At 55.5% G+C, this 273,783-nt stretch overlaps 15 protein-coding genes across 29 annotated transcripts; 6 read left to right on the forward strand and 9 right to left on the reverse strand.

Annotated features, from left to right (window-relative positions):
* Positions 1-2,074: 2,074 nt before the first annotated feature.
* On the reverse strand, positions 2,075-22,615 carry SARS2 (seryl-tRNA synthetase 2, mitochondrial). 2 transcript variants are annotated; one of them, XM_039510578.1, is made up of 16 exons: positions 21,740-21,849; positions 21,206-21,301; positions 19,747-19,776; positions 18,159-18,299; positions 16,127-16,181; positions 15,108-15,171; positions 10,893-10,998; positions 10,094-10,141; positions 9,324-9,432; positions 7,516-7,561; positions 6,748-6,835; positions 5,915-6,027; positions 5,587-5,680; positions 5,013-5,105; positions 4,186-4,251; positions 2,075-3,146 (listed from the first exon to the last, which is right to left on the reverse strand). In XM_039510578.1, the coding sequence occupies exons 1-16, from the start codon at positions 21,770-21,772 to the stop codon at positions 3,030-3,032; spliced, it is 1,299 nt and encodes a 432-aa protein (XP_039366512.1). In that variant the 5' UTR covers positions 21,773-21,849; the 3' UTR covers positions 2,075-3,029. The 2 variants fall into 2 exon arrangements, with proteins under 2 accessions (XP_039366512.1, XP_039366513.1); XM_039510579.1 differs by lacking the exon at positions 21,740-21,849 and adding an exon at positions 22,447-22,615 and having other exon boundaries at positions 2,077-3,146.
* An 820-nt stretch (positions 22,616-23,435) lies between these two features.
* MRPS12 (mitochondrial ribosomal protein S12) lies at positions 23,436-26,872 on the reverse strand. 2 transcript variants are annotated; one of them, XM_039510588.1, is made up of 3 exons: positions 26,734-26,872; positions 25,409-25,508; positions 23,436-24,005 (listed from the first exon to the last, which is right to left on the reverse strand). In XM_039510588.1, the coding sequence occupies exons 2-3, from the start codon at positions 25,464-25,466 to the stop codon at positions 23,626-23,628; spliced, it is 438 nt and encodes a 145-aa protein (XP_039366522.1). In that variant the 5' UTR covers positions 25,467-25,508; positions 26,734-26,872; the 3' UTR covers positions 23,436-23,625. The 2 variants fall into 2 exon arrangements, with proteins under 2 accessions (XP_039366522.1, XP_039366521.1); XM_039510587.1 differs by having other exon boundaries at positions 23,436-24,038; positions 26,734-26,868.
* Positions 26,873-28,323: 1,451 nt separating this feature from the next.
* Positions 28,324-57,345, reverse strand: LOC120388631 (F-box only protein 17-like). Its single transcript, XM_039510584.1, has 7 exons — positions 56,917-57,345; positions 56,234-56,345; positions 54,299-54,394; positions 53,578-53,716; positions 51,403-51,572; positions 29,107-29,171; positions 28,324-28,398 (listed from the first exon to the last, which is right to left on the reverse strand). The coding sequence occupies exons 1-6, from the start codon at positions 57,218-57,220 to the stop codon at positions 29,153-29,155; spliced, it is 840 nt and encodes a 279-aa protein (XP_039366518.1). The 5' UTR covers positions 57,221-57,345; the 3' UTR covers positions 28,324-28,398; positions 29,107-29,152.
* On the reverse strand, positions 28,324-67,737 carry LOC120388630 (F-box only protein 17-like). 5 transcript variants are annotated; one of them, XR_005590621.1, is made up of 6 exons: positions 67,123-67,736; positions 66,435-66,546; positions 64,683-64,778; positions 63,950-64,088; positions 29,794-29,995; positions 28,324-29,171 (listed from the first exon to the last, which is right to left on the reverse strand). XR_005590621.1 is itself a non-coding variant. In XM_039510582.1 (6 exons), exons 1-5 carry the CDS (start codon positions 67,520-67,522, stop codon positions 29,858-29,860), a joined length of 885 nt encoding a protein of 294 aa, XP_039366516.1. In that variant the 5' UTR covers positions 67,523-67,737; the 3' UTR covers positions 28,324-29,171; positions 29,826-29,857. The 5 variants fall into 5 exon arrangements, 3 of the variants coding, with proteins under 3 accessions (XP_039366516.1, XP_039366517.1, XP_039366514.1); XR_005590620.1 differs by having other exon boundaries at positions 29,582-29,995; positions 67,123-67,734; XM_039510582.1 differs by having other exon boundaries at positions 29,826-29,995; positions 67,123-67,737.
* A 466-nt stretch (positions 67,738-68,203) lies between these two features.
* Positions 68,204-77,972, reverse strand: LOC120388632 (F-box only protein 17-like). Its single transcript, XM_039510585.1, has 5 exons — positions 77,408-77,972; positions 76,742-76,853; positions 74,800-74,895; positions 73,985-74,123; positions 68,204-70,314 (listed from the first exon to the last, which is right to left on the reverse strand). The coding sequence occupies exons 1-5, from the start codon at positions 77,745-77,747 to the stop codon at positions 70,177-70,179; spliced, it is 825 nt and encodes a 274-aa protein (XP_039366519.1). The 5' UTR covers positions 77,748-77,972; the 3' UTR covers positions 68,204-70,176.
* Positions 77,973-80,668: 2,696 nt separating this feature from the next.
* On the reverse strand, positions 80,669-88,474 carry LOC120388633 (F-box only protein 27-like). The gene is made up of 5 exons (XM_039510586.1): positions 88,050-88,474; positions 87,251-87,362; positions 85,525-85,620; positions 84,805-84,943; positions 80,669-82,440 (listed from the first exon to the last, which is right to left on the reverse strand). Exons 1-5 carry the CDS (start codon positions 88,351-88,353, stop codon positions 82,303-82,305), a joined length of 789 nt encoding a protein of 262 aa, XP_039366520.1. The 5' UTR covers positions 88,354-88,474; the 3' UTR covers positions 80,669-82,302.
* A 2,372-nt stretch (positions 88,475-90,846) lies between these two features.
* On the forward strand, positions 90,847-101,432 carry LOC120388628 (acid phosphatase type 7-like). The gene is made up of 13 exons (XM_039510577.1): positions 90,847-91,076; positions 91,703-91,903; positions 92,656-92,838; positions 93,692-93,717; positions 94,302-94,399; positions 94,635-94,697; positions 95,477-95,591; positions 95,686-95,799; positions 96,036-96,093; positions 96,999-97,066; positions 97,182-97,253; positions 97,946-98,083; positions 100,096-101,432. Exons 1-13 carry the CDS (start codon positions 90,971-90,973, stop codon positions 100,159-100,161), a joined length of 1,308 nt encoding a protein of 435 aa, XP_039366511.1. The 5' UTR covers positions 90,847-90,970; the 3' UTR covers positions 100,162-101,432.
* A 39-nt stretch (positions 101,433-101,471) lies between these two features.
* On the reverse strand, positions 101,472-102,975 carry LOC120388635 (F-box only protein 17-like). The gene is made up of 2 exons (XM_039510590.1): positions 102,413-102,975; positions 101,472-101,734 (listed from the first exon to the last, which is right to left on the reverse strand). Exons 1-2 carry the CDS (start codon positions 102,714-102,716, stop codon positions 101,619-101,621), a joined length of 420 nt encoding a protein of 139 aa, XP_039366524.1. The 5' UTR covers positions 102,717-102,975; the 3' UTR covers positions 101,472-101,618.
* Positions 102,976-103,216: 241 nt separating this feature from the next.
* Positions 103,217-115,056, forward strand: LOC120388627 (acid phosphatase type 7-like). 3 transcript variants are annotated; one of them, XM_039510574.1, is made up of 14 exons: positions 103,217-103,401; positions 105,037-105,302; positions 106,077-106,277; positions 107,027-107,209; positions 107,988-108,013; positions 108,597-108,694; positions 108,930-108,992; positions 109,409-109,523; positions 109,617-109,730; positions 109,970-110,027; positions 110,910-110,977; positions 111,093-111,164; positions 111,857-111,994; positions 114,013-115,056. In XM_039510574.1, exons 2-14 carry the CDS (start codon positions 105,197-105,199, stop codon positions 114,076-114,078), a joined length of 1,308 nt encoding a protein of 435 aa, XP_039366508.1. In that variant the 5' UTR covers positions 103,217-103,401; positions 105,037-105,196; the 3' UTR covers positions 114,079-115,056. The 3 variants fall into 3 exon arrangements, with proteins under 3 accessions (XP_039366508.1, XP_039366509.1, XP_039366510.1); XM_039510575.1 differs by lacking the exon at positions 103,217-103,401 and adding an exon at positions 104,098-104,249; XM_039510576.1 differs by lacking the exon at positions 103,217-103,401 and adding an exon at positions 104,568-104,610.
* Positions 115,057-115,355: 299 nt separating this feature from the next.
* On the reverse strand, positions 115,356-116,762 carry LOC120388764 (F-box only protein 17-like). The gene is made up of 2 exons (XM_039510835.1): positions 116,320-116,762; positions 115,356-115,640 (listed from the first exon to the last, which is right to left on the reverse strand). The coding sequence occupies exons 1-2, from the start codon at positions 116,621-116,623 to the stop codon at positions 115,594-115,596; spliced, it is 351 nt and encodes a 116-aa protein (XP_039366769.1). The 5' UTR covers positions 116,624-116,762; the 3' UTR covers positions 115,356-115,593.
* A 1,380-nt stretch (positions 116,763-118,142) lies between these two features.
* On the forward strand, positions 118,143-128,738 carry LOC120388656 (acid phosphatase type 7-like). Its single transcript, XM_039510635.1, has 14 exons — positions 118,143-118,195; positions 118,984-119,249; positions 119,802-120,002; positions 120,757-120,939; positions 121,714-121,739; positions 122,325-122,422; positions 122,667-122,729; positions 123,376-123,490; positions 123,575-123,688; positions 123,931-123,988; positions 124,892-124,959; positions 125,075-125,146; positions 125,847-125,984; positions 127,528-128,738. Exons 2-14 carry the CDS (start codon positions 119,144-119,146, stop codon positions 127,591-127,593), a joined length of 1,308 nt encoding a protein of 435 aa, XP_039366569.1. The 5' UTR covers positions 118,143-118,195; positions 118,984-119,143; the 3' UTR covers positions 127,594-128,738.
* A 5,161-nt stretch (positions 128,739-133,899) lies between these two features.
* Positions 133,900-233,892, forward strand: PAK4 (p21 (RAC1) activated kinase 4). 4 transcript variants are annotated; one of them, XM_039510719.1, is made up of 9 exons: positions 133,900-134,012; positions 204,846-205,069; positions 219,315-220,010; positions 221,137-221,613; positions 223,951-224,084; positions 226,396-226,522; positions 229,213-229,338; positions 231,486-231,620; positions 233,078-233,892. In XM_039510719.1, the coding sequence occupies exons 2-9, from the start codon at positions 204,866-204,868 to the stop codon at positions 233,231-233,233; spliced, it is 2,055 nt and encodes a 684-aa protein (XP_039366653.1). In that variant the 5' UTR covers positions 133,900-134,012; positions 204,846-204,865; the 3' UTR covers positions 233,234-233,892. The 4 variants fall into 4 exon arrangements, with proteins under 4 accessions (XP_039366653.1, XP_039366652.1, XP_039366650.1 ...); XM_039510718.1 differs by lacking the exon at positions 133,900-134,012 and adding an exon at positions 179,407-179,601; XM_039510716.1 differs by lacking the exon at positions 133,900-134,012 and adding an exon at positions 186,231-186,365.
* A 10,744-nt stretch (positions 233,893-244,636) lies between these two features.
* Positions 244,637-254,187, forward strand: LOC120388159 (sushi domain-containing protein 6-like). 3 transcript variants are annotated; one of them, XM_039509785.1, is made up of 5 exons: positions 244,637-244,677; positions 247,821-247,965; positions 249,353-249,565; positions 251,485-251,632; positions 252,368-254,187. In XM_039509785.1, exons 2-5 carry the CDS (start codon positions 247,857-247,859, stop codon positions 252,690-252,692), a joined length of 795 nt encoding a protein of 264 aa, XP_039365719.1. In that variant the 5' UTR covers positions 244,637-244,677; positions 247,821-247,856; the 3' UTR covers positions 252,693-254,187. The 3 variants fall into 3 exon arrangements, with proteins under 3 accessions (XP_039365719.1, XP_039365718.1, XP_039365717.1); XM_039509784.1 differs by lacking the exon at positions 244,637-244,677 and adding an exon at positions 244,744-244,832; XM_039509783.1 differs by lacking the exon at positions 244,637-244,677 and adding an exon at positions 245,754-246,014.
* A 142-nt stretch (positions 254,188-254,329) lies between these two features.
* On the forward strand, positions 254,330-261,682 carry NCCRP1 (NCCRP1, F-box associated domain containing). 2 transcript variants are annotated; one of them, XM_039509787.1, is made up of 7 exons: positions 254,330-255,280; positions 255,699-255,934; positions 258,087-258,155; positions 258,874-258,961; positions 259,952-260,047; positions 260,774-260,915; positions 261,286-261,682. In XM_039509787.1, the coding sequence occupies exons 2-7, from the start codon at positions 255,739-255,741 to the stop codon at positions 261,424-261,426; spliced, it is 732 nt and encodes a 243-aa protein (XP_039365721.1). In that variant the 5' UTR covers positions 254,330-255,280; positions 255,699-255,738; the 3' UTR covers positions 261,427-261,682. The 2 variants fall into 2 exon arrangements, with proteins under 2 accessions (XP_039365721.1, XP_039365720.1); XM_039509786.1 differs by lacking the exon at positions 254,330-255,280 and having other exon boundaries at positions 255,648-255,934.
* A 3,459-nt stretch (positions 261,683-265,141) lies between these two features.
* On the reverse strand, positions 265,142-265,540 carry SYCN (syncollin). Its single transcript, XM_039509918.1, has one exon. The coding sequence runs from the start codon at positions 265,538-265,540 to the stop codon at positions 265,142-265,144; it is 399 nt and encodes a 132-aa protein (XP_039365852.1).
* Between the last annotated feature and the right edge of the window lie 8,243 nt (positions 265,541-273,783).

Below are 273,783 nucleotides of genomic sequence, written 5' to 3' on the forward strand. Positions count from 1 at the left end.
GCCGCTGACCCCAGTGGGGCACTAGGGGGCGCTCTCGCCACGCAGTCGCCACTGACCCCAGTGGGGCAGTAGGGGGCGCTCTCCCCTTGCAGTCAGTACTGGCCCCAGTGCAGTGGGAGGTTCAGTATTGGGCGCTCTCCCCCTGCAATCAGTGCTGATTAGAGCTGAGCAAATGATTGGTCGGTTTGGGGCCTCTTCCCCCCCTCCAAAAAAAAAATCAGGAAAAAAAAAATCAAGTGGGTTCAAGCCAAAAATGAACTTTTTTTGGTTTCTCACCGAAATGAAAAAACTAAACTAAACATCACTGTTTGTGTGTTGGATCGAACGCTGCGTTCAAACCAAAAAACCCGATTTTTTTACTTGTTTTGTTTAGAAATTTCGCTAATTAGACTTTTTTTTTTTTTAAAGTCCAGTTTTTCAGCCAAAACTATTTGCCAAATTCAACCCAAATTTACTAATTGTTTTGGTGCCCTGAAAAATGCTCTTTTTTGGCGGGTAACGACTATTTGCAAAGAAAAAAAAAAAAAGACCCGGCTGTAGTGCTGACCTCAACCCTAGGGGACGCTGTGCGGTGGGGGTGCAGTAGGGGGCGCTCTCCCCTTGCAGCCAGGGCTGGCCCCGCTGCCGTTCTAGGGGGCGCTCTCCCCTCAGACTCAGCACTGAGCCGCGGACAGGAGTCAGGGGGATCGCGACCCATTTCCAGGCCCGGCTTTGGCAGCCGAGTTTGAGGAATTTAGCTCCCAGTCCGAGCTCCTTGCGATGGATCATAAATGTACACGGGGCCAGGGCCGTTCCCTCTCGCTATTGTTCAGCACAGCCGGGAACTGGCAATTGGCAGCTGTTCTAGGCTCACCTTCAGAGACACCGCTGGCCTCGCTGTGGCAGAGCCAGGCATAAAGGGTTGCAACCTGTTCCCCTCACAGCCGCCCCGGGGAGGACGCATCAAACCGGGCAGCAGGGCAAATTTCTAAGCAGCTGTTAGGAGGTTTTCACATGCACCTGGACTACTCGCCTCTCTCTGAAACTGGCCAGCAAGGGCAGAGGTGATGGACAAAACAGATTTGTCCTACCACGTCTCTGGGATCCCAGCGTGGCTACCGCCAATCCAGTCGCACCGGGGTCTGTTGTTCTTTGAGCAGTCGGCACTGCTCAGCCGCTGCGCTCCACACCAGAAGCAGCTGCATCTCAGCCCAGGGGGAGCGATCCCTGTATAAACAGCGGCCATCTTTCCACCCCACAGGTGGCAGCATTTCAGTGCTGGGGGAGGATCCCTGGATAAACAACGGTTGGCTGCCACTTTGGGGTTGGAAGGATTTCGCTGGTGGGGAGTGATCCCTGTATAAACAGCTGCCACCTTCCACCCCAGAGGAGGGAGCATCTCAGGGCTGGTTGAACTATCTGTCTATAAGCAGCTGTCACCCCACACACCACAGGTGGCTGCATCTCAGCGCCGGGGGAGCCATCCCTGTATAAACAGCTGCCACCTTTCCACACCAGAGGTGGCTGCATCTCAGTGCTGGGTAAACAGTCCATCCATAAGCAGCTGTCGCTCCCCACCCCACCCTCTCAGTGGCGGACAGCAGTACTGTACAATCACGAAGGGTCAGATCCTGCCCCGAAGGCAGGGAAACCACTGCCCAGGAGAGCTGTTCCAGTACCCTGCACCCCTCTAAGTGCCCTGTCCTGCAGAAGTCGCTCTCCACCGTGGAATAACAGCTGGAGTACAGAGGAGCAGGGGGTGCAGGAGCACTGGCCGGGCTGATCCAAAGCACACGGAGGTCAACGGAGATGCTGGGTCAGGTCTTTCCAGACCAACTATCCTCCCCCCTGCCTGGGGAAGGCTCGGCCGAGGATCCACAAAGCCAGGAGAGGAGGGGTGACCCCTGTTCCACACAGTGGGAAACAAAGTGATTTGTTCCAAGGTCATGAGTCAGTGGTGGAGCTGGGAGAGAACCCAGGAGTCCTGACTTCCAACCCCCCTTGCTGTAACCCACTGGACCCCCCTCCCTACCCAGTCTGTTTTTTACGCAGTGACCCCTTGAGAATAGAAAAACTTTTTTTCAGTTGCAGATTTAATGGGTGGCACAATCTCATTCCCTTGATTGGCGACTCTAGGCAGGCCATGCCCCACCCTGGCAGCTGCCCCACTCAGGTATCTCCCTGCCCCTCTGATCCCCTTGGCTGGGATCCTGCCCCACTGCAGTCAGTCCAGCGACCCATCAGGGACCCTGAATCCCCCTCTCCCTCCCCATAGCACAGGCAGCTGCAAGGGCGAACACGCTGCCCCCCTGCTTGGCTGCCACAGCCCCCGGGGGACCCTGGCTGCGGCCAAGGGGAAAGACCACTCTCCATGGCCCGTTCTGCCTGTCTGCTCAGGCAGCCGGCGCGAATCGGTGCCGATCCTGCTCTGTGCGACGCGGCTCCACCGGGGAGCTGGGCTGAGACCCGGCAAACTCGTTTCACGTCAGGGTCTCCGAAGGGCTGGCCGATGGGAGCACGCCGCAGCCAGCGCCGGCCCGAGTGGGATGAGAACCGGCGGCCCGCGGGGCGAAAGCTCTCGATCTCGTCAGCCACCAGCTCCACCGGCAGGGAGGTCGCAGAGCAGGACGTGGAGAGGGAATTGTTAAGGGGGGAATGAATCTAGCCATGGCCCCAGCATGCCCCCCAAAGGTCTGAAGGCCAGATCTCTCCTCCCCCTCGCCAGGCATTACTGATGGAAGAACCCAGGAGTCCTGGGGAGAAAACAGCCCCCTGCCTCTTGCCAGTGCAGGGGTCTGGCTCCAGGCAGCGCAATCCAGTGCCGGAAGGATCTTGAGGTTTCTGAAGCACCTCAGACCCCATCCACCTCGGCCCCATCCAGGTGCTGCAGACCAACTCGAGGGGGCAGGAGAAAGGACAGGTCACAAGCCAGGTGCGGCTCAGAGCCAGGAAAGGCCCCTCTGAACGCTGCCGGGGTGCGCGCGTCTCGTCTGCGTCCGGCTGGGATCCCCGACGGCTGGTCCCCGGTACGGCCGCTCCCGGTAGGCGGCTCAGCGGCGCTTGGGCTGGTTGGGCCCGATGTATTTCAAGGGGGCGTAGCTGGGTTTGACGATGGTTTCCACGCCCAGGAACGGCTGCAGGATCGCGGGGACTCGGACGCTGCCATCCTGGGGGGAGGAGCGGGGCAGGGGGCAGTTAAAACACAGCACACACACGCACATGGCTAAACAACAGCGGGGACTGAAGATATGACCCGCTAGCTCCCATCTGGAGCCCACCCCATCACCCCGGCTCCGGGCCTCCGTCTGCCTGGGCAGAGGGATGCTCCCTGTTCCCCAAAAAACCTTGGATCTCAGGGCGGGTGAGGGGGAGGGAAATCTACTCTGGAATGGGGCCCGCACTGCTGAGCCACCCCTGATTTTCTGGGTTGCTCCCCAGCTGACGGAGAGAAGGGGGCAGGGAGGAATTTTCCCCCGGCTTAGCTGGGACATGGGGATTTCCCCGCCACACCCCACTGTTCTCCATAGCGAGGGATCATCTGGGGAGATCTCCCCTCCTCGACTGCCTGCACGTGCAGGGGCACTGGGGGCCACTTGCTCTCGGGGACCACGGCTCTGGCTTGCCCCATGCTGCGAGCGCAGGCCAGCGATCTCCGGGCGCTGCTTAACGGCCCGTGCCATGCAGGAGGTCGGCCCCGTCCCGCCTGAAACGGGAACCGGGAAAGTGCCGGCTACACTCAGCCCCAGCCTGGCTCCGTTCCAGTGGGGGAACCTCCCCACTTCTCTACTCCAGGCTGGGGCAGAGAAACCGAGGCTGTGACAACGCTGCCTTCTCTCCCTGGGCCGTGGGGCCAGCCCCCTCCGCCCTGCTGCTCGTCAGTGGGGACCAGAGGTGAGAGTAAGCCGGTACGGTATGGCACGGCGTACCGGCAAGAGCCAGTACGCCGTGCCGGACTAGACCGGCTTCCGCAGCGGTGATTGAAAGGGCTCAGGACTCCAGCCGCTGCGGGGAGCCCTGGGCCCTTTAAAGCACCGCTGGAGCGCCGGCAGCTGGGCTCGGGCGGAGATTTAAAGGGCCTGGAGCTTCAGCCGCTACTTTCAGCCCCGGTGGGGACAGCTGCCCCCAGGGCCAGGAGGTGCCAAGCCCAGGGGCCGAACGCAGGGCACACAGGGTACGGACGTCCCCTCTGGCGGGACGGGAGCGCACCTGGAGCTGGTTGGACTCCAGCAGAGCGATCAGCACCCGTGGGATGGCGCAGGCCGTGCCGTTGACCTGAGGAGAACAGAGTGAATGACGGGGTGAGGGCGGGGTTAGTCCCACCCTCCCCACAGCCGCTCACCAGCCAGTGACCTGCCTCTGCCGGCCTCCTGAGCAGCCCCGGGACCTGTAGCCATAAGAATCAACCCCATTTGCTCGCCCCCAAGGCAGGCGGATTAACTAACATGCAACTCTCCCCCTGCACGATCCAACCTGACAAAGGGACCCCTCACCCGGTACTGAGATGCAGCCCCCTCTGGGGCAGGTCACAGGGGCCATTTATACAGGGACTCCTCACCTGGTGCTGAGATGCAGCCACCTCTGGGGTGGGGCATGGGGGCCGTTTATACAGGGACCCCCCACCCAGGGCTGAGATGCAGCCCCCTCTGGGCCGGGTGCTGTTTATACAAGGATCCACTGCCTGGCACTGAGATGCAGCTTCCTCTGGGGCGGGGTGCGGGGGCTGTTTCTTCAAGGACCCCTCGCCTGGTGCTGAGATGCAGCAACCTCTGGGGTGGGGGACGGGGGCCGTTTATACAGGGACCCCTCACCCAGGGCTGAGGTGCAGCTGCCTCTGGGGTGGGGCGTGGGAGCCGTTTATACAGTGACCCCTCACCCAGGGCTGAGATGCAGCACCAGGCTCTGTTAGGTCTCCCACTGCTAGATCTGACGCTCCCGTGAAATCGCCTGTAACGCCCCTCACTCCTCCTCCCCTACGGTTCTCCTTTGGGGTGCGCGCGCGTGTTCCCCATTTCCCTGCCGCCCCGGGCGCTCACCGTATGCGCGTAGCGGAGCTGCCCGGTCCGGTCGTAGTACATGATGTTCAGGCGCCGGCTCTGGTAGTCAGTGCAGTTGGAGGTGCTGGAGATCTGGGGAAGCGAAGAGGGGCCGTGTGGTGGGAAGTGGCTTGGGGGACGGCAGTCATGTGACACACAAAAGCAGTCACGTGACCTGCCAAAGGAGTTAGGGTGTCCCCTCATCCAGACCAATCCGCCTCCCACCCCCGCCTTTTCCCTGCCTCCCCAGGACAGACCAGTGGGCCTGGTGCCTCCACCCTACTCCCCCGAGTCATCACAAATGGACCCACCTTCCCAGTGCATTTGCATTAGGGGTGTAGGTGATTTGATATCTCCTTCCTGACCCCTCCCACGGCTATCCACCCCGCACCCTGAAGCATGAGGGTGGACAGCCGCTGCGGTTGGGATTCTAACCTAAGGGAGCCAAGGCACATGGGGCAGCAGGAGCTATCAGCCAGGGCTGCCCCCTTCACCCCAGATCCCCTGGACAAGCTGCTCGCTTGGCGCCTGGATTCCGCCCCCCACGCCCACCGCTCCAGCTGGCGGCTCTCACCTCACCATACTTGCCCCTGCCGGGCATCCAGGCTTCGATGTCGTATTTCCGGTAGGCGGGCAGCCCAAGCTCCTGGGTGGGCATATCCAGGACCCTGCCGCGGAGAGACCAATCAGGCAGGCGGTGGCGGGAGCTACGGACCAATCCCAGCACTCGGGGCACCTAGCCTGGAGCAGGGCTGGGGCTGCCGGTGCCGACTTCCCCAGACAAGCAGGGAAGCGGCCCTGAGCCGCCAAGGAGGCCAGAAGGGGAACCCTTGTGGGGGTGCCCCCCCACCCCACCCCATTGCTTCCCTTGCAGAACTCCCAGCCTCCCCTCTCCCGCTCACTGGTAGTGCAGGCCCAGCTCGGAGAAGATCTCCTTCTGCAGGGCGAGGAACTCCTCCAGCAGGGCGGCGCTCTCCTCCCCACTCTCCGCCGCCGTCACCCCGAACATCTCCACCTGGGGGGGAGGGAAACTGGAGCGTCAGGCGGGAGGAGCCGCTTCCACCCCGCCTGGTACCGGGTGCCGCTCCTCGCGCCGTCCCACGGGCCTTTTATTGGGGAGGGGTCCCAGGCCGTCCCCCCACCCACCCTCGACCTGCATCAACCCTGTCCCCTGGGGCTGGGATCTTGGAATGCCACCCTGCTGTAAATGTCCTGCCAGGCTGGTGGGGAGTGGTCGGGCCAGAGGGTGTCGGTTCTGATCCAGCCCTGGGGAGGAGGCGCTGGTGGTCCGTTCCCCCGTCGGGTCAGAGGCTAGGGCAGGACAGAGGGTCTCAGTCCAGGTGCCGACACAGATAAGCCCCCTCGGCCAGTAGCTGGAGCAGCCCAGAGCAGGATGCAGTATGGAAACTGAGCACCTCTCTGCTCACCTTCTCCCCCCAAATCAGCAAGGGGAACGTGGCCGTAGCTCTTGGAGAGGGGTCTAGTGGTTAGAGCAGGGGGGGCTGGGAGTCAGGACTCCTGGGTTCTATCCCAGCTCTGGGAGGGGAGTGGGGTCTAGTGGTGAGAGCAGGGGGCTGGGAGCCAGGACTCCTGGGTTCTATCCCAGCTCTGGGAGGAGAGTGGGGTCTAGTGGTTAGAGTGGGGGGCTGGGCACCAGGACTCCTGGGTTCCAATCTCCCATTCCCCCTGGCCCCCCAATTCCTGCTTTCCCCAAGGGAACGCACAGCACCCCTACCTTGGTGAACTGATGGACTCTGTACAAGCCCCAGGGCTCCTTGCCGGTGTCGGTCTCGGTTCTGTAGCAGGTGCTGGAACACACGGTTCTGGCAAAGGGGAAAAGGACAAGAGAGGCCATGAAATTAAACCCACTGCTCCAGTCCTCTCCGGGGGTGGGTGGGGGAAAGAAACCCCACAGCTGCCATGGGGGTGAGCATCATTAACCCCATTGGACAGAGTGGGGAAACTGAGGCACCGATGTTCAGACTTTGCCCTGTCTGACTCCGAGCCAGGAACAGAACCCCAGGACTCCGCGGGAGTGAGGTCTTGGGGCAGGCTGGGGAGTGAAGGAAGTTGTGAGTCTGGACTCCTGGATGCTATTTCGGGCTCTGGGATGGGAGTGGTGTCTAGTGGTTAGAGTGCGAGGGGGTGAGGGAGAGTAGGTGCTCTGGGAGTCGGGATTCCTGGGTTCTATTCCCCTCCAGCAAAATACAACAAGAATTTACAGAGTCCCCAAGCCCCTGGCAGGGAATAAACACCGGAGGGACAGAGAAACCAAGCACAGGCGCGCTTCCGGTTGAGCCAGAGAGCCGCCAGGGTGGGTGAAATACGGGGTGTGTGCCCGGGACGGCGAGCGCTGCGGGGGAGAAGGCTCTTGCGCTGAGCGCGGTGGGATTGCACGGAGGGGCCAGGCACAGGGCCGGGGCTGGGAGGGGAGCAGAGAGACAGATCAGGAAGGAAGAAGCCGATTGTGAAAAACAAAGTTGAGCAAGTGGAAGGTTATTACCTGACTGGCATGTCCTCCAAATTCACGGCATGATCCATGAAGTAGCCTGGAAAAGGGGGGAGGATTTCAGGGAGGGGCGCAGAACAGGGCGATGGGGTGGCCCCCTCCTTGTGCCAGGCACGCTAAGCCCTTCTCCTGGGTCCAGCAAAAACGAGAGCAAGGCCCCTGCGCTGCTGGACGGCTGGAGAAAGCAGGGACTAGACAGAGCCCCCTCTATCAGCGTTGGAGATTTCTTCCTGGGCTGGCTAGCGACTGTCCTGCTGGCTCAGTGGAGGAGATAAAACACATTCCCTGCAGGATCTAACGCCAACGGGGGAGTATTACTGTAACTTCCCCCTCCAATGAAACAATGAACGTCCCCCCCCCGTCCTCACCACCATGGGGACCAGCACAGGCTGCTCACCCCGGCTCAAAGGCCCTGGCACACGATGCACTCGGTACAGCACAAAGCGCCCGCCCTGGCCTAGGGCAGAGGGTCACTCATGCTCCAGCCCAGAGACAGGCCCGGCTGGGTGCCCGCAGATCTTTGAGACCTGCCAGCTGGAAGACGGGTGAGCATTGGCGGTTCCTGGTTTGGGATCCCCCCCCCGGATGTTCTCCCTGGAGCGCTTTTGTTCTGAATAAACAGGCCGCAACTAGCCACCGGGCCGAAGGAACAGACCGGCGGGGGCTGAGCTGCAGGCGGATCTGTGGCAGCCGGAGGGTTAAGGCTACGCCGGAGCTTGGGGCAGAGGTACCCAACTCCGTAATACCCAGGCCGTTTACCAACGTCTGGAGAAAACCCCCTGGGATTGGCGGAAGACACAAGCCTATGGCACGCTGGAGGAACCAGGCACAGAAACGGGACGGCGTTCGTCCGCCGGCCACTGCGTGACAGACCCGGCCTCAAAACGAACGAAGGCAGCATTGGCATGGCCGGGCGGACCTGCTATTCCCCCGGCTGCACCCGAGCGCTGAGGACCCGGCGGAGCTCGGAGACGCCTGGAAGGAAGCCACGCAGCGTGGGCACGGCCGCTCGGTGTCTAAGTGCTCTGTTGGGGGACATACCTGCCCTCGCTCCGGTCATGTGAGCGTGCGAAAAAGTGTGGCCGGAGCGGAGTCGGGGAAAGTCTGAGGACGTGCCTGGGGTCTCGGAGGGGAGGGGCCACACCGTTATTCTTAGCCTGCTAGCTCCGTCAGAGCTGGGAATGACAGCTCCCAGCTCAGGGCAGACGAACTCAAAGCCCCCCGCCAGGAGGAAGAGGACAGTGGGATCCTGCCCCGATGAAGGTGCCGGCTGGAGGCCTGAGATCTAAGCGGAGAGGCAGGTGCCGGTGGAGTTCCTAGCTCCCGGAGCGTTCGAGGAGCTCGGGAAAGAAGCTGCTTAATCCAGTTTCTAAGGGCCTGGCCCCAAAGACTCCAAACTTACAACTGAAAAATAGGTTTTCCCAGGCCTAGGTCTGGTCCCTTCTCTCTTTTGCTCAGCTTCCTTTCCCCGTTTACACACAGTCCCAGTCTGGAGCAGGGCGCGTCGTGATTGCACCCCGGCTGCCAGCTCCAGCTGGTCCCTTAAAGGGGTAATACGCCCCGACACTGGTGTGGGGTCGGAGGTGCAGCGAACGCAGGAACCATAAACGATCAGACATCAGCCCAGGGACCTGGCCCCCCTGGGGCTCAGGGATGAGACCGACCTCATCTCACATTGACCCAGGCCCTTCTGCCCCATCCCCACTAGCGCCGCTGAAATGCAGCCACCTCTGGGGCACAGCGCGTTTCAGTGTCACAGCTGGAAGCGGAGGAAGGACACAGCCCGCCGGTTCCTGCCTCACCTGCGATGCCGACCTCGGAGGTGCCAGCCAGGCACAGGTCCTCGAAGCGGGACGGGTCGATGTTGTACACCGGGGACGGGACAGCGTTGGGCTGCATGCCACAGCCTTCCTGGAGGGCAGCGGTTGCAGAGCCCTGGTTATTTCCGTGGTGTCCAGCTCTCCGGCAGAGCACCCCAGCCCCGCACCCCCAGTCCTGGGTGGCCACCCTGTCGGCTCATCCAGAACCACACCTGTCCTTCCTCCCTCCCTCCCGAACTCCAGGTTCCGAGAGGTGGATGGACACTCTGCACGGCCGATGGACCCACGGCCCTGGGAGAAAGGGAGAGCGAGACCGCCAGGGTCTGGAGCAGGGTGGGCAGACCCCCGGGGAGCACCAGTAACACGGGGAGGAGCAATGTACGACCCTGGGAATACAGGGCTTGGGGCAAGTCGGACCAGCTGCCACTCTCAATGTAGAGCTGGGGGATGGGGTGGGTGCCCGGGAGCTGGGAGCCGGCATCGCAGAGCGGGGGGCGGAATGGGCATTGCTGGGAATGCAGACAGGGGCCGGGAGCCAGCGGCACTGGGATCCCAGGGCTGGGGGCAGGCGGGATCAAGCTGTAACAGGAACACGGGGATGGAGGAGTCGGGGACCAGCGCTGGGAACACGGCGCCGAGCCAGCCGGCCTCTGGGAGACCCTACTGCCAAGGCCAGCAGAGAACGGGGGGAATCAGAGACGTCCATGTTCCTGGGCAGGGAGAGGCCGGGGCTCCGTCCCCAGAGCACTTACGAACACGGCTCCTCGCAGCAGGTCGGGAACGGCCATGGGAATGAAGCCCTAGGCGGGGAGAGAGAAAGGAGAAGATCCTACAGGCCAGCGCTCAGCAGCGGACCCAGGGCGACCTCCCCTTCTCCCAGCATGCCCTGCAGGGACCCCGGCGGGGGGTTGGGCTCTGTGACCCCATTCAGCCTCTGCAGAGGCTGCCGACCAGGGGGTTGAATTCTGGGGGCGGTTTGGCGTTGCCAACGGCAGGAGCTGGCCTGAGACTGACCAAACGCTGGACACAGGGTCTATCCGAGGGGGGGCACGGAGCAGCAACTCCGAGGTGAAAGCCTCAAAAACCTATTAATGAACCGAATCCTTGACACCCCCTCAAACATGGGCTAGTCAGTGGCACACTCTGGAACAGAACCTAGCAGTCTGGATGACGACTCCTTCCCCCCCCGCCCCACTACTCTAACCACTGGACAACACTCCCCTCCCAATAGAACCCAGCAGTCTTGGCTCCTGGCCCCACCCTCCCCTTCCACAGCTGGGAGCAGAACCCAGGAGTCCTGACTCTCTGCTCTAACCACCAGATTCCATTCCCACCCTCCCCAAGCCCAGAAATAGAGCCCAGGATCCCAACCTCCCTGCCCCACCCTGCTCTCCCCACCCCCCTTCCAGAGCTGGGAACAGAACCCCGGAGTCCTGACTCCAGGCCACCAGACCCCACTCTGCTCCCAAAGCTGGGGAGAGAGCCCAGACGCCTCGCACCCTGCTCCAACCACTAGATCGTGCTGCCCCCACGCCGCACGGCCGGAAGTACCTGTTTCACCAACTTGCTGACGGTGAACTGGACGAGGGCGTGCTGGAGCATGGCTCCAGCCCCTCGGAGATAATAGGAGCGGTGGCCTGAGATGTGAGAGAGGCGCCTGTATGGGGAGAGACAGGAAGAGAGACCATTTCAAGCCACTTCCAGTGAGCAACATGCTCCCGGAAGCATGGTGCAGCGCTAACCCGAGCCCAGCTCTGCCACTGACTCCCTGTGCGATCATGGCCAAGTCACTTAGTCTCTCCTGGCCTCAGTTTCCCCAGCTGTATAACAGCACCCCCCTACCTCACAGGGTGGGTCATGGGGAGCTTCAGATTGTCAGTCACCATTCCAGGACGTTGAGCAATCGGAGAAGGCTCAGAGAACGATCAAAGGCTCGGAAAACCTGCCGTATAGCGAGAGACTCAATCTACCCAGCTTAACAAAGAGACGTTTAAGGGGCAGCTTGGCCGCTGTCTACAAGAACCTCGGCGGGGAACAACTATTTAAGAACGGGCTCTTCAGTCCAGCAGACAGAGGCCTAACCTGATGTCATCGCTGGAAGCTGGACAAATTCAGATAGGAATAAGGCATACATTTTACAGGTGAGGGGAATCAGCCATTGGCGCGACTGACCCAGCGTCGTGGGGGATTCTCCATCACGGACAACGTTTAAATCAAGAGGGGCCGTTTTGCTAAAAGTTCTGCTTTGGGGCCGTTCTCTGGCCTGGGCTACACAGGGTCAGCCCGGACGATCACGGGGAATCTGTGCCGATCCGAGGATGGTGGGAGAAGGACTGGAGAGCTGTTGTCCCGTTTAATGGACAAAGGGGCCAGATTCGCCTCTGGAGTAATTCCACTCACTCCCGCCTTCCTGGAGCCAGGGGAGCCTTTCGAAGAGGGAGAGAAATTGACTCATGCAGCCAGGACACAGGCGCCAGCCCCGTGACGCCCGCGCGGACGCAGAGAGAGGAACCTTTTTCCATGACGGGCCAGCGCCCCGCCCGAGGGCAGTGGGGGAGGCAGGGGAGCCGCGCCTGATGTCGGAAAGTGCCCGAGGCCCACAGCCGAACAGCAGGGAGGAGAAAGGCAGCTCATGCAACATTTATGGCCCCTCCATTCTGCAGGGGGCCGGGGCGCCAGCAATCAGCTAATGGGCACAGAGAGCGACAGCTGATCGGCACCTCACGGCCCCTGAGGCGTCCGGAAACAGCAGGTGGCTGATCACTTTAGTGCCACCTGATGCCCTGGCTACAAGAACAACGCGCCTATTGGACGGTGCCCTGAGGACCAGGCAGGTCTCCTCTTTGATGTGGTAAGAGTGGGGGTGTGGGGGCGCATCAGGACTCTGGGTTCTATCCTCAGTCCAACCTCTGAATCCCCCAGACAGTTCAGTCAAGTCACTGCCTCACTCTGTGCCTCAGTTTCCCCCACCTGGGAAGTGGAGAGAATAGGACGTCCCAGCCTCTCAAGGGTGGGGTTTTTAGAAGGGCTGATTCAGGGTGGTGAAGCTTGAGATCTTTGCCATTTCACAGAGAGGAGGGAACTGAGAGAGGGAGAGGGGTGAAGGGTCTTGCCACCAACTCACACAGCAAGGCAGTGTCAAAGCCAGAAACAGAACCTGGGAATCCTGACTCCCATCCCTGCCAACTCTAACCACTAGACCCCACTCCCACCCCAGAGCTGGGAACAGAACCCAGGAATCCTGACCCCATCCCCCTGGTTCTAACCACTAGATCCCGCTCTCCTCCCAGAGCCAGGTACAGAACCCAGGAGTCCTGACTCAGGCCCCCTTTGCTCTAATCACTAGACCCCACTTCCTCTTTGTAATTCAGACCTAGGATCTTCCATGAATGTGTCCAATGGGACCGGTCTCCCCATGTCAGCTGATAGCTGTGTGCTCCAGCTTAGCCAGGGCAGATCACACTGTTAACCACCAAAAAGGCCAGAGGTAGGTTCCCAAGATTCAGTGTCTGACAGCTGCCATTTTGGGACACATCCCGGGGGGACCGAACCAGGCACCTGGAGAGCTGAAATCACAAGCTGCTACGGGCCAGGCCTCTCGATCTGGCTCTTAACAGACTCGCATCCCCTACGGACACGAGCCATGTAACACACATGGTCCAGCGCGTGGCACTTGCGCATTAAAGTGCCAGATCCGCAGCTGGTTTAAGCTGCCAGAGCTCCACCGAACTCCGTGGCGCTCCATCCCTTTGTAGCTGGCCGAGGACGTGGGTCGGTGACGATGGCTGTTTCTTTTCCTGCCTCCCCAGGTCTGCGGCGTTCTGCCTAGCCAGCAGGCAGTCGCTCCCCCAGCAACCATCTGCTGCCCTGCCAGAGAGAGCTTACGGCTCTCCCCGCACAGAGCGCAAAAGATGCGAGGCAGATTTGCCTGATGGCAGACGGGCGGGCGACATTTACGAGTGATCGGCGGCTTCTTGGGCTACCTTATCTCGGCTGTTTTAAAGAGACAAGCCCTTCGACTCAAACAAGCCCCAATCTGACATCCTGCCTGGACTAAGCTTCTGCTCTCTTCTCCCCCAGGGCTACCCAGGTAGACAGCAGCCCCCCAGGGCCTGATTTTCACAGGCGCTCAACACACACAATGCTGAGGTCATCCGCTCAGCGCCACTCGAAGGCAAGCCCCCGGCCAATCAATCCTCAGCTCCCTCCGATTAGATAGGAGCCCCACTGAAACCAGGGCCCTGCAGAGGCAGTCCCCGCCCCAAGGAGCTCACAGGCTGAGGTCAGGGTTGGGAGGGGGAAACTGAGGCACGGAGCGGGCACGTGACTTGCCCAAGGTTACTCAGCCTGTCAGTGGCAGAGACAGGAATGGAACCCAGGTGTCCGGATTCCCGTGCCTCAGTCCTTAGGTCACAACGTCTTCCTTGTTACTTCACCCCGCAGGAGACCTGAGCTTGTTCCTTGCCTGAGCTATCCAGAGCCTCTGGCCTCCATCACCCCGGTTTCAAAAACCCCCAAGGACACAAGACGTTTAAGAACCAAGCAAGTTACAGCCACGGCTGTGAAACTGACTTACTGGGCTGCTCGGGAACAGCTACCCCTCGCTCTCCCACCCCCTCATCCGGCCCCCTCCCTTCCATTCTGCTGCCTGCAACAGGCAGAAAATTTCAACCTCACAACCCTCTAGCCCACCCACCGCTCGGGAGAGCAGCCAGCCCCCTCCTCATCGCCCAGGGGTCCCCCGAGGGCAGGCGCAGGGGCTAGATGTGATAGCAAGATTCAGTCTCCCCAAACCTGACCCTCTGCCAGAGACAGGAGGGTACAAACACTGGAGAGGGGCCTAGCGCGTCACGGCCCTTTAGGCACCAAGGGTCTGACGCTCAGTTATATTCGGGACCCTCCGGCAGCGTAAGGGGATCGCACGGCGTGTGGAGATGGCCCTGAGAATCCACCCTGTGCAGCGGGTGGGGTGTAACTGGCAAAAGGCCCGTCCCACAGCATGGGTGGGCCAGGGACGTGGCCGGAGCGCACCGTGCTCTGGTTATTCACTGCCCTCCGTGGCCCATGGGGGTGGAGCATGGGCTAGAGCGGCCCTGAAGCTTTGCACCTTATTTCAGGCTATTTGTCCAGCTTCAACGTCCAACCAACGGATCCGGTCAGAGCTGCGTCTGCGAGACCGCAGAGCCCTCGCTTGTCACGCTTCTGCTCCCCACATCCGCACTCAGAGCCTGCGATCAGGTCTCTCCTTAACCTTCTCTGCGTTCCGCTAAAACGGCGACTGGGCTCTGAGCCTAAGGCAGGTTTTCTAACCCTTTCATCAGTCCCGCGGCTCCTCTCTGACCCCACTGACCAACATCCCTCTTGAATTGTGGACACGGGATTCCAGCCGCGGTCGCACTACCCAATCTAGCCATGATATTCAAGGCATGGAGTCCCCATGCAGCCTTTCAGCACACGGGACCAGCAGCGACGGTGGCTTTTGGGTGCGCACAGCAGGCTGAGAACCACAAACTTGGATCGCTTTGGGGGGAGGGGTTTAATTTGTCTCCAAACGTCCCTCATTTGTGTGTGTGGCGGGGAGATGCATCAAGATTACTTTTCTGGCTTTGCTCTGTGCTGAATTTAAGGGAACTCCGTGGCATTTAACGTGGAGGGCTCAGAGCCGGACGGCCTAAGCCTACGTATCAGGCAGGCCATGGTCTCGGATTTCAACCCAAAGTTCAGCGTAATGTAGCCTTAACAACAACCCCCCCTGCCCCATCTTACCTTTGTCTGACAATATCCAGGTCCTCCCCAATTTCCAGGTGCCCCTTCACTTTGAAATCAAAAGCTAAAATGAAGCGGAGGGGAAACAAAGGGTTAAAGTCACAGCGGGGTCCCAGGAGACACGTCACAGCTCTAGGGGACTCTTCCCCTCCCTGAACTCAACGGACGCAGTACTCGCCGGGTGCATCTGCTGCGCAGGATCCAGAGTGCAAAAAGCACTTTGCAGTCGGGCAAACCACCCGGGAGATTGGGCGAGCGTTAGCCCCTGTTACAGCGGGGGAAACTGAGGCACAGAGCAGGGACGTGACTTGCTCAAGGTTGCAAAGGCAGCCAGTGACAGAGCTGGGAAGACACGGTCACAGTTGTTTTGTTTCTCAACTGCAGGACAGGACCCGGGAGTCCTGACACTCAATTGTCCTCTGCTCTAACCCTTTAAATCCCACTCCCCTCCCACAGCTGGGGACAGAACCCAGGAGTCTGGTCTCCCAGCCCTGTTCTGCTCTAACCATTAGACCCCACTCTCCACCCAGAGCCTGGGATGGAACCCAGGAGTCCTGACACCCAGACGGCTAATGCATGAGTAACCACGCACTCCGACTATCGGCATTCTCCCCTCACAGGGATGATGCGTGACTGCTCCCATCCTACGTCTTAATATTTGGTGTCTCCCCCTCTTCCCAAAACACACACGCTGCTGCCAAAGACCCACAGAACCCCACTGAGCCAGCTACTAGGGCTCCGTTCCCAGGCTCTCTCTGCCTGTCAGCTGCTGCTCCCAGAGTTCCCTGGGGCTCACGGGGCCAAAGCTGGTCTTTCCCCTTCTCCCCAGCAGATGTTCCCATCTCCAAGGCAGATTTGGAGAAGGCAGGTCACAACCAAGGCTAGCCGGGGGCCAGATCCCCCCAGGTGGGGGAAGATGGGATCAGAAATGCCAGCTGTAGATGGGCTTTGCAGCCGGCCCGTGTGACCCTCCCCCATATACGGGGTCCGAAACCCCCCTCTGAGAATCTGCTTCCTACCTGGTTTCTCTCCCACGACCTCCACCACCCTCGCTTGGCTCTCGTCTCCGACGGGCTGGAGGAAGGAAAGGTCAAAGGTCGCATGGGACCACCACGAAGGTTCAAGAGAGGCGTGGGGAACGCACTCCGAACTCAAAGCGGACGAGCCCCACAATTCCCTGGATCTCTCTCTCTCTGACCCGGCCTCGGGACGCGGCACCACCTAGAGGCTAACTGAATTCCGGGGTGCGCGTTCGACCCAAAGTCCCACAATTCCAACGGCAGCGTGAGAAAAATCCTGCAATGCAGAGTGCGCAGCAGTGGAACACGGCATGCTGGGATGCTTACCCAGAATACAGGGGGCCTATTTACGATCTGCAGGAGAAGTAGCTCTAGCCGGTTTAACAAGGAAGTGTGGACACCCTCCTTTGGGTCAGTTATACCTGTATTATCAGAGCCAAGACACCCTTTCCGCAATAGGCAAGCCCTAGGTATGACTGGCTAGGTTCTCTAAGACCATAAGAACGGCCATACTGAGTCAGACCAAGGGTCCATCTAGCCCAGTATCTTGTCTCCAACAGCGGCCAGTATCAGAGCTTCAGGGGGAGCGTACAGAGCAGGGCAATTCTGGAGAGATCCACCCTGTCTTCCCCTCCCGGCTTCTGGCAGTAACCACACCCAGACTCCCTGCTCTGCGGAGGAGAGGCCATTGGATAAAGGTGGGGAGCCAGGCACAAATCAATGTAGCTAAGGGGAGGGGAGCAGGGTCTAGCGGTTAGAGCTGCAGATGCTCTGCACCGTTAGAAAAAAAAGTCAGGCCATGATATTGTAAGAACGGCCGTGTGCTATGCAAGGTGCAACACTCCCCTTAGTGGGTGTATGTAGGATGGATGGATAGAGAAGATAAATAAGATTTTAAAGGCCAGAACAAGGGACCATCTAGTTCAGGGGTGGCCAATCTGAGCCTGAGAAGGAGCCAGAATTTACCAATGTACGTTGCCAAAGAGCCGCAGTAATACGTCAGCAGCCCCCGCCCCGGCAGCTCCCCCCACCTCCTTGCGCCTCCCACCCACCGGCCACCCCGCCGATCAGCACCTCCCCCTCCCTCCCGATCAGCAGTTTCGTGGTGTGCAGCAGGCTCTGGGGGTGAGGAGCGAGGGGACGGCAGGCTCAGGGGAGGGGGCGGGAAGGGGTGGAGTGGGGGCAGGGCCTGTGGCAGAGCCAGGGGTTGAGCAGTGACCGCCCCCCGGCACACTGGAAAGTTGGCGCCTGTAGCTCCAGCCCCGGAGTCGGTGCCTGTACCAGGAGCCGCATGTTAACCTCTGAAGAGCCGCGTGTGGCTTCGGAGCCCTAGGTTGGCCACCCCTGCACTAGTCTGCCCTCCTGTAGAGCACAGGGTGGAGATTTCACCCAGCCACCCCTGTGCGGAGTCCAAGCCCTTGTGGCGGCTAATGCGTCTTCCTGAAAGGCATCCGGTCGGGATCTGAAGCCATCAGAGCTGGAGAACTGGTACCAACGGTTAACCACCCGCACTGTTTACCGGTGCCTTCTTTCTAACTGGGCTTGGTCCGGCTTTAACGTCCAGCCGTTGGTTCTAGTTCTGCCTTTCTCCGCTCAATTAAAGAATCTTCTCACACCTGGTCCTTTCTCCCCGGGAAGGTCCTGTATTTCTACACAGTGACCACGTCACCTCTCCAGCTTCTCTCTGGGACACCGACCAGATCGAGCTCCTTAAGTCTCTTCCTGTCAGGTGTTTCTTCCAGCCCTTGGATCCCTTTCGTGGCTCTTCTCTGCACCCTCCCTTGCACACAAGCAGCTGTTTAAGTCCAAGTTCAGGGACAGACTTGACTGAAATAAGGTGAAAGTTCCATAGAGACATCTAAAGCCCGGGTGCCTGAATCCACATCCATTACAGGCTCCTAGTTTTACCGAGATCTCTCCTGTACTCATAGAGTTTCCTACCAACTATAATGTTAAGCCTCCCAGTGTCTTGAGTGACTATTGTGCACCCGTACAGCAACCCTCTGTCCCATGACCCGGCAGCCCCGCTTACCACATCAGGGTGGGTCCAGTTCGGCAGTTTCAGAGCCTTCAGATAGTACTTTTCATCCAGCTCCAGCTCCTTCTGGTACAGGGAATTCAGCTGGTGACGTATTTCCCGCCCTCGGCTCCGTAGCACCTGGTAATCAGGAAGCTGTTTGGGGGAGCAGAGGAGCATATAGAGAGGAGGAATGAGTCTCAGACAGATCCAGGATTAAAAAGGAGCCTGATATGTATCCAATGGCTGAGTTTTATCGTGCTCTTTGTGGTTCATTGCCCATATGCCTCTGAGTATTACAGGATTTTCCCAACAGCTTGCACCCAGCACTGTATTATAGGGCTCATTTCCGCTGCCTCTTTCAACCATGAACCTCAAAGTAGCATCAGCCTCCACTGCAGGGTGGTAGCATCAGCCCCCTTTGGAAATTTAGAAACTGGGCACAGAAAGGCGACTCGCCCAGCATCACACAGCGGCAGACCTGGGGCCAGAACTCGGACATCAGGCCAGCCAGTCCTGTGTTCCAACAACTAATCCACGTGTCCCCTCCCAGAGCTGGGAACGGAACCATTCCACGGGACACCCATCACACGCTCTAACCGCCGGATAACCCCTCTCTTCTCTAAAGCCCTGAATATCGGTGATTTGAACTGCAGTAAAGCCTAGAGGTCACAATGAAGACCAGAGCCTCATTGCATTAGGACAGAAAAAAAGAGACAGTTCATGCACCAGAGGGCTTAAAATCTAAATAGAAAAGATGTATTATCTTCATTTTACAGCTGGAGAACTGAGGCTCAGGGTCACACAGGAAGGCCAGTGCCCTAACCCCCCTTCCCTGCCTTCCTCTCAAAGCCACCTGGCCACGCCTCATCCTGTTGCCCCAACCTCCATCCTTCCTCGTGAAGGAGGATTTCTAAGGAGCTCTCCATGTGCTCCTGCCAGGGCTTGTAAGGTACGAGGCCTTCTGCTAACAGCACATTCATGCTAAAAGCAGGGAGGGGCCAAACCCAGCGGCCACAGATCAAACAGGCCCTGCGGAGTCCTAAAAATGAAGCCTTCTAACACCAGTGATCACCTGCAGTTTTCTGTCGCACAGCTCCACTAATACATATCGATTCAGGTAGCTGGCAAGAAATCCAATGATCCGTGCATGCTTAATGTCATAGTTTAAAAACCCACGTCAGTTTCTGGACTATTAGGTGAGGCCTTTGGGCTTCTGAACAGATTATCAAAGCAGATTTGGGTTGCTACAGTCTGATCAATTTCAGATTTTCAGGGAATATTTTAGGCATCAAGAGGCAAAGTCCAATTGATTTGGGGGAGAATCGGAAAACGGGATTTCAGCGCTCTAAGTGAGAGCAAAGTCAGAGACCCAGTGTGGCCGTTTGCTGCAGCAGGTGGTGGGCATCTCTCTGGCGCCCCCTGCTGCTGCTTACCCATCACAGGCAACAGCTTAATATTCTGCTCTCCTTGGGTTTACAGCTCAGTCTACTTAAGGAATGAAGTGTGCGACCCTCTAGTGCCCATCTGCAGAGGTCAAGCATGCACTTAACGCTTCCTTCCACTTCCACAGATTGTTACATTAGCAAAATCTGGCTCTTACCGCCTGCAACGTGCTCTTGTCCTGGGTCTCCTGGGAGGGAAAAAAGAAAAACAGTAGGTAGTAAGAGTTATTTCCTTGCTGAAGGGTGTCTGGCCTAAAGAAAACAAAACCAGGGGTGCCTGGATTGTATGAAAGTGAGCACAGCTCCCCGGCATCTGCTCTCTTAAGGTTATTGAACAGAGCATTTGCAACGACAGAAAGTTACACCAGCTGTTAGAAGCCACAAGCAGTGGGGGTTTTAAACATGGAAATATTGTATTGCACACTGTGGCTGTTTGGAAACATACAGGAGAAGGGGGCTACCTGGGGCGTAGCAGAAAATCTTACCCCAGGGCCCAGAAGTAAATCTACACACTATGCTCCTGATTCTCTGCTAATTTATCTCAATTTTACATTAGTGTAACTCCACCCACTTCCCTGGGGTCATTCCAGTTTTGCGCCAGCGTGGGGGGCGAATCAAGCCCAAAGAGAGCTGGCTGCTGGATTTTTCAAAGACTCACAGTGTGAAATGGATCTAAAAGCAGCACAAACCCCACAGGGGCGGGGTTAGAGAGCAGCTGGGGGTGCGGGGCAGGGCAGGGTTTGTCAGTCGTGCTTGGCATGGGGCGAGGTCAAAGGAAAAAAAACCCAGACAAAACATGCACAAACAGCCCATAGAGTTAAGCAGAAAAACCCACAAGCAGCAAGTGGAATAAAAAGACCATGCTTAAAAATCATCGAAGTCCAAAGTCACATATTTTGAGCTCCCTTGGCGACCCAGGAGGTCATACAGCGAAAGACTGAAAGATGCACCCACTGAAGTCAATGGGAGTTTTGCCAACAGGAGTTGGGCCCAATTACAGTCCTTTGCTTTCTGGTAAAAGGCACTTGACAGACTCTCTAATGGATACAGTTCATCCAGCACTAAAATCAAGCCCTTGTCTCTAGAGCGATCGGGAGCTAGGATTGGTGATGGGAGGGGGAAGAAAATCTGACCCCCTATGCTTAAGAAACATGCCACATGGGGGTTTTAGTGTTCAGTTTCTAATGTTCTGGTCTCATCTGAACAATCCACATAACATAAACTATGGATAATTTGAATTAATGGGAAGGATAATGGTTTGTATCAACTGCTGGATCCAGGCTCTAGATCCAGAGAGTCCAGGGGTTTCAAACCTGATGTTTGGTTCACTATGTCATCCCCTCTGGCTACAGTAGAGGGGCCTGGACTAGATGACCTACGGAGGGCCCTTCCAGTTCTACATTTCTATGATTCTATACACACAGGCACCTTTTCAAAAGGGCCTGAAGTCATTCACAGATGAGGAGATGGCAGCTGAGGCACATGAAGCCAGGATACAGTGAATAAGGTGTCTGTGTAATTTCCAGGGATCTTGGCTAGGTTCTGGACCGTGACGTCTGTGTGATGGGGGGTATTTTTATTTTGGGGAATAGGACAGGTGCTGCTGTGTAGACTCACCACGAGGTATTTCACTTGAACGGCAACTTCCTCCTTCTCAGTTTCAAGTTTTCCAATCTCTTCCTGCACATTCACCAGTCTCTTCCACGTGGAGAGCTGGTGGGGATGGAAAACAGCAGCGTGAGTGCTTGTAGCTGGGGTTTCTCTAACAGTCACTCCCCAAAACACTACAAAGCAGCAGGCATTTTCCATTCTGCAGATCATTTTCCCTTCTCGCTGTCCCAAACCCTCTCTATCTTCCTTTCCCATATTCAAAGCATCACCTTCCCCCCGCACTGAATCCAACTCTTCAACTTAACCTCCTGACCTTACACCCTTCCCTCCCAAATCCACCTCCTCTTCCAGCTTCCCCTTGCCCTGACCTGTCTCCTTCACCACAAAGAAGCAGCTGCAGCATTGCTGCTTCTGCTCAGAACTTTATCCAAACAGCAGAAATAGCAGCAGGGAAATTTACAAGGCCCTAATCAGTTTCAAGGCTGCTGTTCAGAGTCCTGTGAGCAGCAGTGACAGAGACCAGAATCAGGTCAGGATCACCCTGTTGATTTTGCTTGGGGAATCTGGATCCATCTTCTCCCTATTAGCTGGCGGCTGATCTGAAAGACGGAGCCATCACACCCAGAAGGGGGCAGGGACGATGGCAGCACACAGGAAGGAAAACCAGTACCCTCCACTTCAACAGCTGCACCTCCCACCATTCTGTTACCCCTTCCCCAACGGCCCCTCCCCTGTTCTCTAAGCCCCACTTCATATCCCATAAACCCATCCACTGTAGACTCCCCTATCCCCATAGATCCCTCCCAATAGGCCCTGCCCACTCCTCTATAGTCCCCAGGACGTGTCCCTATAAGCCCCTCCTCTTCAGCCCATCCCATCCCCACAAACCTCACATTTCTCTATACCCCCACCCATCCTCCCCCATAAGGCCGTCCCCACAAGCCTCACTATAGGCCCTGCCCACGCTATAAACCCTTCTCATCAGCCCTATCCTATCCCCTCTCCACAAGGCCCTCCTCCCTCTAGCACCTGCCCCAACCACCCATAATCCCTTTGCCAAGCTGGTCATTTCCCCTGCCCCCTCCCCTGCCCTAAGCCCCACCCACTTACCGCTAAACCCCTCCCACATCCACACGTCCCACCCATTTCCCTGGGGCATTGCCCACAAGCCCCTCCCCTTTTCAACTAGGCCCCTCCCCTTCCCACAAGCCCCTCCCCTTTTCAGCTAGGCCCCTCCCCAGACTCACGATCTCGCGCAGGTCCCGGGGCCCCAGCGGCCCCTTGCGGGTCTCCAGCTCCCGCTCCGCCTGCTCGGGCCGGGCGCTCAGCGCTGCCATGTCCAGACGGGGCCGCGCGCTGTTCCCTTCCCGCACGTGCTCGTACAGCCGGCTCCGCCCCGCCGCCCCCTCGCTGCTCCGCCGCCTCCCGGCGCCGGGCAGCCCCGGCCCCGGCAGCGCCCGCCACGCGCGGACCCGCTGCAGCGCCCGCCCCAGCGCCATGGGCGCCGCCATGTCTGCCGGTCATGTGACACGCCCGCCCCGCCCCCCTCCTGCCTTTCCCGCGCGAGCCGGCCAATCGCAGCGCGCCCCCAAGACGAGGCGGAAGGGCCCATCTGCCCCTCGGCCGCGCCAGCTGGGTGCCATGGGGACGGGAGGAGGGGGTGCTAAAGGACCAGGAGTAGGAGCCATCCCAAGACCCCCCAAGAAAGACCCCCCCCCACAGCAGCCCTACATCCCCAGCAACCCCACCCCCCCTCCACCCAAGGACACTGCCACAGGGCAGGGGGAGACTCCCCCCCACAAAGCCCTCCTGTGTCCCACAGCCTGAGCAACACCCCCAGCCCTCCCCAGGCAGGGACAGCTCCTCCAGAGAGACCCCCACACCACTGTCCCAATCCATGACTCCCCCATGTGACCCATCCTCAGAGCCCTCCTGTGTCCCCCAGTCTGAGCAACACCCAGAGACCCCCCTCCAGCCAAGGTACCTCCTTCAGAAAGACCATCCAGAGTGCTCCAGGGCAGTCACTCTGGAGACCCCATGTACCCTGCAGAGTCCCCCTATGTACCACAGCCTGATCAACACTCCAGAGGCCCCTCTCCCAGGAGCAGAGGAAGAGATACCCCCCCACCCAAGTCTGAGCGACTCTTCCAAAGAGACCCCATAGCCAGAGACACCTCCTCATATGCCCCAGGAACTAAGACTACAACTCAGTGCCCTTGATCGGAACACAAATTCATCCTGTCTCTCAGAGACGAGTTAGAATTTAATGAGCATGGTCTGCATGTAAATACTTCACAACAGTACAGAGCAAGTAGTAACGTCTCTGGAGGATATCTGCCATGATACAAATGCAGACATGACTAAAACTCCTTTCCTGCTAAGCAGGGAACTTTACAATCCCACGACACCTCTCAGCACAGAGGCGCTTATTTCTTCTTCTGAACATGGGCGCAGTCATATTTCCCACGCACTATTTTGAGCTTCACCCCCGGCAAGTCCTGTGTCCTTCCACCTTCCACCAGCACAATACTGTGCTCCTGCAAGTTGTGACCTTCTCCGGGAATGAAGCAGACCACCTCCTTGCCGTTGCTGAGCCGCACCCGGGCGCACTTTCTGTTGGCAGAGTTGGGCTTCTTGGGCTTGCGAATCATGGTCTTGAGGACCACGCCCTTGAGCTGGGGGTTGCCAAAGGTGGGGCCAAGTTTGAGTGGGGGAAACTTTGGCTTGCCCTTACGGTGGATCTGGTTGAGGGTGGCCATGGTGCGGGTTTCCAGCTGGCCCAGAGCTTGGGTTAATGGCCATCTCCCTGGTACAAAGGCAAGAGGGAAAGGATTGATACCTATAAGGAAGAGAAGTTTCATTAATTACCACTTGGGAACAATCTGACTAATCCAAGCTGACATCCCTTTCTGTACCAATGGTCCATCTATTGCTGTAGGAGACCAGAACAATGGTCCATCTATAATAATGCCTAGCTCTTACCTAGCACTTTTCATCCGTAAATCTCAAGGCACTTTATAAAAGAGGTTATCATCCCCATTTTACAGATGGGAAAACGGAGGCACGTGGCAAGACAGTGACTTGCCCAAGATCACTCCGCAGGCCAGAGACAGAGCCAGGAATAGAACCCGGGTCTCCTGAGTTCTGCTCTAGTGCTCTTTCCACTAGGTATTATGTCTCAGGCTGTGCTGGGCTCAACTTAGTAGAGCATCAGACATCTTTCTAATCCATTATCCCACCTCTTACCATGCTAGATAGGACCATGGTACCCTGCCTCCAACCCGTGCTTCAGAGAAAGGCATGGACCCCTGCCCAATTATTCAAATTGTGCAACCCTGGGATTATTTCTTCCTGTCCCCCAGCTGGTTGTTCCTGAAGCAACAAAAACGGTAAGAGATTTAGAACAGAGTTTCTCAACAACCAGTCCGTGGAGTGGCGCTGGTCCCTGAGATCTCGCTCACACAGTTTAGGAGGCAGCAAGACCATCCCTGGTATCGAAAAAAGTTGAGAAATACTGATTTAGAAGACCTATGGGGAAAGGCTGAAAGAACTGGGCACGTTTAGTCTAGAGAAAAGAAGACTGAGGGAGAACAAATATGTACAAGGTGTGGGGGAGGGCCAGCTCAGTGGTTTGAGCATTAGCCGGCTAAACCCAGGGTTGTGAGTTCAGCCCTTGAGGGGGCCACTTAGGGATCTGAGGCAAAAATCAGTACTTGGTCCTGCTAGTGAAGGCAGGGGGCTGGACTCTCAATGACCTTTCAGGATCCCTTCCAGTTCTATGAGATATACCTATCTCCATATATTAAAGACGACTAATCAATTGTTCTCCATTTCCTCTGAGGGGAGGACACAAAGGAACCAGATTTGTTTCAAGGGAGATTTTGGTTGTATATTAAGAAACTTTCTAACTCCAAGCATGGTTAAGTACTGGAACAGGTTACCAAGGGAGGTTGTGGAAGCCCCGTCATAGTCTAACCTTGCTTAAAAACCATGAAGCACCTGCCAGGGATGGTCCATTGATAGTTATGCCTGCCGCCTGCCTCAGCACAGGGGAAAGGCTAGATGACATCTCCAGGTCCCCTCCAGTCCCATATTTCTATGAAGACTGGGAGCCAGTATAGTTGCTAAATGCACTTTTTGCATAGCAAAGCAATACAGAACAATGCTCCAGAATCAGACTCAATGCAATGAACAGAAACAGATACGTACTCCATCTCAAAGGTGATGCCAGCAACCTCAGGAAACCCCTGCACGACATTCTCCGCATTAAAAGCTCACTAAAGCCCCAGAGACCATGAATACAAGTCCCCTGGAAGAAAGGAAAACAGGAAGTTAATATTTCTGGAGGGCAGGAACGCCAGCTACCACATTGATAGGCAAGGTCTTAGTCAAGTGAGACAAGATGGTTTATGGGACTGGTAACTGACTACAGAGCTTATCACTTTAAAATCACTAGCCCAGAAGAAAAGCGGGTGAGAACTGTTACTATCTGACAAGGGTTTGTTGCTGTACGTGTCATGAGTCTGGCAAGTCTCTGCCCACTTCCTAGGCAAAATGACGCATCCAGGTTACAAAGCTCCTTTGCCAAACACTAAACCGTCACAGACCCACTTTCTTAGAGCAGATTCCTGCAGATTCAGATTGAATGGTCCAGTGGTGCATGTGTATGTAAGGCTTAGCCTGTTTTCTACCTGTGTAGGGACACACCTGGCCCACCAGGGCTGAGAATCTAACAATGGTTTTGAAAAAGGGGGCACAGTAATGGGGGCAAGGAAGGGGTGTGTGTGGGGATTTTTCAGCAGGACAAATCACCTGGTTTGGGGAGGGTACAAATCCCCTACATGCCCAAAGCCTTTGGGAGGGGAAGAGCGGGACAGGCATCAGATTGTGAAAAGGGGGGGGGGTCACCCACATCCATGGAGGAGCAGCTAGGAGGGGACCACAAATGGAGAGGAGAGGAAATGGGGTCCTCTCCCCAGCCCCGGAGTAGTAGTTGGGGGAAGGGAGGCGGCTGAAAGGCAGGGCACCAAGTGGGGAGGGGAACCCCACTCCCAATCACAGGGGAGCAGCGGGGGGGGGGAGGGGGAGAAGAGTGAAATAGGAAGGAACTAGGGACACCAGGTAAGGCGGATGGGACCACACAGCAGCTGGGAGAAGACTAGAGAGCGGTCTGGGCACCAGATGGGGGGTGGGGGGGGAGTATCCCCCAACCACAGAGGGGCAGCTGGGGGAGGGGGGAAGCTGGCAGAACGGGAGATGTGTCCCCCCCCCGGCCCACGCCCCGGAGAAGCAGCAGGGGGAGGGGGTCCCCCACAGCCCAGCAGTTATGGGGTCACCGGGACCCCGCCCGCCCGAGGAGCCGCTGGGGAGATGGAGGGGGCCGGGCACCAGGCAGGGCTGGAATGTTTGTGCCCCCCCGGGAACAAGTAGGGGGAGGGGCCAGGGCCCTAGATAGGGGAGGGGGCTGGGTCCCCCCATGCACCGGTGGGGGAGGGGCGGCGCAGCCCCTCGCTCTCCTTCCCCCCCACACTGACCTCACTCCGCAGCCGCCATCTTGCCGCCGCCCGCTCTCTGATTGGTTACGACCGCGCCGCCTCTTGGTTGGCCACACGGGAGCCCCGCCCCGCCTCTAGCGGCGGCGCCACCGTTCTTGATTGGTCGCGGCTGGACTCGCTAGGGCGGGTAGGCGGAGCGCTGCTGTCGCTCAGGGAGTCTTGCTCCATCTGATTGGCCGGGTAGTCTAGAGGCTGGATCATGGTGGGGTCCTACAGGAGCGCGCTGGGGTCATTCCGCGCACCAGTCACAGGCCTGACTGCAGCGCAGCCTGGTGATGGTGGGGTCTAATGGTTAAAGCACGGGAGCCAGGACTCCTGGGTTCTCTCCCCAGTTCTGCTGCTGAGCCCTTGTGTGAGCTTCAGGCCACGTCCTCTTCCCCTCTCCTGGCCAGAGCTTGTCCCACTGCAGAGCGGGAGGGAGGAGAGAGGCCGGGGCAGTGGGGCTGGGTCGCTCGCTGCCTGGGGAAGGCTTTGGGGAGCCTAGGGGCACCAGCCACACCCAGCGCACACACCCCATTACTGGCTGTCAGGGGCACCGTTACCCCAGCAGTGAGTGACACTGAGGCAGCTGCCCCCCAGCGATGGTTCGGCCTTTCGTTGCCCCGGCCAGCTTCCCTGGGAACAACATGTCCCTGCAGAGCTGTCTCAGGCTTCACACGCTGTTTCATGCACCCCAGTCCCACCTGCACAATCCTGAGCTTCGCCCCCACTCTGAGCATGCCGGGCAGCAGCTGGACCTCACTGAGTTGAGCAGCAGCATCTCCTTGGATGGCTTCTCAGCAGCTTGAAACCTGCTGCTCAGGGAACACTGGGGGCACAGCTGCCTGCCCCTCCTGGGCCAGGCCACCCAGTACAAAGTCGGGGAGAAGAGGGGGAGCTCTCCCTCTACAACCCCCACATGCATCATTTAATTACCACCACACCTCACTGCAAACTCCTGTCTGCTGCCTCCTGCTCTCTCTCAGCTGTGTCTGGTTCCCAATTTTCTTCCTCTCTTTGACAGGAGAAGAACTGGGCCATTCAGCTTGGGCCTGTCTCACCTTCAAGCCAGCTGAGCTGTGAAAGCACCCACACCACATGCTGTTCAGAAAAGCACTTTAATCTTCATTAACAAGCCACACAGCTGGTTGTATCATATTCAGCGACTCAATTTTGGGACAGAGCCCTGTGAAACTGACCAGCTAATACTGTCCCTGGCCCCTCTTTTCCAGTGAGGGACCAGCTCAAACCTTCCATGCCCTTTTATTAAAACAACTCAGGCCAACAGGAAACCCGTTAGCTCTCTCAGTAACTAATCTACCAGGAATTTCAGCCCAGGCCCATGGGATCATTTTAAATAACAGTCTGGCCCAAAGGGCCACTATCCATCCCGGCTCTCTGTGCACCAAGGGAACGGGTTGGGAGGTTGCTCAGCACTAGGACTGAATAGCTACCCTAGCTCCCTTCTCCTTCTCTCCGGTGTAAATCAGGCCTAAGTCCATTGGAGTCAGAAGGCCTCTTTCTTCACTCAACCATTTGAGCAGTAGGAGAATCAGAACCTCGGACTTCAATGGGGGCAGAATTTGGGGGTTTTTTTTGAGAGAGGTAACAGAGCACCAGATCCCCCAGCATCACGCCTCCAAGTCAACAGGACGATATCCCCTGCTGGTGTAAGCGAGCAAAGACATCAATAGCAGGAATTGGTTAATATCAGCGGAAGTTCTGGCCTGTCTGTAGTAGTAGGGCTGAGACCCATCCTGATGACTACACGCAGGACCAGCTGACGCACTGAAGGCCGTCGCTGGACCATGTGGCTCAAATTACTCCCCAGTCCCCTAAAAGGGTCTTCCCCATCAACCCCTGCTGGGAGTGGGTTCTCCGACTCCCACCTATAACCCCCTGCCCATGCCCCGTGATCATGCGTTAGTACAAGTGGGTGTAAGGCAAAGTCCACTCCTCGCCCCCCCCCCAAAATGGGGAGGGAACTGCACCAAAGCACTGCTAGACCCCCTTTCTGGTCTCATGTAGACCTGTGTGAAACTGGAGTCACTCCACTGGAGTCTTTCCAGATTTAGACACCCGTCAGTTACTTCAGAATCCGACCCTTGGTGTATGTCAGCAAAAGGTCTGAGTGGCTACTACGCCCAGCTTTGCTGGGATCCGAGTGCAGTGAGAACAGACCTGAAGATTATGTTTCCCATAAATTCCTGGACAATGAACAAGCAGCTGTTTATGTTTGTCTAGGGTCTGCCCTGTATGGTATTCTCGTGAGCACTGCACTACCCATAGCTTGCAGGAGCTGGGTTCTAATCCCCCTTCCCCAGAACCATGCAATCTAAGTAGCATGGGAGGTGGGAGGGGTATTTTGCTCACCTGCCTGTGAATTTGGATACACATCAGACAGGCAACACCACAGGCATCAGCTGGCAGAAAAAACTCTGAACACATAGAACACACAGTAAGATCCCAACCCCCTCTCTGCAGCTTCCTAACGGAAATGTGGCAGAGACGATCTGAAAATTCCTCATCATGGTGGTTAAAAAACCACCTCAAACAACTATTTTTTTAACCCCTACGTGGCTCTGATGACACAATCCCAAAGCCCCCCAGACAGAGGCACAAGCCCAATTGTTTCCATCTTTAATTGTTTCCCCCTCAAGAGGGGGAGGGATAGCTCAGTGGTTTGAGCATTGGCCTGCTAAACCCAGGGTTGTGAACTCAGTCCTTGAGGGGCTGCTTAGGGATCTGGGGCAAAAATTGGTCCTGCTAGTGAAGGCAGGGGGCTGGACTCGATGACTTTTCGAGGTCCCTTCCAGTTCTAGGAGATTGGTAATAATTGGAGATATACCAAAGACTTGTTGCTTCTGCTGTGCAGGGGCAGGTTCACACTGACTGAAGTCAGGTACTAGGAACCTAAAGATTCGCCACGGTGCTCTTTGGTCCTGCGCAGGACGAGCCTGGCCAGAAAGAACGGACTGGAAAAGCTCCTCAGGCAAAGGGGTGTATTATTTCAAGGAGATGCATCCCCCTGATTTGTTCTCAGACAGGAGAGGAGCTCGCGGAGGCAAATGGAGATCATCATTCCGGCTCACGTGAGAGATTCATGGGGACCCGCTCCTGGCTCTCAGCTGAGCTTCACCATGACAGTGGAGTTGGTGATCCGTGCGCCGTAGTTTCCTGCCCAGAAACGAGTGTCCTTCCCTTGGTGGAGGAAATGCACATACCGCACTCCGCGGCCGTACTGCCTGAACCGGTGGGACACCTGGGAGGGAAGGGAAAGGAACCCAAATTGACCTCTGGACCCTGTCACAAATCTGTGTGCTCCAGAGAGAGGAAGCAGGGGCTACACTGACTGGTGACGATATTCTTGCAGGGCAGGGGCTGGACAAAACGGAATAGCTGCTGTGCAGCGAGAGGGGGGTCGGAGAGCAGGCCTGCCCCACATTCCCCCCAAGTGGTGGCCTAAGTTCCCAGTAAGGTGTGCAGCTGCGCAGCAGCCTATTGAGTGCTGGGCAGGCGCTCAAGGAACCTGCCCGGCCGGGGCGCCTCTCCCCTAACTCAGGCCCGGACCTGCCACGGTCATGGGAGGGGTGGCCTGAACCAAGCCCCGTCTGGGACCTCCCTCAACCAGGGAGAGAGATACCCCAGCCCTGGCCTGGCCCTCCTGTGGCCGGGGGATGGGCGCCTATCCCGGGATGCCAGCCCCAGAGCTGCCGCGGCAGGGAGAGGCACCGCTCTCCCCAGCCCAAGGGCTGCTGCGGGGGGAGCCCTCACTCCCTGCCATAGCCATGGAGCACCCTCCTGCACCCCAAACCCCTCATCCTCAGCCCCACTGCAGAGCCTGCACCCTCAGCCAGCACCCTCACCCCCTGCACCCCAACCTTCTGCCCCAGCCCTGAGCCCCCTCCCACACCTCCCCTCCATATTGGTGCACATAACCAGGGTTGATAAAATTCAATGGTTTTTAAAAAAAAATTAGAAAAAAAACATTTTTGATAAGTTTCTTCCTCAAAAAGCATTTTATCTAAAGATAGTTTTAATTAAGATCTCTCTGGGCTATAATGTATCTCACCATGGAAGAGGGATTATAAATTCTAACTCTATGGTAGGAGACAATGTATTCATGTCATGTTGAAGAAAAGCTTTGTAAAGGAGTTCCAATAGTTCATGCATTAGCGACCCAAGTTTATGGGGTTTCAAGAGCTTCTGTATAGATTATTTAGGTCAGAGATGGGCAAACTACGGCCCGTGGGACTGTCCTGCCCAACCCTTGAGCTCCCGGCTGGGGAGGCTAGCCCCCAGCTCCTCCCCTGCTACCTCAGCTGGCCGTGCTGCCAGGTTGTTGGGGGCAGAATAGATCTGGACAAGGAGAAGTCTGGAGATAAATGTGAGAAGGGAGGCACAGGCAGTAGAAACAAAAGCAAAACTGTCTAAGCAGCATATTCCAGAAGTCTTGAGCTCTTTCTGAGTGTAGCCTTCACTGATTTGAGATCCACCGTACCATTCTCTCGCTAGAAGGGAAAACCTATATTGGCAGCAGGCTGTAAAAGAGACCCAGTCTAGGTCCCATCTATCTCTGAGTTCTGAAGAATGTGTATTAAGGTTATAACAACCAACAAGAATGCACTTGTATGTAGAAATCCATGATTAAAGAGCGTCTTCCTGACTAGTGATTAAATAATAACACAATTCACATAACTAAATTCATTCCGCACATGGGTGGGAAATATTAGAGGGAGCACTGGCAGTGACAGCCATCCCTGAGTCTGGGCCCGGCTCCAGCCGCTTGCAGAATTCGGAGGAGCCCTCTCGAGCGTCATGTAACACGAGTATCCGTGCACAAGTGGGGCCATTCCTGCCTCCTTCCTGGCCCTGGTGCAGCTGGATGCAGAGTTTTGCCTGCAGACTGGGGCGGGCAGGAACAGTATTTTTGTTTTTGTTGCACTGACTAGGCCTAGCCATCTGCCGCCTGTGGCGGGCTAGTGGATAGAGGACTGGATGTCAGGAGACCCATGTTCAATTCCTCTCTCTGCCACCGCCACCTGCGCCTCCAATAAAACATACATAATTTTACAAATTACACCCACTTCATCCCTACCACTTTTCAGTGGTAGATCTCAAAGTGCTTTACAATAGAGCTTGGTATTGTTATCCCCCTTTCACAGGGAAACTGAGGCACAGGGAGGGGAAGTGACTTGCCGACTTGCCAGTGGCTGAGTTGGTTCTAGAACCCTGGTGTCCTGACTCCCAGTCCCTAAATGTTCCTAGAGAGCTGGCAACGGGGCCGGCTCACCTGGTGATACTGCGAGTCACTCGACAGTGGTAAGCGATGGGGACCAGCCTGGAATTCAGCGATTACAGTACTTCTGTTAGCAGCCAGGAGCTTGACGCAGATGGAGTATTCACAGCCAGAGTCATGCCGGGCGCCCCACCTGTGGGACGGGAACAGACGTTGGGGAACTAGGAACCTCGGGGGGCAGCAAGAGGGAGACAGGACACAGCCCCCCGAATGTAGAATGTAACAGAAATCTTGGGAACACACACAGCTGAATCCAACTCATGCAGCACCACCGGCTTTTTGGTCCCCATCAATCAGGGGATTGCACCAGCATCTTAGCTCCAAGCACTGTAACATCCTCACCCGCTGGTCTTGTCTAGCCCAGCAACTTCGGGGAAGCCCGTCTACAATCCTAGCCAGCAAATCCAAGAACAGACATCACCTGTGACATGCATTTGACGCAAATCCCTGACCAAGAGTTGGGCTGGAGAAACTCACTGTTAATTAAAGCAGTGAGACGGGTTGGATTTTTGAGGACTAACAGGGCTCCCAACCCACATCTCTGGGTCCTCCGAGGGGACCTCCAGCAAAAAAACCAAATAAAATAAGGTTCAACAGGCTTGATATTTTTAAGGCTTAAAAAAAAAAAACCCAACAACCCCCAAACAAACCCAAACCCTTTGATTTTGAGGCACAGGTAGGGGCCCATTTTTTTTTCTTTAGGGAGAAGAGGGTGAAATTTACCAATCGGAGATGTAGATTTCCGGTTGGTAGGTATCCAGCAGTTCTTCCCACAACCCCTCCTCTAGAAGATCTACGAGCTGCGATTTGACGCACCAGCTACAGAGGGGAAAAGGAAACTCTAATGAGATATTTCCAGAACACCTAACTGAGATCACAGCCACGTCGTGCTGGGAGCTGCACAGACTCTGTGGCTGCTGGGGGCGGGGAAGGGTATTAGTGGACAGCTGTTGAAATCCTACTGTAGATAAGGCATCAGTGGTTTTAATGTGTTGGCAGGTCAAGATGAACTCTAGGAAGAGACGATCGCTGCTTGGGGCGGCGGAATTCCTAGAGCTGCCCCTGCCTCCCTGAGCGAAACAAACTCTCCCAGTAACAGTGCACCGTACTGTAAAACTGAACCCACGCTGCTGGCGGCTGCTGCTAGCACAACTCTCTTCCCAACGCCGGACGGACAGATCTGTGCCGGCAGAAATCTGTAGTGTAGCCCTGGCCTAAATCCAGAGCCACTCCGGATTTACTGGTGTGTACATATATTTGGGACATCACAGTACAGGCTGCAGGGCAGACTCAGGCCTGGCATCTCCGGGTCTCATTTATGCTGGGTCGATCCAAGTGACTCTGGATTCATAGGAGCACCCGCCAGACCAGCACCGATCTGGCCTTTGGAGAACAGGGAGCTTTCTGCCGCATGGGGAAGGTGGTGGGCAAACAGGAAGGCCCAGGGGACAGACTCACTCAAAGGATGAGACGAAGCAGGTCTGGGCCGGGGCGCCCTCCACCGGGCAGATGTTGTCTTCCACATTCCAGCCATTGCCCCCATGCTGCACCTGCCAGTGAGAGAACTGATCTGTGGGAAGAGGATGTGTCAGGGGGAGGACGGGGCGAGGTGCAGTGGGAGCTGGTTTGATGGGGCCAGGGACAACGCCCTGCTGGGCACCCATTCCCAGGGGAGGGGGAGGAGCGAGTTAATGTGGCTCTTGAAAACAAACAGGGAGAGAAATAAATATGGGGGGGGGTTACTGGGGAGGAGGGAGACTCCACCTCCTTTCCTGACACCCCTCCCAGACCCCCAAATACCTTTTGACCCCAGTGCCCCCGCCACCCCCTCCCCCACCAGTACTATTTCCTCCTCCCCCACTCTGGTGCTCCCTCTCCCTTGCCCCCCCCAACCCACACTGTCCCTGGTGCCCCTCCCCACATACACACTCCTCAGTGCTCCCCACTCACCTCCTGCTCTCCCACCTGCTCCCCCTCCCCCAGCACCTGGCACTGGCCACTGTGGGAAGACAGGACACTGGGACAGATGGAGCACGGGTCTGACCCACTGGGGCCGATCTTACGGTGACCCCCCCCGACTCTCCTCGCCTCCTCCCATGACCGGCTGCCCCCACCCATGTTCCCACCCGTCCCTACCCCCTTCCCTCGCCCCCGGGGCCGGCACCCACCCTGCCCGCAGGGGTTCCGGAGCAGGTTGCGCCCGAAGGGTTCCAGGAGGCAGATCCGGCTCCACTGCGGCGGGGGCAGAGGCGGGCGGCCGCCAGGGTGGCCCCCAAGCCCGGCCGCCTCTCGCCCTGCAGCCGCCAGACCGTGGGCCCGTCGATGAGGTCCCGCCAGCGGCGACACACCGGCCGGCAGCGGGTCACCAGGGCGCGGCCCGGGACCCAGCTCAGGATCCGCGCCAGCAGCTCGTCCGGGAGCTGGTCCAGGTCCAGCGGGGCCGGGGGAGACGGGCGCGCCCCGCTCGGCCCTTCCCCGAAAACAGCGAAATGCTGCAACAGCTGCAGCCGCCGCCGCCGCCGGTCAAGCCGCGCCCTGGGCAGGGCAGCCCGGCTCGCGCCCTGCCCCCTGTCCGGGGGGGGGCGGCTCTCCCCCTGGGTCGTGTCTGGGGGGGCCCGGCTCTCCCCCTGCCCCATGTCCGCGGGGCGGCCTGGCTCGCTCAGACCCAGCTACCGCTCCTCGCTGCATCCGCCCGTATGATCCCGACCCCGCCTTGGAGCCGCCCCGGCCTCGTTTACACGGCTGCAAAGCGAGCACCGGGTCCCGCCCCTGCAAGCCAGGGGGCGCCTGAAAGAGACTGCGGGAAACTCCCCCAGCCCCGGGTTCCCCGCTCAGCCCCGCTGCGGGATCTGGCACCGGCTCTGGTCGCCGGCTGGTGTAAATCGCCCCCCCCCCTCCTGCCCCCCTCCTTCACCTGGCACTGGCCACCTTTGGGAAAGCTCCCAGCCTCCCCTGCTCCCCTGGAGCGGGGCAGAGAACGCAGGAGTCCTGGCTCCCAGCCCCTCTGGCTCTAACCCAGGGGTGGCTAAACTGGGGCTCAGGAGCAACATGGATGCGGCTCCTTGTATGCAGTAGTTTCCCCTGGAATTGAAATTAGGGGGGTGTTTGAATTTACAGGGGGGGTGTTAGGGCCAAGGAGACATATGAAAGAGATATGAATAAATGTTTTGTTAGGATAATGCAAATTTAACATAAGGAGAATGCAAGTTACACCAAACCACATCACAGGTCTAGAGTTCTTACAAAATACAATTTAAAAAAAAGTATTTCATTTAAATCGACTTTTGAAAAGTAAGCCATCATGGGATAAGAGGGAAGTCCTGTCATAGATCTGTAACTGGTTAAAATATGGGAAACAAAGGGTAGGAATAAATGATCAGTTTTCAGAATGGAGAGAGATAAATAGCGGTATCCCAGAGGGGTCGGTACTGGGACCAGTGCTGTTCAACATACTCATAAATGATCTGGAAAAATGGGTAAACAGTGAGGTGGCAAAATTTTCAGATGATACAAAACTATTCAAGATAGTTAAGTCCCAGGCAGACTGTGAAGAGTTACAAAGGGATCTCACAAAACTGGGTAACTGGGCAACAAAATGGCAGATGAAATTCAATATTGATAAATGCAAAGTAACGCACATTGGAAAACAATCACAACTATACATATAAAATGAAGGAGTTTGAATTAGCTGTTAACACCAAAGAAACAGATCTTGGAGTCATTGTGGATAGTTCTCTGAAAACATCCACTCAATGTGCAGCGGCAGCCAAAAAAGCAAACAGAATGTTGGGAATCATTAAGAAAGGGATAGATAATAAGACAGAAAATATCATATTGCCTCTCTATAAATCCATGGTATGTGCACACCTTGCATAATGTGTGCAGATCTGGTCACCCCTTCCCAAAAGAGAGAGATTGGAAATGGAAAAGGTACAGAGATGGGCAACTGAAATGATGAGGGGTATGAAACAGGAGGAGAAATTAAACTGACTGGGAATTTTCAGCTTAGAAAAGAGATAACTAAGGGGGGATACGATAGAGGTCAATCAGCCCAGGCTAAGTACAGTTCTACAGACCTTTACTCGTACAATAAGAACAACATTTCATCCCCCCACATTCATAGAGTTGGAAGGGATCTTAGGAGATCATCTAGTCTAACTGCTGCTCAAAGCAGGACCCATCCCCACCCAAACCACCCCCTCAAGGATTGAGCTCACAATTCAGGGTTTAGCAGGCCAATGCTCAAACCACTGAGCTATCCCTCAAGTGATTTGTAACCCAACCCCAGCCAAAATCTATCACTTGGGCAACACAGCTCTGTTTGCTGGCTCCCTAGATAGATTAGGTGTGAATGTAAACACAATCTGGTCCTGAAGCCTTTCCCCCCAGCCCCCAGCTCATCATTCGCTGTCAGGGAGAGCTCATTTAGAGTCTGCTTACAAATCATCATTTGAAATTAGTAGGTTGGCCATCACTGAAATGAACACACTGACATTGTCATAAAAACCAGATGTATAAAGGAAGCTAGTCCATGTTCATACTTTTAAAATCTAGTACACTTTTTCAGATCTATGTATTTTATCATACACTATATATGCTTTTAAAGTGTGTTTCAATTTCAATTTCCAAACAGTCACTAAATTGGCATGTTTCAGAGTAGCAGCCGTGTTAGTCTGTATCCGCAAAAAGGACAGGCGTACTTGTGGTACCTTAGAGACTAACACATTTATTTGAGCATAAGCTTTTGTGGGCTACAGTCCACTTCATCAGACACATAGAATGGACCATATAGTCAGGATAGATATATACACACACACACACACACAACATGAAAAGGTGGGAGTTGCGCAACCAACTCTAAGATGCTAATTAATTAAGATGAGCTATTGTCAGCAGGAGAAAAAAAAAACTTTTGTAGTGATAATCAAGATGACCCACTTAAGATACCTTGACAAGAAGATGTGAGGATACTTAATGTGGGGAAATAGATTCAATGTGTGTAATGCCTCAGCCATTCCCAGTCTCTATTTAAGCCTAAATTGATTGTATCTAGTTTGCATATTAATTCACGTTCAGCTGTTTCTCGTTGGAGTTTGGTTTTGAAGCTTCTCTGTTGGAAAATTGCCACCTTTAAATCTGTTACTGAATGGCCAGAGAGGTTGAAGTGTTCTATTGGTGTTTGAATGTTATAATTCTTGACATCTGATTTGCATCCCATTTATTCTTTTGCATAGAGACTGTCCGGTTTGGCCAATGTACATGGCAGAGGGGCATTGCTGGCACATGATGGCATATATCACATTGGTAGATGTGTAAAAGCAGCAAAGAGTCCTGTGGCACCTGATAGACTAACAGACGTATTGGAGCATGAGCTTTCGTGGGTGAATACCCACTTTGTCGCATGCATGAAAGGAAGGGGGAGAGCTCTTCCCCTACAGCCCCCACATGCATCCTTTAATTACCACCCCACCCCACTGCAAATGCCTGTCCACTGCCTCCTGGTCTCTCTGAGCTCTGCCTGGTCCCCAAGTTTCTTCCTCTCACTGAAGGGAGAAGAACTGGGCCATTCAGCTTGGGCCTGTCTCACCTTCAAGGCAGCTGAGCTGTGAAAGCACCCACACCACACGCTGTTCAGAAAAGCACTTTAATCATCAGTAACAAGCCGCACAGCTGGTGGGATCATCTTCAGCGACTCCATTTGGGGACAGAGCCCTGTGAAACTGACCAGCTAATACTGTCCCTGGCCCCTCTTTTCCGTTGAGGGACCAGCTCAAACCTTCTATGCCCTTTTATTAATAAAAACAATTCAGGCCAACAGGAAACCCGTTAGCTCTCTCAGTAACTAACCTACCGGGGATTTCAGCCCAGGCCCGTGGGGTCATTTTAAACAATAACAGCCTGGCCCAAAGGGCCACCATCCATCCCGGCTCTCTGCGCACCAAGGGAACGGGCTGGGAGGTTGCTCAGCGCTAGGACTCAATAGCTACCCTAGCTCCCTTCTCCTTCTCTCCGGTGTAAACCAGGCCTAAGTAAATTGGAGTCAGCAGGCCTCATTCCTCGCTCACTCAGTTCTGGCCTGTCTGTACTAGTAGGGCTAAGACCCATCCTGATGACTGCACGCAGGACCAGCTGATGCACTGAGGGCTGTCACTGGCTCATGTGGCAGAAATCAGACCCCAGTCCTCTAGAAAGGTCTTGCCCATCAGCCTCCCATCAACCCCTGCTGGGAGTGGGCTCTGCGGCTCCGCCTGTAACCCCCTGCCCACCTGGGTGAATCTGGAGTCACTGCACTGGAGTCTTTCCAGATTTACACACCCGTCAGTTACTTCAGAAGCTGACGCTTGGTTTATGTCAGCAAAAGGCCTGAGCATCTACCCTGCCTGGCTTTGCTGCGATCGGAGTGCAGTGAGAACAGACCTGAAGGTTACGTTCCCCAGAAACTCCTGGACAATCAACAAGCGGCTATTTACCTTTGTCTAGGGGCTGCCCTGTATGGTATTCTCCTGAGCACTGCACTACCCATAGCTTGGAGGAGCTGGGTTCTAATCCCCCTTCCCCAGAACCTTGCAATCTAATTAGCACGGGGGACAGGAGGGTATATTTTGCTCACCTGTGAATCTGGATACACATCAGACAGGCATCAGCTGGCAGAAAACTCTTCCATTAACAGACCACGCAGCGAGCTCCCAACCCACCTCTCTGCAGCTTCCCAACAGAAACATGGCAGAGACGATCTGAAAATTCCTCATCCTGGTGGTTAAAAAAAACCCCACCCTAAACAACTATTTTTTTAACCCCTTCATGCTCTGATGACACAATCCCAAAGCCTCCCAAATAGAGGCACCAGCCCAATTGTTTCCATCTTTAAAGTCTTGTTGCTTCTGCAGTCCAGGGGCAGGTTCACACTGACCGAAGTCAGGCACTAAAGATTCACCACGGTGCTCTTTTATCCTGCGTGGGATGAGGCTGGCTAGAAAGAATGGACCGAAAAAGCTTCTCAGGCAAAGGGGCGTATCAATTTCAAGGAGACGCATCCCCCTGATTTGTTCTAGGACGGGAGAGGAGCTCGCAGGGGCAAATGCAGATCATCATTCCGGCTCACGTGAGAGATTCGCAGAGACCCGCTCCTGGCTCTCAGCTGAGCTTCACCATGACTGTGGAGTTGGTGATCCGTGCGCCGTAGTGTCCTGCCCAGAAATGAGTGTCCTTCCCTTGGTGGTGGAATTGCACATACCGCACTCCGCGGCCGTACTGCCTGAACCGGTGGGACACCTGGGAGGGAGGGAAAAGGAACCCAAATTGATCTCTGGACCCTGTCACAAATCCGTGTGCTCCAGAGAGAGGAAGCAGGGGCTATACAGATTGGTGAAGACATTCTTGTAGGGCAGGGGATGGGCGTCTAGCCTGCAGCCCCAGTGCCAGAGCTGCTGCCGCGGGGAGAGGAGCCTGTCTCCCCAGCCCAAGTGCTACTGCTGGCAGAGAGAGCTGTGGGGGGGCCTCTCTCCCTGCCATAGGACCAGAGCACCCTCCTGCACCCCAAGCCCCTCATCCCCAGCCACATCCCAGAGCTCACACCCCCAACCAGAGCCCTCACCCCCTGCACACCAAGCCCCTCATCCCCAGCCTCATCTCAGAGCCCACACCCCCAACCAGAGCTCTCACCCCCTGCACCCCAACCTTCTTTCCCAGCCCTGAACCCTCATCCCCAGCCCCACCCTAGAGTCCAAATCTTCAGCCAAAGCCCTCATACCCCTGCACCCAAATCCTCCATCTGCCCCATTCCTGAGCCCCCTCCCACACATCACCTCCAGAGGGGTGTACATAACCAGGGTGGATAAAAATAAATTATTAAAAAAAAAAATCAGATTTTTTTTATAAAATGCTTTTTGAGGGGAAAAACATCTAAAAATCATTTTAATTAAGACATTATAGCTCAAAGATCTCTCATCATGGAATAGGGATTATAAATTCTATCATGTGAGACAATATATTCATGTAATGTTGAAGAAAAGTTTTGTAAATGAGTTCCAACAGTTCATGGATTAGGGACCCAATCTTATGGGGTGCCAGGAGTTTCTGTACAGATTATTTAGGTTAATCTTTCTACCTACCCAATGGGACTCAGAGCTCAGTTTAGAAGATACCATCAGAGATGTTTAGTTTTGCAGTTCTCAAACTGTTGATTTGTGTCTACAGAAATAACATGCTTGTTAACAGCAAAAATGTTTTTAAGTAAATAACGTATAGAGGTGAAAAATAACAAACCTCAACCCTATTGTCCCTCTGCAAATTGGTGTACACACAGTCAGTCCCTTAACTCTCTCTAAAAGTGCAAAGTTTCAAAAAGTTCAGTGAATAGAACTGTTGGGGGCGGAATAGATCTGGACAAGAAGTCTGGAGATAAATGTCAGAAGGGAGGCACAGGCAGTAGAAACAAAAGTGAAACTGTCTGAGCAGCATATTCCAGAAGTCTTGAGGTCTTTCTGAGTGTAGCCTTCATTGATTTGAGATCTCCTGTACCATTCTCTCGTTAGAAAGGAAAACTTATAATGGCAGCAGGCCGTAAGAGAGACCCAGTCTGGGTCCCATCTATCTCTGAGTTGTGAGGAATATGCATTAAGGTTATAACAACCAACAAGAATGCACTTTTATGTAGAAATCCATGATCAAATCGAGTCTTCCTGACTAGTGATTTACATAACACAATTCACATAACAAAATTAATTCCGCACATGGGTGGTAAAAAGTAGAGGGAGCACTGGTGGTGACTCCCGTCCCCGAGTCTGGGCCCGGCTCCAGCCGCTTGCAGAATTCAGAGGAGCTCTCTAGAGCGTCACGTAACACGAGTGTCCGTGCACAGGTGGGGCCATTCCTGCCTCCTTCCTGGCCCTGGTGCAGCTGGATGCAGAGCTTTGCCTGCCGAGTGGGGCGGGCAGGAATAGTTTTTTTGTTTTTGTTGCACCGACTAGCCCTAGCCATCTGCCGCCTGTGGTGGGCTAGTGGATAGAGGACTGGATGTCAGGAACCCCGTGTTTTATACCTTTCTCTGCCAGCGCCACTCACGCCTCCTCTCCTCCGTGTTAAAACATACACAATTTACAAATTATGCCCACTTCATCCCTACCGCTTTTCAATGGTAGATCTCCAAGCGCTTTACCAAGCTCCACTGTATCAGGGTGACCAGACAGCGAGTATGAAAAACTGGGACAGGGGGTGGAGGGTAATAGGCGCCTATATTAGACAAAGGCCCAAACATCAGGTCACCCTACTTGGTCTTGTTATCTCCCTTTCACAGGGAAACTGAGGCACAGGGAGGGGAAGTGACTTACCTAAAGTCAACCCAGTGTCTGAGACGGTTCTAGAACCCAGGGGTCCTGACTCCCAGTCCCTTAATGTGCCCAGAGAGCTGGCAACGGAGCCGGCTCACCTGGTGATACTGCTGGTCGTTCCCACCCAACAGTGGATCGGGGTTGGCCTGGAATTCAGCGATTACAGTACTTCTGTTAGCAGCCAGGAGCTTGACACAGATGGAGTATTCACAGCCACAGTCAGACCGGGCGCCCCACCTGCAGGACGGGAACAGACGTTGGGGAACAAGGAACCTCAGGGGGCAGCAAGAGGGAGACAGGACACAGACCCCAAATGTAGAATGTAACAGGAATCCTGGGAACACACACAGCCGAATCCAACTCATGCAGCACCACCGGCTTTTTGGTCCCCATCAATCAGGGGATTGCACCAGCATCTTAGCTCCAAACATCCTCACCCACTGGTCTTGTCTAGCCCAGCAACTTCAGGGAAGCCCGTCTACAATCCTAGGCAGCAAATCCGAGAACAGACATCACCTGCGACATGCATTTGACGCAAGTCCCTGACCAAGAGTTGGGCGGGAGAAACTCTCTGTTAAAAATCCAACCCTTGTCACTGCTTTAATTAAGGGCTAAGAGGGCTCCCAACCCACATCTCTGGGTCCTCCAGGTTCAACAGGCTTGATATTGTTAAGGCTTAAAAAAACAACCACCCCTAAACAACCCCAAACCCGCAGAGGTCTTATTTTAATCATCAGAAATCAGCAGCAAAGACACAAATCCATTTCTTTTAGCAGGTCACAATTCAGGCCTCTAGGGAGAAGAGGGTGAAACTTACCAATCGGAGATGTAGATTTCCGGTTGGTAGGTATCCAGCAGTTCTTCCCACAACCCCTCCTCTAGAAGATCTACGATCTGCGATTTGATGCACCAGCTACAGAGGGGAAAAGGAAACCCTAATGAGATATTGCAAGAGCACCTAACTGAGATCAGGGCCACTTTTCCCCTCTGAGCAGCGCCCAGCACAACCGAGGCACAGACAGAGGAAGTAGTTTTTCCTCAAGGTCACACAGCAGAGCCAGGAACAGAGCTCAGGTGTTCACGCCTCCGGGCACTCCCCCAGTACAGCTCTCTGTGTAGACAGGCAAAGGTGCCATAAGGCATGACTTGAACTCATGGGGTCAGCTCCCCCAGTGCAAATAACGCCTGCTATAGGAGTTTGCTGGGGCAGCTACACCCGGGGCTGGAATCGGGGCAAATCAGAAGTGCAGAGAAGGCCTCGTAAATCTGGAGCGACACCGTTCCCAGTTCTCCCTGCCGACACTTGGGTAGAGTGTACGTGTTCATGTGTCATGATGACACAAGGGCAGCACTGAGTCAGAGCCTGCATCTGATCTTGGTTATATCGCTGCAATTCAGGAGCGACTACGCAGAAGTGACTCCAGATTTACTTAGGGCTTGTCTACACTTTCAAGTTTCTGCGCAGTGAAGCAGCTTTCTGCACTCAAACTGCAGACATGTCCACACTGCCAAGCCACTTTGTGCACAGAAACTCTGCAGGTGCAGCGCTGCAAAAAAACCCACCTCAACGAGAGTCGTAAGGCTGTTTGCGCACAGGCTCCAGCGCTCTATTGCCAGTGTACACACTTGATTGCTATTGTGCTGTAACTGGCTTCCGGAGCTGTCCCATAATCCCTCAAGGGACATCCCAGGGTTTCCCCCTTCCCCTGCTTCAGGCTGGTTGCTTCCTGCCACTGTCTGAGCTTACAAGACAGCCTGCTGGCCCCCTCTCTGTCTCCCCCAACACACTGCCTCTCTCCCTCCATACACACCCACCCAGCCCAGTTCAGCTGAAAAGCAGCTGGCAATACAGTAGGATGCCCTGGAACAATGGGATTGGGAAACCTGCATCATGTGACGTTGTGCCTGCCCATGAGGCATTGCAAACCCTTCCTGAAGTGCCCTGCGGCCAGTTGCACAGTGGGATAGCTCCCACAATGCACTGCTGTCTTTGCCCTTGCATGACCTGCTAGTGTGGATGTGCTCCAGCATCACAAGGAGCACAGTGTGGACACCCAACAGCAGTTTAATTCCAGCGCTTTAATAACTGTGGAATAACTTGTGGCGCAGAAACTTGCCAGTGTAGACACACCCTTAGACCATGTCCGCTGTAGGAGCCCTTTGCCGGTATAAGAATCCCAGGATACCCTGTTGGCAGATAAAACCACCCTCTGAGTAACAATGCACCGTACTGTAAAACTGAATTCACACTGGCTAGCACAGCTCTCTTCCCAATGCCTGACCGACAGATCTGCACTGGCAGAAATCTGTAGCATATCCCTGGCCTAAATCCAGAGCCACTCCGGATTTACTGGTGTGTACACATATTTGGGACATGACTGTACAGGCTGCAGGGCAGACTCAGGCCTGGCACCTCTGGATCTCATTTATGCTGGGTCGATCCAGAGTGACTCTGGATTCATAGGGGCACATGCCAGATGAGGACCCGTCTGGCCTTTGGAGAACAGGGAGCTTTCTGCCGCACGAGGAAGGTGGGGAGCAAACGGGAAGGCCCAGGGGACAGACTCACCGAAAGGATGAGACGAAGCAGGTCTGGGCCGGGGCGCCCTTGACCGGGCTGCGGTTCTCTTCCACCTGCCAGCCATGGCCCCCATGCTGCACCTGCCAGTGAGAGAACTGATCTGTGGGAAGAGAATGTGTCAGGGGGAGGACGGGGCCAGGTTCAGTGGGAGCTGGTCTGGTGGGGCCGGGGACGACGCCCTGCTGGGCACCCATTCCCAGGGGAGGGGGAGGGGTGAGTTAATGTGGCTCTTGAAAATAAACACGGAGAGAAATAAATATGGGGGGGGGTTACTGGGGAGGAGGGAGACTCCACCTCCTTTCCTGACACCCCTCCCAGACCCCCAAATACCTTTTTACCCCAGTGCCCCCGTCACCCCCTCCCCCACCATCGCTAATTTCCCCCTCTCCCGCACTCTGGTGCTCCCTCTCCCTTGCCCCCGCCAACCCACACTCTCCCTGGTGCCCCTCCCCAGACACACACTCCTCAGTGCTCCCCACTCACCTCCTGCTCTCCCACCTGCGCCCCCTCCCCGAGCACCTGGCTTTGGCCACTGTTGGTAGGCATGACACTGGTACAGTTGGAGCACGGATCTGTCCCACTGTGGCAGATCTTATGGTGACCCCGACTCTCCTCGCCTCCTCCCATAACCCCCCCCCCCCACGTTCCCACCCGTCCCTACCCCCCTTTCCTCGCCCCCGGGCCGGCCCCCACCCTGCCCGCAGGGGTTCCGGAGCAGGTTGCGCCCGAAGGGCTCCAGGAGGCAGATCCGGCTCCACCGCGGCTGGAGCGAGTAGCGAGCGGCCGCCAGGGTAGCCCCCAAGCCCGGCCGCCTCTCGCCCTGCAGCCGCCAGACCGTGGGCCCGTCGATGAGGTCCCGCCAGCGGCGACACACCGGCCGGCAGCGGGTCACCAGGGCGCGGCCCGGGACCCAGCTCAGGATCCGCGCCAGCAGCTCGTCCGGGACCCGGTTCAGGTCCAGCGGGGCCGGGGGAGACGGGCGCGCCCTCCTCCGCCCTTTCCCCGAAAACAGCGGGATCCTGCAGCCGCAGAAGTCGCCGCCGCTCAAACCGCCCCCTGTCCAGAGCAGCCCGGCTCCCGCCCTGCCCGGGGGGGGCCGGCTCTCCCCCTGCCCCGTGTCCTGACAGGCCCGGCTCTCCTCCTGGCCCATGTCCGCGAGGCGGTCTGGCTCGCTCAGGCCCAGCTGAATCTGCTCATGTGATCCCGACCCCACCTTGGAGCCGCCCCGGCCTCGTTTACACGGCTGCAAAGCGAGCACCGCATTCCACCCCATTTAAGGCTGCAAAGCGAGCACCGGATCCCGCCCCTGGAAGCCAGGGGGCGCCTGAAACAGGCTGCGGGCAACGCCCCCAGCTCCGGGTTCCCTGGTCAGCCCCGCTGCAGGGTCTGGCACCGGCTCTGGTCGCCGGCTGGTGTAAATCGCTTCACCCCCAAACCCGCTGTCTCTCGTGCCCCCCTCCCCCGCACAGTGCTCCCCCAACTCCTCCATCTGGCACTGGCCACTGTTGGGAAAACTCCCAGCCTCCCATGCTCTCCCAGAACTGGGAGAGAACCCAGGAGTCCTGATTCCCAGCCCCCTCCCTGCTCTAACCACTAGCCCCCACTCTCCTCCCAGAGCTGGGATAGAACCCAGGAGTCCTGGCTCCCAGCCCCGCTGCTGTAACCCAGGGCCGGTGTAACCACGAGCGGCAGGGGAGGCCGCGCTGCTGCTGCTGCTGTTTCCCGGCCCTGCCGCACGGCACAAAGGACAGAGGTAGACGGGAAACAGCAGCGCGGCCTCTCCTGCCCCATACTGGGCTACGCTCCCCGCCTGCCCCTGCTGCCGCCTTGGGCCAGGGCCGCCCAGAGGGGGGGGGGGGAAGAGGGGCAATTTGCCCCAGGCCCCGGGTCTCACAGGGGCCCCCATGAGTGTTTTTCGGGGCCCCTGGAGTGGGGTCCTTTACTCACTCCAGGGGGCCCGGAAAACTCTTCCTCTCCCGTCTTCGCCGGCGGAGGGGGGGGTCGTTCCGCTCCGGGTTGGAAGGACTCCCCACCAGTGAATTATCGCCGAAGTGGGACCCGCCGCTGGGTCTTCGGCGGTAATTCGGCGGCGGGGGGCCCTTCCATTCCGGGACCCGCCGCCAAAGTGCCCCGGAGACCCGCGGCGGGCCCGCTTCGGCGGTAATTCGGTGGCGGGGCCCCCCCGCTGCGGGTCTTTGGGGCACTTCGGCGGCGGGTCCCGGAATGGAAGGGCCCCCCGCCGCCGAATTACTGCTGAAGCGGGGGCCCCCCGCCGCCGAAGACCTCGGGCCCCCGGAATCCTCTGGGCGGCCCTGCCTTGGGCTCCAGCCGCCCAGCTCCCCCGGAGCAGTGCCCAGTTCCTGCTGCTCTGGGACGGCAGTTGCAGGGTCCCAGCCGAGCCCAGCCCCTTGCGTCTCCTCCGCGGCGGCGCCCCCACCCGCATCCTCCTGGGTGGCCACAGCGGCAGCGGTGGGGAGCCTGAGGGGAGGAGTAGCCTCCAGACACGCGGGGGAGACTCGGAGGTGAAGAGGCTGCTGGCAGGGCCTGAGCGCTGGAGCCTGACAGGTACCTGCCCCCCAGACCAGTGAGTGTTACCTGCCCCACCAGCCTCAGTGCGCTGTCAGCCACCCCAAGCTCACTGGGACACCAGCACCCCTTGGCAAAGGGCCCCCAGAGCTTCACAAACAGCTGTCACCGCAGGCCTGACAAACTCACTGCACCCCACACGCGTCTTACAGGGCACTTGCCCACCAAGAGGAATGTGGACGGGATCTACACAAGGCTGGTAACTTGTCAAGAGTGAGAATCTTTGTGAGATGTGGGCATGGGTAATCCTGAAGGAATCCTGTATTTACCTTCAAAGTCTGTTTTAGAAACTAGTCCCCAGGGGATAATGGCCCTTTGGGGCAAGGGGGATTTTCACACTGCCTAACCTGGCTGTGATGCAATGCAAGGCTCAGTTGTTTAGCTTTGCACAATAGTAAGACTTTGAATGGGACACCATCAGAGGCAATGGCAAACCATTGAAACGCCTTAAAGGTAAAAAAGAAACATCACAACAGCCGTTACCCATTCTGACAGGCTGTTTATAATGCTAAGTTTACTAGTTTTCGGAGGTTGTTGGGGCGAGGTGCACAAGGTGGACGTTTTGCCCAGGGCACAAAATATCCTTGCACCGGCCCTGCTCTAACCACTAGACACAACTCCCATTCCAGAGCTGGGGAGAGAACCCAGGAGTCCTGAGGGCCCCTCCTTTAATTTTCACCCCCTCTCCCTATCCCAGCATCTTTTCCCATGTGTGGCTTTTGCCGTCTGGCAGCCTGGGCACATGCCCTGTCCAGAGAGTACGGCTCTGCCCACCCCTGCCTCCCCTCCAGCCCCAGACCGGGCTGGCTGGCTGCCACCAGCTCGCCGCTCAGTGCTTCCTGCGGCCTGACGTCCTTCCGCCCCTGCCCTGCAGCACCGGCTGGTTGGGCTGCGGAGGGAGCCCAGTGCGTGCATCGAGCTGGCCGGGCTCAGCCCTGGGAGCGCAGCGGGGGAGCCCTGGCCTTGCGGGGGGCTGTGGAGCGAGGTAAACGCGAGTGCGGGGCTAGGGAGACCCCTGGCCGGGCAAGAGTGTGTGAGTGAGGGGTTAGAGCGGGGGGGGGGGGCTGGGAGCCAGGACTCCTGGGTTCTATCCCAGCTCTGGGAGCGGGGTCTATTGGTTAGAGTAGGTCAGTGTTATTGATCTCCGAGGGCTGGTTTCTATTCCCTGCTGTCTCACAGATTCCCCATGTGACTTTGGACAAGTCCCTTCCTACGTGCTGTGCCTCAGTTTCCCCACCTGCACAAACAGGGTCAATGACACTGAACCACCTCCCATGGGGGTGGGGGAAAGAGAGAGAGAGGGGCGGGGTGGGTGGCTGAGAGCAGCCAGGGAAGGACTGACCATGTTATCAGCACCAAAACTGGTGCCCAGCAAATTGCAGAGCACAGGCCTGGAGCTGGGCCCTGCCCCGAGGCATCTGCAGTCCAGCTGCTGCCCTGCGTGGGAATGCCACTGCGCCCTGACCTAAGAAGCACTAGATTTTCCTTCCCCATTTCATGACCTGCTCTAATGTTGTGACACCAGGCGCTGGATAACCCGCCTGCCTGCGCCCCGTCCCCTCCCGCGTGGAATCCCTGAGGTGGGTCCATCCCTCGGTGCTTCTCCAATAACTGATTTCTTGGGCCTCGCTAGGTTCTCCCATCACCCCATGGCTGAGGGAGCTGAGTCTTTAATAACCCCCCGTAACCAGGGAAAAAGCAAACGTAAATTAACCCCCATGTGCCTGTTTCCTTTTTACAGGTACAAGAACAAATCAAATCCCCTCTATGGCCTCCCGCTAATCCCATGTCATCTCGGGGCAGGGCAGAGGGTAGCGAGCGGTGGGTCCAGGACCTTCTACCCTCGGGCCGAACGCTGCCCTTTGGGGAGCAACGCTGGGTCTCAGGGGCAGGATGGCGAGAAGTGGCTGGGACCGAAGCTGCTGATGGACCAAAGGACCCTGGGTGGCAGGTAAGCTGTTGGGGTCACAGGATCCTTCCCAGCTCTGGATCCGGAGACCCGGGAAAAGCCGGACGGCACACGGCCGCCCCCTGGCCGGACAGCGCCGGCTGACGGGCACAGCTCCTTATAAAGGGCGAGTGGCGGGAAAGCGCTGAGGGGACGGCGGTTACAAGCCAGTTCCAACCGGTTCGAACCAGCTGTTCGTGCCACAGCTTTGGCGCCTTCTATTTTCCGCCTCTGGGGACAGAACTGGAGATTTGCTGCTGAGTCCCTGTGTGAGCTTCAGGCCACGTCCTCTGCCCGTCCTGGCCAGAGCTTGTCCCACTGCAGAGCGGGAGGGAGGGGAGAGGCCAGGGGGGCTGGGTCGCTCGCTGCCTGGGGAAGGCTTTGGGGAGCCTAGGGGCACTAGCCACACCCAGCGCACACACCCCGTTACTGGCTGAGGTGCCGTTACCCCAGTGAGCGACACCGAGGGAGGCAGCGGCTCCCCCGCGATGGTTCGGCCTTTCGTTGCCCCTGAGAGCTTCCTTGGGAGGAACAGGTCACTGCAGAGCTGTCTCAGGCTTCACACACAGTTTCATGCCCACCCCACCCTCAGCCCGATCCTGAGCTTCGCCCCCGGCTCTGAGCACGCCAGGCAGTAGCTGGACCTCTCTGCGTTGAGCAGCAGCTTCTCCTCAGCATCTTCTCGGCAGCTTACAACCTGCTGCTCAGGGAATGATGGGGGCAAAGCAGATCTTCCCCTACAACTCCCACACTGCATCCTTTAATTACCACCACACTCCACTGCAAACTCCTGTCTGCTGCCTCCTGCTCTCTCTCAGCTGTGCCTGGTCCCCAAGTTTCTTCCTCTCAGGGAAGGGAGAAGAACTGGGCCATTCAGCTTGGGCCTGTCTCACCTTCAAGCCAGCTGAGCTGTGAAAGCACCCACACCACACGCTGTTCAGAAAAGCGCTTTAATCATCAGTAACAAGCCGCACAGCTGGTGGGATCATCTTCAGCGACTCCATTTGGGGACAGAGCCCTGTGAAACTGACCAGCTAATACATTCCCTGGCCCCTCTTTTCTGGTGAGGGACCAGCTCAAACCTTCCATGCCCTTTTATTAATAAAACCAACTCAGGCCAACAGGAAACCCGTTAGCTCTCTCAGTAACTAACCTACCAGGGATTTCAGCCCAGGCCCGTGGGGTCATTTTAAACAATAACAGCCTGGCCCAAAGGGCCACCATCCATCCCAGCTCTCTGCACACCAAGGGAATGGGCTGGGAGGTTGCTCAGCGCTAGGACTGAATAGCTACCCTAGCTCCCTTCTCCTTCTCTCCGGTGTAAATCAGGCCTAAGTCCATTGGAGTTAGCAGGCCTCTTTCTTCACTCAACCATTTGAGCCGCAGGAGAATCAGAGCCTTGGATTTCAATGGGGGCAGAATTTGGGCTTTTTTGACACTGGTAACACAGAGCACCAGATCCCCCAGCATCACGCCTCCAATCACCGGAACGGTATCCCCTGCTGGTGTAAGAGAGCAAAGACACCAACGGCAGGACATTGGTTGATACCAGCGGATGTTCTGGCCTGTCTTTACTAGCAGGGCTAAGACCCATCCCAATGACTGCACACAGGACCAGCTGATACACTGAAGGCCGTCGCTGGGCCATGTGGCAGAAATTATGCTCCAGTCCCCTAGAAAGGTCTTGCCCATCAACCCCTGCTGGGAGTGGGCTCTGCGGCTCCACCTATAAACCCCTGCCCTTGCCCCGGGATCATGCCTTAGTACAAGAGTGAACTTTGCCTTACACCCACATCGGCCCCCAAAATGGGGAGGGAACTGCACCAAAGCACTGCTAGACCCCCGTTCTGGTCTCATGTAGACCTGTGTGAAACTGGAGTCACTCCACTGGAGTCTTTCCAGATTTAGACACCCGTCAGTTACTTCAGAATCCGACCCTTGGTGTATGTCAGCAAAAGGCCTGAGTGGCTACTACGCCCGGCTTTGCTGGGATCCGAGTGCAGTGAGAACAGACCTGAAGATTATGTTTCCCATAAATTCCCGGACAATCAACAAGCAGCTGTTTATGTTTGTCTAGGGTCTGCCCTGGATGGTATTCTCGTGAGCACTGCACTACCCCTAGCTTGCAGGAACTGGATTCTGATCCCCCTTCCCCAGAACCATGCACTCTAAGTAGCATGGAGGGTGGGAGGGGTATTTTGCTCACCTGCCTGTGAATCTGGATACACATCAGACAGGCAACACCACAGTCATCAGCTGGCAGAAAAAACTCTGAACACACAGAACACACAGAACGATCCCAACCCACCTCTTTGCAGCTTCCTAACGGAAATGTGGCAGAGACAATCTGAAAATTCCTCATCGTGGTGGTTAAAAAACCACCTCAAACAACTATTTTTTTTAACCCCTACGTGGCTCTGATGACACAATCCCAAAGCCCCCCAAACAGAGGCACAAGCCCAATTGTTTCCATCCTTAATTGTTTCCCCCTCAAGAAGGGGAGGGATAGTTCAGTGGTTTGAGCATTGGCCTGCTAAACCCAGGGTTGTGAGTTCAATCCTTGAGGGGGCCACTTAGGGATCTCGCAAAAATTGGTCCTGCTAGCGAAGGCAGGGGCTGGACTCGATGACCTTTCGAGGTCCCTTCCAGTTCTTGGGGAGTGGTATATCTCCAATTATTACCAAAGACTTGTTGCTTCTGCTGTGTAGGGGCAGGTTCACACTGACTGAAGTCAGGCACTAGGAACCTAAGGATTCGCCACGGTGCTCTTTGGTCCTGCGCAGGACGAGCCTGGCCAGAAAGAACGGACTGAAAAAAACTCTTCAGGCAAAGGGGCATATTATTTCAAGGAGACGCATCCCCCTAATTTGTTCTCAGAAAGGAGAGGAGCTCGCAGAGGCAAATGGAGATCATCATTCCGGCTCACGTGAGAGATTCATGGGGACCCGCTCCTGGCTCTCGGTTGAGCTTCACCATGACAGTGGAGTTGGTGATCCGTGTGCCGTAGTGTCCTGCCCAGAAAAGAATGTCCTTCCCTTTGTGGAGGAAATGCACATACCGCACTCCACGGCCGTACTGCCTGAACCGGTGGGACAACTGGGAGGGAAGGAAAAGGAACCCAAATTGACCTCTGGACCCTGTCACAAATCCGTGTGCTCCAGAGAGAGGAAGCAGGGGCTGCACAGACTGGTGAAGATATTCCTGCAGGGCAGGGGCTGGACAAAACGGAATAGCTGCTGTGCAGCGAGAGGGGGGTCGGAGAGCAGGCCTGCCCCACATTCCCCCCAAGTGGTGGCCTAAGTTCCCAGTAAGGTGCGCGGCTGCGTAGCAGCCTATTGAGTGCTGGGCAGGCGCTCAGGGAACCTGCCCGGCCGGGGCGCCTCTCCCCTAACTCAAGTGCGGACCTGCCATGGTCATGGGAGGGGCGGCCTGAACCAAGCCCCATCTGGGACCTGCCTCAGCCAGGGAGAGAGACACCCCAGCCCTGGCCTGGCCCTCCTGTGGCCGGGCGCGTATCCCTCAATCCCAGCCCAGCAGGGAGAGGCACCTCTCTCCCCAGCCCAAGGCCTGCTGCGGGGGAGGCCCTCACTCCCTGCCATAGCCATGGAGCACCCTCCTGCACTCCAAACCCCTCATCCTTAGCCAGAGCCCGCACCCTCAGCCTGCACCCCAACCTTCTGCCCCAGCCCTGAGCCCCCTCCCACACACACCTCCACTCTATATTGGTGCACATAACCAGGGTTGATAAAATTCACTGTTGTTTTTTTTAAATTAGAAAAAAACATTTTTGACAAAATGCTTTTTGAGGAAAAAACTTATCTAAAGATAGTTTTAATTAAGATCTCTTTGAGCTATAATGTATCTCCTCATGGAATAGGGATTATAAATTCTAATTCTATGGTATGAGACAATGTATTCATGTCATGTTGAAGAAAAGCTTTGTAAAGGAGTTCCAATAGTTCATGGATTAGGGACCCAAGTTTATGGGGTTTCAAGGGCTTCTGTATAGATTATTTAGGTCAGAGATGGGCAAACTATGGCCCGTGGGACTGTCCTGCACGACCCTTGAGCTCCCGGCTGGGGAGGCGAGCCCCCAGCTCCTCCCCTGCTACCTCAGCTGGCCGTGCTGCCAGGTTGTTGGGGGCGGAATAGATCTGGACAAGGAGAAGTCTGGAGATAAATGTGAGAAGAGAGGCACAGGCAGTAGAAACAAAAGTGAAACTGTCTGAGCAGCAAATCCCAGAAGTCTTGAGGTCTTTCTGAGTGTAGCCTTCATTGATTTGAGATCTCCCATAGCATTCTCTCGCTAAAAGGGAAAACCTATAATGGCAGCAGGCCGTAAAAGAGACCCAGTCTGGGTCCCATCTATCTCTGAGTTGTGAGGCATATGTATTAAGGTTATAACAACCAACAAGAATGCACTTTTATGTAGAAATCCATGATTAAAGAGAGTCTTCCTGACTAGTGATTTAAATAATAACACAATTCACATAAAATTCATTCCACACATGGGTGGGAAAAATTAGAGGGAGCACTGGCAGTGACTCCCATCCCACAGGTCTGGGCCTGGATCCAGCCGCTTGCAGAATTCGGAGGAGCCCACTAGAGCGTCACGTAACACAAGTGCCCATGCACAAGTGGGGCCATTCCTGCCTCCTTCCTGGCCCTGGTGCAGCTGGATGCAGAGTTTTGCCTGCCGAGTGGGGCAGGCAGGAATAGTTTTTTTGTTTTTGTTTTTGTTGCACCGACTAGCCCTAGCCATCTGCCGCCTGTGGTGGGCTAGTGCATAGAGGACTGGATGTCAGGAGACCCATCTTCAATTCCTCTCTCTGACACCGACATCTGCGCCTCCTCTCCTCTAATAAAACATACATCATTTTACAAATTACACCCACTTCATCCCTACCCCTTTTCAATGGTAGATCTCAAAGTGCTTTACAATAGAGCTTGGTATTGTTATCCCCCTTTCACAGGGAAACTGAGGCACAGGGAGGGGAAGTGACTTGCCGACTTGCCAGTGGCTGAGTTGGTTCTAAAACCCAGCTTTCCTGACTCCCAGTCCCTAAATGTTCCCAGAGAGCTGGCAACGGAGCCGGCTCACCTGGTGATACGGCGAGTCACTCGACGGTGGTAAGCGATGGGGACCAGCCTGGAATTCAGCGATTACAGTACTTCTGTTGGCAGCCAGGAGCTTGACACAGATGGAGTATTTACAGCCACAGTCATACCGGGCGCCCCACCTGCGGGACGGGAACAGACGTTGGGGAACTAGGAACCTCGGGGGCAGCAAGAGGGAGACAGGACACAGACCCCGAATGTAGAATGTAACAGGAATCTTGGGAACACACCCAGCCGAATCCAACTCATGCAGCACCACCGGCTTTTTGGTCCCCATCAATCAGGGGATTGCACCAGCATCTTAGCTCCAAGCACTGTAACATCCTCACCCGTTGGTCTTCTCCCAGCCAGCAACCGAAGAAGCCTATCCTACCTAGGCAGCAAAAAAACAGACAGATCAGACATCACCTGCGACATGCATCTGATGCAAGTCCCTGACCAAGAGTTGGGTGGGAGAAACTCACTGTTAATTAAAGTAGTGAGAAGGGTTGGATTTTTTGAGGGCTAACAGGGCTCCCAACCCACATCTCTGGGTCCTCTGAGGGGACCTCCAACAAAAAAAACAGATCAAACAAGGTTCAACAGGCTTGATATTTTTAAGGCTTAAAAAAACCAACAACCCCCAAACAAACCCAAACCCTTTGATTTTGAGGCACAGTAGAGGCCCATTTTTTTTCCTCTAGGGAGAAGAGGGTGAAACTTACCAGTCGGAGATGTAGATTTCCGGTTGGTAGGTATCCAGCAGTTCTTCCCACAACCCCTCCTCTAGAAGATCTACCAGCTGCGATTTGACGCACCAGCTACAGAGGGGAAAAGGAAACCCTAATGAGATATTTCCAGAGCACCTGAGATCACAGCCACGTTGTGCTTGGCCCTGCACAGACTCTGTGGATGCTGGGAGGTGGGGGGAAGGGTATTAGTGGACAGCTGTTGAAATCCTACTGTAGATAAGGCATCAGTGGTTTTAATGTGTTGGCAGGTCAAGATGAACTCTAGGAAGAGACAATCGCTGTCCCAGAGTATACACTGCAAACATGGTGGACAAAGGTTGGGAGGGGAAACCGAGGCACAGAGGAAGTAGTTTTTCCTCAAGGTCACACAGCAGAGCCAGGAACAGAGCTTAGGTTTTCAAGCTCCGGGCACTCCCCCAGTACAGTTCCCTGGTAGACAGGCAAAGCTGCCATAAGCCATGATTTGAACTCATGGGGTCAGCTCCCCCATTGCAAATAATGTCTGTTGTAGGAGTTTCCGGGGGCAGCTATGCCCGGGGCTGGAATTGGGGCAATTCAGAAGTGCAGAGAAGGCTTCGTAAATCTGGAGCGACACCGTTCCCAGTTCTCGCCTGCCAGACACCTTGGGCCGATACTGATACCTGGGTAGAGTGTGTGTGTCATGATGACACAAGGGCAGCACAGAGTCAGGGCCTGCATCTGATCTTGGTTATACTGCTGCTAATCCAGAGCAACTCCACATTTACTTAGTGCTTGTCTACACTGGCAAGTTTCTGCGCAGTGAAGCAGCTTTTTGTGCTCGAACTGCAGATGTGTAAACACTGCCAAGCCACTTTGTGCGCAGAAACTCCGCCGTTGCAGCGCTGCAAAAACCCACCTCGACGAGAGTCGTAAGGCTGTTTGCGCACAGGCTCCAGCGCTCTATTGCCAGTGTACACACTTGATTGCTATTGTGCTGTAATTGGCTTCCGGAGCTGTCCCATAATCCCTCAAGTGACATCCCAGGGTTTCCCCCTTTCCCTGCTTCAGGCTGGTTGCTTCCTGCCACTGTCTGAACTTACAAGACAGCCTGCTGGGCCCCTCTCTGTCTCCCCAAACACACTGCCTCTCTCCCCTCCATACCCACCCACCCAGGCCAGTTCAGTTGAAAAGCAGCTGGCAATGCAGTAGGATGCCCATGGAACAATGGGATTGGGAAACCTGCATCATCTGACATTGTGCCTGCCCATGAGGCATTGCAAACCCTTCCTGAAGCCCCTGCGGCCAGTTGCACAGTGGGATAGCTCCCACAATGCACTGCTGTCTTTGCCCTTGCACAACCTGTTAATGTGGATGTGCTCCAGCATCACAAGGAGCACAGTGTGGACACACAACAGTGGTTTAATTCCAGTGTTTTAATAAAAGTGGAATAACTTGTGGCACAGAAACTTACCAATGTGGACACACCCTTAGACCATGTCCCCAGTAGGAGCCCTTTGCGGGTATAAATCCCAGGATACCCTGTTTGCAGATAAAACCACCCTCCCTGAGCGAAACAAACTCTCCCAGTAACAGTGCACCGTACTGTAAAACTGAATCCACAGTGCAGGCTGCTGCTAGCACAACTCTCTTCCCAACGCCTGACTGACAGATTTGTGCTGGTAGAAATCTGAGGTGTAGCCCTAGCCTAAATCCAGAGCCACTCCGGATTTACTGGTGTGTACATATATTTGGGACATGACAGTACAGGCTGCAGGGCACTCAGGCCTGGCATTTCCGGGTCTCATTTATGCTGGGTTGATCTAAGTGACTCTGGATTCATAGGAGCACCCGCCAGACCAGCACCCGTCTGGCCTTTGGAGAACAGGGAGCTTTCTACTGCATGGGGAAGCTGGGGGGCAAACGGGAAGGCCCAGGGGACAGACTCACCGAAAGGATGAGACGAAGCAGGTCTGGGCCGGGGCGCCCTCGACCGGGCAGAGGTTCTCTTCCACCTGCCAGCCATCGCCCCCATGCTGCACCTGCCAGTGAGAGAACTGATCTGCGGGAAGAGGATGTGTCAGGGGGAGGACGGGGTGAGGTTCAGTGGGAGCTAGTTTGATGGGGCCGGGGACGACACCCTGCTGGGCACCCATTCCCAGGGGAGGGGGAGGGGTGAGTTAATGTGGCTCTTGAAAATAAACACGGAGAGAAATAAATATGGGGGGGGTTACTGGGGAGGAGGGAGACTCCACCTCCTTTCCTGACACCCCTCCCAGACCCCCAAATACCTTTTTACCCCAGTGTCCCCGTCACCCCCTCCCCCACCAGTGGTAATTCTCCCCTCCCACACTCTAGTGCTCCCTCTCCCTTGGCCCCCCACTCTCCCTGATGCCTCTCCCCACATACACACTCCTCAGTGCTCCCCACTCACCTCCTGCTCTCCCACCTGCTCCCCCTCCCCCAGCTCCTGGCATTGGCCACTGTGGGAAGACAGGACACTGGGACAGATGGAGCACGGGTCTGACCCACTGGGGCCGATCTTATGGTGACCCCCCCCGACTCTCCTCGCCTCCTCCCACGTTCCCACCCGTCCCTACCCCCCTTCCCTCGCCCCCGGGGCCGGCACCCACCCTGCCCGCAGGGGTTCCGGAGCAGGTTGCGCCCGAAAGGCTCCAGGAGGCAGATCCGGCTCCACTGCGGCGGGGGGCAGAGGCGGGTGGCCGCCAGGGTGGCCCCCAAGCCCGGCCGCCTCTCGCCCTGCAGCCGCCAGACCGTGGGCCCGTCGATGAGGTCCCGCCAGCGGCGACACACCGGCCGGCAGCGGGTCACCAGGGCGCGGCCCGGGACCCAGCTCAGGATCAGCGCCAGCAGCTCGTCTGGGAGCGGGTTCAGGTCCAGCGCGGCCGGGGGAGCCCGGCTCCCCCCCTGCCCCATGTCCGCGGGGCGGCCCGGCTCGCTCAGGCCCAGCTACCGCTCCTGGCCGCATCCGCCCATGTGATCCCGGCCCCGCCTTGGAGCCGCCCCGGCCTCGTTTACACGGCTGCAAAGCGAGCACCGGATCCCGCCCCTTGCAAGCCAGGGGTCACTTGAAAGAGGCTGCAGGAAACACCCCCAGCTCCGGGTTCCCCGCCCAGCCCCGCTGCAGAGACTGACACCGGCTCTGGTCGCCGGGTGGTGTAAATCGGTTCCCCCCTCCCCCACCTGGTTCCCCCTCCTTCACCTGGCACTGGCCACCTTTGGGAAAGCGCCAGGCCTCCCCTGGGGCTGGTCAGAGAACCCAGGAGTCCTGGCTCCCAGCCCCTCTGGCTCCAACCCAGGGGTGGCCAAACTGAGGCTTGTATGCAGTAGTTTCCCCAGGAATTGAAATTAGGGGGGTGTTTGAATTTACAGGGGAGGTGTCAGGGCCAATGAGACATATGAAAGAGATATGAATAAAGTAAATGTTTTGTTAGGATAATGCAAATTTAACATAAGGATAATGCAAGTTACACCAAACCACATCACAGGTCTAGAGTTCTTACAAAATACAATTAAAAAAAAAAGTATTTCATTTAAATTGACTTTTGAAAAGTAAGCCATCATGGGATAAGAGGGAAGTCCTGTCATAGATCTGTAACTGGTTAAAATATGGGAAACAAAGGGTAGGAATAAATGATCAGTTTTCAGAATGGAGAGAGATAAATAGCGGTATCCCAGAGGGGTCGGTACTGGGACCAGTGCTGTTCAACATACTCATAAATGATCTGGAAAAATGGGTAAACAGTGAGCTGACAAAATTTTCAGATGATACAAAACTATTCAAGATAGTTAAGTCCCAGGCAGACTGTGAAGAGTTACAAAGGGATCTCACATAACTGGGCAACAAAATGGCAGATGAAATTCAATATTGATAAATGCAAAGTAACGCACATTGGAAAACAATCGCACCTACACATATAAAATGAAGGAGTTTGAATTAGCTGTTAACACCCAAGAAACAGATCTTGGAGTCATTGTGGATCGTTCTCTGAAAACATCCACTCAATGTGCAGCGGCAGCCAAAAAAACAAACAGAATGTTGGGAATCATTAAGAAAGGGATAGATAATAAGACAGAAAATATCATATTGCCTCTCTATAAATCCATGGTATGTGCACACCTTGAATAATGTGTGCAGATCTGGTCACCCCGTCTCAAAAGAGAGATATTGGAAATGGAAAAGGTACAGAGATGGGCAACTGAAATGATTAGGGGTATGAAACAGGAGGAGAAATTAAAATGACTGGGAATTTTCAGCTTAGAAAAGAGATAACTAAGGGGGGATACAATAGAGGTCAATCAGCCCAGGCTAAGTACAGTTCTACAGACCTTTACTTGTACAATAAGAACATTTCATCCCCCCACATTCATAGAGTTGGAAGGGACCTTAGGAGATCATCTAGTCTAACTGCTGCTCAAAGCAGGACCAATCCCCACCCAAATCACCCCCCTCAAGGATTGAGCTCACAATTCAGGGTTTAGCAGGCCAATGCTCAAACCACTGAGCTATCCCTCAAGTGATTTGTAACCCAACCCCAGCCAAAATCTATCACTTGGGCAACACAGCTCTGTTTGCTGGCTCCCTAGATAGATTAGGTGTGAATGTAAATACAATCTGGTGCTGAAGCCTTTCCCCCCAGTCCCCAGCTCATCATTACCTGTCAGGGAGAGCTCATTTAGAGTCTGCTTACAAATCATCATTTGAAATTAGTAGGTTGGCCATCACTGAAATGAACACACTGACATTGTCATAAAAACCAGATGTATAAAGGAAGCTAGTCCATGTTCATACTTTTAAAATCTAGTACACTTTTTCAGATCTATGTATTTTATCATACACTATATATGCTTTTAAAGTGTGTTTCAATTTAAATTTAAATTTCCAAACAGTCACTAAATTGGCATGTTTCAGAGTAGCAGCCGTGTTAGTCTGTATCCGCAAAAAGAACAGGCGTACTTGTGGTACCTTAGAGACTAACATTTATTTGAGCATAAGCTTTCATGGGCTACAGTCCACTTCATCAGACACATAGAATGGACCATATAGTCAGGATAAATATACACACACACACACACACACACACACACACACACAGAGAACATGAAAAGGTGGGAGTTGCGCAACCAACTCTAAGATGCTAATTAATTAAGATGAGCTATTGTCAGCAGGAGAAAAAAAACGTTTGTAGTGATAATCAAGATGACCCACTTAAGATAGTTTGACAAGAAGGTGTGAGGATACTTAATGTGGGGAAATAGATTCAATGTGTGTAATGCCTCAGCCATTTCCAGTCTCTATTTAAGCCTAAATTGATTGTATCTAGTTTGCATATTAATTCACGTTCAGCTGTTTCTCGTTGGAGTTTGGTTTTGAAGCTTCTCTGTTGGAAAATTGCCACCTTTAAATCTGTTACTGAATGGCCAGAGAGGTTGAAGTGTTCTCCTATTGGTGTTTGAATGTTATAATTCTTGACATCTGATTTGCATCCCATTTATTCTTTTGCATAGAGACTGTCCGGTTTGGCCAATGTACATGGCAGAGGGGCATTGCTGGCACATGATGGCATATATCACATTGGTAGATGTGTAAAAGCAGCAAAGAGTCCTGTGGCACGTGATAGACTAACAGACGTTTTGCAGCATGAGCTTTTGTGGGTGAATATCCACTTCGTCGGATGCATGAAAAGGAAGGAGGAGAGCTCTTCCCCTACATGCATCATTTAATTACCACCACACCCACTGCAAATGCCTGTCCACTGCCTCCTGCTCTCTCTGAGCTGTGCCTGGTCCCCAAGTTTCTTCCTCTCAGGGAAGGGAGAAGAACTGGGACATTCAGCTTGGGCCTGTCTCACTTTCAAGCCAGCTGAGCTGTGAAAGCACCCACACCACACGCTGTTCAGAAAAGCATTGAATCTTCAGTAACAAGCCGCACAGCTGGTTGTATCATCTTCAGCGACTCCATTTGGGGACAGAGCCCTGTGAAAATGACCAGCTAATACATTCCCTGGCCCCTCTTTTCCGTTGAGGGACCAGCTCAAATTTTCCATGCCCTTTTATTAATAAAAACAATTCAGGCCAACAGGAAACCCGTTAGCTCTCTCAGTAACTAACCTACCGGGGATTTCAGCCCAGGCCCGTGGGGTCATTTTAAATGATAACAGCCTGGCCCAAAGGGCCACCATCCATCCCGGCTCTCTGCGCACCGAGGGAACGGGCTGGGAGGTTGCTCAGCGCTAGGACTCAATAGCTACCTTAGTTCCCTTCTCCTTCTCTCCGGTGTAAACTAGGCCTAAGTAAATTGGAGTCAGCAGGCCTCATTCCTCGCTCACTCAGTTCTGGCCTGTCTGTACCAGCAAGGCTAAGACCCATCCTGATGACTGCACGCAGGACCAGCTGATGCACTGAAGGCCGTCGCTGGCTCATGTGGCAGAAATCGGACCCCAGTCCTCTAGAAAGGTCTTGCCCATCTGCCTCCCATCAACCCCTGCTGGGAGTGGGCTCTGCGGCTCCGCCTATAACCCCCTGCCCACCTGGGTGAATCTGGAGTCACTGCACTGGAGTCTTTCCAGATTTACACACCCGTCAGTTACTTCAGAAGCTGACGCTTGGTTTATGTCAGCAAAAGGCCTGAGCATCTACCCTGCCTGGCTTTGCTGCGATCCGAGTGCAGTGAGAACAGACCTGAAGGTTACGTTCCCCAGAAACTCCTGGACAATCAACAAGCGGCTATTTACCTTTGTCTAGGGGCTGCCCTGTATGGTATTCTCCTGAGCACTGGACTACCCATAGCTTGGAGGAGCTGGGTTCTAATCCCCCTTCCCCAGAACCATGCAATCTAATTAGCACAGTGGACAGGAGGGTATATTTTGCTCACCTGTGAATCTGGATACACATCAGACAGGCATCACCACAGGCATCAGCTGGCAGAAAACTCTTCCATTAACAGACCACGCAGCGAGCTCCCAACCCACCTCTCTGCAGCTTCCCAACAGAAACATGGCAGAGACGATCTGAAAATTCCTCATCCTGGTGGTTAAAAAAACCCCCACCCTAAACAACTATTTTTTTAACCCCTTCATGCTCTGATGACACAATCCCAAAGCCTCCCAAAGTCTTGTTGCTTCTGCAGTCCAGGGGCAGGTTCACACTGACCGAAGTCAGGCACTAAAGATTCGCCACGGTGCTCTTTTATCCTGCGTGGGATGAGGCTGGCTAGAAAGAATGGACTGAAAAAGCTTCTCAGGCAAAGGGGCGTATTAATTTCAAGGAGACGCAGCCCCCTGATTTGTTCTAGGACGGGAGAGGAGCTCGCAGAGGCAAATGCAGATCATCATTCCGGCTCACGTGAGAGATTCGCAGAGACCCGCTCCTGGCTCTCAGCTGAGCTTCACCAGGACTGTGGAGTTGGTGATCCGTGCGCCGTAGTGTCCTGCCCAGAAATGAGTGTCCTTCCCTTTGTGGAGGAAATGCACATACCACACTCCGCGGCCGTACTGCCTGAACCGGTGGGACACCTGGGAGGGAAGGAAAAGGAACCCAAATTGATCTCTGGACCCTGTCACAAATCTGCGTGCTCCAGAGAGAGGAAGCAGGGGCTACACAGACTGGTGAAGACATTCTTGCAGGGCAGGGGCTGGGCATCTAGCCTGCAGCCCCAGTGCCAGAGCTGCTGCCGCGAGGAGAGGAGCCTGTCTCCCCAGCCCAAGTGCTGCTGCGGGCAGAGAGAGCTGTGGGGGGGCCTCACTCCCTGCCACAGGCCCAGAGCACCCTCCTGCACCCCAAGCCCCTCATCCCCAGCCTCATCCCAGAGCTCACATCCCCAACCAGAGCCCTCACCCCCTACACACCAAGCTCCTCATCCCCAGCCTCATCTCAGAGCCCACACCCCCAACCAGAGCTCTCACCCCCTGCACCCCAACCTTCTTTCCCAGCCCTGAACCCTTATCCCCAGCCCCACCCTAGAATCCAAATCTTCAGCCAAAGCCCTCATACCCCTGCACCCAAATCCTCCATCTGCCCCATTCCTGAGCCCCCTCCCACACATCACCTCCAGAGGGGTGTACATAACCAGGGTGGATAAAAATAAATTATTAAAAAAAAAATCAGATTTTTTTTATAAAATGCTTTTTGAGGGGAAAAACATCTAAAAATCATTTTAATTAAGACACATTATAGCTCAAAGATCTCTCATCATGGAATAGGGATTATAAATTCTATCGTATGAGACAATATATTCATGTAATGTTGAAGAAAAGTTTTGTAAATGAGTTCCAACAGTTCATGGATTAGGGACCCAATCTTATGGGGTTCCAGGAGTTTCTGTACAGATTATTTAGGTTAATCTTTCTACCTACCCAATGGGACTCAGAGCTCAGTCTACCAGATACCATCAGAGATGCTTAGTTTTGCAGTTCTCAAACTGTTGATTTGTGTCTACAGAAATAACATGCTTGTTAACAGCAAAAATGTTTTTAAATAAATAATGTATAGAGGTGAAAAATAACAAACCTCAACCCTATTGTCCCTCTGCAAATTTGTGTACACACAGTCAGTAGTTTCAAAAGTTCAGTGAATAGAACTGTTAATAGATCTGGACAAGAAGTCTGGAGATAAATGTCAGAAGGGAGGCACAGGCAGTAGAAACAAAAGTGAAACTGTCTGAGCAGCATATTCCAGAAGTCTTGAGGTCTTTCTGAGTGTAGCCTTCATTGATTTGAGATCTCCTGTACCATTCTCTCGTTAGAAAGGAAAACTTATAATGGCAGCAAGCCGTAAAAGAGACCCAGTCTGGGTCCCATCTATCTCTGAGTTGTGAGGAATATGTATTAAGGTTATAACAACCAACAAGAATGCACTTTTATGTAGAAATCCATGATAAAATCGAGTCTTCCTGACTAGTGATTAAATAATAACACAATTCATATAACCAAATTCATTCCGCACATGGGTGGGAAATATTAGAGGGAGCACTGGTGGTGACTCCCGTCCCTGAGTCTGGGCCCGGCTCCAGCCGCTTGCAGAATTCAGAGGAGCCCACTAGAGCGTCACGTAACACGAGTGTCTGTGCACAGGTGGGGCCATTCCTGCCTCCTTCCTGGCCCTGGTGCAGCTGGATGCAGAGCTTTGCCTGCTGAGTGGGGCGGGCAGGAATAGTGTTTTTGTTTTTGTTTTTGTTGCACCGACTAGGCCTAGCCATCTGCCGCCTGTGGTGGGCTAGCGGATAGAGGACTGGATGTCAGGAGACCCGTGTTCTATTCCTTTCTCTGCCAGCGCCACTCGCTCCTCCTCTCCTCCGTGTTGAAACATACATAATTTTACAAATTACGCCCACTTCATCCCTACCGCTTTTCAATGGTAGATCTCAAAGCACTTTACAGTGGAGCTTGGTATCAGGGTGACCAGACAGTGAGTATGAAAAATTGGGACAGGGGGTGGAGGGTAATAGGCACCTATATTAGACAAAGCCCCAAACATCAGGTCACCCTACTTGGTCTTGTTATCCCCCTTTCACAGGGAAACTGAGGCACAGGGCAGGGAAGTGACTTGCCCAAAGTCAACCCAGTGTCTGAGACGGTTCTAGAACCCAGGGGTCCTGACTCCCAGTCCCTTAATGTGCCCAGAGAGCTGGCAACGGAGCCGGCTCACCTGGTGATATTGCTGGTCATTCCATTGTTGTACGGGATCGGGGTTGGCCTGGAATTCAGCGATTACAGTACTTCTGTTAGCAGCCAGGAGCTTGACACAGATGGAGTATTCACAGCCACAGTCTTCTCGGGCGCCCCACCTGCAGGACGGGAACAGACGTTGGGGAACTTGGAACCTCGGGGGGGGCAGCAAGAGGGAGACAGGACACAGCCCCCCAAATGTAGAAAGTAACAGGAATCTTGGGAACACACCCAGCCGAATCCAACTCATGCAGCACCACCAGTTTTTTGGTCCCCATCAATCAGGGGATTGCACCAGCATCTTAGCTCCAAGCACTGTAACATCCTCACCCGCTGGTCTTGTCTAGCCCAGCAACTTCGGGGAAGCCCGTCTACAATCCTGGGCAGCAAATCCGAGAACAGACACGACCTGTGACATGCATTTGACGCAAGTCCCTGACCAAGAGTTGGGCGGGAGAAACTCTCTGTTCAAAATCCAACCCTTGTCACTGCTTTAATTAAGGGCTAAGAGGGCTCCCAACCCACATCTCTGGGTCCTCCAGGTTCAACAGGCTTGATATTGTTAAGGCTTAAAAAAAAAACAACCACCCCTAAACAACCCCAAACCCGCAGAGGTCTTATTTTAGTCATCAGAAATCAGCAGCAAAGACACAAATCCATTTCTTTCAGCAGGTCACAATTCAGGCCTCTAAGGAGAAGAGGGTGAAACTTACCAATCGGAGATGTAGATTTCCGGTTGGTAGGTATCCAGCAGTTCTTCCCACAACCCCTCCTCTAGAAGATCTACCAGCTGCGATTTGACGCACCAGCTACAGAGGGGAAAAGGAAACCCTAATGAGATATTGCAAGAGCACCTAACTGAGATCAGGGCCACTTTTCCCCTCTGAGCAGCGCCCAGCACAACCGAGGCATGGACAGAGGAAGTAGTTTTTGCTCAAGGTCACACAGCAGAGCCAAGAACAGAGCTCAGGTGTTCACGCCTCCGGGCACTCCCGCAGTACAGCTCTCTGTGTAGACAGGCAAAGCTGCCATAAGGCATGACTTGAACTCATGGGGTCAGCTCCCCCAGTGCAAGTAACGTCTGCTATAGGAGTTTGCTGGGGCAGCTACACCCGGGGCTGGAGTCGGGGCAAATCAGAAGTGCAGAGAAGGCCTCGTAAATCTGGAGTGACACCGTTCCCAGTTCTCCCTGCCGACACTTGGGTAGAGTGTACGTGTTCATGTGTCATCATGACACAAGGGCAGCACTGAGTCAGAGCCTGCATCTGATCTTGGTTATATCGCTGCAATTCAGGAGCGACTACGCAGAAGTGACTCCAGATTTACTTAGGGCTTGTCTACACTGTCAAGTTTCTGCGCAGTGAAGCAGCTTTCTGCACTCAAACTGCAGACGTGTCCACACTGCCAAGCCACTTTGTGCACAGAAACTCTGCAGTTGCAGCGCTGCAAAAAACCCACCTCAACAAGTTCTTAGGCTGTTTGCACAGAGGCTCCAGTGTTCTATTGCCAGTGTACACACTTGATTGCTATTGTGCTGTAATTGGCTTCCGGAGCTGTCCCATAATCCCTCAAGTGACATCCCAGGGTTTCCCCCTTCCCCTGCCTCAGGACTGGTTGTTTCCTGCCACTGTCTGAACTTACAAGACAGCCTGCTGGCCCCCTCTCTGGCCCTCTAAACACACAGTGCCTCTCTCCCCTCCATACACACCCACCCAGCCCAGTTCAGTTTAAAAGCTGCTGGCAATACAGTAGGATGCCCTGGAACAATGGGATTGGGAAACCTGCATCATGTGACGTTGTGCCTGCCCATGAGGCATTGCAAACCCTTCCCCAAGCGCCCTGCGGTCAGTTGCACCGTGGGATAGCTCCCACAATGCACTGCTGTCTTGCCCTTGCAAGACCTGCTAATGTGGATGTGCTCCAGCATCACAAGGAGCACAGTGTGGACACCCAACAGCAGTTTAATTCCAGCGCTTTAATAACTGTGGAATAACTTGTGGCGCAGAAACTTGCCAGTGTAGACACACCCTTAGACCATGTCCGCTGTAGGAGCCCTTTGCCGGTATAAGAATCCCAGGATACCCTGTTGGCAGATAAAACCACCCTCTGAGTAACAATGCACCGTACTGTATAATTGAATTCACACTGGCTAGCACAGCTCTCTTCCCAACGCCTGACCGACAGATCTGCCCTGGCAGAAATCTGTACCATATCCCTGGCCTAAATCCAGAGCCACTCCGGATTTACTGGTGTTTACATATATTTGGTATAATACTGTACAAGGTGCAGGGCAGACTCAGGCCTGGCACCTCTGGATCTCATTTATGCTGGGTCGATCCAGAGTGACTCTGGATTCATAGGGGCACATGCCAGATGAGGGCCCGTCTGGCCTTTGGAGAACAGGGAGCTTTCTACCGCACGAGGAAGGTGGGGGGCAAACGGGAAGGCCCAGGGGACAGACTCACCGAAAGGATGAGACGAAGCAGGTCTGGGCCGGGGCACCCTCGACCAGGCAGCGGTTCTCTTCCACCTGCCAGCCATGGCCCCCATGCTCCACCTGCCAGTGAGAGAACTGATCTGCGGGAAGAGAATGTGTCAGGGGCGAGGTGCAGTGGGAGCTGGTTTGATGGGGCGGGGGACGACACCCTGCTGGGCACCCATTCCCAGGGGAGGGGGAGGAGCGAGTTAATGTGGCTCTTGAAAATAAACAGGGAGAGAAATAAATATGGGGGGGGTTACTGGGGAGGAGGGAGACTCCACCTCCTTTCCTGACACCCCTCCCAGACCCCCAAATACCTTTTTATCCCAGTGCCCCCGTCACCCCCGCCCCCACCAGTGCTAATTCCCCCCTTCCCCTATGCTGGTGCTCCCTCTCCCTTGCCCCCCCCAACCCACACTCTCCCTGGTGCCCCTCCCCACATACACACTCCTCAGTGCTCCCCACTCACCTCCTGCTCTCCCACCTGGTCCCCCTCCCCCCGCACCTGGCAGTGGCCACTGTGGGAAGGCAGGCCACTGGGACCGATGGAGCACGGGTCTGACCCACTAGGGCCGATCGTCTGGTGACACCCCGACTCTCCTCGCCTCCTCCCATAACCCCCGGCTGCCCCCGCCCATGTTCCCACCTTTCCTCGCCCCCGGGCCGGCACCCACCCTGCCCGCAGGGGTTCCGGAGCAGGTTGCGCCCGAAAGGCTCCAGGAGGCAGATCCGGCTCCACCGCGGCGCGGGGCAGAGGCGGGCGGCCGCCAGGGTGGCCCCCAAGCCCGGCCGCCTCTCGCCCTGCAGCCGCCAGACCGTGGGCCCGTCGATGAGGTCCCGCCAGCGGCGACACACCGGCCGGCAGCGGGTCAGCAGGACGCGGCCCGGGACCCAGCTCAGGATCCGCGTCAGCAGCTCGTCCGGGAGCCGGTTCAGGGCCGGAGGAGACGGGCGCGTCCCCCCCGGCCTTTCCCCGAAAGCAGCGAGATGCTGCAGCCGCCGCGCCCTGTCCAGGGTTTCCCGAATGGGCCGCACCCTCTCCTCCGGGGGAGGCTGGCTCCCGCCCTGCCCCATGTCCGCGGGGCGGCCTGGCTCGCTCAGGCCCAGCTACCGCTCCTCACCGCATCAGCTCATGTGATCCCGGCCCCGCCTTGGACCCGTCCCGGCCTCGTTTACACGGCTGCAAAGCGAGCACCGGATCCCGCCCCTTGCAAGCCAGGGGGCGCCTGAAACAGGCTGCGGGAAACGGCCCCAGCTCCGGGTTCCCCGCCCAGCCCCGCTGCAGGGTCTGGCACCGGCAGAGAACCCAGGAGTCCTGGCTCCCAGCCCCTCTGGCTCTAACCCAGTGGTGGCTAAACTGCAGCTCAGGAGCAACATGTGGCTCCTTGTACAGGCACCGACTCCGGGGCTAGAGCTACAGGTGCCAACTTTCCAGTGTGCTGGGGGGGTGCTCACTGCTCAACCCCTGGCTCTGCCACCGGCCCTCCACCTCTTCTCACCTCCTCCCCTGAGCCCACCGTGTCCTCACTCCTCATCTAGTGGTAAGATTAGGTCAGTGTTATTGACCTCCCAGGGCTGGGTTCTATTCGCTGCTGTCTCAGACTCCCCATGTGACTTTGGGCAAGTCCCTTCCTACGTGCTGTGCCTCAGTTTACCCACCTGCACAAATAGGGTCAATGACGCTGAACCACCTCCCACGGCGGGTGGGGGGCTGAGTGCAGCCAGGGAAGGGCTGACCATGTCGTCAGCACGGAAACTGGTGCTCAGCAATTTGCAGAGCACAAGCCTGGAGCTGGGCCATGCCCCAAGGTGTCTGCAGTCCAGCTGCTGCCCTGCGTGGGAATGCCACAGGGGGGTAGAAAGCTCCCAAAGCTAGAGATGGAACCCAGGTGTTCCCTCCCACTAGACCCCACTCCCCTTCCAGAGCTGGGGAGAGAACCCAGGAGTCCTGCCTCATTTCCCCCCACGCTCTAACACAGCGCCCTGACCTTAGAAGCACTAGATGTTCCTTCCCCTTCCCTCCCTTCTCATGACCTGCTCTAATGTTGTGACACCAACCTCTGGATAACCGAGCCGGTCAGGTCAAGCCGACGTCTCCGCCTGCCTGCGCCCCATCCCCTCCTGCGTGGAATCCCTGAGGTGGGTCCATCCCTCGGTGCTTCTCCAATGACTGATTTCTTGGGCCTCGCTAGGTTCTCCCATCACCCCATGGCTAAGGAAGCTGGGGCTTTAATAATCCTCCCTCCCCCCATAACCAGGGAAAAAGCAAATCTAAATTAACTTGAATGTGCCTTCTCGTTCTCTCCGGTTTAAATCAGGCCCAAGTCCATTGGAGTCAGCAGGCCTCTTTCTTCACTCAACCATTTGAGCAGTAGGAGAATCAGAGCCTTGGACTTCAATGGGGGCAGAATTTGGGCTTTTTTTGACACAGATAACACAAAGCACCAGATCCCCCAGCATCACGCCTCCAATCACCGGGACGGTATCCCCTGCTGGTGTAAGAGAGCAAAGACACCAATGGCAGGACATTGGTTGATACCATCCGACTTCTGGCCTGTCTTTATGAGTAGGGCTAAGACCCATCCTGATGAGTGCACGCAGGACCAGCTGATGCACTGAAGGCTGTCGCTGAGCCACGTGTCAGAAATTAGACCCCAGTCCCCTAGAAAGGTCTTGCGAATCAACCCCTGCTGGGAGTGGGCTCTGCGGCTCCGCCTATAAACCCCTGCCCATGCCCCGGGATCATGCGTTAGTACAAGAGTGGACTTTGCCTTACGCCCACATCGCCCCCCCTGAAATGGGGAGGGAACTGCACCAAAGCACTGCTAGGCCCCGGTTCTGGTCTCATGTAGACCTGGGTGAATCTGGAGTCACTCCACTGGAGTCTTTCCAGATTTACACACTTCAGAATCCGACCCTTGGTTTATGTCAGCAAAAGGTCTGAGTGTCTACCAGGACCACTGGCTTTGTTGGGATCCAAGTGCAGTGAGAACAGACCTGAAGATTATGTTCCCCATAAACTCCTGGACAATCAACAAGTGGCTATTTATGTTTGTCTAAGGGCTGCCCGGTATGGTATTCTCCTGAGCACTGCACTACCCAAACCTTGCAGGAGCTGGGTTCTAATCCCCCTTCCCCAGAATATTGCAATCTAATTAGCACAGGGGAGGGGTGTATTTTGCTCACGTGCTTGTGAATCTGGATTCACATCAGACAGGCAGCACCACAGGCATCAGCTGGCAGAAAAAACTCTCCCGTTAACAGAACACGCAGTGAGCTCCCAATCCACCTCTCTGCAGCTTCCTAACGGAAACGTGGCAGAGACCATCTGAAAATTCCTCATCATGGTGGTAAAAAAATAGTAGTTTGGGTTTTGATTAAACCCCTTTACGCTCTGATGACACAATCCCAATGTCCCCAAATAGGGGAACAAGCCGAGTTGTTTCCATCTTTAAAGACTTGTTGCTTCTGCAATGCAGCGGCAGGTTCACACTGACCCAAGTCAGGCACTAGGAACCTAAAGATTCGCCACGGTGCTCTTTGGTCCTGCGTGGGATGAGCCTGGCCAGAAAGAACGGACTGAAAAAGCTCCTCAGGCAAAGGGGCATATTATTTCAAAGAGACGCATCCCCCTGATTTGTTCTAGGACAGGAGAGGAGCTCGCGGAGGCAAATGAAGATCATCATTCCGGCTCACATGAGAGATTCATGGAGACCCGCTCCTGGCTCTCAGCTGAGTTTCACCATGACAGTGGAGTTGGTGATCCGTGCGCCATAGTGTCCCGGCCTGAAATGAGTGTCCTTCCCTTTGTGGAGGAAATGCACATACCGCACTCCGCGGCCGTACTTCCTGAACCGGTAGGACACCTGGGAGGGAAGGAAAAGGAACCCAAATTGATCTCTGGACCCTGTCACAAATCCGTGTGCTCCAGAGAGAGGAAGCAGGGGCTACACAGACTGGTGAAGATATTCTTGCAGGGCAGGGGCTGGGCAAAACGGAATAGCTGCTGTGCAGCGAGAGGGGGGTCGGAGAGCAGGCCTGCCCCACATTCCCCCCAAGTGGTGGCCTAAGTTCCCTGTAAGGTGCGTGGCCGTGCAGCAGCCTATTTAGCGCTGTGCAGGGGCTCAGGGAACCCGTCCAGACGGGACCTGCTCCAAGCGGGACGTCCCTCCCCCAACTCAACCCCAGACCTGCCATGGTCGGGGGAAGGGCGGCCTGAACCCAGCCATGGCCCGTACCTGCCTCAGCCAGGGAGAGAGGCACCCCAGTACCAGCCCGGACCTCCCGTGGCTGGGGAATGGTGCCTATCCCATAGCCCCAGAGCTGCCGCGGCGGGGAGAGAGACCTGGGAGAAGCCCCCTCTCCCTGCCGTTGTCCCAGAGCACCCTCCTGCACCCTAAGCCCCTCTTCCACAGCCCCACCCCAGAGCCTGCACCCCCAGAGCCCTCACCCCCTGCACCTCAACCTTCTGTTCCAGCCCTGAGCCCCTCATCCCCAGCCACAACCCAGAGCCCTCACCCCCTGAACCCCAACCCTCTGCCCCAGCTCTGAGCCCTCTGCCACACATCACGTCCATACTGGTGCACATAACTAGGGTGGATAAAAATCAATGATTACAAAAAATAGGATTTTTTGATAGGTTTTTTCCTCACGAACCATTTTATCTAAAGATCGTTTTAATTAAGACACATTATAGCTCAAATATCTCATCATGGAACAGGGATTATAAATTCTAATTCTATCGTATGAGACAATATATTCATGTCATGTTGAAGAAAAGTTTTGTAAATGAGTTCCAATAGTTCATGGATTAGGGACCCAGTCTTATGGGGTTCCAGGGGCTTCTGTACAGATTATTTAGGTTAATCTTTCTACCTACCAATGGGACTCGGTGCTCAGTCTAGAAGATGCCCTCAGAGATGCTAAGTTTTGCTGTTCTCAAACTGTGGATTTGTGTCTCCAGAGATAACATGCTTGTTAACAGCAAAAATGTTTTTAAATAAATAAATATATAGAGGCGAGCAATAACAGACCCCAACCCTATTGTCCCGCTGCAAATTTGTGTACACAGTCAGTCCCTTACCTCTCTCTAAAAGTGCAAAGTTTCAAAAAGTTCAGTGAATAGAAGACTGTTGGGGGCAGAATAGATCGGGACAAGGAGAAATCTGGAGATAAATGTGAGAAGGGAGGCACAGGCAGTAGAAACAAAAGTGAAACTGTTTGAGCAGCATATTCCAGAAGTCTTGAGGTCTTTCCGAGTGTAGCCTTCATTGATTTGAGATCCACTGTACCATTCTCTCACTAGAAGGGAAAACCTATATTGGCAGCAGGCCGTAAAAGAGACCCAGTCTGGGTCCCATCGATCTCTGAGTTGTGAAGAATATGTATTGTTATAACAACCAACAATAATGCACTTTTATGAAGAAATCCATGATTAAAGAGAGTCTTCCTAACTAATGATTGCAGGGGGGGATAGCTCAGTGGTTTGAGCATTAGCCTGCTGCTAAACCCAGGGTTGTGAGTTCAATCCTTGAGGGGGCCACTTAGGGATCTGGGGCAAAAATCTGTCTGGGGATTGGTCCTGCTTTGAGCAGGAGGTTGGACTAGATACTTCCTGAGGCCCTTCTAATCCTGATATTCTATGAAATCATGATTTAAATCAAATCCACCCTGCACATAACAAAATTCATTCCACACATGGGTGGGAAAAATTAGAGGGAGCACTGGAGGTGTCTCCTGTCCCAGAGGTCTGGGCCCAGCTCCAGCCGCTCATAGAATTCAGAGGAGCCCTCTAGAGTGCACAGACACGTGACGCAGGTGAGGCCATTCCTGCCTCTTTCCTGACCCAGCTGGATGCAGAGCTTTTCCTGCCGAGTGGGGCAGGCAGCGATAGTTTTGGGGGGGGATGAGCACCCACTAGCCCTAGCCATCTGCCGCCTGTGGTGGGCTAGTGGATAGAGCACTGGATGTCAGGAGACCCATGTTCTATTCTTCTCTCTGCCACCGCCAGCTGCACCTCTGCAATAAATGAGCCTGTGTCCCTTTAGACTGCGCTGTGCCCACACCCGGCACAACAGGGCCCTGCCCGGCACAACGGGGCCCTGATCGCAGCTGCGGGCTCTAGGTGCGCCGGTAACACACCTCATAAAATCCAGAGCCGCGCAGTGACTCTACAGATACCTCCCAGCGTAAAGAGGCACCAGAAGGAGCCATCGGTCCTGCACGGATCCCATGATCTACGCTGCACAATCTTTGCCTGCCACCTGCGGGCACCTCAACTAGTCACACACGTTATAGCCATAAGAGCGACCTTAAAAGAACATTAAGGTGCAGGGTCGAGCCCTCCAGAGTTAGGAACAGCCCGAATTCAGGCTGCCCGTGCACGCTTTGTTCAGCCCCCTTGCGCGTCTGCATTAGAAACCGGTCGTTAATTACACTGTCCCCGCAGGACCCCAGCCCCATTCAGGGCAGGACGGCGCTCAGGGAGGGCACGTCGACGCTGTGCCAATACCACCCGCGGCAGAGCATCTCTGAGCGCGGCTTTACAGACTCGGGCTGGCCTTGCAAATACCCATGTCGACGGCTCTGAAACCCAGGGAGGGAGCTGGTGTCTGAGCCAGAGCGCCAGCCCGAGTGGTAATATCAATGCTGCTGGTTTTAGTGCTGTAGCCTGCGTCTGTAAACCCGGCCGCTGAGACTCTCTGCCCCCGCTTGTTGGGTTTTTTTGCAGTGCAGACGTACCCCGAATGGGGAGCTCCTCAGTATTTCTTTGTATCCTCGTCCTTCAGCCTGTGAACCGAATCAGACCCCCAGGCACAGTCCAGGGCCATGAAGGGGGACCCCAGTGGAACCCCAAGGGTACACACCACCACAGATCGAACTCCTGTATGGAAGAATTCTGCCATGGATCTAGCGACCCCTTTTTGGGGAGGTGGATTAACCGCAGTGACGGAAGAACCTCTCCAGCCAGCGTTGGCAGCTCCTACACTGAAGCACTCCAGCTGTGAACACTAGAGGGGTTTCACGTGGGCAAGACCCATGGGTGGAGTTTGTTTTGTGGGTGAGCTGGGAAGAGAACCACCCTCCCACGTCCAGCAAGTTTCCCCTTTCAAACTTGATTTCATCCCCCTTCTCGGTCTATGCGATAGATTCCGGGATGGTCACGCTGCAGCCTAGACTGGGTGATGAGTTGGCGTGAAGTGCTGATGACAGCTCCAAGACAGGGCAGGAGCTCTTTCGGTTTGGGAGTCACGATTTTTAACTCTTGGCGCTCTGGTTTTTTTGGTTGTTTTAAACATCCATAATTTTACAAATGACGCCCACTAGTGATTCATCCCTACCCCTTTTCAGTGGTAGATCTGAAAGCGCGTTACAGTAGAGCTTGGTCTCATTATCCCTTCACAGGGGGACTGAGGCGTGGGGAGGGGAAGTGACTTGCCCAAAGTCAACCCAGTGGCTGAGTCGGTTCTAGAACCCAGGTGTCCTGACTCCCAGTCCCTTAATGTGCCCAGAGAGCTGGCAACGGAGCCGGCTCACCTGGTGATACTGCGCGTCGTTCCACTGTTGTATGGCATCAGAGTTGGCCTGGAATTCAGCAATTACAGTTCTTCTGTTGGCAGCCAGGAGCTTGACACAGATGGAGTATTCACAGCCACCATTTCGCTGGGTGCCCCACCTGCAGGATGGGAACAGACGTTGGGGAACATGGAACCTCGTCGGGCAGCAAGAGGGAGACAGGACACAGCCCCCCCCGAATGTAGAACATAACAGGAATCCTGGGAACACACACAGCTGAATCCAACACAAGCAGCACCACCGGTTTTTTGGTCCCCATCTATCAGGGGATTTCACCAGCATCTTAGCTCCAAGCACTGTAACATCCTCACCCGCTGGTCTTGTCTAGCCCAGCAACTTCAGGGAAGCCCGTCTACAATCCTAGCCAGCAAATCCGAGAACAGACACGACCTGTGACATGCATTTGACGCAAGCCGCTGACCAACAGTTGGGCAGGAGAAACTCACTGTTAAAAATCCGACCCTTGTCACCGCTTTAATTAAGGGCTAACAGGGCTCCCAACCTACATCTCTGGGTCCTCCGAGGGGACCTCCAGCAAAAAAAAACAATAGATCAAACAAGGTTCAACAGGCTTGATATTTTTAAATGATTAAAAAAACAACCCCAAAACAAACCCAAACCCTTTGATTTTGAGGCACAGGTGGCCCCTATAACTAGAAATGAAGGAAACTGCAGGGGTCTTATTTTAGTCAGCAGAAATCAGCAGAAAAGACACAATCCCATTACTTTCAGCAGGTCACAATTCAGGCCTCTAGGGAGAAGGTGGTGAAATTTACCAATCGGAGATGTAGATTTCCGGTTGGTAGGTATCCAGCAGTTTTTCCCACAACCCCTCCTTTAGAAGATCTACGAGCTGCGATTTGATGCACCACCTACATAAGGGAAAAGGAAACCCTAATGTGATATTGGAATAGCACCTGAGATTAGGGCCACATTGTGCTGGGCGCTGCGCACTCTGTGGACACTAGGGGGGAAAAAAGGGTATTCGTGGACAGGTGTTGAAATCCTACTGTAGATAAGGCAGCTGTGGGTATAATGTGTTGGCAGGTCAATATGAACTCTAGGAAGAGACAATTGCTGTCCCACAGATATGGTGGGCAAAGGGTGGGAGGGGAAACCGAGGCACAGACAGAGGAAGTAGTTTTTACTCAAGGTCACACAGCAGAGCCAGGAACAGAGCTCAGGTGTTCAAGCCTCCGGGCACTCCCCCAGTACAGCTCCCTGTGTAGACAGGCAAAGCTGCCATAAGCCATGACTTGAACTCATGGGGTCAGCTCCCCCAGTGCAAGTAACGTCTGCTATAGGAGTTTGCTGGGGCAGCTACGCCCGGGGCTGGAATCGGGGCAAATCAGCAGTGCAGAGAAGGCCTCACAAACTTGGAGCGACACCGTTCCTAGTTCTCGCCTGCCAGACACCTTGGGTTGATACCGACACCTGGGTAGAGTGTGTCTGTTTGTGTGTGTCATGATGACACAAGGGCAGCACTGAGTCAGGGCCTGCATCTGATCTTGGTTATACCGCTGAAAATGCGGAGCCACTTCACTGAAGTGACTCCAGATTTACTTAGTGCCTGTCCACGGGCAAGTTTCTGCGCAGTGAAGCAGTTTTTTGTACTCAAACTACAGATGTGTAAACACTGCCAAGCCACTTTGTGCACAGAAACTCCTCAGTTGCAGCGCTGCAAAAAACCCACCTCAACGAGAGTCGTAAGGCTGTTTGCGCACAGGCTCCAGCGCTCTATTGCCAGTGTACACACTTGATTGCTATTGTGCTGTAATTGGCTTCCAGAGCTGTCCCATAATCCCTCAAGTGACATCCCAGGGTTTCCCCCTTTCCCTGCCTCAGGACTGGTTGCTTCCTGCACTGTCTGAACTTACAAGACAGCCTGCTGGCCCCCTCTCTGGCCCCCAGAACACACTGCCTCTCCCCCTCCATACCCACCCACCCAGTTCAGTTCAGTTGAAAAGCAGCTGGCAATGCAGTAGGATGCCCATGGAACAAAGGGATTGGGAAACCTGCATCATGCGACATTGTGCCTGCCCATGAGGCATTGCAAACCCTTCCTGAAGCCCCTGCGGCCAGTTGCACACTGGGATAGCTCCCACAATGCACTGCTGTCTTGCCCTTGCACAACCTGTTAATGTGGATGTGCTCCAGCGTCACAAGGAGCACAGTGTGGACACACAACAGTGGATTAATTCCAGTGTTTTAATAAAAGTGGAATAACTTGTGGCGCAGAAACTTACCAATGTAGACACACCCTTAGACCATGTCCACAGTCAGAGCACTTTGCCAGTATAAGAATCCCAGGATACCCTGTTGGCAGATAAAACCACCCTCCCTGAGCGAAACAAACTCCCCTAGTAACAGAGCACCGTACTGTATAATTGAATTCACACTGGCTAGCACAGCTCTCTTCTCAATGCCTGACCGACAGATCTGTGCCGGCAGAAATCTGTAGCGTAGCCCTGACCTAAATCCAGAGCCACTCCGGATTTACTGGTGTGTACACATATTTGGGACATGACGGTACAAGGTGCAGGGCAGACTCAGGCCTGGCACCTCTGGGTCTTATTTATGCTGGGTCAATCCAGAGTGACTCTGGATTCATAGTAGCACATGCCAGATCAGGACTGGTCTGGCCTTTGGAGAATTGGTAGCTCTCTGCCGCATGGGGAAGGTTGGGGGCAAACAGGAAGGCCCAGGGGACAGACTCACTCAAAGGATGTGGTGAAGCAGGTCTGGGCCGGGGCGCCCTCGACCGGGCATCCGTTCTCTTCCACCTGCCAGCCATGGCCCCCACGCTCCACCTGCCAGTGAGAGAACTGATCTGCGGGAAGAGAATGTGTCAGCGGGAGGACGGGGCGAGGTGCAGTGGGAGCTGGTTTGATGGGGCCGGGGACGACACCCTGCTGGGCACTCATTCCTGGTGGGGGGGAGTGGGTTAATGTGGCTCTCGAAAGTAAACAGGGAGAGAAATAAATATCGAGGGGGGTTGCTGGGGAGGAGGGAGACTCCCAACCCTTCCCTCACCCCTGCCAGACCCCCAGGTACCTTTTTGCCCCAGTGCCCTCTCATCACCCCCTCCTCCACTCTGGTGCTCCCTCTTCCTTGCCCCCCCACCCACACTCTCCCTGGTGCCCCTCCCCATATACAGACTCCTCAGCGCTCCCCATTCACCTCCTGCTCTCCCACCTGGTTCCCCCCCCTCCAAAGCCCTCCCCCCCCAGCACCTGGCACTGGCCGCTGTCGGAAGACAGGACACTGGCAGAGATGGACCATGGATCTGACCCACTGAGGCTGTTCTTATGGTGACCCCCTGGACTCCCACCGCCCCCCATAATCCCAGCATCCCTCTCCGACGCCCCCGGGGCCGGCACCCACCCTGCCCGCAGGGGTTCCGGAGCAGGTTGCGCCCGAAGGGCTCCAGGAGGCAGATCCGGCTCCACCGCGGCGGGGGGCAGAGGCGGGCGGCCGCCAGGGTGGCCCCCAAGCCCGGCCGCCTCTCGCCCTGCAGCCGCCAGACCGTGGGCCCGTCGATGAGGTCCCGCCAGCGGCGACACACCGGCCGGCAGCGGGTCAGCAGGGCGCGGCCCGGGACCCAGCTCAGGATCAGCGCCAGCAGCTCGTCCGGGAGCGGGTTCAGGTCCAGCGCGGCCGGGGCAGACGCGGGCGCCCACTGCACCAGCATGACCGGGGGGGCCCGGCTCTCCCCCTGCCCCATGGCCGGGGGGCGGCCGGGCTCGCTGAGGCCCCGCTACTTTCCTCGTCGCATCCGCTCATGTGATCCCGGCCCCGCCCTGGAGCCGCCCCGGCCTCGTTCACACGGCTGCAAAGCGAGCACCGGATCCCGCCCCTTGCAAGCCAGGGGGCGCCTGAAACAGGCTGCGGGAAACGCCCCCAGCTCCGGGTTCCCCGCCCAGCCCCGCTGCTGGGTCTGGCACTGGCTCTGGTCGCCGGCTGGTGTAAATCGGTCCCCCCCCTCCACCTCCTGCCCCCCTTCCCCACACAGCGCTCCCCCACCTGGTCCCCCCTCCACCACCTGGCACTGGCCACTGTCGGGAAAACTCCCGGCCTCCCCTGGAGCTGGGCAGAGAACCCAGGAGTCCTGGCTCCCAGCCCCTCTGGCTCTAACCCAGGGGTGGCCAAACTAGGGCTCAGGAGCAGCATGCAGCTCCTTGTACAGGCACCGACTCCGGGGCTAGAGCTACAGGTGCCAACTTTCCAGTGTGCTGGGGGGGGTGCTCACTGCTCAACCCCTGGCTCCGCCACCAGCCCTGCCCCCCCTCCACCCCTTCTCGCCCCCTCCCCTGAGCCCACCCTGCCCTCACTCCTCCTCCAGTGGTAAGATTCAGTGTTATTGGCCTCCCAGGGCTGGGTTCTATTCCCTGCTATCTCAGACTCCCCATGTGACTTTGGGCAAGTCCCTCCCTACGTGCTGTGCCTCAGTTTCCAAACCTGCACAAATAGGGTCAATGACACTGAACCACCTCCAACGGGGGGTGGGGGAAGAGGGGTGTGGTGGTGGCTGACAGCAGCCAGGGAAGGACTGACCACGTCGCCAGCACCGAAACTGGTGCTCAGCAAATTGCAGAGCACAGGCCTGGAGCTGGACCCTGCCCCAAGGTGTCTGCGGTCCAGCTGCTGCCCTGCGTGGGAATGCCACAGGGGGGTAGAAAGCTCCCAAAGCTAGAGATGGAACCCAGGAGTCCTGATTCCCAGCCCACTCTAACCACTAGATCCCACTCCCCTTCCAGAGCTGGGGAGAGAACCCAGGAGTCCTGCGTCAATACCCGCCCCCACGCTCTAACACAGCGCCCTAACCTAAGCAGCACTAAATTTTCCTTCCCCATTTCCCTCCCATCTTGTAACCTGCTCTAATGTTGTGACACCGGCCTCTGGATAACCCAGCCGGTCAGGTTAAGCTGACGTCTCCGCCTGCCTGCACCCAGCCTCCTCCCGCGTGGAATCCCTGACGTGGATCCATCCCTCGGTGCTTCTCCAATGACTGATTTAGAATCATAGAATCAGTGACTATCAGGGTTGGAAGGGACCTCAGGAGGTATCTAGCCCCCTGCTCAAAGCAGGACCAATCCCCAACTAAATCATCCCAGCCAGGGCTTTGTCAAGCTGGGCCTTAAAAACCTCTAAGGCTGGAGATTCCACCACCTCCCTAGGGAACCCATCCCAGTGCTTCACCACCCTCCTAGTGAAATAGTGTTTCCTAATATCCAACCTAGACCTCCCCCACTGCAACTTGAGACCATTGCTCCTTGTTCTGTCATCTGCCACCACTGAGAACAGCCGAGCTCCATCCTCTTTGGAACCCCCTTCAGGTAGTTGAAAGCAGCTATCAAATCCCCCCTCACTCTTCTCTTCTGCAGACTAAATAACCCCAGTTCCCTCAGCCTCTCCTCATAAGTCATGTGCTCCAGCCCCCTAAACATTTTTGTTGCTCTCCGTTGGACTCTTTCCAATTTTTCCACAATCTTCTTGTAGTGGGGGGCCCAAAACTGGACACACTACTCCAGATGAGGCCTCACCAATGCCGACTAGAGGGCCTTGCTAGGTTCTCCCATCACCCCATGGCTAAGGGAGCTGGGCCTTTAATAACACCCCCTGTAACCAGGGAAAAATCAAATCTCAGTGAACCACAATGTGCCTCTGTTTCCCTTTTACAGACACAAGAACAAAACAAATCAAATCCCCTCTATGGCCTCCCGCTAATCCCATGTCATCTCGGGGGAGGGCAGAGGGTGGCGATTGGTGGGTCCAGGACCTCCTACCCTCGGGCCGAACGCTGCCCTTTGGAGCTGGATCTCAGGGGCTGATGGGGACAAGCAGCTGGGACTGAAGCTGCTGATGGACCAAAGGACCCTGAGTGGCAGGTAAGTTGTTGGGGTCACAGGATCCTTCCCAGCTCTGGATCCGGAGACCCGGGAAAAGCCGGACCGCACACGGCCGCCCCCTGGCCGGACAGCGCCGGCCGACGGGCACAGCTCCTTATAAAGGGCGAGTGGCGGGAAAGCGCTGAGGGGACGGCGGTTACAAGCCAGTTCCAACCGGTTTGAACCAGCTGTTCGCACCACAGCTTTGGCACCTGCATTTTCCTGCCTGTCACCCAGCCGGCCCCCAGCGATGGTTGGGCCTTTCGTTGCCCCTGAGAGCTTCCTTGGGAGGAACAGGTCACTACAGAGCTGTCTCAGACTTCACACACTGTTTCATGCACCCCAGTCCCACCTGCACGATCCTGAGCTTCACCCCTTCTCTGAGCACGCCGGGCAGCAGCTGGACCTCACTGAGTTGAGCAGCAGCATCTCCTTGGATGGCTTCTCGGCAGCTTGCAACCTGCTGCTCAGGGAACACTGGGGGCACAGCTGCCTTCTGCTCCTGGGCCAGGCCCCCCAGTACAAACTCGGGGAGAAGGGAAAGGGGGAAGAGCTCTTCCCCTACAATCCCCACATGCATCCTTTAATTACCACCCCACCCCACTGCAAACTCCTGTCTGCTGCCTCCTGCTCTCTCTCAGCTGTGCCTGGTCCCCAAGTTTCTTCCTCTCACTGAAGGGAGAAGAACTGGGACATTCAGCTTGGGCCTGTCTCACCTTCAAGGCAGCTGAGCTGTGAAAGCACCCACACCACACGCTGTTCAGAAAAGCGCTTTAATCATCAGTAACAAGCCGCACAGCTGGTGGGATCATCTTCAGCGACTCCATTTGGGGACAGAGCCCTGTGAAACTGACCAGCTAATACATTCCCTGGCCCCTCTTTTCTGGTGAGGGACCAGCTCAAACCTTCCATGCCCTTTTATTAATAAAACCAACTCAGGCCAACAGGAAACCCGTTAGCTCTCTCAGTAACTAAGCTACCGGGGAGTTCAGCCCAGGCCCGTGGGATCATTTTAAACGATAACAGCCTGGCCCAAAGGGCCACCATCCATCCCGGCTCTCTGTGCACCGAGAGAACGGGTTGGGAGGTTGCTCAGCGCTAGGACTGAATAGCTACCCTAGCTCCCTTCTCCTTCTCTCCGGTGTAAATCAGGCCTAAGTCCATTGGAGTCAGCAGGCCTCATTCCTCGCTCACTCAGTTCTGGCCTGTCTGTACTAGCAAGGCTAAGACCCATCCCAATGACTGCACGCAGGACCAGCTGAGACACTGAGGGCCGTCGCTGGGCCATGTGGCAGAAATTACACCCCAGTCCCCTAGAAAGGTCTTTCCCATCAACCTCCCCATCAACCTCTGCTGGGAGTGGGCTCTGCGGCTCCACCTATAACCCCCTGCCCATGCCCCGTGATCATGCGTTAGTACAAGAGTGGACTTTGCCTTATGCCCACATCGCCCCCCAAAATGGGGAGGGAACTGCACCAAAGCACTGCTAGGCCCCGGTTCTGGTCTCACGTAGACCTGGGTGAATCTGGAGTCACTCCGCTGGAGTCTTTCCAGATTTACACACCGGTCAGTTACTTCAGAAGCTGACGCTTGGTTTATGTCAGCAAAAGGCCTGAGTGTCTACCAGGTCCAGCTTTGCTGCGATCCGAGTGCAGTGAGAACAGACCTGAATGTTACGTTCCCCATAAACTCGTGGACAATCAACAAGCGGCTATTTACGTTTGTCTAAGGGCTGCCCTGGATGGTATTCTCGTGAGCACTGCACTACCCGAACCGTGCAGGAGCTGGGTTCTAACCCCCTTCCCCAGAACCATGCAATCTAATTAGCACAGGGGACTGGAGGGTATATTTTGCTCACCTGTGAATCTGGATACACATCAGACAGGCAACACCACAGGCATCAGCTGGCAGAAAACTCTTCCATTAACAGAACACGCAGTGAGCTCCCAACCCACCTCTCTGCAGCTTCCTAACAGAAACGTGGCAGAGACGATCTGTCATGGTGCTTAAAAAAAAACACACCCTAAAACAACTACTTTTTTAACCCCTTCATGCTCTGATGACACAATCCCAAAGCCCACAAATAGGGGAACAAGACCAACTGTTTCCATCTTTAAAGTCTTGTTGCTTCTGTAATGCAGCGGCAGGTTCACACTGACCGAAGTCAGGCACTAGGAACCTAAAGATTCGCCACGGTGCTCTTTGGTCCTGCGTGGGATGAGGCTGGCTAGAAAGAATGGACCAAAAAAGCTTCTCAGGCAAAGGGGCGTATTAATTTCAAGGAGACGCAGCCCCCTGATTTGTTCTAGGACGGGAGAGGAGCTCGCAGAGGCAAATGGAGATCATCATTCCAGCTCGCATGAGAGATTCGCAGAGACCCGCTCCTGGCTCTCAGCTGAGCTTCACCATGACTGTGGAGTTGGTGATCCGTGCGCCGTAGTGTCCTGCCCAGAAATGAGTGTCCTTCCCTTGGTGGAGGAAATGCACATACCGCACTCCACGGCCGTACTGCCTGAACCGGTGGGACACCTGGGAGGGAAGGAAAAGGAACCCAAATTGACCTCTGGACCCTGTCACAAATCCGTGTGCTCCAGAGAGAGGAAGCAGGGGCTACACAGACTGGTGAAGGGGGCTGGGCAAAATGGAATACCTGCTGTGCAGCGAGAGGGGGGTCGGAGAGCAGGCCTGCCCCACATTCCCCCCAAGTGGTGGCCTAAGTTCCCTGTAAGGTGCCCGGCTGCGCTGCAGCCTATTTAGCACTGTGCAGGCGTCCAGGGAACCCACCTGGCTGGGACCTGCCTCAGCCAGGGAGAGAGGTGCCCCAGCCCCAGCCTGGACCTCCCGTGGCCGGGGGATGGGCGTCTAGCCTGCGGCCCCAGTGCCAGAGCTGCTGCCGCGGGGAGAGGAGCCTGTCTCCCCACAGCCCAAGTGCTGCTGCGGGCAGAGAGAGCTGTGGGGGGCCTCTCCCCCTGCCATAGGCCCAGAGCACCCTCCTGCACCCCAAACCCCTCATCCCCAGCCTCATCCCAGAGCCCACACCGCCAACCAGAGCTCTCATCCCCTGCACCCCAAACCCCTCATCCCCAGCCTCATCCCAGAGCCCACACCCCCAACCAGAGCCCTCACCCCTGCACCCCAACCTTCTTTCCCAGCCCCACCCCAGAGTCCAAATCCTCAGCCAAAGCCCTCATACCCCTGCACCCAAATCCTCTGCATCTGCCCCAGCCCTGAGCCCCCTCCCACACATCACCTCCAGAGGGGGGCACATAACCAGGGTGGATAAAAATCATTTAAAAAAAATTAAAAGTCAGATTTTTTTGATAAAATGCTTTTTGAGGGGAAAACACATATCTAAAAATCATTTTAATGAAGACACATTATAGCTCAAAGATCTCTCATCATGGAACAGGGATTATAAATTCTAATTCTATCGGATGAGACAATATATTTATGTCATGTTGAAGAAAAGTTTTGTAAATGAGTTCCAATAGTTCATGGATTAGGGAACCAGTCTGATGGGGTTCCAGGAGCTCCTGTATAGATTATTTAAATTAATCTTTCTACCTACCCAATGGGACTCAGAGCTCAGTCTAGAAGATACCATCAGAGATGCTTAGTTTTGCTGTTCTCAAACTGTTGATTTGTCTCTCCAGAGATAACATGCTTGTTAACAGCAAAAATGTTTTTAAATAAATAATGTATAGAGGTGAGAAATAACAAACCTCAACCCTATTGTCCCTCTGCAAATTGGTGTACACACAGTCAGTCCCTTAACTCTCTCTAAAAGTGCAAAGTTTCACAAAGTTCAGTGAATAGAAGACTGTTGGGGGCGGAATAGATCTGGACAAGGAGAAGTCTGGAGATAAATGTGAGAAGGGAGGCACAGGCAGTAGAAACAAAAGTAAAACTGTTTGAGCAGCATATTCCAGAAGTCTTGAGGTCTTTCTGAGTGTAGCCTTCATTGATTTGAGATCCACCGTACCATTCTCTCGCTAGAAGGGAAAACCTATAATGGCAGCAGGCCGTAAAAGAGACCCAGTCTGGGTCCCATCTATCTCTGAGTTGTGAGGAATATGTATTAAGGTTATAACAACCAACACGAATGCACTTTTATGTAGAAATCCATGATAAAATCAAGTCTTCCTGACTAGTGATTTAAATAATAACACAATTCATATAACAAAATTCATTCCGCAAATGGGTGGGAAAAAGTAGAGGGAGCACTGGTGGTGACTCCCATCCCTGAGTCTGGGCCCGGCTCCAGCCGCTTGCAGAATTCAGAGGAGCCCACTAGAGCGTCACGTAACATGAGTGTCCGTGCACAGGTGGGGCCATTCCTGCCTCCTTCCTGGCCCTGGTGCAGCTGGATGCAGAGCTTTGCCTGCCGAGTGGGGCGGGCAGGAATAGTGTTTTTGTTTTTGTTGCACCGACTAGGCCTAGCCATCTGCCGCCTGTGGTGGGCTAGTGGATAGAGGGCTGGATGTCAGGAGACCTGTGTTCTATTCCTTTCTCTGCCAGCGCCACTCGCTCCTCCTCTCCTCCGTGTTGAAACATACATAATTTTACAAATTACACCCACTTCATCCCTACCGCTTTTCAATGCTAGATCTCAAAGCACTTTACAGTGGAGCTTGGTATCAGGGTGACCAGACAGCGAGTATGAAAAATTGGGACAGAGGGTGGAGGGTAATAGGCGCCTATATTAGACAAAGCCCCAAACATCAGGTCACCCTACTTGGTCTTGTTATCCCCCTTTCACAGGGAAACTGAGGCACAGGGCGGGGAAGTGACTTGCCCAAAGTCAACCCAGTGTCTGAGACGGTTCTAGAACCCAGGGGTCCTGACTCCCAGTCCCTTAATGTGCCCAGAGAGCTGGCAACAGAGCCGGCTCACCTGGTGATATTGCTGGTCATTCCATTGTTGTATGGGATCGGGGTTGGCCTGGAATTCAGCGATTACAGTACTTCTGTTAGCAGTCAGGAGCTTGACACAGATGGAGTATTCACAGCCACAGTCTTCTCGGGCGCCCCACCTGCGGGACGGGAACAGACGTTGGGGAACTAGGAACCCCGGGGGGGCAGCAAGAAGGAGACAGGACACAGCCCCCCGAATGTAGAATGTAACAGAAATCTTGGGAACACACACAGCTGAAATCAACCACCGGCTTTTTGGTCCCCATCAATCAGGGGATTGCACCAGCATCTTAGCTCCAAGCACTGTAACATCCTCACCCGCTGGTCTTGTCTCGCCCAGCAACTTCGGGGAAGCCCGTCTACAATCCTAGCCAGCAAATCCGAGAACAGACATCACCTGCGACATGCATTTGATGCAAATCCCTGACCAAGAGTTGGGCTGGAGAAACTCTGTTAAAAATCCAACCCTTGTCACTGCTTTAATTAAGGGCTAAGAGGGCTCCCAGCCCACATCTCTGGGTCCTCCAGGTTCAACAGGCTTGATATTGTTAAGGCTTAAAAAAAAAACCAACCACCCCTAAACAACTCCAAACCCGCAGAGGTCTTATTTTAGTCATCAGAAATCAGCAGCAAAGACACAAATCCATTTCTTTCCGCAGGTCACAATTCAGGCCTCTAGGGAGAAGAGGGTGAAACTTACCAATCGGAGATGTAGATTTCCGGTTGGTAGGTATCCAGCAGTTCTTCCCACAACCCCTCCTCTAGAAGATCTACCAGCTGCGATTTGACGCACCAGCTACAGAGGGGAAAAGGAAACCCTAATGTGATATTGCAAGAGCACCTAACTGAGATCAGGGCCACTTTTCCCCTCTGAGCAGCGCCCAGCACAACCGAGGCATGGACAGAGGAAGTAGTTTTTGCTCAAGGTCACACAGCAGAGCCAGGAACAGAGCTCAGGTGTTCACGCCTCCGGGCACTCCCCCAGTACAGCTCTCTGTGTAGACAGGCAAAGCTGCCATAAGCCACGACTTGAACTCATGGGGTCAGCTCCCCCAGTGCAAGTAACGTCTGCTATAGGAGTTTGCTGGGGCAGCTACACCCAGGGCTGGAATCAGGGCAAATCAGAAGTGCAGAGAAGGCCTCGTAAATCTGGAGTGACACCGTTCCCAGTTCTCCCTGCCGACACTTGGGTAGAGTGTATGTGTTCATGTGTCATAATGACACAAGGGCAGCACAGAGTCAGGGCCTGCATATGATCTTGGTTATACCGCTACAAATCGGGAGCGACTCCACAGAAGTGACTCCAGATTTACTTAGGGCTTGTCTACACTGTCAAGTTTCTGCGAAGTGAAGCAGCTTTCTGCACTCGAACTGCAGACGTGTACACACTGCCAAGCCACTTTGTGCGCAGAAACTCCGCAGTTGCAGCGCTGCAAAAAACCTACCTCAATGAGTTCTTAGGCTGTTTGCACAGAGGCTCCAGCGCTCTATTGCCAGTGTACACACTTGATTGCTATTGTGCTGTAATTGGCTTCCGGAGCTGTCCCATAATCCCTCAAGTGACATCCCAGGGTTTCCCCCTTCCCCTGCCTCAGGCTGGTTGCTTCCTGCCACTGTCTGAACTTACAAGACAGCCTGCTGGCCCCCAACACACACTGCCTCTCCCCCTCCATACACACCCACCCAGCCCAGTTCAGTTGAAAAGCAGCTGGCAATGCAGTAGGATGCCCATGGAACAATGGGATTGGGAAACCTGCATCATGTGACATGGTGCCTGCCCATGAGGCATTGCAAACCCTTCCTGAAGCGCCCTGCGGCCAGTTGCACCGTGGGATAGCTCCCACAATGCGCTGCTGTCTTTGCCCTTGCACGACCTGCTAATGTGGATATGCTCCAGCATCACAAGGAGCACAGTGTGGACACCCAACAGCAGTTTAATTCCAGCGCTTTAATAACTGTGGAATAACTTGTGGCGCAGAAACTTGCCAGTGTAGACACACCCTTAGACCATGTCCGCTGTAGGAGCCCTTTGGCGGTATAAGAATCCCAGGATACCCTGTTGGCAGATAAAACCACCCTCTCCAAGTAACAATGCACTGTACTGTATAACTGAATCCACACTGCGGGCTGCTGCTAGCACAACTCTCTTCCCAATGCCTGACTGACAGATCTGTGCTGGCAGAAATCTGTAGTGTATCCCTGGCCTAAATCCAGAGCCACTCCAGATTTACTGGTGTTTACATATATTTGGTATAATACTGTACAAGGTGCAGGGCAGACTCAGGCCTGGCACCTCTGGATCTCATTTATGCTGGGTCAATCCAGAGTGACTCTGGATTCATAGGTCTGGCCTTTGGAGAACAGGGAGCTTTCTGCCACATGGGGAAGCTGGGAGGCAAACAGGAAGGCCCAGGGAACAGACTCACTCAAAGGATGAGACGAAGCAGGTCTGGGCCGGGGCGCCCTCGACCGGGCAGCGGTTCTCTTCCACCTTCCAGCCATCGCCCCCACGCTCCACCTGCCAGTGAGAGAACTGATCTGCGGGAAGAGAATGCATCAAGAAGGGGGATGAGGTGTGGTGGGAGCTGGTTTATGGGGTGTGGGACGCTGACCGGGTGAGCACCCATTCCCGGGGAGGGGGAGAAGTGGGTTAATAACTGGAGATATACCAATCTCCTAGAACTGGAAGGGACCTTGACAGGTCATTGAGTCCAGCCCCTGCCTTCACTAGATTTTGCCCCAGATCCCTAAGTGGCCCCCTCAAGGACTGAACTCACAACCCTGGGTTTAGCAGGCCAATGCTCAAACCACTGAGCTATCCCTCCCCCTCTTGAGGCGGGTTGCTGGGGAGGAGGGAGACTCCCCCCCCTTTCCTGACACCCCTGCCAGACCTCCTTTTGCCCCAGTGCCCTCTCATCACCCCTTCCCCACTCTGGTGCTCCCTCTTCCTTGCCCCCCCCACCCACACTCTCCCTGGTGGCCTCTCCATATACAGACTCCTCAGTGCTCCTGCTCTCCCACCTAGTCCCCCCCCCCCCATGCCCTCACCTCCCAGCACCTGGCACTGGCCGCTGTCGGAAGACAGGACACTGGCAGAGATGGACCATGGGTCTGACCCACTGCGGCCGATCATATGGTGACCCCCCCGCCCCGCCCTGGACTCCCACCGCCCCCCCCAGTCTCCCCATCCGTCTCCAACGCCCCCCCCCCGGGGCCGGCACCCACCCTGCCCGCAGGGGTTCCGGAGCAGGTTGCGCCCGAAAGGCTCCAGGAGGCAGATCCGGCTCCACTGCGGCGGGGGGCAGAGGCGGGCGGCCCCCAGGGTGGCCCCCAAGCCCGGCCGCCTCTCGCCCTGCAGCCGCCAGACCGTGGGCCCGTCGATGAGGTCCCGCCAGCGGCGACACACCGGCCGGCAGCGGGTCAGCAGGTCGCGGCCCGGGACCCAGCTCAGGATCAGCGCCAGCAGCTCGTCTGGGAGCGGGTTCAGGTCCAGCGGGGCCGGGGGAGCCCGGCTCCCCCCCTGGCCCATGTCCGCGGGGCGGCCCGGCTCGCTCAGGCCCAGCTACCGCTCCTGGCCGCATCCGCTCATGTGATCCCGGCCCCGCCTTGGAGCCGCCCCGGCCTCGTTTACACGGCTGCAAAGCGAGCACCGGATCCCACCCCTTGCAAGCCAGGGGGCGCCTGAAACAGGCTGCGGGAAACGCCCCCAGCTCCGGGTTCCCCGCCCAGCCCCGCTGCAGGGTCTGACACCGGCTCTGGTCGCCAGCTGGTGTAAATCGGCGTCGCCCCCCGTACACACTCCTCAGTGCCCCCCCCCGCCCCGCTCACTGTTCTTCCACCTGCTCTCCCCCCCGCCCCCACTCGGCACCGGGCTCTAACCTCTAGACCCCCCTGCTCTCCTGGAGATGGGGAGAGAACCCAGGAGTCCTGAGGTCCCCCCCCGCTTGTTTTTCACCCCCCTCCCTAGCCCAGTTTCCTTTCCGGTGTGGGGCCTTTGCCAGCTGGCAGCCTGGGCCCCCACCGCTCCGCCCCAGCCCCAGCCCCAGCCCCGGGCCGGGCTGGCCGGCTGCCCATCTCCCCGCCGCTCGGTGCTTCCTGCGGCCTGACGTCTTTCCACCCCGGCCCTGCAGCACCGGCTGGTTGGGCCGCGGAGCGAGCCCGGTGCGTGCATCGAGCTGGCCGGGCTCAGCCCTGGGAGCGCAGCGGGGCAGCCCTGGCCTTGGGGGGGGGGGCTGCGGAGCGAGGTAAACGCGAGTGCGGGGCTAGGGAGACCCCTGGCCGGGCAGGGGTGTGTGAGCGAGTGGTTAGAGCGGCGGGGGGGCTGGGAGTCTGGACTCCTGGGTTCTTTCCCTAGCTCTGGGAGGGGAGTGGGGTCTAGTGGTTAGAGCAGGGGAATAGGAGCCAGGACTCCTGGGTTCTATCCCAGCTCTGGGAGGGGAGTAGGGTCTAGTGGTAAGAGGGGGGTCTGGGAGCCAGGACTCCTGGGTTCTCTCCCCAGCTCGGGGAAGTGAGGGGAGGGGGATTCTAGTGATTAAAGTAGGTCAGTGTTATTGACCTCCCAGGGCTGGGTTCTATTTCCTGCTGTCTCACAGACTCCCCATGTGACTTTGGGCAAGTCCCTTCCTACGTGCTGTGCCTCAGTTTCCCCACCTGCACAAACGGGGTCAATAACACTGAACCACCTCCCTCGGGGCGGGGTGGGTGGCTGAGAGCAGCCAGGGAAGGACTGATCATGTCAGCACCAAAACTGGTGCCCAGCAAGTTGCAGAGCACAGGCCTGGAGCTGGGCCCTGCCCCAAGGCGTCTGCGGTCCAGCTGCTGCCCTGCGTGGGAATGCCACGGGGGGGTAGAAAGCTCCCAAAGCTAGAGATGGAACCCAGGAGTCCTGATTCCCAGCCCACGCCTCCCACTCTAACCACTAGATCCCGCTCCCCTTCCAGAGCTGGGGAGAGAACCCAGGAGTCCTGCCTCAATACCCCCCACACGCTCTAACACAGCGCCCTGACCTAAGAAGCACTAGATTTTCCTTCCCCATTTCCCCCCCATCTCGTGACCTGCTCTAATGTTGCAACACCGGCCTCTGGATAACCCAGCCGGTCAGCTCAAGCCGGCGTCTCCGCCTGCCTGCGCCCCGTCCCCTCCTGCGTGGAATCCCTGAGGTGGGTCCATCCCTCGGTGCCTCCAATGACTGATTTCTTGGGCCTCACTAGGTTCTCCCATCACCCCCTGGCTAAGGGAGCTGGGGCTTTAATGCCAGGGCAGTGGGCAGTATGGGTGGTATCTCCCTGGCACTACTCGCTCCGTGGTTGCACAGGTCGTCGGTTTGCAAGGTTGCCCATCTGGAACCGCCCGAGCCCCTAACTAATTGGGGTTCCGGGCAGAGTTGGGGGGCGGGGCGGCTGGCGTGGGTGGCGGCTTGGGTAACAGGGCGTGCCTGTTTTTCTGCCTCTGATCTCGGGTTCGCCCAGGAGCAGGACTCTGGGCTGCCCGTCCTGGTGGGTCAGTGTGGTGCGGAGGAGCACCTGCTTAGTCCTCTGGGGCAGAGCTAGGAGCAACTGGCAGGTAAGGGGCAGCCGGTGTTGGCCTGGGGCTTGAGGTGGGAGGGGGAATTTTGGTTGCTGTCCCATGGCCCTGGGCACAGGGACCCCCACCCCTCTCCAAGAGACTGTATCCCCTCAGACCCACTTTTATGAGGGCGCGGGGGCTGGTTTTCCAGGCATCCCTCGCCCGGTGCTGAGATGCAGCTGCCTCTGGGGTGGGGTGTGTTGGCTGTCTCTACAGGGATCCACCATAAGGGACGTTTGTTCCTCCTACACCCCATCACGGAGCCCCAGACCTGGCTCCCCTGGGACCTCCTCTTAGCCTCCCCACTAGGAGACCCCCAGACCAAGCTCCCCCTTACCCCTGTTCCCAGCCCTCCAGCCGGGCCCCCCACGATCCAGCCCCCCATCAGGGTCCCCCATAACTCTGGGAATTTGCCCCCCAGGAGCTGCCTGGCCTCACCGCTGACGTATCAGGCCGTGGAAATCAGAGCTGGGTGGTGCTGACTCAGGACCACGGGAGGATCTGACCCGCTCACAGGCCAGCGCCCCACGGCTTTCGTTTCCCCGTCCCTCTCCCGCACAGCCGGGAAGAGCAGGACGAGGATGGGGCCGCACGGCTGGCTCTGCCTGCTCTGCCTGGTGCTCCCCTGGCTGCTGTGCCAGGGCAAGAGCCGCACCCAGCCCGAGCAAGTGCATCTCTCCTACCCAGGTGAGCTGGTCGGGGCCCCGTCTCCTGGCTGGGGGACCTGGGGGTGGGGAGAGGCTGAGAGCCCAGGTCCACGGGGTTATTAATATTTATATCATTGGGTCTGGTGTCCCCCGCTTTGGGAGGGGCGTGGGGGTCTAGTGGTTAGAGCAGGGGGGCTGGAAGCCAGGACTCCTGGGTTCTATCCCAGCTCTGGGAGGGGAGTGGGATCTAGTGGTTAGAGCAGAGGGGCTGAGAGCCAGGACTCCTGGGTTCTATCCCAGCTCAGGGAGTGACCACTTTGTCTGGCTTCAAGTGAGTCCCTACCCCTCTCTGTGCCTCAGTTTCCCAGCCTCCTGCAAACACTTCCCTGCCTCAGTTCCAGGTTGGTGAGATGGGGGAAGGTTGCATCAGTTTCCCAGGCAGATCCAGCTCCTTGGAGACCATGGGTTGGTTCCAGGCCTGGCCATAGGCCCATGCGGCGGGTCGGAGGCAGAGGATGGTGCTGGGGCGGGGTAGGAGTGGATGGAACTGGCTCTGTGTGGAATTGGCGCTCGTAGCACCTAGACAGAGCTGGTGGGGGCAGCGGGCCGGTGTCCCAGGGAGAACTCGGGCTCTGAGCGCTCACTGGGCTGTTCTAACTCTGGCAGGCGACCCCACCGCCATGACCGTCACCTGGACGACCTTTGACCCGGCCGGCTCCATCGTGGAGTTCGGCCCGGAGCCGAGCAGGGTCTTCACCTCCTCCGCCCAGGGCCACGCCAGCCGGTTCGTGGACGGCGGGTGGTTGCGCCGCAGCATGTTCATCCACCGGGTCACCCTGCAGGGCCTGGCCCCTGGGCAGCACTATGGTGAGCGGGGCCCGACCGCGGCTCCTCTCCTGGCACTGGGCGGGGGGCCTGGCGCACTGCAGATGTTGTTGGTACCGAGCCACCAGACAGGGGGACAGGGCTAGCGAACGGGCCGCACATGGGAAGGGGAGACCTGGGGACACGCACTGATGGGGGTGGGGCGCCCAGACACCCTGCCACGCTTCCTGACGCCTTGTCACACTCACACAGGCCCCAACGCCCGGCCACGCACGGCCACGTGCACACGCACGGAGGAGTGGGGCACACACACACGCCCAGTGTCACCCAGCAATATCCACCAGCACCAGGTCCAAATCTGCGTTGGGCCCAAATACACCCCCACCCGAGCACCCAGCCATGCGCACTCCCCAATCTCTCTCTCTCTCACACCCACCCACACACACGCCCCTTCCAGCCTCCAGCCAGTCAGGTCCACGTGCACCCCGGTATGCTCACACAGCCCCTGGCCGTGCAAACTCAGCTCTCCGTGCAATCACGTGTGAACACACAGAGCAGGGCTCATCCCCTCCAGCAGGGGCGCGTGCATGTGCACACACACACACACACACACACACACACACACGGCAGGCGTCTATGGTGACCCGATGTCCCGATTTTATAGGGACAGTCCCGATTTTTGGGTCTTTTTCTTATATAGGCTCCTATTACGCCTCCCCCCCCGTCGTGGTTTTTGACACTTGCGGTCTGCTAACCCGCTGGTGTCTGAGTCTCTCCCTGCTTTTCCCCTGTAGCTTATCGCTGCGGAAGCCCGCGGGGCTGGAGCCGGCCCTACAGCTTCCGGGCTCTGCAGAATGGCACCAACTGGAGCCCGCGTCTTGCTGTCTTCGGCGACATGGGGAACGTCAACCCCCAGTCCCTGCCCAGGCTCCGGCGCGACACGCAGCAGCACATGTACGACGCGATCCTGCACGTAGGTCGGTGTCACGCCGCGCAACCCCCGGGTCCTGGGATCGGGGCTGGAGAAGGGACGGGCTCAGGGGGTGGGGAATGGGACACGGGGCCTTTCCCCTCTAGGGGGCGCTGGTGATCCGGCCCCAGGGCAGGGACTGGCTGGCTCCGGGGGGAATGGGACACGGGGCCTTTCCCCTCTAGGGGGCGCTGGTGATCCGGCCCCAGGGCAGGGACTGGCTGGCTCAGGGGGGAATGGGACACGGGGCCTTTTCCCTCTATGGGGCGCTGGTGATCCGGCCCCAGGGCAGGGACTGGCTGGTTCGAGGTGAGGAATGGGACACGGGGCCTTTCCCCTCTAGGGGGTGCTGGTGATCCGGCCCCAGGGCAGGGACTGGCTGGCTCAGGGGGGAATGGGACACAGGGCCTTTTCCCTCTATGGGGCGCTGGTGATCCAGCCCCAGGGCAGGGACTGGCTGGCTCGGGGGTGGGGGAATGGGACATGGGGCCTTTTCCCTCCAGGGGGCGCCAGCCCCCACCCCATCCATGTCAGGAATAATGGACAGTCATCCCCACCTCACGACCCCGTTGGTGCCCCCTGGAACGAATTCGCTGGGTCTGCGTCCAGCTCCTAGGATGCCTGGGGCTCTAACTGCCCCCTCGCTGGGGATCTCAGCCAAGGACTGGACTCAGCTCTCCGCCCTAGAGATCGCCCCTCTCCCCTCCAGAGATTAGGGCAGGATTCAGAGGGCATCAAGGCAGCACCGTGGGCTTAAAACTGGGGGGTAACCCCCAATCTGGGTAAAATCCCCCCCCCAGGCCGCCCCCTGCCCCCAGGGCAGAGCAGCCGATTCATTGTGATCCTCTTGTCTTTCCCAGGGGATTTTGCCTATGACATGGACGAGGTAAATTCTGTACCTACGCTGCCTCCTGCGCCTTCCCTTCTCCTCCGGCTGCGCCCATCCTGCTCCCCTCCATGTTCGGGGGGCTGGCCCCACTCGCTGGCGTCTCCGCGGTGGCAATCTAGGGCCGACGCCGGGAGGGATCCCCCGGGAGAAGGGGCCCAGGCGTGAACGTCCACCTGTGTGCGTCCCCACCCGGCCTGTGCGGGTATCTGTACCCTGCCGGCCTCGTGCACTCAGGGAGGTTCACAAACCGACTCCAGCCCTGGAGCTAACCCAGCTGGCAGAGGCTGGCACGCGGCGGGTGGGGGTTTGATTCCCGCACACGGAGGCCGGTATTATGAGCCCAGGCCCATGGGAGATTGGAGCTGCTTTGGGATGTGCCAGGAAGGTGTGTAGCCTGCAATGGGAATTGAAGCAACAGTGGCAGGCGGGTTGGCCTCCTGGCGCACGGATCTGCCCACCCACTTCCATGCACGTGGCCCGACAGCCCCCCGGGGTACGCACAGCCCCCAGGCGGGTAAATGTGCTCCGAGGGCGCAGCGTTCCCGGGCGCCTCGGCTGATGCGACTGTCTCTGGGGTGTAGTGTAACGCCATGGTTGGAGACGCCTTCATGCGCAAGATCGAGCCCGTCGCTGCGTCGGTGCCGTATATGACGTGCCCGGGGAACCACGAGGAGAAATAGTGAGTGGGGGGGGGGAAGGGCGGATCTCGCACGGGGCGCCTATGGGCGTGACAGCTGGAGCGGGGGAAGAGGTGGCGGAGCTGGAGGTGTCTCCATCTGCTCCCAGGGGAGAGACTAGGAGCGGCAGCCTAGAGGCCAGGGTGAGGGGTGCATTAGGGATGCTTGAGATGCCAGGTTGGGAATTGGGAGGGTTAAATCCCCCCCGCAGCCCCTAATTGTTCTTCCCTCCCCCAGCAACTTCTCCAACTACCGTGCCCGATTCAACATGCCTGGTGACACGCAGGGCCTGTGGTACAGGTGAGCACCCCGCCTCGCCCCCAGGGGGCAGCGTTCCAGCCCCAGGGGCCCAACCCTGGCAGAGGAGCAGGGGGATAAGACTCTCTGGGCCTGGCCATACTTGGTTAGAGGGGGCGGGGGGTGGTTGGAGGGCGCCTGGGTTCTATCCCAGCTCTGGGAGGGGAGTGGGGTCTAGTGCTTAGAGCTGGGAAGGGGGGGCTGGGAGCCAGGACGCCTGGGTTCTATCCCCAGCCCTGGGAGGGGAGTGAGGTCTAGTGGTTAGGGGGGGGGCTGGGAACCAGGACTCCTGAGTTCTTTCCCAGCTCTGGGAGGGGAGTGGGGTCTAGTGGTTAGGGGGGGGGCTGGCTGGGAGGGAGCCTGGGGGTCCTATCCCAGCTCTGGGAGAGAGGGGGGTCTGGTGGCTGGGGCTGGGGGCTGGGAGCCCAGACGCCTGGCCTGGGAGGAGTGGGGTCTAGTGGTTAGAGCAGGGAGGCTGGACTCCTGAGTTTTATCCTCAGGCCTGGGAGGACAGTGGATTCTAATGGTTAAAGTGTGCGTGTATGTGTGGGCGGGGGTGGGGGAGCCAGGACTCTTGGGTTCTATCCCCAGCCCTGAGATGGGAGCAGGGAGGATTGGGAGCCAGGCCTCCTGGGTTCTGTTGCTGCTATTGACTCACTGTATGTGTTGAGGGGCATGCTACGTCCCCCGCCGCGTGCCTCAGTTTCCCCCAGCATAGCACAGGGCTCGTCCTTTGCCCTCCCTCCCTTGTCACCGTACGATTCTGCTTCTCTGCCCCCCAGCTGGGACATCGGCCCTGCCCACATCATCTCCTTCTCCACCGAGGTGTATTTCTACCTGAACTATGGCCGCCACCTCGTCCGGGAGCAGTACCAATGGCTAGAGAGAGACCTACAGGTAGATACACCCCCCCACAACCCCTAGCCCGCCTGGCCGCCCACCCGCCCAGAGTGTCTCGCTCACAGACTCTCTCTCTCCTCCTTGGCGGCAGGAGGCCACGCGGCCGGATCGGCGCCGGCGGCACCCGTGGATCATCACCATGGGGCACCGGCCCATGTACTGCTCCAACATCGACCTCGACGACTGCACGGAGCACGAGAGCATCGTGAGTGTGTGTGTGTGTGCGGGGTGGGGGGCACTGCAGAGGAGAGAGGACGCTCTTGCACCCAGTGGGGAGGGGGAGGCATGCGGGGAGCCCAGTGGGGACCGGCAGACTGATCCAGGGAGGCCGCTCCATGTGGTGGGGGGGACACCTCGCTGGAGGGCCTTAGGCAGAGAGTGGGGGGCAACCCGCCAGGGCCCCTTCCAGCTGCTGATCCCCCCCCCCCTCTTTCCCCTCAGACTCGCCGAGGGCTCCCCCAACATCAGTACGGCCTGGAGGATCTGTTCTATAAATACGGTACCCGCTGCCCCTCTCTTCCATCCCTCCAGCCTCCTCTGGCGGCGCCCCCCAGTGGGGAACATGGGACGCTCCCCCCTGCAGGACGTGTGCTGGGGCTGTCAGCTGGAGCCCCGGGGTGACAGGAGGAAGGGGGGGTGGCACCGAGGTGCTTTGGGGGGGCTCACGCCAACCAGGACGGGCTTCTGTCCCCCCTGGGGTGCCTCTGTGTCAGGCAGCCCTGGCCCAGAGCCCTGCCCCCAGCAGCCGTGGGGATGAGCCAGCCTGGGTACTGATGCAGGGAGACCCCAATGGCCCCGAGTCTCCCCTGCTGGGCCCAGTCCCTCTCCCCGGATGTCAGCGACAGAGCCCACGGCCCAGGGACTTCGGCCCCCCGACACCTTTCTCAGCTCTGGCCCCGGGTGACGGACGCCCCAAAGGGCTTTTCTGCTTCGATCGCCCAGTGTCTCTGCTTCCAGCGCTGCGAAGGATTCCTGGGGGCGCAGGCTGCGTCCCCCGCCGGGCTGGTTACTTTCTCTAGGGCCGGCTGGGTTTAGGTACCAACTTGGGTAACTCCTTTTCGCGCCTGTTCCCGGCCCCCCTCGCTCATTGTTTCTGCGCTGCCCGTACGCACAGTACGGACACATATGAAGGCCCGGCGGGTCCCCGGTTGGTATATGATCCCTGCCACGTGTCCTTGTAGAGACACAGATCCTGATGGCAGCATGTTGGGGCAATGAGTGTTTCTTTGCCCGTCTCCTGCCCGGGCTCCCCCGCCATTCACTCGGGCCACACCCAATCTCTTAAAGGGCCGGCTCGCCCGGGGACAGGGCCCCAGGGCAGAGCGCGCCTCGGCCCCCAGTCCGGCCACGGGTCTAAGATCCAGTGGCCAGAGTCCTGAGCCGGTGCGGTCCTCTCTTCACCAGGTGTCGACCTAGAGCTGTGGGCCCACGAACACTCCTACGAGAGGCTGTGGCCTGTCTACAACTACAAGGTGACTCCGGAGCGGGAGGTTTGGGGGTCTCTCCGGGGTCGCTCTCCGGTCTGGTTGGGGGATTGAGTCTGAGATCTGAGTTTGAAACGACCCCGTCTGCCTCCCTCCACTGCAGGTCTACAACGGCAGCGCCGAATCGCCCTACACCAACCCCCGGGCGCCCGTCCATATCATCACCGGATCGGCTGTAAGTGACAGCTGGGGCCCGAGCCTGGCAGCACGCCCAGCACCACCCGCCCACGCCAGCCGCCAGGGGCCCGCCTCTGCTCGCCTTGCGAGTCAATGGTGACGCCTACCGGGCTGGGTGTCTCTGCCTGCGGTTTAAGGGCCTGATCCTGTTAAGCGCCAGACACCTCCTGAGTGGTGCTGAGTGCCCTCAGATCCCACTGAAACTCAGGGCGGGCGCTTCCAGGATTGGGGCTTAATTTAGAGGCCTGTTGGGGGCGTTTGTTTAAGGGCAAGAGTACGAGGAGCGGAGCTGGGCCTGATCCTGTCCTAGGACAGTCCTGCTGCGTGGGGGTGGGGCAGGATTGGGCCCCGGCTGCCCAGGGGATGGATGGAGGAGGTGGGAGGGGGGCGGTGAGTGTAAGAGGCTCCATGAGAAGATGGAGGGATTGGGGGAGGAGATGTGAAGCTGGGAGCAGGCTGAGAAGAGGGAAACTGAGGCATGGGTAAGGCAGCAATTCTCCCAATTCATCCAATGCTCTATCTGCTAGGCCACGCTGCCTTGAAAGGGGTATGGGGTGGAGGGATTGATACGCAGTGGAGGTGGGGCTGAGGCAGCGGGAGGAGGAGTTTAGCTGGGAAGGAAGCTAAGATGTAGCGCCCCCCTCCCCCCACATGGTCATGCAATGGGCTCTGCCCCCCTCCCCCCCACAGGGCTGTAGGGAGAGGCTGACCCCATTCGTCCTCAACCCTCGGGAGTGGAGCGCCGTGCGCATCGAGGACTACGGCTACACACGCCTGCAAATCCTCAACCGCAGCCACATCTGGCTGGAGCAAGTGTCCGATGACCAGGTATGGCACGGCTGGCGGATGGACCCCCCCAATGCCCACCCCGCCCTGCCTGGTCCGATCCCGGCCTGGACAGGCTCGGTGTGCGTTGGACTCTGCAGTGGACCCATTTCAGGGGTATCTGGGCACTGAACATTAACCACGAGACCCCACTCCCCTCCCAGAGCCCTGGACAGAACCCAGGCGTCCTGACTCCCAGCCCCCCCCGCTCTAACCACTAGACCCCACTCCTCTCCCAGAGTCCTGGAAAGACCCCAGGTGTCCTGACTCCCAGTCCACCCCCCACTACACACACACCCCCTCCCCTCCCCCCCCCTGATAGAACCCAGCTGTTCTGTCTCCCAGCCCTTCTTGCTCTAACCACCAGACCCCACTCCCTTTCCAGAGCCAGGGATAGAACCCAGGCATCCTGACTCCCAGCCCCCCCTGCTCTAACCACTGGAGCCCACTCCCCTTCCAGAGCCAGGCATCCTGACTCGTAGGCCCCCCCACTCTAACCACTAGACACCACTCCCCTTCCAGAACCAAGGGTAACCCAGCATCCCTCTGCTCTAACCATTAGACATCACTTCCCTCCCACAACTGGGGAGAGGACCCAGGAGTCCTGACTCCCAAGCCTCCCATCCGCCAGCTCTACCCACTGTCCCCCTGTGATGAAGTAGGGACTGTCGGAGATAGGTGAGAGGCAGGTATTCAGCTATAACATGAGCTAGGCAGGGGGGAGGGGAGCTGACACCCCTGCCCGGGAAGCTAGACAAAGGAAAGGAGTTGAGTGGGGAGGGTGGGGTCAGTTTTCGGTTTGGGAGCTGGGTGGGGGGTTTTGCAGGGGAACCTGTGCTGGAATCCAGACACCCTGAACCCCCAGAAAGGCCAGATTGAGGGGTCCTGGCTCTGAACACGAGCTCTGCTGTATCCTGTGCTCCTGTTGTCCAATAAACCTTCTGTTTTACTCACTGGCTGAGAGTCACTGTGAGTCCCAGGAAGAGGGGTGCAGGGCCAGACTCCCCCACACTCCGTGACACCCCCTCCACCCCGATTTCTCCCAGTTGCACCCAGCTGTCTGCATACACCCTTTCCAGCGTCACCACCTGGACAGCTCCTGCCATAGCAACCTCTCCCTGAATCTTAGCTGGCACCCATGGGGTGTCACCACGAGGCAGTAACAGAGAAGGGAAACCCTGGGGGTAAAGCAGCCCTGCACTCTCCTCCAGCCCAGGGTGGGAAAAGTCTGGAGCTGGGCGGCTCTGGAGAACAGCACGGGAAGCAATTGAGCTTGTCCAGCTCCAAGCGGATACAGGGGGAAAGCAGGGAGGGGAGTGGGGTGTAGTGAGTAGAGCGGGGATGGGAGCTGGGAGTAGGTGCCGGCACTGCCGAAGGCTGTTGGGAATCTGGCTTCTGTGTGGCGGGAAGCCGGGCAGATCCCTGCTGTTTTGGTCCTTCTCCTTCGGTGGGTTCACACTGGAAACGGGCCTGAGCCATGGAATCCGGATTGGAACCTCCCAGAGTTCTCCCCACCTCTCTCTAGAGCAGCCTCACCTTGAGTTCAGACCCTCAGGGTCTTGATTTCCAGCCTTCCCTGCTCTAATTGCTAGACCCCAATCCCCTCCCAGCATTAGGAGTAAATCCAAATCCAGGTAGCTGCGGTTTGCTAAATGTGGATGTTTCCTTCGTTAGAAACGTGATCATCGACTTCATTTGAATCCTTAATTGGTGCTTCAGATCAAGGTGGGGTGCGGGGGAAGGGTTTGGTGGAATCCAGAATGTGGGAGGGGAAACAGCTCTAGAGATCTGGGGGGATGAGGCACATCTTCATGCCCCTGGCGAGATACTGCAATCCCACCGCTGCCACCAGTGTGAACGTTGTCCCTTTGTGGTCCCAATCCATCCCTCCCGTCCCCATTCCCGACACGTTGCCATAGACCCGCCCTGGGTTCTGAGGCTCACCATGAAGCTCGTCTGGGTTCTGAGCAGTGGGGGAACGTCCCCTGAACCCGAGTCCTGGTTTTGTCTTTCAGGACGGGAAAGTCGTGGATGGGATCTGGCTCATCAAGGAGTTGCACGGCCCCAAAGCTTGGCATTAGCCTGGCAGCAGGCACCCAGCCCTGAGTTGAGCAGAGGGACTGCGTCCCCAGGACACCCTGAAATCCTCGTTATCTGGCTGGAGGCAGAGCTCCCTGCGGGGCTACAAATGAACCAATCAAATCCAAAGGCCATTCTTGCAGTCCCTGATGTATGGCACTGGAAGGACACGCCTGCCCCTGCAGCTGGGGAAAACCTGCTGCTGGGTCTTTATGATGGTGAAAAAGCGCTTTGCTGCAGCTGAGCGTATTAGGTCTCAGAGCACTTTATACGGGCGGGGTTGTGTCTGTGTATTCCCAGTTTTTGGCTGGGGAAACTGAGGCACAGAGAAAGGAAGAACTGTGACCAAAATCATAGATGTAGGGGTCTTGCTTTCCAGTCTTCCCTGCCCTAATCACTACACTGTCTACACTGTTAAGTTTCTGCGCAGTGAAGCAGCTTTCTGCACTCAAACTGCAGACGTGTCCACACTGCCAAGCCACTTTGTGCGCAGAAACTCTGCAGTTGCAGCTCTGCAAAAAACCCACCTCAACAAGAGTCGTAAAGCAGTTTGCGCACAGGCTCCAGCGCTCTATTGCCAGTGTACACACTTGATTGCTATTGTGCTGTAATTGGCTTCCGGAGCTGTCCCATAATCCCTCAAGTGACATCCCAGGGTTTCCCCCTTCCCCTGCCTCAGGACTGGTTGCTTCCTGCCACTGTCTGAACTTACAAGACAGCCTGCTGGACCCCTCTCTGGCCCCCAGAACACACTGCCTCTCCCCCTCCATACACACCCACCCAGCCCAGTTCAGCTGAAAAGCAGCTGGCAATGCAGTAGGATGCCCTGGAACAATGGGATTGGGAAACCTGCATCATGTGACATTGTGCCTGCCCATGAGGCATTGCAAACCCTTCCCAAGCACCCTGCGGCCAGTTGCACTGTGGGATAGCTCCCACAATGCACTGCTGTCTTTGCCCTTGCATGACCTGCTAATGTGGATGTGCTCCAGCATCACAAGGAACACAGTGTGAACACCCAACAGTGGTTTATTTCCAGCGCTTTAATAACTGTGGAATAACTTGTGGCGCAGAAACTTGCCAGTGTAGACACACCTTTAGACCATGTCCTCTGTAGGAGCCCTTTGGCGGTATAAGAATCCCAGGATACCCTGTTGGCAAATAAAACCACCCTCCTCGAGTAACAATGCACCGTACTGTATAACTGAATTCACACTGGCTAGCACAGCTCTCTTCCCAACGCCTGACCGACTGATCTGCCCTGGCAGAAATCTGTAGCGTATCCCTGGCCTAAGTCCAGAGCCACTCCAGCTTTACTGGTGTTTACATATATTTGGTATAATACGGTACAAGGTACAGGGCACATGCCAGACCAGGACCAGTCTGGCCTTTGGAGAACGGGTAGCTTTCTGCTGCATGGGGAAGGTGGTGGGCAAATGGGAAGGCCCAGGGGACAGACTCACGCAAAGGATGAGACGAAGCAGGTCTGGGCCGGGGCGCCCTCGACCAGGCAGCGGTTCTCTTCCACCTGCCAGCCATTGCCCCCAGGCTGCACCTGCCAGTGAGAGAACTGATCTGCGGGAAGAGGATGCATCAAGAAGGGGGATGAGGTGTGGTGGGAGCTGGTTTATGGGGTGTGGGACGCTGCCCGGGTGAGCACCCATTCCTGGAGAGGGGGAGAAGTGGGTTAATAACTGGAGATATACCAATCTCCTAGAACTGGAAGGGACCTTGACAGGTCATTGAGTCCAGCCCCTGCCTTCACTAGATTTTGCCCCAGATCCCTAAGTGGCCCCCTCAAGGACTGAACTCACAACCCTGGGTTTAGCAGGCCAGTGCTCAAACCACTGAGCTATCCCACCCCCTCTCGAGGGGGGTTGCTGGGGAGGAGGGAGACTCCCCCCTTTCCTGACACCCCTGCCAGACCTCCTTTTGCCCCAGTGCCCTCTCATCACCCCTTCCCCCACTCTGGTGCTCCCTCCTCCTTGGCCCCCCCAACCCACACTCTCCCTGGTGCCCCTCCCCACATACACACTCCTCAGCGCTCCCCATTCACCTCCTGCTCTCCCACCTCGTCCCCTCACCCCCCAGCACTAGCCGCTGTCGGAAGACAGGCCACTGGCAGAGATGGACCATGGGTCTGACCCACTGGGGCCGATCATATGGTGACCCCCCCGCCCTGGACTCCCACCGCCCCCTCCCCAGTCTCCCCATCCGTCTCCGACGCCCCTCGCCCCCGGGGCCGGCACCCACCCTGCCCGCAGGGGTTCCGGAGCAGGTTGCGCCCGAAGGGCTCCAGGAGGCAGATCCGGCTCCACCGCGGCGGGGGGCAGAGGCGGGCGGCCGCCAGGGTGGCCCCCAAGCCCGGCCGCCTCTCGCCCTGCAGCCGCCAGACCGTGGGCCCGTCGATGAGGTCCCGCCAGCGGCGACACACCGGCCGGCAGCGGGTCAGCAGGGCGCGGCCCGGGACCCAGCTCAGGATCAGCGCCAGCAGCTCGTCCGGGAGCGGGTTCAGGTCCAGCGGGGCCGGGGGAGCCCGGCTCCCCCCCTGCCCCATGTCCGCGGGGCGGCCCGGCTCGCTCAGGCCCAGCTACCGCTCCTCGCCGCATCCGCTCATGTGATCCCGGCCCCGCCTTGGACCCGCCCCGGCCTCGTTCACACGGGCGCAAAGCGAGCACCGGATTCCGCCCCTGCAAGCCAGGGGGCGCCTGAAACAGGCTGCGGGAGACGCCCCCAGCTCCGGGTTCCCCGCCCAGCCCCGCTGCAGGGTCTGACACCGGCTCTGGTCGCCGGCTGGTGTAAATCGGCGTCGCCCCCCGTACACACTCCTCAGTGCCCCCCCTGCCCCGCTCACTGTTCTTGCACCTGGTCTCCCCCCCGCCCCCACTCGGCACCTGGCTCTAACCACTAGACCCCCCCTGCTCTCCTGGAGATGGGGCGAGAACCCAGGAGTCTTGAGGTCCCCCCCCGCCTTGTTTTTCACCCCCCTCCCTAGCCCAGTTTCCTTTCCGGTGTGGGGCCTTTGCCAGCTGGCAGCCTGGGCCCCCACCGCTCCGCCCCAGCCCCAGCCCCGGCTGCCACCAGCCCGCCGCTCGGTGCTTCCTGCGGCCTGACGTCCTTCCGCCCCTGCCCCGCAGCACCGGCGGGTTGGGCCGCGGAGGGAGCCCGGTGCGTGCATCGAGCTGGCCGGGCTCAGCCCTGGGAGCGCAGCGGGGGAGCCCTGGCCGCGCGGGAGGCTGCGGGTAATCGCGAGTGCGGGGCTAGGGAGACCCCTGGCCGGGCAGGGGTGTGTGAGCGAGTGGTTGGGGGGGGGGAGTGGAACTGGGAGCCAGGACTCCTGAGTTCTTTCCCCAGCTCGGGGAGGGGAGTGGGGTCTAGTGGTTAGAGCAGGGGGGGTCTGGGAGCCAGGACTCCTGGGTTCTCTCCCCAGCTCGGGGAAGTGCGGGGAGGGGGATTCTAGTGATTAAAGTAGGTCAGTGTTATTGACCTCCCAGGGCTGGGTTCTATTTCCTGCTGTCTCACAGACTCCCCACGTGACTTTGGGCAAGTCCCTTCCTATGTGCTGTGCCTCAGTTTCCCCACCTGCACAAACGGGGTCAATAACACTGAACCACCTCCCTCGGGGCGGGGTGGGTGGCTGAGAGCAGCCAGGGAAGGATTGATCATGTCAGCACCGAAACTGGTGCCCAGCAAATTGCAGAGCACAGGCCTGGAGCTGGGCCCTGCCCCAAGGCATCTGCGGTCCAGCTGCTGCCCTGCGTGGGAATGCCACAGGGGGATAGAAAGCTCCCAAAGCTAGAGATGGAACCCAGGAGTCCTGATTCCCAGCCCACTCCTCCCACTCTAACCACTAGATCCCACTCCCCTTCCAGAGCTGGGGAGAGAACCCAGGAGTCCTGCCTCAATACCCCCCCATGCTCTAACACAGCGCCCTGACCTGAGAAGCACTAGATTTTCCTTCCCCATTTCCCCCCCATCTCGTGACCTGCTCTAATGTTGCAACACCGGCCTCTGGATAACCCAGCCGGTCAGGTCACGCCGGCGTCTCCGCCTGCCTGCGCCCCGTCCCCTCCTGCGTGGAATCCCTGAGGTGGGTCCATCCCTCGGTGCCTCCAATGACTGATTTCTTGGGCCTCGCTAGGTTCTCCCATCACCCCCTGGCTAAGGGAGCTGGGGCTTTAGTGCCAGGGCAGTGGGCAGTATGGGTGGTATCTCCCTGGCACTGCTCGCTCCGTGGTTGCACAGGTCGTCGGTTTGCAAGGTTGCCCATCTGGCACCGCCCGAGCCCCTAACTAACTGGGGTTCCGGGCAGAGTTGGGGGGCGGGGCGGCTGGCGTGGGTGGCAGCTTGGGTAACAGGGTGTGGCTGTTTTTCTGCCTCTGCTCTTGGGTTCGCCCAGGAGCAGGATTCTGGGCTGCCCGTCCCGGGGCAGAACTAGGAGCAACTGGCAGGTAAGGGGCAGCTGGTGTTGGCCTGGGGCTTGAGGTGGGAGGGGGAATTTTGGTTGCTGTCCCATGGCCCTGGGCACAGGGACCCCCACCCCTCTCCAAGAGACTGTATCCCCTCAGCCCGCCTTTTATGAGGGCGCGGGGGCTGTTTTTCCAGGCATCCCTCGCCCGGTGCTGAGATGCAGCTGCCTCTGGGTTGGGGTATGTTGGCTGTCTCTACAGGGATCCACCATAAGGGACGTGTTTGTTCCTCCTACACCCCATCATGGAGCCCCAGACCTGGCTCCCCTGGGACCTCCTCTTAGCCTCCCCACTAGGAGACCCCCAGACCAAGCTCCCCCTTACTCCTGTTCCCAGCCCTCCAGCCGGGCCCCCCACGATCCAGCCCCCCATCAGGGTCCCCCATAACTCTGGGAATTTGCCCCCCAGGAGCTGCCTGGCCTCACCGCTGACGTATCAGGCTGTGGAAATCAGAGCCGCGCGGTGCTGACTCAGGACCACGGGAGGATCTGACCCGCTCACAGGCCAGCGCCCCACGGCTTTCGTTTCCCCGTCCCTCTCCCGCACAGCCGGGAAGAGCAGGACGAGGATGGGGCCGCACGGCTGGCTCTGCCTGCTCTGCCTGGTGCTCCCCTGGCTGCTGTGCCAGGGCAAGAGCCGCACCCAGCCCGAGCAAGTGCATCTCTCCTACCCAGGTGAGCTGGTCGGGGCCCCGTCTCCTGGCTGGGGGACCTGGGGGTGGGGAGAGGCTGAGAGCCCAGCTCCACGGGGTTATTAATGTTTATATCATTGGGTCTGGTGTCCTCCGCTTTGGGAGGGGTGTGGGGGTCTAGTGGTTAGAGCAGGGGGGCTGGGAGCCAGGACTCCTGGGTTCTATCCCAGCTTTGGGAGGGGCGTGGGGGTCTAGTGGTTAGAGCAGAGGGGCTGGGAGCCAGGACTCCTGGATTTTATCCCAGCTCTGGGAGAGGACTGGGGGTCTAGTGGTTAGAGCAGGGGGGCTGGAAGCCAGGACTCCTGGGTTCTATCCCAGCTCTGGGAGGGGAGTGGGATCTAGTGGTTAGAGCAGAGGGGCTGAGAGCCAGGACTCCTGGGTTCTATCCCAGCTCAGGGAGTGACCACTTTGTCTGGCTTCAAGTGAGTCCCTACCCCTCTCTGTGCCTCAGTTTCCCAGCCCCCTGCAAACACTTCCCTGCCTCAGTTCCAGGTTGGTGAGATGGGGGAAGGTTGCATCAGTTTCCCAGGCAGATCCAGCTCCTTGGAGACCATGGGTTGGTTCCAGGCCTGGCCATAGGCCCATGCGGCGGGTCGGAGGCAGAGGATGGTGCTGGGGCGGGGTAGGAGTGGATGAAACTGGCTCTGTGTGGAATTGGCGCTCGTAGCACCTAGACAGAGCTGGTGGGGGCAGCGGGCCGGTGTCCCAGGGAGAACTCGGGCTCTGAGCGCTCACTGGGCTGTTCTAACTCTGGCAGGCGACCCCACCGCCATGACCGTCACCTGGACGACCTTTGACCCGGCCGGCTCCATCGTGGAGTTCGGCCCGGAGCCGAGCAAGGTCTTCACCTCCTCCGCCCAGGGCCACGCCAGCCGGTTCGTGGACGGCGGGTGGTTGCGCCGCAGCATGTTCATCCACCGGGTCACCCTGCAGGGCCTGGCCCCTGGGCAGCGCTATGGTGAGCGGGGGCCCGGCCCGGCACCTCTCCTGGCACTGGGCGGGGGGCCTGGCGCACTGCAGAGGTTGTTGGTACCGAGCCACCAGACAGGGGGGCAGGGCTAGCGAACGGGCCGCACATGGGAAGGGGAGACCTGGGGACACGCACTGATGGGGGTGGGGTGCCCAGACACCCTGCCACGCTCCCTGATGCCTTGTCACACTCACCCAGGCCCCAACGCACGGCCACGCACGGCCACGTGCACACGCACTGAGAGGTGGGGCACACACACGCGCCCAGTGTCACCCAGCAATATCCACCAGCACCAGGTCCAAATCTGCGTTGGGCCCAAATACACCCCCCACCCCGAGCACCCAGCCATGCGCACTCCCCAATCTCTCTCTCTCTCACACCCACACACACACACGCCCCTTCCAGCCTCCAGCCAGTCAGATCCATGTGCACCCCGGTATGCTCACACAGCCCCTGGCCGTGCAAACTCAGCTCTCCGTGCAATCACGTGTGAACACACAGAGCAGGGCTCATCCCCTCCAGCAGGGGCGCGTGCATGTGCACACACACACACACACACACACACACGGCAGGCGTCTATGGTGACCCGATGTCCCGATTTTATAGGGACAGTCCCGATTTTTGGGTCTTTTTCTTATATAGGCTCCTATTACGCCTCCCCCCCCGTCGTGATTTTTCACACTTGCTGTCTGCTCACCCCGCTGGCGTCTGAGTCTCTCCCTGCTTTTCCCCTGTAGCTTATCGCTGCGGGAGCCCGCGGGGCTGGAGCCGGCCCTACAGCTTCCGGGCTCTGCAGAATGGCACCAACTGGAGCCCGCGTCTCGCTGTCTTCGGCGACATGGGGAACGTCAACCCCCAGTCCCTGCCCAGGCTCCGGCGCGACATGCAGCAGCACATGTACGACGCGATCCTGCACGTAGGTCGGTGTCACACCGCGCAACCCCTGGGTCCTGGGATCGGGGCTGGAGAAGGGACGGGCTCAGGGGGTGGGGAATGGGACACGGGGCCTTTCCCCTCTAGGGGGCGCTGGTGATCTGGCCCCAGGGCAGGGACTGGCTGGCTCAGAGGGGAAATGGGACACGGGGCCTTTCCCCTCTAGGGGGCGCTGGTGATCCGGCCCCAGGGCAGGGACTGGCTGGCTCAGGGGGGAATGGGACATGGGGCCTTTCCCCTCTAGGGGGCGCTGGTGATCCGGCCCCAGGGCAGGTACTGGCTGGCTAAGGGGTTGGGGAATGGGACATGGGGCCTTTTCCCTCTAGGGGGCGCTGGTGATCCGGCCCCAGGGCAGGGACTGGCTGGCTCGGGGGTGGGGGAATGGGACATGGGGCCTTTTCCCTCTAGGGGGCGCCAGCTCCCACCCCGTCCATGTCAGGCATGACGGACAGTCATCCCCACCTCACGACCCCGTTGGTGCCCCCTGGAACGAACTCGCTGGGTCTGCGTCCAGCTCCTAGGATGCCTGGGGCTCTAACTGCCCCCTCGCTGGGGATCTCAGCCAAGGACTGGACTCAGCTCTCCGCCCTAGAGAGCGCCCCGCTCCCCTCCAGAGATTAGGGCAGGATTCAGAGGGCATCAAGGCAGCACCGTGGGCTTAAAACTGGGGGGTAACCCCCAATCTGGGTAAAATCCCCCCCCCAGGCCGCCCCCTGCCCCCAGGGCAGAGCAGCCGATTCATTGTGATCCTCTTGTCTTTCCCAGGGGATTTTGCCTATGACATGGACGAGGTAAATTCTGTATCTATGCTGCCTCCTGCCCCTTCCCTTCTCCTCCGGCTGCGCCCATCCTGCTCCCCTCCATGTTCGGGGGGCTGGCCCCACTCGCTGGCGTCTCCGCGGTGGCGATCTAGGGCTGACGCCGGGAGGGATCCCCCGGGAGAAGGGGCCCAGGCGTGAACGTCCACCTGTGTGCGTCCCCACCCGGCCTGTGCGGGTATCTGTACCCTGCCGGCCTCGTGCACTCAGGGAGGTTCACAAACCTGCTCCAGCCCTGGAGCTAACCCAGCTGGCAGAGGCTGGCACGCGGCGGGTGGGGGTTTGATTCCCGCACACGGAGGCTGGTATTATGAGCCCAGGCCCATGGGAGATTGGAGCTGCTTTGGGATGTGCCAGGAAGGTGTGTAGCCTGCAATGGGAATTGAAGCAACAGTGGCAGGCGGGTTGGCCCCTGTCCACCCCACCCCCAATCCGTGCCCTGGTGCACGGATCTGCCCACCCACTTCCATGCACGTGGCCCGACAGCCCTCCGGGGTACGCACAGCCCCCAGCGTTCCCGGGCGCCTTGGCTGATGCGACTGTCTCTGGGGTGTAGTGTAACGCCATGGTTGGAGACGCCTTCATGCGCAAGATCGAGCCCGTCGCTGCGTCGGTGCCGTATATGACGTGCCCGGGGAACCACGAGGAGAAATAGTGAGTGCGGGGGGGGAAGGGCGGATCTCGCACGGGGTGCCTATGGGCGTGACAGCTGGAGCGGGGGAAGAGGTGGCGGAGCTGGAGGTGTCTCCATCTGCTCCCAGGGGAGGGACTAGGAGCGGCAGCCTAGAGGCCAGGGTGAGGAGTGCATTAGGGATGCTTGAGATGCCGGGTTGGGAATTGGGAGGGTTAAATCCCCCCCGCAGCCCCTAATTGTTCTTCCCTCCCCCAGCAACTTCTCCAACTACCGTGCCCGATTCAGCATGCCTGGTGACACGCAGGGCCTGTGGTACAGGTGAGCACCCCGCCTCACCCCCAGGGGGCAGCGTTCCAGCCCCAGGGGCCCAACCCTGGCAGAGGAGCAGGGGGATAAGACTCTCTGGGCCTGGCCATACTTGGTTAGAGGGGGCGGGGGGTGGTTGGAGGGCACCTGGGCTCTATCCCAGCTCTGGGAGGGGAGTGGGGTCTAGTGGTTAGAGCAGGGGGGCTGGGAACCAGGACTCCTGGGTTCTATCCCCAGCCCTCAGACGGGAGCAGGGAGGATTGGGAGCCAGGCCTCCTGGGTTCTGTTGCTGCTATTGACTCACTGTATGTGTTGAGGGGCATGCTACGTCCCCCATCGCGTGCCTCAGTTTCCCCCAGCATAGCACAGGGCTCGTCCTTTGCCCTCCCTCCCTTGTCACCGTATGATTCTGCTTCTCTGCCCCCCAGCTGGGACATCGGCCCTGCCCACATCATCTCCTTCTCCACCGAGGTGTATTTCTACCTGAACTATGGCCGCCACCTCGTCCAGGAGCAGTACCGATGGCTAGAGAGAGACCTACAGGTAGATACACCCCCCCACACCCCTCGCCCGCCTGGCCGCCCACCCGCCCAGACTGTCTCGCTCACAGACTCTCTCTCTCCCCCTTGGCGGCAGGAGGCCACGCGGCCGGATCGGCGCCGGCGGCACCCGTGGATCATCACCATGGGGCACCGGCCCATGTACTGCTCCAACATCGACCTCGACGACTGCACGGAGCACGAGAGCATCGTGAGTGTGTGTGTGTGTGCGGGGGGAGCGCTGCAGAGGAGAGAGAGGAGGATGCTCTTGCACCCAGCGGGGAGGGGGAGGCATGCGGGGAGCCCAGTGGGGACCGGCAGACTGATCCAGGGAGGCCGCTCCACGTAGTGGGTGGGGGACCTCGCTGGAGGGCCTTAGGCAGAGAGTGGGGGAACCCGCCAGGGCCCCTTCCAGCTGCTGATCCCCCCCCCCGCTGTCTTTCCCCTCAGACTCGCCGAGGGCTCCCCCAACATCAGTACGGCCTGGAGGATCTGTTCTATAAATACGGTACCCGCTGCCCCTCCCTTCCATCCCTCCAGCCGGGAACATGGGACGCTCCCCCCCGCAGGACATGTGCTGGGGCTGTCAGCTGGAGCCCCGGGGTGACAGGAGGAAGGGGGGGTGGCACCGAGGTGCTTTGGGGGGGCTCACGCCAACCAGGACAGGCTTCTGTCCCCCCCGGGGTGCCTCTGTGTCAGGCAGCCCTGGCCCAGAGCCCTGCCCCCAGCAGCCGTGGGGATGAGCCAGCCTGGGGACTGATGCAGGGAGACCCCAACGGCCCCGAGTCTCCCCTGCTGGGCTCAGTCCCTCTCCCCGGACGTCAGCGACAGAGCCCACGGCCCAGGGACTTCGGCCCCCCGGCACCTTTCTCAGCTCTGGCCCCGGGTGACGGACGCCCCAAAGGGCTTTTCTGCTTCGATCTCCCCGTGTCTCCGCTTCCAGCGCCGCGAAGGATTCCTGGGGGCGCAGGCTGCGTCCCCCGCCGGGCTGGTTACTTTCTCTAGGGCCGGCTGGGTTTAGGTACCGACTTGGGAAACTCCTTTTCGCGCCTGTTCCCGGCCCCCCTCGCTCATTCTTTCTGCGCTGCCCGTACGCACAGTACGGACGCATATGAAGGCCCGGCGGGTCCCCGGTTGGTATATGATCCCTGCCACGTGTCCTTGTAGAGACACAGATCCTGATGGCAGCATGTTGGGGCAATGAGTGTTTCTTTGCCCGTCTCCTGCCCGGGCTCCCCCGCGATTCACTCGGGCCACACCCAATCTCTTAAAGGGCCGGCTCGCCCGGGGACAGGGCCCCAGGGCAGAGCGCGCCTCGGCCCCCAGTCCGGCCACAGGTCTAAGATCCAGTGGCCAGAGTCCTGAGCCGGTGCGGTCCTCTCTTCACCAGGTGTCGACCTAGAGCTGTGGGCCCACGAACACTCCTACGAGAGGCTGTGGCCTGTCTACAACTACAAGGTGACTCCGGAGCGGGAGGTTTGGGGGTCTCTCCGGGGTCGCTCTCCGGCCAGGCTGGGGGATTGAGTCTGAGATCTGAGTCTGAAACGACCCCGTCTGCCTCCCCCCGCTGCAGGTCTACAACGGCAGCGCCGAATCGCCCTACACCAACCCCCGGGCGCCCGTCCATATCATCACCGGATCGGCCGTAAGTGACAGCTGGGGCCCGAGCCTGGCAGCGCGCCCAGCGCCACCCGCCCATGCCAGCCGCCAGGGGCCCGCCTCCGCTCGCCTTGCGAGTCAATGGTGACGCCTACCGGGCCGGGTGTCTCTGCCTGCGGTTTAAGGGCCTGATCCTGTTAAGCGCCAGACACCTCCCGAGTGGTGCTGAGTGCCCTCAGATCCGACTGAAACTCAGGGCGGGCGCTTCCAGGATTGGGGCTTAATTTAGAGGCCTGTTGGGGGCGTTAGTTTAAGGGCAAGAGTACGAGGAGCGGAGCTGGGCCTGATCCTGTCCTAGGACAGTCCTGCTGCATGGGGGTGGGGCAGGATTGGGCCCCAGCTGCCCAGGGGATGGATGGAGGAGGTGGGAGGGGGGCGGTGAGTGTAAGAGGCTCCGTGAGAAGATGGAGGGATTGGGGGAGGAGATGTGAAGCTGGGAGCAGGCTGAGAAGAGGGAAACTGAGGCATGGGTAAGGCAGCAATTCTCCCAATTCATCCAGTGCTCTATCTGCTAGGCCGCGCTGCCATGAAAGGGGTATGGGGTGGAGGGATTGATACGCAGTGGAGGTGAGGCTGAGGCAGCGGGAGGAGGAGTTTAGCTGGGAAGGAAGCTAAGATGTAGCCCCCCCTCCCCTCCACATGGTCATGCAATGGGCTCTGCCCCCCTCCCCCCCACAGGGCTGTAGGGAGAGGCTGACCCCATTCGTCCTCAACCCTCGGGAGTGGAGCGCCGTGCGCATCGAGGACTACGGCTACACACGCCTGCAAATCCTCAACCGCAGCCACATCTGGCTGGAGCAAGTGTCCGATGACCAGGTATGGCACGGCTGGCGGATGGACCCCCCCAATGCCCACCCCGCCCTGCCTGGTCCGATCCCGGCCTGGGCAGGCTCGGTGTGCGTTGGACTCTGCAGTGGACCCATTTCAGGGGTATCTGGGCACTGAACATTAACCACGAGACCCCACTCCCCTCCCAGAGCCCTGGACAGAACCCAGGCGTCCTGACTCCCAGCCCCCCCGCTCTAACCACTAGACCCCACTCCTCTCCCAGAGTCCTGGATAGAACCCAGGTGTCCTGACTCCCAGTCCACCCCCCCACTCTAACCACTAGACCCCACTCCCCTCCCAGAGTCCCTGATAGAACCCAGGTGTTCTGACTCCCAGCCCTTCTTGCTCTAACCACCAGACCCCACTCCCTTTCCAGAGCCAGGGATAGAACCCAGGCATCCTGACTCCCAGCCCCCCCTGCTCTAACCACTGGAGCCCACTCCCCTTCCAGAGCCAGGCATCCTGACTCGTAGGTCCCCCCACTCTAACCACTAGACACCACTCCCCTTCCAGAACCAAGGGTAACCCAGCATCCCTCTGCTCTAACCATTAGACATCACTTCCCTCCCACAACTGGGGAGAGGACCCAGGAGTCCTGACTCCCAAGCCTCCCATCCGCCAGCTCTACCCACTGTCCCCCTGTGATGAAGTAGGGACTGTCGGAGATAGGTGAGAGGCAGGTATTCAGCTGTAACATGAGCTAGGCAGGGGGGAGGGGAGCTGACACCCCTGCCCGGGAAGCTAGACAAAGGAAAGGAGTTGAGTGGGGAGGGTGGGGTCAGTTTTCGGTTTGGGAGCTGGGTGGGGGGTTTTGCAGGGGAACCTGTGCTGGAATCCAGACACCCTGAACCCCCAGAAAGGCCAGATTGAGGGGTCCTGGCTCTGAACACGAGCTCTGCTGTATCCTGTGCTCCTGTTGTCCAATAAACCTTCTGTTTTACTCACTGGCTGAGAGTCACTGTGAGTCCCAGGAAGAGGGGTGCAGGGCCAGACTCCCCCACACTCCGTGACACCCCCTCCACCCCGATTTCTCCCAGTTGCACCCAGCTGTCTGCATACACCCTTTCCAGCGTCACCACCTGGACAGCTCCTGCCATAGCAACCTCTCCCTGAATCTTAGCTGGCACCCATGGGGTGTCACCACGAGGCAGTAACAGAGAAGGGAAACCCTGGGGGTAAAGCAGCCCTGCACTCTCCTCCAGCCCAGGGTGGGAAAAGTCTGGAGCTGGGCGGCTCTGGAGAAAAGCACGGGAAGCAATTGAGCTTGTCCAGCTCCAAGCGGATACAGGGGGAAATCAGGGAGGGGAGTGGGGTCTAGTGAGTAGAGCGGGGATGGGAGCTGGGAGTAGGTGCCGGCACTGCCGAAGGCTGTTGGGAATCTGGCTTCTGTGTGGCGGGAAGCTGGGCAGATCCCTGCTGTTTTGGTCCTTCTCCTTTCGTGGGTTCACACTGGAAACGGGCCTGAGCCATGGAATCCGGATTGGAACCTCCCAGAGTTCTCCCCACCTCTCTCTAGAGCAGCCTCACCTTGAGTTCAGACCCTCAGGGTCTTGATTTCCAGCCTTCCCTGCTCTAATTGCTAGACCCCACTCCCCTCCCAGCATTAGGAGTAAATCCAAATCCGGGTAGCTGCGGTTTGCTAAAAGTGGATGTTTCCTTCGTTAGAAACGTGATCATTGACTTCATTTGAATCCTTAATTGGTGCTTCAGAGCAAGAGGGGGTGCGGGGGAAGGGTTTGGTGGAATCCAGAATGTGGGAGGGGAAACAGCTCTAGAGATCTGGGGGGATGAGGCACATCTTCATGCCCCTGGCGAGATACTGCAATCCCACCGCTGCCACCAGTGTGAACGTTGCCCCTTTGTGGTCCCAATCCATCCCTCCCATCCCCATTCCCGACACGTTGCCATAGACCCGCCCTGGGTTCTGAGGCTCACCATGAAGCTCGTCTGAGTTCTGAGCAGTGGGGGAACGTCCCCTGAACCCGAGTCCTGGTTTTGTCTTTCAGGACGGGAAAGTCGTGGATGGGATCTGGCTCGTCAAGGAGTTGCATGGCCCCAAAGCTTGGCATTAGCCTGGCAGCAGGCACCCAGCCCTGAGTTGAGCAGAGGGACTGCGTCCCCAGGACATGCTGAAATCCTCGTTATCTGGCTGGAGGCAGAGCTCGCTGTGGGGCTACAAATGAACCGATCAAATCCAAAGGCCATTCTTGCAGTCCCTGATGTATGGCACTGGAAGGACACGCCTGCCCCTGCAGCTGGGGAAAACCTGCTGCTGGGTCTTTATGATGGTGAAAAAGCGCTTTGCTGCAGCTGAGCGTATTAGGTCTCAGAGCACTTTATACGGGCGGGGTTGTGTCTGTGTATTCCCAGTTTTTGGCTGGGGAAACTGAGGCACAGAGAAAGGAAGAACCGTGACCAAAATCATAGATGTAGGGGTCTTGCTTTCCAGTCTTCCCTGCCCTAATCACTACACTGTCAAGTTTCTGCGCAGTGAAGCAGCTTTCTGCACTCAAACTGCAGACGTGTCCACACTGCCAAGCCACTTTGTGCGCAGAAACTCCGCAGTTGCAGCTCTGCAAAAAACCCACCTCAACAAGAGTCGTAAAACAGTTTGCGCACAGGCTCCAGCGCTCTATTGCCAGTGTACACACCTGATTGCTATTGTGCTGTAATTGGCTTCCGGAGCTGTCCCATAATCCCTGAAGTGACATCCCAGGGTTTCCCCCTTCCCCTGCCTCAGGACTGGTTGCTTCCTGCCACTGTCTGAACTTACAAGACAGCCTGCCGGGCCCCTCTCTGGCCCCCAAAACACACTGCCTCTCCCCCTCCATACACACCCACCCAGCCCAGTTCAGCTGAAAAGCAGCCGGCAATGCAGTAGGATGCCCTGGAACAATGGGATTGGGAAACCTGCATCATGTGACATGGTGCCTGCCCATGAGGCATTGCAAACCCTTCCCAAGCACCCTGCGGCCAGTTGCACCGTGGGATAGCTCCCACAATGCACTGCTGTCTTTGCCCTTGCATGACCTGCTAATGTGGATGTGCTCCAGCATCACAAGGAGCACAGTGTGGACACACAACAGTGGTTTATTTCCAGCGCTTTAATAACTGTGGAATAACTTGTGGCGCAGAAACTTGCCAGTGTAGACACCTTTAGACCATGTCCTCTGTAGGAGCCCTTTGGTGGTATAAGAATCCCAGGATACCCTGTTGGCAAATAAAACCACCCTCCTCGAGTAACAATGCACCGTACTGTATAACTGAATTCACACTGGCTAGCACAGCTCTCTTCCCAACGCCTGACCGACTGATCTGCCCTGGCAGAAATCTGTAGCGTATCCCTGGCCTAAGTCCAGAGCCACTCCAGCTTTACTGGTGTTTACATATATTTGGTATAATACGGTACAAGGTGCAGGGCACATGCCAGACCAGGACCAGTCTGGCCTTTGGAGAACGGGTAGCTTTCTGCTGCATGGGGAAGGTGGTGGGCAAATGGGAAGGCCCAGGGGACAGACTCACGCAAAGGATGAGACGAAGCAGGTCTGGGCCAGGGCGCCCTCGACCAGGCAGCGGTTCTCTTCCACCTACCAGCCATTGCCCCCAGGCTGCACCTGCCAGTGAGAGAACTGATCTGTGGGAAGAGGATGCATCAAGAAGGGGGATGAGGTGTGGTGGGAGCTGGTTTATGGGGTGTGGGACGCTGCCCGGGTGAGCACCCATTCCCAGGGAGGGGGAGAAGTGGGTTAATAACTGGAGATATACCAATCTCCTAGAACTGGAAGGGACCTTGACAGGTCATTGAGTCCAGCCCCTGCCTTCACTAGATTTTGCCCCAGATCCCTAAGTGGCCCCCTCAAGGACTGAACTCACAACCCTGGGTTTAGCAGGCCAGTGCTCAAACCACTGAGCTATCTCACCCCCTCTCGAGGGGGGTTGCTGGGGAGGAGGGAGACTCCCCCCCTTTCCTGACACCCCTGCCAGACCTCCTTTTGCCCCAGTGCCCTCTCATCACCCCTTCCCCCACTCTGGTGCTCCCTCCTCCTTGGCCCCCCCAACCCACACTCTCCCTGGTGCCCCTCCCCACATACACACTCCTCAGCGCTCCCCATTCACCTCCTGCTCTCCCACCTCGTCCCCTCACGCCCCAGCACTAGCCGCTGTCGGAAGACAGGCCACTGGCAGAGATGGACCATGGGTCTGACCCACTGGGGCCGATCTTATGGTGACCCCCACCACCCCGCCCTGGACTCCCACCGCCCCCTCCCCAGTCTCCCCATCCGTCTCCGACGCCCCTCGCCCCCGGCACCCACCCTGCCCGCAGGGGTTCCGGAGCAGGTTGCGCCCGAAAGGCTCCAGGAGGCAGATCCGGCTCCACCGCGGCGGGGGGCAGAGGCGGGCGGCCCCCAGGGTGGCCCCCAAGCCCGGCCGCCTCTCGCCCTGCAGCCGCCAGACCGTGGGCCCGTCGATGAGGTCCCGCCAGCGGCGACACACCGGCCGGCAGCGGGTCAGCAGGTCGCGGCCCGGGACCCAGCTCAGGATCCGCGCCAGCAGCTCGTCCGGGAGCGGGTTCAGGTCCAGCGCGGCCGGGGGAGCCCGGCTCCCCCCCTGGCCCATGTCCGCGGGGCGGCCCGGCTCGCTCAGGCCCAGCTACCGCTGCTCGCCGCATCCGCTCATGTGATCCCGGCCCCGCCTTGGAGCCGCCCCGGCCTCGTTCACACGGGCGCAAAGCGAGCGCCGGATCCAGCCCCTTGCAAGCCAGGGGGCGCCTGAAACAGGCTGCGGGAAACGCCCCCAGCTCCGGGTTCTCCGCCCAGCCCCGCTGCAGGGTCTGACACCGGCTCTGGTCGCCCGCTGGTGTAAATCGGCCTCGCCCCCCGTACACACTCCTCAGTGCCCCCCCCGCCCCGCTCACTGTTCTTCCACCTGCTCTCCCCCCCGCCCCCCTCGGCACCTGGCTCTAACCACTAGACCCCCCTGCTCTCCCGGAGATGGGGCGAGAACCCAGGAGTCTTGAGGTCCCCCCCCGCCTTGTTTTTCACCCCCCTCCCTAGCCCAGTTTCCTTTCCGGTGTGGGGCCTTTGCCAGCTGGCAGCCTGGGCCCCCACCGCTCCGCCCCAGCCCCAGCCCCGGCTGCCACCAGCCCGCCGCTCGGTGCTTCCTGCGGCCTGACGTCCTTCCGCCCCTGCCCCGCAGCACCGGCGGGTTGGGCCGCGGAGCGAGCCCGGTGCGTGCATCGAGCTGGCCGGGCTCAGCCCTGGGAGCGCAGCGGGGGAGCCCTGCCCGCGCGGGAGGCTGCGGAGCGAGGTAATCGCGAGTGCGGGGCTAGGGAGACCCCTGGCCGGGCAGGGGTGTGTGAGCGAGTGGTTAGAGCGGGGGGGGGGGAACTGGGAGCCAGGACTCCTGAGTTCTTTCCCCAGCTCGGGGAGGGGAGTGGGGTCTAGTGGTTAGAGCAAAGGGGCTGGGAGACAGGACTCCTGGGTTCTCTCCCCAGCTCGGGGAAGTGCGGGGAGGGGGATTCTAGTGATTAAAGTAGGTCAGTGTTATTGACCTCCCAGGGCTGGGTTCTATTTCCTGCTGTCTCACAGACTCCCCACATGAATTTTGGCAAGTCCCTTCCTATGTGCTGTGCCTCAGTTTCCCCACCTGCACAAACGGGGTCAATAACACTGAACCACCTCCCACAGAGGGTGGGGTGGGGTGGGGTGGGGGTGGGAAGAGGGGTGTGGTGGTGGCTGAGAGCAGCCAGGGAAGGACTGATCATGTCAGCACCGAAACTGGTGCCCAGCAAATTGCAGAGCACAGGCCTGGAGCTGGGCCCAGCCCCAAGGCGTCTGCGGTCCAGCTGCTGCCCTGCGTGGGAATGCCACAGGGGGGTAGAAAGCTCCCAAAGCTAGAGATGGAACCCAGGAGTCCTGATTCCCAGCCCACGCCTCCCACTCTAACCACTAGATCCCACTCCCCTTCCAGAGCTGGGAAGAGAACCCAGGAGTCCTGCCTCATTTCCCCCCCCATGCTCTAACACAGCGCCCTGACCTGAGAAGCACTAGATTTTCCTTCCCCATTTCCCCCCCATCTCGTGACCTGCTCTAATGTTGCAACACCGGCCTCTGGATAACCCAGCTGGTCAGGTCACGCCGGCGTCTCCGCCTGCCTGCGCCCCGTCCCCTCCTGCGTGGAATCCCTGAGGTGGGTCCATCCCTCGGTGCCTCCAATGACTGATTTCTTGGGCCTCGCTAGGTTCTCCCATCACTCCCTGGCTAAGGGAGCTGGGGCTTTAGTGCCAGGGCAGTGGGCAGTATGGGTGGTATCTCCCTCGCACTACTCGCTCCGTGGTTGCACAGGTCGTCAGTTTGCAAGGTTGCCCATCTGGCACTGCCCGAGCCCCTAACTAACTGGGGTTCCGGGCAGAGTTGGGGGGCGGGGCGGCTGGCGTGGGTGGCAGCTTGGGTAACAGGGTGTGGCTGTTTTTCTGCCTCTGCTCTTGGGTTCGCCCAGGAGCAGGATTCTGGGCTGCCCGTCCCGGGGCAGAACTAGGAGCAACTGGCAGGTAAGGGGCAGCTGGTGTTGGCCTGGGGCTTGAGGTGGGAGGGGGAATTTTGGTTGCTGTCCCATGGCCCTGGGCACAGGGACCCCCACCCCTCTCCAAGAGACTGTATCCCCTCAGCCCCCCTTTTATGAGGGCGCGGGGGCTGTTTTTCCAGGCATCCCTCGCCCGGTGCTGAGATGCAGCTGCCTCTGGGGTGGGGTGTGTTGGCTGTCTCTACAGGGATCCACCATAAGGGACGTGTTTGTTCCTCCTACACCCCATCACGGAGCCCCAGACCTGGCTCCCCTGGGACCTCCTCTTAGCCTCCCCACTAGGAGACCCCCAGACCAAGCTCCCCCTTACCCCTGTTCCCAGCCCTCCATCCGGGCCCCCCCACAATCCAGCCCCCCATCAGGGTCCCCCATAACTCTGGGAATTTGCCCCCCAGGAGCTGCCTGGCCTCACCGCTGACGTATCAGGCTGTGGAAATCAGAGCCGCGCGGTGCTGACTCAGGACCACGGGAGGATCTGACCCGCTCACAGGCCAGCGCCCCACGGCTTTCGTTTCCCCGTCCCTCTCCCGCACAGCGGGGAAGAGCAGGACGAGGATGGGGCCGCACGGCTGGCTCTGCCTGCTCTGCCTGGTGCTCCCCTGGCTGCTGTGCCAGGGCAAGAGCCGCACCCAGCCCGAGCAAGTGCATCTCTCCTACCCAGGTGAGCTGGTCGGGGCCCCGTCTCCTGGCTGGGGGACCTGGGGGTGGGGAGAGGCTGAGAGCCCAGCTCCACGGGGTTATTAATGTTTATATCATTGGGTCTGGTGTCCTCCGCTTTGGGAGGGGCATGGGGGTCTAGTGGTTAGAGCAGAGGGGCTGGGAGCCAGGACTCCTGGGTTCTATCCCAGCTCAGGGAGTGACCACTTTGTCTGGCTTCAAGTGAGTCCCTACCCCTCTCTGTGCCTCAGTTTCCCAGCCCCCTGCAAACACTTCCCTGCCTCAGTTCCAGGTTGGTGAGATGGGGGAAGGTTGCATCAGTTTCCCAGGCAGATCCAGCTCCTTGGAGACCAAGGGTTGGTTCCAGGCCTGGCCATAGGCCCATGCGGCGGGTCAGAGGCAGAAGATGGTGCTGGGGCGGGTAGGAGTGGATGGAACTGGCTCTGTGTGGAATTGGTGCTCGTAGCACCTAGACAGAGCTGGTGGGGGCAGCGGGCTGGTGTCCCAGGGAGAACTCGGGCTCTGAGCGCTCACTGGGCTGTTCTAACCCTGGCAGGCGACCCCACCGCCATGACCGTCACCTGGACGACCTTTGACCCGGCCGGCTCCATCGTGGAGTTCGGCCCGGAGCCGAGCAGGGTCTTCACCTCCTCCGCCCAGGGCCACGCCAGCCGGTTCGTGGACGGCGGGTGGTTGCGCCGGAGCATGTTCATCCACCGGGTCACCCTGCAGGGCCTGGCCCCTGGGCAGCGCTATGGTGAGCGGGGGCCCGGCCCGGCACCTCTCCTGGCACTGGGCGGGGGGCCTGGCGCACTGCAGACGTTGTTAGTACCGAGCCACCAGACAGGGGGGCAGGGCTAGCGAACGGGCCGCACATGGGAAGGGGAGACCTGGGGACACGCACTGATGGGGGTGGGGTGCCCAGACACCCTGCCACGCTTCCTGACGCCTTGTCACACTCACACAGGCCCCAACGCCTGGCCACGCACGGCCATGTGCACACGCACTGAGGAGTGGGGCACACACACACGCCCAGTGTCACCCAGCAATATCCACCAGCACCAGGTCCAAATCTGCGTTGGGCCCAAATACACCCCCACCCCGAGCACCCAGCCATGCGCACTCCCCAATCTCTCTCTCACACCCACACCCACACCCACACACGCCCCTTCCAGCCTCCAGCCAGTCAGATCCACGTGCACCCCGGTATGCTCACACAGCCCCTGGCCGTGCAAACTCAGCTCTCCGTGCAATCATGTGTGAACACACAGAGCAGGGCTCATCCCCTCCAGCAGGGGCGCGTGCACGTGCGAGCAAGCACACACACACACACGCAGCAGGCGTCTATGGTGACCCGATGTCCCGATTTTATAGGGACAGTCCCAATTTTTGGGTCTTTTTCTTATATAGGCTCCTATTACGCCCCTCCCCCCCCCCCCGTCGTGATTTTTCACACTAGCTGTCTGCTCACCCCGCTGGCGTCTGAGTCTCTCCCTGCTTTTCCCCCGTAGCTTATCGCTGCGGGAGCTCGCGGGGCTGGAGCCGGCCCTACAGCTTCCGGGCTCTGCAGAATGGCACCGACTGGAGCCCGCGTCTCGCTGTCTTCGGCGACATGGGGAACGTCAACCCCCAGTCCCTGCCCAGGCTCCAGCGCGACACGCAGCAGCACATGTACGACGCGATCCTGCACGTAGGTCGGTGTCACGCCGCGCAACCCCCAGGTCCTGGATTCGGGGCTGGAGAAGGGACGGGCTCAGGGGGTGGGGAATGGGGCACGGGGCCTTTTCCCTCCAGGGGGCGCTGGTGATCCAGCCCCAGGGCAGGGACTGGCTGGCTCAGGGGGGAATGGGACACGGGGCCTTTTCCCTCCAGGGGGCGCTGGTGATCCGGCCCCAGGGCAGGGACTGGCTGGCTAAGGGGTTGGGGAATGGGACACGGGGCCTTTCCCCTCTAGGGGGCGCTGGTGATCCGGCCCCAGGGCAGGGACTGGCTGGCTCAGGGGGGAATGGGACATGGGGCCTTTCCCCTCTAGGGGCGCTGGTGATCCGGCCCCAGGGCAGGGACTGGCTGGCTCCGGGGGGAATTGGGACACGGGGCCTTTTCCCTCCAGGGGGCGCCAGCTCCCACCCCGTCCATGTCAGGAATAATGGACAGTCATCCCCACCTCACGACCCCGTTGGTGCCCCCTGGAACGAACTCGCTGGGTCTGCATCCAGCTCCTAGGATGCCAGGGGCTGTAACTGCCCCCTCGCTGGGGATCTCAGCCAAGGACTGGACTCAGCTCTCAACCCTAGAGAGTGCCCCTCTCCCCTGCAGAGATTAGGGCAGCATTCAGAGGGCATCAAGGCAGCACCGTGGGCTTAAAACTGGGGGGTAACCCCCAATCTGGGTAAAATCCCCCCTCCCAGGCCGCCCCATGCCCCCAGGGCAGAGCAGCCGATTCATTGTGATCCTCTTGTCTTTCCCAGGGGATTTTGCCTATGACATGGACGAGGTAAATTCTGTATCTACGCTGCCTCCTGCGCCTTCCCTTCTCCTCCGGCTGCGTCCCATCCTGCTCCCCTCCGTGTTCGGGGGGCTGGCCCCACTCGCTGGCGTCTCCGCGGTGGCGATCTAGGGCCGACGCCGGGAGGGATCCCCCGGGAGAAGGGGCCCAGGCGTGAACGTCCACCTGGGTGCGTCCCCACCCAGCCTGTGCGGGTATCTGTACCCTGCCGGCCTCATGCACTCAGGGAGGTTCACAAACCTGCTCCAGCCCTGGAGCTAACCCAGCTGGCAGAGGCTGGCACGCGGCGGGTGGGGGTTTGATTCCCGCGCATGGAGCCGGTATTATGAACCCAGGCCCATGGGAGATTGGAGCTGCTTTGGGATGTGCCAGGAAGGTGTGTAGCCTGCAATGGGAATTGAAGCAACAGTGGCAGGCGGGTTGGCCCCTGGCACACAGGGATCTGCCCACCCACTTCCATGCACGTGGCCTGACAGCCCCCCGGGGTACGCACAGCCCCCAGGCGGGTAAATGTGCTCCGAGGGCTCAGCGTTCCCAGGCGCCTCGGCTGATGCGACTGTCTCTGGGGTGTAGTGTAACGCCATGGTTGGAGACGCCTTCATGCGCAAGATCGAGCCCGTCGCTGCGTCAGTGCCGTATATGACGTGCCCGGGGAACCATGAGGAGAAATAGTGAGTGCAGGGGGGGAAGGGGCGGATCTCGCACGGGGTGCCTATGGGTGTGACAGCTGGAGCGGGGGAAGAGGTGGCGGAGCTGGAGGTGTCTCCATCTGCTCCCAGGGGAGGGACTAGGAGCGGCAGCCTAGAGGCCAGGGTGAGGGGTGCATTAGGGATGCTTGAGATGCCAGGTTGGGAATTGGGAGGGTTAAATCCCCCCTGCCCCCCTGCAGCCCCTAATTGTTCTTCCCTCCCCCAGCAACTTCTCCAACTACCGTGCCCGATTCAGCATGCCTGGTGACACGCAGGGCCTGTGGTACAGGTGAGCACCCCGCCTCACCCCCAGGGGGCAGCGTTCCAGCCCCAGGGACCCAACCCTGGCAGAGGAGCAGGGGGATAAGACTCTCTGGGCCTGGCCATACTTGGTTAGAGGGGGCGGGGGTGGTTGGAGGGCGCCTGGGTTCTATCCCAGCTCTGGGAGGGGAGTGGGGTCTAGTGGTTAGAGCTGGGGGGGGCTGGGAGCCAGGACGCCTGGGTTCTATCCCCAGCCCTGGGAGGGGAGTGAGGTCTAGTGGTTAGAGTGGGGGGGGCTGGGAGACAGGACTCCTGGGTTCTTTCCCAGCTCTGGGAGGGGAGTGGGGTCTAGTGGTTAGAGCAGGGAGGCTGGACTCCTGAGTTTTATCCTCAGCCCTGGGAGGACAGTGGAGTCTAATGGTTAAAGTGTGTGTGTGGGGGGGGGCGGGGGGGGGAACCAGGACTCCTGGGTTCTATCCCCAGCCCTGAGACGGGAGCAGGGAGGATTGGGAGCCAGGCCTCCTGGGTTCTGTTGCTGCTATTGACTCACTGTATGTGTTGAGGGGCATGCTACGTCCCCCGCCGCGTGCCTCAGTTTCCCCCAGCATAGCACAGGGCTCGTCCTTTGCCCTCCCTCCCTTGTCACCGTATGATTCTGCTTCTCTGCCCCCCAGCTGGGACATCGGCCCTGCCCACATCATCTCCTTCTCCACCGAGGTGTATTTCTACCTGAACTATGGCCGCCACCTCGTCCGGGAGCAGTACCAATGGCTAGAGAGAGACCTACAGGTAGATACACCCCCCCACAACCCCTTGCCCGCCTGGCTGCCCACCCGCCCGGACTGTCTCGCTCACAGACTCTCTCTGCGGCAGGAGGCCACGCGGCCGGATCGGCGCCGGCGGCACCCGTGGATCATCACCATGGGGCACCGGCCCATGTACTGCTCCAACAACGACCACGACGACTGCACGGAGCACGAGAGCATCGTGAGTGTGTGTGTGTGTGCGGGGGGGGGGCACTGCAGAGGAGAGAGGAGGATGCTCTTGCACCCAGTGGGGAGGGGGAGGCACGCGGGGAGCCCAGTGGGGACCAGCAGACTGATCCAGGGAGGCCGCTCCATGTGGTGGGGGGGACACCTCGGTGGAGGACCTTAGGCAGAGAGTGTGGGGCAACCCGCCAGGGCCCCTTCCAGCTGCTGATCCCCCCCCCCCGCTCTCTTTCCCCTCAGACTCGCCGAGGGCTCCCCCAACATCAGTACGGCCTGGAGGATCTGTTCTATAAATACGGTACCCGCTGCCCCTCCCTTCCATCCCTCCAGCCTCCTCCGGCGGCGCCCCCCCGTGGGGAACATGGGACGCTCCCCCCCGCAGGACGTGTGCTGGGGCTGTCAGCTGGAGCCCCGGGGTGACAGGAGGGGGGGGGTGGCACCGAGGTGCTTTGGGGGGGCTCACGCCAACCAGGACAGGCTTCTGTCCCCCCCGGGGTGCCTCTGTGTCAGGCAGCCCTGGCCCAGAGCCCTGCCCCCAGCAGCCGTGGGGATGAGCCAGCCTGGGTACTGATGCAGGGAGACCCCAATGGCCCCGAGTCTCCCCTGCTGGGCCCAGTCCCTCTCCCCGGACGTCAGCGACAGAGCCCACGGCCCAGGGACTTCGGCCCCCCGGCACCTTTCTCAGCTCTGGCCCCGGGTGACGGACGCCCCAAAGGGCTTTTCTGCTTCGATCGCCCAGTGTCTCTGCTTCCAGCGCTGCGAAGGATTCCTGGGGGCGCAGGCTGCGTCCCCCGCCGGGCTGGTTACTTTCTCTAGGGCCGGCTGGGTTTAGGTACCGGCTTGGGTAACTCCTTTTCGCGCCTGTCCCCGGCCCCCCTCGCTCATTCTTGCTGCGCTGCCCGTACGCACAGTACGGACGCATATGAAGGCCCGGCGGGTCCCCGGTTGGTATATGATCCCTGCCACGTGTCCTTGTAGAGACACAGATCCTGATGGCAGCATGTTGGGGCAATGAGTGTTTCTTTGCCCGTCTCCTGCCCGGGCTCCCCCGCGATTCACTCGGACCACACCCAATCTCTTAAAGGGCCGGCTCGCCCGGGGACAGGGCCCCAGGGCAGAGCACGCCTCGGCCCCCAGTCCGGCCACGGGTCTAAGATCCAGTGGCCAGAGTCCTGAGCCGGTGCGGTCCTCTCTTCACCAGGTGTCGACCTAGAGCTGTGGGCCCACGAACACTCCTACGAGAGGCTGTGGCCTGTCTACAACTACAAGGTGACTCCGGAGCGGGAGGTTTGGGGGTCTCTCCGGGGTCGCTCTCCGGTCTGGTTGGGGGATTGAGTCTGAGATCTGAGTCTGAAACGACCCCGTCTGCCTCCCTCCGCTGCAGGTCTACAACGGCAGCGCCGAATCGCCCTACACCAACCCCCGGGCGCCCGTCCATATCATCACCGGATCGGCCGTAAGTGACAGCTGGGGCCCGAGCCTGGCAGCACGCCCAGCACCACCCGCCCACGCCAGCCGCCAGGGGCCCGCCTCTGCTCGCCTTGCGAGTCAATGGTGACGCCTACCGGGCCGGGTGTCTCTGCCTGCGGTTTAAGGGCCTGATCCTGTTAAGCGCCAGACACCTCCCGAGTGGTGCTGAGTGCCCTCAGATCCGACTGAAACTCAGGGCGGGCGCTTCCAGGATTGGGGCTTAATTTAGAGGCCTGTTGGGGGCGTTTGTTTAAGAGTACGAGGAGCGGAGCTGGGCCTGATCCTGTCCTAGGACAGTCCTGCTGCGTGGGGGTGGGGCAGGATTGGGCCCCAGCTGCCCAGGGGATGGATGGAGGCGGTGGGAGGGGGGCGGTGATGAGTGTAAGAGGCTCCGTGAGAAGATGGAGGGATTGCGGGAGGAGATGTGAAGCTGGGTGCAGGCTGAGAAGAGGGAAACTGAGGCATGGGCAAGGCAGCAATTCTCCCAATTCATCCAATGCTCTATCTGCTAGGCCACGCTGCCTTGAAAGGGGTATGGGGTGGAGGGATTGCTACGCAGTGGAGGTGGGGCTGAGGCAGCGGGAGGAGGAGTTTAACTGGGAAGGAAGCTAAGATGTAGCCCCCCCTTCCCTCCCCTCCCCTCCCACATAGTCATGCAATGGGCTCTGCCCCCCTCCCCCCCACAGGGCTGTAGGGAGAGGCTGGACCCCTTCGTCCCCAACCCTCGGGAGTGGAGCGCCGTGCGCATCGAGGACTACGGCTACACGCGCCTGCAAATCCTCAACCGCAGCCACATCTGGCTGGAGCAAGTGTCCGATGACCAGGTATGGCACGGCCGGCGGATGGACCCCCCAATGCCCACCCCGCCCTGCCTGGTCCGATCCCGGCCTGGACAGGCTCAATGTGCGTTGGAATGTGCAGTGGACCCATTTCAGGGGTATCTGGGCACTGAACATTAACCACTAGACCCCACTCCCCTCCCAGAACCAAGGATAGAGCCCAGACGTCCTGACTCCTAGCCCCTCCTGCTCTAACCACCAGACCCCACTCCCCTTCCAGAGCCAGGGACAGAACCCAGGCATCCTGACTCCCAGCCCCCCCTGCTCTAACCACTGGAGCCCACTCCCCTTCCAGAGCCAGGCATCCTGACTCCCCGGCGCCCCCCCCCCCCGCTCTAACCACTAGACACCACTCCCCTTCCAGAACCAAGGATATAACCCAGCACCCCTCTGCTCTAACCATTAGACCCTACTTCCCTCCCAGAGTCCAGGATAGAACCCAGGCGTCCTGACTCCCAGCACCCCTCTGCTCTAACCATTAGGCATCACTCCCCTCCCACAACTGGGGAGAGGACCCAGGAGTCCTGACTCCCAGGCCTCCCATCTCCCGGCTCTACCCACTGTCGTCCTCCCCCCTGATTGCTCCCAGTTGTACCCATCTGTCCAGTGTCACTACCTGGACAGCTCCCGCCATAGCATCCTCTCCCTGAATTTTAGCTGGCACCCATGGGGTGTCACCACGAGGCAGTAGCAGAGAAGGGAAACCCTGGGGGTAAAGCAGCCCTGAACTCTCCTCCAGCCTAGGGTGGGAAAAGTCTGGAGCTGGGCGGCTCTGGAGAAAGGCACGGGAAGCTCCAAGCGGCTAGAGGGGGAAAGCAGGGAGGGGAGTGGGGTCTAGTGAGTAGAGCAGGGAGGGGGGCTGGGAGTAGGTGCTGAAGGCTGTTTGGAATCTGGCTTCTGTGTGGCGAGAGCTGGGTGGGAAGCCGAGCAGATCCCTGCTATTTTGGTCCTTCTTCTTCGTTGGGTTCACACTGGAAATGGGCCTGAGCCATGGAATCCGGATTGGAACCTCCCAGAGTTCTCCCCACCTCTCTCTAGAGCAGCCTCACCTTGAGTTCAGACCCTCAGGGTCTTGATTTCCAGCCTTCCCTGCTCTAATTGCTAGACCCCACTCCCCTCCCAGCATTAGGAGTAAATCCAAATCCGGGTAGCTGCGGTTTGCTAAACGTGGATGTTTCCTTCGTTAGAAACGTGATCATCGACTTCATTTGAATCCTTAATCGGTGCTTCAGATCAAGGTGGGGTGCGGGGGAAGGGTTTGGTGGAATCCAGAATGTGGGAGGGGAAACAGCTCTAGAGACCTGGGGGGATGAGGCACATCTTCATGCCCCTGGCGAGATACTGCAATCCCAGCGCTGCCACCAGTGTGAACGTTGCCCCTTTGTGGTCCCAATCCATCCCTCCCGTCCCCATTCCCGACACGTTGCCATAGACCCGCCCTGGGTTCTGAGGCTCACCATGAAGCTCGTCTGGGTTCTGAGCAGTGGGGGAACGTCCCCTGAACCCGAGTCCTGGTTTTGTCTTTCAGGACGGGAAAGTCGTGGATGGGATCTGGCTCATCAAGGAGTTGCACGGCCCCAAAGCTTGGCATTAGCCTGGCAGCAGGCACCCAGCCCTGAGTTGAGCAGAGGGACTGCGTCCCCAGGACATGCTGAAATCCTCGTTATCTGGCTGGAGGAAGAGCTCCCTGCGGGGCTACAAATGAACCAATCAAATCCAAAGGCCATTCTTGCAGTCCCTGATGTATGGCACTGGAAGGACACGCCTGCCCCTGCAGCTGGGGAAAACCTGCTGCTGGGTCTTTATGATGGTGAAAAAGTGCTTTGCTGCAACTGGGTGTATTAGGTCTCAGAGCACTTTATACGGGCGGGGTTGTGTCTGTGTATTCCCAGTTTTTGGCAGGGGAAACTGAGGCACAGAGAAAGGAAGAACCGTGACCAAAATCATATATGTAGGGGTCTTGCTTTCCAGTCTTCCCTGCCCTAATCACTAGACCCCATTCCCCTCTCAGAGTCAGGAATAGAACCCAGGAGTCTTAAGCCCAGCCCCCCCGCTCTAACCATTACACCCCACTCTCCGCCAAGAGGCGGGAACAGACACCAGGAATCCTGATTCCCAGCCCCCCGTTCTAACCACTAGATCCATGACCTCACTTCTATGATGTCAGGAATAGAACCCAGGAGTCCTGATGCCCAGCCCCCCTGCCGTAACCACTACACCCCACTCCCCTCCAATCCCAGGAATCCTGATTCCCAGCCCCCCCTGTTCTAACCACTAGATCCACCCCTCACCCCTATTGTGTCAGGAATAGAACCCAGGCATCCTGACTCCCAGTCCTTTGGTCAGTCCACTGGCCCATTCTGCCTCTTACAAAAAAACCCCCATAGAGTTAAAATGTTCTCCAGATTTTGCCTGAGGCATCTCGGCCTCTTGAATCTTTCTAGCCCTCAGACTGTGTGTGGGGGGAAGGGGTGCCGGGACCTGATGGTTTTCTTTTCTTATTTGTTCTTTCCTCCATGAGCTGACGCTGGGTACCAGGCCTTCTCCCCTACTGCTGGTTCCTGTAATGCAATAAGCCCACACGGAGCTGCAAGGGGCTAGATTTGCCTTTCGCCATCAAGCGTGGCCCATGGTACATCTCTGAGGTGCCTTCTGTGATCCTTAATGCTTCGAGCCACACGCTGGTTCTTTTGTACTGATGCTCTGGAAATTAACGCAACAAAATCAAGCTCAAAAGCTGCGCGATGCCCGTCTCCTTCAGACGCCACTTGATTTGCCTTTGCTGCCTTGACTGTTTTAGGGCCAGATGCTTCTCCGGTGTAAATCAGGAGGGGCCCCCTCCAAACCCTTGAGTCACAGAGAGGAGACTTCGGCTCTGTCACCGGCCCCTTTAAGGGGAGGCGGGCTCAGCCCCACCTGGGACTGATCAGCTGCTGAAGCTGGGGGGAGAGGTCAGGTGATGGCCTGAGGAGCACCTGGCCAGCAAGGGCTCAGTTGAGGGGACGGATGGCAGGCAGGCAGGCCGGTTTTATGGTGTCTCCCAGATAGGTGGCTGGCACAGGGAGAATTTCCGGGAGTCTCTGGCTGCGAGGGGTGTGTGTGTGGGGGGGTGTCTCTAGGAGCTATCGCCCAAGGGCAGAGGAACTACTTAACTTGGGTATTTTGCCTAAGTTTTCTGAGTACGGATACACAGTGCCCTGTGCCAAGAGCGTGACATAGACGCTGCTGCAGCAGCATTTCTCCTCCGTGGGCCGGTGAGAGAGCCTGCTGGCAACCAGGTTCCTCCTAGATCATTGCTCCAGTCGGAGGAGGGCCAATGCTAGGCCAGATTTCTGCTGCCCTTTGCGTAAAGCCCTGGGGAGAGTTCATTCTTTCCCCGCACTTACATTGGCGGCCGTGAGGTACTGCCCGTCTCGCTGACCGAGACTGTCTCCCTGCCTCCCACCTCTTCTCCTGTACGGGGCTTGTCAGCCGTTTTGGAGCAGGGACCGTCCTTTTGTTCTGTGTCGTACAGCGCCTAGCGCGCTGGGCTCTGTGACTGGGGCGCCTCCGTGCTCAGGCAGCTCAGAACCCGGAGGACGAAGGAGCTCAGTTTCCTGTCTGGCCGTTGATAACGGTGTAAATGTCACTAGCCTGCGTTCACTGTTTTAAGCTACCGGCTCCTATTAAGAGAGACTGAAAGAGTGGCACTTCTCACCTTGGAGATGAATAAGGGGGAACATGGTAAAAATGGGGAAAAAAAATAGTGGGTGCTGAGCCCCCACCAGTCACAGCTGTTTGGCGGTACCGCTGATTAGCTGGGAGAGGGGCTTGGGGGAGGGCAGAGAGCAGTAAGTGGGTGGGGGTCTCGGGGAGGGGGCGGAACGGGGGTGGGAAGAGGCGGGGTGAGGGCGGGGCTCGGGAGAGGGATGGAGTGGGGGCAGGACCCCTGGGGAAAAGAAAACCTCCGCGCGTATGCCTTTTTCACCCGTTAGCCGGTGGAACTCACTGTCACATGATCTCCTGGAGGCCAAGAGTTTAGCAGGATTCAAAGGGCGAGCGGGCATCTCGACTGAGAACCCAGCTCGCCAGCGTTAGCCTCGTTAATGCTGCACTTTAAAAAAGATCCCTAGGTAGGCTCTAGTCCAAACAGAAATGAATTCAGGGAAGTCCGATGGCCTGGGTTATGCAAGAGGTTAGCCTGGCCCCTTCTGGTTCATAATCTCTGAGTACGGAATGGCCCCAACATCAAATACATTAGATGGGAGGGTTGCATGGCTGTATATGTACCTGGGCAGAATACAAGCAAATTCATTACTGCAAGGTCTGCGGACCGCCAGGGCTTGGTTTGTCCGTCTCTGGCAGGGAGATGGGAAGAGGAGCGAACACTCTGCGTAGGCAGTACAAGAGAGGCGCCTTCCTAGTTAAGGCCCCTGAAACTCTTTAGGCTGCCGGTTTCCCCAGAGAGTTGAGTACAAGAGCTGGGCTTCAATTCTGCCTTTCCATGGGGTCCTTTGAGCTCGTTAGCACAGTTGTGTGTGGGGCCCGGATGAACAGGACGAATTAGGAAAGTATTCCTAGAGCTTTGGTTAGGTTTTGCCAGGGCTATAAACCCTCATGCTTCAGGGCGTGAGCTGACCTCTAACTATCGGGGTCAGGAGGGGACTTCCCCTGGCTGCAGGTGACTCCAGAATTGTCCACTGGGTGGGGAAAGGTCTCTTGCACCTTCCTCTGAAGCAGCTGGGAGGAGGCGGAAGCCTGGGCTAGGGGTGGATCCATGCTCCAAGCTAGCCTCTGTTCCCATTAGGGTAGGAGCTGCACAGAGCTGGTCGGGAGAAGCTGGTCCCTGCTGCTGGGAGCAGTGTCCAAGGCCTGGCGGTGCTGAAATGAGGCCCCTCCTGCCCCCCCCCCCAAGCTGGCAGGAAACTCCGGCATGGGGATGGGGAGCCTGTGCCACTGCCGCCGCCATCCCTGTGCCCTGCCTGCCCTGGGCTGCGGTGGCAACTCCTTCCTGGGGATTGGGGGAAGCAGGGCTCAATGTGGGACTGGGATGGGGGGTTCACGTTAACAGAGGTGAACCCAAAAGGGCATGAAAAAGTTTGGGGCCCACTGATCTAGGCTGGCCCCCTGCATAACACAGGCCTTTATGCAGTGACCCTGGTATAGACCCCAATGACATGTGCTGTTCCCATTCAGGCTGCGAGGCGGGCTCCATCACTAGCTAAGATGTGCTGGATGATGCTACCACTGTCTCCCGTCCTAACCCTAAACCCAGGACCTCCAGTCTCCAGGGCACTTTCACCAGCACTAACGCCGGCTGTCGCTAGCTCAGGGGTAGGCAACCTATGGCCCGGGTGCCGAAGGCGGCATGCGAGCTGATTTTCAGTGGCACTCACACTGCCCGAGTCCTGGCCACCGGTCCGGGGGGCACTGCATTTTAATTTAATTTTGAATGAAGATTCTTAAACATTTTAAAACCCTTATTTACTTTACATACAATGGTTTAGTTCTATATTATAGACTTATAGAAAGAAATCTTCTAAAAACGTTACAATGTATGACCGGCACGCGAAACCTTAAATTAGAGTGAATAAATGAAGACTCGGCACAGCACTTCTGAAAGGTTGCCAACCCCTGCGCTAGGTTCTCCACATGGGGGCGGAATTTCTCTGCTGCTGAGCCCAGGAAATTCATCTGCAAAAGCCCCAGGACTTTGAAATCTGGCTGCCAGCGAAGGCGCAAAGGTTGGCAGAGAGTTGGCAATGACCCACGCACACCTAGGAGAGAGGCGTGCCCCAGCCAGGGGGCTTTGGGGATTTTATTAATTAGTCATCTATTGCTGTAGGGTTTTCTTGCTAAAAACAGCTGTGCAATATGTCCAGTGAGGCATGTGGGTGGGGGAGAGGAGAGGGTGGATGATCCCCATAATAACTAGTATCAGGGGGTAGCCGTGTTAGTCGGTATCCACAAAAACAACAAGGAGTCCGGTGGCACCTTGAAGACTAACAGGTTTATTTGGGCATCAGCTTTCGTGGGTAAAAAGCCTCATTTCTTCAGCTGCATTGACTAGTGCATAACTAGTCAGTGTGTAATAATAATAATAATTATTAACTAGTTATTACCCAGCTCTTTTTATCCTGTGATCTCAAAGCACTTGCCAGTGGTGGGTCTAATTTATCACCCTCCCTCCCCCGCAAAAAACCCCACTCTGATTTTGCAGATGGGGAAATTGAGGCACAGACAGGGGCATTGATCTGCCACAAGTCAGCAGCGGAGATGGGTATGGAACCCAGGCATCCTGCCTTGCAACACCCCCTCTCCATTCTTTTAATCATCCTGTCTTGTAAGCCCCTTTCTAACCACCAGAGCCCACTCCCTCCTAGAGAGAACAGAACCCAGGAATTCGGATCCCCAGTCCCCCCTAATAGCTAGGCCCTACTCCTCTCCCAGAGCTGGGCATAGAACCCAGGAGTCCTGGCTCGCCCGCCCGCCCTAACCACTAGCCATTTTGCAGCTCATTTATTTATGGTATAAGGCACCTATATCATTTGATTATTTATTTGTATTATGGGACCCTCTCGGTGCCCCAGTTGTGACCCAGGACCACGTTGTGCTAGGTTGCCTGGATGCCCATACAGCCCCATCTTCTCTCTCTCTGCTAGACAGAGTCCCTCCAGGACCCAGGCCGCACAGTACCTGCTCTGTGATTAAGCAGGGGCTGTCGCTCGTCAGGGCTGCCAGGCTGGCACTGAATTAATTCCAGTGACAAGCAGATGACTATTATTAGCTGCCATATGGGTGGCTCATTCTTTGCCTTGCACTGTCAAAGTGCTTAATATAGCAAGTCGGTTAGGGCTGATTGCTGGCAGGAACTGCTGCTGGGAATGGCTGGGTTCTCAGGGGCAGTGCCGGCTGTGTTAGTCCTAAATACAGCCCAGGTGGCAATGCCCTTTGGATCGTGACTTTCCCTTCGCCCAATCAGCCTCATGACCCACCTGGGAAGTAGGTATTATCTCCACAGTTTACAGAAGGGGAAACTGAGGCACAGGCAGGTGAAATGACTTGACCAAGGCCACACATCCAGATTCCCAGTTCCCTCCTCTAACCTCTAGACTGCAGGACACCTGGGTTCTGTGTGTGCCGCTGGGAAGGAGTGTTGTCTATTGACTGGAGGAGGGTGGTGACTGGGATTCAGGACTCCTGGTCAAACACCATGATAACACCACAAGGGTTTGCAACCCCGGGGTCTCACATCTCAGCTCATGACGATGTATCATGGTGTCATGTGTCAGCCGGACCAAGTGACTTCAGGACCCCAGGTGATGCTGTCGTATCAAGCCACGAGGCCACGTTTCCAAGATGATGTTCTGGTGGGATCAAATGACCTCAGCAACAGCATCATCGCGCGCCGTGATGACAACCCCCTGTGGCTGGATGATGTCACGCCTTTTGGTGATGACCTCAAAGCACAACATACGACACCCTGTCTTGCTCTGAGGACATGATTAGGGTGCCATGGCAACATCACATGCTCAAAATGGTGGCACTGCTGTCACAAGATGACCCCTGCCCCCCCCCCCCCGTGGCAGTCTGGGAAAGGTCACTAGGAGCCACCCCCCACGCCTCCATGCCCATTCCCTCTTCCCGGGCTGAACCCACACTCCACAAAATGGGGCGACGTCCCCTTTAAGAGCAGGCACGCCCCCTTTTCCTCCTCCCATCAATCAGCCTCTGCTCCAGCCAATCAGAACGCACAACGCGGCGAGCTCTCGCTTCCCCCTCCCCCGAGTGGGCAGTGCCCGCAGAGCGGCATCGGTTCTGGCCAATCAGAGGTGGAGATTGGGAGGCAGGGGCGGGTTTTTCTCCTCTCCCACTCAGGAGGCGGTCCCTGTTGCCGGGGGAACGGGGCAGAGCTGAGGAAGGGGGGGGGTGTCCCCGGATGTTGGCTGGTTCCTAATATGGTGGCTGCGGCGGCGGAGTGACCAGGAGCTGGGGGGAGACAGCGCGCGAGCCCCCGCCCCCGCCCGAGAGCAGGTGTGTGTGGGGGGGAGGTGGGGGCGTGGGAAGGGGGTTGAGATGGGGGCACAGTTGGGGAGAGGGTATGTGGGGAGCTGGGGGTTGGGATGGGGGCTTGGGGGCTGGGAGGGGGATCAAAGTGGGGAGGGGTGAGAGGAGGAGCTGAGGAGTTACGGTAGGGGATCAAAGTGATGAGAGGGGAGCTGAGGGGAGTGTGGGGTTTGGGGGCTGGGGAGGGGTGAGAGAGGAGGAGCTGAGGAGTGTGGGGTTTGGGGGCCGGGGAGGGGATCAAGGTGGGGAAGGGGTAAGAGGGGAGCTGAGGAGTGTGGGGTTTGGGGGCTGGGAGGGGCTGAGAGGGGGAGCTGAGGGGAATGTGGGGTTTGGGGGCTGGGGAGGGGTGAGAGGAGGAGCTGAGGAGTGTGGGGTTTGGGGGCCGGGGAGGGGATCAAAGTGGGGAAGGGGTAAGAGGGGAGCTGAGGAGTTTGGGGCTGGGAAGGGGCTGAGAGGGGAGTGTGGGGTTTGGGGGCTGAGGAGGGGCTGAGAGAGGGGAGTGTGGGGTTTGGGGCTGAGGAGGGGCTGAGAGAGTGTGGGGTTTGGGGGCTGAGAGAGGGGAGCTGAGGGGAGTGTGGGGTTTGGGGCTGAGAGAGGGGAGCTGAGGGGAGTGTGGGGTTTGGGGGCTGGGGAGGGGTGAGAGGAGGAGCTGAGGAGTATGTGGGGCATTGGGGGCTGGGAGGGGATCAAAGTGGGGAAGGGGTAAGAGGGGAGCTGAGGGAGTTTGGGGCTGGGGAAGGGCTGAGAGGGGAGCTGAGGGGAGTGTGGGGTTTGGGGGCTGAGGAAGGGCTGAGAGGGGAGCTGAGGAGTATGTGGGGCATTGGGGGCTGGGGAGGGGTGAGAGAGGAGGGGCAGCTGAGGGGTTAGTGGCTTGAGGGGATATGAAGGCATGGGGTGGGGAGCTGTGTGTGCACGCAGAGCCCCACCAATCTGCGGATGTTTGTGGACCACGTTCGCGGATCGGCACCGGATACAATTTTTTGTGCTGGCGCAGGGCTGTGTGTGGGGCTGGGATGTGGGAGCGGAGCGGGGCTGGGGGAAGGGGGCGTGTGAGGGAAGTGGACATTTGAGAGGAAGGGAGAGTTGAGGGTGGGGGGTGTAGAGGGGAGCTGGGGGCATGTGTGGGGCGCATGTGACTGGAGGGGGCAGCTGGGGCACAGGGGACTTGAGGGAGGTGAGAAGAGGTACGTGGGGGGTTGTGAGGCCACTCAAGGGGTAAGTGAGGGGACTGAGGCATGTGAGGGTACTAGAAGGGGCTGCGTGTGTGTGTGGCTGGGCAGGGTGAGGGACTCGGGGGTTGTAGAGGGTGGAGATGAGGGTGTAGGTGAGTAGAGAAGAGGCCTCTGGATGCTCTGGCGGTGGGTGAGCTAGAAATGCTCATGGAGGATGGCTGGGGGGAGGAATGGCAGAAAAGTCGGGGCTCTGTTATATGTGACATGCAGCTGCGAGGGGTGGGCAGGACTGTTTCAAATGATGCATGACACCGTGTCAAAACCATATACCAAATATCTAGCATCTGTGGTCGCCACCACGTGTGTGGCAGGGGACCTCGGAGAAAATTCCTGTGCAGTGCCTCTCATGTGAGGATCTCAAAATGCTTAGCAGAGTTGGGTGAGAAACTGAGATGCAGAGAGACAGCAACTGGCCTGTGTCAAAAGGGTGCCAGAGCTTGGAGTACAGGAGTCCGAATTGCTGTTGCTGTGATCCCCAGATAACACGTAGCGAATACAGTACTTTAAAGTACCCTCTGCAGCTTTGCATATTCCACCATAGCTACGCTTCCGAATGCAGTCAAACCTCACTTAGTTGAACGAGAAGAGGGAGATGTGGAAATGAATACGTAGGGGATTTTACTGTTGAGGGGTGTTACTTTGTTTCGGGCAAATGGGAATTTTGGATAACCAAGGTCTCCGCAAAATGCGGCTTAGAGGGCAGACAGTGCTATTTATCCTGAAAGGTTATGCTGATAACTTTCTCTGGTGAGGAAAATCAAAGCAGGGGGAAATAGGGAAAATGGGACAGTTACTGCTACAGAAACACTCTATATAAAACTTTCCAAGCCCCCAGATGGCTTGTTGGAGTGTTCTTGCAGAAGTTGGCTCATTTCCTCTGTGTTTGGTAACTGTGCTGTGTATGAGAGTCGCTGGGAACAGCTGTCTCCGTTAGGAGATTCTAAGCTTCAATTAGCCTGAGTGGAGATGCCACTAATTGTTAGCAAGTGAAATGCAAGTGTAAATTAAACGTTAAGTGAGGCTCAGCCTGCAAACGCTGAAGGTATTTTATTTAGGAAATAAATATATAGACATCAGTACCCTAGAGTAACAAAGGGAGAGAGCTTAACCTTCCTATATAGGCACATTGATCGGCAGATGTGCTCTTGGATATTTTTGCCGTCACTGTTGCTTTTTATGACTGACATTTCAAAGTGGACAGTGTCCTGGTTCGTAACTCAATCCACGCTGATAATTAATGCATTCAATATCTCTGGCTGGCAGGAGCTGCCACATACGGCGGATGCATTGGGTTAGCAGTTACAGCCACTAGAAAGCGGGTCTGAGAATGAATCCAGCTCTGTACGCTAGCTCCACGTAGCTGTTGCAGTTGGAAGGAGCAGATCATAAGAACACTTTTGAAATGTTAATTGGTTGCTTTTCCAATAGCTTTCATTTTTTCTAAATATTAGGTCTGTAAATGAATCCTGGTTAACTCATGCGATTAACTCAAATTAATCGTGATTAATTGTCGTTTTAATCGCACTGTTAAACAATAGAATACCAATTGAAATGTATTAAATATTTTGAATGTTTTTCTACATTTTCATATACATTTTATAGTATTCTGCATTGTAATTGAAATGAAGGTGTATATTTTTTATTACAAATATTTGCACTGTAAAAATTATAAACAAAAGAAATGGTATTTTTCAGTTCACCTCATACAAGTACTGTAGTGCAATCTCTTTGCTGTGAAAGTGCAACTTACAAATGTAGCTTTATTTTTTTGTTACATAACTGCACTCAAAAACAAAACAATGTAAAACTGCAGAGCCCACAAGTCCACTCAGTCCTACTTCTTGGTCAGCCATTCCTAAGACAAACAAGTTTGTTTACATTTACAGGAGATAATGCTGCCCTCTTCTTATTTACATTGTCACCAGAAAGTGAGAACAGGCATTTGCATTGCACTTTTGTAGCTGGCATTGCAAGATATTTATGTGCCAGATATGCTAAACATCTATATGCTCCTTCATGCTTCGGTCACCATTCCAGAGGGCATGCTTCCATGCTGATGACGCTCATTTAAAAAAATAATGCATTAATTAAATTTGTGACTGAACTCCTTGGAGGACAATTGTATGTCCTCGGCTCTGTTTTTCCTGCATTCTGCCATATATTTCATGTTATAGCAGTCTCAGATGGTGACCCAGAACGTGTTCATTTTAAGAACGCTTTCACTGCAGATTTCACAAACGCAAAGAAAGTACCAATGCGAGATTTCTAAAGATAGCTACAGCACTCGACCCAAGGTTTAAGAATCTGAAGTGCTTTCCAAAATCTGAGAGGGGTGAGGTGTGGCGCATGCTTTCAGAAGTCTTAAAAGAGCAGCACTCCGATGCGGAAACTACAGAACCCGAACCACCAAAAAAGAAAATCAGTCTTCTGCTGGTGGCATCCGACTCAGATGATGAAAATGAAGATTCATCGGTCCACACTGCTTTGGATTGTTATCGAGCAGAGTTTGCCGTCAGCATGAACGCATGTCCCCTAGAATGGTGGTTGAAGCATGAAGGGACATGTGAATCTTTAGCGCATCTGGTACGTAAATATCTTGCGATTCCGGCTACAATAGTGCCATGAGAAGGCCTGTTCTCACTTTCATGTGACTTTTTAAGCAAGAAGTGGGCAGCATTATCTCCTGCAAATGTAAATAAATTTGTTTGAGCGATTGGCTGAACAAGAAGTAGGACTGAGTGGACTTGCAGGCTCTAAAATTTGACTGTTTTATTTTTTAATAGTTTTTTTTGGTGCATAATTCTACATTTATGCATATCATCACTTTCATGATAAAGAGATTGCACTACAGGACTTGTATGAGGTGAACTGAAAAATACTATTTTGTTTTTTTCATTGCAGATACTTGTAATCAAAAATATAAAGTGAGCACTGTACACTTTGTATTCTGTGTTGTAACTGAAATCAATATATTTGAAAATAAATGGTATTCTATTATTGTTTAACAGTGCGATTTAATTTTTTTAATCGCTTGACAGCCCTCCTAAATATTTATATTTTTAGTACTAATCCTGAGCACTTTCATTGCATTTCTCATGCTCAAAGAGCTCAGTAAACCCCTGGGGTGGGTAGGTATGTAGGTAAGATGATGGTTGAGTTGACTCATGGAGCCCTTGAGGCCACCATTTTCCAAAGTGACATTTGGTTTTTGAGTGCCCCAGGGGAGAGGCTTTGGGCTGGACTTTCAGAGGTGCTGAATTCAATGGGAGCTGTGACTACTCAGCGCCTCAAACTCAGGTCCAAAGTGTCTCAAAATTGAGCTTGTCACCAGCTTTGTACAGCAGAACACTAGAAAGCCTCATCTCCTGCCTCTGTCCTCTAACCACTATCTAATGTTACCTCTTAAATAAATCCAGTACCAGGGCAAGGTGCTGCATTGACAGCCATGGGTGCAGAACTGCCCCTCTTTATCCCTGGACAGCACAGGCAATAGCAGGGTAAGTCTTTTTTTTCTCTTCGGCTCACATGCTCTGACCTGATGGCTAGAGCCCTGCAAATCTGCGGATATCTGCTTTATATCTGCATCCGTGGCTGCAGACGCAGTTGTATTGCTGGCCATCTTTGTGGATCGGCTGCTGAGCCAGATTTTTGTATCTGCACAGGGCCCTTCTGATGGTCCTTCCACTAGGGATGGGAAATGCGCCCATGGGGCATCCTACCCTTGTAGGAGGGGGCAGCAGCCTCTGCTGAGATTGCCAGCAATGCAGATGGCCAGTGCCAACTATGGTGGCAGATCTTATGATGTGGGACCCATCCATTCATTTGAGTTTGTTTTCCGCAGGCCACCAGTCAGCCAGTGATGGCTGGGCTGGCGTTAAGCTGACGAATGGGATACAAAGAATCCTCTCTTCTCTAGGTCACCAGACTCTGAGGCCTAGAAAAAAGGTGACTTCCATTGGAAGTTAGGAACCTAAATACCTTTGAGGGTCTGGGACTCAGTTACTTTCCAGCCGAGAAGTGCCATACAAAACTTGAAAGACTTCAGGATACTTTTTACTTGCACTTAAAAATGGCTGAACTTGGCAAAAATCAGCTGGACGCTCTTCAGGGTTGCGAGTCGACACGGGCAGCATCTTTCACAATGGGCTGCTAAACAGGTGGACGTTGGTTTTTATTGGAAATAACCAGCTGTAAAGAGTGGCTAAAGGAGGATACAAAGGACCTTAGTAGCTTTGAAAAAGGCTTTTTATACAAAAGCCCTAAACACAGTCTGAGACGTCGCCAAGGAATTTAGTCATCTGCTGCCAGTAAAAACATGAACTAATCCTGGCACCCTTGTAAGGAAAGTGCTTTCCTTTCTGATAAAGGAATAAACCTGTTAGCTGACTATATTGATTGTCCTTCCCCCAACCAGATTTGCAAGATGCAAAGTTTTTTCTTGAAACCATGACTAAATTGAATGGATAAACAGAAACATTATGTGAAGCACCAAAAAAACCCACAACCCTGTAAGGTTTGGATTTGTTGATGGATGAATATGTGGCTGGGACAACATCATGTTACTTACAACGTGGCTTTATAATCTGACTCAAGCAGGGGGGGGGTTTACCCAGCCAGGTGCTTCCTTGCATTTGTCTGGTGTCTCTTCTCGAATGTTAGTTTCATGCTTGTTTTGACTTTGCTCTCGCACCTCCTCCCTGCCCTGAAAAGTAAAGCTGGTTTCAGTCATTGAAAGTAGGGTTTATAATGGGAACTGAAACTCAAATATATGATCATAAACCATTACTTGACCTCGCGCTGCTGCTCGGTTTCGTGTTTGGCATGAAACCAGCCACTGGAGGCAGATCGCAGGGAAGATACCAGTGTGATTATGATCAGTGTCCACTTGCATTACACTTCACTTCCACTGAGTGGAAATGTGGTCTCTGCTCTCCCCCCAAGCTCCCCTGTTTGTTCCCGCACCCAGATGTTTTCCAGATACAAAACTAACTGGGTATTTTATTTGCATGTGTTTGGATGACAGTTGTTTTTGCTAACACTTATCAGCGCCACCAGAAGGAAACTCTTAAAAAATAAATAAATACAAATCACTAGGCTTTCTTCTTGCTCCACTGGTGGCCTCGTTTCATGCCTTTACTGCTGCTTTGGGGAACTGCTGATTGTCGTGACTGGCTGCTCCCATGAATCTGCAGTTTTGTTTCTTTGCAGGTGTATCTCTAATGGCAAGATGGTGCAACTGACTTCTTTTAGGTTTGCTTGTCAAAGAGGGCTCTGGCTGACTTCTTGTTCATTAGCCACATGTCTTGTTGTGACTGTCTCTTCTCTCCGGCCCTATCCTGACATGTAAACTTAGTGTAGATTTTGAGGCCAGTTGTGATCTCCTGCATATCCCAGGCCAGAGAATGTCACTCGGTGATTCCTGTATCTAATACAACAACTTGTGGTTGAACTACAGTATATCGTGGGGTGTCTTTCTAAATCTTGATATGAAGACTCTTAAGTGATGGAGAATTTACCACATCCCTTGGTAATCTGTTTCAGTGGTTAGCCGCCACTGATGTTAATTTAAAAAAAAAAAACAAAAAAAAAAACCCAAGTTGAACTCTGCTGACTTAAGTTTCTAGCTGTTGGTTCTTCTTCTTTTGCCTTTATCTGCTGGATTAAAAAGCCCAGTATTGGATATCTTCTCTCCACGTAGGTACTTGTAGACGTGATCAAGTTGCCTCTTAACCGTCTCTCTCTGACTTTCCTGTCCCTTCCGATTGTTTTCAATGGTAATAAAGGCAGGCTCCTACCTGAGGGGAACTGCCATTTTCTCAGTTGGGAAGCATGAGGGAGAAGGAACCTTCCAACCACCCAACACTGTGATTATCACATTTATTTCTTTTTATTATTTTTAAATAGTAAAAAAGACTCTTAGTCACCCTGATGTTCCTTCACTATAATAATCAGACAGGAATGAGGCCAGCCAGCTCTCTGCAGAAAAGCTCTCTTCCATCTCTTTGTTGTTCCGGATATCACACCCTCAGCCTTCTCCAAAAGCCCTCTCTGGTTGAGTTCTGACCTAGGTTCATCTGCAGGCTGACAACGCTGAATAAAAACAATCACCCAGTAGCACCCACTCTAGATTCTGTTCCTACCCCCTTGGAGGGTTCGGGACCTGAACCGTGGACCTAGAAATGAAATCAGAAGCCCCACCCCACCTCAGTGCTGAAATCATACAGTGCTTTATGACCAGAGAGCCCTTGTACCTCAGCTGTTCGGGGCAGAGGACAAGACATGGGAGAGCAGGTGAGAGGAAGACTTAAAGGGGGAGAGGAGGCTCACGTAAGCTTCTGTGGTCGTCCAATTAGATGATCCCAATGGTCCCTTCTGCCCTTGGAACGTCTGAATCTTATGAAGGTTGCTTCCTTGGCAAACAGGAAGCCCGAGGGGGTACCAGGCTGGGGTGGGGAGAAGAGGATGAATAGTGATGTAAAGATCAGGGCATAGACTGGATCAGAGGCACAAGGTTCTTCTAGTCCAGTGTCATGTCTCTGATTATTGGCCAGCGCCAAATACTTTAAGAGGAAGGTGTAAGAACCTCCCCAGTAGAGCAGATGTGTGATAATCTAACCCCTACATTGGGTCTTGCTCTGGTCTCCTAATGAAAATTGATTTAAGCCCTGAAGCAAAAGGTTTAATATCCTTTCAGTTTGTTAGCATTAACTATGAGAACTCTGGCTATTTTTATCCTAAATGCCCATGTCTCTCTGAATCTTGGCAAGGTCCTGACCTCAGCGACTTCCTGTGGCAATGAGTTCCGCAGTCTAATGATTGGTTTTCAATTTGCCGCCTTTTACATTTTATTCAATGCCCCATGTTCACATGTTACGAGAGGGAGATCAGAAGCTCCTGATATGCCTTTTCTATACAAAGGGAGTCATAAAGGCACAAGATTCTGAATTCCTCTGAAGGTGAGGACATGGAGGGGAGAGGGAAGATCACCATGACCAGGTAGATTGGAGCAGAAAGGGAGAAAGAGACAGCAATTAAGATGTGTTTAGGATTACTAATAATGGAGCACTTTGAAGGACGAGTGGACTTCGGTGGTAGAGAAGCAAAGCAGCAGGACTTCATGAGAGACCAGTTAATGGGGGAGGTTGAGAGAGGAGTGGAATGATGGTTCATGCAAGGTTGAGTTTGGAAAGCCAGGCTGATGGTGGAAATGCCAGCATGGGTAGAGAAAGGAGGTGCAGGGGGGTGATCAGAAAGACTGAGGTAGAGAAGGTAGCGGGTGCAGAATACACTCATGTAACGTACTTCTAATACTCTTCGCTGTGAAATCAAAGGGAAGGGTTGATTCCTTGCTACTTGATTTTTTTTTTCTCTTCAGATTAATAATTTAGGAGTCGGTGGGTGGCAGCAGGGTGGGATGGGGGAGGAAGTTTATTTTTACATTGGAGTTGAGAGCTGTTTTCTGTAGAGCCTTCGGTTGCTAATTGAGCGCTCGAAGAACCATCTTTTTCTCCCCTCTTTGGACATCTTTGAGAGGAGAAGCTGTCAGTTCTCTGCACCATCTGGATTTGCGACTGGATCTGTCCTGTAGAGCAGTATTTCTCTGCATCGTACGATACTTACTGGGAATTTGGCAGCCTCAGTCCCCCTCCTTCAGGATTTAGATTTGGGGTTAGTTCCTCTGTTTCTTTTTTCAGCCAGATCGTTGCTCTGTTGACCAAGGCCAAAGCACTGACCTCACTCTGTTGTTTCATGCTCAGTCTTTGTCTTTCCTTTTCATTCGAAGCCATAATTCTTTGACTGCTTCGGAGTTGAGGAACTTCCTGACCATGCTGCATAGTTTTAAGGCGACTTCTTCTAGGTCGATTGTGTTGCGAATCTGTGGTCAGCCTGCCTAGAGAGGAAGGAGTTAAATTTCGATCCTTATTGAATCAAGACTCAGGACCCTCCTGGATCACGTCATATCCCAAACTTATCAAGGATGTTACCGCTGTGCGGCAGTTTTGTTTGTGCATGTCATCCAGGCACGTGAGTTTGGGCCTGATCTTGAAAGCAGCTGGGCACCTTTAACTTCCACTGAGGGCAGGGAGTGGCAGCTACTCCACACCCCTCCGAATCAGGCCTGGGACTTACTCTGAGCAGGGTTAGAGGGTAAAAATGGCAGAGCCCTGCCTGTACCTCCACTTTTATCACTGCTGTTACCGGTGATGATGCACTGGTGATGAATGAAGAGTTCTACATTTTCCTGCTTTAAATGAGGCCTTACTTCCATGCTCTGATTGTACAGCAAGATGAACAATAGGTTTCTGGGTATTGTTTCACTGCAGAGTTAGCGCGAGTCATCAGTACATGAGTTAACTTAGTGCAGGGATGGGCAATGTTTGGCACGCAGCACCCTGGCGGGCTGGGCCAGTTTGTTTACCTGCTGCATCCGCAGGTTCGGCCAATGGCGGCTCCCACTGGCTGCGGTTCGCCGCTCCAGGCCGATGGGGGCTGCGGGAAGCCATGGGCAGCACATCCCTCGTCCCGCGCCGCTTCCCGCAGCCTCGATTGGCTGGAGCAGCGAACCGCGGCCAGTGGGAGCCGCCATTGGCCGAACGCAGCAAGTAAACAGACTGGCCTGGCCTGGCCTGCCAAACGTTGCCGATCCCTGGCTTAGTGTGAGTGAGAGCAAACGCTTGTGCAGCGCAGGGTGATCCTGAGCAGCAGTGCCCCATCGGCATTACTAGCGCTTGTTTCGGCAGCACTGGCGCTTCGACCCGGGCCCCCTCATGGACCCTGGCTAGCTCGAGTTTAAAACAGGACCTAACTCGAGCCAGAGATTTCTGTGCCTGGATGAGAGTCAGGTTAGAGGCCACACTCGAGTCATGTTGGGCTAACGTTGCAGTGAAGACCAGTCCCGTGTGCCTATGAAAAGCTGAACGAGTGAGTGAGCTAGGACAGGACTGTGTGATTCTGATGCAAGCGGTATAATTAATGCTCGTTATGGGAGTCTTGCCAACCCTCACCCGATCCTGTCAAACCAGAGATACCTCTGCCCTCTGGGAAGTTGCGCTACTGAAATTGAATCTCCCAGGAACGGCTTCTCTTGTAACTGAAGTATTATTATTAGTTCTTTGCACCGTGGGTATAGTAGAAGTTTTGTCTCCACGGTGCCAGGCACCGTGTATTCAAAGCCCCTTTGCCTGTTGGGGGAGTGGTAGCTTATGATCAATTACTTCAGGGCTGGAAGTGGCAGGTCCCTTTTCTGAATGAGCCGCTTTTCAGAAGGCCTTTATGGCTCAGCAAAACAGAATATCAGGGTTGGAAGGGACCTCAGGAGGTATCTAGTCCAACCCCCTGCTCAAAGCAGGGCCAATCCCCAGACAGATTTTTACCCCAGTTCCCTAAGTGGCCCCCTCAAGGATTGAACTCACAACCCTGGGTTTAGCAGGCCAATGCTCAAACCACTGAGCGATCCCTCCCCTCCTCCCAAGGATGCCCTAGTGCTTCCATGAGGCCTAATTATGGCTGCATCGTTTGTTTTGTTTTTGTTTAATAAAAGCTGATTTCCCCTGCGCTTAGGAGAGAACTGGAGGGATAGTAGAAAAAAGTGTCCTGAATTGAGCTGCGGCAGCGTTTCAAAGACAGCTTTATACAGCACAGGTGCAGGCTGCATTGCAAACCAATTTTCTCAGCCAGCGCAATGTGTCTCAAGGGAGTTGCTTTTCCAAAGATTTAGGCAGTTGTTAAAATGGAAGCACCACTGTTCACTCCACACTCTATCCCCAGGCTTAATGGAAATCGTCCATTGAGAAGAGTCAGGTGCTTTTGGAAACCGAAATAGCGGGTGGTTGGCCCGAAGAATTCCAGATTGCTAATTTCGTATGTGGGCCTGGTGAGGCAGGATCATCTGTTAGTCCGGGTCAGAGTGCCACATCAATGCTTTATGGTTTGGGGATGATTCTTTGTCTTTTTGTGAATTTTTTGCGGGGGGGTCGGGGAAGAAGGGAAGTCTGTCTATTGTTGCTATTCAGCAGCTCCTGCATTCTTTCTGCAGCTTTGAACTGAATCCTTCAAAGCTCTCGCAAGACTAAATAATTCAGCGTTTGAGTGTGAGTTTCGAGTTCAGTTTACGGGCAATTCCGTTGCAGGTAGACAGAGGTTGTGTGTTGCCTTTCAAGCGTCTCCTGAACACGGTAGTGGGGATTTGACTCCGCGTCACGCTTCGGTGGCAGTGTCACCCTGTTTACTTGGCTGGTGCGGTTTGCTCGGTAGTAATTGGTGTTTTTAGGAATCCTTGGTCTCTCATGTAGCTTTCACGTGCTGGAATGTGCTTTCTGACATGTCACTTAATGGAAGAGGACAGGGAGAGAACCCATCACCGGACAGCGGCCGTATCAGGAGGGATGAGCTGGAGTGCCGATGAGATGTGCGGTCAGGAAAGTAACTGAAATACTTTCCTCATGTCCATTTAGAAAATAAATCCAACCTATCTAATTCTCAATTACTGACGGACAATCTCCACTCAACGATATATTTTGCTTTCCACAACCAAATCTCTGTACAACTTTTCACGAGTGATGTACCTGAGTATTCAGATGCTAATATCTAAACTATTGTTAAATCTATTCACCTCAGTTTGGGTTATTGTTGATTATGTACTCTATGTATCATATGACATTTAAAAACAAACTTTGTATTCGTGGCTAATCTAAGCACTATACCCAGATGCACAGACACTCCTTTTCTCAACCTATGTATTATAGAATTTTTTTAACATTAGCTTTAATAAAAATTTTAAATCTAATCCATCACACCACTCAAAGGATTATTTGGGGTCAGAGCGGCATAGGGAAAAAATGTGAAGTCTCCTTGCTAGAGCAGGAAATTGGGGAGAAGCGTGAGTCCACTCCGTCTCTTAGGCCTTGTCTTGCTCAGGGGTGTGAAAAAACACCCCGAGTGCTGCAAGTTTCAGTGCTGTAAAATGGCAGTGTAGACAGTGCACGGGTGCCGGGAGCCGCTCCCCTCGTGGGGGGTGGCTTGGTTTTTGTTTTGTTTTGCTCTCCCAGCGCTGCTGCCGTGACTACACAGCCATGTTAAAGACATACCCTTAGTCCTCCTCCTGCTCCCACCTCTGACCTTGATTTACTCTGCACGTCACTTCGCTTTTCTGTGCCCTAGTTTTCCCCCTTTGTAAAGGATGGGTCATTCCTGCCCCATGGGGGACTGTGAGGCATCTTTAATTATTGCTTGCAATGCACATAGTGAAAGTGCTGTGGAAGGGCAGTGTAGGAATTACAATCCGTTCAACTGCCAAAAAGCAAAACTACGGACTGTTATGCCAACAAAATCCAGTCCTACAGCTGCTGCTCTGCCCTGAACACATCCCGTTAAGGTCCTCCTCCGGGACTCCTCGGAAGAGTGAGCTAACTGCTATGTGGGCTGCAGTCAGTAGGAATGTTGCTGGGGGATTCAGGTCAGTGATCTTAAACTCTGAGTGTCCTGCCTCTTTATTTTGGCATAAGCCAGACTCGTGGATATTGCTGGTCTGTGTCCACTACCAACTCTTAGCGCTGGCCTAACACAAAACGCTGCATTGGTGCAGCGTAGAGTTACTGCCTCTCAGGGAGGTGGATTATCAGTGGGAGATGACATAGCCCTGTCTGTGTGTGGGGTGGTGTGTGGGGGGGTGAGGTTGGTATAACTCTGTTGCTCAGGGGTATGGATTTTTCACACTCGTGAGCAATGCAGTTATATGATACAGGTCTGTAGCGTAGACCAGACCTATGTTCGATCCCAGGTGTAATCCATCTTCCTCTTTTGTGTGTGCAAGCAAATGAAGCCAGGGCCCTGCCCCTGGCTTCTTACAATGTACCATCCTGCAAATGGGTGGTGTGCAGAGAAGCAGTGAAGTCAACAGGCTTGTTGAATGGAGTTGTCTCCCTGGATCAAGAACGCAGCAGGAGCAGCAAAGGATTGCGAGTAAGATGTCCGCGTATCCAAAGTGGGGCAGAGACTGCTTATCCTTAGGGCCCTACCAAATTCAGGCTGTGTAAAACTCGCCGTGGGCCGTGAAATCTGGTCTTGTATGTGGTTTTACCCTATACCGTACAGATTTCACAGTGTGGGGCAAGTGTTTCTTAAACTGGGGGTCCTGACCCAAAAGGGAGCTGTGTGTGTGGGGGGGGTGTCACGATATTGCCACCCTTACTTTTGTGCTGCCTTCAGAGCTGGCTCACCGGAGAGCGGCGGCTGCTAGCTGAGGGCCTAGCTCTGAAGGCAGCAGCACAGACGTAAGGGTGGCAATACTGTGACCCGCCCCCCCTACAATAACCTTGTGAGCCCCCCTCCCCACTCACAACTCCCTTTTGGGTCAGGACCCCTACAGTTACAACACTGTGAAATTTCAAATCTAAATATCTGAAATCATGAAATTTACAATTTTTAAAATCCTATGACCATGAAACTGACCAAAACAGACCATGGATTTGTTAGGGCCCTGCTTATCCTGCACAGAGGTCACTTTTTGCTAATTTGGCTTTGCCGGTTGGTCAGTCTATATTTTCTGCTTTTGGTAACTAATGTTAAGCGAGCGTTGTGGTGAGCAGATGTCACAGAAGATGTTTTTAAGGATGGATTTCAGTGCCGGTGAGGCTTGCGGGGGCAGGAGGGCGTTCCAAGCAGAAGAGGTGTCATGCAAGAAGCAAAGTTGGCTGGTAGAAGGACGCACATGGATTGACAAGGTGGGAAGGCTGGAGTGGAGCAAAGGGGGTGTCGAAGGCGGGCATTGAAATAGGCAGGCGGGGAGTTGGACAGGCTCTCGAAGGGGGGCATTGGGGGCTAACTGTGTGGACAGGCTTTGAATGGGGATGTTGCCTGCTGAGCGCTTTGATGGGTAAGTGGGTTAAGTATGGCCCCTGCTTTGCAGAAAGGAAAACCCACCCGCAGAAGGGCAGCATTTCTCCCACGGTCGCCCAGGGAGGTTACGTCCCATCTTTTCCTGTGCCCAGCCTGAGCTTTGCACAATGGGGTCCTGGGGTGCTACCGTAATACATCTAATAGCCAAGCAGACTAGATGATCATAATGGTCCCTTCTGACCTTAAAGTCTGAGAACCCAGGAGTCCAGTTCCTTGTCTGCAGGGCCATACAACCTTCCAAACACGTATAAGGAAGACGATTTGTACATACCAAAGTGCATATCTTTTTAATAAGAACGTGGAGTCAGAGATCAACTGACCTGGAGTGGACAAAGAAATGCTTAAATACTGCCTGTTTTCTAATGAAAATGAGCAGTGCTGTCATCAGCAACCTAGTGCTTTAGAATTGTATCCAACCTGCTCGCCCCCCTGCCTTCCCTGCACGCACAATTAGAGGGTGCGAATAAGCTATAATTTTAGTAAGTGATGTAAAGGGCTAATTAAAGGTTTTACTTGGCTAATCAGCTTGCAGTTTAATTAGCACCAAATGGTAATGACTTGCTGAAACATAAATTGACTTCTCGGCTGCTACCAGCTTGTTACATTATCGGTAATCGCCCGCTTTGGAGGCGTGTGGGCCGCATGAAGAGATGCGCCCCCCCCCGTGCGGGCATGCTGCTCCTTCAGGGCTCTGTCACATCATTGGGGCGGGGGGGCTCCCGTCACTCTGGAGAAACTGCCTCCGGTGAGTCAGCCTGTTTCTGTTCTAGGAGGATGGGTTTTAAATAGGTCTGGCTCCCCCTGACAAAGTGCCGTGTTCAGGGGGTGATGAAAGCTGCAGGGGTGTGGGTGTTTGTCTGTAGCCTGTTGGACTGTGGAGTTTGCAGGGTGTGCTGTTTGTGAACCCACCGCAGGGGAGCTGAATGTGTGGCTTTGTGAAATGGGTTTGGGTCTCCACCCTGTTCCTGCTGGATGGGCGTATGCATGTTGTATCAACAAGCATCGACACTAACGGCCTCGCTCTCAGCGGGGCCGGGGGGCCTAGAACCAAACGACTGACGGGAGACTGAATGCCCTTTTCACCCCCTGAACGGGTGAACAATGGGGGGTGAGGAACCTCCATTTTCTGTTCTACTCCCCTCCCCCAAATCCATTCAAAACACTGCTGCTAAGATTAGCTTCTGGCCTCCTCACTGTGACTGATCCTCTCCTAAGTCCATCTGTTGGCTCCTCCCTCCCACGACATCCAACACACACACACACACACCGTGTCTGTACTTCAGATCCCCCCGTGAACTAGAGCTCCCCACCTGTCCGACCTGTTATCCCATCACAAGGTCAACTCCTGCCTTTCCTCCGCCGGTGATTGCCAGTTTCGGTCACTTGATTCTTTGCTTCTCCAGCAAGCGCTAGTGTCCTCCTCCCCCCGTAGGTTGCCCCTTATGCAGGGGGAAAGCTCCTAATCAAATTCCATAAAGCTGCTATCTTGTCCCTCCTTAAAATTTGCCTCTGCTGAAATGTATACAGAGAAGTGCAGCCTCATAAAGGCAAGGCAGGTTGTGATTGTGTCTACTGATTGGTGCACATCCTATTTTAATCCTCTCCCCAGGGCAGCCCGCGGGTGGGGCTGGTCTGAGCTAGCGCTCCCAGCTGTGGATCTGCACGGGCGGGGAGCTGGAAGGAGCAAGAGGCAGTGTGGAGACACCCACAGGGGATTGCAAAGGGTGTTGCTGAGGGTTGAATTTAGAGATGAAGGCTAGTCCCGCGGTTAGGACTTGGAGGACCTGGCTTCAGTTCCCTGCTCTGCCACAGACTCCTCATGTGACCTTGGGCAAGTCACTTCACTTCTCTGTCTGTTCCCCCATCTGTACAGTGGGAACGCTCTCCTCCACCTCCCACTGAGGCAAGGAAGTGTTAAATACATTAAAGATTGTGAGGTTGATTGAATTGATGCCGCTGGATTTTACTCCTTTTTGGTTCAGTGCCCTGACTTGCTACTTAGCAATGTTGAAGCCTCATTGCTCCACCAGCATAATGGCTTGGGGAAAAGCTGAGTGCTAGTATATGTGCGTAATTAACGGGCTATTTAGGTGGCATAGCTGGAGATGCCTGTGTCAGATCTTCTTGCATTCTTTGCATGCCTGCCTTCCCCGCCCCTCTTCCTCCCCACAGTCCTGCCTCAGTAGAAACCTTGTGCAGCAGAAAGGAAAAGCCAGCCGTTTGGCCAAGTCCAGCCACCGCACTGCTAGACGTGTGCAGCTCGTTGGATCCCGGTGGAGTCACTGGGCTGTGTCTTTCTTTATGAAGTTGTTAGTCACTGCCTCTCCTGTGCTGAGGAGCCAAGCTAGTTCTCTGGCGTTAGCTTTGTTTGGTGAAGTTTGTACTCCTGGTTTCTAGGTGGCTGAATCTCCTCCTGAAGCCTGGTCTACACTAGCTAAAAACGTTTTTTATTTGTAAAACGATTTAACGCCACAACAACCCGCACACTAGGGGGAGGCATATCGATTTTAATGGCTCTTAAATCGTTTTCTTCTGTTCTGTACTCCGGAGAGAGGAGTAGGCGCTAATATTAATATCATACATATAGGGTTAGTGTGGTGTGGCGCACGGCATTGGCCTCGGGGAGCTATCCCATCCCACACTGCACCACTGACCGGACAGCATTCTCTCACTGGGATGCACTGGCCAGGTAGACAAAAGCCGCCCGAAATGAAATTTTCATTTCCCAGCGGAGCAGCGATCGTGGATCATCATCACGACACACGCCTCACAGCACATCACACAGCTCATCAATGCAGTTCGAAAAAAAGCCCCAGCCCCCAGCGAAAAGGAGAGAGAGGATGGATCTCTGATCTATGAGATGATTGATTCACAACAGAAACAACGCTCAAAAAAAAGAAAAAATGAAAAAGTAAAAGAAAAAAAAAGAATTTCTAAGGCTAAAAGGCCAGCAGCAGACTCAGGGCAGTGCAGCAGTCAGTGAAAGTTAGAGGAGCTCAGAAAGAAAAAGAAAAGCAAAAAAGGAAGGTCCAGGTCGAAGGTCGAAAAACATGCGGCTTCTATGCTGAGCTGCATGCATTTTAGGGGCTGTACCTGCACCACACCACCTGACTGTGTAGTGGGTGGGGTTGTAATTCTGCTGGTCTCGAGAGGTGGGGGAGACAGGGAAGATGAAGAGGAAGAAGAGAGAGAAGAAGAGAGAAGAGGGAGCAAGCAGAGGAGCCCCAGAGCCAGGAGCTTTTGCAGCAGCACCTGGCCCTGCTGCTTTTTATCACTGCGAACTATTGCAGAGAATGAAAGCCCCAAGGGAGCTCCCTCTGAGTGACTGAAGGGAGCTCTGGCCAGTGTTTTTTTTAAAATTGCAAATAGTTTTTTTGATTGATTGATTGAGCTGATTGATTGCATTGCTTTACTTAGTGAGTATAGTTACAAGTAAAAACATGTCCGAGGAAATCAGGAAGGACATCTGAATCCTCCAGGTCCTAGGGACATCTCGATGAAGCTCCTCTGGCCAAGGGGCACTTTGCAGGAGGCCTTGCATCCTTGTTCTGCCACCCATCTGCACACTGCACCATATGTGGGCAAGTAATCAGGTATCATTGCGTGGCAAGCAATCAATCATCGCGTAGCGGGGCGGCGTGCTGGCATTCAAGCATCCGGCTTGTTCTTTGTTTCTGTTCTCTCAGCAAGTTTGATCCTTCTTCAGGATAAGGATATTAAAATTAATAATTTAAGTAAGGGGTGGCCATTTAAGTAAACACTCGTATTTTCTACAGCTTTAAAAAATGCTTTCCTGCAAAACACTTCTGGGGAGGAGAAGGCTGAGGAGGGCGATGATTTTTTCTGTTTTTCTGTTTGGTCACCGGAAAGCCGGACAAGCAGTGGGTGGGGGAGGGGGGGGGGAGGGGGAGTTGGTGCTAGCAGGGGAGTAGCAGCTTATTGGGGAGCATAAGCTGGGGGTAGTAAACTGTTGAGTGGCCATATTATACAGGGCCACTGGCAAGCTGAATCCTGATGCCTGGATCTGTAACTGTGAGATCTGTAACCCCAGAGATTAAGATGAAAAATCGACCTTGAAAAAAAATCACATTTGAAATCAAATGTGCTATGTAAGGTGAATTGTGCTTTGTTTAACCAAATGAAAGTAATTTAACCATTGTATAATATTTATCTCCTGTAAATTTCTATCAATCAGCTGCAAATTTCCTCCTCAAGCCCCCTCCTCCCATCAGAAAGGCTAGACAAAGAAGAGCGAGGAAGAAGACGATATTAGAGATGAAGATTTTAAGGAAAGAGGCACAAGAACGAGCAATGAAGGAAAAATGGGATGAAAGGAGGGAGGCAAATTAAAGGAGCCAGGAGGAGTGAAGAGGGAGGACGTGGGAACAGGGAGGAAGAGAGGATAGGAGGAGGAGAGGCAGGAGAGGAGGACGCAGGAAGACGGGCAGGGCAGCGGAAGATCAGAGCAGGCGCAGCAGTGCAATCAGCGGGCTGCTGGGGCAAACTGCTGATCAAACTGCCATGGATCAAACTGACAGAGGCCTGGGTCTTGTGCAGGCGCACCCTGCACAGAGTGCCGCCCTCAACCTCCCACCACCCCCTCCTCACCCCTCCCCACCCAGGCCGTCCACCCGCCCTGGTCCCCCTCCGCCTCCCACCGCCACTCCACCCCAGGACAGCCCAATAACTCCAGACAGATTTAATGGAATTTTCCATTTTTTTGGCCTTCTCCATCCCCTCCTCTCTCTCCTCTCCTCCCTTTACTTCTTCAAAATAAATTAATGCTTAAAAAATAAAAAATTGATTTTTTTTAAATAAGCTGGACTTTGAAAAAAAAGGGAGTTGTACTCGAAGGGGGAGGAGGGTACTAGGGACAGGTCAATCACAACAAACACAGCAGTCACACTGTACCAGTGCACAGCAGTCACACACTGCCTTGAAAAGGACTTTCAATGCTTCTCAGACTTCTCTGATGCATCTCCCTTCTCCTGGGCGCTGTAATCTCTGCCCTCCCTGATTTCTGGGCGCTCCCCACCTCGCCAGGTGTCCCTCCTCACCCTCCCAGCCCGCCTCCCCAAGGTCTCCCCTCCAGATTGTCTCACAATTGTGGAGAAGCATTGGTTGAGCAGGGGACCTTGCGGGGGCAGCCATGTCTGCTGCACATCAGTAATTCATTCGTCATGAGCCTGCCCCATTTTGCAACCTCACTGAGCACTGTTCATAACTGTGTTGCTGCCTGTCCACAGCATGTGCTGAGCTTGGCTGGCCAGGCTGATAACGGCATATGATCATGGACCAGGCCAACTGTTGGGCTAGGTCCGACAGGCATTTCCCCATGCATTTTTTTTCCCCAGTGTAGTAACTCTGTGATGGGAAGTAAGTAATGAAGAGCAGTGCATCCACGGAATCGAGTCCAATGATACTGCCTCCTGGCCATCCACGTGTGAGTTGCAGACTCCCACCTTGTGAAACGGCACCATTGATTACTGCCCTTGCAGCACCCTAACCAACCTGGTGGTGCTGGTTTCCGTGCTCACCCACTGGTGCAGGGTGCCATTAGGGGCAGCACATCCATCCCCCAAATCACAGTTAGGCCAATCCCATTGCCTTAAATTGCATCCACTCGGTCCAGTGGCAACTGCTTCAGCCCTTACCGCCCCACTTTAGATCTGGCAACTGTGCCAGCTCCCGACTCTTGCATCACAGCAGCCCCAGCAATGGTTTCCCAACTCCAATTGACTATCGCCACTGGCTTGCTTGTCTGGTGTTGCAAGCTTTCATGGCCGGGCTGCCACTCGCTTCTCTAAGCCCAAAAGCGCTTTCATCAATGGCACGCAAAGTTCCATGAACAGAGTTCATGCCACGGCCCTGCGCATGAGCCATCCTCGTCCAGCACGGGAATCGCCACCACCCAGTCCAACAGTGCACCGTTCCTCAAAGTCACCAAAATCGGCCCACATATCAGGGCCCCGGGTGCGGCCAGTCATTGTCCCCCATCCCATCCGGCGCATCGCAGCGCCGGGGCCAGCCCGCCAAGATAATTCTCTGTCCACGCCCTCATCACTGTCATCGCCGCGCTTTCGTATCCGCCTCTTACCTCGAGGGGTTTGAGAGTCCTGGTTCAGCACATACGCGAAGAGGAGTGCGCGAGGTGCTGGAACATCGCACGTGCTACCTGCAGCTGAGGCGCTTGCTGTGCTATAACTGGAGCGTCTGCAGGCTGTCAAGGAGAGGAGGGTCAGGCTGAGGCTGTACCCTGGGAGGAAGGGGAAGGCCGGAGAGGCCCAAGAGGCCCCGGAAAATGATGATAGCCCATCAGGCACTGGGATCTCAACCCGATCTCAGCGCGGCGACTAGCCCAGGGGACACTCTGGATAAACCAGGGAAGCTCCCACAGGTGGGCGCTTTCCACCGATTTAATGTGTTTAGTACGGCCACTTTACGATTTAATGTTTAGTGTAAATACAAAATTCCTTTTTTGAATACTACACCCTGAGATGAAGTCATGAGCGCCTGGCCCCTAGGGAGAGGGCAACGTGCGTGCTCTGTTTTCCTAACCCGGCCTTTCGACAGGCTGCGCGACCGGGCTTTGAAACCCAGCTCCGTGTACGGATGCTGTTGTGTGCTCTGGCATCTGTGCAACAAATGTTGGGTGGGGTAAGAATAGCTCCACATCCTTCGTGTGCTGCTGTAAATAAGTCTCTTGCCGCCTGTTGTTGGCTGATTCCCTAATGTGCCATTAATAAGGAGTGTAGCCCTGGCTGAATACTTGGATTCTGGCAGAGGCTGCAGATCCGACTTGCCCTTGTGCTCAGTTCCTCTGCAAATGAGCCCCTCACCCAAATAGCATAATGGGGAAACCGCTCCGAGATGGATAAAACTTCTGTGATAAAAGGGGGAATACAAAGGGGCCAAATTACTCTGGTGCAAGCCGTGTGGAATTCCACCAAGGATGAATTTGGCCTTATAGACATGAGGCCTTGAGATTCCACCTGTCTTTAAGAAAGGGAATGCAGCTCGCTCTCGCGCTCTTTCTAGAGCTATAATTAAGCTGTGTATTTATACGGCGTTCCCTGTTGGGAGCGCCGTTATTCAGTAGAATCCATGTTGCGGGACAGTGGAATTTCCAAGGTTGGGCATTTAGGACAGCCGGGACAACGGGATGGTTCGTAGCTGGAAATATAATGTTGCATTGGGCCTGTGAGGCTTCCGTTCTCCGTTCATTCTGGCCAGGGCTGCGTATGGGTAACGGCTAGAGCAGGACGAGAGCAAATCGGGTGATCAGTTTGTCTTTGGCTGACGTGTGTCTTTGCAATGGCCCACTTGTAAGAGGGGTAGAGCTGGCTGGCGTGGTGTGTAACTGGTGTTGGTGAAAGGGATTCTGTCTCTACCATAATCAGCATCTATCTCTACCCAGTCCTGGCCTTCGAAAAATAATACTGTTCGGCAATCCCGTTCGGATGCTTTCCATCCCAGAAGGCTCTCAAAGCCCTAATGTTGGGAAGATTAAACCCTGTTTGCTAGTAGGGCAACTGAGGCACAGAGCAGGGATGTGACTGGCCCGGGTCACGCAGCAGAGCCAGACGTCCTGATTCCCAGCCCTGTGGCTCACCCTCCTTCCTCTTCAGACACTGCAGCAATCCCGAACTAATCCGTTGCAGCTTTTTGCTTTGGAAAAAAGTGTGTGATCGCACATGGAGAAATGACTTGCTTAGTGTGTGTGTGTGTGTGTGTGAGTGTGTGTGTGTGTGTCCCCACCTCCCTTTTTCCTTGTCTCAGTCACAGTGACAGTTGTGTGGGTGGTATCCGAAATAACCTCTTTGAACCTGCCTTTCTCTGGTTTCATGCCAAATGACGACTGGGACTCCCATCATTTTTTTTTTAATGAAGAATTTGGATCCTTTTGTATATGTGTCAACGGCTACGTAGCAGTACACGGGGGACTGCTTGAACAAGAAGATCTGTGAAAGTGGTGCCATCTTATGAATATCTAAGAAGTCCTGGTTTTTGTGTGTGGTTTGTGGGGGTTGTTTTTGTTTGTTTTGCTACAAATACTTCAGCTGATGATAAAAATGTTTGCTTGCCTTATAAAATCATTCAAAGATGATGCCTTTAAAAAGAGAGCTTCCAGCAAGAAAGCTATTTTTGCACAGATCTATCTCCTGTAACAGTCTCTCTTGTTGTGGATCATGGTGGTGGTCCTTATAAAACTCAGGAGGTGGTAATAATACGTAGCTCTGACATAATGCTTTTCATCCGAAGCCGAGATGTTAAAAAGGAACTGGTGAGATTGGCCCATCCAGCATGAGATGCCGTATGGGGGCACTCCTGGGTTCTGTTTCAAGTTCACCCAGTGGGCGGTGTCTACACCGGAGGTCGAGGTGTAATTCCCCACGTGGGTAGACGTACTCCTGATACAATAACTCCTCACTTACAGTCATCCCGGTTAACGTTGTTACGTTGCTGATCAGTTAGGGAACATGCTCGTTTGAAGTTGTGCAATGCTCCCTTCTAATGGTGTTTGGCAGCTGCCTGCTTTGCCCACTGCTTGCAGGGAGAGCGGCCCGTTGCAGCGAGCTGGTGGGGGCTTGGAACCAGGGTGGACCGGCAGCCCCCCAATCAGCTCCCCACTCCCCTACATTCCCTGTGCAGCAGCTGCCCAGCAGGCTGGCAATTGCAGCTGTCCTCCCCCACATGTGCTGCTCCTGCCCTCTGCCTTGGAGCTGCTCCCCGAGACTCCTGCTTGCTGGGGGGGGGGGGGGCTTAAAGTCGCTGTTTTCAGGAACATAACTACAAAGTTAAGTGAGGAGTTACTGTGTCTCTGAGCTAGCAGCAAAGAATCCTGAGGCGCCTTATAGACTAACAGACGTTTTGCAGCATGAGCTTTCGTGGGTGAATGCCCACTTCGTCGGATGTGTCTCTGAGCTAGTGTGCTAACAATAGAAACGTAGCCGTGGCGGGGCGAGAGGCCAGCTGCCCTGGATATGATTCCATCTGAGACCCCAGATGCTGGGAATGGACGACAGGGGATGGGAACACTTGATAATTGTCCTGTTCTCTTCATTTCCCCCTGAAGCATTTGGGGCAATGAACAGACAGGATGCTGGGCTCGATGGACCGTTGATCTGACCCAGTCTGGCCATTCTTATGTCTACACTGGTGCTGGAGAAACATGTGCATTGGGACCGTCCAGTTGCCGTGCCTCAGTTTCCGTGTTGTAAAAGAGCTTCCTATGTACTTGCTGCAGAATGGGTGGTGATGGGGTTTAGAACATACCTGCTAAGGTGCTTTGGAAAGGCCAAGTCGTGTTTTCAGGTGGGAGGTTATTTGTCTGTGTAGTTAGAATGTGTGCGACGTGGTTAACTGTCAGCATGGCTCTTTCCTTTGCCGTCCTTGACCTATGCTCCTGACGCTTCCCTGCCAAAAGCAAGGGCTCTCTGTGGACTTGACTGGGAGCTGATAGGTATAAATTCCAATGACCCGGCACGCTGAACATACTGCATGAAGCCTGCGCTTCCCTAGCGCAGTCCCTTGCACCAAAACCTCGTAGAGCTTTGACTCAAAAACGCTCCACGGGAGACCTTGAAAAATGCAGCATCTGACGGAATTGCTTTGAATGTGTTCCAGCTTATCTGCTCCTGCCGGGATGGCTCGCTAGCACATGGAAAAACAGCTGAGCGAGAGGTGGTGGTGGGGAATTGGTTTCATTTATTTTTTTTAAAGTTGGAGCAGTGGCTCTTCCTTTTCCATAGACAGTGATTGTGTTTGTTGCGTATCTCAAATCACTTCATTAACCATAACTTTCACTCTGTTAACTGTATTGTTTGTCATGGTTATTTGTTGAGTCCTGGTCTGCGTTAGGACACTAGGTTGGTATAATCACGTTGCTCAGGGGGGTGAGAAATCCACACCAGAACCGACGCAGTGAAACCAACCTAACCCCCGGTGTAGACACTGCTAGGTCGATGGCTAGAGCCCTACGCGGCTACCAAATTTATAGCGCGAATATAAAGCAGGTATCTGAGGCGCTGCAGGGCTCTACTGGGAATGACAGCGGCAAACGCAGCCGCACGTCGGGCTTCCACTCGCAGGAGCCAGCGCCCCACGCGGGCAGCGCCTCCGGCATGGCTGTACCACCCCCAGCCCTGCCCAGTGGGGGCACCAGGCTCCGAGGCAGCTGTCCCTGGTCACGCTACTCCGGGAGCATGCAAGCTGCTGGGGCTGGGGGTGGTACAGCCATGCCGGAGGGGGGCTGCAAGCAGGCTTCAGGGGATCTGCCAGGGCTGGGGTTAGACTCGCTGGGGCCCAGGACAGAAAACCAAAGCCTGAGCCGACTTAGCTTCTCAGGGCCCCCTGTGGCGTGGGGCCCTGGGCAATTGCCCTTCTTGCTACCCCCCATAACACCAGCCCTGGCTTGTAATCGACTAGATCTGCAGAAGAACAGTTGTTATGGGCCGTGGAACTTTTATCGGGGGGCCTCAAAGAAAAAGGTTGCGAACCACTGTCGTAGCCAACAGGAGCTGCCGAGTAGCAGGCTCTTGCGCCACCGGGGCGTGACTGTGTGGAGGGACAGAGAAGAGGTCCGTGCTGGGTGCATATGGAGAATGAGGCTGTGAGGGCTTTCGTCACAGAGAGCAGTTTTTGAACTTGATCCTGAGATAGTGGGGGGAGGGGGGGTGACGGAAGGGGAGGATTGACCTGGGGGTGTTGCGGGGGAGTTTTGCAGGTACTGGCTGCATGGGGATGGGATATCCGAGTGTGACTTCACTTCACTGGAGGGATGATACCTGAGCCCAGGAGGGGCATGGGGCCAGGTGACACCTTCTGCTCAGGAAACTGGACAAAGGCAGGAGGAGGCGGCTGGAGAGGGTGTCAGTTTGGAGCTGGCTGGGGAAGCGGAGGGAGACCCAGGGCCGGGGTCCAAGCTCCCTGCCCCCCAATATGGACCTGACTAGGGGGGGTCCTGTTGTCTGTACCAGCAAGGCCTGTTTTGGACTGTGTTCCTGTCGTCCAGATAAACCTTCTGCTTTACTGGCTGGCTGAGAGTCACGGCGAATTGCAGGAAGTGGGGGGCGCAGGGCCTTGTCTCCCCCCCACTTCCTGACAAGGGGATTGGTAGGGAGGGGTTTAAGGATAATGGCCTGTGGTGATCTGCTCATGCTTTTGGGATACGCGGGAGAAGGCCAGCAGCAGCCTTTGGTCAGGCTGGCATCTTGGGAGCTGACTTTGAAAGCCTGGGAGAAGGGAGCGAGTTAGATCTTTGGGACAATGTCTGTCATTTACCATATGTTTGTACAACACTTAGCGCAGTGGGACCCTGAGCCTGCTGGCGGCTCGGTGCCGACTTGTAAACGTTTAAAAGAACATGCCCGGTGGCAAGTCAAGAAGCGAGGCAGGCTCTGATGAGGACTTCAGCAGCGACGACTCAAGGCCCTGCTAGTTCTGCATGGGTGCCATGCGCCGATACCAATGCAGTGGGCAGCCTCAGCATTTCAAGAGGCGCCCCTGAACAGACGTGCAGCTGGGGCAGGAGGGAGGTTCTGTCTCGAATGGCATTTGAGGGAGTGATGGAACCAGTGGGCGGTTTGACTGGTGTGGCAGAAGATTCCAGCCATAGACATTCATGCTCACGCACAGCAGTAGCTTTTTTTGGGCGGGGGGGAGATTGTTGCCCAGCAGTTCATTACATCATCCTGGAGACCTTAAAATCCCCCCTGTCAAGCTCCAGTATATGCATGCAACATACTGAGCTGTCTGGAGGCTAGCAGGCTCCCTCCGTCTTACCTGGGAAGAGCCTAATTAAGGCCTTCGTTGTTAAGTCTGCCACCCTTTTGCAATGAGGAAATATCTCTCATCGGCGTAAGTTCATTGATTTCCATGGAGTTATTTGGATTGAGAGGCGAGTTGGCTCCATGATGGTATAGAAGGGGCAATAGGAGGAGGATACCACACGTCAGTAAAGAAGAAGGGTTGTTGGAAAAGCACTAGCATTTAGAAGTACAGTCTACTGACAGATTACATTAAAATCATCATTACAACATGTTTCGCCTTTGAGGCCGCTGGGAGTGTAGAATTGATTATGCATGAATGAAAGGGACTTTGACTTAATTTGTGATTTCCTCCCCCCCTTAATTTTTGTTGCCAGTGATCGTTTCCAGGCTGACGAGACCTCTCAGTGTAGTTCTGGGTGGATGTGCGTGCTGCATGTGGTTTGGGTTTTTTCGTTTTTTTCCCTTGTCAGTGTTGGTGTCTCTTTGAATGAAACTTGTGCTACTAAAAGGAAAAGGTTGGCTCTAGAGCCAATCAGCTACAATATATCCCTTCCTCCACAGCCGTCTAGATTCTAGAAGGAACGAGAAGCGTCGCCGTATTACACCGGGAAGACGTGGGTTTTCATTTGTGACGGCTTTCTCCTGGCTCAGATGATGGTAATGCCAGTTTAAATGTATCCATTGCTACAAACCACAGAGTGAAGCTACGCACCAGAATTCCTAAGACGGTCTCTACTCTGGAGACTTTACAGTTCACAGAATGATGGATTTTTAAGGCAGAGGGAGGGGACTGTTGGGATCATCTGATCTGACCTCCTGCACAGCACAAGCCATAGAACCTCACAGAACAATTCCTGCCTCAAGCTCCTGACTTCTGATGGGGCTAGAGTGCGTCTTCTAGAAAGACATCCAGCTTTGAGTTAGAGTCCAAGAGTTTAGGTTCTCCACCACATCCCTAGGCAAGTTGTTCCAATGGTTAATTACCCAGACTGTTAAACTGCTTGTTCTTTCTTTCTTTCTTTCTCTCTTTTTTTTAAAAGAACTGTTTATTTAGGGAGTTTTAACAAGTTTACAAATCCTTGCCATGTAAGTATCAGAAACAGAGCCCTTGTTACAGTTGGTCACTTTTGTTTTGGAGACATTCTACAGGAATATAGTCATCAGGCTTTTTTGTTTATCTGGGTGTTACTCATGCCATAAAATGGCATCCTTAGAACACCTGTCTCATTTCTAGTGATGTTTATTAAATTGAGTGAAATCGCAGTACACACATCTAACAGACCAGGCATGTCTATCCAATGTTAGTATTCAGTGAAGTTGGACAGAGGCACTGTTTTTTGGGGGTGTTTTTTGCAGTAGAATGTACTTTGTCTGAGTATTGAATTAACGGTAATCAAATATCAGCCCTCTGTCTCTGCACCTTATTTCTGACCTGAGTTATCCAGCTTCAGCTTCCAGCCGTTGGTTCTCATTCTGCCTTTTCCCGCTTGATTAAAAGAGCTGTCAGAGATCTCTTCCACGATAGGTACATCAAGTCCCTTCTTAGTCGTCTCCTGGCTAAACTAAATAGATTCAGCTTCTTGAGGTAACACATGGTTTTTCAGATATTGAATTATTCTCGTAGCTCTCTTCTGAACCCCTTCGTTTTTGTCTTTGTGTTGTCAAGCTGTAAGTGACTTGCCAGGAAGTTTATGGCAGAGCAGAGATTTGAACTCAGGTCACTTCAGTCATATTTGTTGAGGTTCAGCGCTTATGGAAATCAAACCACATACCCGAATGCACATTTAGGAACCTGACTTTAGGCACCCAAGTATGAAAACTTGGCCTCGTTATAAATACAGGTCAGTTTCCAAAAGTGCATAGTACCTTGAACCCGTCCATTTTTTGGGAGTCCAACTTGAAATGCTTTAAAGGGTCTGGATTTTCAGAAAACTTTCTGCTCCAACCCAGGCACCTTTCAGGGGTGTGAAGTTGAGCAGCCAGAACTTGAAGCCTCCTTAAACCACTAGTCCTTTTTGGAAAAATCTTGGCCAGTGTAATAATTCTCCTGTTTGATTAGGTGCAATGCAGCAAGAAACCTCTGAAGCTTCCCCAGACTTTGTGCTAGTCAAATTCTTTGACCAGAGTTTACAACAGCAAGGCTGTTTTTATTTGGGTTGCCTTCAGAATGCAGCTGTATATAAACAACCCAGTAATCCTCTAATTAAGCCTCTTTGAAATATTAAATAAACTCGTAAACTTCTTTTTAAAAACAAAATTGAATGCATGTGTCCTCTTAAGCACTGGAAGAGACTTGGAAATATGCAGCAGAGGCTACACTGAGTCTCTTTGGTTTCAGAGGCTTGTCTTAGCAGCCATGTGGAAGTTATTAAGGTAGCACACCACTCCACTGCAGCCTTCTAGGGGTTAAATACATCAGCTTCATTTAGGCATGTTGACTAGATCCGTGCTTAATGTTAGTGCATGAATTATTTTCTAGAGCCTTGAGGTGCAACCTGTCACCCTTCCCCCGCCCAGGTAGTTAGTCTGACACTACAATACTGGCTTCATGGTATTAGAAGGATTAGGAATTTTACATCACCAGCCAGTTGGGGGGTGCAGGGGGGGAGACATTGCTCAGGTATAATGGTGGGCGGGTCTGATGTTAAAAGGGGCAGAGATAGGCGTTATCAATTACGATATAGAGAGACTAGACTGTCTTTTTTTTTTTTTTATGCTGTCCAATAATGTGAAAGGGTCATGTGACTGGAAATAATGGCCAGAAAACGATGAATAAATATAAGGGGAAAATTCCTCTAGGCAGGGTGTAGTGAGCCTGTGGAATCCACTGCCAGAAGGAGGCAGTAATGCCCAGTGGAGAGAAGCACTGGAATGGGAGTCAGAAATCCCGGGTTCTGTTCCCAGCTGTGTCATTGACTTATGTTGTGACCTTGGGTGAGTCACCTGACCCTCCTGTGCCTCCAGTCTTTTATCGCTGTACAATGAGGGTAGCCATATTTATTTATTCATCTTCTTTTAAGTGGTTGACAATCTATGGTTTATAAAATGGTGCAAAAGCATTAATGCCTCATTCTCATATATGAAAACACGTTGGAATGCAAAACTTGACAGTGTTAATACTGATTGTGTCACTGTCGTACCATATTTCAGCCTTGCAAAATGATCATGAAAATTTACACTGCTGGCCCAAAAGCCAGTTGCCTGCTCTTACAACAACGATGAAGAAACCCCCCAATATTATGCGCTTCAGTGAAGCGAGGGAATGCGATTTTGCAAGGTTGCTTTGTGTGTGTATCTGTCAGGGGGGGCGGGGGGAAGCGAATACATTTTTAAAATATCCAGCTGCGGTATTTATATTTATCGCTGGGAGCCAAGATAAGGGTAATTGGAGCTCCTGCTTCAGGGTATATATTTGAGCGTCTCCAGGGTACCGAAGGAATCTCCCCACCTCTGGGCGGTATTGTCAAGTGGTATTTTAAGAAACAGGCTAAATATCGGGAAAGATTTCCTGGGAGATGAGAGATGGTCGGAGTAGTTTCCTTTGAGGAAGTAGCTGAAGTCCCAAGACTTAAGTCACTTAAAAGCCGTCTGGGTGAGCGTTGGAAAATGGAATGTAAGCCTGGCCCCCGTTTGACAACAGAAATTACCACACGACCCCGGGAGGGGGGGACCAAAGCCTAAACCTGCCTGAGCCCTACTGCCCTGGGCTGGGGGTGAGGGTGGAGGTGGGGGTAGGGGAGTCTGAGTCCCGCTGTGGTGGGTGGTGGGGGGGCCTGTAACCCGAGTCTCGCCACCCAGAGCTTTGAATTTGGCCCTGGGCAGTGGGGCTTCGGCTTCAGTCCCAGGCCCCAGCAAGTCTTAACACCAGCCCTGGTGACCCCGTTACAATGGGGTTGCGACCCCCGTTTAAACCCCCCTGGTTTAGATGTTACTCAATAACTTTTCTTTATCGCTAAAGCTTGTGAATTGGTCAGGTGTGTTACAGCTTTTATTTTATTTTGTACCGGGAGGTGTTGGCCAGCAGCCTGGGTTTGCTAGCCTAATTGCAAAGCTTGTATTCTTTGCAAACTTTAAAAAAAACAATCCCTCCCCCCCCACCCCCCCAGGCCTTGCACACATGAGCAAACACTGCGATGGGCTGGCTGTTTCTTAGGAAACGACTGATTCTTCTTTGAATAATGTCCCCATGGGTGCTCCACTTCAGGTCTGCATGCGCCTCTCAAGCTGTTGATCAGAGTTTTTTTCCATTAGCATCGGCCCATGCATGCACCCTCTGCAGCCTCTGTGTCAGACACTGAGGCCGAATACGGATGTGCGGGCGAACTGCTCTCAGTTCTTTCTCTACTGCCTCGACTTGAGACTGAGCTTTAACCTGCCAGCCGTGAGGATGCCTTGGCTATTTTGTGTTCTTCTTTACCTATAGCTGTTCGTTAGGATTAATTAGTAGTTGTTATAGTTTGTTTTCCTCCTCTTTCCCCTTGGGGAGCCTTGGCTTTCTGGCAGGAGATGCCTAGCTCGCCAGGTTTCAAATGCCGCCTCTCCTATGCCTGTGAGCGGGGTCCATTGCCTGGGGAAGTCCCACGTCTCTCAGAAGTGCAACTTCTGCCTGGCCCTCGAGTCTATGGCAAGGGAGAACAGGGAGATTAAGCTCAGCCTGTTAATGATGGAGCGCTCCCTTTGGTCAGCTGCTGAGTCAGGTCAGGAGATTCTACCACCACAGCCACCCACCTCCTTTTGGGACAGATCCAGCACCCCTTCCACCTTGGCACAGGCTTCCCTTAAGAAAAAGGAAGGTTGTTGGAGGCTTCAGAGAAGACTTCCAAAAAGAGGAGCACGGTCTCTCATTTCAGGGTGCCTGCTCTGAGAGAGCCCAGGGCTATTGCAAGATCTGTGGTCTCTGAAGCCTCAACCACTTGGCTCACTACTATTGAATTAAAGGTGCTGGTGGAGCTCGAAAGCCCTGAGCTCCAGAGAGAGAGACATGGCTCTGACAGGACTTTGGTGTTTAGGACAGCAAGTATGAGCACCCACTCTGGTACCGGATGGCTCAGTCCTGCCTTTGGCACCTACCCGCTCTGCCCTGAGCAAGCAATGGTGCCAGACTCTATCGGCACCTAAATCAGTAGGCCCGCCATCGATGGTACTGTCGGCTTCAGCTACTGTGTTCTCAGCTAACCCGTCGGTACCAATTTCCCTACTTGACACTGCAGGAGTTCAGATACACAAGGGCTGAGCCAGCATCCCTGCTCTTCATGGGTACTGAGCGTCTCTTGATACCGAGACTAGCGTATTATGGTGTCCTTCAAGGATAAGGTCTCTTCATATCCACACCCTAAATTCTTAACTAAGGTTCTTTCGGAGTTCTACCTTCACCAGTCCGTTCATCTACCAGTGTTTTCCTCCCAAAGCTGCTTAACTCTCTGCCCGAGACCTGTTCTCATACCCTGGATGGTAGAAAGGCACTGGCCTTCTACTTGGATAGGACCAAGCAATTTTGAAAGTCATCCAGGCTGTTCATCTCCTTTGTGGATAGATCCAAAGGTGTCCACAATCTCTGCTCAGACTACAGAGATGGAGATCAGGTGTACGGTCACTTCTTACAAGGCTGCAGCCATTCACCCCCATCCCTCCCCAGAAGGTAGCAGCACATTCTACTAGATCACCAGTGACACCCACAGCATTGCTTAAGGACATACCAGCGTTTGAGATGTAAGCCTGCTGCGCAGCCTTCGGTACGTACGCTGTTTGAAACACTGCAGCTTGATCCACGCTGTCAGATCTGATGCGGCACTTGGTACAGCAGTTCTGTCTTCAGGTCTGGACTCCATGCCGAAGCTCCCTCTGGGGAAATTGCTTGGAAATCACCTGAAGTGGGTTACCCATAGGGATGCTACTGACCTTGTGCAGTAACTGCAGTTCATTGAGTTGTGTCCTCCTATGCGAGCTCTACTACCTGCACTCCTCCTGCACCTGCTTTACATTGTTCTCTATGGGACGTTAGGGGGGGAGAAGGAGCTGAGGGCAGTTGGCCTGCACATCCCTATATATCCTTGATGTCCAGCATGAGGAGGCATAGGGCTCATGCACAGTCCAGTGGCCAAATCTCCAATCAAGGGCTCGAGAGGGGTGTGCACGCCCAAAGTGAAGTATCCATAAAGACGCACATCTCGGAGAACCATAGTTACTGCACAGAGTGAGTAACCTCTTCTTTTCGGGTTTGGTAGTCACTTCTCTGTGCAGGATATCTCTCGAGTTAATCCTGCTCCTAAAGTGCTGTAGGAAAGTTGCTTTCCTGATGCAGTAACCAGACACTAAGGTCTCAAATCCTTTTTCCCCCAAGTATCACACACTTTTGGATAGTTGATACGGACTGTTTCTAGCATGTTTATCTAAGGATCTCAAAGTTTATTACAAATAGTGGCCTTTTGAGTTAGAGCCGTATTCATCCTGTTTTATACAACAGGAAACAAAAGCCCAGAAGTCAGATGACCTGGCTGAGGTCACACAGTGAGTCAGTGGTAGAACCAGGAATTGGCCTTTGAAATCCTTTGACTCTACCAGCACTGTTTCAGTGTTGAGTGAGCCTCTGACAAACACAGCCAGAGTGTAGGCGTGTGGTTAGATGTAAATGAGGAAAGGTGAAGTCTAAGGCCAGGTCTACACTGCCACGTACTTTGGTATAACTTGCATCACTCAGGAGTGTGAATGAACCAGCCCCCTGAGCAACGTCTGCTCCTAAGGGTGTTCTGTGCCAAAAAATTCTGCACACAAGATTTGTCAATAAATAAATGCAGAGACTTCAGCATGGCAATAGGGAGCACAGACCACAAAGATGGGAGATCACCCTGCAGGCCCCCCCGATCCCCAAGACACGGACTCAGTGGTCAGGCTGCACCTGACCCTGATGTAACACAAGGCCTTCCCCAGAAATACCCTGGGGCCATGCCCCTCTGTGCCAGGTGTGGGGAAGGTAGGCTCCACCAGGCAGGATCTAAGTGTGGAGGGGCTCTGGGGGTGGGCTGAGAGGATCTCAGCTGGGGCTCTGGGTGCTGGGGGTGGGTGAAGCTAGTTGGCAGTCAGTGGCATGGGGTCTGGTTGTGGGGCTCAGGGTGGTGCAGCGGTGGGGCATCGGGGTGGGGGTTTGAGTGCAGGGAGCTCTGTGGGAGGTGGTCTTGGTGCAGGATGGTGGTGCAGGGGGGCTCCAGATGTAGGGATTGAGGTTCAGTGGGGTGGGGTTTGGGTATGGAGGGCTAGGAGGGGTCTGGATGTACTAGGTGAAGCTTGGCAGGGGATGTCTGGGTATGCGAAGTCCAGATGCACAGGGGTTGGGTGGATGAGGGAGCAGCTGCCCATACAGTGACCCGTCCCCCCCCACAGCTAAGTAGTGATGGGGGCAGGAAGCAGGGGAGGCGGTTGAGCTTTTTGCAGCTGGGGGAGGTTTCTGGGGGTGGATCTGACACAGCCCCAGCCACTCCTTGCAGGGGAAGAGGCGGTCCTGTCCTTTCCTGTCCCCAGCCCTGCAGTGATTACCTCTCCACCTGCTGCTCCGGGTGCCTGAAATGATGTACCTGCACTGCTAGGGAGGGGTGCATGACTTCTCCTGCAGCTTCCCTGTCAGAAAGTCATTTTTCTGTGGGGAAGCAAACGAATCTCCGGGGGACATGAATTCAGCGCACACACAGTGGTGCAAAATTTCCCCAAGAGTAAACGTAAGTTACACCAACCTAAGTGCCAGTGTGGACAGTTCTATGTCAGCTGGAGAGCTTCTCCCGCTGACACAGCTACCGCCTCTCGTGGAGGTGGATTTATCATGCAGATGGGCGAGCTCTCTTGTCAGCATAGAGCCTCTTCACCAGACATGCTAGAGCGGAGTGGCTGTACTGGTGCTAGTTTCTAGTGTAGACTAGCCCTAAATCAAAAAGGCTTTCGCTAGCCAAACGTGTACGCTTCAAAAGGCCCAGCTGATTTGGTTAGTCATTCTTCAGCCTTCATTGAGGGTGATGACTTAATGGCAGGTTTCTACTTCTGGGTTTCTCTGGTTTTGGGACCTCCCCCTTTATGTTGAGTGACTTGAAAAGAGGCAGGGCTAGCGAAAGAACAGGTTTCCCACACAGAAGCGATGTCCTTGATCTGCATGTGAGTCACTTGTGAAATCCTTTACTCCCCAGAGCTGTTTTCTAGAGGAGGGAGCAGCACACACTCCCTGGCTCCAGGAGCGTGAGAATCGGAGCTGTGCTGTGGAGCTGAGTGAGCTTTTATACCGGCTGTTCGCTGACAGTGTTTTACTGAAATGTGACTTTCTCATTCTCTGGAAGCCTATAGGTTCAGGAAGACCCAGCGGTTCCTGTCTGTGTACACAGTCCAGCAATTCAGACAGCCACAGCGGATTGCAGCAGAGCTGATCACTTGGGGGAACTCTTAACTGTATGTTAATGCAAAGCACTCCAGGAAGGGGCTTGTGTGTTTTCTGAGAGAGTCAGCAAGAAGCTTAGTTATTTAGCAGAGCAGGAGGCTGTGTAGATGATCTTTGCCCCCAGGGAAAACTAGCAGTCTAGAAAGCACCAGGATAGTGAAATCGGTGCACGTTGCCAGATGACCCCAAAACAAGTTCTCACTTAATAAGCCCTGGTGCTGTTACAATTCCACACAGTACAGCGTTGCTCTTTGCTGTCAGTTTGTGGTTGGTCCAAGCTAATGAGACTAACGAAGCTTTGCATTTTATGTAGGTCTTTAAAATATTTTCCCTTTCATCTGAGGATCTGAAGGTGCAGGCAAAGATCTATCCAGTCTTTCGCAATGTCCTTCTCAAGCCTCTTCTACACTAGGTATTCTTATACTGGCAAAATCCTCGAGTGTGGATGCAGTTATAGCCGTGTGAAAGTGCCTCTCCACAGCTTACATTGGTTCGGGGAACTGGCAGAAGCTGTACCGGTGTAAACACTTTGATGCTGATATAACTGGATCCACCCTAGGGCTTTTACCAGCATAGCTGTGTCAGTAAAATCCCCCCTCTCTGACAGAGCTATGCTGATGAAACTGGGTGGTATAGACCATGCTTCAGTATAACTAGGACTTGGAGTAGGTAAGGCAGCGCTACATTTTTTCAGAGGGGGAAACTGAGGCACAGAGGAGGTGTTGCAATGAGTCAGGAACAGAGCTGAGATAGGAACCTGGAAACTCCTGATGCCCTGCCCATTTGGCCATATGCCACATGATGTTCACTTCCTCCCCATGTCAAAGGAGGCCAAGTACTGAGCCTAAACTAATTTATTGTCCTGTTCGCTTGCTTATTTATTTTTTTAAAACCCCCATAAATCCTCCTGAAGTCATTTTCCCTTTAGATTTGTCTGTGGAGGGTTCGATTGCTGTTTCTGGCTGCTGATAAAGTAACTCTTCGTTCAAATACATCCCCAGTCAGCATGCGTCTTTGGAGAGGGTTAGAAGCATACTGGCTACAGGCTCCAGCTTGTCGAAATCAGCAGGCTCTTGTGCAGAAAAGTTCTGTGCAAGCATATTCCCCGCACGAGGGCATTAGTGTCTCCTCGTGCGATACTGATGACCTCTTCAGTTAGGGTCGTATCCTCATGTGGGATATCAAGGCTGTGTAGGGACCCATAGAACAACCTCAGCAGATTGCTCCCCAGCGGAGGTCGGGCATCTATGGGAGTTATATGGTGCGTGGCCTGTTGTGAACATAAGAACATAAGAAAGGCCGTACCGGGTCAGACCAAAGGTCCATCTAGCCCAGTATCTGTCTACCGACAGTGGCCAATGCCAGGTGCCCCTGAGGGAGTGAACCTAACAGGCAATGATCAAATGAGCTCGCACGGACAGATCTGAATGCCGCTGGCTCTGTGCCGGTCCCTACTGGCAAGCGCGGAATGGGGAGGCGAGATGGGTCAGTGACCGTGTGTGGCAGTGAGAGGGTTCAAATGACTCCTGAACACTGGGCTGTCATCGCCACTACTGGGGAACTTCTTGGGCTGGCAGACACACTCGCCCTCGTTGGCCACTTGATGTTAGAGCCCAACGTTTATGTCCGACTGGCCCTGCTTCAGTAGTGCCCTCGTGCCTGGGTAGCCTTTTCCATCAGAGGCGCTCAAAGCCCTTCACAACCGTGAAACCTCACTAGCCCCCTTAGAGATGGGGGGGGGGGGCGGGAAGGGAGTATTACCTTTATCCCAATTGCAGCCTTTGGTTGCTGCCCCAATCTAAGTATTTACCAAAAGCAATTTTACAGGGGGGGGAACTGGAGGCAAAGAGGTGAAGTGACTTGCCCGTGGCAGGACTGCCACAGTGTTGCGTAGATCTGCTTTGAACAGCAGGGTGGGAAAAACACTTGTGCCTACCTGTGCCCCCTTCTCTCACTTCCTGCTCGGGGATGTCGGGTTGTGAAATTATCTGGGAGGCTCACTTAAGCCAGGGGCGGCCAGCCTGAGCAGGGGAAGGAGCCAGAATTTACCAATGTACATTGCCAAAGAACCACAGTAACACGTCAGCAGCTCCCCCCACTCCAACCTGCAGCACCTCCTGCCCGCCGGCAGCCCCACCAGTAAGTGCCTCCCTCCCCACGCCTGTCGCGATCAGCTGCTCTGGTGGGGAGAGGGGAAGAGGGAGGGCATGGCAGGCTCGGGGGAAGGGGTGGAGTGGGGGCCGGGCCTGGGGCAGAGCAGGGGGTGGAGCACTCCCTGGCACGTTGGAAAGTTAGCATCTAGAGCTCCAGGCCTGCAGTCGGTGCCTATGGAGGGAGCTGCACATTAACCTATGAAGAGCCACAGGTCGGCCACCCCCGACTTAGAGGATAATCCTTTTGACATTAGGATGCATCATTTAGGTCTCCACTGGGCACCCTTTGGGACAATTGCAGCTAATTACTTTAGCCACGAGCCCACACTCATGGACACCTGGTATCTATGACATCTGAATGCCTCGCCCTCACAGAAGCTTCTGTGATGGTGGGTCTCCTTGGTGTATCTTGGCACAGCAGGAGTGCAGGCTCTTGAGTTCTTGGGGTTCCTAGCTCAGCTTCCATCTCTTTGTTCCCATGTTTATCTGTCCATGGCTCTGATTTTAGCCGGCGTGGGCGTGGGCAGTCCTGGGATGGGAGATACCCAAAGAAATACCAGGCTTCTACTGAATTGCCAGTGCTGCTTCCGGTATGCAGCTATTTCTCCGTGAGCAGTGAACCATTGTGATGCTAAGGGACACATTGCTGCTGGAAGTGTTCTCCATGGAGGTGTCCATGGCCCTCACCACTCGAATATTTGTTGATGGATGTAATTGAAGGCAAGGGTGGGAACAATGGGTTGGGGCTTTGACGCTAATGAGGGCATCCAGTGTTGGTTTAAATACCAGTTTTAAAAAACCAGCTAAAGTTAAGGCTAGAATTTTCCAGCCGATATGCAGACTGTCTGACTAAGAAGCAGACTAGTCAGTTATCAATCTCCGCGATTAAAAAGCTAACACATACCACTGGGTAAGAGAGACTTTAGCAAAGGATCATATCTAAAAAAATAAATAAATCTAGACTGCAGAGCTTTGTATGTGAGGAGCACAGAGTCGGAGATAACATGCCTTATTAGCAACCATAGGCTGAGGCCAAACGATATTTCGATTGTTAAATAAATTGTGGTCCCCAGACTAAGGCTGTGTCTACACTAGAGACCATACAGCGGCACAGTTGTACTGCTGCATCTGCACCATTGTAAGATCTCCTGTGTAGCCGCTCTGGCTGAGAATTCCTTCCCTGGCTACTCACCTGGTGGCGGTCCGGGTCTTCGGCGGCACTTCAGTGCTGCCGAAGACGCGGAGCGAGTGAAGGACCCGCTGCCGCCGCAGACTCAGAGCGCCGCCCGGTGAGTACAAGGGCCGCAGCGGGTGGCGTCTTTTTTTTATGTTCGCTTTGCCCCAGGCCCCCTGAATCCTCTGGGCGGCCCTGGGCGTGAGTTGCAGCTCCTGTAGACATATGGCGCTAGCTTCAATCTAGCTAGCTTGGGGTACCGGCAGCAACGGCGCCGTGACAGCATGGCCTCCAGCATGGGCTGGCCGCCTGAGTAATTACCCGGCGTTGTGGGCGGATTCGCACAGCCTGGCTGCCCCAGCTTCACTGCCCCGGTACTCGAGCTAACTAAATTAAAGTTAGCTCGGGTGTGTGTACAGAGCCGCAGTCACACCCTGGGATTGCAGCGGAGACTCAGCCTCGCTCTGTCTATGCAGCGTAGCGCAACGTGGCCCTGAGATCAGGGTACGTCTTGGTAGCCCTTCTCTCAAGTTAGCCTAGCTCCAGTAAAAGGAGCTGCACTCCGGAATCCCGACTGATGCCGCACTGACCTGTGCGTGGCACGAAGACGTCTGGGGACCCCGCCGATGGTTCTTTGCATTGCGGTTAGCAGAGACGCGCCGTTTCTTTCCCGTTGAACTTTGGGAGAACTGGTCTCTTTTCTGGGCACACAGGGGAATTGTGGGAAGGCATTGGGGGGTTAGCAGCATAGGTGCCAACTTCCCCTCTTTCCCGTGGGTGCTCAACCCCCCCCACCTTTGTCCCCGGCCCCGCCCCCACTCCACCCCTTCCATGAGGCCCCGGCCCTGCCCCCATTCCAACCCCTTCCCCAAAGTCTCTGCCCCCTCCCTGCCCTATTCTGACTCCTTTCCCAAATCTCCACCTCTTCCCCTGAGCGTGCTACGTTCCTGCTTTCCCCTCCCTCCCGGAGCGACCAAACAGCTGTTTGGTGGCGGTTGGGCGGAAAGCGCTGGGAGGTAGGCGGAGGAACGGGGATGCGGCATGCTCAGGTGAGGAGGGGGCAGGGGGAACTTGGCTGCCAGCGGGTGCAGAGCACCCACTAATTTTTCCCCGTGGGTGCTCCAGCCCTGAAGCACCCATGAAGTTAGCACCTATGGTTAGCAGCACTTGAGTGGAGCTAGCCCGCATCCACACTGCAGAGTGGTTGTAGTTTTAGCCTATGTCTCCTGAGGGGCCAGCCAACTGCGTTCGGCTAAAGGGCTGGTGTGTGTGGATGGTGTTGAGTTAAGGGCAACACTCGTTATAACCCAAGTTGTCTTCAGTTAAGCCCTCAGTTGGGGCCTCTGGGTGCTACCATGATACCTAATAATAAATAAATGGTAAGGGGCCATCTAACGAGGTGATGAAGAGGAGAAATATTGTGGACTGTCCCTGGGACTGTCTTCAGAACACTAGGATCACTGGCAAATCTAGGACTTTTTGCAATTTTTTTTTACTAAGTTCATCAATCTTTAAGATCTTTGGGATCTGAGTATTTCTCTTGATGTGCTTTTATCTTTCTGTGAATTAATTAGTGGGTTTTTACTAGACTTCACTATGGATGCTGGATGGGTTGTGGGTTTTTTTTTTTGCTATTGTCAACCAGAGAGAGCAGTTGCAGTGAATGTTTGTATTTATAGCAGCTTTTTGAAGCCTTGTCAGCTGGAGATTGTGAATTGTTGTACTGACATAATAGAGAAATAACTTTCCAGAAGGGCAAAGGAGTGATGTAGCTTGTACCTCACTAAACCCATCACAAGCTGAGATACATTGCAAGCTTGCTTTCTTGTCATCTTGTATTTGTTTTAGTGGTAGCTTCAGAGAGAGAGAGAGAGAGAGCGAGAGAGAAATGCATATAAAGATAAAAACCTGTTTTTTGGTAAGGGAAGAAAACAAATGGTATGATGTATTCTCAGACCCACCTGGTTCATGGGAACTTGGGTGCCTCTGGCCTGGAATGGTGCATTTCAATGAAAATCTAGTGTTCTGATGGATGTACTGGCAGGCTCTTAAAGTTAACAGCATGTTTAGCTGAAGGCAGTGGCTCTGAATAATTGCCTTGTAAAAAGTGGTCAGCTTTATCCACAGAGCAGTTCTACTGACACGCTCTCCCTCTGTCCTTTCTGTGCCTTTTGGGCTATTACTCAATATTGAAAACAAGAAATCCTATTCCGACTGTACAGCTCTGCCGCTTGTGTGCCTGTATTTTTGTCTGTAGTCTGAGACTGTTCACAAACACCTCAGAGGGTCGTGAAGAATGAATTTGACACTGTTCAGCGCTATATTTTAAATCGGCTTAGTGACAGCCCTGCAGATTGCAGTCCTCCGTTCCTAAACACAGCCGGTGGAGGTACAGCAGGGGCCGTGGTCATGCAAGTCTCCCTCCCGTTACACACACCAGCATAACACAGGTTGTCATCCTCCCTGTGCCTTTCAGCTTACGTCTTTCTCCTGAGGGCGCCAGCAGAAGGGTCGCTGGCTGTGGGCTAGCCGCCCAGGTATGTGCGTTGCATCTTGGAAGAGGTTGTACTTGGCTGGCTAACCTGTGCCGCTGTGGCCATCCTGTTACTTTTTAGTGCTTCTCTTGAGTAGCGTGTAGATCTACCTGAGCTGGGAATGACGGCTCCCAGCTGCAGCGTACGTACCCTAATGGACATGGACACCCGTCGCCTAAGAAATAGGCCCAAACCTGCCTGTTTCCTTGATGTCTGCCTATGAACAGCCATTAGATTGCAACAGCTTCCAGTCCCTGCTGATCCTTGCTGCATTTGATTTTGTAACATGGATATGAAAGGGATCTATGTCCCCTTGATTGCCTTCCCTTTCTAGGTCCCTGCATGTACAATGCCAGCCTCCTTCCCGAAATACTTGTTCTTGGAGTATTCAGAGAGTGCTAGAGCATAAGCACATCTGCCTTACACCTCATCCTGCCAGGAGATGCTATCGCAAAGATAACCTGGTCAAATGTCCCTGGTATTTAAGTCTCTCAGGCTCAACAAGTAGTGCCGGACTAGATTGGCTCCTAATGGGGGTTTCTCCTCCCCTCTTGAAGTGCGGGAGGTTTGGTTTTCATTTGAAAATGATTTTTCTTGGATCCTCCCTCATCTTTCCAATGTGATTCTGGGAATGCTTCCAAGTAACAGTTAAACAGTCCAAAGGTGGTGTGACTATGGAGGGATCAAAATATAGGAGGAGAGAAAATAAAGAAGAGGAAAATTAGCACAAATGGGAAGGGACCTGTCAACTTGCAAATCATGACGGATGATTAACGTGCCCAAATATGTGTTAAAAAACAAAAACAAAATGAACTTCTCATTTTTATAACAACAAAAGGGTCCTGGCCTTGTAAGCTACAAGTTTAGGAGGTTGTCCAGTATTCAAAATACGCTTTATTTTCAGTTTATCAAATGCAGTTGTCTGATTTTTAAGCTGCTTTAAAAATGTGGCATTTTTGTTGTTGAGATGGGACTGGAGCAACACTGAATAAGACTTTTTTTCACATTTGTACTGAAACAGTCCTGCTGTGTTTGCTGTTCAGGATTTCCTTAGAGTTTATTTTGTGCTGATAAGACCTCAATGCTGCCACTTTTCCCCCCTTCTGGACTTTCTAATGCATTTAAGGGAGGGTGTGGAATTGAAAGCTTAAACTCCTGCATGTTGCAGTGATTCTCTCATACGTGTTTCGCTACATGGATGGCTTGCACAGATGGACACAATGAATTTGCGGTGCTAAAGAATTGTCCGGGCTTTGTTTACAGGATACACCAGCTAATTGGGCCAATCCAGGAGCATTTCCTGTTGGCTCAAAAAAACCCAACAACCTGAATATGGACACAGACCTCATAACATTGAAACATTTTCACATTGGAAGCCTGGCATGCAGGCCTAGAGCCGGAGCTGGCAAGGACTCGAGCAGTTTCAGCCGCCCCTTCCCCCCCAAGTCAATGGAAACAGTCAATACTCACCACCTCATAGGATGTCCATTTAGGGCTTTGCTGCCCACCCATCCGGGTAGTGTAGACATCAATCCGGCGGGGGTCGATTTACCGCGTCTGGTATAGACACGATAAATCGACCGCAGAGCCCTCTCCCATCGACTCCGCCAGAACAAGGAGCGCAAGCGGAGTCGACGGGAGAGCGTCAGCTGTCGACTTACCGCAGCGTCTTCAGTGTGGTAAGTAGATCTAAGAACGTCGACTTTAGCTACGCTATTCATGTAGCTGAAGTTGCGTCTCTTAGATCGACCCCGCGCAGTAGTGTAGATAAGCCCTTAGATTGGCAGACAAAGCCATTCTTGGTTTACTTCCTGTGTGCCAAGGACAGATGGGCAGAAAGAAGCTTTAGACATCCATGAAATCTAAGGCCAAGTGTTAGGCAAGTTTATTAAATATGGGCTTTAAATTTCCTGGTTTTGGAGGCGGTTTAAATGACCTCGTTGGTCATCTGGCCCAGGTTTTATCATTTAAGCGTCTTAACCTTGGGTTCCATCTCTTTCGTATTTTCAGATCATAAGCTAAAATCTGGGTAGAGCTTCATTTAAGGCCTTGTTTACACCTAGCTATATCAGCAAACCCTCCTAGTGTAGATGCCGTTTATACTGGCAAGAGGACTTTTATGCCGGTATAACTGTGTCTACACTAAGGCAGTTGCCTATCAGCAAAGGATCGCACACCTAACCAACAGCTATGCCAGCAAAACTTGTAAGTGTAGACAGATCCAAAGGAGACTTTAACCCACTGAGGAAAGAAAGGAGTGTGCTCTCGTGCAGAGGTTTCCAAACCAAGCTCCATGGCGAAACTGGCTGGTTTTGGGGTCCTGGGGAGTAGTGTTGCCTACTGGATCGTGCATTGGACTGGGACCCAGGAGACATGGTTCTGTTCATGGCTGTGCCACTGGCCTGCTGGGTGACCTTGGGCAAGTCACTTCCCCTTTCTGTGCCTCAGTTTCCCCATCTGTAAAATGAAGATGATGGTACTTAACTCCCTTGTAAAGCACCCTGAGAGCTATGGATTCAAAGTGCTATAAAAAGAGCAAGGTGGCAATGGTTTCTTTTACAGTCGCTCCAGTTCAGAGAAACAAACCTAAAAATACAATAAACATCCTTCCATGGAAGCAAGTGCAGTCATCGCAACAGGGATAGTATCGCAGGGGGTCTGCTATCCTCGTACTAATGTGTGGCCGTCCAGGCTGCCGTAGCAGTACTGCCAATCCCCCATGCATTCAGATATCATGTGTCTGACTTAATTTATTTGGCTGGATTTTTTTTTTTTTGCTTTGTTTTCTGGTGTTGAGATCTCTAGGGGTCAGGTTTTTCAAGTTTTTTTCTCCTTAACCCTGAGGGTTGCTTGGTTGTTCTCTTCCTCCCCACCCCGGTGAAAGCTGTGATTCTTACACTCACTACTCCAGGAGCTGGGGCATTGAGGGGGAAAATGCATAAAATCGCGAGGGTTTGGAACACTGCTAGGTAGACAATTTGGGAACCCCTTGCTCTGATTCAAACGGGGGGCTTCTGGGTTCTGTTCCCAGACCATCCTCTGATTCCTTAGGGGAAGCGAATAAGGTGGTATCTATGACTACCTGGTATGGAAGGGACATACCACTTCACGGTTGTGCGGCTCAGTTTCCCGTGCTCTCAAATATCTACAATCCCTCTCTGTGGGTGTTCCGAGGTTTTCATGATTGATGCTGATAGTCTTTTGAGATCAGGTGAAATGTGCTAGAGGTGCCATAGTGAAAGTGTCAAGGACTGACCTGGGTTTTGCTGATTTTATTTTGGGGGCGAGATCCTTTAGAATGGCTGGGTTGTGTTTTTTTTTTTTTTTTTTTTGTAAACCAGTTGTTATGGGGGGTCCATTTACTGAGTAGGGAGATACCCCACCAGTGACAGCTGTTGGGCGAGCAGCTGCTTGTGGTGCTGGTGGGGGGAACTTGCCGGCTTTTCCTGGAGGGATTTTCCCCTTCAGTGTGTTCAAGCTGGCCCCACATTGGGTCGCCCTTATCCTCTCCCTCCCTCCTTCCTCCTCTTTTGATCCTGATCCACTGGCTAGAGCACTTGACTGGCTGCTTTGTTTCAAACGTTGCTGTTTCATTGGCTGCAGGCTCAAATCTGCTCCTGTTCCTGCTCCACTTCTTGCTGCCTTTGCTTTTTAACCCTTGCCCTTCCAAATCCAGCGGACCGGGTGATGTGGGAACCCAGCTGACTTTCCCAATTTCTATCAGATCTGGCTGTGCTTTCAGCCCCAGATAAGTGTTTAAAAAAAAAATCCTATTAAATTGCTACCTGTCAGGTTATTGCATAGTCAAATGACTGCAGTTCATGCCTGGAACCATGTAGGCAGGTTTTCAAGGCCTGAGATAAAATGTGACTTGTTTTGTTTTCTGTTAAGCTGAAGGGAGAGTTTCCAGTTCTGAGAGGTGGCTGGCGACGTGGCGCCCAGTTAAGCGGGTTGCTGTTGGTATTGGAAGCCGTTCTGCCTTTCCACTCTGGTTCCTTGTGCTAAGGAGTTAATGCTATTCTCGTTCTCTGAATTTTTTTTTTTTTTGCCTTAGGTTCAGTTTCTGTTGCTGGCAGCCTAGTGAAGTGTAACTGCAAGATGATGAAGGGAAGGAAAGTCCGGTTTCATTGTGTCGATTGCAGGGAACAGACTCCCTGGGCTGCGAAATGGGCACTCTTATTTGTGTTGCTATGGGGAGCTGCCCATTTCTCTCATCTGATAAGAGGGGGTGGGACCGCAGAATAAGAGTGGAAAGTGAGAACGCGTGGGGGGGGGGTAGGGAACTGGAGGAAATACCCTGTTAAAACCCCATTCCACACTCTCTGTGTGTGCACAGATCATATCATGTAACTGTGTGACTGGACGAAGGGGTGAATTGGGTTAAACAATAAACAATTGTGGCTTGTTTTTAATAAAATCTTGTTAGGTAGGAAAACTAGAGGTAACTTGGGAGATCCGTCTACTATTAGAGGGATTTGGGGTGGGGGTGGGGTGGAGGATCAGGTCACATCTAAGTCTTCCCACTGTTTGTGGTTCTCAACCTGTGGTCGCAGACCTTGGGGCGGTCCGTGGACTCTGTCAAAGGGGTCTGCGAAAGGCTTAGACTAGAAACTGACTGAACAGAATTCAACGCTATATACAGACAATAGCTTTCCAAAGGGGTCCGCACCTGCCTTTGCAATTTTTTGTAGGGGGTTGCAAATGAAAACAGGCTGGGCACCACTGGCCTACAGGCTTTGTCCAGCACTTCCTCTGGAGGGAAATCTGAATGTTGCTGCTCTGTTAGCAGCAGGCAGGGCTGCCACTTGGGGTGGGTGTCTTTTGGGTTGAAAAGGTGGCTTGAGGGGCTGGTCTTGGCTGACTTGTTACACCAGCTACTGTGGCGATGGGTGCGCTATTAAATCCCGAAAGTTGGTCTAATAAAAGATATTACCTCATCCACCTCCTCGCTCATAAATCGGAACACACACCACCCCTGAGGGCTAGCAGAGAAACACAATCCCAGCTGCTCCTTCCCTGTCCTCTACTCCCAATGCAGCAGCTCCCTTGCCAAGAAGTGGGCGGTGCTGTTCCCCCCCCCCACTCCCTTATCCCCAGTGCAGACCAATTGCCATGGATGTGGAGGGAGGTGCCTCACAGCAACCTCAGAAATCTGGGTCTTGCTGAAACTGACTGCATGCATGCAAGCTGGGGTCAGGAGCAGCTGAGTTAGCGACCAAGCCACCAAGGAACAGAGCGAAGGAGGAAATCTAATCTCTTCTGGAGGGGGAGGAGGAATTGTTTGTGTTTATCAACCTTTTTTTCCCCCGGCATTACTTTTTGCTGTGTTCTGAGTTAAGGCTCTTCCTGCCTGCCCGGCTCGTTAGCAGAAGCATGGTGAAGGTGAGTGGTTTGCTGCCTGGTTGCTTTATGCTCAGTTCAACACAGGGCGTTTTTTTCATAAGGGAGAGTTGACTCTGGACTGTCTCCTGACTGGAGCTGGGGGCGGCCGTGTTTCAGAAGAACAAGGAAAGTCTCCCCAGCTTGAAGACGGGGAGAAATGGACACCTGTTAGCAAGCTGGCTTTTGGGAGGTGTGTGTGTGGGGGGTGGGGGATGACTTGTATCTACCCCTTTTTTCTGGAGAATATATTTCCTGTCTGCGATGTGGGTGGGGGTTCCACTTTCTTCCACGCTAAAGTAAAAAAAAAAATTAAAAAACCACCTCCGCCTTACTTTTGAGTCAATCTAAGCTGCCCAGGCGTGCGTGTGTGTGGTTTTTTGTTGTTTTGTTTTTGTATTTTATCCCTGATCAAATTGGGGATGGGGAAAGTTTTCCCTTTCCGTGTCCCCTCCTTAACAGCAATGGTAAAAACAAGAACTGCCCGCCTGATACAGGGCAAGGGTTTGAACTTTCAAAATGAACCCTCTAGTACTCACACTACTTTCAGTGTCAGCTGCAACCTGCTTTTAGGTTGATTGTATAGGAAGGCTTGTTAGTGTGTCTGAGTCAATGATGGGAAGAATTTAGTGACTGCTCTTGGGATCAGCTTTTTTTTTTCATTATTTCCTTATAATAACTATCCGTACACCTTTTGTCAACTGTCTGTAATTGACCATCTTGATTATCACTACAGAAGTTTCTTTTTTCCTGCTGATAACAGGTTATCTTAATTAATTAGCCTCTTAGAGCTGGTATGGCATCTTCTCTGTATGTGTCTATATACTCTTCTTATCTGTTCCATTCTATGCATCCAATGAAGTGGGCTGTAGCCCATGAAAGCTTATGCTCAAATGAATTTGTTAGTCTCTATGGTGCCACAAGTACTCTTGTTCTTTTTGTGGATGTCACAAAACATGAGCCTATGGAATCTAGTTGACAGCGATCATTGGGATCAACAGAGGAGAGCAGATTCGGGAGCGATATGTTTTGGGAGCATTGGGTGACATTTGTGAAAATGGGGCTTTGAGATCCTTGGATGAAAGACTGCAGATGACCAAAGTGAGACCCTTAATTTTTGTCATTGCTCTCCAGAAAAATTAAAACTTCCATATTTTTGCCTGCAGCATAATAGAGTTTGAATGCCATTGAACTTAAGTAGACTGATATTTGGAGTGAAAATTTCCACGAGCAAACTCAAGACAACTGGGTAGATCTTTTTGGTGCCAAACTCCTTTTGTGATTATTAAATACACCTCTACCCCGATATACCGCTGTCCTTGGGAGCCAAAAAATCTTACCGCGTTATAGGTGAAACTGCGTTATATCGAACTTGCTTTGATCCACCGGAGTGAGCAGCCCCGCCCCCCCAGAGCACTGCTTTACCGCGTTCTATCCAAATTCGTGTTATATCGGGTCGCGTTATGTCAGGGTAGAGGTGTATATGAAGAGGCTGCAGAAGAATAAGGTTGAAATGTTGTGGTTTGCCCTGAATTACCTCGCTGTTCTGTGAAGAAATAACTTTCCCTTCTGAACGCTGTTCTAAACTGAAATTTTCCTGACCCTGAGATCAGGGAAAGGGGGGTGGCCTGTTTGAATTGTCATCCTTTGAATTGTCTGCGGTTTACAGAAGGCCATGTCTCAGAACTGATTAGCTGCTTGAGGGCTGTAGAATGGATGCTGAATCTTCAAAGTAACCCTCAATGTAGTGACTTGGTGCCAGGGCTTTTGAACAGCTGCACTGACGGGTGTTTAAGGTCTAGTTAAATTTTTGATAACTCAGCTCTTCTCATCAGCAGATTTCAAAATGCTTTGCAGAGGAGGTCGGTATCATTATCCCAATCTTACCAATGGGGAACTGAGGCACTGAGGGGTGAAGTGACTTGCCTAACATCACCCAGCAGGCCAGTGGAAGTACTGGGAACAGAACTCAAGTCCCCAGAGTGACAGTCAAATGCTGTAGCCGCTGGGGCACACTAACAAGGCAGTTTTCCTCTTCAGCTTGTGGTAGAAGGGGTGTGTGTGGTGGGGTGTGGGGAGGTTGTATGTGCCTCTGATATAACATAACTTTTTATTTTGACATGATTTCAGTGAACCCTCTTTGCTATTCTGTCCTATCACTGCAAATGTAACGTGCATGTTGACTTTGTGTACGCTAGACCAGAGAAACTTACAAAGGGTTTCCTACCGGTTTAGCTGAGCTGGTGGAGAGCCATAGTGTGGACAGGGTTCTGGGGGTCAGACCTGGGTTTTTTGGTGTGTGGTGGAGGTTTTTTGTTTTGAATAACATTTAATTAGACAGGTTTCAGAGTAGCAGCCGTGTTAGTGTGTATCCGCAAAAAGAACAGGAGTCCTTGTGGCACCTTAGAGACTAACGTTTATTTGAGCATAAGCTTTCGTGGGCTACAGCTCACTTCATCCACATTTTATTTAATTAGACAGACTTCTCCGCAGGTTCAGCTAAAACTGGCTCCGGCCGCTAGAGCTTTGTCCTCTCTGAGGCACCGTCTGTCTATACTGGTTCTGCTGACCTGATGTTATGTCTGGTTGGATTTCTTGGTAAGCTCAATGGGGCAGAGATTGTCGGTCTTTTTGTTCTGTGTTTGTATGGTGCCTACCGCAGTGGGGCTCTGGTCCATGATTATCTCCTAGATGTTACTACAATACAAATAACAAACTTCCACAGCCACGAGAAGCAGCAGTAGTCAGGGTAAACTGAGATTACCTACTTCTCATATGGGGCACATGAGGTTTAGTTTAGGTTCGCTTACCCACTCTTTTTGGACGACTACACCGTTGAGCGCTGCTGATCTTTTCAGACAACAGAACGTGTTTAAAAACCCAAGGCAAATGTTGCAAATTGCATAAAGGTTTTTTTTGTTTGTTTTTTTTAGGGGTCGGGGGAAGAGAGAACTTACTCCGACCAGTGTGCCTAAATCAGGATAATGCGGATCTATTTTTGGGGTTGTTTTTTGAGCTTCATGGGGATCTGTTTATGATTTGTCCATACTTATAGCAGAAAACTTACCTACCAATGTATAAGCCCCCAGAGCAGCCTGTTTCCAGGTTAGATCTGATCCTGGAGAACCAAGTTTTTTGTCAGCCCACTGTTTTTCTTGCAATCAAACTCTCTCCCTCTTGATTTTATTATTTTCTAGGTGAAGGTGGTGGTGAACTCTTAGCCAGGGGCAAAACTCTTAACTCTTGGGTGTATGCTGGCAGGAAGGAGTGCGCTGGCTGGTGATATTTATCCAGGGCTGCTAAAAGTGTTGGTTAATGGCTGACTAATTAAACAAGGCAGAGAGATAAAGGGAATGTGACCTGGGTTAGGAGAGCAGGCCAGGAATGTAGCTCTCACTGGAGCACAATGGGAAAGCGGCTTCTTGGCAGGGTAGGGGAAGGTTTTGAGCAGTTGGGCAAAAATGGTCATGACAATTCAGCAGCTGAGGTACAAAATCTACTTACTGAACTTGACGATGGAGAAGCTAACCTTTCCCTGGCCTCGTCCAAAAACCAATTCCCCCTGGATTCATAGCCACAACGGGCCCTTCTGGCCTTGGAATCTAGGAATTATTTGGGGCAAATTCGATAAACCATAACCTTTTCGAAAAGCCGTGAGGTAGCAGTTTGCAAGGTTAGCTTATATTGCAAGGTTGAATAATTGGGCGGCAGTATCTTATCTTACGGCTCTTAAGAGAGATGCTGATGAAAAGCCCTGTGTTGTTAATATACTGTGTGTGTGTGTGTGTGTGTGTGTGTGTGTGTGTGTGTGTGTGTGTGTGTGTGTGTGTGTGTAAAAATACATCTCTGGTAACCTCCCATTTACTTCATTGGAAGCAGGCCTAAGGAGCGTTTTTGAAAATGCTACCCCAAAAGGATAGTGAACTGTGCCATTTGTCTAGGAGGGTTTTTGCTTATAGTGAACTGTGCCATTTGTCTAGGAGGTTTCTGCTTGTAAAAAGAAACTTGACCAAAGATAATAGCAAGAAGCTCTCTTGGGGAAGTGAAAGGAGGGTGTGAGGTGATCACGCTTCATTCAGTGCCTAGTTAGCATCTGAAACTTGTGATGCTGAGTCATTTTAGTGGAAGTGGTGTGAAACTGTTAATGCCCTGCAAAGGGAAGGCAGTTTTCCTGGGTGTTACAAAAGCTGGCCACATAAAACCAGTGTGACTAATAGGGAGGCATAGTTGTGGGTATTGACGCTTTTACTAGTCATTAGCACAGGTGACTCTAGTCAGCAGCCCTGCCGTTAGCCCAGGTTTCGCGGAGCCAGTATCTATTGGGTTCCTGGGAAATGGGGCAGGCGCAAGCCCGCCCCATACTAACGGATCCCCCCCCCAGCCTAAGGGGAGGATCCACAGGGCCACGGAAACCCACTAAGTGCGGGGGACAACTAATAAAAGAACAGGGACAGGAGTGTGGTCAAAGGGTCATAAGAAGGGAGCCTGATGGGGACACCGAGCAGAGAACCCCGGACAGCGCCCACTGCTCCTCAAAGGCGTCAAGGGAGCCAGCGGACGCTGCCCAGAGGAACTCCGCCCGGAGACGTGAGCGGACGAGGGACCGGAAACAAGCCCCACAGTCGCAGGAGTCTCCGTCGGCCAACCTCCTCTCCCTGGTCGCGTGGATGGCCTTTTTAGCCAGGGCGAGGAGGAGGTTGACCAGGAGGTCCCGCGACTTTGTGGGGCCACGGATAGGGAGTGCATGGATAAGGAGGTGAGGGGAAAAGTGCAGCCAGAAACGTAACGGAATATTGGTGAGGAGCCGGTATAGGGGCTGCAACCTGGCGCACTCTAGGTAAACATGCGCCAGGGTCTCCCTCACGCCGCAGAAGGGGCAGGTGTCTGGGACGGGTAAACCGCGCCAAGTACACGCCCGTGCTCACGGCCCCGTGAAGGAGCCGCCAGCTGATATCCCCGGCGGGCCTCGGGACCAGGGTACCAGGTAGGTGACAGTAGTAGGTGGCTAGTGTCTGTGGATGCCGGGTCTCTAAAGAGAATGACTTGAGCGTGAGGGCTGGGCGCTCGGTTAAATTTGGGGCTCTTTAATAGGACAAAAGGACATGGTGAAAATCAAGGACTGGATACACAGAGGTTGTCTCCTGCTGCTGCTTTTATTAATCCTTATGTCTATTATGGTAGAGCCTAAGGGCGAGCCAAGATTGGGGCCTTCTAGTGCTTGGTGCTGTACAAACGCAGAGTAATAGATGGTCCCTGCCCCAATGAAGGGGCAGTCTATGCTACTCCCTGTGAAGAAACTGGATGGAGGTAGAGGCGTCCGTGTGGGGAAGGATGTTCCCGGGACTCCACAAATACCATCCCGGCTTGCCCTGTGCTCCATGAATACCAGATGGCTTTGAGATTCATTAAAGGATGTGGTGGGTGGGAAGGGAAATCTCCAAGGTTATGGATGTTCTTGCAGGCTAGGAAGGAGGGTCTGTCCAGGTGCCTGAAATACACAAGCAGCTACTGATGCCTTCCCGCTTCAAGGGAGGAGTCAGGTGAGGGACTGCGACATGTTGGGATGAATAAAAGTCTGGGAAGTGGGGACAGGGCAGCCGATAGTGGGAGCAAGTTACAGTAACGGAGGCCAATGAAAGTGTTCACGTTGGGCCAGCTGGCAGCAAGCTAGATCCTCCAGTCACGTTTGGGATGAGACACTGGCTATAATCTAGAGAGCACGTTCTGCCCTTTCCTCCCGTATTCTTGGCCCTGCACTTGCAATCTAATTTCAGTCACACCCTGTGAGGCCAGAACTCTGTCCCAAAGGATCAGTTTGATAGCTTGTCCTTGCGCTGGATGGGAACAAGAGGCCTTTCTCCTTTTGTGGTCACTAAAGGTCCGATGGCATTTTCGGGAAGAGCAGGGAACACTCTTGATAGTTTAGGAGATCTGTGTATTGTTCTTGGCTCTGCCCCTGATTCCCTGTATGACCCGGGCAAGTCACTTAATGGCTCTGTTCCTCAGTTTCCCTAGATGCAAAGGTGGGGGTAGTACTCATCTCAGCAGCCCCTGGGATGGCATTAATGCATTAAGTATATAAAGCTCTTTGAGATCCTCTGACAAGGGTGTTATAAAAGTGCAGAGTATCATTTAACTCCTGTGTGAATTCAAATGTATGTAATTCCACTTACTGAAAATCCCCTGCAGTTTGATTAAGCTACAGGCTTATTCGCCTCCTCTTCTAAACTATTGTGTAAGCTGCTGCGTGCTGTTCAGCAGCTGCCACGTTCCACCCAAGAGATGGCTGCATTTCAGTGATGAGGGGGAAATGGCTTGTATCCGTATGGGGTTTATAGAGCTGAGACACAATAGAATGTCTCTGCTTTTGTATGGTGGGTTTTTTTTGTCTTGGTGCCTGACCTCTTTGTGGTGGGATTGGAAAAGTTTCCAGTGAAACTAGGAGAAGCAGATCCCAGTGGGAACGCGGGAAAGTTAAGTGCTGGAATTCAAGAATAGTGTGGGTGGGATCTCTGACTCCTGGCCTGGGTGGAGCAAGTGGGGCAGGCCAGCTGGTTGATGCTGGAATGCGATTCAGTCTTGGAAGGGGGGAGGAAGCTTCAAACCAACCAACTGGCTTCAGTGGAAGGAGGGGCAATGAGACACCGAGGAGGAGGGGCCTAAAAGTAATAAATAAAGAACATCCCTGTTTGAAGTTGCTCCCTGTGGCTGCCGCAGAGCCTCCTGCAATACACCCCTGGAGATGAAGTCCGAGGAAGAATGGGCTTGTAAGTTTCTTTTGAATGCATCTTTGCTTTTCCCTGGGTAACTGAGTCTTGTGCCAGCAATACCCAAAGCTTTTAGCTAGATTTCAAGGATGGGATTTTCTGTGTAATCTCCTTTCACCTGCATGTTCCTTCTAATGTAGCTTGGGGCCTTGTAAGTTGCACAGGTAAAGGCTCTGTGAGCCTTTCTGGCTTGCTCTGAGTACACCTCTCTAAGGCCTGGTGTCCTAGTGGTTGTATCTATGATGGCCAGACGAATTCTGATTTTGTTAGTGGAGGTAAATAGGGCCTGAGATGTGGGGAACTCCAAACAAGTGACACAGAGACAAAGTACAGCCAGGCATACTGCATGTTTGCAATGTGATAAATTGAAGTCTGTTTAAATGTTTCAGCCTGAGTTAGCGGAACGAGAGCCGATCGGACATGGGTGAAGTCAGTGGAGGGGTATCTGTGGCACACACTTTGTTGGTAGGTGCTGTAATACAAAGAGGTTTTTTGGGAGGTGCTCTGTCAGCCTCCAGAGACTGATCAGGCTCTGTCCACCTCCCGGGCTTTGTGCAGAGCTCTCCATTCTGTGGAAATTGTGGCTCTGATGTGCCTTTCCAGACCAGCCAACAGCTGGATGGGGGAAGGAGAATGTGGCTGTTGCATGAGGGCATCCGTCTGCATTTGACCTCTCATGTAGCACTTTGAGAAACAAATCATTTAAAAAAAACAAACAAACAAAAATCCCCCAGACAAACAGGTAGTGGCCTGAAACACCAGGCTTCCTTTTGTTTGTTTTTAATCATCTGCTTCCATGTTCTTGATCTGTGTGTTAGCTGCTTGTGTCCGCTGAGTTGGCTGCTTTTATCAACAAACTGGCTTTTTTCCCTGCAGTCGAGCTCCAGCTGCTGCATCAGGGTTGGAACCCACTTTGGTGCTGCAGAGGGGGAGAAATCTGGCCATCAAACCGCTGCTGGTGTGATGGTCTGTCAGGATTATCTCAATTAGCTGCCCCACTAACGTAAAACTAGTCCTCATGCAACCAGGGTAAACTGAAGGATTATTATAGGATATGAAGTGTTCTGCAAAGGTACAGAGAGAAAAGGGTGGAGGACACTTTTTTTGATGTTAAAAACCTTGAATGGCTTTAAAAATTAAGTATCAGAGGGGGAGCCGTGTTAGTCTGTATCTACAAAAACAACAAGGAGTCCGGTGGCATCTTAAAGACTAACCGATTTATTTGGATGGAAGCTTCCACTTCTTAATAACCCACTTCTTAAGATGCATCTGAAGAAGTGGGTTTTTTTACCCATGAAAGCTTACGTCCAAATAAATTTGTTAGTCTCTAAGGTGCCACAAGGACTCCTCGTTGTTTTTTTTTTTTTAAATTAAATCTTCTTTTGCTTTCAGATTTTGCCATTTTGTTTTCGGGCGAGTTAGGCACACGTATATTAATTTGCAGATTTCCAATGCTGTCACCTGGTCAGGGTGCTGGGAATTTTACCCAGCGATATGCATCAGTCCAGTGTATCAGCTCGGATCCAGCTGAGAAGCCTCCACTAATCCGATTAATACATAGAATTGTTGGGATCAACAAGCAGCGTAAGGATTGCTGCTATTTCTGGCTTGATGAGGGGTCTGGCTAGCTGGGGGGACAGGTAATGGGTAAAGAACTTTTTGATTTGGTGACCTACAAATCCAGAACAGGTCGCTAGTGACCCAAACAACCTGATTGCTCAATGGTTTATGGGAGCTGGCAGCACTCAGTGTAGTTCCTCGTGGACAGGTGCCAACATCATTCTTGGCAGGGTCATGGGGATGGAAATACTCGGTCACCATTTGTCCTTCCAGGTCATGGGTGAGGCTCTTGGCCAGAGGGGAGGTTTGCTGTGCTGCTGCCTGGCTTATACCTGTTGTGTGGATTAGAAGGACTTTCTGTGCCGTCTAGTGCACCGAGTTCCCAATCCATGCCTGGGTGCCTAGGTGCTACATTAACACAAATAATACACAATAATATTAGACTAGACTGGGATTTGTCAACTGCAGATTCAGCTGCCTAACCCCCTACGGGCTTTTGAAAATTCCATCCTTAGGCCTGGTCTGTGCTTAAAATTTAGATCCACCTAGCGACCTATAATAACAACAGTGAGAGATTCACCCTCCTGAACGCCGTAGTTAAGATGACCTAACCCCCCAGTGTACATACAGCTGGGTCAATGGAAGAATTCTTAGGTCAACCCAGCTACTGCCGCTCAGAGAGCTGGATTAACTGTTGCAACTGAAAAAAAAACCTTTCTATCCCTGTAGGAAGAGTCTACCTTAGAGTCCCCATAGCGTAGATGTGGCCTCAGTTTCCAGAAGTCTCTATCTCGCCTCTTTTTCACCACCACTAAATTCAGTCTAAAAGCTTTAAGGACCTGATCCGGTCCCGGGCCTGGCTGGTATTTGGATGGAAAACCACCTGGGGATCCCATTTTTCTCCTTGTCTTGTCCATCCCCCTGCTCCTTCCCACCCCCCAATATTCCCTCTGGAGTTAGTGGCATTACCTGCAGGAGTAAAGTTTGCATGCTAGAGGCCTAAACTGTCCGTCAGGTCAGAAGGAGGAGAAGCTTGAGTCCTTATGCAGTTCTGCTGCTTGACCAGAAAGTTTAACCATGTTTCTGTGTGTTGCAGATGCAGATCCGTACATACTCCTGGTGCCTCATGATTGCGAATCTGCTTTATGTTCACTGTTAACCCCCCTGACCTCTGTCAGCTAACTAAGACCACTCTGCCCACCCACTGCTGCTTTGAGGAAGCCAGGATATTTGCAGATGTTTTTCTTTGTCAGGTTAATGCATTCAGCTGATAATTCACCAGTGTCAAGAGTTACACCAGGGATGAATGTGGCTCTGGATTTTTCCTAAGAAGGTGTAGATTTCCTCTTGCTTTCCCCCTCCCCCCCATTACAAACTTTGACCCACATCTGTTTTTTGAGTTAGCTTTTTGTTCAAAAGTGGAAATTCTTACTAGCCTGTTTGTTCATGCTGCGGACTTAACTTGCCTCTTAGAAATGTGCGCAATTGAATCTGAGGATTTTTTGATTGAAATAGATTGCTTTGACAAGCACCTACATCTCGGTGTCTCTGAGAGACTTGGTAAAGGGGTTGCTGCATACACTCGCCTACACCAGAGGAGCCAGCCAGATGACTGCACCAACCAGTTGCATTTAATAACTTTTGTATTATGGAATTGGCTAGGATGAGCCAGCTGATGGGTTGTCACCTGTTCTGTAGTTTATTAACTTCCCTCCGTTCCTCTCAAGGTGACCAGATGTCCTGATTTTTCAGGGACAATCCTGATTTTTGGGTCTTTTTCTTATATAGGCTCCTATTACCTTCCCCCCTCCCCGTCCCAATTTTTCACATTTGCTGTCTGGTCACCCTAGTTCCTCTTCTGACCCGGGGGTGGGGTGGGGTGTTTGTTTGGTTAGTGTCCTTACTATGCATTCACTGGATGGTCCATATTGGCTTGAAGATGAGCAAGTGACTACAAGGCCACCAGCGCTGCCTATAAGACTAAGCTTGATAAGTTTATGGAGGGGATGGTATGATGGGATAGCCTAATTTTGGCAATTAATTTGGCAACTGATCTTTGATTGTCAGCAGGTAAGTATGCCCAGTGGTCTGTGATGGGATGTTAGATGGGGTGGGATCTGAGTTACTACAGAGAATTCTTTCCTGGCTGCTGGCTGGTGAGTCTTGTCCACATGCTCAGGGTTTAGCTGATCGCCATATTTGGGGTCGGGATGGAATTTTCCTCCAGGGCAGATTGGCAGAGGCCCTGGAGGTTTTTCGCCTTCCTCTGCAACATGGGGCACGGGTCACTCGCTGGAGGATTCTCTGCAGCTTGAGGTCTTCAAACCACAATTTGAGGACTTCAATAACTCAGACATAGGTTAGGGGTTTGTTATAGAAGTGGATGGGTGAGATTGTGTGGCCTGCATTGTGCAGGAGGTCAGACTAGATGATCATAATGGTCCCTTCTGACCTTAAAGTCGATGAGTCTATAATTGTGAGCAGAGGGAGTAGCTAGGAGTTGAAGCTCAGGTTTGTGTCGATGACCAGATATTTTCTTGTCTGACCAAGGTAGCTGCTGTAGGGAACATTGGATTACAAGGGCTGCGCATTTACCAGCTGCTAGAAGAGTCGCCTTTCAGACAGAGAAACATATTGTTATACCGAGGGTTTATTTGTCCATTTGTTGGATTAACTCCTCTAGGCATGCATGGATCATGATTTTTATCTTGTGTAGGGTTGGGGCCACAGTTGATACTTTTAACAAATGAGAGTTTGGAAAACAGAGTTGAAATTCATCCCCTCAGTCACATTATCAATGGCCAAGAAGATCTCTCTCGTGTGCTCACTTTCGTCTTTGCTCCAGAGTGTACTATAGCTCATCGGGTTGGATTTCCGTTCCTCCAGATATAACTTGTCTGGTCCAAAGGAAGGAAGAGGATGGTGCTTGTCAGAATCATCTTGGATGGACAAACCCTTCATCTTCTCTGTGCCAGTTTCTGGAAGATTTTTGTTTCAGCCGCGATTTGCCAGCACTTTGAACTGCAACCGGGCAGGACCAAAGCTGTATCTTTGATTTTTAGAGGACACAGATGCTTAATGATGTAAACAGACTTTCATTGTTGCCTGGCTTTGTTTATACCAAAAAAAAACAACCAAAAACCATTTGCGTCCACGCCATGGCCAGATTTCCTGTGTAATGCCAATCCAGAGCACAGCTCTAAGCTCGCCGTAAAACCCTCTTGAGTCTGCTTTGAACTTTGCATAGTGGAGTTACTGAAATGGTAACAACAGACCCTCCAGTGTCAGATTCCTGATCTGAATCTGTATTTTAAAACCCCAACCCAGAACACTGATCTGGAAACCTGACGCTCTGTTTTAAAAACGGTGCCTCCCCCCCACGTAAAGGGGAATTAACAAAACTACACCCAAGTACAAGTGCTTTGTACTTCACTCAGAAGGAAGGGGATCAGGCTGTACGGCTCACAGCTGGAACCCCTGGGCTCCCTGGCACCGCGGTTCTGACCCAGCTCAGCCCCTTTCTTCTTTCGGAGGCAGATAAACTGAGGCCCAGGAAGGGAGTAAAGGGACATAGGGCTGGAAGGGGACCGCCTGCGTCCTCAAGTCCAGTCCCTGCTATCACAGGCAACTCTGTGAGATCATCCCATTCGTAAACATACCAAGCGCCAGCTTAGAACAAGTTTGGTGGTTTGCCTCCACTGCAACTGTTGCAAGGTTATTCCAGAACCTCCCTCCTCTGATGGCTACAAACCACCTTCTCCAGCCTCCACTGATCCCTGAATAGTTTATCCCCGTTTCTTCTTGTGCCAACGTCGTCCTGTAGCTTCAATAGCTCTTCTCTCTCCCTGGTGTTTACCTCCCCCACACCCCCAGTGTATTCGTAGAGAGCCATCTGATCCACTCCCAGCCTTCATTTTGCTAGGGGATCCAGCCTAGCTCTTTTAGGCTGTTCATTCCCCATATCATCCTAGTCGTCAGTCTCCGCACCTGTTCCCGTTTGGATTAATCTTTCGCGCCGGAGGGGTGGGAGGAGTTGTCTCTTGAACAAATCACGCCCAAGCATCGGGAGTGAACATGAAAGATCCCATGGCGGCAGCACCCCTCGTGCGAGCAGAAGTTTTCCCTTCTACTTGTGGCATAAACCTTCCCTCCGTGCATGCGGTGTGTCATGTGCCTTCCTTGCTCAATGGCAGGCGCCTTGCAGTGTGCGTATAGCTTGCAAAGCCACTTCGGCATCCTTTCCGATGAAAGGCCCGTTGCGTTACTTCAGGTCAGTGAGACTCAGACTTCAGTGGTCCAGGAGCCAAGAAAGAGTCACCGTAGTGTGAACTGATAGTAAATGAAACAATCTATATACATACATACTGCGCATGTGTGTATAATAACCTCACAGCAAAATGACTGACCAACTATTCCATAATTGGTTAAGAACATAGTAAAGGCATCCGGATTGGCCAGTAACTTGGATTGGTTGGTTGTTAATTGAATCTCAGTGTTTTAATACATGCTGCAAAGAGTCATTTGCGGCTCCCGAGCCTCAGGCTGAGTATCGCAGTTTTTGGGTGCAGTATGTGTGCCCGAAGCGTCAAAGGCCTGTAACTGTCCAACATTAAACCGTTCTAAACAAGGTTCAGGGTGTGCTAGACAGAGACCCCTGCCTGTTGAGTACCATGGTGCAAATGCCATTAGAAATCCGTTTGAACCTTGAAAAACAGATACAGCATTTGAAATGTAAAGTACTAAATAAGGCTTTTATTTTAACAACGTCATGTCCCTTTCTGTCTACCCAGAGAGAATTTTTTTTTTTAGAAAGACCCCTCCACCCCCCATTTTACTGTCTCTTAGATGGTTTTACACATGGTAATAACTGTCTTTGTGGGGAAAGGGAAGACATTTCGTTGAGATGGGCTGGAGCTGTGGCTGTTCATCTCTTCCTGTTTCCTAGAAGGCAAAACAAGACCATCACCCACCAGGGGAAAGAAAAGAACAGCAAAGATCGAAAATGCAGCTTCTGTCTCTGGTTCTGACTCTCACTTGCAACCTCGCTGCTGGAGGAGGAATAGGCCCAGCATATGGTCTGATCAGCCATTCTGAGACCTGGCAAGCTGCTGCCATCGTCGGACTGGGGAACAGCTGTTTTTGCAGAATCTATAGTCTTGGCCGGCTAAGCCACATACTAGACAGAAGGCAAAAGGATAGGGATAGGGTAGAGAAGAAATACAGCAAAGAAGGAAAAGAAACGCACCAGGGAAGGGGGTGTGGGGAGATGTGCCAGTCTTACATCCCAGGTGATGGTCAGGATTTAGCCCAGAGGCAGCACTGACATCTGGCTCCCTCTCTCTGGCCCAGTCTAGTCAGGGCATCTCTCAGGATCAGGATGAAGAAGGTCCATGGTCCTAGGAGGTGGGTGGGAGGGTGATGGTGAAGCTCTCTTCTTCCTCTTCTCTTTTCTTTCCGTCAGCCAGCATCCTGGTAGCGTCTCTGCCCATCCATCTCTGTTAACTTCCCCCAAAGTCTGTTCCCTTTCAGAACCCAAAAGGGAACGATGGGTGGACTAGCCCTTCCCCTCATTATTTCGCTCACCCACTAGGCTGAGTTTCTGACACATCGATTTTCATTCATTGACTTCTGGTCTCACCCCCTCTTATTTGACAGGCACAACTTTAACAGAGTCCTTGATTTATATCTGTAGGCCTTTTTGTTTCGACTAACCTAGCTTCCCCCTCCCCCCCTCTTTTTTGTAGATTTTTCTCATCAACACGTATTGTTAGAGGTCAGTGTGACACTTCATAAACTTTCTCACCGTTGAGCTCACAATTTAAGATAAATTTGTACGCCTGATTCTCACCACAGGCACCATATAAATATCATAGCCCCCTTTGGGAGGAATCTCGTTTTGTGGTGCGGTTTGGGTCATTACCACGTGGGCTTTCCCTTTTTTAGCAGCATCTCCGTGATCCCACAGCATGCGAAGACGTGTACATCAGTCAGATCCATCACTGATTCAGTCCGCTAGTGGTGGAGCAGCATATACGTGACTGAAACAGATACTTATTCTTATCAGTTGACTGGGATTTGGAAAACTTTGAGAGCTAATCCTACAAACATGCGAGCCTGGAAGCCATTGGGACCATTTTGTCTAACGACTGCTCATAGGAGGATTGGGTTCTTGGTTGCTTTAGTTGTCCCCATGTGGAGGAGCGCCCCATAAACATCTGCAAAGCTACCCCCATGTCCTCCTTTGCCGTCATGCCTACGAACAGCTTGGCAGGAGAGGAACCTGGTGTGCTGTGACCGATACCGTCTCATAGTTTCCTTGTGCGCCTCTGTTTGTCTACCACCTGTTATCTCTTGTCTTATCGGTAGATTGACTCTCCCAGCCCTATAAAGATTACATTTTGGTCTCTCTGTACGTTACCTAGCACAGTCAGATCCTGGGCCATGATCGGGATTCCTAGGGCACTACCACAGTAGAAGTAAGTTCTACCGCTGAAGCCTTTCTTACCTACTGTCCATATCTGTGTAGTATGAGTGTCCCTCAGAAGTTGTGTCCCTTGCTGGTCCTCCCCTGCCAGCAAAGGTAGACATGGACGATCAAAGGAATGTTTGCACGGGTTCGTGAGTAGCATGTAAGTTTGTAGAACTTTGGGGGGGAAGGCAACCCAAAGAGGGGATGATTTCTGCATTGAGTTCTGAGTACTGCGAAGCCAGTGGTCTCCTCTCCTCAAGGGGTGAGTTCCATAAGCCAGACTCTGTGAAGCTTCTGTCTGCTGCCTGTAGCAGCCGTCCTCCACTAGTCAAGACAGTAGAACCTCAGAATTACGAACACCTCAGGAATGGAGGTTGTTCTTAACTCTGAACAAAACGTTACGGTTCTTTCTAAAGTTTGCAACTAACATTGACTTAATGCAGCTTTGAAATTTTACTGTGCAGAAGAAAAATGCTGTTTCCCCTTTATTTTTTAATAGTTAATCTTTAACACAGAAGTGTACTGGATTTGCTGCTTTTGGGGGTGTGTGTGTGTGTGTGTTTGTCTCCGCTGCTGTCTGTGTACTTCCAGTTCCAAATGAGGTGTGTGGTTGACTAGTCAGTTTGTAACTCTGAGGTTCTACTGTGGTTTCACTGCGGGAGAGGAATGGACCTGCCACCGGAGGCTGTAGTCATAGAGGATCCTTCAGTAACTAGGGCTAGGGTTGTAAGTAACGTTTAAACTATTAAAATTGTACTGGTTAAATGTTTGGCTCCGCTGCCATCCTTCATGCCCAGGATCTCCTTCCTCTTAGTTAATCGTAATTTTTCACTTACCGGCACCCCCCATTCCCCCCACATGCCTCATAAAAAAGCTTTTACTGTCCTTTTATTTAGACACCTAAATATTTATTTATTTAGGCACCTAAACTTATTTTTATTTAAGGAGCAGAAGTTTGAAAACGTGGGCTGTAATTTTTTTCGCTGACAGTTTCTTGTCAAGTTTGCAAGCAGGTGACACATACAGGACACGAAGTATGTAATATCTTAAAGCATCTCTACTCTGGGAGATCCCAGGTGGTGGATACCCCTGTTTTTGTAGGGAAAGTTTAATTTGCTCAGTGGCGGTGAGGTACAGGGACGTTTTGCTGTTCTAGACATTGTGGTATATTTATGACCGATCTAGTTTTAAATCTGTTTGGCCTTTTTCTCATCAACTATCGACTCCAGAGAGCCACGAACACAGTTCGGCTGGATGCTGCTCCCTGTGCCAGTTTGAGCGTTAAAGAGGACAGGTGTCGAAATGTCACCAGATCTTGGCACGCTTGGACCCGGGCTGTGAAAACATTAGGCAATGCTGCCTGAAGTTGTTCCTGTCACAAAGGAGCAATGCCATGCTCTGGTTTTAATCCAGAAGTCTATCTCCTTTCTTTATACGGCATTGCTCCTCCAGTGCCTGTAGCTACTGCAGAGTCCACTCATCTTCTCCGCTCTCCCCAGGGTCCCAGGTGGAGTGGCCCCACCACCCAAGCTCAGCACGAGGAGCACTGAGCAAATGGTCTAGTGATGTGGAAACAGCCGCAGCCACAGGAGGGAATAGCTTGTTGTAGGGAACCCCTGTACGTGTCAGTAGCCATTTGGGGGGGTCGGTATTGGTTGGGACTGAGTTGCAGTGCCTCAGAGCCGTCGCAGGGTGGCTGTTTCCTGTGGCAGTCGTGTTACTTGGCATATGTTGCAATGTGGGGTCCTGGTCTGTCATTTATTCCTGGTGGCTCTCCATGACTCCCAGTTGATTTAAGAGGTTTCTTGAGGGTCAAGTCTTGGTGTGTTTTAGTGGGTAGTTCTAGAGAGTGGGGAGAAGGCAGCTGGGGCTCTGGTGGATTCTCTTTTAGAAGCATTAAAATACACAGACTATGCTGAAGGAGCAACATGCAGCATATCCTTTTGGGAAAGTTCCTCAGTGTCTAATCCTTCTCTTGCTCTTCTGCCAGGGCTGGAAGGTCGAACAGGACAGGGCAGAGGAGATTCCGTATGCTCCATCTGGGCTCAGGAGGCTGTTGCTTTCTGACCACGTTAGTGTCACGGTCTGATGGTTCACGCATACTGCAGACCATCTGCCTGGTACAGCCTGGAGGGAGAAGTGGGTTGTGTTTGCCAAAGATTAGATGGGGCGGATGCACTCTGAGTATCCAGTGCTGAAGACCCTTTTCTGCTTTTTCAATCTGGGACACGTTTTCTCGTGACATTGGGAGACTCCTCTCCTAAAACTCACAATTACGTTCTCCTCCCCGTCCCTTTAATGAGAAGCGAGTGTCCTGAACACCAGCGTTCCCAGACTTCACCTTGGTCTTGGGTGAACTCCCATGACTAGTAACGGAGGGATTCCTGCTCCTGTCTATGTGTGGCCGAGATCTTCTCTGTTCTCTAAGCAGCCGGGATGAGAGCTGTGGGAAGAAGGCTTTTAAACGTAATGCTTTTGTGAACGCTTGTACCGAGCACCTTATTGACCCTGCCCCTCTAGGAGCCAGGTTGTAACAGAACGTGCTGCCAGCATCCTTCCGCATTCAGAGCATGTGCCTTTGCAGCGGATATCCAGCTCAATTTCCCAGTTGTGCTACGGTGCAGCTGAAACCTGGGCTCAGACTCAGGTTTGAGCCCCACCCCCATATTGTCCACACACACACATCCGTCTGCCTTGGGTCAGCGAGCACTCGGGTCCCAGGCCCCATCCAGGGAGGATGGGGTCTAAGCACAAGTCCTGCTGAGACTCTGGGTCAAACCCTATCGTTTTGCAGTGTGGACGCGGCTCAAGCCGCAGAAGGACTGTGTGGTTCAGTAGCGACACGTTAGCCCTGTTGTAAGACCTGGCTCCAGCAATTATAAACCCAGGTTTACAACGCAGTGTGGATGCTTGAGAACGGGCTTAAAAATACCAAGTCCCCGTGCCTTGGTCCCACAGATGTGGGTCCATAATGCAGTGTAGACATACCCATAGAGCCTTTCATCTCTAGGCCACTGGTTCCAATCCAGATCAGGACTGAAACAGTGGGGAGCTCTCTGGTGGTGGCCTATGTGAAATGAGCTGCTGAGGCTCGGACCAGTTCCCATCAGACAGGTATCCGTATCATGAACAATGCCCACGGTTGACGCTAACGATGTCCCATTGTCAGCCCTCGTTAGAGCTGAGGATTGAGTAGGCCATGGAGACGATTCCCCACCCCCGACCTGTAGAATTGGTCCCTTATGCTCCTAGCTGATATCCTATGGCAGGGGTGGCCGGCTCCGGAGCCATATCCTTGTACAGGCGCCGACTCTGGGGCTGGAGCTACAGGTGCCAACTTTACAGTGTGCCAGGGGGTGCTCAACCCCTGGCTCTGCCACAAGCCCTGCCCCCACTGCACCCCTTCCAGCCCCCTCCCCTGAGCCTGCCTTGCCCTCGCTCCTCACCCCTTCCCCCCAGAGCCTGGCGGACCTCCCGCAGGCAAGTCGCCGAAGGCTGCCTGACTGCCGCCCTCACAGTGACCGGCAGGCAGCCCCCCACAGCTTGCCACCCCGGGCACGCGCTTGCTGCGCTGGTGCCTGAAGCTGCCCCTGCAGGTGGGTGGGAGGCACTGGGGGCGGGATGGGGCAGCTGATGTCTTACTGTGGCTCTTTGGCAATGTACATTGGTAAATTCTGGCTCCTTCTCAGGCTCAGGTTGGCCGCCCCTGCCCTATGGGCTGGGTTTGCAGGACTTCCCAGAGGGGGGTGGGTTTTAGGCTTCTGGAATGTCGGATTGTGACTGACGTCAGTCTGACTGACCGGAAACTGACATACTGCCTTCGGGGGCGAAAATCCAGCCTCATCGTTCTACATCACTGGGTGCTGGGCAATAGCCTGGAGTGCCAAGGAAGTAATTTCCAGGAGCTGCTGTTAATGGCTTCAATATTAACTTATTGTACAGCGCCTAAGTGCCCAGGGAAAGCCCAGTTCTCTTTCCGCTCAAGTGGGGGCTAACTTGGCCAGGTTTCAGTTGGAGCAGGAGCTGGCTCAGCGCTTACAGAAATCAGGGACACGTAGGACTGGAAGGGACCTCAGTAGGTCGTCTAGCGCAGTCCCCTGCACCGAGGCAGCACGTGCGTCTTGCGAGGTAGATGGGATTAGAAACTGCTGCCGGTGAGCAGCTCTGTCCTCAGCCTGCGGTCTGCACATGGGAGGTGTGGCGCTGCTGCTGCCTTGCACCGGGTTCTGGCCCTGCGTCTAATCCTAGTTCCTTCTAGTCCTTTTTACTTAGCTGCTTGGAAGCCAGAAAAGGGGCAAGCAGGAAAGAGCCAGTTTTCTAAAGTTGGTTCCTCTTGGAAAATGCTTAAAGCCGTAAAGGGATTATTCTTGAATTGCTTGATTAGCTTCTAAACATTGGCACTTTAAAATGTTTGAGATATTAAGTTCTCACTCGAAATACAAGGTGCCTCGTGGCCCAAGTCCCAGGAATCCTTTTGCCTTTCTCGCTAGCACCTTTCATCCACGTGCTTTGCGACTGCCTCATTGTTGTGAGTTGGGCTAATTACAAGTAGGGAAACTGAGGCTGAACGGGGCAGTGGCTGACCTGAAGCCACATAGCGGCAGAGCAAGAAATAGAACCCACAATTGCTGACTCCAGTCTCTTGTTCCAACCACTAGAAAATTGTGCATCTGGGCTCCTGGGCTCTCTTCCCAGCTCTCCGTCCTCAGCAAGCGGACGGCTGGACTCTCTCCCACAGGCAGGAGAGCTCATGCTCTCTGCTCTCTACTCTAAGCAGTGCCAGAGAGGAGGACAGCTCTGCGACGTTACAAGCAAGAGATTGCCTGTTCGGCCACTGCCAGATTTAAATTCACGTTCCATAGCGGCTTGCCTGTGTGCTCTTCTCCTTGCATCTTAATTGGTAGAACTTCATTTTAATGGTTTTATTTTCTTCCTAGTTTAAGTTTAAATATTAATCCAACATCAGGGACGACTGGCAAGCAAGTGAGGCAAAATGCCTCGAGGTCGGGGATCCAGCCCCGGCTATTCTGTTGGAAGAATAACAACCCAAGTACAAGCTATTTTAATACTGGAAGCGGAGAGTAAATGAAGGAAGAAAACACAGGATCACTTTGACTGGGAATATATTTATCCTGTGCCTTTGAGATCTCAGGGCTCTAGAATAAGACTGGTCTTCTCTGTGCAGATCCAGAGCTGGCAGCCTTGGGATTCTGCTTCCCTGTGAAAACGGGGAAGTGACTGGCCCAAGATAGTGCGGTGGGTTGGTGGTATAATTGCAAATGGAACCCAGTAACAAGCCCGATATAGATATCGATATTGATCTATAGCTATATTCCCCTTGCAGGTTACTTTTAAGCTATCTGTAGCCTTAAGAAATGAAAATGAAAACGAACATAACGGGCTTCTAAGGGTCTCTCTTCACTGCAGAGTCGGCTTGAGTTAGCTTAGCTGCAGTGAGAGCAGCGACACTCTGAAATAACACCCGAGTTGCTGTGTACACACGGGTACTGCACGCGTTTATATGTGGCACTAGGATTTCTGAGGGCGCATCCATCCCTTGATTCTTAGCGCTGCAGAAAGCTGAGCCGAACCACGCATTCGCCCGCTGTGTGTGTGTGTGTGTGTTCTGGGCACGTGGTGGAGATAGTGGGAAGGCACTGGAGGACCAGCAGCATCAAGTGGCACTCGCAGAGTGGCTGTGTTAGCTGGCAGGCTGTGCCCACTCGAGCTCTAGCCTATACACCTTCTCGGGCCAGCCAACCCAAGTTAACAGCACTACCATGGGTGAGTGAAGGGCTACCTGCATGGGGACGGAAACTGAGTTAAGGTCAACGCTCCCTGCAAACAAGCCCTAGTCGGCAATCGCACGTGTGTTCATTGCACAGACTTGGCAATGGAGCTGAGCCCTGAGTTGGATGGGTGACACTGAACTCCCCGGTCACCCCTGGCGGAGGGCCCTTCAGGTCAGGGTTGGGTGGAGGAAGCTTGCGGTGTCTTTTGCTGTGTACCTGCTCTCTAGATAAAGGCCTTCGCTCTCGGGGGCTGTCAATCCAGCACCATTCACTGGAGCTAGCTTAATTAGGTAAAAATAAATGATTTTTTTTTCCTTTGGAAGATTAATTAGTTTTACATTAGACACTGGAGCTGCATATGGTGGCTGGTTCCCATTAATTAAAAATGCTTATTTTTAAGCAGAAAATGATGAGGTGAGACAGGCCAGATTTTGAATCCTGCCGTATCAGCGCTGACTTGAGTTTTCTGGGTGCTCAGATTACATCGAGTGTGTGTGTGTGCGTGTGCGCATGCGAGCTCTCTGGGATTGCCCTGGCTGTTTTCTCCTACCGTTGGGTTCGGTTCTATTTCCCAGTTGATTCAGGGCTGCGTGAGTCGTGCAGTCTCAAGGCAAATAGCATCTAGTACTGGCGACAGATCTAATGAGAACGGTCTTGGTGTAATTGCTGGTCCAGTGACCATACATCAGAATCCTCTGACGGCAGCACGTCTCCCATCTCTAGCACTTTCCATCTGGGGGGTCTCAAAGTTCCTTACAAACAGGACAAACTTTGGCCTCCTAAGATGTCCAGCCTAGAGGAGAATTATCCCTGTTCTGCAGACGGCTAAGCAAAGAAGTGAGAGGCGAAGTGACTTCTTTAAAGCTGGCCTGCGAAGGGGTTGAAATTTTGGGTAGCCGGGACCTGGATTTCTAATGTGTTGGGGAGGCTGTTAGCTTGGAAGACCTGCTCTCATTCCAAGGCGGGTAGATAGAAGCACATTACCAAACTCCTAGTGCCCGGCAGCAGGGTTTGCGCGAACACTTAATGTGCGGCAGGCCAGCACGGGGCAGATTTACATGGCAGCTTGCTGCGAGCTGACAAATCTCTCCGCCTCAGTTACCCATCTGATGATAGCACTGTCCGACCTCACAAGGGAGGCGTTATGAGGATAAATGGGGAAGATTGTGGGCCGGTCAGGCACTACCATCATAGATATTATGGATGGGGATATAAAAAGAAGCCATCAGTCTGCCTTTGTACCTCATATAGCAGCATGAAAAGGGCACACTCCCTTTATTTAGATCAGTGGTTCTCAACCGGGGGTACACGTACCCCCGAGGGTGGGCAGAGGTCTTCTGGGGGTACATCAACTCCTAGATATTTGCCTGGCTTTACTACAGGCTACATAAAAAGCACTAGTGAAGTCAGTGCACGCTAAAATTTCATAGACAATGACTTGTTTATTCTGCTCTATAGGCTAGACACTGAAACGTCAGTACAATATTTATATTCCAATCTGTTCTAGTGACGCGGTTAAAAATGAGCGAGTCGGCTATTTGTCAGTAACAGTGGGACTGCGACACTTTTTTGTGTTCCGACGTCTGATTTTGTAAGCAAGTCGTTTTTAAGGGAGGTGAAAGTTGGGGTACGCGAGCCGAACCCGACTCCTGAAGGGCTCCAGTCTGGAAAGGTTGCGAACCACTGATTTAGACCACCTGGAAGATGCCATGGTAAGCAGCAGGAGTAGAGCGTAGACCTAGGAGATGCTGGGTTTTTTTGTCGCAATAGCACCTAGAGGCTCAACAGTGCTGGACATTGTGGACATGTGAATCGCAAATGTGCTGTCCCAGCCCTGTAGTAACCCAGCCAGCCAGCCGTCCTCTCCTGGGTTAGGTGACGTCTCTCTCCCCAACGGCTGGCCGGGGAGAATGATCGCTGCCCGGGCACTTGCGTGCTGTGTGTGTTCGGTGTACCAGACAAAACAAGTTATCGGTTCCTCCCTTGTCCTATATGGTGCCTGTGCTCATTTGCCTCCCAGAAACTTCCTACTTGTTTAGAACCACTCCTGAACCCAAACTGGTTTGGTGTGGTCTCTTGGGGCAGCGTGGAGGAAACAGGAAGAGCAATTGTCTTGAGCTGTGCTGAGCCTTAAGTGGAGAACTGGTTAAACAAACCAGCCAACCCAGGAGGAAGGAATGAGCTGTGACATGTCAGCAAAGCAGAACAATTGAGGTGGAGGTTCAGTGTGTCGCTGTGCAACGAGGTGACCTTTAAATGTCTGCACAGCTGTTCTTATTGGTGCCAGAAGTGTGTGTGTGTGTGGGGGGGGGTACTTAACAGAAATAGATATGCCCCTCTCCTGAGAGAGGGAGCCTGTAAAAACCACACATGAGAGGGGGTTTCCAGGATCTGCCTCCAAATTAGGCTGACATAGGAAGGAAGTGAGAGACTTTGAGGGGAAACTAACGAAGACGACGTGAAACATGCTTGGCGTAAAGCTTCGGAAAATCAGATTTTTAAGCTGGCACCCAGGACAAGAAAGAGAAGCAGGTGGCTGTAGAGGTGAGGCCATCGGAAAGTGAGAGGGTTTGAAGGTGGAAGGACACACGGGCGGGAATATTGTTCTGACCAGGAATGGCATATGAGAGATCCCAAAGGTGGAAGTGGTAGCAGGGACAGGATCAAGGTGAGAGATTTCACACTGTTCCTTCAGTATCAGCTGGTACAGGGGTACAAGTGAGCGGCCAGGAGCCCTGAAAAGCCCCATGTTGCTTTGGACATGTAGCAGTTGTCATGTGGCTGCATCCTCTTGACTGTGGGATCAGGCAAATGGAGAGACCTGAAATGCGACTGTCTCTGGTGAGGATTGGCTTCGTGGCATCCTGCCTTTGGCAAACAACGCTGCCTTATCTGCCTGCGTGGGGATCGGAAACGTGTGCTGCTCTGTCTCGTAAATCTCTCTCTTTCTGAGCTTTGGCAGGACAGAAGGGTTGGATTTCTCCTGGGCATTTCCCATTCATCATCATCATCATCTGTCTCGTGCACGCAGCAGGCATCTCCGTCAAAGCAGAACCCTTCAGGCTGCTGAGATGTCTCGTTCATGAAGCAGGAGCATGCTTGGGCTCTGCTGCTCCCATCTGCCATGGCACACACGCCATCTGCACAGCATGGCTGTGCTGGCTCAGTGGGTGGGGCTCGTCTCCATTTCTTCTAGCTGGCTGACCAGGTGCTGTGGAGATGAAGTCCTGGCTGTTTGTTTCCTGTCTCCATGTGAGACATTGACCTTTTTGGGTAAGGGTGTGGAGGGGGGGCGTGTATAGGGACGGGAGATGAGACTGTCTCTAAGGCCATGAGCCACGTGGGAGAATTTTAGCTGGCTTGTCCCAGATATTCTGACTTATTAGGCGGAGTGGAGCCCAGTTAGATATTTCCTCCAAGCCTTGGAAGGAGCATGAGGACCAATCCCATAAGTGTCTCAGACACTTGTGCAAACCAGGTGTATAGCTCTGCCTAGCAGGGGGAACTCTGTGCAAGGAAACTTACTCCTCTCCCATGTCAATGGTGGTTTTGTTTGCTCCCTTGTGCTCGGACAAGCACAACACAGCCACTGCTTGCCCCAAAGAGCTCACAATCTAAGGAAACTTGTGTGCCTTACGCTTTCCAAAGTGACTGATTTTTGGGTGCCCAAGTCAGGGGACGCCTTTAAAGGAACCTGATTTTTGTCAGCAGCGCTTAGCTCCTGCCCCCTCAAATTCGGGCAGTATCTCAAGGTGGACACCCAAAAGAGCTAAATAATTTCTGGAAATGTGCCTATGGATCCGTTCTGGGAGATGTGGCGGTGGGGTAGTTCGGCAGCTAGATTGTTGCAAACACAGCAGCAGAATTGGAGACTGAGTAAAAATCCACCACTCACTCTTTTTAAACGAATGCGTGACTAGCTCCAGGCATTGGGAACGAGTGAGAGCCTTTTGCGTCTGAGTTACCAGTTCAAATCCAGGCCAGGACTGTAGTGACTAAAAGTTGTTTGCTCTCTGCGGACACTTGGACCTGTGTGAAGTGAGTTGGTGAGTCTCCATCCGGTTCGTAGTGGACATGCATCCCCATCTCAAACCTCCCCTATAGCTGGTGCAAACTGGCCACCCCTGGTTGGCCATCTCAGCAGAGGCTAAGAATTGAATGGGCCTTCACCACTGAGCTCACAAGTTACCCCATCCCAGAATATGGTGGGGCAATGACCTAAATCCATTCTCTACCTGATTGGTGGCCAAGTTATAACAACTTAGTGCTTAGGACTGTCCATCAAACTCCTTTCCAATCACTAAAAATCAGTTTAGGCTATATATAAAAACCCAAGCAAACTCCCTCCTCCTCCGTCTAGTCTGTCCATACATAACTGGGGCAGTGGGAGTCAGGAGATCTGGGTTGTTGTCCCAGGTCTGCCACTGACCTCTGTGTAAACTTGGGCGTGTCCGTTCAGGTCTCTGGGTGTCTCAGTTTGCTGCTCTGGGGATAGTATTTAATAGCCTCTTGAGGCTTAATACTCAAATGCTTTGTGATGTTCTGACGGAGGATGTGAAAGAGGTGGAAATGACCATCCCCTCCCGTGATTCTCAGGCCGTTCCATGATGGTACATGCTCCCCTTCCTCCTTGACGTTTATTTTTCATTCCCCTCTCAGGTCTTTTAGCCAACGTCACCATGTTCAGCAAGAAGAAGAAACGCGTTGAGATCTCTGCTCCCTCAAACTTCGAGCACCGGGTCCACACTGGGTATGACCAACAAGAGCAGAAGTTCACCGGGCTGCCGAGGCAATGGCAGGGCATCATCGAGGAGTCGGCAAAGAGACCCAAGCCACTGGTGGATCCTGTGTACATCACGGCTATTCAGCACGGCTCGCAGAAGGTAGGTGGCCTGGTGAACCTTCACGTGGGGTCTGGTGTCTGCAAGAGCGAGGGGAGTTCTGGTGAATGAGGTCAGGTCGAGAAACACTATAGTCCCTCCTTTCCCTAACAGATCATTGGGGTCTGTCTAGGGGTTCATACTTGTAACACAGGAATAACACCCCTACAGGACCCAGGCACCTGCCCTCATAGCTTCAGGAAGTGCCATGTTGACAGCCCTGAAGGAGAAGGGCTTCTTACTAGGAACAGGACAGACCCCCACCAAATCGCCTCTTGCTAGTCACCGAGGGCCATCAGTGGTTCCCAACGTGGGTGGATTTAAGCTGTTAGGGCCAAAGGCTCTGTATTCCCTTCCCTGAGCCACTGGTCCTCCTGGTTCAATGGCGAGTTTAAAGATGTGTGAAGGGAAACACAAGTATTAAACGGCACTTCCCCCCTCCTGCATCTCACTCATTTCCCCTTTCCCAGTGCTCGTCTCGTCCGTCAATCCTGTCCTTTAAACTTGGACTGTGGCCTGTCCGTTTGCTTCAGTCAAGAAGACCCAGCATCTGGAGATCGCTGCTGCTTCCACGCTAACCCTAATTAATTCTTTCTAAACCTATCCAGGTGAACATGTCTAAATGAAGCATTAGTCCTTAGCGGGGAGAGCTTCCCTGCTGTGGCAGTGGCACGAAGGCGCTAGTCTTCTGCTGCACGTTTTCATGCACTTCTCCTCCAGGCATATGATTGCTCATAAAACAGGAAAACCATTGAACTGGGTAAGGCACGGGAGGCAAGCAATTTAAAGGCCCGCTTGAGAACCAGAAATAGCGACATCTCCGACTCAGAGGTGTGTGGGGGAGGGATGGAGAAAGCTTTGTAATCTTGAATCCCTCGATTTCCAGGAGTATACGGAAGTCTCGCATCTCAAACCTGTGCATGGGGAATTAGAAGTTCCCAAAGGTACACTGGAGAAGACTGATTGAGAGCCTGAAATGTCACGGAAGAGAATTTCCTATGGCGTATGGAACTGGATGTGCTACCAATTCAGTCCCTAATGATGGGATGGGTAGTTGGGGGCGAGTGGGAATGCCGGCGGATAGGGGCCATTGTTGGCTAGTGGGTGCAGAGACGGACTGGGAGTCGGGGAGAGAAGTCGAGTCCCAGCTCTGCTACTGACTTGCTGCGTGACCCTGTACTAGTCACTTAACACTCTGTGCCTCAATTACAGGGAGGAGGCCTTAAAAAAAACAAAACGGGGGAGGTGGATCGACTCACCTATTTAAAGCACTTTAGATACGCAGGTTAAGAAGTGCCGAGTTCCAGCAATGAGGGAGGTTGCTGGTAAAGACAAGCCTGTCATTTAATGCTTTTCTTGGCTTTGTTTAAACAGCCCTCTGCATATAATCGTTACAGACGGCCAGACTGGTTTTTATGCTCTGTATGCGCCTTCCCTTCAGCAGCAAATTGCAGGGAGTGTGATGGCCGAGTCGAAGCAAGGACTAGGGAGCTCAACAGATGCCAACGTCCCGCCTCAAAGGAAGCCAGCTCCAGCGTGGAGGACAGAGTGTCTGAGAGGAGCAGCTGCTGGCTGAGAGAGAGAGTTCATCCCCTGCCCCGCCCCCCCCGCCGTGTGTGTGTGTCCTTTGCCTCACACCTGTAAAAGGGGGGGGGGGCAGATTCCTTCCTAGCATGAATGTTAGAGACTGAGACTTTGATATGACATGGTAGCTCCAAGTCCAGTGCCACTCAGGGACCCAGCGCTCAGTTATTCTCCAGCAGAGGCGATTTCTGGGATGGGAACAGTCGATGGGAACAGACAATGCTCAGCACCTTGCAGATTAGGCCCAGATGAATGAAGAGATAGGTTTATAGTGACCACACGTAAAAGTTTATTTAAGAAAGTCTAGAGATTCAAATGATTCTGCATTTTTAATTTAATTTTTAAATGAAGCTTCTTAAACATTTTAAAAACCTTATTTACTTTACATACAACAATAGTTTAGTTCTATATTATAGACTTAGAGACCTTCTAAAAAGGTTAAAATGTATTACTGGCACCATGCGAAATCTTCAGTCAGAGTGAATCAGAGTAAATGAAGACTCGGCACAGCACTTCTGAAAGGTTGCCGACCCCTGGCCTGGATGTACTTAGCAAGATACTCTCCTGTCTAATGAAGTATTGATCCCGAGTGTTTTCCAGCCAGGCAGGCTGTGATCCCTTTTCCACAACACAAGCGATGCTCAGCTTGACTCTTTGGGGAAGGATTCAGTTGGGTCTCTTTGCAACCGCCAATATATCAGACCAGTCCTTTGATCTTCCTTCATAAACCAGGGACCGTCCTGCTGCGTTCCTTTCTCTAGATTCTGCTGTCTCTTGTGGATTTAGCAGTTTAGATTAGCTGGTGGCTTAATATGAAAATAGACTTGCATTGTGAGAGAGACAATGACTAGCCAGAGAGAGAAGCGTCTACTATCCCCTGCCTGAACAGAACCTGAGGCATTTCACTACCTGGTGACCAGCCTTTAACATCAAGGCTCTAAGAACGTAACTTTTAGAATATTTGTGTACACACTTTGCAATGGCTATGACAACCGGTGGGCTAACGGCTCTTGGTAGAGAGCTCGCGTGCCACCCTGGAGTGAATTGCTGTCCATATACTTGACCCAGGGGATGCCTGTCCAGAGGGGGACCGGTGTTTGCCCTGCATGAGTTACTGTGGCAACAGGGGAAGAAAAAACAGGGATTATGAGACACAAACAGGTTGAGCTGAGCTAGTTTTGTGGCGGAAGCGAAGATCTCACTATAAACCTATCCAAGTGCTGTGAGCTCTCACGCTCAGGGCAGGCGGTAGCAAGGTGTCTCCCAATGCTGGGTACCCGATGGATCACTTGATGATGATTCCCTGTTCTGTTCATTCCCTCTGGGGCACCTGGCGTTGGCCACCGTCGGCAGACAGGATACTGGGCTAGGTGGACCTTTGGTCTGACCCAGTCTGGCCGTTCTTGCATTCCTGCAGGGCTGGCCAGCCTCGTTCCCTCGGCTCGTCCAGTGAATAATGCTGTGGTGGAGCTGCTCCAAACGCTCTGCGAGTCTTCTGCTCGAGCGGCTTTTCCAACAGCTCTCAGCCTCCCAGCGCTGGCTCCACCCTAAGGGCTGAAAACGGGAGCTTGTTCTAGCCTGGCTCGTAGGTTTCTGTGTCTGCGTGAGGTCGAGTAGCAATGAACCTTCTTCCATCCGCTCAATCCTCCAAGCGCTTCGAGTGAGCCACAGACGCTGCGCAGGAATTGCACTGCCTGCGTTCAGCACCCGAGCGGAGTCCTGCTGCTGCTTTCTGTGTTACTGTGACACCTAGGAGACCTCCTCGGCGCTGTGCAAACAGAGCCAAAAGACAGTGCCTGCCCCAAGGAGCTTGCAATCTAAGGCAAGAGACAGACTGGGGAGCATGAGGAAACAATGAGACAGTCTTGGTCAGGATGACTGGCTATGGGCTCAGTGCTGGGACTGCTGGCTTGATGGATTTGCATCACCGTCGCTGCTTTCCAATAGCTTTCAGGGCCCGCCTCTCCCGCTGCCCTCCCCGCGAGTGCAGGTTGCTCAGCACATGGCAGGGTCAGGCCCGTGGAGACGGACTGTGAAGCGAGCTCTGGTATAATCCCTCGCCCGGGTGTCACGGGCTGAGACCTAAGGTAGGGCGGGCGCCTCTCCCTGCTGGGGAGGATCCGTACGGAATCTGTGCCGGCAAACCAGAACCCGAAGGGCAAGCGGGATCTCTTTCCACACATAGGTGCCGACTCCATGGGTGCTCCGGGGCTGGAGCACCCACGGGGAAAAATTGGTGGGTGCTCTGCACCCACTGGCAGCTCGTCTGCCCCAACTCGCCTCCGCCTCCTCCCCTGAGTGTGCTGTCGGGTCCTGCTTCTCCCCGCTCCCTCCCAGCGCTTGTGCCGCGAAACAGCTGTTTCACGCGGCAAGCCTAGGAAGCGGGGGGAGAAGGGAGAACGCGTTGTGCTTGCGGGAGGAGGCGGGGCTGGGGCGGGGATTTGGGGACAGGTCCAATAGGGGCAGGGGGGTGGAGTTAGGGCAGGGACTTTGGGGAAGGGGTGGAGTCGGGGCAGGCATGGGAGCACCCACCAGCGCAGAAGAAAGTTGGTGCCTGTGTTTTCACACACGCTCAGCTGGACGCTTGCAGCACTGGCTGAGCCAGCACTGGGAACTGCGGAGCCAGGGCTGTGACCGAGGGGAGGGAGGGGATTCACCTGTTGAGGAAACAGTCTCCCTAGGGGAATCAATTGCAGAGACGGGTAGAGGGAGAATTGGTTGGACTGGGGAATTACTTGATCCCCTTCCACACCACACACACACCGGTACTAATATGCGCCAGAGCCTTCTACCTGCTCTGATCTGCTGAGCTCAGCAGCATGGGAATCCGGTGTTTGCCCTGCATGAGTTACTGTGGCAACAGGGGAAGAAAAAGCCGGGATTATGAGACACAAACAGGTTGAGCTGAGCTAGTTTTGTGCCGGAAGCGAAGATCTTTCCCTCCTCCCCTTCATTTAATGGGACTGGGTGGAAAATGGGAGTTGCAGGAGCCTGCCTTTCACTGAAATCCCTTCTCGGCTTTACAGGGGGGCCCCTCCTCCCTGGGGTTAGCAGTGATCCCACCTCCTCAATAGCATTGGAACATGATCTCTTTGTCCCCGGTTCAGCAGCCCCGACCTGGAGGGTCGTCTGTGATTCCTGCCCTGCTAACCTGCTGCTTAAATCAAGGAAAGTGGCCCGCGGTCTCCTAAAAAGGTAGCCGGTGGCTACCCCTTCTCTGTAACTGCGTGGACAGCGGTGCTCAGTGGGAGCTTGTTACGCAGCCCCAGCCAACGAGTAACGCAGGTCGGGCTAGCGCCAAGTACCAGCCGCTCTGGGTGCGAGCGTTTCATTAGGGCTACGCCGCAGGCCTGTATACGTGCCAGCGGGGTGCTCCTGACGAGTTCTGAATAGGGCCCTCAACCAGCACTGAAGCTGGTGCCACTCGGCACAGGGATTCGAAAGGGGAAAGCAACAGGCGACCCATGGACCTGTGTGTCACCGAGCTCCGTTCCCACAAGCCCGCGGGAGCGCTGAGGGGGGAGGGTGGGCAGTGGCTGTGCGGTGTTGGGCTCCACCAGCCAAGCCCGTCTCCTCCTCCTGCCTCTCTCAGCAGCAGACCCCGCAGGGTGGGAGGAGAGGAATAGATCTATTGCAGAGCACCTCGCTACGGGGGTGTGGCACAGGGGAGGGAGCTGTGGGACTCTTTCTGTCCGCAGGAGCATTGTCTTTCCGCTCCAGGCGCCTTTGGAAATCCAGTTAAAACCTCACCCCCTGTGGAGCCCAGGTTTGCAAAAACATGCCCGGGTCAGTGGGGGGCTAATGGTTTTTGTGGGTGCCCAACCAGAAGTTTAGTTTACACTTAAAACATATATTGGCCTAGCAACACCAGGCAGGTGCTCAACACTGCTGGAAAATGAGGGCCCTTTCACAGAGGCCCCAAATCCCTATTTACTTTAAAATTGTCTCTTGACAAGGGTCTCAGCAAAACCCTTGGATCAGTCCGATGTTTCTCTTACATCGTTGGGTCCTCTCCACCCCGTCCCCTTTCTCCTGCACCAGGCTGTGGGTGGCTTTCGTTTGTGGGCTGCAGGCATGAAAGCTCTGCCCTCCTTCATCTGCTGCCGACCGAGCTAAAAATAAAGCCCCGTCCCAGACAGAAGAGGAAATAGCCTTGTTCTTTTTGGGTTGCAGAGGCTGCTCCATCTTGTAATTTTTGCAAAGAAAATTGCCAGTTACCATGCAGGAAGAGCGTTTTTCGTGGCACCCTGGGCTTCTTTCCAAGGCAACGGAGAGCCGCATGGAAAGCGGTGGGCATGGCTGCCATATCTTGGTGGCTCTGTGGACTTGGGGAGCACTGTGAATCTGCCCCCGCTGAGATCTCTGCAGCCTCCTGGTCTGCTACGGCAGACCAGGGAAGCCCACCATAGATCACTGCTTTTCCCCAGTTTGACTGTGTCAGGCTCTGATCGCACGTGCTAAGCGAAGGCCTGCTGGGCCCGCAGCACGGGGACGGGAGACCTCCAAGGAAGCTGACCCTAGGGATTGCAGGAAGTAGCATCAGTGCTTAAGGGAGCGACCTGTGGGAGTGTAATAGTAGCTGGGGCTCCCCCCTCTGGCTTGGTGCTGACCCCAGTGGCTCGGAAGAGTCTTAGAGTTTTTTTAATGTATTATTTATATTGTCACAGAGCTCCGGCATGGGCCAGGCACGAAATGGCTCTTAGACCGAACATTTGGGCGGTGTTATGCAGTTCTCCCACCCCAGGGTGGCTGCATTTCAGTGGTGGGTGAGGCACAAAGGATTGGGGACCAAAAGAGGATTGGGCCAAAAGAAATCTGATGAGGTTCAACAAGGACAAGTGCAGAGTCCTGCACTTACGAAGGAAGAATCCCCTGCACTACTACAGACTAGGGACCGAACGGCTAGGCAGCAGTTCTGCAGAAAAGGACCTGGGGGTTACAGTGGATGAGAAGCTGGATATGAGTCAGCAGTGTGCCCTTGTTGCCAAGTAATGGGCCAGTGACTTGACCAAGGCCGAGCAGTGGGTCAGTGGCAGAGCTAGCACTAGAATTCAGCTCTCCTGTTTCTGTTCCTGCAGTCTGATCCCTAGATATGCTGCTGCCATATTCCCTTATAGGGCTGGGATTTGCAACTTTCTTAAGTCTGTGACCAACAAATTAGCCAGAAACTTCTCCTGTGAGACCCACCATGTCCCACAATCCCTTGTACCCACAACGCTTTGTGGGATTTGGGTCACAGTATGACTTTTGGGTGTGGTGGAAGGGCAAGGTGGGGACTTTGTGTTTTTTTTCTCTTGCTGTAGCCCAGTATAACACGGTGAGATGGCCTGTTTTAGGACCCTGCCTTGGAATGCCAGGGTTCTTCTGCCAAGTTACCTTAATGTCAGGTGCTAAACACTTCGTGAAGATGCCGGGGGTCTTGTTAGCTCCGGCCTAGGATATCAGTGGGTTGGTGAGTCCCTCTCTGAGACAGAGGGAACTAAGGGCAGGAACGTGGGAGTCTGGCAGGGAAAACCCTTGGAACAGCAGACCTTTAGGGAGGTTGCCTTTGTTAAAGATCAAGGCAAACTCCCTATAGGGGCTGAGTTTGGAGCAGGGTGTCTGTGCACGCTCAGCTCGGAGCAGCGTGGGAACTCCGCCTGCTCACACTTCGCTACAAATTCCCTTTTTCTGCCTCCTTTCTAGTTCTCGCCCTGCGCCCTGCTGTATTCCTGCTTTGGGTCACACATGTCTGCCAGAGCTGTATTCCTGTGCTGACAGTCCAGGCCGCAGACCTAACCATGCACTTGTCTATCATGCCACTTTCAGCAGCTTTGTCAGCAGCTGTACGAAAGGCTGCCCTTCAGCTGGGATGGGGCGTCCAGAAACCCAATACCAGCCAGCAGAAGCCCAAATTCTATTCCCGAGCCCACTAAGCCAGTCTGGTTGGAGCATCGATTTCCTCTGCCTCACCCCTGCTTTCCAGTGGTGCACATTTTCCATGTGCACCAGCAGAAAGCTCTGGTGCTGGTATTATGCGCGTACCCCTCCTCTGCTGGCTTAGAGGAGTGTGCATCCTCTTAACGAGGTGTGTGTGGGGGGGCAGTGACGTGCCCAAGGTTACGCCATTTTCAGCTTGGAAACTCGCGAGTCAGTGGCAGAAGGGGGTTAGGTCTTGGGAGTCCAGATTCCCAGTACTTTCTGCGTAACCTCTGGGTCTTCCACCCACAGTGTTGCTGGTTTATATTCTCACGGAGCCACATGAAAACTGGCTGCATTGTATGTACAGGGTCACACGGCGTCTCGGTTTGGCTCTCATTCAACTAGGCCTCTGGGTTTCCTCTGAACTTCTGGATTAGGTGTGAAGGGGCTTGGAATGCATTTGGTGATTTGCATTGAGCCGTCTCCCCCAAGAGGAATCATAGAATATCAGGGTTGGAAGGGACCTCAGGAGGTATCTAGTCCAACCCCCTGCTCAAAGCAGGGCCAATCCCCAGACAGATTTTTGCCCCAGATCCCTAAGTGGCCCCCTCAAGGATTGAACTCACAACCCTGGGTTTAGCAGGCCAATGCTCAAACCACTGAGCTATGCCTCCCCCCAAACGGAGGGAGAGCCTGCCCACATGAGGAAGCTGGGTGGATTTGTAGGCGCTGAAGAGTTGGATTCGGGGTAGCTTATGGGCTTGTTGATAAATACACTTGGGTATTGTTTGCTGGCAGAGTTCAACCTGCTCCGTTCCCGCGTGGGATGTGGTGAGGCTGGCTCTGATGTAGTGGCCGATTGCTGACTATCTGTGGCCTCTGTTGCCTGCCTTCATGTACGAAGCAACCGCCTCACTCCCATCCTCAAAGAGCTCCCCACCCCGCAACTCCCCTTTGGCGTCGGATCCGGTGGGAAATTGCCATCCTTGGGTGTTCATAAAGTCCACCATGGACCTGCTCCAGTGCATCGTCGCTCATAGCCTCCCCTCTCTGCCCCTCCGTGCAGTCTCCCTGCTGGGGTACGGGAGAGCCTTCTCTGCAGCATCTGTGGATCGGCTTCCCTGGACTCATCCTCTGCCTCACTTACTCCATCCTGTTTGAAATCTGTTGGAAGCCTGTTAGCTCTGATTCCCCTCTGGCTTAAACTGGTGTTAATTGATAGTAACGCCTTGATTTCATTAGAGGTGCACTGGCTGCTTACTCCTGTGAGTGGAGAGTTAGGGGAGTCCTGCTGATGTTTGCAGTTCAGTGATAGCCCCCCTCTGGCCTTATAGTCTGAGATCAACTTGGCTGACCTCCCAAGCCAGAGACCTGCCCCAAATAATTCATGTTTGAACTGGAGCAGATCTCTTAGAAAAACAGCCATGATGGAGAGTCCACCACAAGCCTTGGTAAACTGTTCCAGTGGTTAACTACCCTCTCTGTTAAAAAATGTGCATCTCATTTCTGAGCTGAATTTCTCGCTTCAACTCCGAGCCACTGGATCTTATTTAGACCTTTGTCTGCAAGACTGAAGACCCCATTATCCATTTTTTGTCTCCCATATGTAGGTACGTGTAGCTTGTGATCATGTCATTCCTTATCCTTTGTTAAGCTAACGAGATTGAGAGCCGGGAGTCTCACTACAAGGCCGGTTTTCCAGTCCTTGAAATCATTCTTGTGGCTTTTTGGCCCTCTTCAGTCTATTAATGTCCTTCTTGAATTGTGGATGCCTGAACACACACTCCAGCAGCAGTCACACCAGGCCCACATACAGAGCTCCTGTAACTTCCCTGCTCCGGCTTGAGATTCCTCTTTCTACATCCCTTTTGGCCACGTTATCACCCTAGGAGCTCATGTGCAGCCAGTTATCCGCCGTGTCCTCCAAGTCTAGTCCGCTGATGCTAGTGGGATTCATCATCATGGCATGTCCCAGAGGGCCAGAGTCGTCTCATTGCAAATCAGGCACCCCCCTGGTTCGATCTCCAAGTAGGACCGTAAGGCGGCCTGACTGTCAGTTTGTCCATCGTTGGCAGTCTTATCTGAAGCGTTTGGTGCCCGTGTAACCGCTGGCCTCGTGGTGGCATTCCTCTGTAAACCAGCTCTGGAATGCCTCGGCTTCCATCCTGATCTGTCCGAACCAAGAGCGCCGGTGAAACTGAACCAGTGTTGCTGGAAGTTGCGGGGTTTGGCTGTGGGTATCCTCGTTGCTAATCTTGTCCTGGCACTTACCGTGGAGCGACAACGTCAATCCGGCGTTCCTCGGCTTTCCTCAGTGCCCACGGTTCACTGCCGTGCGATAGGGTTGGCATAACTGTGTGCGGTTCTGTAGGTCTGTGGCTTTGCAGCTCGGTATCAGTGTCCCCACAGAGGCTGCTGACGGGCATGAAACATGACAGCAGCTGCTGCTCCTACATGAGCCTTCTCCACCAGTGCCATCGGGTATTGATGCTGTCGGAGGCTTGCTGGTAATCGTTAATATACAACACCATAAATGTCTGGCCTGCTGGGCCAGACGGATAATGGGTCTCTTCCCCGCAGGGCCTTTGAGCAGAAGGCATTGGTGCAGGCAGAGTAGAATGTAGCTATTGAGAACCTGTTCAGCCGTTTGAGGTTGGCCAGGGAAGGCCTACTTGAGACGGGGCAAAGGGCCAGGCGTTTGGTCAGACTCGACTCTGTTCTTCATCGCCAGGGACCTCCTCTGAACCTTTCACCTCTGTTCCCCCAGCTGCCCACCAGACTGGGATCCGTCTGTTCACAGCGCAGCCCACAGCCCTTGGTCAAATCTCCTTGCTGTAGTGAAAGAGTCTTCCTAGGCCCGCGGAAACTTGAGGGGCAGGTTCTTCTTGCATCTGCATCCAAAGCCGCTTTCCCTGGCAGTGTGGGACTCGAGCTTCTGCAGACTGGGTTGCTTGGATGAGATTCAGCTGCTCTGGCCAGATTCTTTCCTGTCGGCCACTAGGCAACCGTGCGCTCTGCGTGAAGGACGCTACACGGTATAAATCTGTGGGCTGTGCAAGCAGAGGCTTGGCGCAAACTCCTGCGTATTGATCTGGCTGGGGAGCAGCTTTGAGGATGGCCTGCAGTACTCTGGGGGTGCTGGCGACCGCGGGGCGGGGGACGGGAGGCGGATTGCCGCATTGCACTGCCATAGGGGCTTAAAAATAAACCCCGTTGTCATTCCGTGTGTGACGCCGCCCCCATAAATTACCCAGTGCTGTCAATCACCCTCCCCCGTCCCCACCCCAGTCGCTGAAAGCAGGGCTGGGGGAGGAGAGGGCAGCCGGGAGCTGCCTGGGAGGGCCGTGGAGAGGACTGCAGCAGTGTGCAGTGAAGGCAGGAGCAGAAGGAGGGAGCAGGCACCTTTGCAGGACATGACTCCACCACGCTGATCCGTTCCTTAAGTGCCTTTTGGATTCCGAGGCTATATAACCACTTGACTGGGGTCCTGGGGATATGATCTATGTTACTAGAACTTAGAACCTCTCCCGTAACTTTGCTGCCTGTTCCCCACCATAGCAGAGGCAGGTACGGCCAGGAGACTTGCAAGAAAAGACCGGACAATCTACAAATAGTCTCAATTTCTTTTGTGCCTCCTGCTTTGAGGTGGCACCTTCTTACGTTTCTGGAGACCAGCGGATCATCGCGGCCTGGGTCCGCCACTGGGTGTGGGACACTGATCTTCCAGATATCTAGATTCACAAGGGAAGAAAGTCCTAGGTGACTGGATAGAGCAGGGTCTGCGGTTGGACTCTCAAATATTCCTGGATTGAGGAGGAAGTGGTTAAAAGTCAGGACACCTGCGTTCTATTCCCTGGGTGCCCTTGGGCAAGTCTCATAATCTCGCTGTGCCTCACTTCCTAATCTAGAAAAAGGAGCGTCTGGCCTCAAAGCCTGTCCTGTTTGAAAGGCTTTCCCGGGAGTTATCAGCACCAAGTGGGCTCGCACGTATGTTACAAGTGCAACAGTCACTGCATGAATTTCCAGTGATCCCAGAGGCCCTGGCACGGGCAGGTTTCTAGAGGACATGGGCCTCGAAGCATTAAACGGCCTAAATATATTCCACCCCTCCTCTGACCTCTCTTAAATGGAGTTCGAGGCTTCCAACCAGTACCGGGGAGAAGGCAGAGTCCTGTGGAGAGCCTGCTGCAGCTGGATGTCGGCCAGCCTTCCCCTGGGAGAGAGAGCTGCTGCTGCCTCTGCACATTTTGTTAATAGGCATGTTTGTGGCTAAACAAACGCCTCTCCCCGCCAAGGCCATCAAATAAAATCCCCAGAGTCTGCTGGGGCTCCAGCCCTGAGGCGGAGCGGCCCTCGGATCTTCCCTGATGAGTTGGGGGTTTCTCTGGCGAGACTTATTCTGGCAGAAGGCCCGTTGGCCTCGCTGGGGAGTCTTGCCCCGCAGACTCAGGCCTTGTGTTGGGCAGCGTGTCTTCCTGTGTGCATGCAGGGTTTCGTGCGGTACACAGATGGGGTGGGGGGCAGGGGCGTAGGCCAGGAGGAAGGGAGTTGTGTCCTTAGCTGAGACTTCAAATGGGAAGGCGAGGCGGAGAGATACAGGAAGGCCGCTCCTGGTAGCGGCTGCTGCAAGGAAGACGACTCTTGTGGCGAGGGGTTGGACCGCCTGGGGCTGGTGAAGCCGCTGCCTGTAGGAAGCAGAGTTGGAGACGGGCAGAGAGAAGGCTGAGCTGGAGCTTTGCAGAGGCGGGAGAGCAGCTTGGCACAGGGCAGCCCAGGGAGTTGGCTGCGGAGGCGTTTTGTGCTCCCTGGGACACAGGAGAGTGAAGAAGTGTAAACAAGCCACGGGAGGGAGGGGCGAGGCTCCCTGCAGAGCAGCTGAAAACCCAATTGCTGGGAGGCTTTTATAATCCGTGATCCCAGGAATTTCTGGCCATGGGGCGGCTGGTGACTACAGTGCAAAGTGACTCTGCTTCTGGCTTGTAGAAGCCATTCTTCACATTCCTCTTCCCTCGGAGGGTCATCCAGGGCTTGACAAATAGCTTCTCAGCACCCCTCTTTAACGAGCGGAGAGTGTCCCCATCCTGTAACCCAGCTCTCACACGGGGCTAGGGTGACAGTCCCGATTTTTGGGTCTTTCCTATATAAGCTCCTATTATTCCCCCCCCCCCCCCAAGTCTCCCCCATCCCCCGTCCCGATTTTTCACACTTGCTGTCTGGTCACTGTACACGGGCCACGCCGAGGCTCTGACTCCAGTCCCCTGCTCTAGCCACTAGCAGAGCCGACATCTCAGCACGCCAGGCTGAGGCACAGTTGACAAGCAGGGATGCAAGTGCTCTGCTCCAGCTTCTGCATGACGCTTCAGCTCCTCTCCCGCATAGGAGCGGCTGCTGATTGCAAGCCCTCGAAGCTGGCGGTGTGGTTCGGGCACCAGATGAGCCGTTGTGGAGACGGTTCTGACCTGAGCTCGAACGCGGCTGGCGGTTGCATTAACGCTGTCTCCATTACAGACCCTGCTCGCCTCTTTGGCCCCGTGGATGGCGTTTCTCTCCCCTCTCCCTCTCCCTTTCCCTAACTAGCTTCCTGGCGGGGGTCCTAGTGTTGCCAGGACGGGTCCCTCTGCTGCAGCCACTAGCAGGATGGCTTTGTTTGGGATGACCTCGTGCCTGCACTGCTGTGTTGTTTCTGTTTCCCTATCACCTGCAGCCCTGTTGTGCTAGACACCTCACGCAGAAGTATCTGCAGCCCCTGCCACACATTGCGTACGGACCCAGTGATCTTTTCTCCTTTCTGCTGTAAAAGGTCGGGGCTCTGTCCTGCTTCCTCCCACAAGCCTGCTATCACATTACCCCTCTGCTGCTGCACCGCGATCCAGCCCCGCAGCACAGCTCTGCCACGCCCTAGAGCGGGGCAACCAAATGGCCCTTGGTCTGAGTTACATGGTGCCTGTGGGTTGTTTTGGTGACGTTTTCGATGGGCACCGTCCCAGTTCGTTTTGTCAGCAACCTACAAACACGCTCCGGTCGGGCCGAGGCGCAGGCTGCGGTTTTGTAATTGCTGCGTGTCCCTGCGTGATCAGACAGGCGAGCGAGCCCTTCCGTTTCGTAACTGCACAAAGCCGCAGCCCATGCAAAGCGTCTGCCTCTCCTGGCTGGAGTCGGTAAGACAGGGCAGCCAGGTGAGAAGGGGAGGACGGTGCCATCATCAGACTCAGCTGGAGGTGGGGAAAAGTCACGTCCTGCATAAAGGGACAGAGATGACGCCGTTTAGATAAAACACGTTCCCATAGGAGGTGGGGTTGGGAGTGTTAAACTCCTCAGGCTTTTCTAACCTGCAGAGAAAAGACATCAAGGAAAGATGTAAAATCCCCCAGCCTAGTGACTGACTGGCTTGGAGGCCGGCTCTGATCTGTCCCAGGTTAGCAGCGAGCTCTGCGGTGACTCCTGCCTGAGATGAGCTGGTGGGGGATCTCCTCTCAGTCCGTAGCAGGCACCATACCCATTAGCAGCGCCTCTGCTGGCAGAGAGGCCAGGTGGATAGGACTGGAGACTGTGTGCAGGCTGGGAGGGTGTGGAGGCCTGTGCTTGCACTGGTAGGTGTTAAGAACCTGCCTCTTGGTTGTCCCTGTGGGTGTCGCTCCCAGTTGAGATGTGTGGCTGCCGCCAGGCGTGTCATGTTCACCACCAGATGTTTCATTTTCCTTTTTTTTTCTTTTCTGTGTGTCTGTTTTTTTTTCTTCCCCCCCATCCCATGTCCTGCGCGAAGACCATCGTGCGGGGAAACAAAACCGCTAAGGACGGCTCCCTGACCTGGCTGCTGGATGAGTTTGAGAACATGTCGGTGTCCCGCTCCAACTCGCTGCGCCGGGACAGCCCCCCCCTCCAGCCCCGCCGCGACCAGCTCTTCCACCAGAACGGCCTCAACGAGGGGCCGGCCAAAGCCCAGCCCGTCGAGGACAGGAATAAGGACCACAGAGAGAGGACTCGCCATGAGGCCAGGAACGAGCTGGATCGGGACAGGGAGAGGAACCGGGACAGGGAGGAGAACCGGGCCCACCCACAGCAGCCCCGAGGGCAGGAGCCCGGCAGCAAATCCACCAAGCACCCTGGCGGCAGGCCGCCCCCTCCTGAGTACCACAAGCCCTCTAAGGAGGGCAGGCCCAGAGCCCATGACCGGGATGGCAGGCGGGACTGCCCGGCGGAGAGGGACTACAGCCAGCCGGCCGACCGCGTGGTCAGGAGGGATCGCAACGACGCCTCCGACAAGAGACCCAAGTCCACGTACACCGGGGAGAAAAGCCCGCAGTCCCCGCGGGACAAACGCCCGCTCTCCGGGCCCAATATCCGGACTCCAAACATCCCCGTCTCCGAAGGGGTGATGAAGACAGCTCAGCAGACCGGCCGGCCTTTTAATACGTACCCACGAGCTGAGACTGACCCTGTCAGGGGCACAGGTTCTCAGGTAAAAGTTCCCGCACCCCTCGGGCCGTGATCCTGACTATCCGGCAGCTAAGGCTGAGCCGTGTTCACGCTCGGTTCACTCCCAACCTGCCAGCAGTGCCCCCAAAGCAGATGCACCCCCCCTCCTTTGCTTCAGGAGTTAATCCTCCGCTAAGGGGCTTCTTCCATAAGGCATGTCCGCTCTTGATGGATTTAAGGCGTATCGAACCAGGTGTTTCTGGCAGGCTGCTGGCGTGGGTGGCGGGATGGTTTGGTGGCCACCTTCCTGCTTGTCTGGGCGCTTCTGTGCATTGTCTAGCGTGCAGCGAAGATGGTTCGTTCCTCTCGAACAGCTGCATGCCCTGCGGCCGATGCTGCCTCCTGCAGGAGCCGGTTCCCTGGACCACTGCCTCTGAGCCCTATAGCAAGCTGATGCCACCGCTACACTGTTCTCCTTCAGCGGCTGCATGCTCTGCATCACCACTGCCTTGGCTCTCTGTCCTCCTCTAGCAAGCCTGGCACTGCCGCACCGCGCTGTCATCCGGACGCAGCTTTGCTCCCTGCACTGTCTCCTGGAACAGCACCTGTCTCCTCTACACGTGCTGCGTTCTCGGTAGCTCTCCCGCACTGCGCTCCTGCACCTTTCCTGCGGCCGCCGCGCTCCCCGTAGCAATCCTGCACCACCGCTGCTCTGTCCTCCCGGCTGCAGCGCCGCGCTGTGCGTTAGGAATGCTGACAGATGCTTGAGGCCTCTCTCGCAAGGCCATGTCCAGTAGAACCACCTGTAGATGCTGTCTGGATGTCTGGTTCTCTTTTTCCTTTCCTCGTACCTATTTCCTCTCCCCACAGCCATCCCAGTGCAGTTCTCTCGCTCTGTCTCTCTCGTGCAGCAATAGGTAAACTCTCCTCTCTAATCACTGCTGTCTCTCTTCAGACCCTGTCTCAGCAGCGCTTCTCTGGGAACCCCCTGGGAGGATGCCACACTGACCTCCTTTTCCTCTTCCTCCCTGTACCCTGTTGGCAGGGAAGATTTCAGAGCGGGAACGAAGGCAGTCGGCGGGCGGAGAGCCTGGGTGCGTCTCCCGGCCCCTCTGTTCTAGGTTCAGCTGCTGATGGGCTGTTTCTTTTTCCTCTCTCTCTCCTTCCAGGCAGAGCCCAGGTCTGCGAGGCCCCAGGAAATGACGTCCAACGGGCCAGTAAGCGGGAGCAGTAGCTCCTCCAGGGTCCACCAGCCAGGCCAGCCGAGGTCCAAAAACCCAGAGCCGCCCCACCCGGGAATCTCCCCACACGCATCAGAGCCCCACTTAACTCGCATCCCCCAGCCAACTCCCCAGCCATCTTATTCTCAGCAGCAGCCGCCGCCGCCGCCTCCCCCCACGGCCTCCCAGCAGCCCCGCTCCCCGCAGCGCGAGCCCCAGCGGGTCTCCCACGAACAGTTCCGAGCCGCCCTGCAGATGGTGGTCGACCCGGGCGACCCCCGGACCTACCTGGACAACTTCATTAAAATCGGCGAAGGCTCCACGGGCATCGTCTGCATCGCCACGGTCAAGAGCACGGGGAAGCTGGTGGCCGTGAAGAAGATGGACCTGCGGAAGCAGCAAAGACGCGAGCTGCTGTTCAATGAGGTAAGTGGCATATGTAACCCACGGGAGCTTCTCCACACCTAGGTGGGAGCCCCACTGCTTCAGAGCCCAGCCTTCCGGACAGGCGGCGGCGGGGACCGCAGTCCCCTTCGGTGGGTCGCAGGCTTGGAATCCTAAAGGAGAGCAGGCCGTTGGGCCAGGCTTTGAGGCAGCGCTGACGCCAGGTGAGCTCTGTGTTCACCTGGAGGCCAGGAGCGCACCAGGCACTTGACAGCACAGCTGGAAAAAGGCGGGGGGAGGGGGGGGATTTTCAAAAGCGCTTGCGTGCCAAATTGAGAAGCGGCGTGGGATCAGCTTGGCAGTTCTGTTCTAGGGAGGGTCTCGTCCGGCGCTCATCTCCGTAGAGTCTGAGCGCCTTCCAGACCTGCCTTAAGCAAAGTGACTGACATCTGTATGTTGGTTCTGTCATGCTGCCCCCTGGGTGGAAAGTCTGGATTGGGCGGGGGACGTTTTGGAACGTCCCGTACACACGTGCGCTGCTATTTGTTGGAGAAGGAATTCACCCTTCGTTCCTGAGGGAGTTCGTTCCGCAGTCTCAGGGCAGCCCCTGAAACGGCCTCGTCCCCCGGGCAGATGAGCTTTACCCTTATTGCAGAAACTTGTTCATGGTGCCAGAGGGGTGTCGCCGATGACCGCGATCTTCATCGCAGAGTTTTAGTCCGTCGTTTAGATACCCTGGGCCCAGGACATTGCGTGCCTTGAAGATAAAGGCAGAAAGGTCTTTGGCCAACTCAAGATGCAGACGGGCGTTCAGCAGGGTTTTCCGAAGCGCCTGAGCGAGTTAGGTGCCTGACCTGCTCAGATGATTTTGAAAAATCTCACTAGGCGCCCGTCTGCATCTTCAGGTGCATAAATTCCTTTACAGAGCCGGCCGATTCCCCCTGAAAGGTGACGAGACGAGACTCAGAAGTCAGTTCTGAAAATCGATGTAGGCTCCCCAGTTACAGAGGGTCCCTGCCCCGTTCTCCCCATGAGCTTCCAGTCTGACATTGGCTGTGATGCAAGGAGTTGGTGTGCCAGGCCTTAGCAAAGGTTACGGCCGTAAAGTCACCCAGTGGCAGGTTACGGGTACAGGCACTTCTTGTCCGTTCAGGATAACAGGCTGGCTTATGGCAGCAGTGGGGAGAAGACAAGGGCTCAGATAAACCTCCAGGCACTGGGAGGGCGAATTTAAAGGAGCAGGGAGCATCGTTTAGGATGATCCCAAGGGGATTAATTAGGAGGAATGGGATGCGGTTAAGCCATGGACTATTTAGGCTGAATCTCAGGAGATGCTTCCTAGCCTTGGACTCTGTTACCGCAGCTTCTCTTGCACTGTGGTTCCCACGGTACAGCCTGGTCCCGTGGCGATTGGCTCCTCTTTATTTCCAGCTGCGAAACCATACGGAGCTAAAAATGCATCAGGCGCAGCTAATATCACTTCTCTGCGTGAGCAACTGCAGCAGGTGCCATTGGGAAACAGGGTGGCCTTGACTGGAGGGGGGGTGAGGGACAGGGAATGGGAGGGGGCAGGAAGCCAGGAGGCCATGCTGTGAGGCGCTTTGGGAGCCCTGCTGTATGGAGCTGCAGAAATCGCCTCCCCTTGGGCAGCCCCATTGCCTGAATCTCTGTAATGTGGGCTGGAGAAAGCACCGCACAGTGCACCTCAGGGGACTGGAGCTGATCAGACAGGCCTGGTAATGCGGAGCTGTTAAGGGCCCTTGTTAACCCTGGGCCGTCTGTCTGACCCCGAGCTCCCCAAGTGCAGCCACCCGCTGCTTGAAGGTGCCGCGCGACGTTTCAGTTCGCTGCCTGGCAGAGCCCGTGCGCTCAGCACCAGCCCAAGCTAGCGTAGCGCGGGGGGAGGCAGGATCGATGCTGGCTGCTCGCTGGGCCCTCTCTGCCCTACCCCGGCTCAGCTGATGGGTTTGGATAGACGCTCCCCATGCGTGCCTAGCATGGGCTCGTTAGGGCAGGACCCCGTTAGCCTCGTTCCTCCCCAGTCGCCGAACCAGCAACGCCCAATCCTCCCCCAGTAGCACCTACTGTTACCTCTCCCTCTGGGACTTCCGGTGCCCACATGGCAAATGCCACAGGGATACAGTCTCCTTGTAGCGCGAGTGCCGCCCGAGCCGATCTCTAGCTAGGCCCTAGGGTGGCATTTCTGGTGGGGTGACCCCTGCCTTTTAGGGAACCACATTCAAGTCAGGTTTCTTTCCCCCTCCGTTCTGAAAAGGTTTTTCCTCTGCGCGTCGCGGAGCTGCGTCCTCGTTTGCACTGCCAGCCCCGTTCCTGCGCCGGCGCCGGCCGTAACGCCCCGCTCTGCACCCTGCTTTTCAGGTGGTGATTATGAGGGACTACCCGCACGAGAACGTGGTGGAGATGCACAACAGCTACCTGGTGGGGGACGAGCTGTGGGTGGTGATGGAGTTCCTGGAGGGCGGAGCGCTGACGGATATCGTAACGCACACCAGGTACGGCGGGGGTGGGAAATCCTGCCCTGGGGCCTCGCGCCGGGGCCAGCTGGCCCCCTCTGAAGCCAGGGCGGCAGCGGCGTGGAAGTCGTAGCTAGAAGAGGAGCACTAGGAATGCCATGGGGTGAGCGTGTGTGTCAGGCTCCAGGCCTGTGCCCGGCAGTGCCGACGCCAGGGAAGCCAGGCCGGATGGGTCTCAGTAGCTCCAGCTGAGGAGTGTGAAAAGCCGGAGGGCAGGAGAGGGGAGCCCTGGGAACAGGCAGCTCAGAAGGGAGATGGAGGTTAGGTTCTATTTGCGGGTGTCTCTCCACCGCAGGGTTAACTCGGGTGCTGCCCCAATTCTCACCCGAGTTCAGCGGTGCTGGAAACCCAGGCTAGCTGGCCCCTGCGGATCCGAGCGAGGCTTTCGTGCAGGCTGGTAACCTGCCCACCTTGCAGTGAGGCCGCAGGCTAAATCCCCGAGCACGGACAATCCTCCAGTGCCTACCCACAATCCTCTCTGTGCGCCCAGGACAGACACGTTCACTGGGAGAGAGGCCTAGAGCGACTCAGCTTCCTGCAGCATGAAGACCCATGGGATGTGCCCCCCGAAGCCCTAGCGACGCCCCTGGGGGGGAGCGCAGCACCTGAGACCTGAGTGTGGCTGCTTAGACCCGGGTGAAGCTAGCACGGGGACTGTATCGCTCTGCAGGGATGAGCCACCCAAAGAGACTAGCGGCAACCCCAGACAGGCTACATCTGCACTGCCCAGTCAGCCCGGATGGCTGGCCTGGCCCCCCTGGGCTGGCCCGGCCCGCGTGCGAGCAACCGCTCTGCAGGGCCCTACCCGAGTTACTGTCTGAGGACCCAGCCCATGGGTCTCTGGGAAATACTCCTGGTGTCTCAGCACAGTCCATGGTGGGAGAACTTGTCTGCCCTTCGGGGGAATTGTGGGACAGGCATTGGAGGGTTATCAGGGCTCCCGTGGTTTAGCCGTTGTCCTCACTTTAGAACAAGAACAAATGGGTATAAACTGGACACTAGGAAGTTTAGACTTGAAATTAGACAAAGGTTTCTAACCATCAGAGGAGTGAAGTTCTGGAACAGCCTTCCAAGGGGAGCAGTGGGGGCAAAAGACATATCTGGCTTTAAGACTAAGCTTGATAAGTTTATGGAGGGGATGGTATGATGGGATAGCCTAATTTTGGCAATTAATTTGGCAACTGATCTTTGATTGTCAGCAGGTAAGTATGCCCAGTGGTCTGTGATGGGATGTTAGATGGGGTGGGATCTGAGTTACTACAGAGAATTCTTTCCTGGGTGCTGGCTGGTGAGTCTTGCCCACATGCTCAGGGTTTAACTGATCGCCATATTTGGGGTCGGGAAGGAATTTTCCTCCAGGGCAGATTGACAGAGGCCCTGGAGGTTTTTCGCCTTCCTCTGCAGCATGGGGCATGGGTCACTTGCTGGAGGATTCTCTGCAGCTTGAGGTCTTCAAACCACAATTTGAGGACTTCAGTAACTCAGACATAGGTTAGGGGGTTGTTATAGAAGTGGGTGGATGAGATTGTGTGGCCTGCATTGTGCAGAAGGTCAGACTAGATGATCATAATGGTCCCTTCTGACCTTAAAGTCTATGAGTCTAGAGTGCATGGTTCCAGCCCAAGTTAAAGCACAGCCTAAAATCTAGGGACAGAACCCAGGAGTCCTGACTCCCCAACCCCCACTCGAGCTGGAGACAGAACCCAGCAGAGCTGACTCCCAGCCACGCTGCTGGGTCAGCTAGCTGGGCTTAAAACCCCTCCAAACCCAGGCCAGAGGTCTTCCTGTGCAGATGGTGGGCTAGAGCCCAGGTTCCGGATGTAGCATAGCTGGACCCCACAGGCGAGTCTGAGGGTGCAGGCACATCCTGTCCTAGAGCGGGGTGGGGACCCACCCACCGTGGGGCTGCAGAGTCGCTCTCTGAGTTGCTTTTCTGCCTGGCACCCCCTCCCCATTGTGCGTGGGTCTCCCTTGCTGGTCCGCAGTTCTCCGCGAGCCCATTGGGTTCAGGTAGTGATCATAGCTGGGAGTAGCTGCTAAAGGCAGGCTGGGACTTTCCGCCCCAGCTCTGCCAGACTCGCTGTGTGGCCGTGAACAAGTCCTTCCTCGGTTTCCCCAGTTACAAAGTGGTGATAATGCTTCCCCCACCTAGAGTGGGTCTGAGGTGAAACGAGAGCTGGCAAAGCACTTCCCGCCGGTCTGACGCCGGGTGCTACGCCAGGGCAGTTCCCTCTGTTACTGCAAAGCACCGGGAGGCTTGTCAGTGCTCTGAACCTTTCCCTGCTTCCAGGATGAACGAAGAGCAGATCGCCGCTGTCTGCCTGGCTGTCCTGAAAGCACTTTCTGTCCTCCACGCCCAGGGGGTCATCCACCGAGACATCAAGAGTGACTCCATCCTGCTCACCCACGATGGCAAGGTGAGAGAGAGAGAGAAACACACCCACACCCACACCCACACCCTCTACCTTCCTTAGCTGTTTTGGGGAGTCATTTTTGCACCACGTGGAGCTGGGTGAATCGGCCGTGCCCTCTCCTGTGGGGACAGCGACACCTAGGGGCGCATTTTGGTATCTCTGCAACCGATAAATTGCTGCGTAAAGATAACAAGGAGTCCGGTGGCACCTTAAAGACTAAAAGATTTATTTGGGCATAAGCTTTTGTGGGGAAAAAACCCACTTCTTCAGATGCATGGAGTGAAAATTACAGATGCAGGCATTATATACTGGCACGTGAAGAGAAGGGAGTTAGTTACCTTTCCAAGTGGAGAACCAGTGTTGACAAGGCCAATTCAGTCAGGGTGGATGTGATCCACTCCCAATAATTGATGAGGCGGTGTCAATACCGAGAGAGGGCAAATTGCTTTTGTAGTGAGCCAGCCCCTGTTCCTGCCCAAATTGATGGTGTTAAATTTGCACATGAATTGTAGCTCTGCAGTTACTCTTTGAAGTCTGTTTTTGAAGTTTTGGTTGTTCAAGGATGGCTACTTTTAAATCTGTTACTGAGTGTCCAGGGAGATTGAAGTGTTCTCCTACTGTCTGTTCCATTCCTGATGTCTGATTTGTGTCCATTTATTCTTTTGCGTAGAGACTGTCCGGTTTGGCCAATGTACATGGCAGAGGGGCATTGCTGGCACGTGATGGCATAGATCACATTAGTAGATGTGCAGGTGAATGAGCCCCTGATGGTCTGGTTCGTGTGGTTGGGTCCTCTGGTGGTGTCGCTAGAGTAGATATGGGGACAGAGTAGGCAGTGGGGTTTGTTACAGGAATGGGTTCCTGGGTTGGTGTTTCTGTGGTGTGGTGTGTAGTTGCTGGTGAGTATTTGCTTCAGATTGGGAGGCTGTCTGTAAGTGAGGACTGGCCTGTCTTCCAAGGTCTGTGAGTTATGGATCATTTTCCGGGATAGGTTGTAGATCGTTGATGTGCTGGAGAGGTTTTAGCTGGGGGCTGTATGTGATGGCCAGCGGTGTTCTGTTGTTTTCCTTGTTGGGCCTGTCCTGTAGTAGGTGACTTCTGGGTATTCTTCTGGCTCTGTCAGTCTGTTTCCTCACTTCACCAGGTGGGTATTATAGTTGTAAGAACGCTTGAGAGAGATCTTGTAGGTGTTTGCCTCTGTCTGAGGAATTGGAGCAAATGCGGTGGTATCTTAGGGCTTGGCTGTAGACAATGGATTGTGTGATGTGTCCCGTCATCACAGCACTGCCTACACTGGGGGTTAGGCTGGTATAATTGTGTCGCTCAGGGGTGTGGATTTCTCCAAATTCTCCTACTTTTTTTACAACCTCCTTTCCTATTGATGTAGAATATGCTTTTCCCAGTGTATGGGGAAGACGAGGGGAGCGGGCTGTGCAGGGGAAACCGTGAAATTGACTGGGCCCTGCGAACAAATGTGGGGAAAGAAGCGGCGTTTTCTCTAATCTGGTTCAATTACCATCCGTTTACACACGGTTGTAAAAAGTAGGTTAAAAAAACCCTTCAGATAGTGTAAGCTGATTGTGTCCCCTTTAAAGCAGAACAAAAAAAGCTTTTTTTCACATCTACATCTTCAGAGCGTTGCAGAAATGAGCTAAATCTCAGACTGGTAATGGAATATCCATGTTTTCTCTTTAAATAACCCTTCCTTTTTAAAATCAAGTTGTTTGTCTTTTTAATTTCCTACCAGGGCCCAAGTAATTGGCTCTTTTTCCCTTTGTGGCTCATGGCGAGGCTCTGTTCTAGGTCTTAACAGCATGGTTACAAGTCTCTAGTTCACCTTCTTTCAGAACCGAACCCAGCCCACGAGAGTTAGAAACGACTGTGCAATGAAACAAACCAGCCTCTGTTTCCATATGGCACGAGTCTTGGCCCGTCCATGCCTTTCTGGGCAGTCCATTCGATTCCCCAGGCTCCCCTTTGGATGCAAATCTGACTTCCTCACGAGCGAATCGTACGGAAGCGGCTTCAGTCCCTCATGCAGATTTGCATTTGGCGTGCTTTAAATAAAAAAAAAAGCCCGATTGATCTTTCCTTTGGCTCCATTTTCCATCTGACTATGCAAATCCGCCTCATTTCTCAGGGCGTTTGCCATCAGATGCCGTTCAATAGCAGGTTTTGAAATCTCAGTAACTCCCTGTGTCTCTTTTCCCCCCACCCTTCATCCAGAAGGCCCAAACCTATTATACCCTGGCTATTATGGATTCATTGCCTGCCAAGCTTGCTTTTGAATCCGAGCCATTTTGGAGTTATACCGATGTGAAAAGGGTGTTTTGTTTACACTGATAAACTCCTGTGAGGCTCTTACACTTCTGACTATGGGGATTGTAAATCTTGTACTTGGGAGATTCTGATCACAGCGGGTGGAGGCTGGGGCGGAATTATGTACTTAAAAACTAAACAACTTTGCCAACCAGAGTTGATCACTGAAATGCTGAGCAGCTTAGGCTGTTTTTAGAATTAAACTTTCTACTCCTCTATGTTGCTGCTTCACGGTTCTCAGTCAGTTGCATTTTTGGTGCCTCTTTCTCGGTGGGGTCAGGGATTGCTCTCCGTGCTGTTGCAGGCCGGTCTTGCAGCTGCCAGCCGTTGTCCCTGTGCTAACCCTCAACCCTCTTGCTTTCCTCTCTCCCCAGGTGAAGCTCTCTGATTTTGGGTTTTGCGCGCAAGTGAACAAAGAGGTCCCGCGGCGGAAGTCGCTGGTGGGAACCCCCTACTGGATGGCGCCAGAGCTCATCTCCCGACTACCTTACGGCCCAGAGGTAAGGCCAGAGGGGCAGGGCCCTAGGGTCCACGGGGGAAGTTCATCCTGGCCCCTTCCTGAGAAGGCTCATCAAAGGGAAGCCACTGCTAGAGAAGGGAGATGGGAGGGTAGCAATCCGGGGCGGCTCCAGGTACCGGGGCGGCAAGCCGTGGGGGGCGGCCTGCCAGTCGCCGTGAGGGCAGCCGTCAGGCTGCCTTCGGCGGCTTGCCTGCGGGAGGTCTGCTGGTCCCGTGGCTTTGGCTGCAGTTTGGTGGCAGGTACGCCAAGGGCACGGGACCAGCGGACCTCCCGCAGGCCATGCCGCCGAATCCACGTTCCCAGCAGATCTCCTGCAGATGTGCTGCCGAAAGCCGCCTACCCGCCGTGCTTGGGACGGCAAAATACATAGAGCCACCCCTGGTAGCAATGGAAAATGGAAATGACGGCATGTCAGGGAAACGAACAACCAGGGCCTTGGGCGATCCCTAGTTTAGTGCCTGGGTAATAAACTGGCACCTCATGCTTCCCCCCCCCCCTAAAATCGGGGATACAAACGGGGGCCTCGGCACAGCCAAGGGCGCTCTGATCCAGCTGTCGACCCTGCAGAGCGATGCATAGATGGTAAAACCCCAGCAATGCTAAACCCTAGAGGCTGCGGGATGGAAAGGCGGATGCAGGCTTTAGCTTCCCAGGCCGCAGAGCGGGGGAGCGAGTTCCCAGCAGCTCGTGTGGAATGAGCTGGCAGGAGTCAGTCCACATCCCACTGACGCTAACTGGTCCTTGGATCGGCAGCCCCGTGAGGACGCTGGTGGGTCACTGGGTCGCCCGTGGGGCAGAATTCGGTTTGTCTTGTTCTGTGATTTTGATGATGATTGTGGTTTGTGTGCATTTTTTCTAATTTTTGTAGACCAAAAGGTTCACAGTTGTGGGAGAGGTTCAGGAAAGCGGGGGAGGGGGGCAGTTAATTTTTTAACTACTGTAGAGGTTGAGATTCAAAAAGTTAAAGCTTTATAGCTATTAACCTGCAAACTGCCAGCATCACATGTCAAAAGCGACAGAGTAAATAACCTTCAACCAGACTCTCTCATACGTTCTCAAGCAGCATTTTCCTGACTTTGCCTGCCTGTAAATTTCAGTGATCATCTGTGGAAATGTTTTCCCTTGGTTTGTGCGTGTGCAGTGAAATTGACGGTTACACCCTAAAGGATGGGTGTGTTTTTTCTCTCCCTGTTCCCAAACCCTGGGGGCTTGTCTTGACTAGGAAAAGCTGATCCTGTAAGGCAGAGTTAAGTCAGGTGTGCTGACTAAGCCTGCTTGCAAGTCTATCACTTTTCCTAGGCAGGACAAACCCTGCAGAGGCTTCTTGTCTGGTGGCCAATTATTCCTGTAGCCGTGAAATCCGTCGTCTGCTCCTGGCACGTGTGTAGCGACAAAGGCCACTAGGTGGCGCTGTGTATAACTGCAAACTAGCAGGAAGTGCGTTTGGGTCCTAAAAAGGAAAGTGCTTATGCCGACAGGTGCGGACGCGGATCGTGGTCCCTGTCTTTGGAAGACTCACCCGCTTGCTTTCAATTCGTGGCATTCGTTCCTGTGCATCTTAGACGCGTCTGTGTAGTAATAAAGCACTAGACACGCTTACGTCCCTGCTAATCAAGGGGCAGACTGTGTGGGAGGATTCCTGCGGTGACAGATTTAGAAACACACCAGTCATCTGGTGTAGCAGGCGAGGCTCTGGGTTTCGATACCAGATGACTGGTTTTTCTAACATGCAGCTGCCGTCTCTGTCGGATCCAGACTCCAGGCTGCCTTGCCTGGGGGAGTGTGGCCTAATCGCTCTTTCAGTGAGGCCCTGTGGCGCTTTTCACCTCTGGCGAGGGTACCGGTCTTTCTGATTTAAATAGGACGCCGATGTGCTGCCCAGGGAGCATTGTCTAGCGACTTGAGCAGCATATTGGGCTGGGAGCGATTCCTGGACCGGGCACTTCCCCTCCGTGCTTCAGTTTCCCCTCCCTTTTGTCTGTTCAGGCCGTAAGCTCTGGGGGCAGCGACTGTCTGTCACTCTGCGTCTTGCAGTGCCCGGCGCAATGGGGCAGGTTCCCACCCATCATTCCATCGCCAGTCGCTGGCCCTTGGTGTCCCTTTCACCCATCTCTCCTCTCTTTGCAGGTGGATATCTGGTCCCTCGGCGTGATGGTGATCGAAATGGTGGATGGAGAGCCCCCTTATTTCAATGAGCCCCCCTTAAAGGCAATGAAGATGATCCGGGATAACCTGCCCCCCAAACTTAAAAATGTGCACAAGGTAATGAACGTGCTGGTCATCTCCTCCCCTCCCGAGTTAAGCAGGGTCAGGAACCTGGATGGGAGACCCACAGGTGTGGTCAGCTTCTGCAGCGCGAGGGGCTGGGTCTCCCTCAGATGGGCTTCCATGGGGGGCTGGGTATCCGCGCCAAGTGCTTTAGCAAGCTGGCCTGGTGAACTGGGTTCCTTTGTATTTGGGAGGAGGGGGACACACAGACACAGCCCCTGAGGACGTTGATGTTTCACGGCGACTCTCTCACATCCGGGGATGAGATGGTTGCAGATCCAGTCCCGTGTGCGAATGTGCCCCTGGTGGGAGTGGCAAGAACCTGAGGGAGGCCGATTCCCGGCTCTGCCACTGCGCTGCCGAATGACCCTGGGCAAGTCCCTTCCTTCCCTGTTAGATTTCATGAAGCTGTCGGTACAGGGTGGGTGTGGAACAAGATAATGGCAGGACCTGTGGATGTGTAGCAAACCCTCTGTCTGCATTGTGAGAGAATATGCAACTATGACGTTGTGAGGTCGCCATACACATCATGTACGGGATAGACGTGTGTGCTCGCACGCCTGCCGTTGGCTCTCCAAGTTAGAGCCTAGGTGAACCATTGCCGTGGCGTGACTCGGTTTCCCCTCCCACCTATTGTCCATTCTGAGCGCTTCGAGGCAGGGACTCCCTGTACGCACACAAGGGAGCATGATCTACCGAAGGGCTTCCCTTGGTCGTGGCCACAGCCGGGGGCTGAGCTCCACGGTTTTTGGCATGCTGAACCACGGAGGCTCCGCTTTCTCACGGTGATTGTGCTGCTTTTGCAGCGAGCGAGGCGTTAAGAGCAACCACCCGTTTTACAGACTCGCTTCCGGCCGGGGCGGGGAGAGCACCGTGCCCAGGAGAGCCGAGGCAGAGAGCTTTCTGCGTTGTTCTCCACCAGGGAACCCTGCCTCCATGTGCTCCGGCCCCTCTGAAGTGTGTGTGTGTGGGGGGGGGGCGCACGGATGCTATAAAACCCGAAGAGAGGAGTCACTTGTTAGCATGGGTCTCTGGTTGCGTGGGGGGACGGGGGGTGTCTTGTGTGCACTCGGGTTTGCTGTCTGGGGCTGGATTGCTCTGTGGGTAGAGAGGTGTCTTCCAGGATCTGTACCATGTCTGTGACTCATTGCCATGTGACTTCAGAGGCCAGATGACTTGGCACTTAAGGCCTGGGGTGAAATAGGGTGAGCTCAAGAGACCTGTGCCCGGGGGATGGAGGTTGTGCCAGTCCATAGCTCCACCCCCCCCTTCCCTTCCCCACCTCCAGCCCGTCCACTTCCTGCCTGCTGCAGGGTCCGGGTGGGTGGCCGACCCAGGGGAGCCTAGGGCTGATGTCATGCTCCTCCGGCAGTGGCTTCTCTAGCTCCCAGTGGCACTCGCTCTTCTCAGCCCCTGACTCATGGCTGCTCTTTCCTCCTCCTCCTCTGCAGGTTTCTCCTTCCCTCAAAGGATTCCTGGACCGCTTGCTGGTGAGAGACCCGGTCCAGCGAGCCTCCGCCACCGAACTCTTGAAACACCCCTTCCTGGCGAAGGCCGGGCCTCCTTCCAGCATCGTGCCGCTCATGCGGCAGAACCGGATGAGATGAGAGTGCCGGCTGCACCCGAGAGAGAGAGAGACGCGTACGCCGTCTGACCGCTCCCTACGCGGCCGCCCTGCCTCGGCCCCTGGCCCTCCGTTCTCCAGGGCGCTGCTGCCGTTCTCTTCGGCCGCCGCGGCAGGGACGGCGGCTCCCGACAGCCAGAGCAGCAGCAGGAGCGTCCGGCTCTCTCGGTCCCTCCGGGTTTCCGGCGACGGCCCGTTCCCGGCGGGGCCAGCGCTTCCGCTAACTGGATTTACAACTGTGCCACTACTGTCATGTCTGTGGCAGGAGCTCTCCTGCCCGTCGCACCATACTGCTGAGTGGAGGGGGGTGGGGGGCCCAGCTGGGGGTGGGGGGGGTAGGTTTTTTTAATGACTTTACAATTTCTGATCAAAACGGTAGTTTTTACACACACACAAAGCCGAGGCGGGGCCGGGAGCGACAGACACTAAGCAACTCAACACTGGAACGTCCAGCCACGGCTAGAAGCGGCTTTGCCTGGTCCTCTGGCTGCAGGCTCAATCTTCCCCAGGCCGGGCCAGGAGCGGTCGGGGTAGGTAGGAGCGGTTTTGTGTAGCTCCGTAGCACTTGGGTTTCTTCAGTAGGGTGGGCACCAGCGGCAGGGCCTCCTTCCCGGCGGGAGGGAGGATGCCTCTAGATGCAGCCGGGAAAGCAAACGGCTCCTGGTGCTGGGTTGTTGACAGCCCCAATGTCCCCCTGCCGTCTCCACCCCTGGTGCGTAACTGCTGAGATCAGCCCTGGTTGTGCTAGGTGCGGGGGCTCCACCACACTGTCCCTCGCAGGAGACTAGAGGCGGTTTCTGCAGGGTCTCCATGCTGCCCCCCCCCCCCCATGGCAGGCTCTTCCATGCTCGTTCTGCATTGAGGTCCAGACATGTGCTGCTGCTCGGTCCCTGGGATGGGGGGAGCAGTGACCCGGCCCCTGGCCTCTTTGCTTCACAGATTCTTTTCCATCCAAGTAGCCCAAAGTGCATGGCTCACCCGTCCCCCGGGGGCTCTAAAACGCAATCCACTCTGGCCCCCGCCGCTAGAACGCAGGAGCCTGGTGGGGAGAGACTCTGGTATCCCAGCATGCAATACCCCTCCTTGATCTGTGCAGCCTTGCATGCTGGGATACCTGGAGTCTCTGCAGTGTCGGGGAGGGAGGTTGCCCTCAGTTTTGGGCAGCCTGTGGGGTCAGAAACGAAGGCCCCAGCAGCCTATGGGGACCAGAGCGTGTTGTAGCTCTCTGGTGTCGTCTGGCCTTTGGGGCTTGTTGGCTCAGCTGGGAGAGATCCTGCCCAAGGGGGCTCCCCGTCCCTGGCAGGATCTTCCCCCTCGGCGCGGCCCCTGCGTCCAGCTCAGGCTAGGGAGGAGGTGACCGGGTCTGGTCATTGGGGTGGGAAGGGAGCTCAGCATCGGTCGGGGGGTGGGGGGTGGCCTCCTCTGGGAGCCCGGGGGCTGGACTGAGCTGTGATCTCTGACACCAGCCAGGAAAGAAGGGCGGCTTCCCGACCCCTTAGAGAGACTCTTCCATGCGAGGCTGGCGGGCGGAGCGCTGGGGCTGGCGGGCAGAGCGCTGGGGCCAGGACACGGCTCCAAAGGAAGAATCGCCCCGAAGGTGGGCCAGCATTTTGTTGCTTCTACTTTGCATTCTGCCAGGGGGGCCACGGGGGGGCTGCTCGGGAGGGTCCTGCGTGTGGAAACTGAGCCATTTTGAGGAGGATATCCCCCCGCACGCCATGCAATGAACATGCTGCACCGCACCGACTCCTCTGCGTGCTTTCTGGGGAGTGGGAGGGGCTTTCTTTACCTGCTTTTAGATACTTCAGTTACAGCAAGTGGATCGCTGCCTGTTTTCTCCTCTCCAGGAGCCCCCCCAGTGCAGCAGGAGTGGGTTGGTTACAGGCCCAAGGGGCGTGTGTGTTCGCAGTTTTTATCTGGTTTTCCTGGCCACTGGATTCTCCTCTCAGAACTGCACAGCAGTCGTGCTGCTCGCTGCAAGAGGGAACTGCAGGGCAACCCGCCTCTAGAGACCGACAGGCGGAACGTGGTTCCCATCAGCTATTTTTATTTGCTGGGCCTGACTCTGCCACGGGTGGAAATTGGCTCCCGTGAGCTCACTGGGTCCGCTTGGGAGCCAGCCCCGGCAGTGGTGAAAGTTGGCTAATGTGGGAGATCTTCCAGCGCGCTCCGTGCCGGCCTAACGCTGCTCTTACTGAGCCGGTGTCTCGCCGGGGTTTCAGGGAGAGCAGGATTGAGCCAGGCTGCGGGCTCGGCCGGCCGGATGCGTGACCCATTCTGGCTGCGTAGGGCGACTCAGGAGCTCTGTTTCCTGCGCTTTTCCCATTAGGCTTTAGCCTCACTGTTTTAAAACCTATAACCTAGTTCAGTAAAACACGCTTGCAGGGCCCGGCAGCGTGCCCAGGACGTGTGTATTCACACCCACCCGCCCACGACTGACCGTGAGGCAAAGCTCTCTGCCCCCAAAGCCAGAGCTCCACGCAGACAGGTTGTAGGGGTGGGTCTCGTTCGATACGCCCCTCAGGCACCACGCTGCCCCTAGGCTCTCCCCTCTCAGCCCGGGCCCTTCGCCCAACTCCTGCCTGGGGTCTTGGGGTTGTTCTCAGCTCTGACCCGTTGACATTTAAACTCCTGCCGTTTCTCAGGCTGCTTAAATTCTAGCGAAGCCCGGGGGTGAGAGACAGTCCCCCGCTGTGCAGGCCCCCCGGCCTTGCCACTTCTCACGCCCCTGGTCTGCTCTGACATAAACCACAGCTGCCGGCTCTGACTTCCTTCCTCCCCCTCGTAACCCACCCCCCTGATCTCCCCACACGGGAAAGTTTCATCAACGTTTATCTTCACTGGGGTTTTCAGAGCAAGTACACAGACCTTTGCCTGTCTCTCTTGCCTCACCCGGTCACGGTGTGTTACCGGGGACCCTCGCAGCCCCGTCCTCTGCTGCTCAGCCCCCTATCCTCTCCCTGAGCTTCCCGGGGAGCGCGTGAGCTGGCGGGGGGGACACTTCAGGGCTCATGGAGCCAGAAGGGCTTTGTGGCTCACATGACAATGGCGGCTGAGCCCTCAGCCTGCCACTCAGTGGCCCTCAGTGCTGGCTCAGGAGCCTGGGTCTCCTTTGAGCAATGGGACCTGGGGGTGTAGTCGAGCGTCCGCAGGGGGCACAAGGACTGGGGGAGGGGTTGTCCTTCCACTGGCACCAGTGTCAGTCCCAGTTTATGCCACTGTAACATGCTGGGGCCCCATTGCCCCCCGAGGCTCCGCTCTGCTCGCTCGCTACTTCTCCGGGTGACCCCTGCCCCCGGCCGAAGAGCTGCTGCCGCTTTTCTGAATCAGTCCCTCGGGCGGGGTTTGTTCACTGAACCACCGGGCAGGCCTGCTTCCCCGCGCTACGGCAGCGCACGCCAGCCGTGGACTTGTGACAATCGGCACCGGCTGTTACGCAGCCATGTAAGACACTAGCTCCCTCCCCGGCCCACGTCTTCCGCAGCAACCTTCCCCGTGCACCAATCCCCTGAGAAAGCGGGCTAGAGATGCTGGGGGAGGGATCCTGGCAAAGCACTCAAAGGCGAAGCGAAGAACTGGTGAACTCTGTCTAGAAACAACTACTGATTTGTTTTCTTGTTACTATTTTTTTTAAAGAAGCTATTTATAATGTCCTTTTGTAACACTACAGTATTCCTGATGGGGGGGGGTTGGACAGATTTGCTGTGGCACTAAATGCTCCTGGCACTGACTCAGCCATGGACTGACTTGTATAAAAACGGAATTGGATCTTGTGCTGGGAGTTTGGGGTTGGGGGGAATTTTTTGTTTCTGGCGGGCCTCGGCCCGGCAAAACTTTTCAAAGAGTTTTGAGGTTCGTGTAACAATTACAGGCTTTCTTTTTTTGGAGGAAAACGAAACACTGGCCTGGTGTGGTTTCTTTGGGGGGGGGGGGGCGGCGTATGTGCAGTTTCACGTGCTGCGGGGGCTGGAGCAGTGGGCGGGGCGGGGGGGGGAATGGTGCCCGTTGCTTGCTCTCGATATGTTACATACCTTCCTGGGGAGAAAACGTCAGCTACTCCAAGGCATTTTTAAGCTGGTGCAGCAAGACAGAGCCCTGGCCTGGAGGTTGAGGCCAGCGGCTGATTAGAAAGAAGGCAGCGATTTTTAACCGGGCCGCGTGGTTAACCCTGGGGACGTGCTGCATTCTCCGTCTCTTGACACCTTCAAAGCCAGGCTGGGGCCCAGAGCGCCAAGCCTCTGAGCTGTCACTGATTTCAGTGGAAGCCGGGAGCTGGGCAGGGCTGGCTTTCGGGGGTGAGAGGCTTGGGCTCGCCCCGCAGGGGACAAGGGTGGAAGCCTTCAGCCTCTGATCTCCAGGTGATCCAACCCGGCTTCCCCTCGCCTGGATGGGGTCGGTAACTGCCCTGTGAACATGCAGCGGGATCCCACTGGGCCGCACGCTGAGTGCCAGGCCTGCCCTAGTCAGCGCTGCAGAGAGAGAAAATGGGGAGAAAGGATCAGGAACCCCCCCCTTAAGGGGGTAGAGCTCCCGCTCAGCATCCCAGGCTCCTTTCAAACAATACAAGTGTGTGTGGGGGGAATCACCCCCCCCCATGACCTTTTAAAGGCATCATCAATCCCTCAGTGCCCCCAGGGTGCCCTTTTAGAACAGAAAGTAACAGTCATCTTCAGAAATACCCTCCGGCTGCCTGTTCCCCCACATGGCTGGGAGGAAGGAAGCTGCAGATTTCCTAACCGGCCTGGGGGGGGGGTGTGTCTGCTAGAGGTCCCACCGCACCCAAAAGCGCACGGTGGGAGGGTGTAAATGTCTCCTGCCCGGGGAGCCAAGCCTGCCGCTGCCGGGCTCCAACTACGATCTGGCTCTCGCCCGCGCCCGCGGGGCTGCCCTGCTCAGGCTGGGTCTGGAGCCCACAGGGAGCTTAGGGGCTGGGCAGGCCCATCGCAAAGGGCGCAGGCGCCCGTCCAGCCGTCCCGGTTCAGGCTTGTTTCGGCTGGATGCCGCCTAAGCCCAAATAGCAGCCGGTCCGTGCAGCCTGGAAACTGCTAACCCGCCTCCTAGCGAATCCGCTGCTCTGTCCTAGCTGCGCCGCCCGCTCTGGTGAGTGCAGGGCAACCAGCCACGGGTGGAGTCACCCGCCGTTTCACCGGGACCGTGTCTAGGCACCGAGCTCCCAGCACCTGCCGATCGCCCGAACCTGAAGTGCAAGGGGGCCGCTGGACAACGGAGCCCACAGCGTCTGCCCCACACCTGGCTCAGAGAGGCTGCCCCAGTGGAGGGCAGGGGCTGGCAGTGGCTACAGCAGCCTCCCCCCCACCACGCCTGGCCCCCCGTGTTACCATAACTCAGACGTGTGGGGCACGGGCCCAGGGTGAGATCTATTGACAGCCACCCCTGGAGTTCAAGCCACGCGGCTCTGTCCCTAGCCACAGGCCCCGTCTGCGCTGCAAAGGGCTGGCTTAGCTCCGGCGGCCGGGGCTGCGAGCGCTGAGCGGGGCTGGCAAAACCCCCAGCACCGCCGCAGTTATCCCAGCTACCCTGGGCTTTTCCGGCGACAGCTCGTCTCGCTGGGCAGGACGCTAGAATAAGGCACCAGCCAGTGCTGGTGTCCCTGGGAGCTTTTCGCTGGCCTCATAGCCTGGTGCTGGCTCTGCGGGCAAAACACTCCTGGTGGAGACGGAGCAGGTCAAATTCAGTCACTGGGTCAGCGACCCCAGGGGTGGAGCCCTGGGCTGAAGGGGAGCGCGTTTGTGTGTAGACAAGGCCTCAGTTCTGCAACTTCTCCGTCTCGACCTGCACGTTTCACAACGGCAGCGCAGGTCGCCGCAGCCTCCCGTTCTAGACAGGAACTGAATTCTTGCGGGGAGAAAATCTGTCTCATGAGCGCTGCCCAGCCCCGGCACAATCGGGGGGGCCCTGATCTCTGTCGGGGTTTGTACAGTACCTGGCTCCATGGAGGTCCTGAACTCCGCTGGGGCCAGGAGGTGCTGCCAGGATAGAACCATCGTCATCCGAAAGGGGAGAGGCCCTTCCCTGACCAGCGTTAACCACCGGCTTTCAAAGGGAGCCAGATACCACCATGATGGGCCCTGGCTATTGACCTTGTTTGACTAGAATAGACGTAAATTAACGTTTGTAATAACCTACCGGGTCCTCACAGGGTGATTTTTAGCAGTAGGGTTATGGGGGAGCGGGGAGCCAGGGTCTGCTGGGTTCTGTCCCCAGGGCTGGGACGGGTGTGGGGTGTATTGGGTTAGAGAGGGGAGCTAGAAGCCGGGACTCCTGGGTTCTGTCCCCAGGGCTGGGTGGGGCGTGGGGGTCTATTTGCTTAGAGCAGGGGAGCTGGAAGCCAGGACTCCTGGGTTCTGTCCCCAGGGCTGGGTGGGGTCTGGGGGTGTATTTGCTTAGAGCAGGGGAGCTGGAAACCAGGACTCCTGGCTTCTATTCCCAGCTCTGTCAGACTGTGTAACTTGGAGGCCTGGAGAGGGGAAAACGACTTACCCAGTTTCCCCATCATTGGGGTAATAATACTCCAGCTTGGGGACCCTGTGAGGATAAAGTCGTGCCTGGCTGGAGAACTCTGGCTTTGGCTGTAGCTCAGAGCTCCACAGGAACCTGCGTGTTCTGGGTGGCAGCCGGAGGTACCCTAACATCCTGTGCGGGCCGGGCCGGGCCTCGCACTCACCTCCTGCCCTGAAGCGAGCCCGAGCGAGGGGATTCCCTGCTGCGCTGCTGGGGGATTCACAGCAGGCAGGGTCCAGTAGCCCCTGACACACAGCGGGAGCCTTGAAAGCCCGGGGAATTTCTGACCACCTGAGGCTTCCCACATGCTAAGAAAAGCCCCTTTCTTTCCCCAGCAGCACCAGTAGCGCTGAGATCTCTCCCAGCCCCTCACTCGCTTTAACAGGCTGGGTGCTGGCCGACCTGCAGGGCCGCGGGGCGATCACGATCCAAACCCACCTCCTGCCTCAGCGAGGCCTTAGCTTGAAATCCCATTCTCCCCACTCGGGGGGGTTCTGTAGTCCCCATAACCCCCTCCCCCTGTACCCATGTCCCCCATTTCCCCTCCCACTAGTAGTAGTGATCTTGGCTGGTTGAGGTCTGGGCAGCGCCTGGCACAATGAGGGCCCTGATCTCGGTTGGGGTCCGGGCTGCAGCCGGCACAACGGGGCCCCAATCTCGGGGACTTCAGGTACCACCGTAATGCATGTGCTCCCCAATATTTTCATCGCCTCAGGGAGCGTTGGGATCCTCCCCACGTTCCGGTCCTGGCTGTAACAATCTGGGTTCAGGGTGGGAAAGGGGCCCCGTGTCCCAGTTCCTCCTGGGGAAGGCGCTGCTGCATGGGACGTCCCGGCTCTGCCCCCCTGATGCCTCCCAGGCCGTGGAACTGCTGGGGCCCAGCTGGATTCAAGGCAGCAGGTTTCGGCTCCTTAGACTCGTGCCAGTGGAGTGGCCGATCATGGGGCGTGGAGCCCGGCCCCGGCATCGGCCCCTCGGGAAATCGGCACCGGGCTAAAGAATTCCAATTTCTTTTCCATGTGAAATTTTGAAAAATTTGGGGGGTTCCCCCTTAAATTTCCCATGGAAAATTTTGGTGCTTTTTCAATCGCCTTCATTTTCAGTTTCCCCTAAATGTTGTCGGTAACCGCAGCCCTTTGAAACAAAAGCCCAAGGATTTCACCGGGAAATCGCCCCTATTCAATGACATTAAACCACCAGAAAATCGTCAGCTGGGATGAACAATGGTTACCTACATCAAAAAGCCATTTTAAAAAAAAAATCCTCCGATGAACCAAACCTCCTGGGGCTCTAAGCAGGACTCATTGGCCGTGCCCAGGCTAGACAGCTGGACTGCTTTAATCATCCTGGGGAACTTGGGGGTCTGTGCCCCACGTGTGGAGGTGTAAAGCACTCACACCTTGTTAGCATGAATTATATTACTGTTGTGCCAGGCGCTGTACGTTTGTATTGCTATGGGGTGTATTATGATAGCACTTAGGAGCCAGTCATGGACCGGACCCCATCATGCCATGCGCTGTATATTATTATCACTATTTATTATATGTATTACGGTAGCACCTAGGAGTCACGGACATGGACCCCATTGTGCTAGGCAGGAGATACATTTTTACGGCTATTAGGTGAATTACAGTAGCAGCAGGGTGTCCCACTCATGGTCCAGGACCTCATAGGGCTAGGTGCTCCCGTAATACTCCTAATAGCAATACAAATGTACAGCGCCTGGCGCCTTAGGGTGCCTAGGTGCTATCGTAATAGACCTAAGAGCAATATCCCACCGCTGACACCCCGGACCCTGCCCACCCAGTGGCAAGATGTAAACCCAGGTCAGTTCACACCCAGCGAGCTTTCCTAGAGCGGCCTGGCGGATCAGCCCCCCCTCGGGGCACTTCCCCATTGCCGCCCCATTCTTCGCTCACCAGAGCGATTCCTGAAGGTGACGAGGCAGCTCAAAATCCACCCTCCCCACCGCATCTCTGAGTCCTAGCCCAGATCTAAAAATAGCCAGGCAGATGGCGAGATCGGCTGTGACTGATAAAGGAGGAAACCACTGTCCTAGAGCTTGTGGAAAAAAGGCTGTGAATCAGACGGCTGAGCTACCCCTCCCCATAACATCCTGTTTCACCATAGTTAGAGTCCGAGCCTCTACCACATCCCTGCTCCGCAGCTTGGCCCAGGCACGTCACATTCCCACTCTCCATATGGGGAAACTGAGGCACACCACTGTCTAAAAACTCAAAAAATAGAACCAAACAAAACCAGAGCGTCCAGAAAATTAGAACGTCCCCCTGAGCTCTTTCCTCATCCCTCACCTTGCTTGAGATGTGACTCAACAATTCTCCTTGTTCTCGCGCAATGCATCAATTCTCTTCTTTTTAGGCCTTCTCTCAGTGGGGGACCTTGACTGACATCGGCTATTCCGGAATAACCTGACACCGTTTTGTAAAGAAGAAAACAATAGACCAGTGCTTCCCTGGTAGGAGATCACCCCGTTATTCCTCTCCCGGTTAAAACACGATTGTGGTTGGTTCAGAATTGCAGGAAATTCTCCGGTAGCATATTCACAGCCCATGCCACCAATAAGCCCAGCTGCAAGGCAGAAGTTCTCCCTACCGGATCCCTTGTCTAGGGATAAGAACGTAAGAACGGCCAGGTCCATCTAGCCCAGTATCCTGTCTGCCGACAGTGGCCAGTGCCAGGTGCCACGGAGGGAATGAACAGAAGGAGGAATCATCAAGTGATCCATCCTGTCGCCCATTCCCAGCTTCTGGCAAACGGAGGCTGGGGACACCATCCCTGCCCATCCTGACTAATAGCCATTAATGGATCTATCCTCCATGAATTTATCTAGTTCTTTTTTGAACCCTGTTATGGTCTTGGCTTTCACAACATCCTGTGGCAAGGAGTTCCACGGGTTGACTGTGCATTGGGTGAAGAAATACTGCCTTTGATAGCATCAAAATGGGTCTGTTTATAGATGATTAGCAAGCGCTCAAAGAATGATCTGAGCTATACTTGGAAGTTGGCCTCCTAGAGCGATGTCTGTCAGGGGGATGATAGGTTTGACCAATCTAACTCTACTGGTACAGCCTGCTAGTCTGTGGATGCAGTTATACCAGGATATAGGTGCCTCCCGCCTGGAGAGCTTATTCCCCATCCCATATAGGAATAGTGCTAACTTGGTGGAGTTGCTTTAACTAGGCCAGAATAGTTCAAACGGTACAACTTTAAAGCGCAGTGAGGCATTTTGAGAACAGAGCTCTGTTATTAATAGCCCGAAACCCAGGTGGCACAGTTAGAAACAACTTACTAACCCACGAGGTCGAATTGATTGAAAAAGAAAACAATTTTTTTGTATTGCACTTTTGATAGCACTAAGAAAAATTTGGGAGGAAATGAAAAATGTTCGGTTTCCATCAAAAAACTTCCCTAGACTTTTGTTGTGGTTTTGCCATTTTTTTTTCCTTTCAGTTTTTGGCCACCGAAAACTGAGGAGAGGGGGCAGTTGGAAGCCAAAGAAGTGTTAGTTTTTTTGCCAGTGAAAACCCCCAATTTTGTATTTTATTTATTTATTTTGGGGTTTGGCTGATCGAAAAGTGACCTTTTTAAAGGGCTGGAAGCCAAAAGCGTCTTAGGTTTTTCTTCCAAAACCAAAACGCCCAAAAGATTTTGACGGAAAAAGGACAATTTCAGGAAAACAAAAGTTTCTTCCCCCCCAAAAACTTGTATGGGTGGAAAAAAAAATGTGGGAAAGAAGGAACTAGCATGAAGGTTCATAGACCCACTGTGATCACCTGGTCTGACCTGGATAACCCGGGTCCTAGGACTTCTCTGAATGAATCCCTGTTCGAACTAGGCGGCTCTTTTACGACAACAGGCCACGTGGTGGGTTTTCTTTTGCCGAAGTGGGTCCCACCCCAGCCCTGGTTGCACCTGGAGGTGTCCCGGCCAGCACTGTCACCAACCCCAAACCTGGATGGGTTATAACTTGCCCCAGGAGTTATAGGGGGCCTTTCCTGGCCTGTTGTCTCCATGGGAAGAGCTGAGCAGGGAGGGAGCCTTTCGCGGCGCTGTAGGTCGGGGCAGCTGGCACCTCCTGGACGAGTGCTCTGCCCAGGAAGTGGGTGAGGTGCAGACGGGCCCCAAGGGGTGGTGGGGGGAGCCAGGACATGGCTCTCCGGTGTCTTGCCACAGGGCCAGCTAGCCATCTGTCCTAGGCACCTCGCCATTGGCTCTGAATGCCTCCCGTCCCAGGCTTCCAGGGCTGCAGGGGACTCCGGGAACAGGACACCGGGGACAGGCAGGTGGGTAACAAGGAATGGGGCACTGGGGCTGGGCAGGGTTCCCAAGGGATGCTGGGGCCCCGGAGGATTCAGGGTAACAGAGAATGGGGTATTGGGGATAGGCAAGGGCCCTGGGGGATTCCGGGTAACAGAGAATGGTCTGGTCTGGGTGGGTGGGGGCCATGGGGGATTCTGGGTAATGCAGGTGTTAGGGCCCTGGAGATTCTGGGTAACAGAGGCTGGGTGGGGTGGGCAGGGGCCGTGCGGAATTCTGGGTAACGTAGGTGCCTGGGCCCTGGGGGATTCTGGGTACAGAATTGGGTGCTGGGGCTGGGCTGGGCAGGAGCCCTGGGGGATTCTGGGTAATGGAGCTGTTAGGGCCCTGGGGGATTCTGGGTAAGAGAGGCTGGTCTGGTCTGGGTGGGCAGAGGCCCCAGGGGATTCTGGGTAATGCAGGTATTAGGGCCCTGGAGGATTCTGGGTACAGAATGGGGTGCTGAGGCTGGGATGGGCAGGGGCCCTCTGGGATTGTGGGTAACAGATGTTAGGGCCCTGGGGATTCTGGGTAACAGAGACTGGGGCTGGGTAGGGTGCACAGAGGACCCAGGGAACTCTGGGTAATGTAAGTGCTAGGGCCCTGGGGGATTCTGGGTACAGAATGGGGTGCTGGGAGCTCATTATGCCAAAGCAAAACTCTTCAGGGCTGGATGGGCAGAGTGATGCTGGGAAGTGGGTGAATGGGGAACAAAGGGAGAAGTGGGAGCCTGCTTGGAGCAGGTGAGGATTAGGCTGGGGTGATGGGAGAGGGTGTGTGTGAGGGTGGGGGGCTGACTCAGGCTGGGGTGCAGTGACCGGGTTGGGGGCAGTAGGGGCTGGCTCAGGCTGGGAGTTCAGGGGGTGCAGTGACCGGGCTGGGGGCAGTAGGGGCTTGCTCAGGCCGGGGGTGCAGTGACCGGTTGGGGGGGCAGTAGGGGCTGGCTCAGGCTGGGGGTGCAGTGACCGGGTTGGGGGCAGTAGGGGCTGGCTCAGGCTGGGGGTGCAGTGACCGGGCTGGGGGCAGTAGGGGCTGGCTCAGGCCGGGGGTGCAGTGACTGGGGGGCAGTAGGGGCTGGCTCAGGCTGGGGTGCAGTGACCGGGCTGGGGGCAGTAGGGGCTGGCTCAGGCTGGGGGTGCAGTGACCGGGCTGGGGGCAGTAGGGGCTGGCTCAGGCCGGGGGTGCAGTGACCGGCTGGGGCAGTAGGGGCTGGCTCAGGCCGGGGGTGCAGTGACCGGGCTGGGGGCAGTAGGGGCTGGCTCAGGCCGGGGTGCAGTGACCGGCTGGGGGCAGTAGGGGGCTGGCTCAGGCCGGGGGGTGCAGTGACCGGGCTGGGGGGGCAGTAGGGGGCTGGCTCAGGCCGGGGGTGCAGTGACCGGGCTGGGGGCAGTAGGGGCTGGCTCAGGCCGGGGCTCAGGCCGGGGGTGCAGTGACCGGGTTGGGGGCAGTAGGGGCTGGCTCAGGCCGGGGTGCAGTGACCGGGTTGGGGGCAGTAGGGGCTGGCTCAGGCCGGGGTGCAGTGACCGGGTTGGGGGCAGTAGGGGGCTGGCTCAGGCCGGGGGGGGTGCAGTGACCGGGCTGGGGGGGCAGTAGGGGGCTGGCTCAGGCCGGGGGGCTGTAGGGGGGGTGCAGTGACCGGGCTGGGGGGCCGTAGGGGGGGAGAGGAAATTGACTCGCGCTGGGAATTACCCCCCGCCCGCTGCTACTCGGATTTTCCAGCCGGCCTCTAGGGCGGAGCCGGCAGCTTTAAAACCCGCCCCCGGGCCGGCTCCGGCTCCGCTTTGCAAGTTGCTCCTGCTGCCTTCTGGGCCCTGGAGCCGGAGCCGCCGGGGGGACTCGCCCAGCGCCCTGCGGGGTGACCCCGGCTCCGGAGCGCCCCGGCTGGGGGGAGACGGGGCTGCCGTGATCCGGAGCGCCAGGACCCGGTGAGGGGGGGGTCTCTCCGGGGGCGAGGGGGGGCCCCTATGGGGAGCAGGCAGGGACCCCGGCTGGGGCAGAATCTCTAGGGGCGCGGGGACCCCGGGATGGGGTCTCATGGGGGGCGAGGAGCCCTAGGGGGAGCAGACGGGGACCCCAGATGAGGTCGGGGTGCAGAAGTTGGAGAGGGGAAGAATCCTCAGGGGCGCAGGGACCCCGGGATGGAGGGTGGGGTCTCCAGGGGTGCAGGGACCCCGGGATGGAGGGTGGGGTCTCCAGGGGCGCAGGGATGGGGTTTACTGTCTCCCTTTCTCCAGGGGTGCAGGGACCCCGGGATGGAGGGTGGGGTCTCCAGGGGCGCAGGGATGGGGTTTACTGTCTCCCTTTCTCCAGGGGTGCAGGGATCTATCTCTCCCCGTTTGAGGAGAAGTGTCTGACCCCCTCCACTCCCCCGAGCAGCTGGCTGGGCCTGGGACCTTGGGCATATTGGGGTGTGTGGATGCCCCTTGACAGTGGGGTGGGGGAATCGCTTCAGCTCTCGCTGGCTGGATCCCCCTTGAGACCCCTTGTCGGCCTGGGGCAGGGAGAGCCCCTTGAGTCCTGCCCTTAACTCTGGCACTGACGCTAAGTGGCTCCTGGCATGGCCAGGCCCCTTTTGGGGGGATCTGGGCAGGGCGGGGGTCCCTCCTGCTCCAGGTCGCTTTGAAAGCCAATAACCTGTGGAGCCCATGGCTGCCCCCCGTTCCCCTGCGCCTCAGAGCGCCAGCAGGCCGGGTGGCCGGCCAAGCCAAAGGGGAGATGCTTGGAGAGTGAGTGGCTTGGGATCTGGGGGCTCCCTGCCCCCACCCCAGGCTGCAGAGAAAGGAGCTGTGACTCTTACCAGGGTACAGGCTGGCGAATAGGGGGTGGCAAGTGGCCCCCCCCATCCAAATCCAGCCCCAGCTGCTAGAGACCAGCGGTTATCAAACCCCTTTTATCTAAAGCATTTTTGATGAACCTCTAAACCAGGGGTGGGCAAACTTTTTGGCCCGAGGGCCACATCTGGGTATGGAATTGTGTGGCGGGCCATGAATGCTCACAAAATTGGGGGTTGGGGTGTGGGAGGGGGTGCGGGCTCTGGGGTGGGGCCAGAAATGAGGCGTGCGGGAGAGGGCTCGGGGCTGGGATGGGGGTGGGGATGGGGGCACGAGGGCTCTGGCTGACGATGCAGGCTCTGGGGTGCAGGATGATAGGACTGAGGGGTTCGGAGGGTGGGAGGGGGATCAGGGCTGGGGCAGGGGGTTGGGGTGATGGAGGGGGTCAGGGGTGCAGGCTCCAGGTGGTGCTTACCTCAAGCAACTCCTGGAAGTAGTGGCATGTCCCATCTCCGGCTCCTATGCAGAGGCATGGCCAGGCTGCACTGCATACTGCCCCGTCCGCAGGAACCACCCCTGCAGCTCCCATTGGCCGCAGTTGCCGGCCAATGGGCGCTATGGGGGCAGCATATGGAGCCCCCTGGCTGCCTTTATGTGTAGGAGCCGGAGGGTGGACATGCTGCTGCTTCCAGGAGCCGCATCATGCGAAGAGTGGGGCAAAACCCGGACCCCACTCCCTGGCAGGAGCTCAAGGGCCGGATTAAAACATCTGAAGGGTCAGATGTGGCCCCCGGGCTATAATTTGCCCATCCCTGAACTAAACCCATTTCTCCAAAGCCAGTGGGTGTCTCCCTCCAGGTTCTGACCCATAGCTTGGTACTGGGAGGGAGAGGGGTGGTGCTCACTTTGTAAGGTGGGTTATCAAGTCATACAGGATGGTAACGTGTTGGCTTATTGCAGCTGGTTCTGCAGCTCTGGGCAGAGGCTACCGGTGAGATGGTGAAGGCGCCAGGATGTCCTGGGCTGCGCTGGCCCTCGGGTTACCTCCCCACGGCTCTGTTCTTCGCGGCGCTCTGCGGCTCTGGTGCTGTCCTCAGGAGGAAAGGTACTGGCTGCTTCTCACTTTCCAAACCTGCTCGTCTGCCTTTCCCTCCCCTCCTGAATGAAACCGTCCCATCAAAATGTTTTTGATGGAAAATTGGGTATTCGATTATTCAATGATCAGGTATTTGACAATTTTTTGGTAAAAAAAAACTGTTTCCCCCTGGAAAACTTGGTTTGTTTTTTTTAACTGAAGAACTGAGCACCTGAAAAGCAGAATATTTTCATTTGGCTTGGCAGCTGTGGGACCTCATGGGAGTTGTTGTCTGGATGTCCCCTGCTCCTGTTCTCGTCTATAGGCCAGTTAGACTACGCTTCCCATGATGCAACATGCTATCCGTTCTTGGACATTGGAGGTGGTTAATTATGGGCAATCCTGGCTGTGGCGTATCATGGGAGTTGTAGTCCGGTCAGGCAGCTAAGCTTATAGAGGAGAATGAGGAGCATGAGGCACATGAACTACAACTCCCATGAGGTGCAGCAGTAGCATTTCCGAATTGAAACAGTTGGGTGCTTGAATTTTTGCTGAAAAATCAAAAATTTCCAGGTGGAAAAACCCATTTCCTGACCATCTCTGCAGCCTGCCCCATAGCTCTTGTCTTGGTCCCCAATGCCTCAGCTCTAGGAATAGAGGGGTGGGAGCTAGGCTGGCTACGGGCTGGTCTCCCACCCCTCCCGCAGTAGATCTAGCCAGCCCAGTAGCTAAGATGCCAGTAGCTGGTTGAAGTTAGGGTGCAACGGCTGGTGCTGGGGGGAGCCCTCGGGAGAGAGGTTGATGGAGATGAGGAACGAAAAAGCCCAGCCAGCTTAGCCGTGGGTTTGCGGGCAGCGGGCATTTCACTGTTGGTGAGTCACTACTTCTCCATCCCTTCCACGGAACCAGGAAGTCCCCCACCATGCTGGTCTTGAGGCCAGGCTGAAATCTGGAGCGAAGCAGGGGCAGCTGGGGTGGGCGTCCTTCCCAGAGCAGCCAGACGCCGCAGGAGCGGCATGGGGAACTCGGCTCCTCCGGATCTAACCTCTCTCTGCCCTGGGGGAAATTTGGGGTGAGGGGAGACGATCCAAGGGCAAGAGGGAGGAAAAAGAAGGGGCTGGAGGGAGGGGAGAGAGAAACCAGAACGCTGCCCTTTGCCATCTCTGCGAGATAAGAGATCCCCATCCTACAGAGGTCATAGATCACCAGTGACTCTGCCGGGGAGAGATGCTCTCCCACTGGACCCCACTTCCTGCCTAGAGCTGGGGGGAGAACCCAGGAGTTCTGGCTTCCAGCAACCCCCCCTGCTCTAACCACTAGTCCGCATCATGCTTCACTGGCTTCTTACCCCCCTGAGGGGCTTCTGGTCCCCTTTTCCCCCATTTGAACCCTCAATGTGCCTGTTCGTCCCTTCCAGATTGCCAGTTCCCGGACCCCTCCGATCACACTACCTACAGGTGCGTGTCCCCGGCGTGCAAGCTGTCTCTGGGCAGCGGCGTGTTTAAGGCTGGCTCCATGGTGCAGCATTTCTGCGAAGCCGGCTACGTCCTGGCCGGCCACCCTGGGGTCTCTGTCTGCAAGGGCGGCCAGTGGAGCGTGCTGAAGCCGGTCGTCTGCAAGCCCCTGGCAGGTCAGTGCGTGCCCAGGCCGGCGGTCCCTCTCCTGCTGCGATGGGCAAGGGCCTCTGCCAGAAACGTGGTACCCATTGGGGCCCCACAGCAGCTCGCAGGACCTGTTTGCTCAGCCCGGCGGCAGCTGCTAGCATAGGCAGATGTGGTGCTGTCCTAGTGCTGAGAAATGGATGCTGGGGGAAATGCGACCTCTGTGTGCCGCTTCCTCGTCTGTATTATCATTGCATATTGCAGTCGCACCTAGGAGCTGCCATCCATTGCCCAGGTTCCCATTGTGCCAGGCACTGTACAGTTTTACTGCTATTAGGTGTATTACGGTAGCGCCTAGGACCCCATGTCATGGCTTAGATCCCCGTTGTGCCAGGCGCTGTACGTTTTAATTGCTATTAGGTGTATTACGGCAGCGTGTGGGTGCACCAGTCATAGACCACGCTGTGCCAGGTGCTGTACAGTTTTATTGCTATTAGGTGTATTACGGTAGCACCTAGGACCCTGCATGGCCCAGGTCCCCATTGTGCCAGGTGCTGTACAGACACGGAATAAAAAGAGGGCCTGACAAAGCCTAAAATCCAGCTATTAGCCCCATTCTGCAGCTGGGGAATGGAGACCCAGGTTTACCAAGGTCCTTCAATGCCCAACTCCCATGAGAAGTCTGGGCCTTAGAGTGACTCGCCCCAGGCCAGCACCCTCCCCCCCGTGTCACGTCTCTGAACCTGGGCTGCCGGGCGCTAACCAGAGCTGTGGACACAGTCAGGCTCCGGCGGGAGCTCTGGCTCCCGGGCCCATCACCTCCCTCGGCTCTGGAGTCTGAGCCGTGACGGCTGCATTTGGCGTGGGAGCTCCAGGCCGGGTCGGAGTGGGGCTCTGAGACTCGCTGCCGGGGGGCTGGGTAGACGGACCCACCCAGGCGCTTGCCAGCGGTCGCTCCCAGGGCCGCCTTTGCCTTTGCTCAGGAAGCTGCATCTTGCGGTGCGTGGGCGGCTCCCTGAGGCCGGGCTGCGTTTCCTCTCTGTTACGTTTCTCTTCCGGGGGTGTGACGCTGCCGGTGGAAACTTCCTTCTGCTCCTTGACGGGGGTGGGCACGCAGCCCGTGTGACGCCTGCCGGGAAGGGTGCTGGTGGGGTGGGGGGAGATGGGGCCGCGATGGCTGGGAGTCTCCTCTGTGCATCCACCATCTGCCCCTGAGCTGCTCCCTCGCCCCCTGCCCTCGCTGGTATCTCCATCTCTGTTCCAGGAGGGACGCTGGCACCCACAGGAATTGGGGGGGGGGCCCTCTGCTCCCTCTTTTCCAGCACTTGGGATGAGGCGGGTGAAACCCAGCCACGGTCAGTCATGTGAGAACACCCCTGGTTAGTCCCCACCCCATGGTGCTGTCCCTGCTCCAGACCACTAACCTATTAACTAAAGAGAGGCTGCGTGGTCTAGTGGATAGAGCGCTGGGACGTGGAAGACCTGGTTTCTATTCCCTTGGCCAGCTGGATGACCTTGGACAAGTCACTTCCTCACCCTGTGCCTCAGTTTCCCCACTCACCTTTTGTCTATTTAGACTGAGTTGTGTGAGACTGGAGGGGGCAGAGTCTCACTCTGGGTCTGGGCGGCGCCTGGCACAAGAGGGGGGACCCCCATCTTGGCTGGATTCTGCAGTGAAGGTCCCCCAGATCTTGGTGTTGCCAGGTGCCGTGGGAGGCACCTGCCTTCCTGGCACCTGAGCGCCATCTAGGGCCCGGAGGGCGCACGTCCCCCATTTGGGTTTCGAGTCCCTCTGGCTGCTTGTTGTTTAATGCATCCCCTTGGGGGTCGGGCTCCAGTTTGGGGGGCTGGTACCTGAGATCTGGCCGCCCTGAGCTGCAGGTGGCTGTGAAATGTCCCAGCTGCTGTGTGTGACCTGCTGACCTTCCTCTCCCCCCCCCGCCCACAGGATCCCCGGTGCCTCGCCCCGGCTCCGTCATCGCTGTCTCCTCCATCCCCATGGTGGCTGCGGCCTCGGTGACGGCGTCCGCCCTGCTGCTGGTGGCCATGGTGTGTGTCCTGGTGGGGCCGAAACCCTGTAGCTACTGGTGCTGGAGGTGAGCTCTGCCGCCTTTCTGGTGGGGGGGGGCTGCCCCGGCTGGAGCAACGGTGCTGGGGGAGCAGGCACAAACCTGTGCTCCCTTCTCCCATTGGTTGATGTCCCCGGGGGGGTCCAGCCCCCACCCTCTGTCTCTCCCCTTCCTGCCCAGCCCCTTGGGGTGCGTGGGTCTGACTCACTCTCTGGCCTCCTCTCATCTTTGCCCGGTCAGTCAGTGCTGACCCCAAGGCGGGACTAGGGGGCACCACGCTGCAGGGGAGGGGGCTGCGCAGAGGGTGCTGGGGAAAATGATGCCCAGCAAGAAGGGAAGTGACTTGTGCTGGGTCAGCGTAAGGACCAGGGCAGCCAGCCCCCCTGCGCTAACCACTAGCCCCCACACTCCTCCCAGAGCCCGGGAGAGAACCCAGGAGTCCTGGGCTCCCAGCCCCCTGCGCTAACCACTAGCCCCCACACTCCTCTCAGAGCCTGGGAGAGAACCCAGGAGTCCTGGCTCCCAGCCCCCTGCGCTAACCACTAGCTCCCACACTCCTCCCAGAGCCCGGGAGAGAACCCAGGAGTCCTGGCTCCCAGCCCCCTGCTCTAACCACTAGACCCCTTGCACCCCACCCCACTACTCCCTGTTGTCATGGCGGTCCTACCCCCATTGTGGTGGGGCCCCAGGGGTGGGGGGGGGAAGGTCTGGGGCCCCAGGGCGCAGCCGTGAACTTGACGAGGTCTCCCCGTCCCCGAGCAGGTGGTACGAGCCCATGCAGGAGTCCGAGGTGAGCACCGTCGACAGCTGCCCGGTGCCGCTCCCGTCCTACGAGGAGGCCGTCTATGGCTCCCAGGGGGGGCCCGTGCCGCCCGCCCCCCCCGCGCCGACGCCCCTCGTCCTCTCCAGGGGCCTGGCCCCCCCATCGGAAGCAGCCGAGCCCTGTTGGAGTCCAGAGGCCGCCACCCCGCCCCCTTCCTACCAGGAGAGCCAAGCGGCAGCTGCGGGCGGCTCCGGCCTGGCCCGGCGCACGGCGCCCCCTGCCCGGTTCCTATTCCCCGGGGCTGCAAAGGACCCGTGCAGGTAGCCGGGGGGCCGGGGGGCCCCTGGCAGGACCCCGACACTACAGCAGAGACTCCTCATTTGAAGCACACGCAGCCTGCTCCATCTTTTAACTTGCTGAGGGGAGAGGACCCCCCCCCCCCACCAGTTACTCAGCAACTTGTGAAGCTGATGGGACCAAAGCAGCCCCCCTCAGAGGGGCGTCTGCAGCCGTCCGCCTGGATGGGGGCTCCCGGGGCTGAGGGACCCCCCCCCGCAAGCTAACGGCTCTGTCTTCGGGGCAGCCCCTAGGGGCTGATCTTTGCCAGCTGGCTGGTAGCCGCCCGCTCAGCGTGTTCTGATCTCTCTGCACGGCCACCCCGTGGGATCCCAATTTTCCCTGCCCCACACTCCTCCCACCAGGGTGTCAGTTCCCAGCAGAGCCGTCATGGGTTAACTCAGGGGACAGCTGCCACCTCCCTCCAGCTGTGAGGATCCAGGGGGGCGGGGGGCAGATTTCTCCCCTGCCCCCGCCCCCGAGTTCCTAATGCTCTGGGGAACATCCCCTGGGCCTGTTCCATTCTTGGGGGGCCTCCTGTGTGGTCAACAACCACCCCCCACAAAGAGACCCTGCTCCCCCCAGCTTTCCTGACTCTTCCTATGCTCCCCACACCCCTACCCCCCAATGCCACCATCCGTGGGTCCCCGCTGGAAGGGATGAGCCCAGCCCCTCCCCCTGTGTCCGTCCCTCCATCCAGCTCCATGCACTTTCTCCCTTTGTGTGTGTTGATTAAAATGACCCAGGCTGCTTTATCCCTGGGCCATACTGATGCCCCCCCCCAGGCCGCAGGTGCTGCTCCGTGGCACTGGGGCTGGCTGGCAGGGGCAGTTGCACCTGCATCCCAGAAGGGGGTGCCGCGGGTGTGGTTTAAATAGCTGCACCCCGCCTCCCTAGCGCTCCCCAGGGTGGGTGGCTTTTGTCTCTTTCCCCCTTCCCACCCCCATCACCCAGGCTCTCTGGCTTGGCTACCGGGGGGTGAGCTGGCACCCCTGGCGGGGGGAGCAGAGTGCAGGGGGAAGCGGCTGCAGGTTCGAATCCTGGCTGGCTCCCGGGCCCATCCTGCACAACAACCGCTGGGTCCGCGGGCGGGGTGCTGGGCAGGGGCGAATCTTGGGTTATTCCTCGACAGTTGGGCCCGTGTGGCCGGAAGTGGCCAATGGCCCAGGGGCCAGGTAGCCCCACGAAGCTCCTGTTGAAGCCGGGTCAGGTGCTCGGGCTGGCCGGCCTACACACGGGCACACGCCCGCCCGCCCCCCACGGGGCTGGTTTTGCACAAGGTTGATGGTTCTAGGTTTGTATTTAATGACTATGGGTTTGGTTTTCTTTGCTTTGATGTATTTAAAGGGGGGGGTATTTCTCAACACTCCTCCCCCCAATTTGCGTGCCCCTCCCCCCACCGCTCTGTGATGCTGGGACGGGGGTTGTGGTCCTGGGGGCTATTAAGGATCCGAGGTGCTAATTAAAACACTCACCCCACCCGCCCCTTGTCTCCCAGGTCTGGTTTTGTGCAGGGGAGGGGCCGTGTGTTAGAACTAGGAGTGTGTGTGGGGGGGTATAAGCCCCCATTTGTCCTTCTGATCGCCCCCCACCTTGTCTCCCTATACTCTCCTCCCCCTTGGCTGCGGGAGGCAGGTGCTCGAAGTTCGGGGGGAGGCGTGGGGGGGGGGGGGCTTAACTTGGCCTCCTGCCTGGTTGTAGGTGCTGGAGGCTCAGAGGGGCAGGGCCTCCCCTCTCCACCCTCCCCCCCGCCCCAATTCCAGTCAGTGCCAGTGGGAGCTGCAGCCCGTAGACCCCTGCTAGGCCTGTCACCCCTTCCCTGGGGGCGGAGTCCCCACTGGCTCTGGGCCTGCTGCTGGGGGGCAATGGGGCTCCCAGCTGGATTCCCCAGCCCCACCTGCCCCCCTTTTGTGGCGGGACGGGGTCCTCAGGCCTCCCCGCTTGGCAGGAGGGGCAGGTCCCCTGTGCTTAGTGTCAGCCCTTTGATTTCATCCCAGCTGGTCCCTGCTCGGCCCCTCGCCTGGTGGGACACCCCCTTCGAAGAGCTGCTGGCCCCTGGCTACAGGAAGCAGGGGATTAAATCGACCCTGGGGCTGCTCAGTCCGGCGGGGCCTGGCCCCCTCTCTGCCCTCCTGTATGTGGCCCAGTCGCTGTGGCTGCCACAGGGGTCCAGCGGGGGACCCAAAGCCGGGACCCCCACACCGGTGCTGCGGCCCCCCCAAGGGGGTGATTCCAGCTCCCGCCGTTGCGCCCGTGCCAGTCACATGAAATCCCTTAGCGTGAAGGCTCAAGCGGTGAGGCCGGCCCTCAGCTCGCTGGGGCGTTGCTGTTAGCTGTGACGTTCCGCCCCAGCCCTGGCTGCATCTCTCGGCGAAGGGGCTGGAAACTGCTAGAACCAAGGATGCTGCTGCTGGCCCTTTGTCTGCGTGGGAGGGAGCAGCTGCCAGGGCCCAGCCGGCCGCAGGAATCTGAGGTGTCAAGGAAGAGACAGTGGGAGGCGCCGGCCTGGCCTGTCCGGGCACCTGGCTTCCTTTGTTCTGTGGCAGCTGGGCCGACAGGTTCTGATCCCTGATCTGGTTTGTTTCAAACCGCTTCCTGGTGGAGGGCCCTGCCCACACGGAGCTGGGGTTGGCCCAGGTCCCAGCGGCACCCCCCTCGGCCCTTTCCCTGCGGCTGGGGGAGGGGAGGGGCTAGGACTCCTGGGTTCCTGTGCCAGCTCTGGGAAGGGGGGGGGTGTTGGGGGAGGGGGGTTGGGATTAAGAACCTCAGCGGAGTGGGGGAGCCTGGGCCTGGGCTAGCAGGGGGCTGTGGGTCAGGAGGGAGGGGCCCCGGCAGCTCTCCGTGGGGCTGTGCCTTTGCGGCTTGCACAACAAGTGTGTACGTGTCCCGCCTGCCCACAGCCCGTGTCATCACCTCCCCACCCCCACCCCGGCTGGATCCCCCACCCCGCCGTTGCCCCACAAACCTTCCTGTTCCTCGTCCCGCCCTGGGCAGGAATCCCAGCTCCCCAGTCTCCCTCCTGCCACCCCTCGGGATGGCGTCCCAGCAGCTGCGGGCCCAGACGCTGCCCCTCTCCCCCGGGGCCCAGGAGCGCAGCTGGCAGCAGCAGTTCGAAGGGGCCTGGGAACTGGGCCGCAGGGGGGTCCCCCCGCCCAGGGACCCCGACTGGAAAGCCCTGTGCCAGCGCAAGCCCTTCGAGAGGAACCTGCTGCGGAGCCCCAACCCCGAAGGTAACGTCTGTCCCGCCGCGACCGCCTGATGCCAGCTGCTCCCTAGGGGCAGGGCCTGGCTCCTCGGCTGAGTCAGCCCCAGCTGGGGGGGGGGGGAGGGGGGATATGTACGGTGGTAACAGCCGGGGTCCTGGCGTGCCAGGTGCTGCACGCCGTCCCGGCCCTGGAAAGCTCCCAGTCTCGCCAGCCAGGCTGGGCCGTGGGGAAGGGAAGGGGGAGGGGCATGAGCCGGGGGGGGGGGCACCCTGGTTAATAAACCCCGGGGCGTGCCTGGTGAGGGGAGGGTCTGCACAGGACTTGGAGGGGGGGGGAGTTCCCCTCCTATGGAGCTATTTCAAAAGGTCCCCAGATCTCCCCGTAGCGTGACCAGATGTCCCGATTTTATAGGGACAGTCCCGATTCTGGGGTCTTTTTCTTATCTAGGCTCCTATTACCCCCCACCCCCTGTCCTGATTTTTCACACTTGCTGTCTGGTCCCCCTGCCCCCCCTCCCCCTGGGGCCTATCCGCCCGCTGGGCCGGAGCCAAGCGTGGGGGGGCTGGAATGCGGCCGGGGGAGCCTGACTAGCTGCACCCCCCTACCCCGCCCGCGCGCCAGGCACCTGCTTCGCTCGCTCCAGTAACCGGCCCAAACGCCGGCACTTGGCCCAGGGCCGCTCCAGTACCATGCAGCACGGGAAGGGTTAATCAGTGCTGCTCCCTTCCCCTGCTCCAACAGAGGGGTCCTGGGTCAACAGCTGCCCCTCCCCAGAGGGCACGGGATTGCTGTGTAAACAGCGGCCCTGCCCCTCCCCAGAGATGGCTGCATCTCCATGCCAGGGCACAGGATTGCTGTGTAAACAGCGGCCCTGCCCCTCCCCAGAGGTGGCTGCCTCTCCATGCCAGGGCACAGGATTGCTGTGTAAACAGCGGCCCTGCCCCTCCCCAGAGGTGGCTGCATCTCAGCACTGGGGAGGGATCTTTGTAAACAGCGGTCCTGCCCCTCCCCAGAGATGGCTGCATCTCCATGCCAGGGCACGGGATTGCTGTGTAAACAGCGGCCCTGCCCCTCCCCAGAGGTGGCTGCATCTCAGCACTGGGAAGGGATCTTTGTAAACAGCGGCCCTGCCCCTCCCCAGAGGTGGCTGCATCTCAGCACTGGGGAGGGATCTCTGTAAACAGTGGCCCTGCCCCTCCCCAGAGGTGGCTGCGTCTCAGCACTGGGGAGGGGTCTCTTTGTCAGTGGCTGCTGTGCTCCTCCCCAGAGGGGGCTGCAGTGTATGGTGTTTCTGTGCGGTTGATGGCCTGCTGCTGCACCCTACTCCAGAGGCAGCGGCACCCCAGTACTGGGTGAGGGATCCCTGTGTTAAGAGCTACGACCTCCCACCCCAGAGGCAGCTGGTTGTCAGTGCAGGGTGAGGGATTTTGTATAAAGCCCCCCACGTCCCACCCCAGAGACAGCCGCATCTCACCGCTAGTTGACGGATCCCTGTATAAACAGCTGCCGTGCCCCACCCCAGAGGCAGCTGCATCTCGGGTGATGCGATTCCCTGTTTGGGATGTGCTGTGGGATCCCTCGGGAGTGGAGGGGTTAACATCTTTCCTCATTCACGTGGCCTGAAGGCAGAGGTCTCTGCTGCAGGGAAGGAGGCTCGGGGGCCTGTCCCAGCTCGCCGGCTCGTCTCTGGAGGAAAGGGGATTTAGCTCTGACGCCAGTCCCAGCCTGCTGCCCGGGAGTGCCCCGGGTGCCGCCAGGGCCGTGGCTCTGGGACTGCTCCATCAGCTCGATGAATCAGCATCCCCCCACCCCCACCCTACTCTTACAAATAGTTCTCCCCTGTGGCGCCTTCCAGACCCCTCCCCGGCTACTCTCTGGGGGTGGGGGGGAAACTGAGGCACCGAGCAGGAAAGTGGCTTGACCAAAGCCACGCAGAGAACCCAGGAGTCCAGGCTCCCAGCCCCTCCCCACCAACCCACTAGCCCCCTCTCTGTGATACAACCCAGGCGTCCTGACTCCGATGCTAACCACTGAGCCACGCTGCCTCCCTGGAAGAAGGGTGGAGGACGAGCGGGGACGGGGGCGCTGCTGGGGTGGGATTGTGGAGGGCTGGGGGGTGTTGTGCTTAGGCTGGAGGGGTGACCGTGTTGTGTGTTTCGTTCCCCCCCCCCATCAGGTGTGAACATTTCGGAGCCAGCTCCCCGCCAGCCACCCAACAGCCCCCGGGGGCCGCTGGAGTCCTTGGGTAAGTGCAGGGAAAGGGAGCCGGGGTGGGGGGCTGGTTCCCCCTTCCCCCTCTGTCCTCCTATGGGGCACTGAGGAGCATAGGCATTGGGCCTGGCCCTGCTGGAAACCCGGGGGCTGGGAGCTGCCTTGTGTGTCCCGGGAGGGGCAGCATCAGGCAGGAAACCTGCCTCTGCGTACTTCACCTCTGCTTCACGGCCTCCCCACAGGGCTAAGCTGGGTGCCCTTCAATTTCCCTGGGGGCAGCTGCATCCCTATATAAACCGCTGCCATGTCCCACCCCAGAGTCAGCTGCATCGCAGGTCCGGGCGAGGGCTCCCTGTATAAACCGCTGCCACGTCCCACCCCAGAGTCAGCTGCATCGCAGCTCCGGGCGAGGGCTCCCTGTATACACCGCTGCCATGTCCCACCCCAGAGTCAGCTGCATCGCAGCTCCGGGCGAGGGCTCCCTGTATACACCGCTGCCACGTCCCACCCCAGAGTCAGCTGCATCACAGCTCTGGGTGAGGACTCCCTGTATAAACCGCTGCCATGGCCCACCCCAGAGTCAGCTGCATCGCAGCTCTGGGTGAGGCATCCCTGTCTAAGCCGCTAGTCCTCCCTAGAGCCAGCTGCATCTCTTGTGCTCCTGGTACAAGCCTCCTCTGGCTCTGCAGACCCAGTTGCTGTCAGGGAGGCTTTTTTCTGCTGCATTTAACCCTCCTTGTTACCCTCCCAAGGTGATTTCAGTGGCTGGGCCATTAGCACCGAGGAGCTCCCTCCCCTGGCGGGCGGCACGAAGCCCGGCTCTGCGGCTCCGCGCTTCAGGTGAGCAGCTGTCCTGGGCCAGCCTGGGGATCAGGCGGCTACTCGTGACTGGGCCGTCGACGTGGTTTATGGCCCTGCTGTCGCCCCCTTGTGCCCGCACAGCTCTAGCAGGAGATCCGGGCGCGTTGGGCACGTGCCTCCCTGGGCTGGATCCGAAGAGAGGGAGCTGGGCATGCGTCTGGCCGGCTAGTGCAGCCCCCCTGGGGGGCGCGGGACGGGGGAGGCCTAATTCTGGAGCTGGTTGCTTTACTCACCTAGCCAGTGGCACCGCCCAGGCTAGGTTAGGCCAGGGTGTAGATCGCCCCGTGTGGCGACACTGGGTGGTGCAGGCTTGAGGCGACAGAAGGGAACCGGAGTCGGGGTCTGAGTCCAGCAGCCTCCATGAAGAATTGTGAGTGTTATTTATTAGCTGGCTTACCATGGCACCCAGGCACGCCAGTTATAGACCCGGCCTCTGCTGCGCCAGGTGCTGTACGTTGCCATTGCTATTAAGTGTATTACAGTAGCACCTCGGCGCCCCAGTTGTGGCCCAGGCCCCCACTGCGCCAGGCGCTGTACGTTGTTGTTGCTATTAGGTGTATTACGGTAGCACCTTGGCGCCCCAGTCGTGGCCCAGGCCCCCACTGCGCCAGGCACTGTATGTTGTTGTTGCTATTAGGTGTATTACGGTAGCACCTCGGCGCCCCAGTCGTGGCCCAGGCCCCCAATGCGCCAGGCGCTGTACGTTGTTGTTGCTATTAAGTGTATTACGGTAGCACCTTGGCGCCCCAGTCGTGGCCCAGGCCCCCACTGCACCAGGCGCTGTACGTTGTTGTTGCTATTAGGTGTATTACTGTAGCACATTGGCTCCCCAGTCGTGGCCCAGGCCGCCACTGCGCCAGGCGCTGTACAGACACAGAACAGAAAGACGCCCCCTGCCCTGTACACCTGTCCCCTGCGGTTCCAACTGACCCGCTCCTCCCTGATCCTTTTCCTTCCCCCTCCTTGCAGCTGGTGCATCAAACAGCAGCGGGTCGACCTGCTGGCCGAGGGGCTGTGGGAAGAGCTCCTGGACTCCTACCAGCCGAACATCACCGTCATGGACTGGTATTGGCTCCTCTTTGAATGCCGCGGGGGGCGGGTGCCAATCGCTGCCTCCACATCTCCCCTCCCCCGGTACCTGGTCCAGCTCCCCAGGGCCAGATATGGGGGTGCTGGCCAGGGTGTGGGGCACCGTGGTGCAGTGCCTTGGTTGGGCTGAAGGGGGCACATCATCCTTTCCCACGCCCTGTGCAGAGCCATGTCCAGGCTATGGGGCAAGAAGGACCGTAGGGCAGTGGGGGTGACACTCATCTGAGAATCAGGACACCTGGGTTCCATTCCTGGCGCCCGGCCCTTCTCTTGTGCCTCAGTTTCCCCATCTGTGATAATTTGGGAGTCCCGGCTCTCCATCCTCTATGCTGTAACCACTGGACCCTACTTCCCTCCCAGAGCTGGGGGGAGAACCCAGGAGTCCTGATTCCCCCCAACACTAACCACTAGACCCGCCCCCTGCCAGAACTGGGGACAGAACCCAGGAGTCCTGCCTCCCTCTAGCCTAGGCTTTGCCTCTAAAATGAGGATCATGGTACTGCCCCCTTCTGGGTCACAGCTGCAGCTTCGCATTGTTACTATTTGCCAGAGAGAAATGGGGGATTTCTTGAGCATCCCTTATACCACCCTCCTCCCGACCTTCATTCCCGCCCGGTAATGGGGACCAGCTCCCCCGGTTCACCCCAGGTTTTGGCAGCGGGGCGGGATGGCTGCTGTTACCTGCCCTCTGTTCCGGTGCAGGTACGAAGACAGCCGGCTGGCTGAGACCGTGTACCAGCTGCACGTCCGGCTGCTGGCTGCCGACGGGCAGACGGCCCTGCAGGAATTCCACCACCAGGGCCCCGAGCACGGGGCGTCCCAGGAGAAGAAGAACTGGTGCCATGTAAGGGAGACGTGCCCGCCCCCCGGGAAGGGAGGGGGGTGAGACAGCTCAGGAGTAGCAGGGGTAGGGGTGACTTGGATACACAATATCTGGGCTAGGTCCCAGTCTCCTGAGCATGCCAGGCCCCAAGGACCCACTGGGGCAGGCCCACAACTGGAGGGAAACTGAGGCACGCATCGGCATCATGCAAATAGCTGCTCCCCACTTGGTCAGAGGGGGCTCGGGCCTTGCCAGTGCAGTGGGTGGCTGAGGGCAGAGGGAGACGGGGGCTGGGAAGGGGCACCAGGGGTGGGGAAGACGCAGCGCTGGGTCGGGCTCGGTGTCTCTTTGGGCCGTGGGTTCAAGTCCCGATGGTTTCCCCATTTCGAAGGTTTCCCACGTTTTCCACGGCTACGGCCCGGGAGTGCGCTACGTCCATTTCCAGCACCGGACCTTGGACGCCGAGACGCCGGGCGGGCTCCGCCGCACCAGAGCGACGGACAGCAGCGTCTCTGTGCAGCTGCGGGACTGACGGACGGGCCGGCAGCCGGGGGGCGGGGGAGGGCGCGGTTCCGTTTCTGTTCCCCCAGGGGCTGATGACAGTTCCCGGGCAAAAGCCGGTGCTGGATTCACTGGGAGCGGAGAGCCCTGCCCCCTCTCTGTGCCCTGGGGGCAAAGCTGGGGCTGGGTGAGGCCTGTCAGGTCAGTCTTGCCGCAGGGGTCTGGGAGCCAGGACTCCTGGGTTCTGTGCCCAGCTCTGGGAGGGGAGTGGGGTCTAGTGGGTTAGTGCGGGGGGGGGGTGGGTGGGTGTCAGGACTCCTTGGTGTTATTCCCAATTCTGGGAGGGGAGTGGGGTCTAGTGGTGAGAGTCAGGGTGGGGCAATCTGGGAACAAGGACTCCTGGGTTCTATTCCCAGCTCTGAGAGGGGAGTGGGGTCTAGTGGTTAGAGCAGGGGTCTGGGAGCCAGGACTCCTGGGTTCTATTCCCAGCTGTGGGAGGGGAGTGGTGTCTAGTGGTTAGATTCAGGGTGGGGCAGTCTGGGAGCCAGGACTCCTGGGTTCTATTCCCAGCTCTGGGAGGGGAGTGGGGTCTGTGACACTGAGTCAAGGCATGCCAGATCTGCGCCTCAGTTTCCCCAGTTGCCCAGTGGGGTGATACTTGCCGGGGAGCTGTGAGGCTGCATTCAAGATGGGACCTGAGCAGTGGCATTAAAGAATTTCTGGTGCTTCCTGTGAGCCTATAGCCTGTCTTCTTGGCCTCAGCCCCCGTTGCTGCTTCCCCTGTGGTATACCAAAGCCAGTGTTTATTGAGTGCTACCTAGCATCGGGCGAGGGTTCCCTGTATAAACAGCCGCTGCGCTCCACCCCAGAGGCAGCTGCATCTCAACTCCAGGCAAGGGATCCCTGTGTTAACTGCTGCTGTGCCTGCATCCCAGTGTCGGGTGGGAGATCCCTCTATGAACAGCTGCCACGCCCCACCCCAGAGACGGCTGCATCTGAGCAGCTGCTGGAGGATCCCTGTATAAACAGCCCCTGCCCCAGGTGTCCAGTGGTTTGGGTTCCCAAGCTCAATTTCTTTTACCAGCAGAATCCTGCCATAGCAGATAGAGCTAGTCCCAGTTCCCCAAGTGAAATCAGCTACCCCGATGTGACACTCTGTACCTCAAGGGAGCGCCCTGTAAACCCCGGATTCATCATTTATAGATAATTGTGATGTTTCACTACCAGGGGTCGGTAACCTTTCAGAAGTGCTGGGCCGAGTCTTCATTCATTCACTCTGATTTAACGTTTTGCGGGCCGGTAATAATTTTAACATTTTTAGAAGGTCTCTTTCTATAAGTCTATAATATAGAACTAAACTTTTGTTGTATGTAAAGTAAATAAGGTTTTTTCAAAATTTTAAAGAAGCTTCATTTAAAATTAAATTAAAACGCAGATCCCGCCGGCCCGGCGGCCAGGACCCGGGCAGTGTGAGTGCCACTGAAAACCAGCTCGCGTGCCGCCTTCGGCACACGGGCCATAGGTTGCCTACCCCGATCTAAAGCAGCCTTGGGAGGGATCGCGGGAAGGTTACGCTCTGCTGAAAGCCACTGTTCTCTCTCAATACGTAGCTCACCGGTGCCTATGAAGTTATGAGCTTGTGCAGTATGGTCGTCACTAAAATATGCCGCCAGCTGGGGAATCGCCCAGATATTAAACCCCCAGAGGTGCGAACAAGGCAAGTAACCAACGCCCGGGCGGGTGTCGAACAGCCATTGTCCAGCAAGGAAGCGACAATGCAGTGACTCACCTGCAGGGCCGGCTTTAGGCTGATTCGCCTGATTCTCCTGAATCGGACCCCGCGCTAAGAGCATCCCGCACCGGCACCTTTTTAATTTTTACTCACCCGGCGGCTCTTCAGCGGCATTTCAGCGCCGGGCCCTTCATGCGCTCCGGGTCTTCGGCGGCATTTCAGCGACGGGCCCTTCACGCGCTCCGGGTCTTCGGCGGCATTTCGGCGGCGGGTCCGTGAGTGCTGCGGAAGACCCGCAGCGAGTGAAGGACCCACTGCCGAAGGGCCGCCGGAGACCCGGAGCGCCGCTGGATGAGTACGGATCAGGCCCCGCACTTGTGAAAGCCGGCCCTGCTCACCTGCACGAGGCCACCTCAGGGGAATTGCTCAACCTTGCCTGGAGCCAGCGTGACCAGATGTCCCGATTTTATAGGGACAGTCCCGATCTTTGGGGCTTTTTCCTATATAGGCTCCTATTACCCCCCCACCCCCATCCCAATTTTTCACACTTGCTGTCTGGTCACTCTTTCTGCAGACTCAGATTGATCCCCTCACACCCGGTAAAAGGGCATTTACGCTGATAGCGCTGCGTGGACATGAGAGCCTTTGCCGCTATAGAAATCGCACCCAGCTACCACTCTCCTCACCGGCATTGCCAAAACTTCCCACCGCAGACCTGGCCTGAGTCGCTCTGTGCCTCAGTTTCCCCAGTTGTTCAATAGTGATCTTAGACACTCACGTACCGGCTGAGACAGCTAAACCCGGAGTGGGAAATGAGAGAGGCAGTGAGGCATGGCTGGATTCTATCCCTGGCTCCGCCTCTCACCAGCTGGGTGACCTTGGACAAGTCACCGCCCCGCTCTGTGCCTCAGTTTCCCCATGTGTGAAATGGGGATTGTGCTACCGTTCTCCTTGGTGCTGGAAGAGCTAGCAATTACTAGTATTGTCTCATGAGCACAGTTATGTTTATTGCAGGGGAAGGCGTGGAAAAGCCCAGGGGTGGGGGAGAGGGTTTGATGAGACTCGGATCTAGGCGGTAAAACCAAGCTAGGCCTGCGTGCTCGAAGGTTACAGCCGCCGGGAAGTATTAAAGCAGAGCGTTGAACCTCTCTGGATGCTGAATTAGGTCGCTCGGACCCGCTAAAAGCTGAAGCTTGTGAGCTATTTGTTAATATCAGCTGATGGTTATTTGGTACCACCGAGAACGCGGTAGGTGCTGGATAAAGTTCAGATTAACACAGCCCCCCCCCCAAGGGGGTTTGATATTTAAAGTGGAATTTACCAGCCACTCTGCACAGCTCCCTGATGCTGAGATGCTTTTCCAGTGATGTGTTCTTGCTGGAAAGTCACCCAGGTTTCAGCCAAACAGCACAGCTGCGAAAGCTGGGCTAAGCCATTCCAGAAACCTCAGCCCCAGAGGGGGCCCGAACCCATGGTGCTGTGAGGTAGCTGTTCCTGGAGGCGGATAGCATGGTGGTGTGTGGGCACTGAATACCGAAGCCATCAGGGATGCAGGTTGCCCAGTTAGAAGTTTGGTGTGAGCAGTGGGATTAATGATTGGCCCATCTGGAGTCAGCGGTGGCATTGAGGCTTGGGCCAGTGGAAGGTTTGGTGCTAGTGGTGGGATAAAGGCTTGGCCCAGCGGAAGGTTTGGTGTTAGCGGTGGGATAATAGTTTGGTCCGGCAGAAGATTTGGTGCCAGCGGTGGGATAAAGGCTTGGCGTGGCGGAAGATTCGGTGCCAGCGGTGGGATAATGATTTGGTCCGGCGGAAGGTTTGGTGTTAGTGGTGGGATAAAGGCTTGGCCCGGCGGAAGATTTGGTGCCAGCGGTGGGATAAAGGCTTGGCCCGGCGGAAGATTTGGTGCTAGCGGTGGGATAATGGTTTGGTCCGGTGGAAGGTTTGGTGTTAGCAGTGGGATAAAAGTTGGGCCCGGCTGGAGGCCTGGTCTCACTGCTTCTCCCCTGGCCTCACCTCAGTTGCACTTGCAGTAGTAGGCGGAGATGGCGTTGTCCCAGTTCCCCAGGAGCCCCTTCTTGATCTCCTGCAGCCGATATACCACCCCGCCGTTGAACTTGCGGCTGTAGCCTTTCTTGCCCGTCCTGGACCAGATGCTGAGCTCGCACCGCGGCGCCACCACCAGGGAGGAGATCTTGTTGTTCCAGCCGAGGGGTATGTAGGGTACGTCGTCGCCGGGCTGCACCCGCAGCACGCTGCCCCCGCAGCACTGGGCGTAGTAGGGGCTGGCGTCGGTGTACAGCTGGGCGCAGATCTTGCTCCCGTCGGCGTTCTTCAGGTCCGCCGGCGCCGGGCACTGGGCCCAGGCCGAGGCCACGAGCAGGGGAAGGAGGAGCAGGGTGTGAGCGGCGGCCATGGTCCCGGTGCCGATGGGGGAGCCGCCGCAGCGGTTCTCGTTTATAGACACCCCCCCCCCCATTCCGAGGCTGGGGCCCTGCCGAGGGCGGAGCCCAAGGACGCCGGGGGTGGGGGCGATAAGGGTGGGAAAAGGAAAAGCTGGTGGCACAGTGGAGCATGATGGTTCCTGCCAAGGGAGCTCCCCTAGCTGAGCCTCATGCAGGCACCTGTGGGGGGGGGGGTGGCAGCTAACCGGAGCAGAGGCTGCTCCCCCTGGAAAGGTGGAGTCACTCACTGCTGCCCCCCAATGGCCTTTACTGTCCTCCCCCTATTCTATAGCTAGGGAAACTGAGGCCTGGGAGGGCACGGAGGTCATCCAGGAGTCCTGACTCCCCAAACTGGTTGTGCTGTAACCAGGAGATATCACTGGCAGTAGAACCCAGAAGTCCTGCCACCGGCCTCCCCTTGCTCTAACCATTAGACCCTGCTCCCCTCCCAGAGCAGGGAAGAGAACCCAGGCATCCTGACTCCCAGTCCGTCCCTCCAGTCAGGACGCCTGGGTTCTGCTCCTGGTTGTGCCGCGCGACCTTGGGCGAGTCATTTCACTTGCTCCGTGCCTCAGTTTCCCTGTTTGTAAGGCAGAGCGGAAATGAGCAACACAATCCCCTGGCCCCAGCGCAGGGCTGCTCCGGGGACCCCCCAAGCGGCCGCCACCTGCCTTCCCTGCAGCCCTAGGACGCCAGGGTTCCATTTTCACCCCCCAGCGGGAGGGAGAGCAGTTCCCCTTCCCCCCAGCCCCACCAGCTGGAACGACACATGACGAGCTCCCCCCACATCTGCGGCACTGACAGGTGTGTGCTTTCCCCCGGGCAACCATCCCCCCCTGGCCACGGCCCCGAACTGAGTGGGGAGGAGGGAGTCTGAGCCTGTCATCCGCTTCCAGCCAAGCTCCTTCCCAAGGACGTGGCCTTCTCCAGGCAGCTCCGCAAACATCTGCGAGATCAGCTCCCCGCCCGGGGATGCTGGGCCCTTTCCAGAGCCGAGCGGACGAAACTTGGGGCCCGATCTCTGCCGGCAGGTGGGCCCCTAAGGACACCGGGGGGCGCCTAGGGGGATCCCTGTGAAGCGCCCAGCTGCTTTCTGTGCCTAAATCCCTTTGTAAAATCCAGCCTAATGCTCTCTGCTGGCAACCTGGTTTTAGAGGAGGGAAGTGGTCTTACTCATTAACTTATTTCTGAAGCCCTTCAGCATGCAAGGAGGGACCAGCCTGGCGATTAGGATGCTGGCCTGGCTCTCTGGAGTCGCTGGTTCCAGTCCTCGCTTTTCCAGCAGTGACTTTGAGCAAGCCCTCGACGGGGGGTACACAGGGCGGCTTAGGGTGACCAGATGTCCCGATTTTATAGGGACAGTCCCGATATTTGGGGCTTTTTCTTATCTAGGATCCTATTACCCCCACTCCCTGTCCTGATTTTTCACATTTGCTGTCTGGTCACCCTGGGGCGGCTAGTCGCTACTGTGAAAATTGACCCCCCTCACCGTAAAATCTCTGGGGGGTGTCTGTTTCCTTGGGAGACCAGCCCTGCCTTTGTCTATAGGGGCTGTCAGTCCTGCAAACCCCCGCAAAAGTCCTTCAGGTGGGAGGAGCCTTGCAGGGTGGGGCGGGGCTTAGCCCCTCACTACCACCTGGGACTAATTAGCAGCTTCCCAGGTGATGGGTCTTGGGTAAGAGGCCTGGGGACGGGGAGCGAAGGCCACCCAGCCGCCCCCCCCTCGCTTACACGGAGCTGCTCTGATTTGGAGAAATAAACCCGTCCCCAGAGAAAAGCTCCTGAAAAGTCTGGGAGTGCTGCAGGTGAGTCAACCCCATTGGTTTACAGGGTGCAGGTGGGGGCTTTGTGGAGAGGCCGAGGGTCCCGATGGTCTGGAGCCGCTTGGGAGTTTCCAGCCACCTAAGAGCATGTGGCCCTGGGGCAGGGCAGGGGCTGCATGGGGAGATCAGGATGGTGGTTTTTTTTTTTTTTTAAACAAGGATGCGCCCAGCACTCGGTGTGGGGGAAAACCTTGACTGTGCCCTGCCTGAGCCTGAAATGAGCTGCTGCAATCCCAAGGATGGGGGAGGGGACGGCCCACATGTGGGGTGTGTCATGGGCCCCGCATTGCCTTTGTTGGGCCCTGCTGGCGGGGATTACTGGCTGCTGAGTCGCTTAGAGGGGAGGCCGGTGCAGCTAAGTAGAGAGAGTCCAGGTGGAGGAAGGGAGGGAACAGCAGAGCCGGAATCCGTACCCTGAGCAAGCGTAACATTGACAGACGCTGGTTGTCAGGCTCGAACCTGGGACCCCTGGAGCTCAGTGCATGAGCTCAAAGCCACGTGGCACTTAGCTAACGCTGTGTGGCAGCCTCGCCTGCTCTCTCTCTCTAAGTGGTCTCGGTGCTGCTAGCTGGGACACAGGTGTGTGGCTTACAGAAGGTGCTTTGCTACCAGCTTCTGTGGGCCTCGGGCCCAGACCCTGGCCTGGGAGGCAGGACACCTGGGTTCTCTTCTTGTCGCTGGCCTGCGGCCGGGTCCGACTTTGTGCAAGTCGAGGCACGGAGAGACCCTACACGGTCATGCCTGAGCTCCCATCCCCCGAATGCCCTGGGAATGGAACCCAGGAGTCCAGGGTCTGCCCCACCACACCCGCCTTCAAGGACCCACATGTCTCTTCGCAGGCGGCTAAGGCTACATTAGCCAAGTGTCCCGGCAGGACGTGTGTATCTTATTCCTTCCCTCCCATCTCAGCAGTGACTGTGCCGGGCGAACCTGGGACTCCAGGAGCCGGGGCTTTAAGGAAGCCCCCAAACGGGATGAGAGTTGACAAGGCTGGAACTATGGGAAACCGCTCTGCTGCGCTTGCTTGCGTGGAAGGCCATCGCTTAGGGTGACCAGACAGCAAATGTGAAAAATTGGGACAGGGGGTGGGGGGTAATAGGAGCCTATGTAAGAAAAAGCCCCAAAAATCAGGACCGTCCCTATAAAATCAGGACATCTGGTCACCCTGCCATTGCGAGGATATGGTAACGCAGCGGGCTGCTGTTCCGGACGCCTGGGTTCAGTTCCTGGCTCTCGGCATAATGCTGGGCAAGTCGCTTTCCCTCCCTGGGCCTCAGTTTCCCCACCGTTTCCTGTACCACGGGGATGATGATAATCCTGCTTTGTCCACTGGACGCTCTGTGTCTCTCTCCCTGAGTCTGTGCAGCGCGGGGGTGCTACCGTAATACACGTAACGCTGGGTCTGTTTCCACAGGTTGTTTTGTTGTCTTCAACCCTGCTGCGTTCTGGCGGGGGCTCTGCCATGGGCTGTCGTTAGCTCTCCCTGGGTTCAGAGGGGATGAAAAGGGAAGTGAAAACGAAACGGCGCCGGAGCCGGGAGGAATTCCCCGGTTGACGTAGCTCCCAGGTCCTCTCGCCTCAAGTCGAGATTGTACCAGAATCCCAGGCCTGTGCTTCTCTGGATGGATCCCAGCAGCCGAGGTTGAGCAGTAGATGATTAACAAACCCGGGGCCCTCTTAGGAGTGGAATCTGTGTTCGCCCCTGGCGGCGCCCTGTCCCTTTCCCGTGGTGGCTGTAGCCTTGGCTACATTGCCGTGGCTTTGTGCTGTTAAATTCACGGGTTTGAGCCCCGTGGCTGGGCCTTGCTGTAGCGGTGGTGGGTTTGATCCCTGCTGTGGCTTGTACGACCATGTCTTATTCAAAGCTGCCCCGTGTCCTTTCCTTCAGCAGCTGCTTTTGGGACGGCGTTCGAAAGCCCCAAGAAATGATGCAAATGGAACTATTCTCCCAGCCCGGCCCAAGCAGATGACAAGAAATAGGTGGGCTTTTTTTATTTTGTAACCAGCCTTTTTATTAACACTGACATAAGGCACAACACAGTGATAGGAAAGGCTCGAGGACCAAGCGAATGCCTGCCATCATCACTCAAAATGGTACAGTGCAGAGAGCTCAGATTCTCCCCCCCATTCTAAAATCACAAGCTCCCTGCCACTCACATAATAAATAATTATTTTAAAAAACCCCTCCATTAGTAGTACAGGGCACATGACACATGTCTGAGCAATTCTCAATCCCCCCAGCAGAGGGCGGCATTGCATGTGTACACGCAAGTTGGCTCATTGCACCATGTCAGACGGAAGGTCTCTCTTAACAGACGATCTAAGTCATAGACGACGAACCATGAATAAATAAATATCTTATCAAACTCCAGTTTCAATAATTACCCTGCTGATTCCAGGGACTGAAAATAAATTACATAAATAAGACATACATCCTGTAACACTGCTGCAGCCAGGGACGGCAGATTGCACCTTAAAACACGAATGTAGAATTTCTTCTGCTGGAGTGAAATTCACCCCGTGGGTAGCCGTGCGCTCCTCCTACACAGGGTTGAATTTCTCTCACTAGTGAGCAGAAACCAGCTGTGTTCTCTCACTAGTGAGCAGAAACCAGCTGTGTTCTCTCACTAGTACATCTCTGAGGAGGCCAGCAGGCTCCGTTAACTCACAGATGCAATCTGAGGGGTTGACATTGACCTGAGAAGGTGAGTCGGGAGAAAGCTACATCGTGTGACTGTTTTCCAGCCAGGATCTTCTCCTGGTATGTAACAAATACAATACTTAAAAATATATATGGTCCCACCCAGCCTTTCTCCCCCCCCTCCCCATTTCAGTTCTGTAGATGTCTGGTCTTGAGGTAGCAGGGCAGGGAGGCAGCGACAGGCTTTCAGTGGCAGGACTCGTTGTACTTGTGGGCAACATTCTGCAGCTCTTTCAGTAGGCGGAAGATGTTGAAGATCACACCTCCCTCCAGGCATCTGGCAGACCCCTAGGACCAGAGAAATGGCAAGTGGGCGTTACAGCTTGTCACAGCCGCAGAGTCAGAGCCCGGCACGGAGTGCTGGGAGGCTGCTGGCGGCGCCAGGGGATAGAACTCGGGTCACTTGGGCTAAAGGAGAATCGCTGTCAGCACTAGAAGGGATGGGACACAGGGTTGTGACTCGAGCCGGCATGTACAGATGTGCACAGAGCTCACTACTATCCCAACCGTATCTTTCCTGCTCAGGGTGCCCCTCCCCATCTCCTCTTAACTGGCCCCAATGCCCCAGGGTGCAACTGAACAGGGATTTATCTGCAGTGGCCTTAGGGTAGCACCTAGGCACCCCGGCCATGGAGCAGGACCCCCTTTCCCCATGCCAGGTACTATATATTTGTACTGCTATTAGGTGGATTATGGTAGCACTTAGGCACCCCGGTCATGGAGCAGGACCCCCCCCTTTCCCCATGCCAGGTACTATATATTTGTACTGCTATTAGGTGGATTATGGTAGCACCTAGGCACCCCGACCATGGAGCACAACCCTCCTGTGCCAGGCGCTGTACAAACGCAGACCCATGGGGCAAAGGGCCGTGGCGCCATCCCACATCCTCACCTCACTTTTTCCGGCGTGGGGCTCCCGGAGCCCTTTGGCGAGGATGGGCTGCCGCGCAGCAGCGTCGCCATCCAGGCCCTTCAGCTGGATCTGAAAGACGGTGCAGAAGGCGTTACAAACAGCCCCCCTCGCTGGCGTGCCGAGGGCGGGCAGCAGCTCTGCTCGGCCTGCCGCTCGCTGGGTAGCACCAGCCTCACCTTTATGGAAACTTCTCCCACCCAGGGACGCCCCAGGCTCTGGCTGGGCTTTTGCGCCTCTGGAAAAGCCCAACCACCGGCTTTCAATTCCCTCCCGGCTGGCTCGCGGCATGCTGGATTTCATTGGAAAAGAAGCGTCTGGGCCGGGATGCAGCAGGTCGTGGGGTCAAAGCTGAGTGACAGCCCAGCTTGGAGGTTATTATACGGACAACACAGAGACGTGTTGGGATATGTTTTAGCTACACCCATGTGATATAAAACCACCGCCACTTGCAGCAGTATATTAGAAGGGAGCAGCAGTTGTGAGTTGCTTTGTGTGTGTGTGTGTGTGTAAATATAATCCAGATACTCATTGCACTGAAAGAAGCTGCCTTCAGCTCACCTTAAACTGATCAAAAGAAATATGTTTTCACGTGATGGGCAATTGGCCTGTGGAACTCATTGCCACAGGAAGTTGGCGAGCTCAGTGTAACTGGGTGGCCTGCCCCTTTAAGAGCCTGGGGCCTGCCAGCCTGGTCTATGATCAGCCCCGGCTGGGAAGGGCAGGTGTTTTCTGGAAAAGCTCATGGGGGTGGGGAAACTGAGGCACCAGCTAGCCTGAGGCCAGACTGGGGAAGGTGGTGATGTGCCTGGCAGGAATTCAGCAAGCTTTAGGAAGGGATGTTTCTACGGCGCACAAGAATCAACGGTGTTATAAGAGCTAATGCAAATTTTAAGATTTTTGGCAGGGAAACTGAGGCTTCTGCTTCCAGGTTTAAACTCAGCTCTAGGTATTAGTGATCAGGATGCTGTCAGAGAGGGGATACCAGGTTAGACCGTCCTCAGCTCTGATCCATCCTGGAAACTCAGATGTTCGTTACAAACCGGATTCTGTGCTCCGTTATGCACTTTGCTGTGATTGGGAGTGGAACCTAGCCCCGAGTTCAGGAAGCCACGAAACCCTCTGCAGAAATGCAGCAGCCTCTGAGGTGGGGAGCGAGGTGAACAAGCCAAAGCTTGCTATATCCCATCCAACTGCAGGGGCACATGGGGAGAGAGAGGGCAGCTAGGCTGGGACGGCCGTGTTAAAATCTCTGAACCAACGCAGCGGGCCTGCATCTCAGTGCCATGTGAGGGATCCTTGTATACGCAGCTCCTGTGTCCCACTTCAGAGGTGGCTGCATCTCAGTGCCGGGCAAGAGATCCCTGTATAAACAGCTGCCATATCCCACCCCAGAGGTGGCTGCATCCCCGTGGTGGTCATCAGTGCTGGTACTCACACAGCTCCTCAGGTCCTCCCGGATACTCGCCAGGAACTCCAGGGGCATGGACGCGTTCCTGACCAGCTCGGGCTCGGTGAGGTTCTGAATGACCCTGATGGTCAGATCCACTTTCTTCTCCAGCACCAGCAAGTTTTGACATTCCTGGGGGGCACAGCAGAGGGATGTCTGTGTGAGACCAGAGGGGGGCAGCAGGGGACCCTCAGGGCTGTGGTCAGAGGGCAGGTCCGGGGGATTGCCCAGGCATGGGTGGGGGGGAAGAGGGATGGAGGCGGTGTGGGAGAGGGAAGGGTGGGATGGGGCAGAGAGCGGGAGAGGGAGTTGGGTTGGGCATGTGTCTCTGCCGTGGGGTCTCTCACCGACAGCTCGTCCAGCTTGCGGCGGAAGATCCCAGCGGAACAGTCCGTGGCAGGGTCCTGGAGCATCTCCTCCTATGGGGAAAAGCAACGCGGGCGGTTAGTCGTTCCTTGGGCCACACAGCAAAACATCTTCCATTCAGGCATCAGAGCAACGCAGGGTCGCACTTTACCCTAGAGTGACTCCATTCTCGGCAGCCACCAATGAGATGCAGCTGTCTCTGGGGTGGGACGGGGGACTGGGATCCCTCCCCCAGAGCTGAGATGCAGCCACCTCTGTGGTGGGACGTGGCGGCTGTTTATACCACGATCCCTCACCCGGTGCTCAGATGCAGCCACCTCTAGGCAGTGGTGTGGGGATGTTTATGCAGGGATCTGTCACCTGGTGCTGAGATGCAGCCACCTCTGGGGCAGAACAGTGGCTGGGCAGCCGCACAGCAGTGCTCGCACCACCCTTTAGGACAGGAAGTGGCAACCACTTCCTCCTGCATCCCACTGACACTGCCAGGGGCAGCATGAAATTCACAGATTGGCTCCAGTACTGAGGTTACCCCCACCCCTTGTGCTAACTCCTCAGAGCCCGAGGGATCGGGACAGCGGTTTTACATCTCGCCCAAGAGGTGCCGCTACTCACGTATTTATCCCTGAAGTCCTTAAAGGCTCGGTGATATTGCGAGTAAATTAATTTGTATTGGGAAAGTTGGCAATTCTTTACTGGAGCCCCTTCGGCAAAAGCTTCCACCAACACCAGCAGGAGAGCTGAGACTAGCAGCGTCCGGCTCATAGCGACTGCGCCTGGGGAAAAAAACAACCTCCTAAGTACGGTCTTTTCCCCACACAGCATTAGGGCAGAGAGACATTTTTCAGTCAAAACTTTTTGGGGTGGGGGGACCTGGTGACCCCAAAATGTTTTTCCCAATTTGTGTCAGTTTGGTCAAATCAATTTGGTCAAAAGAAATGAAAAGTTTTGAGGGTACTTTTGGTTTG

This window comes from Mauremys reevesii, linkage group 22, assembly GCF_016161935.1.
Source record: "Mauremys reevesii isolate NIE-2019 linkage group 22, ASM1616193v1, whole genome shotgun sequence".
NCBI classification, from domain to species: Eukaryota; Metazoa; Chordata; order Testudines; family Geoemydidae; genus Mauremys; species Mauremys reevesii.

Coding starts and splice junctions, on each gene's coding strand:
- LOC120388633 (XM_039510586.1), bottom strand. CDS start 88,353: ATGGGCCAGGGGGGGAGCCGGGCTCCCCCGGCCCCGCTGGACCTGAAC. Junction 87,363..88,049: donor CCGGAACCCCTGCGGGCAGG/GTGGGTGCCGGC, acceptor CTCTTCCCGCAG/ATCAGTTCTCTCACTGGCAG. Junction 82,441..84,804: donor ATGACCAGCAATATCACCAG/GTGAGCCGGCTC, acceptor CTTCCCTCCCAG/GTGTCCCACCGGTTCAGGCA.
- LOC120388630 (XM_039510582.1), bottom strand. CDS start 67,522: ATGGGGCAGGGCGGGAGCCAGCCTCCCCCGGAGGAGAGGGTGCGGCCC. Junction 64,089..64,682: donor GAAATCTACATCTCCGATTG/GTAAGTTTCACC, acceptor CCCGTCCTGCAG/GTGGGGCGCCCGAGAAGACT. Junction 29,996..63,949: donor ATGACCAGCAATATCACCAG/GTGAGCCGGCTC, acceptor CTTCCCTCCCAG/GTGTCCCACCGGTTCAGGCA.
- LOC120388764 (XM_039510835.1), bottom strand. CDS start 116,623: ATGGGCCAGGGGGGGAGCCGGGCTCCCCCGGCCGCGCTGGACCTGAAC. Junction 115,641..116,319: donor CCGGAACCCCTGCGGGCAGG/GTGGGTGCCGGG, acceptor CTCTTCCCACAG/ATCAGTTCTCTCACTGGCAG.
- SARS2 (XM_039510579.1), bottom strand. CDS start 22,536: ATGGCAGCGCTGAGCGCCCGGCCCGAGCAGGCGGAGCGGGAGCTGGAG. Junction 9,433..10,093: donor TGCTGCGAGGAGCCGTGTTC/GTAAGTGCTCTG, acceptor GCTGCCCTCCAG/GAAGGCTGTGGCATGCAGCC. Junction 6,028..6,747: donor GAGTCCATCAGTTCACCAAG/GTAGGGGTGCTG, acceptor CCTCCCCCCCAG/GTGGAGATGTTCGGGGTGAC.
- LOC120388632 (XM_039510585.1), bottom strand. CDS start 77,747: ATGGGGCAGGGGGAGAGCCGGGCCCCCCCGGTCATGCTGGTGCAGTGG. Junction 74,896..76,741: donor TGCTTCACCACATCCTTTGA/GTGAGTCTGTCC, acceptor TCCCTTATGTAG/GTGGTGCATCAAATCGCAGC. Junction 74,124..74,799: donor GAAATCTACATCTCCGATTG/GTAAATTTCACC, acceptor CCCATCCTGCAG/GTGGGGCACCCAGCGAAATG.
- MRPS12 (XM_039510587.1), bottom strand. CDS start 25,466: ATGCGGAGAATGTCGTGCAGGGGTTTCCTGAGGTTGCTGGCATCACCT. Junction 24,039..25,408: donor GGCATCACCTTTGAGATGGA/GTACGTATCTGT, acceptor TCTTCCTTATAG/GTATCAATCCTTTCCCTCTT.
- LOC120388159 (XM_039509785.1), top strand. CDS start 247,857: ATGGTGAAGGCGCCAGGATGTCCTGGGCTGCGCTGGCCCTCGGGTTAC. Junction 249,566..251,484: donor CGTCTGCAAGCCCCTGGCAG/GTCAGTGCGTGC, acceptor CCCCGCCCACAG/GATCCCCGGTGCCTCGCCCC. Junction 251,633..252,367: donor TGTAGCTACTGGTGCTGGAG/GTGAGCTCTGCC, acceptor GTCCCCGAGCAG/GTGGTACGAGCCCATGCAGG.
- LOC120388635 (XM_039510590.1), bottom strand. CDS start 102,716: ATGGGGCAGGGGGGGAGCCGGGCTCCCCCGGCCCCGCTGGACCTGAAC. Junction 101,735..102,412: donor CCGGAACCCCTGCGGGCAGG/GTGGGTGCCGGC, acceptor CTCTTCCCGCAG/ATCAGTTCTCTCACTGGCAG.
- LOC120388631 (XM_039510584.1), bottom strand. CDS start 57,220: ATGGGGCAGGGGGGGAGCCGGGCTCCCCCGGCCGCGCTGGACCTGAAC. Junction 53,717..54,298: donor GAAATCTACATCTCCGACTG/GTAAGTTTCACC, acceptor CCCGTCCCGCAG/GTGGGGCGCCCGGTATGACT. Junction 51,573..53,577: donor GTGACTCGCCGTATCACCAG/GTGAGCCGGCTC, acceptor CTTCCCTCCCAG/TTGTCCCACCGGTTCAGGCA.
- LOC120388656 (XM_039510635.1), top strand. CDS start 119,144: ATGGGGCCGCACGGCTGGCTCTGCCTGCTCTGCCTGGTGCTCCCCTGG. Junction 123,989..124,891: donor GGATCTGTTCTATAAATACG/GTACCCGCTGCC, acceptor TCTCTTCACCAG/GTGTCGACCTAGAGCTGTGG. Junction 124,960..125,074: donor GGCCTGTCTACAACTACAAG/GTGACTCCGGAG, acceptor CCTCCGCTGCAG/GTCTACAACGGCAGCGCCGA.
- LOC120388628 (XM_039510577.1), top strand. CDS start 90,971: ATGGGGCCGCACGGCTGGCTCTGCCTGCTCTGCCTGGTGCTCCCCTGG. Junction 93,718..94,301: donor TTGCCTATGACATGGACGAG/GTAAATTCTGTA, acceptor TCTGGGGTGTAG/TGTAACGCCATGGTTGGAGA. Junction 94,400..94,634: donor GGGAACCACGAGGAGAAATA/GTGAGTGGGGGG, acceptor TCCCTCCCCCAG/CAACTTCTCCAACTACCGTG.
- PAK4 (XM_039510716.1), top strand. CDS start 186,341: ATGAAGTCCGAGGAAGAATGGGCTT. Junction 220,011..221,136: donor TCAGGGGCACAGGTTCTCAG/GTAAAAGTTCCC, acceptor CTCTCCTTCCAG/GCAGAGCCCAGGTCTGCGAG. Junction 231,621..233,077: donor AACTTAAAAATGTGCACAAG/GTAATGAACGTG, acceptor CCTCCTCTGCAG/GTTTCTCCTTCCCTCAAAGG.
- SYCN (XM_039509918.1), bottom strand. CDS start 265,540: ATGGCCGCCGCTCACACCCTGCTCCTCCTTCCCCTGCTCGTGGCCTCG.
- LOC120388627 (XM_039510574.1), top strand. CDS start 105,197: ATGGGGCCGCACGGCTGGCTCTGCCTGCTCTGCCTGGTGCTCCCCTGG. Junction 105,303..106,076: donor AGTGCATCTCTCCTACCCAG/GTGAGCTGGTCG, acceptor TAACTCTGGCAG/GCGACCCCACCGCCATGACC. Junction 110,028..110,909: donor GGATCTGTTCTATAAATACG/GTACCCGCTGCC, acceptor TCTCTTCACCAG/GTGTCGACCTAGAGCTGTGG.
- NCCRP1 (XM_039509787.1), top strand. CDS start 255,739: ATGGCGTCCCAGCAGCTGCGGGCCCAGACGCTGCCCCTCTCCCCCGGG. Junction 255,935..258,086: donor GCGGAGCCCCAACCCCGAAG/GTAACGTCTGTC, acceptor CCCCCCCATCAG/GTGTGAACATTTCGGAGCCA. Junction 260,048..260,773: donor AACATCACCGTCATGGACTG/GTATTGGCTCCT, acceptor GTTCCGGTGCAG/GTACGAAGACAGCCGGCTGG.